Here is a 288,358-nt window from a genome sequence, read left to right on the forward strand (position 1 = left end):
GGGTACCAATAAGCATGACTTCAGTCTTGTCACAGTTAAGATGAAGGAAGTTTTGAGTCATCCAAATTTTTATGTCAGAGATGCAATTAGATAGAATAGAGACAGCCACATCAGTGTCGGGTTTGGTATGGATGTATATTTGAGTATCGTCAGCGTAAAAATGAAAGCTGAGGCCATGTGATCTTAAAAGCTGACCAAGTGGGAACATGTAAATGCTGAAGAGCAAGGGGCCCAGTATTGAGCCCTGAGGGACACCAGACTTGACAAGACCAATTTCAGACCTGTACCCATTGAGAGAGACAAAGTGACAGCGATCAGTGAGGTAAGACTTAAACCATTTGAGGGCAGTGTCAGAGACTCCAAACACAGTCTCGAGACGAGAAAGCAAGATGTTATGGTCAACAGTGTCAAAGGCAGCACTGAGATCAAGAAGGATGAGTATGGAAAGAGAACCAGAATCAGAAGCTATTAGGAGATCGTTGGTGACTTTGACTAGGGCGGTTTCTGTGCTGTGAAGTTGACGGAAGCCAGATTGGAGGGGTTCGAAAAGGTTGTTTGTCATGAGGTGGTTATGTAACTGAAGTGTGACAGCACGTTCTAGAATTTTAGAGAGAAAGGGTAAGTTGGAGATGGGGCGAAAGTTGTTAAGATTGTCGAGAGCCATGTTAGGCTTCTTTGGCACTGGGGTAATAGCAGCAGTTTTGAGGACCGTTGGTACAATGCCGGTGCTCAAGGATTCATGTATTATATTGAGGACAATGGGACAGAGAGAAGAGAAACAGGACTGGAATAAAGTGGTGGGAATGGGATCTAAAATAGATGTGGTGGGTTTCATGCGCGTAACTAGTTTGTTTAGGGATGCTGAGTCAAGAAGAGAGAAGCTGGAGAGACGGGAACCAGAGAAGTTGGATGAGGAGGGAGGAGGTGTGGAAATTATATCCGTAGTGGAGAGAATGTGATGCCGGATGTTGTCAATCTTAGAACTAAAGAAATCTAAGAATGTGTTGCAAAGTTGTGATGAGGCAGGTAATGTGGTGGGGCAGTTTGGCTTGAGCAGTCTGTTGATGGTGGAGAAAAGATGTCTGGGATTGTTTTGGTGATTTTCAATGATGTGAGAGAAGTAAATATTACTTCTGAATGACATCTACCTTCAATCTTATTCTTGAGTTTACGATATATGTTATATTTGTTTCTGACTGTCAAATTCAAAAATCTATATTTCATTTATAAACAAATTATGTGAGTATTCAGACCTTATGTATTGGCTAGCAACCACACAACTACTGTACCTTCAATCATGTAATATTTTGAGTTTTGTATCACATTTACAATGGAAATTAAACACTACATAATTTGAAGTGCAAAAGAAAAATTATATTTTTATGGAGGAATGTTCTCAGTGTTTTAACTGGCATATAATCACAAAAGTTAAATTATAGTACATACTGGGGATCACCAGAAATTTCAGACATGTTTGTGGTCTGGCTTTTTTACTTACTAAAGTTGAAGTCAATTGTCTGTGGTGATTCCCCCATTCTACATATAATTCCTTAAACCAAATGAATGAATGTTGGTATTTTTAAAATATTTGGTATTTCAGCACATTATAAATCTGAATGTGGAAACATTTTTTAATATAGATCAATGGTATAAGAATTGACATAAAAGTCAAAACTGAATTTACAAGAGAAAACTTTTTTAGAGGATAAATCAGAATATAGCATGTACAGTACTGTAGTTGCAAAGTTGCAATGTGAGAATTTCATAGAAGTGCCTTACGTATATAGCGCTATTCTAGAAACTTCACTCAAAGTGCTTTTCAGGTAATGGGGACTCTCCTCCGCCATGCATCAGTCGAGAGGAGCAAAGTGATACAGCCAACTTATAACAAAATAAAAAAATATATTTTTACATTGTAAAATCATGCAGTTATACCCTTCCAGTATTTTAATTTTATATCTTGTAATTTTATTACAAATTGCATAAATCTAACAATTCTAATTTCCTAGACATGACATTTAATACGTGTGTACAAACAGTGAACATTTTATTACTAAGTATATTTTTTATAATATTTTATTTTATAATTAATTTTTATAATATCAATGACAAAAGCATTTGAGCGACCAGACACCCAGGTTTATTTTTTTAAATATCTAGGATATATTGTAAATATGAGGTACCTTCAAATTCACCTACAGTGTATGACATTTTTGTTCATAGCATTAAAAAAAATCTGCTGTGGAATTTTATGTCTCTGGCCATTATAAATCACACTGAGTGGGAGTCTGAACTCACAGAGCCTTGTTCTGCCTCACAGCCTGCAGTAAGATTCTCTCAAGGCATGCTGTGTTTGGATGTCAATTAACAGAGCAAGTCAGAATCCGGATAGTTCTGGTTTTTTGAGTGAGGGTCCTTTTTGTTGTGGACAGCTTACTTGATTGCCTTTATTAGCTTTGGCAGGGTGACCTGTGTACACAGCGCAAGTTTACAGTCCTGAATCATATCCCCACAGCAACTTAGAAGTCCATGAGGAATTCTTGAGTAAAGCTTCATGTTCTTGATGGAACACTGGTACTTGATACAGCAGATTTTATTCATCTTTAGAAGATGTCTTTTTGCAGTTACAAAACCCTTCACCGTTAGAATACCATTCATTTGTTACTGGGCAGCGGAGCACTTTTAGCAACAGACTGCTCAAGCTATGGTGTTCAAGGGAATGTTTCCGCAGGTCTTTCCTCCCGGCGGCTGTCAGGGTGTATAAAGCTGCCCTAGGCTAGGACTGTAAGCCCTTCATTTGCTCTTCTATGGACAGCATATTTACTCCATTGTACTTTTTGGACAATCAGTCTGTATAAACCTATGCACATTTTGCACATATTTCATTGTTTTTACAGTGACTATGATCAGCACATTTTGCACACACCTATGTATTTATTTATTTTTATTTATTTTGTTTTCTTTTGTTTTATAACTATTCTGATGCCTGTTTTGCTTGTCTTGGGCTGGACTGCTATAACACATCAATTTCCCTATGGGATTAATAAAGTATTATCTATCTATCTATTTGTAAAGGAACATTTTCCAGCTACTGTGAGCCATCTAGTTTTTTTTACTAGGTTTTCATAATCTCACATCTTTTCAATGAATATATACTGTACATGTTTTGTTATTTTTAACTTAAAAGAAGGTGAAAGAGAAATGTTAATTTCAGCAAATAATCTTAGGGTTATGTTTTGTTTCTTGAGTTAGTTGTCCTTTACAATATCAGTCTCAGCTTGTACATACATGAAAACACGTGCAGATGGTTACATTTTGGATAACATTTATCCATTCTTATAGAAGGAAAGCCCAAAAGCACATATCAGAAAATTACTGAGCCAGATACCTCTTAAGTATGTTTTGATAATGCTAACTCATCTTGTGCTCTGAAATATCTGTAAATAAAACCTAACATTTTTCCCTGCTCCATGTTGAATTAGAGTCATCCATGTTGAATTGGACTCCACAAATATTAAATATATACACAGTATTTACTGTATTTATGTATTAAGTATTTATGTACTATACAAGCATGTGTTAAAGAAGAAATTGTGATAACTCAGATCAAGATTCGAATGAGTTAAGACTTCTGGACATCCCAGGCTAATCTGAACTCTGTTTTATGTCTTGTTACAAGGTAGTCAGTGCCATGCCAAAATAGTTGCTCTTGGATTATGTTCAAGTTATTCCAAACATGATTTGTTACATTTTCTGCAAACCTATCTAAATAAGAGCTGTTATTTCTGTGATGTTCCATTGGAGTTCCCAATAGGTTTATTATAGTTTCCAGTATTAGAGGATAAAAAACTTCTCACATCATGGCATTTATGTGCTGTTCAGGTGTTATTGCTTCAGTATTCCACTGAAGGTTAAACAGATTCATTGTGTTTATTTTAAAGAATTATCCAGGATTTGCAGTTTGCAGTTTGACTTAGCAATAAACTGGTCTATCACGAAAGAACTATTATGTCCACACATAAACATATATACACATAAATTTGTTCAACCCTGCATGAACTATATGAAACCTTAATATAAACAAAAACTATAATATAATTTAACCATACTGTACATCTCAGTCAGCCGTAAAATTCAACAGAGAAGAAATTGTCAAACAAGATTTTTTAAAGGAATGCCATTTTCATTTTTTATTTTTGACGATCAGGATTTCAACCAAATGTTAACCATTTGATTAATTAAAGTAGTACTAGCAAAGTCACTTGATTCTCACTATCTGCAAACCATGTTTGATGATATGCTGAAGAGCAACAGGTGGAGGAGAGAAGCTTTGCACCTTCTTTTACATGCCTTTAGACACTGGACTATGCTATTTCTTCTGAAATCATTTCACACAACACGTCCTTGCCTTCACTTTCCTTTTTCCGGCAATGTCTATTTTAGCTTTCTCATCATGAAGAAGATTTATAAATGCCCAAATTTCTGAAACAAACATTTCAAGATCTCATCCTAATTATACAAAGAGTAGTCCTAATTGTTTTACTTTAAGATATGGACCCATATTTATATTTTAGTGTTATAACATGCCAGACAAAAATGTAAATAGTTATTCACTGAAGGCAGCAAAATCTTGCAGGTGACAGAATTTACCCTGCAAACTCTCCATTGACTTTTTCTTCTTTTTTTTGAAAACCAAATTCTCACATTTCCGGCAATTCAGCAGACTGAAATTCCAGCGAGATTCAGAGAAAGATTTGCTCCCAAAATTTACCAGAACATTCACCAGAAACTCAACTCCAATCTGTTATTTCCCCTACTCTGCCTTAGGATCACCTCGTCCACTGCTCCATCTCTGAAATCTTTACCCTTCATACAGTCCCCTCAGAAGATGACACCATGCCTCATCCTGCAACCCTCCATCTCCCAAATCCCACTGACATTTTCACAAGTGTTCACGAGCAGTGAGTCACCAGCATCAATGCCAAAGCCATGGCTGACGGCTGACCTGATTATGGCTCTGATGTTAACGGAGGTGAGGTGATGTTCTACACGGTGTAGTGTCATCCTCCACATTTGTTCCCCCAAACTTTTCCACTCAAGACCACAAAGCCTACCCTGTTCCCTGGATACAATCACAGAGAAGAAAAGGTTTCTGACCCCTTGACATCACACATTTTTAAGCTCCTCTTCAGCATTAAAGGGGAACTGCAACGTCATTTTTATATTTTTGGGTTAGAAAGAATCAGCATTGGTGAGTGCATTTCAAACCACAATTATGGTAAATGTACACAGTAACATTTAAAACCTCCAATTTACATTACAAAATAGTGGAAATTTCCAGGTATGCACAATGCCAATCTGAACAACTCAGAACGAGGCAACAAAACGGCCGGAAATGTGATGCGGCCCTATTATGTTCTAAAACAAGCAGGCTTTTGAATACATCTCTTTTAATTCAATAAAAATTTTGCTCTCGACTTTGAGACAGTTTTACCGACAAATACTACTTACTTGTGACCTCTGCATGTAGATCACGTTGGAAACTTTCCACACTGAAATATCTGATGCACACCTGTATGTAATTCACTCATACAGTACATCGCATTACATTGGTCATTACAGTGACTAGTGAGCTGGAAGGGCCACATCACGTTGTAATTCCTGTAAACTCTTGCTCTCATCTGTGGCAAAACCAGGGGTTTGCGACAAGATGGCGACTGACAATACTTTCACAAAATTCACTATTAATTTAAAATTAGTAATTTGAAATTTGTTAAATCTTTCTATGCCGTAAATTAATGTATTTTGTTACCGAGATTTAATAACCAGTCTAAGAAATTGGGACTGCAGTTCCCCTTTAAGCAATCTGTACCATATTGCATTTTAGTCAAGCTCTGAAAGTGATGCATCACTGACAGTGTCTCCTCCTTGTTCCTCCTCATTAGAGGATCACATCCCAAACTCTCCACTATCTAGTTGGATCAGAAATGTCACTGAAGCTTTCACAGAAATTTTCATTACCTTTTTTCTTCATTCTTCATTCATTCTACTAACTTTATCTTTGATCATATTATATTTTAAAATTTTGTATTTAAGTAAATCTGCATTGACATTATTGTATGTACAGTATGTGGGTATGCATACCACTTAAATAATTCAGCGTACTATAATCTTAGGTATTTCAAGATTCAGGTATTTTTTCAAAGGGAATGAATAAACAATGACTGAAATGACTTGGCCGGCTTTCATATCCTTTATACATACTGTACATTGTTTTGTTCTGAATGTCTTCTGAGTAATAAATCTAATAAGAAAATAGAATCAACCATTATGAATTACATTCTGTAAAAAATGGATTGTGGAGTTGTAGAAATAAACATTAAAAACACTTTTTAAAATTAATTTATAAATCGTACAACTTATCAACTAAGATGATAACAGCTCAGTTAACAACATTCTCAAAGAATGTTATTCTTAAGAAATTGATTAATAATACAATATTTGGTACCGATGTTTATTTTTTTTATTTGTATCAACCTCAGGTTTAGAGAACTTGATTTAGTTAAGAACATGCATGTAAGCTTTATCCTTAAACGTTATCCTAAAGCCTGAATTTCAAAGCTTTTGCTAAAACTGGAGATAAAAGGATGCACTGAACTAAACTGAACTAAAAAGATTTCAGAGTTATTCTAGTGCTGTTATATTATTTCAAAGATTATGTCCCTTAAGCATTACATAATCATAGAAAATATGGTCAGATCAGAAATGATCTTTTAGCAGTGCTAGGGAGTTAAATGGTAAAGGATTGCAGCACTTGATGGCATTTTAGGTATTGCACAATGAGAAGGCATATGATAACAAAGCACAACTAGACATATAGGAATGACTACTACTTTTCTTTAAAAGAAACAATCCATTTAGAAGCCTTTTCCGTACAGCAAATGTAGCAATATTGTTAGTTGGCTCTTTTATTTTCTAGTGAAAATGCATATTAAGACCAAAAAAAATTATTTACATTACAATGTTCAAATTTTATTTTTAGTGGCAACTAAGGCATTCCCATTGTGTTTTCTTACTGTACAGGAATATGCCTTTAATTGTTTCAACAGTTTCCTACCTTATGAAAGACCTTCAGTGCACTGTCATTGCGGGAAGGGTTTGGTGTTATATTATTTTAACAACATACAACCTTTTGTTATATAATCATTGTGCTTCTAGCCAATGCATATAAATGTCACTGCAGTAGGAATAGTAGCCAATAGCTCTGCTGTCTTACCTTTTGTCGCTGCAGAGGGGAATTAATATTCACAACAATCACTTTTTAAACGTTTGTTATCATTCAAAAACAGGCTCCAGGCTGTCTGGCTCACCTATTATTTTTAGGATTTTGTTTCAATTTGATATGAGTTGAAACAAAGACTTTCAGTCAACAGTACTGTACATGCTTTATGTAAACAAAGGATTGCAGATCCATGATGCAAAGCTTCTGAATCTATGTTTTTTTTATCATATATGTGTATATGTTTTATCATATACCCATTACAGTATATCTTACAGAACACATTTAAACAATTCAGTATAATAACTATTTAAACAGTTTTATTAATTGTCATATTACCCTTTAAATATATAACCTTAAAGATGTATTTCAGTTAAACATGTTTAACATATATGTTTTTACATATTATAACATAAATAAGGTACATTTCACTAATTTTGATTGAGTGTGAAAATACAGGATCTCCAACAAAGCAATAATAAGTCTTATTTATTTTGGCATATTTTAAAAAGTGTGGGGTTGTGAAAACAATACTGTAAATAATTGTTTTCAATCTGTTATGTGGGCCACTTTGGTCATAGATGTTCTTTGGCACTATATTCCAAATCTGAATCTTCAATCTTGAAAAACCCATGACTGAGGATCTTGAAAGTACACTATACATTGTCCTGATGGACTTCATGGTACACATGCAGCCATTCAAAGTGCGCGGTACAGACACGTACCGGAGGTAATAGGCTACGGCGTCACGCATTGTGATGCACGATGATGCGCGGTACCGCAGTACGTGATTGGTTGACCGACAGGGGCACTCGTGGTCCGTTGGTCTGTTGTAGAAAGATTTACAGTAAACGTCTTTACTGTGCCCGTTTTAGTATTTAATATTTATATGGAATTTTGCCACTGAAGGAAAACCTTAGTAGCTGAGCATAAAAAGAATAGGAGCATACTGTAATGCGTGTGAAGGCCATAAACTGTATTAATTTTGGAACATAAACATACAGTATATGGCTGGTCTTGGTACTTTAAAGAAAAAACACACACCAGTATTCCATTTCTCCCTAAACATTTTAAGCATCGAAGTCTTTAACTAACGAGATACCGGAGTCAACAAGCATACTTTTAGAATTTGATTAAAAGGGAATATAATATGGAATCGCGTATCTAAAGAAATTCATAACGATATAATTATATTAATGTACCGCAACACAAGAATAGTACACACTGTACATTGTCTGTTGATAATGTTTCTGTAGTGCTTTTTCAGCACTCTGCATGTGACCTTGCCGGTGGCACTGTGGGTTAGGTTCCTGACTCCCACGTCACATGGTCTGTAATTGAATCCCACTGGAACCATGACTTTTTTTTAACAAACATTTCTTTGAAAAAAGTAAACGTTTCCCTTGGTCAGAGATGAAATACAACCTCACTCGCACCAAACAAATTTATATTTCTAAATATCACAACATGATCGAATTTAAGTCATTTTAATAACAATGAATAGTCACCTATGCGTTACAATATAAACATTTATATTGATTTAAATCATAAACACGTGTTTAAATATATGTGTTTTTTGATTCACAATCAGACAAATGCAACATAAATTGATATCTTTGTCTTCTAAGTATCTTAATAAACTTTCAGCATAACTTTCTCCCCGTTTAGATTTATTTTTCTTGGGATCTTGGGATCAAACATGGAAAGATTAGATTGTAATTGTTTTTATTTTTTAAATACATTTTATAAAAGTGTAATCTATGCTAAAAAGTTGTACACCACCTGCTATAAAGATACATATTGTAATACTTTCGGGTTCGGATAGGACAGACACGAGAACTCAGACTTGCGGAGTTAAAGCAAGTTAAAGCCTTGTTTTAATATATCACCTTTAAAAGTGGAATCCCAAAGCAAAGTAAATACCCAACACTGATTGTACCCATCTGTCATGCTAATAAAGCACCTTGAATTGAATTGAATTGAGGGAGAGAGGGGGGTAGTGCGAGCGAGAGAGCCAGGACAGACAGACAAATAAGATACACTCCACAGACATTCACAACAGCGACATATCATAAAACGTTTGCACATATAGTTAAGTTATTACTTGGTTTTAAAAGTGCAATGAAATACAATATTGTTGTTGTTGCTGTTATTGTTGTTTTTATCCTGTAAAGCGTTTTGAGAAGCCACCTTTAAAGGCGATATATAAAAGCGCTGATTCTTATGGAATGTGTTCTGCCGGGGATTCAAAAGAACTGCAACGGACATAACAACTCCCTTGCTTTTAACAGAGCGTTTCATAATTTCCAACTACGAAATTTATTTAAACTGCGACACTTATCATTCAACCAGAGCTCTAAATATCACAAGGATCCTCTAGAGCACAGCAAAGACTGTATTAAAAGTATACTAGTGACAAACTAGTATACTTTAGATCTTTTTTTCTGAACCGGGGAAAATCTGATCATGTTTCTCTATAACAATAATAAAAAACATTATTTTACAAATCACCTTTATGTGATATCACCTTAAGGACAGCACATACAAGGATTAATTGCACAATGGACCGTGCAAAGAAATTTAAAATAGTCTTCTTTAGGTCTGAGGGCAAGAGAGGATCGCAGAAGGCATAATCAGCAAATTAGGAAAACAAAGAACAGGACAGGTGAGACGTTTATCCAGAGAGCGAGTGATCAGAAAAAGGAACAGCTGTTACGCCCAGGTTTTACGCTCTCTCTCTGCTGAATGAATAAAAGCATTTTATTAAAAACGCGTTTGCGTTTATCTGGGTATTTACTTTGTAATCTGTGGTTTACATCTACTGTATTGCTTTGAGATGCCACTTTTAAAGGTGATATGTAAAATAAAGTTTTTTATTATTGTTATAGAGAAACATGATCAGATTTTCCCTGGTTCAGAAAAAAGACGATTAAAATCTGTAATCTTTCCACTTGTATGTCATTGGAAAATACAAGAAGTTTCAGCTTTGTGTAAGGATGGTATCAAAAAGTAATCTAAGTGGTGAGAAAGCTGTGCTCCTCAAAGCGCTTTACAGGATAAAAACAATAACAACAATAGTGTTAAGCTGGGCAAACAATTTTTTTATAGAAATACAAAATGAGATATAATGATGTGTTCCGGCTAAGACATTAACGAGTACAACCCCCCTCTCTGCGGGAGTGCTGGCTGTGACTAATTAAACCGGTTTCACAGGTATTTTCAAAGTAGAAGGGGGCGAGATTTCCAGCGAAAGACACCTCCCCCCTCCAAAGCCAAGGAAGTACAGTACTTACTAGTTAGGAAAACTAGGCTCCTCAATGAAATCGCTTTAACATGCTAATGCGTTGGTGTAACAGTCCGGGCGTGGCAAGCTTCTAATGTCAACTCGACTCGATTGGAAGACAATGAACATATTCTAGCCCTAAATGAATTAATGGCAAACATGGTTTACATAAAATACATTTTTCCAATAAAGTTTATAATAATACGATCTATAGTTGAAATCTGAGCCTAAATAAAAAGAAAAGGCATTTTCCGAGAGCAATCACGCAAAATTGATTAGGTTTATGAGCAATCTAATTACTTATTCGTTTAAAACTCGATATAAAATAAAGTTTATTATTAATTTGCTGGACAGAGCGGTGAACATTATTATGGATAAAACAAAGAGATAACGATCCTGATCAGTTCAGAAATCTGTGTACGCTGTAAGGTTTTTACTATTTAAACTTTTAAAAAACACGTTTCGAATAGAAAGAAATCATCTTCCTGGTACAGTATGAATAGCAAACCAGCACGTCTTTTTTCTCCAATCAGAGGGTTTAGACGCTCGGTTAAAAGCAAAGGAGATTGTCTGTTATAGTGGGCATAAAAACAAGAGTTTGCTGGCATTATATCCTAGAAGATACAGACCGGCGCCAGACCGATAGAATGCCCGCAGCGTAAAAGAAAATGCCTGATGAACTAGGGATTGGACAGTTTCCAAGTGATTGTACAATCGATGGAAATGTTCAAATAAATGTGCAAAAGAAATAAACAAAATAATCATTTATTTCTTTATCATATTGGCTAGCTAATGTCCTCTCTTTGCTAGTTAGTGGCTGTGTTTCTGTGTTGGGTAGCAACGGGTGACTGTTCTCAGGTGGAAGATGTAAACAGCTTAATTTTTGTGTTAAATAATTTTTTAAAATTAAAATTCATTCTATTCAGCAATCGCATATTTGGGTACCGTTTCATAAAACTTTCATGCTTAAAATGCTTAGGGAGAAATGAAAGACTGGTGTGTATTTTTTCTTTAAACTACCAAGACCAGCCATACACAGTACAGTTTACGTACATACAGTAATGTTTATGTTCCTAAATTAATATCGTTTATGACCTTCAGATGCGTTATGCTCCTCTTCTTTTTATGCTCAGCTACTAAAATTTCCCTTTAGTGGTAAAATTCCAAAAAAATATTCAAAACTAAGCGGATTAAAATGTGCACAGTAAAGACATTAAATGATATGATTATTTAAAAATTTAAATAAAGATTTAATAGAATCTTTATTTAAATCTTTACCACAGAACAGAGGCTGCGCCAGAACCTGGCACTGCTGGAGCAGCACTGTCAGACCTGGGCGCCAACAGTCAATCTGGACAAGACCAGAGTTATGATTTTCCAGAAAAAAAGCCAGACCTCAGGGAAACAGGTACAAATTCACACTTAACACATTAACACCTAACAACGGGAGCAGGGACGAATTAGGCCAGTACCCACTATTGTTAAACATACAGAAAAGAATATTAAAGTATTGAAGTATTGGCTTTAGTATTAGCCATACAGAACATTAAAGTGCCCCTTTCCATTCAGCGGGTGTCTGAGCCTCTGTGTCCTATCTTCTGACAGTCGCCATTGTGAATGTCTGTAGAGTGTATCTTATTTTTAGTACTATATTTTTGTATTATATTCCTTATTAATCAAACTCTAAGAGTATGTATCGGCTTGTCCCCCCCATCCCGCCCCTAGGAAGGCCGTGACCAGTGCGGCTGTCCCACAATGAAGCGGGCGTACAGTCTGGGCAGGTATAGATTACACTTTTCCAAAACGTATTTGAAAAATAAAAACGATTACAATCTAATCCTTCCACGTTTGATCCCAAAATCCCAAGAAAAATAAATCTAAACGGGGAGAAAGCTATGCTGAAAGTTTATTAAGACACTTAGAAGACAAAGATACTGTATCAATTTATGTTGCATTTGTCTGATTATGTTAAAAAAAACACATATAATTAAACACGCGTTTGCGATTTAAATCAAAACGCAATTTAAATAAATATAAATGTTTATATTGTAACGCATACTGTCCAGCCTCCATTACTCTATAACAATTTACTCTATTACAAATTTACAATTTGTTGATAATAGAAATGTTAGGTTCTCTAAAGCTTTGTGATAGTTGACCCACCCAGGCAGCAAAAGATCAGCTGCACTGGTAAGATGCGACACCGAAGATATGATTAATAACCTTTTAAATCTGAAGGGAGATCTGAAGGGATCCCCCCCCACACACACACACACAATAGAAGCAGGAAGCAGAAGCAGGGACCGTTGTCAGAAGGGAAGAAGGTGACTATTCATTGTTATCAAAAATGACTTAGATTCGATCATGTTGTGATATTTTGAAATATAAAAGTCAATTGATTGTCCATAATATTGCTATTCTATTTTTTCGAAGAAATGTTTGTTAAAAGAAAAGTCACAGTGCCAGCTGGATTTGAACACACAACCCATGAGTTGGTAATCAGGCACGTAGACCAGTGGGCTACAAGGGAAGTCACATGAAGAGAGAGGCGAAACAGCCCTACACAGCCCTGTCGCAGTACACGAATATAATTATATCTTATTAATTTAAGTGTCGCAGTTTAAATAATTTTCGTAGTTAGAAATTATGGAACACTCTGTTAAATGCAAGGGAGTTTTTATGTCCGTTGCAGTTTTTTTGCAACATTAATATTATTATATCGTTATTAATTTCTTAAGATACGCGATTCCATATTATATTCCCTTTTAATCAAATTCTAAAAGTATGCTTGTTGACTCCGGTATCTCGTTAGTTAAAGACTTCAATGCTTAAAATGTTTAGGGAGAAATGGAATACTGGTGTGTATGTTTTCTTTAAAGTACCAAGACCAGCCATATACTGTATGTTTAAGTTCCAAAATTAATATCGTTTATGGCCTTCACACGCGTTACAGTATGCTCCTACTCTTTTTATGCTCAGGTACTAAGATTTCCCTTCAGTGGTAAAATTCCATATACATATTCAATACTTAAACGGGCACAGTTAAGACATTAAATATACATATACATACTGTATACAGTACAGTTTGCATATGGTAATATGTTTATGTTCCTAAATCAATCTCTTTTATGAGCATGTGAAAGGCATGGTGAATCGATTCTCAAAAATTACTGTACTTTGCATGATTGGAAACAAATGCAGGATTGGGAAATGCTGTGGTGTTACTTTTACAAAGACGGTCAATGAAAAAAATAATGTAGACCAGGGCAATACTTTGAGTTTACAGCTTGTCCAAGGTCATTCATTATTAATTCTATTAGTAATATCTTCGTTAAAGACTTTGATGGAGACAGCTCAAACATGAGAGGTTGAGCTTTATTAGCTCCACCTTGCGGAAATTCCGGATACTATTATTTTGCTCGCGGTATTATAGGAGAATTTACGGTAACTAGCGGTATTTACCGGTAACTCGCGGTAGACTGCATAAAGCGCACCACAAAATAATGCGGTATCGTCCGCGCATTTTGAATGGCCGCATCTGTAGAACAGCTAAAGTAGGTAGGTTCAGCTCTACTTCTTAACATGACTATCAATTATGTGCTACACCACACAACTCATGATCGAGAAGCATCAGATGGACACTCTTCACAGCTCTGGAAGCTCTGGATTGTGCACTTAACCTGGCTCTCTTCTGTCATATCTCTAATTACACGCAAGAAAATGGGCTTTACTGATACCTCAACATGTCTAAGGAGGCATCACATCTACAGGAAAGGTATTCCCAATAGAATCAGCAAAAACAGTTTTTGTGTTTTGTACATTCTTAAAGAATGTTTCTGGGAAAAGAATATTTATAATTAGTCTTTTCTTGAGGAACAAGAATAAATACATATTTCAAAATATGTGAATTCAAGTTACATATCATATTTTTCACCATTCAATTTTCCTGAATTGGTAAAAAACCTGCAGTAGATATTTTTTTTCAGTGTGGATAGTGTAATGTAGGTTAAATGTGTGAAATATTAAGACTGCAATGAAAAAGACAATTATGAGATTTAGTAACTTCCCCAGTAAAGATGAAAGCAGAACTAAAGAATGATTTATATACAGAGATTTTAAAATAAAATTACTGTATATTAAATTGCTGTCAGTTTCCCAGAATGTGTACTAGCATATTTGTAAATAGTCATTAACATATTTCTTTTTTTTTTCAGAGAGATAATAAATAAAAATAAAATACACTGATGTATCACCAACCTTGGAAAAAATAAATAAGAAGATGCAACATTTACTTCAGAACTGCTTTCAATTTCATTGTAACCTTTTATCAATCTATCAGTTCACATTAAGTTTACTTCAGTTTGAGATTGATGTTCTGCAGCTCATTCTGTCAAGCAAAGTGGAAAAGCCGAGGTCTTGCATATTTTCCTTTACTTGCACATTACATTGAATCCATTTGATATTTCCAATCACTCTCTAGATTAATGCTGTAAATATGCTGAGTTTTATTGACTTTAACGTGGTATATAGTATTCCAAGGTCATTTAAAAATCCAAGGCTTACCATGGAAAAAAATTTAGAAACAGAAAATAATACTCTATGCCAAGTCAAATGCATCAAACCTCTTACCTTTAAAGCATGTCTTGCAATTCATTGCTATTCCAGGCATGAAGTTACAATAATTTCCATTAAAATATGTTAAGTTCCATGTTCAATTCATCTAAATATTCATTTTTAGAAATATTTTGGCTAAATGCACAATAAAACATTTGAAATACAATATATCATTGACACTCCACGTGTGAAATGACGTCAAACATAAATTCATGCTATATCACCCAATACTGTTTGATGTAATGGAACTACTGTATATAAAGAAAGCTTTTACTGTAGAGAAAATGTATCTTTAAACTATGGAACTTCACTGAATACCAGATACCTTGAAAACGCAAATCTAGCGTGCAGTTTCAAAATCAAAAGAAGAAATAAACTTAATTTCTGTTTCCTAGCAAGAAGTTGCTATGGAACGGTACAAAACAATATAGTATACAAAGAAAATGCTGAAGTTTCTTAACTTAAACCCACTTGGAAGACGGACAGGAACTTAGTCAGAACAGAAAGGCAAGGTCATTAGAGATCCAAGTTTGAAACAAGCAGAGAGACAGCTGTTAAATTCAAGGGATTGTACCAAATGAGAAGGTGAAAGAACCACAGTCACTCAATCAAGATACACAGAGATAATTTTCCACTCAAGAGCACCGTTCCCTTTAAATACACAGATCCAAACATTCCTATGTAATTTTTTACTTATTTTACTTCTTACTTTTTACTATTTATTAGTGTGCTGTTGCTTTTTTAAATCTAAATGTAGCAGAATCTTCAACTTTCATGTTATTCCACAAGCTTAGAACAAAATGCACCAGTAAAAATATATAAATATTGATATCTTAATCAAGATTTAATCATATTAATTAATACGATTTTCATGTAATAATTATTTTACCAATTATTTGTGTTATGTAATCATCAATTAAATGGCAAATCTATTTAAAAATAAAGGCTTTGTTTGTTTCTTTAAATATACAGTAGATGTCAACAACAAAACCTGAAGCCAGAAAATGTACTGTGATGTGGACATTGTAATGAACGTGCAAAATATTGAAAAAACATTTTTTTTTCCTCATGAATTAATTAACGTAATGCCCTACTAGCTGGAGTATCTAAATCCACACTTAACAAACTTCAGTACGTCCAGAATTCGGCAGCCAGAGTCCTGACCAGGTTTTGTGCAATTGATCACATTACTCCTATCCTGGAGTCCGTGCACGGGCTTCTTATCAGGACTTCGATGTTCACCAATAAGGCCCTACACTCCCTGGCACCTCAATATCTGTGTGACCTACTATTGTCCTACTCCCCTCCTCACAACTCTACATACCATGGGTGACAGGGTCTTCATTTGCTATCCCTCAAAACTCTGGAGTTCTATCCTTAAGGATATCAGAGTGTCATCTTCTATGAGCACATGCAAATCAAAAGTCAAAACCTTTTATTTAACCGGTTCTGTGTCTGTACCTGTGCTTTCCCACTGTATTCCAAACCCTTATTGCAGTGGTTCTCAAACTGTGGTACGCGTACCACTGGTACATGGTACATGGTACATGTGGAGTGTTCCCAGGTGGTACGTCAGATAACCCTGGAAATTTGTTGTGTGCACTGACAAAATGGGAATTAAAAATTAAATAATTAAAATTTATGTAATTTATTTGAACTGTAATTTATTTAATCGGTTTCAGAAAGCTTGAGATGGGTTTTCATATTTTCTATTTTAATAAAATTAGTTTATGCGTCAAATACACAGCCTACGTACTTACAGTAGCGTCATTGAACACTGTCAATCTTGTAAGCACACGAAAGCATAATAGATAAAAGAAGAATATTTAAAGACTGTTCTAGGTTAATTACTTTGAGAAAAATACACCAAGCATCTCTGTGTGTTTCCCTCCCATGCACATAAAATAAAAACTTCTTTTAACTTCTGAGACAGATCCTTGACTTTCTTTTAAGGGGAAACGGGGGGGTTTTGTGCATTTACTGGGACAATTATTAATTGTAGCAGTAAGTCACAAAATGATTATTAGATGGCTATTAGAAAACCGACCTTGCGGGATAACTCAGCAACGCACACACGGATACTAATACCCGACAATACATTTATTAATACATAAAATGTGCATATAAACATAACAGATCTTAAGAGTGAGGGTTAGCAGAATACAAAAGGTATATATTCAATCACGAAGAGTTACAAACCAAGAGGGACATACATTCAGCATACCATTCATTTAGACTGTTTTGTAAATGAACTTGGATTACAACTTCTACACTAGATACTCAAAAGCAAGTATATCACTAATAGGAATTAAATTGATATTAACTGGCGTTGAGGTAACAATTGAATTCTTGAGCTGTAATGCAGAAGGTTGAATACTCATCCAATCTGTGGGGATTCAGATCTCCTGCGGACACAAAGGAACAGTGGCAGCCTGTTGCTATGTCCAATTGGCATTCTCTGGCCCAGTGCAAGGCAGTGCTGGTTCGGCTGTAGAGAAGGAGAAAAGGAAGGAGAGATTTCTGCTGCGGCGTGCTAGCAGAGACTCTCTGAAGACTGGCTAGTTAATTCTGTCTGAAACTAGCAGAGATTTTGCACACGGAAAGTGACTGCCGGTCCAAGCAGGTCACAATCTTTAGATGGGAAGAAGACCGGTTTGTTCCTGATGTAGTGCTAGTCCTGAATCCTGAGATTCAGCTGTCCACAGTTCTGGCTGTAGTTCACTCGTTGATCAGGTGAGCGTTCCTGGTGGGTTCACGAGGCTTGCTGCTGGGCGAACCTCTGGCGGATCCTTTGGTTACATGCGGCGACCTCCGTTCTCGACTCTTAGAACAAAGTAAAGTCCTGGCACTCGGATACACTGGCCATTACGTGATTGCCTGAGATGAGTCTGGGAATGTCCTGGAGGAGCCTGGGAGGAGCCTGTTTTATCTGGAGGAAATATGTCGTTCATTGGTTTAAAGTTCTGCAGGGATTGGAGACCCACGTTGGGTTACTCTGCCCTACCAGTTCCTGATTGGCTGATCGAAGTGGATGATGAGTAACCATGCACTCTGACCTTAGGGTTGTAAACCTTGGGATGAGACTCTCCCAAGGAATCTCCCAGACAGTAAGGTGCCAGAGATGACCATTTATTAGGGTGCTGGAGAATCTCAGCATTGGGAGTTGTTCCTTATCAGGACACTCTATCAGCTAGAAAAGCACCTTAAATGTGAACCAAATGGAATGGCCTCTCTGTATCCAGCACCACTGAGATGAGAGACAGAGAGACTGGCAAGGGAGTAGCAAACTTAATTCCTGTATTTTTATTATCACGGCTGCAACACACAGACCATGTGGAGCGGTATACGCACCCTTACAGACTACAAAGCACAACCCAGCTATGTTGCACAACAGTCTGCCTTTCTTCCTGATGAGCTAAATTAATTCTATGCTCGGTTTGAGGTCAGTAACGCAGATCCAGTCAGGAAAATTCCAGAAATCCAAGACGGAAACCCACTGATCATATCCAGACCGGATGTGTGTAAAGTCTTTAAAAAGACCAATCCACGCAAGGCTCCTGGCCCTGATGCCATCCCTGGGCGCGTCCAAAGGCATGTGCAGACCAGCTGGCAGATGTCTTCTTGGACATATTCAACCCAAAACCCAAACCCAGAGTCAGCTGCCTAAATGACTACCGCCCTGTTGCACTCACATCAGTTATCATGAAGTGCTTAGAGCGGCTGGTCAAAGCATACGTCACCTCCTCACTGCCTGACACCCTAGACCCACTGCAATTTGCGTACCGCCGGAACAGGTCAACAGAAGATGCTATTGCCACTGCCCTCCATACTGCCCTCTCACACCTGGATAAGAAAGGAACATAATGTGAGAATGCTGTTTGTTGATTACAGCTCAGCATTCAATACCATAGTGCCCTCAAAGCTTGTCATCAAGCTCCAGGACCTGGGACTGAACACCTCCCTCTGTAACTGGATCCTGGACTTCTTGACAGAACGTCCGCAGGTGGTTCAAGTTCAAGTTCAAGTTCAAGTTCAAGTTTATTGTCATTACACTCATATACATGGTATGTGGTATAACGAAATGCTATTTAGCTAGCTCTCGGTCATAAGTAGTACAAAGAGAAAAAAAACAACAACAACAACAATACAATTGTGTAGCAAAAGAAAGACAGAGACAACAGACAGTGTGCAAATAACAACAACAGACGATGTGCAAAACAACAAAAAGGTAACAGGTTATGTGCAAAGATATGCATCAACAGAATAAAATAAAGGGATAGAAATTATGGGGAGTGAGCTTTTGACATGTATGGTAGAGGTAGATTTTCAATGTGTGTTTGGGTTTTTGGTGAGAAAGAAAGAAAGGAAGAAGGCACTGTGAGGTTCAGATCATAGGTGAGAGGTGAGGTGAGAGTGAGAGTAAGAGAGGCTGGGAATTTAACAGTTTGATAGTGCGGGGGTAAAACCTGTCTCTGAGTCTGGTAGTCCGGGCCCGAATGCTCCGGTACCGTTTTCCAGATGGTAGCAGATCATAAAATCTGTAGCTGGGGTGTGTGGGGTCTTTGATTATGCTTAGAGCTTTCCTCAAGCACCGTCTGTTATAAATGTCCTGGATAGATGGGAGGGTAACCAACATATCCTCTACCCTGTCTCTAAACACTGGAGCCCCCCAAGGCTGTGTGCTTAGCCCTGTCCTCTACTCCTTATTTACTCATGATTGTGTCGCCAGGCATAACTCAAACTCCATCATCAAGTTTGCGGACGATACAACAGTCATTGGCCTGATCACAGATGGTGAAGAGTCTGCATACAGAGAGGAGGTTGAAACCCTGGCAGCATGGTGCCAGGAGAACAACCTCTCTCTGAACATCAGTAAGACTAAGGAGATGATTGTGGACTATAGAAAACACCAGGGAGGAGATCACACACCTATCTACATCAGTGGGACTGCAGTGGAGAGGGTCAGCAGTTTTAAGTTCCTGGGAGTTAACATCTCAGAGGACTTAACCTGGACCCACAACACCAACACCGTGGTCAAAACAGCACGGCAGCGCCTATTCTTTCTCCGTAGGCTAAAGAGGTTTGGCATGCCATCACATATTCAGGCCTACTTCTACAGGTGCACTATTGAGAGCATCCTGACTGGTTGCATCACTGCCTGGTATGGGAACTGCTCTGCCCAGGATCGCAAAGTACTGCAGAGGGTGGTGAAGTCAGCACAGTTCATTACCGGCTGTGAGCTACCAAACATCCAGGATATCTACTCAGCTACTGTAGATGTCTGAAGAAGGCCAGGTCCATTCTCAAGGACCCAGTCATCCCAGTCTCAAACTGTTTTCCCTCCTACCGTCCGGTAAACGGTACCAAAGCATTCAGTCCAAGTCCAACAGACTACGGAACAGCTTCTACCTCCAGGCAATAAGACAATCTGGAGCTCCTTTAGCAAATCACCTGTAATGGCTACATGGACACACAGTTTTCACTGTATTCAGCATAACCGCACTACTTGTATATATTGCATACACCATGGACACATAGCAGCTCTACTCATATTGAGTTTTATTCTGTTTCTATTACATAATTATTATGTAACCTTATTTTCATAACATCAATTTTGTGGTTTTTGTGATTTTTGTGATTTTTGTGATTCTTGTGATTTTTGTGAGCTCGCAGAAAAGACATTTCATTTCAAGCATCTGCTGCTGCACGCTGTATTGTTGTGCATTTGATAAATAAACTTTGATTTGAATTTGAATTTGATTTTTAATAAGCCTTGCCGCTACAATGTCATGGCTGAAAGGAATAGACACCAAGAGTACTGATGCCAGCTCTGAGAATTCACACGCACCTGTTGAGAATGAGGAGGATTATACATCAGCCACTGACACTATCTCTTCTGCTGAACCTGACACAGACAGCACTGCTAGTGTTAGCAAGCACTGGAAAATAGCTACAAGGTGGTACGATCCAAATTATCTAAGTGCTCAGTATTATTTTCTTATATGTGTGTGTGAGTGTGTGTACGCTCATGTTGGTCATTGAGTTTTTCTGTGGTTCCTATGAGAAGATGACTTGTAGATGGTTTTTGGATACATTGGTATGATCAGAGGTAGTACTTGGTCCAAAAAGTTTGAGAACCACTGCCTTACTGTAATTGTTTAACTCTGCTACTCTACTCTCATTGTGTGCTTTTTTTCTTATTGTAAAGTGCTTTGAGATGCCAATTTAAAAGGTGCTATATAAATAAAAGATTATTGTTGTTGTTTAAATTAGCTTCCAAAGGAAGGAAGCATAATTCAAAGTTAAATTTCCCATACATTCAGAATCAGTGATTTGTCTGTTGAAACTTCTATATCAGCAGGGATGGAAGTCATTTTTTTACAGCTATGTAATCCATTTCTAACAGAGAATTACAATTTAATCAGATGTTGCAGGAGGTTTGCTTACCAAGTCCATGTACAGTACAGTGCTGAAAAAAGGGTTGTATACTCTTAGGCTGGTCTACATTCTTGTATCTGAATACTAAAAAGTAATTTGATCTTCATGAAAGGCTTAATAAAAGCTGAAGAAAATTGAATTAAACACATAACACAAAGTCATAGGATTAATTTGGATATTTTAATTGACAGAATGATCCAACAGTAGATATGCTTGTGAGAATAAGTATGTTAACCCTTAGATTAGCCAAATGGCACAGCCTCCCTAAGCAGCAAGGACTTCAGCTACAGGAGATGCTTCCTGTAACTGTTTATCAGTTTTTTGCTTCAGCATTTATTATTTTGGTTTGTTACAGAAGCAACAAGTTGGTGACATTTGAGGATTTCCTTGCATTTCCTGCTATAACATTACTATAGGTGTTAGGTCCAGACTTTGACTTGCCCAATCACCAATCACTGATGTGAAATTTCTTCTTTAGACATTTTTTGGTTGATCTGCTTGGATTTTTTAGGACCATTGTCTTCCTGCATAACACACTTTTGGCAATTTAAATAACATTCTCCTCCAGAAATTGCTGTTATAATTCTGAATTCATGGTTCTGTCAATGATATGAAATAGTCTTATTTAATCTTACTTATTTACACAAGGATATTTACTTTGGGATCATTTTGTTAATATTATTTCATTACGTTGTGTCATTAACGTGAAAGTGCCAGTTCTGCTGAAACTCAAGTCTATTCATCAGACTTAAAATCTAACCTTTCCAATTTTTAAATCACATCTTTCAATTCAAATTTTAGAATTTGGCCAGAGAAGCACATTTCACAAAATGGCCTTTAAGTAGGCAAATTGTGACAACTAAATCATGGCTTTTTCAAGTGGTTAAAACAGCATCATTACATACCAGACACAAGTCTGAATATCTATCAGTACAGTTTTGAATTACATCTTTATCCTGCGGGAATTAAATGAGTGAAGATGAAAATTTGCATTTTGTGGGCTAAAAATGTGATGGTCTGTTTGAAATGATACTGGTTCCACAATACTGAAAGGACTGGATAAACTACATTATTTTTGGACCACCTCAAACCCTTCTTTGCAAACTGGAACTACCTCAAGCTATAGGAAACACTGTGGTTGATTAAAAAAATGAATTCAGACAAGCAGCTTTTTTCTATAGTTTCCAATGCAGTTTCTTGGGAAAGCCCTCATGTTATTAAGAAAGGGGAAATCAAGAGATTTTAGCAATAACATTAAGCAAAAAACTCTTCTTGAATGACGTGTGGGAATGGTAGTATTTTAAATACATACAGTTTTAAAACATTTTGGATGTTTTATAAATGAAAGTAGGCTTGGGTTAAACCTCACAGTGGACTTTTTGTGATCATCATAGCTCTACCATTAGTTAGAGCTCTCTCTGAGCTTTTGAAGACTCTTTGAAGATTTTAAATCTTCTGTCTTTGCAGAAATCAACAGCAAATAAAATGGCAAAGAAAACATCAACTTTATTTAAATAATTTATTTACGCTCACCAGATGACATAGTATGTTATGCTTGCTTTACTCTTTCCTGATACTCAGTGACCCAGTGAATAGTTTAACTGAACCAGCACAAGGACACGACATTGTAAAACAGCATGACATAATTCACAACAAAAATAAAAGGAAATGCGTACTATGTCCTGTTAAGATCCAGCATATTATGTCAGAACTGGTTTTGGAATCTTTTAAAAAAATAAAATGAAGTAAAATTGCAAAAATAATAATCCATCTATTTGTTTTCTAACCACTTTGTCCAATAGAAGGTGGCAGGGGAGCCAGAGCCTATCCGGGCAATCAAGGGGCGTAGGGTACACCTTGGAAAGGACGCCAGTTCAACGTAGATCACACACACAGGCACACACACACATACACACACAACAGGGCCAGTTTTCCCACAATCCAACTACCCTATTAGTACAGTATATCTTTGAACTGTTGAAGGAAACCGGGAAGCACCCAAAAGAAAAAGAAAAATAATACACTTTGAATTGATTATATTAATGTCCTCAAAGAAGGTATGGAATTTTAATGTAAATTTACTGTGTAGTGTAGCACCATGCGCACGCAAGGCAGGCTGAGAACAGTGCCTGGGGGCAGGACTACGGGCCTGTATATAGTGGGGCAGAGGCTGGGAGACGCTCTCTTCCCTTCGTGTGTGTATGTTAGTGTAGGAGCAACGCTGTAACCCCTGTCCCTGTGTGTGTACCTTTCCCCAGTTCGAGTTATTAAATGTGTTGTTCAACCCCATTCCCTGAGTCCTATGCCTGCTCCATTCCATAACCAAAGCCCGCGGTCATTACAATAGCATGCAGTAGTTATACAGAGTCTAGCACAAGCAACACACTAAAATATCTTTGCTTAAGTACCTATAGCATGTTATCAAAATTGGATATTGGCTCTTAGCTTGATTATTTGAATTGATTCTCGTAATCTCATCAAGATGTGAAGTCAGCAAGCCATATTAAACCACCTGGTTAAAACGTGCACAGGTGTGATTGATTGGGTTATATGGTAATTCAGCATCTCAGGAATGCTTACATTTATAATAATAATATCCTTACACTTATATAGTACGTTTCTGGACATTCCATGCAAAGTGCTTTACAAATAATGAGGACTTCTCTCCACCACTACCAATGTGTAGCACCCACCTTGAAGATGCAATGGCAGCCATCAGATATCAGTGGGGAGGAGAACAGAGTGATGAAGCTAATTCATAGATGGGGATTATTAGGAGGCCATGATTGGCAAAGACCAGGGGGGAAATACCACCAAGATATTTTTCAAGTAACGCAGCCTGGGATTTTTGGGACACCTCTTCCAGCTGCAACCTTAGTTTTTCCCAGGAGGTTTCTCATCCAGGTACTGACCTGGCTCACACCTGCTTAGCTTTACTGGGTTGTCACTTGTGATTTGGAGGGTAATATACCTGGCCACATAGTTGTTTTGATACATTGCTACATTTGAAAAATTTTGTTATTTAAGCATTATTTCCATATACTTATTTGTGTATCTTGGCTAGGGCATACTGTGATGGCTAGAGTCTTGTCCAGGGTGTATCCTGCCTCATGACCATTACTTGATGGGATAGACATCAGTTCCCCCATGTTTCTGTATTGGATAAAGTGGTTAGAAATTGGATGGATGGCTAGGGCATACAGCAGTGCAGGAAAAAAGGTCCCACTGCAGGGCACTGATTCACTCACTAACCAGGAACAAAACTCTCTGTTATTTGGATAAAGGTTCCACCTCACTTAATAAATTAGTATTAAAAATCTGAAGCCCATGGTTTTGCAGAGATATTTTGGAACATCAGGGGGATTTACTGTACATTCCCATAGGTGCCAATAAATCATCAATTATTTTAATCTACTTTGTGAATGACGGGCAATAATACTGGATAAAAAATAGACAACGATAAGAATACAGTATCTTTTATTTTTTTTATTTGTCCATATACCATAGCAGTCTGAATAACTCACATTTCTGTTTTGCAGGAAATGTTTACAAAGCCATGTACACATAACCATTATTTAATAGGCATTTGGAAAAGGCAGGTGACATTTTAAAATGACCAACCTCTTCTCGAATATATTAAGAGGTTATATCTACAATCAGAAATATTAAATTTCTACAAAGAATGTATCAATAAATAACATCACATTATATGCAGATACTTCTACTTACATCAGAACATTTTTATAGCTTGTGCAGTATTAATGTCCCCTCTTGACTCTGAAAAAGTTTCTCTCTGGAAATACAAAAATTTCCAACTGAGACCAACATAGCATTTACAAAAGCCCTGAATGATGATTTGGGACATAGAAATCCCAAAATAAACATGGATATACCTTATTCATGCCCATAGATTTGCAAATATGTATGTGATTGAAATATGTTTGCAACAAGGCCTAGATACTATGACTTTCTTGTACAAGTTAGTATTTAACAGTTATCATGTATGTACACAAACCCTTCATGTAAATTCCTAACAATTTTGCTTACATTCAAGATACCATGTACAGACAATACATTTCCCATTATCAAATAAAATCAATAGCTTATTATGTATTTGAACTGTTTGCACCTTTTAGCAAATATTCCACATCAGAATTTATATATTGCACAGTGCACAGTATGGAATTTAAATATTTTAATTTCTTTGCGTTCATTTTGATCATTTGTACACAGTACTACATTGCTGATGAGGCTGTGCTTTCATTTCAGAGAAACATATAAACAGCAGAAAATGCATGAAGCTAAAACTACTCTATAAGTCTTCTAAATGGGCATTCAGATTTGACCTAAATGCCAAGAACCTATGGTTCTACAAGGATTACTATATTATAGTGCAAGACAGAACTGCCCTGACTGATTAAAGCACTCATCAGGACAACTGTTGTAGATTTTAATGCACCTGTTGTAGTCTTCAGGAAGGTGTTTCACCAAAATCGTTCTAGTAAAATATCCACCTGTATGATTGGATACAAATGTAAATTGGTTTGGATAAAAGCAACAGCCAAATTAGTAGTAGTGAACAAAACTAGTAGTGGAAGTAAATTGACAAGGTCTCAACTCATATACTGTAGGTAATTCACAGATAACACAGGTAACTAGCAGTACAACAAAAAGGGTCAAAAGATGAAAAATATTAATTTATTACAACTTTCTTACCTATTTCTCATTTTATATTCTTATATAACTCATATCTTATCTTATCTATTTTAAATAAGCACCTTGCCCAACTAATATTACATTGCATCTAAAATTAAGTCCTGGGAAGAAGCATTCAGTACTCAACCTCTCTGTACTGGCAGACAGCTCCATTAAGTAAAAATCAATAATATAATTACGTTACTCTAAAAAGAAATCGAGACATGTACTGGCAGTATGTTATACATTGGAAGCAGGCCCAGGTTTAAATGAAAGCAAAGCTGTGCTTAAAACTGACATCTGTGTAAAAAACACGCTTTGTACATTTTACAAGTATAGACAGATTAAATTATTCATTTTGGTTTTCACTAAATTATTCCTACTCTACATATGTGAGTTATTTGTAAGAAATTGTCATTTGCCAGGCTTCTGTATTCAAATGGAAGGTATTAGTGTAGGACATACACCGCCCTAGTCTGTTCTCAATATTATAAGGACTGGCTTGCATATGGCAGTTAAGACTCTTCAGAAAAGATATGCAAAACTTTTTCCAAATTAAATATAACACAACAGGTGAAATACATAAGTGAAATAAGATAATTAAAAGTTAAAAATCTACTTTTGGATGCCAATTTTCACTTGAAAGCAAAACTGTGTTTCTTGGCTAGAGAAGAGATTAATCTCAGTAGTGACAGTGTTCCAAGTATTTTGTGAGATTGAAGTGGATTAAGTATGTGCTAAAAGGCTTATGTCTACCTTAGCCATGTTGAATTCTGTGATTTCAGTTCTTTGTGGTTATAAGCCTACTGTAGATGTTTTTTTTTCTCTCCATTCTTCAACGTAATATTCTTTAATATGGTGTATCTTAACTGTAAAATCTGATTATTATTGCTATTTCCATCAGTACAAAACCAATTAAAAATCGAGTTCATTTTCAGCTCTAAAATGCCAGCCATATAGGACGGCTGTTCTACTATAGAAGCCTGAACCTCTGGCTGAATCATTCCCTCCTGACCCCAGTAGTGGGCTGCTTCTTTGAAAATCCTTTTCACGGTTGGCTGATGACAAACAGTAGTCCAGGCCTGAAGCAAAAATGTGTAATTTATACAGTTGGCTAATAATCCACACCACACAACTGACTTCAAGCCCATCCAGGCCTGGCAGAGTTTGGCCAGTTGCGTACCACTACTTGCAGAGACCCAGCCATAGCGTCTCAGATAAGACATGTGTGGACTACAGGGCTCAGACTGAGTTCAGAATAGACAGCTTTACTGGTCAAGACAACGAGCATCCCTACAATTCTAACCCTCAACATACAGGTATGGTTGTCCAGATAAGAGTGATGACTAATGTCTTCTTCATCATATCCATATTTCAGGTGCTACCTGGACATCATAAGGGGATTTCTGACACACAATTGTAAAATAAAGGACCAATACTGATCCTCATGACACATGGCAAAATCATAAGAAAGACTTTTGTAGAGTTCCTTTAATTCCCTACTCTAGTATTACAACTATTACATCTGGAAACCTACATATACCTTCAATGTTTAGATAACAAACTGACAAGTGGGAATGTTTTGTTAAAGTAATTTAGTTAAAGTAGTTGTGTTAATACTGTTCTCATTTGTTTTGGGTTTCACGATTAATTTAGCTGGATTATGCAAAAATCTGAAACCCAAACCATTCTCAGTTGGAGACTGTTGCTAAGATACGAGGTAAAACAGAGTTTCATGGTACATGGTTTTGCAACTGTGAGAGAGAACAAAATATTCAAGATAAATTATATAATACCTAAAAGACAATGTTAAGACTTTTTAAAATATTAACCATGTTATATTGATTGAATTATGATGGGAGATTTTACAACACATTCAGAATTACATATTGTTGATTAGTTAATCTAGGACTAATGAAAAGTGAGAAGGTCTGCCAGCAAAACAGAAGTTACAGCTTTCACATCTCACCAATAACACTGTAGTCCTGGCCTGAATATAGACTGCAAAGTAGTCCTCTGTCACTCAAAAACTACAATATAGAATTAAATGGTCTGATATTAAATATTATTAGATATTAAATATCTAAAATGATTCCAAATTATATTGACATTAAGAGGTGATATCCTATAATGTATACAGCAATATTTCTGAATTTTCTACAAAAGGTTTCACTTTTAAAAATAGATGTTGATAATATGGATGATTTAAATTTATCGTTCAAAAGCATAGAAGTGTAGTTATGCAAAAATACAGCTCAAATCACACAATAACTGAAGCATACACGAATAGTACATTTGGCACTTTAATAGCACTTTAAATAATGGCTAAATTCATATGTAATTAATTCCCAGTGTTTTGTGTCTGTGCAATTTCTAACATTGCTACATGATTGATCCAATAAAAAGCTAATTAAAAGACTTCTGTACATTGAAGAACACTCTGAAAAAGTATAATTTCAATACCAGGAAACAAGCAGAGTGTCTGCAACAGGTGTTCAGTAACACTACTGTATATTATTTACTATACACATTACTAAAGAAATTGGCTTTTACTTTGTACTGTAGGTTTCTGCAATCTGAAAAAAATAAATCTCTATTATGGGTTTTACAATGTTTTGTATGCCAGGTAGGGGCTGAACATACTCTGACTGAAAAAGAGAAAACAGTACTTCACTTACAGTCCATCAATAATGTGGTGTAAAAGCTCTGCACAAATGTTAAGAAAGAATAAAACATTATGCATTTACTGCCAGATTGGTAGAAGCTTTTTACCAGCACAGTGAACAAAAAGATGGATTTTCTTTAGTGATGTCTTTTCTAATGCCAGATGAATATAATGAATCCTTTTTCATCATCCTTTACACTTATTCTGTGTTGATTCACCAGCACGTCAATCATTAATTCATTTTTTTTCTCCACATTGTTTTTAGTTCTCATTAATTATATAGTTTGCACTCAGCCTGTAACCTTCACTTTGAGCTTCATAGAACTCACTACTGAGTGTTCCTTATGTGGAGAAAAATAACCACAGGTATGGTTACCTAGCCTTTAAAGAATTAAATTGATAAATCAAAATCTACATTTTAACATGTAGGAACATAATGAGGAGATTGTGTATGACATTTAATAGAAAAGGGAAGTCAAAGAATTTTCATCAACAGAATTTGGTGAGATACTGTAATCCCTACACTTTCTTTTTAATTATTGTGACTCAGATTTGTGAGGACTGTCTTCTGCCTAACATGCAAAAAAACAACATTACAGTTGTGATGTGCATATACTGTAACAACAGATGGCTGCTAGATAGAAATCTGGGAAAAAAGCTCAGGGAAAGATCTTGATATTTAAACGCAAAAAGGTTTAAATACCAAGAACGTAGGGTCCAAATATACATTTTCTTTTTGCTAGATTGATTTTGTTTTTAAAAATGTTTTGATTTTCTTTTCATATTCTTTGCCTGAATACATTTAAATCTAATACATACATTTTTCTCTGCAATATTCACATTGAATATAAATGTAAAAAAAGTATGCTACGCTGGCTGAATAATTTCTGTAAATATTCTGTGACATTTTGTCAGAATTCTAAAAGTACGCAATTTTATTATTTAGTCTAGATTATTCTAAAGAAAAATGGAAATCAGAAGGTATTGCCTCAAATGATTTCATTCATGCACATTGAAGCAGATTATAGAAGCTTCATTTATCCAGATCTTCTACTTTAAATTGTTTCCATTTTATTTGATTTTTTTGTTTTGTAGGTTAAATCCACTTTCAAGCACATAAGTCAAATATGTTGTAGAGTTTTGCATTGTGCTAGAGCAATTTAAAATATACACAGTTATCTGTTTCCCTGTATGTTTCATTAAGCCAAAGAAGTTTGAATTATAATGAAGTTTTTAAAATTTAAAATGTGTCTTTTGAATAAAAATGTTTCAAAAGCTGTACATGCAGTGGTGTAACAGTACCTCCTAAATTTTCTATCACATAGATAATTCATCATGCAGACATGACTCCACATACTGTATAGATCACACCTCAAAAGAAGAACAAAATTGTGCCCTTTGCCACAATTCATATTCCTTGATCCTGATCTAACAAAAAAAAGTTACATTCCTTTGTCGAAAAACTCCACTAGTCTCATTTCCTGGCATTTATGACAAGGTGTGTGAAATATCTGGATAAAAGAAGCCTTGTTGTAAACGAAGCACCACACTTTCCTCTATTGCCACTAGAGATATTAGACTTGTATTATGAACCTTATTTTTTACATTGGCTGCTGGAAGTACAAGCCTTTCTCAGCCAATCTGAGGTTATATACAGAGTGTCATCACTACCCCCAGACTCAATACTGGCCTCTAAAAAAAAAGCCCTATAGCTTAAAAATACATCCTTGTTTCTACAGAGATGAAATGCTTTGAAGTGGCAGCATGTGATCAATACAACTTTCCTGAGTTTCCGAAAGTCAAAGAAATTGAGATTCAAAAATAACTCTACTTCTTAAATAAAATGAGTCCTTCAACAGCCTGCAGAGTCTTTGGTCTCATCCACCGAAAACTTTCCCCCAATTGGATGCACTTTTTCCATTGCTCTATGCTGCTGAAAAGTTGGATCTGAGGGAGTCTTCTCGCAACTGGCGATGCTTCCCTATGTCACACTCCTCTCTCCGGGTTCTCCTCTCAATGGTTATCCTGTAGTTTTTTCTGAAAACAACAGAGGTCATAAGAATAGCCCATGCAGTCCTCAGTTCAGCTTTGTGTAGCAATGATTAAGTGCTCAGTACACTGCCTGCTAAGCAGGCTCAAAGAGTCAGGGACTGTCTCTTTTGAAATAAAAGCTTACAGTAGCTCGACAAACTAGGTTATATTTTAATCAGAATCAACAACAGAGACTCCTTCAGAGCACCCAAGAGGAAAATGCAATCAGTAAGATATGAAGAGAGGAAAAGGGAAATTATGTACACCGCTTTTTTCAAAGGGTCTACACTATAACGAGGACAAATTTAATTAGAGAAAATGCCTTGGGCGACTAGCAAAAAAAGATTAATTCAATGCAAGCCTTTTCAGATGTGCAAGATTAAAGCATTTCACCCTTGGAATGGGGAATGCCTTAACCCCACATTCCTCTTCTGCTTTGTAGTCTAACAATTCCCAGACTATTGCCACAAAATACACCACTTCAAATATTTGAACTTACTTGAAATGGCTCTCTATCTTTTCCTTTCAGGCTGATCAATGGAATTGGTGTGTTAACCTTTGCTTTTTTACCTTCAAATGCCTATGGATATATAAGCTGACTACACCAGCCAATTTGCAAAAGGAAAGGGTAGATGTATTTCACATAAAGATACTTTCCAACACCATAAGTCCAGACCCCTAAAGTACATAAGTATAGGTGTACTTGTACTGTTAGAATTCTGTAGGTTTATGTCTATATCAGTGTCATTTCCTTCTAATTGGGCATTTTTTCTCAAATCTGTTTAAAAAATGAGTAACATCTTGTAATGGTAAGAAACTACAACCAAATGTTTGAATTGAAATACAGCAATTTTCTTTGTAATCAGTGCAAAAAAATAATTTTAGTTCAGTTTTCTAAAATTTATAATTAAAAAGTTGTTTTACGTGTCTTGCATTCATTTATTTCATGCATTGTTTTTGAGTAGAACACATAATGCTTAAATCCATAAACAATCACATTATTACTACAGTCTCTTAATTATTGTAAGCGGAGAGGCAGCTTAACATGGATGTATTTGGAAATATATCAAGAATTTAGCATTTTATACTTATACAGAATAAAGTATATATTAAGTATAAGTATTTACAGTATTAATATAAAAACCTGATGTATTTATGTATACTGTATGTGACTGCAGCACATACACTTCAAATGACTACATTTCAAATGTTATTTTAATGGCTAATTTAATCAATTCAAAAACAAGTGCCACCAGCTTCTGTAAGGCCTAAACAGATGAACTAAACAAGGTTCAACCTTGTTTAAACAAGTATTTTAACCAAGTCTGATTTTTTTATATGCTTCTGGTTCTTAAAAACACAACAGAAGGTATGTTTTTAAGAAAGTGCTTTGTTTCTGGATCACTAACCTGAAAAAGTAGAAAGCCATTAGCAATGCAGTTCCCAAAAGAGCTCCAACTATAATACCAGTAACTGCAGATACTCCTAGTCCACCTGCTTAGGAAACAAAAGAAAGCTATTAGTAATCATCATGACTTCAGATGAAGATGCCTTCAGCTACTATAATACCACAGCAGGTCACTAGTGTTTAGCAATAACACACCAGTGCACTTTGTGCCATGTATTCTAATGGCCACTACTCAGTAGATAAAGATTTCCAAATGTGGTCCTAGGTAAGAAGGAATAATTATTTACTGCTCCTACATGTACATGTACTACATGTACTTTAAAGGTGGAATTTCCAACATAAAAATGATCAGTGATATTTAGTAAACAAACGGATTTAATAAAAAAAATTGTCTCTTGATTTTCAAATACCATGTACAGTATGTTAAATTCTACTATTGGTAAAGATACCAATTTCCTCATCATACTACACAGTAAATCCTGAGTTTGTCATTCATTTCAGTTTCCTTTGCAAGAAACTAGGTTTATCGGATCACTGAAAATTAGATAGAAAAGCACATACTGTACCAGCAAAGCGTTCTTAGCCTTTTGAGGCTTAATACTAGACAAAGGTCAACAATACAAAAAAAAACAGCAGAAATAATTTACATGATTTGTCAGGATGTTCTGGGGGTTCAGGATTTCGCGGTCTGCCTGCTGCAGGGAAAAGTTCAAACTTCATATTTGGCAGGATTTCAAAGCTTCCATTTATGCCATAGTAGTTAGCAATAACCTAAAGGAGAAAGACAAAAGAGCACAAAGGTCATAACTCCCAGCAGTCAGTGCCTTTATCAATGACTCCATGGCAGTAATTGCCCATGTCTTCTCTTCCTGAATTGGTTTCCTTTCACTGTTAGTTCATATGGTGACTTTCTGAATATCTAAGGGTTCTATTAATTTAAAACATTGTGAATGCTTTTACTGAATACCATTTAAGGTTCTTATTCTCATGGGTGGATCTCATTTGGTAGTGGATGGTACTGTATATCATAGTAAAAATGGTACTGTTAATGTCAGCCTTTATTGTAAGCTTTTACATTCATGATACAGTATGTATTTGTTAGTACATAAAATGCTTACAAATAGCCACAGTTAAGTCTTGTAACTGAACTCTATTTCCACAGCAATATAAAGCATTTTAGATTCAACTGGCAACAAATACATGCCGTTGTTTTTGTAAAGGATATTTTCTAACACAGAATGGTATGCATATCACAGGTTTTTGTTGCCATGCTTAAATACTGCGCTACATTGTTTAGGACATCAAATACGAGAGTTTGATAGATTTAAATAGCTAACGTAGATCTGCCTCTTAAAACACAGACAGCATGAAGAGCTTAGACAAAAGGTTTCTGTAAGGATGAAAACATTGTATCTACAACTGTCAAAAAGTTAAAAATTTCCACACATGGGCACTGTGCTTCCTGTAGAATGATTCATGAAAAAAAAACCATGAGGTGTGCTTACCTCATGGGTGCCTGCCTTAGTATCTGTTATGGACATCACAGAGAAATCCCCATTTCTATCACCATTGGCATCCATAGACACCTGGCCTGCAATGCCTAAGGAATGGAATGCAGGGAATGTGAAAATTAATTAGCTACAAGACCTGTACATTCCAAGGAAAACAAGAGCAAGAGTCAACACAGTCCGGACAGCCAATACAACAGGAAATCTCATCAGTCTCCCAGCATTTTTGTTGGCTTTCCCTCAAGAAATTGTAATTTCATCCCTGTGTCTGCATTCCGAAATTCTTGACATTTTTTAAGTATTATTTTTTTTTAAACGAGAAAATATGACCTTGTTTTTCTAGGGATCCTGCAGAACAAAACATTGTTATTTCATGTTGGATGTGGCTCTTTAGTCACTTAAGCATATAAATGGCTTAAATGGTGCATATTCTTTTGTAACTGTACCTTAGTGACTAGCTATTTAGTGATGCCTTATCTTTACTGCATTTTTTAGAAATCCTCAAAAAGGATGGTGAATTCTGGAATGTACAAATCAGCACTTTCAATTTTAACTAAATCTTCAGGCAAGTGTATTTAACTCCTGGCTATTACTTTCCTTAACGGGAATCTTGAATTCAACTATTGAATTTGTATTTAGAAGTATGCAATACTAAATCTCTGGAGAAGTAAGGTAGAGGAGCACTAGCTCTCCAGTAATGGCAAAGAGTAGCTTAAAAATGCTAAACTAAAACGGCTGGTTGTGTCTTGCATGACGCACAGGAAGCAGTCTTCTTTATTTCAACTGTAGTATTCAGTTACAAAATTGATCTTAATACTTTTATTTATGGATAGCACAGTGGTGTTGTGCAAACCTGGGCTCAATTCTGGGATCCTTCTTCTGTAAGATGTTTGCATGTTCTCTGCATATTTGAATGAGCTGTCTGTGGGTGACTTTCCTCTATCTCTAACACATGCAGGCTAGATTTGATGGGAGTGTTCCTCTTTCCACAGTAATGTGCTCTTAATCTTACCTTGAAACCTACAGTATTCTCATGGGATGTGCTTCTGATTTAATGCTCAACAACCTCCTTTCTGATGTGTTAGGATTTTATTTGTAAACTTAAAAAGTTTATTCCCAATCATTTTTCACATTGAGTAAGATTTGCTATTAATAATTCAACAATAAAGCACAAAAATATATGTGATTAAACTGGATCATTCACCTTTTTTCTGTAGAAATACTGTATGATCCAAATGCCGTTGGTTTCTTAAGCTATAGATCAGTGTGTGCAAACAAAGCAGCTCACCTTAAAACGATGCCTTGCAAAAGTATTTACCACCTTCCAAAGATGTCCCATTTTGATGAATTACAAATTACAGTATGTACACACATCTTTTAAAGTGAATATTTCAACTTGGATGTTCAAACCGATCACTTTTCTTTGGTGAAGCTGAAATGGGGTTAAATTGAGGGGTGAATAGCCCACACATCATCAAGGCCATATTTCTGGCCTTTTGGGATATTTCGGGAGTATTGATGAGAGGATTTTCCCATAATAACTTACCTTCAAAAGTTCTGTTCCACATTTGCTGTACAATTTTTGCTCCATCTTTCTTAGTGTAACCATTTTTCATCACTTCGTGAAGGGCTAAGGCATAAAGCAACAGAGCATCATGGAAACCCTCCACAAACATATTGATCTGCATGGAAAAGAAATAAGTTGCATTAAGAATAATGTGCATTGTCCTGGTGATCTTAACTGTCACTGCTCTGCACACAAACAATTTCTTCATTTCTTGTTGCAAAATGTTTAGATATGATCTATCCAAGAGGAATGGGTCTTTTAAAAAATGACACGTTTCAACAGCAACAGATGTAAAATGCGTTTGATAAAGCAAGTTTTATATCCCATTTCTATTTCGATATCAAATTGAAATGTTAACATCAAAAACACAAAACACAACACACAAATAATGCTATGTCTTTCCATATCACATGAGATTGATCACCGTTTTAACCTTTATTATTTCAGAACCTCATCGGGATGTGTAAGCCTCCATATCCCTGAACAGCTGATGTCCTCAAAACAAGTTTAGAAAATAATACAAAATAAGGTTGTATTTGAAAGTCATAAACATGCAAGCAGTGGCTAAATAATATAACTGGAGATAGTGAAATTACAGCACAATAATAAGAAGTTAGAATTGTTACCAAAGGTTTGTATTTCTTTGTATTCACATTTCAGAAGCATGCAATGCCACACAAGAACATACTGTACAGTTTGCAAAGGAAAGGAGGCCATTTGGCCTACTAACTAATATGGTTTTTACTAGCTAAGTGACCTGAGGTTCTCATCCATCTTTTTCTTGAAAGAACCATTTGGTATTGGCTTCAACAACATGGGTTGTTCCAGACTCACACAAAGTACCCCCTGTTCTCAGTTTTAAAATATACTTCCTTGTATTTTCCATTCATATTCTCTGGTTCAAGTTTCACTGTTGATTCTGAACAAGTCCATAGGTTTAATTTTGTCACCGGATCCCAAGGTCAATAAAATCCCCGCACGTCCATGAAAAATAATCATAAAAATAAAATCAATATGGAAAAGCAGTATTATAACGTACTGTAGTTTTCTGCTATTTGCTATGATATATTTATTGAAGAATAACAACTGGGAAGGACTTTTATGCCAGTGATACCAATGATAAAATTAAAATAAATCCATATGTAACAAGAACAGTCTCTGCAAATACAATAATAACACATCCTAGAGAGGAGGTATCTAGCACCACGAATATGCTAAACTGATATGCCTAGCAACAGGGTCATCATAGCAGTCATGCATTTTGGACCCACCCAAATAAAATGAGACAAGTGAAGACTTCTGACATACTAAGAAATACAGTAAAGGTACCGAAATTCCACAACACATGTTTCAGCTTCAACTGGTTTCACCTGTTCATTGTCCACAAGAGTAATTGCTGTGAACCATTTTAAGAGCACGGAGAAAAGTTCCACAATAAGTTCAGTACAGTCATCTCTTTGTGCAGTCTGCCTCATGGCTCTAATTCTAGAGCAAATATAAAACAATCTGTGGGATGTACTGAGGTTCTGTGGTGGTACACAGGAGTAATATTATCTTCAGTTGGGAATTTCTTGTGTTTGTGCCTGGAACAGGCATTCCCAACATCAATAACTCAGTAATTCAGACGTTCTTTATCCAAAGCTATTGCCTTTCCCTGCTTGCCATCAAAAGAATGCCACACAGAACACCCAAGTGAGCATTTACAGACGGTTTACTGCCTGAATACCCCAAAAATAATTAGACTACAAGTCTGTTCCTAGACAAACACTTAAACACTATTTGTCTTCTAGAGGAAAGCATGAGACATAAAGGAATGTAAAACCCATTCCCCATGGTTTTGTACAATATTCCATTGTAGGATTTACATTTGATTTCATCTTGTTAACCTGCATTTATATACATAATGGTGTAATAATTTACTTAATAGTATAAACTAACTTTATAGTTAACGTCAACTTCAGGAAAAATTTGCATGTGAAAAGATACAGATCTGCACCATTTACTTCAAGAAAGCATTGCAAAAAGAAAAAGTCATGAACAAGGCATCCTCCAAAATTAATTTTCTTCTAAGGCTCTTATAAGCAGTAGGAAAAAAGAAAAACAGCATAAAACTACTGTAACTATTGAAGAATACCGTACTTTGTTTGCTGTTATAGTAGCTAACCACATACAATTAAGCCACAGCTGTGTTAAGATTCAGATAACTAAGTTTGAAGCCTACTAATCAGTGAGGTTGCCACTGGCTTTAGAGTATAATACAGTTCAAAATGCAAACCAAGTCTGTTTCAATGGCAGAACTCCTCTGGTCTCTTAGAGACATTTAAATGTTTTTCATTAGTGGACCAGATACTGGGTCTATAATTCATTTGACCATTGTTTAGGCTCTGTAGCTTGGGTGTTCAATGTGTTTGCAACAGCAGTTATTAGGTTCCAACTGTGTATTCCACATAAGCATGAGACTACTATACATTTTACTTCCATCATATTGGGGATCAGGCAGCACTGTTTCAGGAGAGTCAGTGTTTTTGCAGGCCTTCAGGCCAGGATAGCCTAGATCTGATTTAAATAAAGTGATAACTGTAACTGTAAATAGAGTTTGCAATACAATTATATTGGACACCACCACTTCCTCAATACTCTTATCTCAAATCAATTTTGTACAGTAACTGGGAGAGACAATTACCCTTAATCTTATTAGCTATAACCCTAAATCCAAATTAGGTAGTAATTCTGACCAAGAAGTGGTCAATCTTAGCACATTTTTGCTCAACAGTATGTCCAAGTTTTTTTGTTACAATCTTGTTAATCACAGCATAAGATGCAAATTAGAATAATATGAAGAAACTATCGTGTTACAGTAAAGAGTCATCCACATTAAACTGCTGAAAGAGGTTAGTTAATAATATTACTGTATGTGAAATGTTGCTACTTAAAGATCAGAGGATACCCCTGTTAATCACTCATACTATACCTTTTACCATAATAATTTTTAATTTTCTTATTAATTAACTGACAGTTTGCATTTAAGATCATTTTATGCCTTTAGCAGTTTTAGGTCTTTTGGTCTGTTCTAATTGGGATTAAGGAGCAAGTTAAAATACATCTGTTTTAAAACCAATCCCCAAATCTACCCAGAGCACAGGTGTCTTACTGTAATAATCATTAGAACACAAATGTAATCCATGTCCAATCTGTTGTCCTCACAGCACACTGCCATACAGCACACTGTATTGCTCTTGGCCATGGGTCAGTTCAGATACTTTGGAATGTGATTTTAGATCACTCTATTCTTTTTTTTTAAAAAAAGAATGCTGTTTGTCACTTGTTGCCCTGATTTTAAAGGGCTCTGGCAGGAGAATGGAGCCATTCATTGTGGCAAATTGCTCCCTGGCTGATTGAAATATGCTTCCTCCATTGCAAAGCGAGTGGGATAGACACAAAAGGTTGCCTACAGTATCAGTAGTAAAATTCTCAGCTGACTTAACATACAGGATTTCCTCATTTTAAATTATAACACAGATATAATCAGATGCACACAAAAATCAATACAATTCTAAAAAGTGATTTAAGAGATATACCAGTCTACAGTATGTGACCACCCAGAGCTTTGCTTTCCCATGTCAGCAGTGGTAGATGTGAAATTAAAGAGTGAAGTAATTCCTGGCACAGTAATTGGGATGAGCGTAGACAATTTATAATGAAAGGTACCCCACATAGAAGCATTTTCCAAGGCTGACTAAAAGCACCCCTTTGTGTATAAACATGTTGACTCATCTTTTTTCCTTCATTCATGTGACAATCAAAATGGCATTTTATATGTCTATAAGATATGCTCTAGTAAATTCCAGGGACAAAGGGGATGTTTGTTAACCCTGCAATGCATTTCTGGGATTTTACAAGGGCTGCAACAGAAGCAATGAAGGCAGTGTTCAGAAAAGCAAAAATATCAGAAGCCAAAAAGAAACACCATTTACCCCATATGAACAAATACAATTTAATCAAATCCTGGTTAATGTTGCACTCTCCCACATAACCATAATAAGGTTATGTGATTATTTAATATTAAGCCCCTATAAACATTTTTAAAAATGGTTTATTTTTAACTGACATTCCTATCAAACTCATTTGAAGTTGAACCACTTGTTGAACCAAATTGAATTTGAATTTCAGTAGAATTCTAATACAAATCAGTTCCACTTAATGTATATAATTAAATCTTACTTTTAATATAAAATGTAAGTTATATTTACAGTATGCCTACTAAAGTTGTGAATTATCATAAAAATATTTGAGCAATGTGTGTCCTTGATGTCCTTGAAATTTTGGGTTATGAACCAACTTATCTTTTATAAGACATCTGTACTTGACATGGTAAATTCAAAGAAAACAGTGAAAACCTAAAAGCCTCACCTACCCGTTTTGCCATTTTCATATATACTATTAATGAAAATTCCTAGGATTGTTTTTATTTTTGAATGAATCACAATAAATTAATTACACTGGTGTACATGACAATCTGAATCTTACTTGCAAATCACAAAGCACATTGTTTGAGAGATTTTTAAAAACAAATTCTCTGTGCTTTTCCATTTTTATTTCCATGTTAAGTTTAATTGCATTTTATTCTGTATTTTGAGTATAAGATTCTATGTCAAGAGTGATACCGGTGCTTGTTTTGATTGTAGACCACCTAGGGCAAGTTGCCCACCCCACTACATTAATAAGATGTGCTGTTTGCCATCAATTTTCCTGCAAGGTCAGTTGAGTCTGTCCCTTACTGTCCCCTGTGGACAATTACACTTTTAGGTTTTCACATGTGGAGTGCAATCCATATTTATGCGTGGTTTGCAGAACTTCTCTATTTACTGTAGTTGTTAGTGTGTTCACTCTCCTAAGGTCAACTGGTATTTACACAAATATGTCAGGAGCGTTATTTACTCATATTATTAAACTAAAATTACTGAAGCATATACTTAGGCAAAGTCTGTGTGAATTGGGGGCACTAGGGGGCTGCAAATATACTTTTGATTTTTACTAGAGGATTGTTATGTGAGGCTCAACTATTGAATCCATTTAGTTTCCTAGCAAAAGACATTTCTGGATGCATGTTGAAACACTGTTTATAGGTTCTACATTAAAACTATAAAATAGCTTCCAGGACTGTTATTATGTTTTGTTTCCTGCTGAAAATGATCCAGTCTACACTTGTGAAAGGATTCTTTGCTTCAAGATTTAAAATAGGAGTAAAAAGTGCCTGAAGCTGAATTGGGAGCACATTGAAGGACTTAAGGGATGGTCCCAGAAACTACCATAAAACTTAACCAAAGATTCTTGCATTATTAGCGCCTAGTTGGCTAACTGGAGACCTTCCTGTTCTAATCCTTGTAAAGATATTTTCTGTTGCCATGATTACTTTTACATTTATTTTGGGGCAGAAATGTATTCTCTTTTAATAGCCCTAATGACTTAGGTTAGGGATAGTTATCCCCACACAAAAATATTGCAACAGAACTACCTACAGGCTTTTTGTTTACACAATGCTCCCCCCTTTTGAGAAAACAGGATTTGTGTGGCGAATAAAAATTTGCTTTAGCTTCATAAGAGCTTTCCCTTGACTGGAGCATTGAGCTTCAATGTTGTGAAGAATGAATAATATGAAAGTCCTGTCAAAGCAGCCAAATCCTTTGTTTTCACCATTGAAGTAAATGCAACAGATTTAACAATCCTTGATAATGCTGGGTGTCCTGACTTTCAGCTGAGTTTAAATTCTATAAGGTTTGCATTCTTGCTTCAGTGTTCCTGTGGAATCACTTGAGATGAAGGTCTTCAAAACAAAGACAAAAGGAATTCAAGGGTGACCCCACATTCATCTCTAATCTAGTGAAATGGACTTGGACATTGGTATGGTAACATAGGTAATTTGGCCGTTTCACTTCACTGCACCCAGACACGATTATCCCAATAAAGAAGATCTGTCTCAGTGGTATCGCATTTTATCGTGCTGTACATTGGGAAACAAAAAAGAACTGAATATCAGAGAGACTTTATCACTAAGGTTCTGTAACTGCTTCATTAAATTCAAATGTGTTTAAACAATAAAAATGAAAGAATGGACAAGCAGTGCAGCTGAATCTTTAAACGTAGTATAAGTGTAAGTCGAGGTAAAGAAAGTACATAAAAGTACACCATCTTAAGCCATCAAAATGCTTAAAATGGCCAATATTCTGCAGCATTTAAATGGATGAGATGATCTGCCTGTCAGGTAGAAAGGATTTAAGTTAACAATTTAAACCCAATTACTGGAATTTACTGTAGGTTTTGCCTCTAGGGCACACAAGTAAGAACACAACACGTTGTAGCATAATTGTGAAAGGATTATATTACTGTTAGTAGAAATTGTTCAGCACTGCTTCTGTCTCCTCAACTGTGCACTGCATTATCTCCTGCAAACATCATCTTCACCAACAGTATATCATCAACCTAAAAAAAGATATTCTAAGATATTCAAACAAATTAAAGAAAAATAAGAAAATTAGAGGGTGCCTTAATAACTGGCTGCTTTTTTTGCAATTAAAAGTAACCTTTTGGTCTCTTGCTTCAGTATTTATGGTTCAAGACTATAAATTAGTCTTTTTATTAGTCTCAAAAACACTTCAAGGAAAAGCAACCAATTGTTCATCTTTTCTGATCTACTTAGGCATCCCTTTAACCAGATGAATGAAAAGATGTGTTATTTTCCCCTGTGCACTTTTGCCCTGATGTTGAGGTGCTACTTTCATTAATAAATCGAATTATTTCCATTATCTCACAGGATTGGTATCTGCAGATCCACAGACAGATTTAATGAGTTCTTTAAAAATTCTGGAAAGGAGAACAATTTTAGAGAAATATTTCAAGGAGATGAAAAATAATTCTTCCTCTGCTCCTACATCTCCAGCATTCCTGAATGAATTTAACAGTGCAATAATCCAACACACCCACCTACTGGTTGTCATTGCATATAAATATTTTGGGAAGAAGTTATTCACTTTGGAACTGTTTAGTATTTCTTACAGAAAAATCCCAAGTACAATCCTTATAGGTAATAATTTTCTATGTTTCTATGTTCTTTTTCACACTGAAAATGCTTTTTGAAGGGGAAAGACTTGCAGAAAATAATAATTAAATAAATGCAGTCAGCAGATATTTTACACCAACTAATGCGTAGGTGTATTTTGTTTGAGTGGGAAGAAGAGTACCATTTCCTGGACCACGTCTTCACTAAACACATGTGTAATTTCAGTCACTGTGACTTATTGCTTGCAAATCATGTTAGATTAAACTATTAATTTATTATTAAGGTGTTATTATTTATTATAAGGTGTGCCTATTACGAGGGATTGCACTTTGAAACTTAAGCGCAATCCTTTCCTATCCACTTATCTGTGGTACAAACATCAGACATATTTTTGCTCTAATACATAATGTTTGAATCCACAGCTGAAAAACATGCACTTGTTTGCTCTGAATTAATAAGATAAGCATATAGATCGCAACAGAAATAGATTATGCATTTTTATTGCCTGTGTTTAATTTATCAATTGGTAGTCTTTTCTGTTCACATGGTACATTCCATTCAGCATCACACAGGGCTCTGTAGGTCATTTGAGGTATATTACAATCTTAGCCCTGTATAATTTATCATATAATTATTATTCAGCTTTGGGAACCATTTTAATTTTCTGTAATGTAGGTCTATACTGAAATGCATCTGCAGTATGCAGTATGAGCAAAAGAAGGACTGAATTTAAAAAATGTTATACACTGAATTCTAATAAACTGCATATTGAATAAATAAAATACATTTTCAAAAAAAATCTCAATTGCGTTGCTATAAAGAACAGTTAAAGGGGAAAGTGAGATAGGGTGATATAACAAAAGAACAGCAATAATATGATGAAGATGATACCAAGTGACTTTATATTTCTTAGTGACTTTAGACCTATTTGTAGCATGTGACACTAACCAACTCAAGAATTGTATGTTAATGCTTTGCTTTGATTCAATTATGTGTTTTCCTTTTCAACCAAGCTGTTCCTTATTAATGTACATTATACTTTGCACTTGATTAATTCCTAACTAAATCTTATGATACTTCTCAAAATCTTGGTCTTGGAAATGTCCAATGTGGAGCATTTTGAAGTGAAATCATGTTAGCACCATGTACGAAATTGAATATTTGAAAGAACTTTGGGTTTGCTGTTTTACAGAATATGCAATCATATGCTTTGCCTTATTCACACCCTTCCTATGATGTCGCATTTGGTGAAATTGCACAACATTTTAAACTATATTTTATTCAAACCTGAATGCTCAAAGACTTTTAAGTGTAAGATTAGTCACAGTAAATATCTGCAAAAGCTAAAGATAAAAAAGTTAAATATGCTGACTGCATAAGTATTCAGAACTGTGAAATCAATATTTGGTGCAAGCACCTTTGACAACAGCTACAGCCAGTCTTTTGGGTATGTTCCTACCAAATGTGCACACTGGCAATTTCAATTTCATTGGCAGTTTCAATTTTTGCCCATTCATCTTGGCAGATTTTCTCAAGCTTTCTCAGGTTGTTTGGGGATCACTTATGGACAGCAGATTCCCAATAGGATTCAAGTCAGGACTTCAACAAGGCCACTCTAGGACATTGACTTGCTTATTATTAAACCACTGCAGTGTGCTTTGGATCACTGTCCTACTGAAAGGTAATTTTTTGTCCAGGTTTTCTTCTATGATTTGCCAGAACTTTGCCATCAGTATTGATGAGAAGCAGCCTCATAACATCAAGCCACCACCACCATTCTTAACATTAGGGATGATGTTGACTGAGGGATGCAATACTGTATGTTCCATTTGTATCAGATATATCTTTTTGCATTTAGACCAAAACATTCAATTTTGTCTTATATGACCTTAAACCCTTTTGCCACATATTTGCAGCATAACTTACAGTAGTTGATGTGTTGCAATCTCCATATGGGATCGTTTTGTGGAGAGACCAGGATATTGTTGACCTACTGTACTGTATGTACATTGTCTCACCTATCAGCCATTAAACACTGTAACTCATTCAAAGTTGCTGTTAGCCTCAGAGTGGCATCCCTTACTATTTCCTCCTTGCTCAGCTGCTTAGTTTAGAGGGACAACCTGAGTGTCTGGGTAGTACCTTGTTAAGTTCATTTGTGCACTTAATTTAATTTAATTTTTGCCATAGCAAAAAAATGTGAAAATGTATGAAATCACGACTTTTCCAAAGTTGTGCAAGGGTTTGGATACTTTTGCAGGGTACTGTAGATTTATTTCCTTGTACCTTTGTGTAAATCCCATTTTCATCTCCATTTCTTTTAATGTTATACTTTTAGTTCCTGTGTTTATACTTCAAGCCTGGCTCTCTTTGTGAGCAACCAGCCCATTTAATGTACAGTACCTAGAGAGAAGATACAGAACTCCATCTTCTCAAAAAGCTGATCTTAATTGTTTTCCAATTCATTTCTGGAGCTATTGTTTTCTGGTTCCATTAAGACACTGAGGGATAATATTGACCAAATATTGCAGTTATCCTAAATGTGGTTTGTAGAGCAAACTAGAACCACCATCACCTTGCATTGCTTTTTCATCACCACTAATTACAAACAAGATATCAACTTTTGTGTCCATAAAACCCTGGCACAAGTCTGTTATACAGTATAATAACATCAGAACATCTTTTCATTAGGTAACATGAATTTGACATTCACAATAATTGTATGAAAGTAAGTGTGTTTCAAGACTTGTTCTAATCTTAAGAGAAAATAGCAGATAAAACAATATTTCAATATACAATATATAATATAATGATTCAGGTGGGTAGCTGCGTCAGCATGCATAGTCTGCAAAGGAACAAGTAATAGGTTTATTCCACGCTGAAAAGAGAAGAGAGAAAACAGAACGTTTACTTGTTCCTTTGTATAATATAATGATAATGATTATCCCTCTCATTTATTCATTATGTGTCATGCTCATGATGAATTATAAATATTAAACAGAATTGTATTGATTTATTGTAAATTAAGTATTCTATGTGTTTACTGAAACCTTTAAAACAGAGAAATTGTAGCAAATACATTTAAAGCTCAACATTTATATTCACAAATGATTTAAAATCCTACAGCTAGTCTGCTTTTCATTTGTGTCAAATCTTCTAGAGGCCAGTTCTGTTCTTGTTTTAATGAATTTTCTCCCAAGTTTCAGACAGCCAAACATCCAGGCCTTTACTATGGCTATTAACCTTCAGCAGTCCATTCATCAGCCATCGTTTGTTTCAACATGACAGCTCCTGCTATTCCCTGTCACAGAACCTAGATGGCTTTTCAATAAGGGCTGACGTAAAGGAACAATAACCAAGGCGAAGCTTTAACAGTCTCCCTGGCTGGTAACTTCAAAACTGTATGGAACCCCTGGTTGTGCCATTCAGGAACACAAACAAGAGGGCTGCTGGTCTCTGACTTCAGGCTACATTAAGCTGTGTCTGCAACCGATCAATTACCCTTAGGAAATTAAACATCATCCACTAAAAGGCTTGTCTGAAACAAGCACAAACGTGGAAAATGCAGCCCTCCATCATTTGCATTTCATCTTCCCACAAGAAAATACAGCTAATTTTCATAAATAGCTGCTCATTTCAAATGAAATCCTGAACATGCCTTAACTTAAGACTCTAATGCAGATGTTTGTCTTGTGAAAATATATTACACAATGCTGTATAAACAGTGCACTAGCACAACATTAGTTTCAATCATTTTCTTTCACAAACAACACCCATTTGCATTTCCTGGTCTAACAGTGAAATAAACAAATAGAAATGTTATGCAACGGAGATCTAGTCTAAAATAGAATGGTAAGAGTTGTGAAAATGACCCCAAATCAAAGCAGCCAAAGAAACCTGTTGTACAACTTACGCACATTTTCACCTTCTTCATCCAGTCCAACTTTCTGGAGTGACTTTTTCACCTCTACTGAGAAGTTTTCAAACTCTGGCTTGATACTCCTCAATAATGTCACAGTCTTGAGGGCAGCATATGCCTGCTTGGCTTCTGCATCATATTTGTCTCCTCTCTGCCAGGATCCATTTCCTGTACAGGATTGATATAGTGGTGATATATATTTTCTTGAAAATCAGTATACCCTAGGGGACACTTTGTTTTTAAGATCAATAACCACAGAAATAACTAATACTTTACACTGTATTGTAACGGTAGAATTGAAAAGTAACAGGACTATACAACATTATATTAAAAGACATCAAGAAAGAATGAATTGACCAATGTGGCCCATATGCTTTATGTCCCTGAATACCGTAAATATCAAGACGGGGTTTGATAACATATCGAAATGATCTAAACAAATCACGTGAAGAATTAATAACTGGTTCTGCCTTGGTTTCTTCTATACCCTTCATAAAAGGTACATACTGTATGGCTGTCTCTGGTAACTGGCTCACTCATTTCTATTGACGATGTACTGTAACAAGAGGTGTGAGTAGCAGATTGAATTCTGAAGTTTACTTAAACATTTTGTCCACTCACTTGAAAATGTTTCATCACGAAGCATGATGATGACCCAAAACATACAGCAAAATAAAATGTATTTTAGTCTTAGAGTATTGTATCAAATTGAAGTTCACAATATACAGCATGTTAATGCTACTTCTCACATTCCTTTAAAGATTCTCTGAAAGAGTAAACTGTAGAACCATAAACTACTGTGTTGGACATTGACCAGATATGCACTCCTACTTTTAAGAGGCAGCGCTTTTCAACTGGCAAACAATATATATAATATTGCCTAAAAATATTTGCATATTGTCAATCAAAAAAGGAAAATACCATAAAATGAAGAGTTGAAGAGATCAACGTTGAAAAAAATGTAATTGCCGTTGGTCATTTTCCTCCGATGGGCTGCAAGCATGATCTCCCGGATTACGTCACTGCCAGCACACATTATAACAACTACAGAAAAAGTTTGAAAAAAAAATTAGACACTGTAGAGACAAGGAAAGTAATGTAGTTGACTGGTCATGCTTTTGAAGGCCACTAAAATCATACATTCTTTCCCATGTCTAAGTTTCCCCTCTTTGTTTCATGAAACAGTGAAACACTCAAACAGCAAAAGAAAACAAGGAGAAAACTGGCATGCTTTTTAAAAATATTTCAGGCGCACAGAGGACCTATAATAAACACATTGTAAGGTAAGGTAGAAAAAAGCAAATATGGACTGGGAAACAATTCATTAAACTGTAATTAAGGCCCATATTTATAAAACTCTTAATCTGCAAAATATGAAGCCTTCAAAACCCTTAACCTTAGGAAAAATATATTAGACAGAAAATCTAAATATGAAGTAATATACAGTATAATATATAATATAACCTCATTCATGCACCGTACCGTGTTGAATGAGATCATAAAGATGAAATAATTTTCATCTGAAGTAATTTTTATCTTGAAATTCATGTGAAAGTTAAATTTTTGGATAGTCCAGGAAGATAAAGGATCACATTCATTATTACTATGATTATGGAGCATTGTTTTTTTTTACTCTTTTTTTCAATGATACACTCTGGGCAAGACACCTATACATCATGGAAAGACACACCCAATCACACCAGGGCCATTATTACTAAAAGCCAATTAACCTTTCAGTATGTTGTTGGACTCTGGAAGGAAGAAGGAGGCTCACACAAATACAGGGGGAACATACAAGCTCCACACAGACAGCACCCCGGGTAAAGAACAGAACCCAGAGCCCCAGCGCTTCAAGGCAGAAATTCTAAGCACTGTGCCACCATACCACCCTAAAAATATACAATTTCCCTAAAATTTGTATTGTAATGACATTACAAAAACACTTTCAAACCAGGCAATGATTACTACAAGGGCATACGTTTTTCAGTCAATAGTTCTAAAGGAGATAAAATTATTTTTAACATTGACATATTGCACAAAATGTTGAACCACCTTAATTATATACACTGTACTGTATATTAAGGTTGACATGTGTACTTTGGTTCTTTGTTGAACTTTTAGCATTTACACACCTCTAAATACAACCCTGGTTTTAATCCAGGAATAAAATAATTTTTTAATCCCATTATAAATAATATAGCCCTACTTAACAGTAATGTAAAATAAACAGAAAAAGATTCTATCGTGGCAAAAAAAAACAACTTTAAAATGTATCAGTTGTAATGTTAAATACAATTTCTGTAATTTCTAGAAATAAACATGCACAGAAATCTGTAATTTGCAATAGTTCAAGACTGGAGGCAAAGGGTACCAGTCCAATTGGCCAATGAGCACAGTAGTAATAATGCTTATGTACTGGTGAAGCTACAGAATACAATTGCCTAAAGTATTTGTAAGTTTGAATCCTACACTGCCATAATCATGAGCTTATACAGCCTGTTTACCTTTTTTAACAAGGAACTTTCTCATTTGATCATTTCTGGGGGTGCCTATGGTAGTGCTGTCAATACAGTGTTCTCATGACATCAGATAAGCTCCATCTCAACCAGTTGTGATTAGCCAGTTCACAGTATATAATATCCCTCTGCTTCAACTTTGCACTGCTATTGGCACATGAGATCTAACCTTTCATCAAATTTTAGTGCTTAGCCCTACAGCAGAACTCCCTCAAGACTTTGTAACACAACAGGATATGGCACAGAAAAAAAAAAAACATATTGGCAACTCGCTCTTGAATAACACGCCATGGCATGGCAATGAATATGTCACTAAACCATTAATTTAGGTTATACTGCTCTAAAAATGTTGGCCTACAGCCTATATTGAGTAATTAATGAGCATAAGTAATGTGCTGCTCTAGACAGAAGTACACATGCCTGCAGTGTATTAGATCAGGGGCTCGGCAGTGCCTTATGAATGAATTAGCACCAACTACAGTGAATATGCATCTCTCACTTCCAACTCTGCAAGCTCATGAGCCAAAAACAAGTTCCAAGAGTCACCATTACACAGCAAACTGAGGACACCCTGTCTGACTGCGGTCCACTGAGCTGCAGCAACACTAGACCAATTACGAACCATGGACTGGGGAATTCCAATCTCAGACAAGAGACGACACAACCCAGCCCTATCAATGATCTCTGAACTACAGGGCTCAAACTTAACTCCAAGAATCATTTGAGACACTAAGTAGCACCTACAGTACATTTAAAAAAAAATCTAAACTTTAAGTAAACTACAATTTAGTACTTTACCATGTACTTTAGCAGTGATCATCAAACTTATTGGTAGAAATACTTTTAGTCGTAATAGCCTCTTTGCGATAATTAAGTGAATGACACTGCAAAAGAAGCGTTAATAACATAATTGTTTATGACAGAAAAATGAAAAGATTTTGAACTATTGGCAAGCTGCCCATCTAATTCATTCAGTATGATAAAATGGGCAGTTTGCCACAATGGGAAAAAATAATTGACTAAAATAGCACAATAAAATATGATTCTCTTGCTCTATACAAAACGACATACCATAAAATGGTAAATTACCAACTCTTGTAACTGGGAGTAGAAGATAAACCAAAGCAAAGTATCAGAGATTTCATCTGGTTCTTCCCTTGTGAATAAATAAATTATTATTTCCTTAAAATTGTTTAAGGAAAGTAGCAAGAGATTCAGAAAGTGCACACTTTTCAAGCAGTTTGAAAATATATACGATGGAATATTCTCTACAATCCTGCTAGCTTCCTAGCAGCTTCTTGAAATATCTTCACCTTGACTGGGACAAACTTCACTTCAGTTTTCCCAACTATGGCACCCTTTAATTAGAGAAAGCATAACACTACAAGCCCTGTTTTGATTTCTGAGTGATTCCATGGGGTAAAACTCCAGCCAACAGTATTTGAAAAATCTGGATTTTCCCTCTCTGTAGAGTACTGATGTTAGTTACAAATGAACTCAGGAATGCAAGGAACACACTGTCTACTTATTACTGGTTAAAATGTATTTTATGTGCTTTTAGATAAATATAAAAATATACTGTAAGTGTATGTGCTAATAACGCCAGTATGCTAACATAGTTAATCTGTAGTGAAACCATGTTTTTTGTAAAATTTAATAAAGGTCTGAAAAAGTCTGCTTCAAAACAAACAGAACCACAAAAAAAATTCAAATCTTTATAGTTAAAACTGAACTTATAGGTCGTTACTATTATTTGTGAAGAAAGAGATTAAAAAGGTGGCATAAACTGCAGAATAACTCACATCTTTTAAATGACCTTTTAAGCTTGGTACAGCCAAGCTTATAAGATAGTATTCAAAAGATGAAAAGTGTCTCTACATGAAAACAACTCTTATTTGTTTACTACTGTAGTTTGAAGCTGTTTTGTAAGTCATTATGAGTTTGATTTTGGTTTGAGGAACCCTCTATGTGGAGCCTTCATGTTACCCACTGGTCATTGTGGTGCTTCTATTACAGTCCAAAAACACACTCTCCAGGTCAACTGGCATCTTTATATCACCACTAATATGCACGTGTGGTTGAATGCTCACTTATGTGTGCCCTGTGATGGACTGGTGGCCAACTAAGTGTGTATTCCCACTGTGCACTCTGTGTCTCCATCTATCCTGAAGTGGATGAAGTTGACAGACCACCACAGTGGCCCAGCAAGGAATGACATGTGTTATCATAGGTGCTAGACACAGTAATAAAGAAAAAACAATTTGTAACCATAATCTTCCCAAATATAATACTGAAATTTAGATGCAAATTTCCTTAAAGACTATTCATTTATTCTATAATGCTGATGTCTATTGTATAATTCAGCTTAGATTGTTTCGCTGTGCACAAACTGTAAAGATGTTATGAAAGTGGCACTGAGTTCCTAATGTATATTACTGAATGTGACATCAGTCCCTTCAAATCTAGACAATGCTGAACTCACCCACCAGTTGTGAGCCTGCCAGCAAGCTTGATCAACATCAAGTTCAAAGCAGGAAAGCAGAGCTATACCATTTACTGCATACAGTTCATAAAGACCCTTGGAATACTGAATGGTAAGTCCTTCAATACTCAACAGCTTGTCAGTTGGTCTTTTCATTTAAGAGAGCACCTAACATAAACCCATAGAACAGATTGCAAGAAATTCTTTGCCTTCTCCTGAAGCTGATTATAAAAACAAATTCCATCCTTTCAAACATCATTTTTATCCTGAGTGTGCATAGCTCTATAGGTTAATAAAATTACATTTTTATTCAACTTTTCCAGTCTGCAGAGTCGCCAGTTTACAGTATAGATGCAGGGGTTTGCATCTATACTGTAAAACGATGTTCCCAACAAAATGTGATTTGTACATGACACATTTGGGAGCTTCATTTGCATTTTTTAAATATCTATAAAACTTTTTGAATGGTTTGTTCATTAAAAAATGAGTCTCATGCCAGTATTACAGAATATCATTCAAAAGAGTAATATGGATTGGACTTACCTATAATTTAAAAATGTTTTTAATATTTGCCCCAGTTCAGTTGAAGGAAAGGAGCACATACAGTACAAGGCGAAAATGTATAGTAAATATGTCACTTAGTACCCATAAATTATTAACTGTAAGAGATACTGTATGTTGTGTTTACAAATAATGTTGGAGTGGATAATCACAGAAAAACCCACTTTAGGGAGAATATTGGTATTTGATCCACTCTTTTTAAAACAGCTTTTAACAAATTCATATTTATATTATGAGTTTTATAGTTTTAATTGTCAATATTTTTTCACACTTTTTTTCCAGCTTTGCAAAACAATGTTTCAGAAGAACACATTATTCACTGCACTGTACTCAAGATGAAAAATGATTAGACCAAGAGGTGATCTGCACATTTTCTAGTTGGCAGAGAAAACATAGCAATCAGTTGCTATGTATCTTCTTTCACTGTATCACAGGCTAGGTACTAGGAGCAGAGAAAGCTTAATTTTTCCCTCATATTAATGAGTGTTGCAAATGTGCACCAGAACCTCAAAGCATACATTGAACAGACACCTACAGAAGCATCTCATTTGATGCTACTACAAATGTTGTATACAAAACTTATATTTAATTTTCTCATTAAAACCCATGAAATCAATGGTCAGACTGTGAGTATTTCTATTACAGTAGGACTTATGTAACAAAAAGGGTTTTTGTTTCCACAAGATATCTGCAGAAAACTTCATAACACACTGCAACACCTACAGCAGCCCTTTATCTCTGCAATTCCTTTTCTGCCCTTGACCAAGTTAAAAATATACTGAATGCATTTCAAAACAGTACTGATAAACATTTTCCCAAAAGCAATTTTATTTATAACAAAGTAGGTTCAGGTTTCAAAATAATATGGCTAATGTACTATACAGTCATCCAACAGATTCCAAAAGATGTTCACATTAAAAGGTATGACAAATGGGCTATAGCCAACAGCATGCAGACATGGAACACAGACTGTTAAATAATCTGCAACTCTCTCATTTATTTCTAATTTCTTTACCAACATTTCAAGTTTTTGTGGTTTGTGATTAAAAATAATATGATAGATTACTCAAAGGTATCAGAAAAATGTAATCTTATCTTTAATCAGTCCATTCCAAAAGTATGTAACGATGACTTTGAAACAACCTCCTCCAAGGAAGAGGTAGCACAAGGAATATTTTCAATGACGACACTTGCTAGGCTTTGGATAGTCACAGATTGAAAATGATAACTATCCATCTATTTTCTAACCGCTTTATCCAGTACTGGATCATGGGGGAGCCAAAACCTATCCAGGTCCATCAAAGGCACACACAGACACAGACACAAATACACTCACACCAGAGCCAATCTTCCCGAACCAAATTAACCTACAGTACAAGTATGCCTTTGGACTGCGAGATGAAACAGATGGGAAAACTGGGAGAACATACATGCAGATAGCACCCCAGAAATTGAACCCAGGGCCCAAACACTGGCAGTGCGGTGGCTCTGTGGCTAAGGCTGCCCATGGCCAGCAGAGGAATCCTACTCCGTTGGGCCCCTGAGCAAGGCCCTTTACCCCAACTGCTCCAGGGGCGCCATATAAATGGCTGACTTGCGCTCTGACCCCAAGCTTCTCTTCCTGTCTCTGTGTCACATGGAGAGCAAGTTGGGGTCTAAATTAAAAGACAAATTCCTAATACAAGAAATTGTACATGGCCAATAATGTGACCTTATCTTATATTAACACTGCGATGCAGCAATACTAACCACTGCACCAGCATGAGACACAAAATTGTACATTTTTGTAGAAATTATTAACATTATTATGTGAAAAATGATATACATTTATATACAATATACAGTACACATGTATACACATGTTTGGTGTGCTCAGGTTTTGAACTAAATTAAAGCCAGGAGCAACTATGAAACACTTCAGTCACACTCTCAACAGAAATAAATTATAAATAAATAAGGAACATGACCGCCAGCAAAATCAGAAATACACAAACTGTGTTGATTTTTTTTTTTGCTCTAACCTTGAAGATGACAGGGTTTTAAAGCAAACTTTATAATAAGCATAATCCAATAATTTAGTTCATACTACTCTCAAAGAGTACATTTTACCATGAGCCCTATTACTGTTAAAATAACAGTATATTACTGTGCGGATCCTACTACATACTGTATTATAAGGAATTTTGACCTTTTCCATAACATTTTCAAACTGGATATTGTGGTGAGTCTAAACTCACTTACTATCGCTATCCACCAAGACATACATATTCCCAAAATATAACATACAACATAATTATAATTGTTTTGATAAATTAATTTTCATATCCTGATCAGATTATTAAGAAAAATCAAGTCTCTGGACATTAAATAAATTGTAATAAATTCAAGGGCTATATTAATTCATCCATAATGTATATAGGAAAAACATCCTTCCAACACATCATTATCATGCAATGCTGAAGAAATTAATGAATCAAAAAGGGTATCAATGTTGTTGATAGAACTTCACACAACTCATTTAATAATCTTAAAAGCAACTTTGGTGTACTTATTTTTAACAATGTATACTGTTTAATGTTTTTCAGGAATACAAAAAGATGCATTTCTAACATGGAGGAGAAAATGTTGTACTTCATCATCAAATACATAGGTTAATACATTTTGTGATTAAATGTATATTAATAGTAAATGTCATTTTAATCAGTGTTAAGTATGAACACAGTGTAAATGCTGTGTAATAGTTCTTGGTCTCCAAGTCCTGGCCTATCAGTTCCCTGCAGCCAAAACATTTGTCATGTGTGGTTATTTATTGTGGTTATTAACAACACAACAAAAAATTTACGAGACTGGAATAACGATTCCGTTGCCGACTGGAATTTTCAATTTTCAGCACACACTGTACCTTTCAGCATATATAATTTTTGCTAATGTACAGAGTAGCTATAGGTCCCTGGGTTTAATTCCTGGCATACTTTCTGTGTGGAGTTTGTATGTTCTCCCCAGTTTCATCCAGGTGATCTGGTTTCCTCTCACAGTCCAAAGACATACTGGTAGATTAACTTCTTCTGCCAAAATTGGCCCTGGTGTGAGTTTGTGTTTGTGTCTGTCTGTGCGTGCCCTACAATGGAATGATATCCTGTCAAGGGTGTATTCTGCCTTGTGACCCTTGATTGCTGGGATAGGCACTGGCTCCCAAGCCACCCTAATTGTAAAGCCTTACAATTTAATATATTTGTCCCTCATTATAACAAGAAATTCAAAACCAAACAAAATATATTGTAATCATGGTAGCAAATAAATGAATTATGTCAAAAAAGCAAATAATGTGATATAAAAATCTGCAGAATTATATATTTCTTCAGTATAGTATACAGTTAAATTTAGTAATGATCTGCATGTACGTTGTGTATGCAATTGAAATCATCAGATGGAATCTGGTATTACATCTTTGTTCAGACCATGCTATGATTCCTGTAATCTTTCCTTTCCTTTGTAAAAATATAGCAAATATATCCAATTGTGTTCTAGAAAGTCAGGTAATTGCAGTGACAGTAGTATCATCCAGGTGGATGCTGCACATTGCTGGTGGTGGAGGGGAGTCCCCATTACCTGTAAAGCGCTTTGAGTGTAGTGTTCAGAAAAGCGCTATATATGAGTAAGCAATTATTTATTTATTATTATTATTATTATTATTATTATTATTATTATTATTATTATTATTATAAGAATACTACATCAGGTCATGATAAGCACAAATGCACTGTTTATTTACCATTCTAGTACTCCAACATATTATCTTAGTTTCAGTAGAATCTTAACGGACTTTAGCCTCCATTTTGACATTTGAACTAAAATGACTGTTATTTCCAGACCCTTTTTTTAATAATAACATAACTGAAATAAGAGCATATGGTGTTGTCTGACAAAACTCGTGCAAAATCTGTTTCATGACAATTTCAGAAGCATTAAGTGAAGTGTGTGTAACTTTTAAGATGTGAGTCCCTTTCACTACAGCAATGTGATCAGGTTGCCATAATTGATCAACAACCCCTAAACTTATTTTGACAGCGTTATCACTGTTACTCTGTTGTATGTACTCTGTAACTGGAAATGTCTATATTCTATTCATAGCTTCTGTGTTCACTATTTTGAAGTTCTGGGCACTGAAATGACAGAAAGTGGACTTGTGAGTAGTCGAGTCAGGCTTCATTGGCAGGTGACACGAGAAGAACAGCCAAAATATTTAGTTTCTTCTGTCTACTCTTCAGCATGGAATTATCCTTTACTTGTTCTTTGGTAGGTAAGTGTACTATAAAAATCAATCAAAATGTTAATTTTCACTTAAAGGGTTAAAAACCATCCTCAGCAATCTTAAGTAGGAGTCACCATTTTATTGTGTAAAAAACAATCCCTACTAATAGTAACCTATATTTTCTGGCTTGCAATAACTTTGAACAAATATATCATGTCTGGTGAAGGTTCTTGTCATGATTTTAAGTTCAGTATATACTGTATAACCATTTTTTTCCACTCTCATAATACTGTGGCACTTTTGGGTTCACATGGCTATGCGCCCTCACTGCTGCCGCCTCAGGTTGGCCCCCCCACCGCTGGGGACTTGAACCCGGGCCTCCGGCGTCAGTCAACAGGGAACCAGCCTGCTAAGCTAAAGGGAGATCTCCCATCAGCTGAGATCCCTGCTATTCACAGGGAAGGGCGGTGACGTCACTGTGCTGATAAGCTGGCTCACACAACCTGTAATGTCGGCCATATGCATTACACTCTCCCCCGCTTAATTCGCCGTCCTCGGCAAAGGGCTATGCCATCCCGCTGCTAACACCAATGTAGTGTTTTCGGGTTCACGTGGGTATGCGCCCTCTCCACTGCCGCCTCAGGTCAGCCCCCCACCACTGGGGACTTGAACCCAGGCCTCCAGCATCACTCAACAGGGAACCAGCCAGCTGAGCTAAAGGGAAATCTCCCATCAGCCCCGTGGCTGAGGTCCCTGCTATTCACAGGGAAGGGCGGTGACATCACCGCGCAGGCAAGCCGGCTCAAACAACATATCTGAGCCGTATGTGTTACAATACTGTGTGTGTAGCATTCACAATAGGCCTTAGGTGAAAATATGTTACAGAACACATTCAATGCACAGTAGAAATGGAAACAACACGTGAACCAGAAATGATCTCATCAACCTAGAGAAATGAGAAATCCCACACATTCTACGTATATCTTAGGTGTTTCACACTGCATCATTGATATTAAGCTAAATGGTGATACCTATTCCGAACCTCTTTGCAATGTAACCATGAGCGACATGGATTTTAAAAAGGAAGCTATAATAAAAATAGGCTGGTATGTTCAAGACACAAATAGTAAATCCTAAAAATATTCGGTGATGTCTGGAAAAAGTAATGATGACAATAACTTTGCATATTTCTCTATCAAATGCATATTGCACTCTGGACTTCTTAGTACACCTACAGACTTTTCATTAAAAATGTATGATTTCTGTTAACCTAGCTTCAGTCTTCCTTGCTTTTCAAAAGATGCCTGCGTTCAGTTCAGGGGCTAAATTAAATGAGTGGGGCTACCAAGATTAACAGTATCTGCCATGTTGCTCTAGATACTAATAACTAACAGATTTACCAGAGGGACTCATCTTTTTTAATACAGTGATAATTAAACCTTTGAATGCAACTTGTAAATAAGTTGTCTTAAACAATTAGGATCAAATTAAATCATTTTTAATTAATGGCCAGAGACAATTTGCTTTTAAAATGCCCATTGACGAGTTACTGCCAATATGTAAAGTTCACAGAACCAAACTCATTAGTGTAAAATCAGAGATAACATACAGTAAATACCTCAAGGAAAATTAAAGGAAGCTAAAAAATAGCCTGTAGACAGATTTGGTACAGTATGCTCTGGAATGTCAAGTGCGTAGTGGGATATAATGGATAGTAACCTACTCTTAAATCTATATTACAAGTATTGAGATACGTTTCCGTAGTACATAAAAGCGCACAGATGGCAGGACTTCATCAGTACATTTTCATAACAAAGCCAGTTGTATTCAGAAGCGTCTTCTTTTCTTTAGAGGGTAAAATTCTTTGTCACCAATCCACCACTCTCGTCTCCATCATTCGTCTCCTATTTTACCTCCCAAGAATTACACAACGTTATTCAACAGCAATCTGCAGAACCCTTATTCTTTTGAATTTGTTTTAAAAAAGGATTTGTCTGTCTCAATGAAAGCAAAAGAATGAAATATCTTTAAATGACCAATTTAGAAATCTTACACATTTTTAGAAAATTAACAGCGGCGAAAAGCTCAGTCGCGGGAACCACAGTAATGTAATAATAAAAATGCAATAAATCATCTCCAAGAGAATTAAATGAAAATTTTTTCGGTTGCTTATCAAAGGGATTCCATTTAACATTATTTTGGCCTTCTACATAACACCAGGACTACTTTCTTGATATAAATACTGTATAGATTTAAAAAGGTACTGTAAATGCTAAAACACTCTCACATTGTGTATTAATATAGCATGTGCTGTACATTAATTCATTACCATGGAGATTCAATGGCTCCGGCAATTTTGGCCGCACAGTTCTTAGTTACTTATCTGATATTCTGTATATTTTATTGGCCTTAAAACAGTAAAAGTACACCCAGGACTAACTAGACGACTATTCAGTTATCCTGAAGAACATTTTCTTTTGCTACTATTTAATGTATCTAAAACAATAAAGGGGCGTACTACCTTCGTTGGCGTAGATCGACCTGATTATCTCGTCAACATCCACTCCCCCTTTGGAGTTAAAGGATACAGGCAATAGATGATGTACCTCCGATTCCGAATTAAGAACTTCGTGGACCCCCTCCATTGTGAAGTAACAGTTCCGCTCTTCTTTGTCATCATCATAGATAAGAACTGCGTTCTTCCAGCTGAAATAGTTAAACATTGCAGAGAATGTCTTCGCCATTTTTAAATAAGAAGGGGAAACTCTGGTCAGGTGCGTGTATTCCTTTAGTTTATCGCTGAAGCCTGTTGCTAAAGCACCTGCCGAAATCACTGGGATGTTCCAGTGGGATGCCATCCTTATCACCTGTGCTGCAGCGTACTCGCAAACGGGACCAAGAATCAAATCTGGCTTCTTCTTCAAAGACCTATCCACAAGGCTGAAGAGGGCTTCATTGCCACAGTTTGAGTCCTCATAGTGGACTTTAAAAATGAGTCCCGGAAGAAGCCGTTCATCAGTGCTGATCCGCTGCAATGCATATTCTATTGCTGGTTTTACTCTTGGGATGGCGAACATGTATGCGCTGTCTTTTGGCAAAGTAACTAAGACTTCAATTACACTGTCTTCATTCTGTGCACTTGTCTTGACAGGTATTAAGATTAGCCATAAGTATAGGCAGCATGACAGCAAGCATGGCATATTGGCACCTTTGACGGGTATTACGTTTCCTATATTGATATAATTTAAAAACTCTACCATTTTTTTTTTACTTTTCGGCTTTCCGATATTATTTCTTTAAATTGACAAACTCTCAGAGAAATTAAGATTTTCGTCTTAAAACTTTTAAGAAGTTTCTTTTTTTTCAAAAGGTAGCGAATCTGTGATATGAGGGATCCTGCACTTTAAATCTTCTGAAACTGTCTCAACTTGGTTTTAAAAATCCCCTTCTGTTTCTCTTACTAATAGTTCTGTTTCCCTAATAATTCCTGTTGTTTAAATATGGTAACTGCCCAGCCTGTTACCACACAGAGAGTGGCTTCGGGGAGGAATTTTGAAGCATCTTTTCAGTCTTACTCCTGCGTCATTCTTGAATACTCCACCTCCTTCTTAAAGCCGCAGCTACCGCTTTCAAACCACGCACGTTCAAAGATAAGTTTAAAAAACTTTTTTTTCGAACAAAATGTATTGATGCTGGTAACAGTATACACTATAACAGCTACATCGTGCGACGTTGTTTGACAAGTCTGAAAATGAAATGTAAGTAAAAACACAAATTTAATTGGTACTTGTAACACATAGTTATGACAATAGTAATATTGTCAGGACTGGGTTCAGTTGTACAATTAAAATATCTTTGATTTTCAAGTAACTGCATAAAACACTAAGATTTTGTTTTTCAAAAATACTGCTGAAACCCCCGGCTACAGTATAACATGTAATAACATGCCCTCTTCAGCACCAAAAAGCATTCAACAATAGTGATCACTGAATAGTTACAGTATATCCTTAGAATTTGACTTTAAAAATCAGGTAACCTTTTTAATATTAGCTTGTCATCATAACTTCAATTTGAAAGAAAACGCACAAGCACCTTACATATTCATTTAGCTAACATACTATGTTTAGGTTAAAGCTGGGTGTACTGAGCAACGTGTGAATGCGTGATCACTTCTTTCAAGTATTTTCTATAGATGGACATCCATCTTAAAAAGAAGACGAAGGTAGAAAGTTAATCAAATTAAATTATCAGGAATTTGGCTAAAGTATTAATTTTTAAATGAATTAATAAGAATTTCAACAGGTATTTAGATGTATTTTAAAACTATTATGGCAATTATATTTCTTGCTTTTTATTTATGTATTTAATGTATTTGTATTATATTTTTAGATTTACTAAAGACGACTGTTCATGACCCTTATGGGATTGCGACGTTTTTTAAAAAACGAATGGTTTTCATTTAGGAAGAAATTGCATTGCACAAAAAATACAATATTGGAATGTATTTTGAAATGTATTTTTCTTTGATTTGTGCATTAATACATTAGGGGGTATTTAAGTTTTACTCTTTTATATTTTAATGACTTAACGTTATTAACAACAATACCATAATCAATCAGCGCGTTCTCTTGACCGTTTTTTGCGATGTTAAGTTTGGAAAAAAGGTTAAATTGTGTTGAAACGCTTTTGCAGACTGCCCTCTGTTGGTGAATCGTCTGCATGAATAATTAACCTGAAATGCAACATACTGTACGTCTCTAGAATTGTGTTTCGTCTGAGAGAATGATGAAACAAATATCTGATCAATTAGAGTTGCAATTAGAGAATACAATCTGTTAGATCTTGCCCAAATGCGTTCACAATGATAAAAAGTGGTATAATTCATTTTGGCATGGTGTGTGCTTTTTTGACTAACGCGTATCAATAACAAAATATTGTATAATACCTGCTTAGGTTATCATATTACGGATAAAAAAGAACCACGCGATTATCTATTCTCATTAGGTTAGGAAAAAAAATATTAGCAACAGTCAATGGTTATACCGATTTTAAATCTAAATATACTGTAAGAATGTAAGAAATTTAGACGCATAATCCAAACGGCATTAAGTGAAAGTGTGATCACAAACATTTTGTTGTATTACCCTTCCATTGTATCATACATTCAAATAGAAATCAAAATAGTTAATTTTTCTTTCTCTATTATCTCTATAAAATATATTTAATAGGAAATAAACTATATAAAAAGACTAATGCATTAGATGATTTACAGACAGTATTAGGTGGCAGTGTCCCTGTAAAAATAATTTAAATTTGATTTCAGAGAAATCTAAACCTAGTATTTCCCACCTGTTCAGCAAAATAAATGATCCAGATGTGTGAAGAGCACAAAATAACCCAAATACCAGCAATTTCAAGCCTCCATTATTGTTTTATTCAGCTTAACAAATATACCAAATGAATGTTGTGCTTGTCAGTATTAATTGTCTTTGAAATTACATGAGTGGTGGCTGTTTCATGGTTGTTTCTAATAACTGCTGGCAGGTGTAACAGTGAATCAGGCTTAGTGCATTAGGAAACACAACAGGTATGAACGACCTTGGGAAAGAGGTATTTAATTTGAAGTTGTCATTTCCATTGTGTGTTAAGAATCAATGGAAATTACAAAGGAGATCATCACTATCGTAATGCAAATTACTTTAGTCAGTTATATTTTAAAGCAGTAATTATGTCCTTTTGCCCGAATTTAACAACAGATTTTAATATTACTATTGACTTCATATTAAATAAAGTTGCATAGTTTAAAGGGAAAAAAATATTTTTCGTTTAACTTTTATAATTCTAATTAGAATTATATCTCTTTTAGTGATATAATTACTACATTTAATATACTTAATATGATTCTTAATACTTCACATGGATTTTAAAGTTCTGATGACTTTCACATTCTGGTGTTTAACTACAACAAATTCCCAATCAGTATTCATCATAGTATCATGCTGTCATAATAAAAATGCTATTTTGGTTTTAACATTTTGTTGTTTACACTTTATACAGCATTTGGAAAGGGATTTTCTTCATTTTGTACTTGGAGAACCTGCTTATGTGCAAATAAGTCAGTCAGCACTGACCTCTAATATTTTAAAGGCTATACTGCAAGGTAACAGAGAAAAGTGCTTGGCTATATTTAAAGCAGTATAGGCAGCTGAGGGAATGAAAAATGTCACACTGAACTCAGTAAAACTAGCAAACATTATTTTCAGACTGGTATTATAAAATGCTCTCGGTGGCTAGTGTAATTTACCTGCTTATAAAGTACCCCTGCAGTTTTGCAATTTTGAGCACATTTAAAACCATTAATGGATTAAGGGAGCAATAATTCATTTTTGGCTAAATCTGTTACACAGATCTTCACTGAATGCGTCTTTAGTAGTCATTTATCCCCTTCTAATTACATGAATGAGGCAATTTGGAATATTACGCAATTACTGATTTATTCCAAAATAAAATAAGATATTAGGTACTTTGTTACTTTAATTTCAGGTGGCATACAGCCATGGGTGGAGTTTCTGTTGCCTTTAACGTAATCACTTAAAAGAAAGATAAATATTTCTCATTTTGTTGACCAGAATGGTAGAGAGAACAGATTTCTTTATGCACTTTTTTTTCGAATAGAACCTTGAAACAATCTGCTTGTATAGTTCTTAATATCACTCTTCAGAACTACTATTATACCCTTTCGGCTTTGCGAAGTTGTGTGTTTGGATTTTTTTATAAACCTGGAAACAGACAGCAGGTTGTTCTTTGGTTTGTTAATCTAATAAAATGGACCAGTTTATGAGCCCTGCTCTTTTACATCTATTAAAGTGCTAACGTAATTGAAGCCATCTGTCTGTGTGAGCGAAAGGGGTGTGTTTTACGTTAATGCTTTTAATACAAATTTATTATCCTTCACTCTAGGTCTGCAAAGTCATGGTTTCCAGTAGCCGGTGAATATTAATCAACAGTACCATTCTGTCCTGTTCAGGAAATGTGCATGTGAATGACAGCATTGACCTGCTCTTGCCTCTCTGCTTGTGGTTTTCTTTAATTAACACAAGACTGACTACTCTTTTTCAACTTTAAAAAAATGCATATCCATCTTTCACATTTTTGTAAATGAACTTAACTGAAGAATTGCCACCTGCTATTCCAATCATGTATTTTCTGCTGTTTTGGTGCAGCTGTGTATACTCTCAGGATACAAAGCAAAACCATTAAGACAGTTTTCCAAAACACATTTGAAAAGCACAATAATATGTGTAAACACAGATATTGTGTTATAAGTAATATAATTTGAGATGGTATAAAATTGATCCACTTGGGGATTTCTTCCCCAAACACAGACATCTTTCCAATGAACAAAAAACAAAAAACATCATGAGAGAAAATGGCATGGATATGCATTTATTTATCTTTATTCCACATTCTAAATATTTAACAATGGTATAATGGGTGAAAAGGAAGGATAATTATATAAACACAGGTTCAATGGGGTAGAATAAGGTCATCCCATACCAGAATTAGTGGGAGAGTGTGGTAGATGGAGACAAGATCAGGGTCCTTGTTAAAACCTCATTCCCAGAAAGCTGGAGGGAATGACGTGTAGTCACCTGACCGAAAGATGTAAGTCAGTTGAAATTCAGGTAAAGAGCACTGTTTTTTTTTCATTTCTGTATGTGTTTGAGTGTCTGGTAACCAAGATCTGCTTATTAAATTATAAAAGTTATACATACAGTATGCCACATATGGAGTAGAATGTGGGCGTGGGTTAAAGTCTTAGGGAGTAGCGCACCCCAGTGGCTATTCAGCAATAGTGCAAGGGAATTTTCTTTTTAAAATGATCAAAATAAACAAGAAAATGCTGGATTTGTTGGGGTGAAATGTGGACTTGAGTGTTTCGAGGACTCCATTCTGGCTGAAGATAGAGGGCAGGAAAGAATTTTCTCCAGCCTGCTAAATGTGAAAAAGACACTTTTGGAACTTGCTGGACTTTCTGAAGACAAAGGAAAATTTTCAGAAGGAGACCTTAAAATGATGGACTCCCTTGATGGCATGACAGAGGTGGTCTGGAAAATGATAGCCTGGAAGCAAGAACATATGAAATTTGCACTACAGGGTGCACTATGCACCCAACAGCCCTCATAGAGACAGAAATAGAAAAGTGAAGGATGTGGTATGTGAAGCACATGATCTGGAAGTCCAGGATAGGGGAAGACAGGAGTTTACTACTATACAAAATGGTCTACAGCTGAAAGCCTGAGAAAAAGAAATCAGAAAATAGTCGGATAGAAATAGTAAAAATCCTGGAAAGCTACAAAGAGCTGGAACTTGACAGATAGCAATTCACTACAAAAGCTCAAGAGGAAGAAAAAAAACAGATCATACCTGGGTTTAAAGAGGAAAAGAATTTACCATCCAGTTTAGGATATAAGGAGAGGGAGGAAGCAAAAAAGTCCTTTCCCCAAGAAATTGGAATGAGGATGTGAAAAAACCTCCCCACAGCTAACAGAATAGGAGAAATGAAAGAAGAAAAATGAGCTGCTATGGTCTACAGTATACCAGTACTGCTATAGGAGGGTAAGCCAAAGAAATTTGAAGATGCTGAAACTATTTCAAGAAACTATTGAAGAAACTATTTCAAGAGTATATTAAATGAACAGATGTGCCTTGTCAGAAAAGCAAAGCCCTGCAGGCTGATGAGTTGCAGAGGAAGAGCCTGGAGACCAAGATGGCAACACGTAAGACTAAGGTCAGCCCATCTCATAGAGATGACACACAGTAGAATCAACCAAAAGAAGTGAAAGAAGAGCTGAGGAAGTCTGAACAGGAGCTGCATCCAAGTAAAACTCAAAAAGGTCAAGAAAGAGTTGATTAGTTCTTCGCCAAGAAACAGTTCAGGATGTTCACTGCAGAGGTGGAAATGAAGGATTGGTAGGCACTGGTGGAGAGTCTTCAATCCCAGCTCATACAGGCCATTTCTGAGAAGAAATTCTCTCAATTCTTTCTTTAGGGGCCAAGCTGGAGGCCAGCCAGAGCATAGAAATAGAAAACAAGAACCACGTTTTTTATATTGAGAATGAGATTCTCCAACACATAAGAGAAAGTTGAACAAAAAAAGATCAAAACCTATGATCTTAGCATGACAAGCTAGGGACAAGCGAAGGATTGGCATCCAGTAAAGAAACAAAGAGAAGCAAAACCTTTTGAGATATTTTTCCCTCAGATATTTATAGAAGAAGCACTGGTTGCAGGCGTTCAAACAGAAATCCCATTTAATCTCAGCCAGACTGCCACAGAATTACTGCTCCTGAGGGTGAAACTAAATTCAGAAGATGAGCATCAGAATAAATGCAGATTGTGAGGAGTATGCGGTTGTTCTGGGAGAAAATGAAGGCATGCTGAAGAACCTTCGGAGAAAATTGGACCTGGAATGGAGACTTAAAATAGCTTAGGCTGAAATATTGGCACGGCTAAAGGGCTTGTTATCAGAGTTTGTGAAGCACCTGGAAATGGTCAAGCTAAATGCCCAGCAGCAGAGTGAGGAACTGGTTTTGGTCCAGCAGCATCTGAGAGAGATGAGGAAGCAGATGCAGATAGGAATTGGAGAAACATGCAGCCATGTCAGTCATATTCTTAGCTGAATCAATCCCTAGCAGATCTGAAGTTTACCAGGGTGCAGCTGGCACAGAAGAAGCACTCCTAGAGACAGAAATGACCAGTCCACTGCTGGTGCAGTTTTGCAGAATGGATACAAAAATGATACAAAAGGAAGGCCCTGTTTGAAGAAATGATGGACCAAGAAGAAAGAGGATGTTGCTTAATGGGCAATGAAATGGTTATTAGTCTCCCAAAAGCCCCGCCACCAAAGAACAGAGTTGATAAACTGACAGATAGCATAAAGATGTGTTCCTACAGAGGACTATACAGAGGACTGCTAGTGACTCCAAAATCAGTTAAAGAGGAAGAAGCTGAGAAGGAAAAAGAGGGGCTGCTGAGGCATCTCAAAAGCCCAGAAGGGGGAGCACTTTCAGAGCCACAGAGGGAGAGAAAGTGCCTCTGGTATCACCATGGCCACAGAGAAGGTATGGCTGCCACCAAGGTTCCAAGACAAGGAAATACAATGGATGCGTGACCTTGGAGGGGGAAGCTGTGCAATTGATCTATCTTCTGTTTTCTGCCATCACATGGGGGTAGATATGGATGTGGAGTGTCTGAACTTCATTTGGTTTGGAGGAGAGAGTAAGAGGGTGGCAGACGGAAATAAGCTGTGGTTTGCCCTCGATTTCTGGTGAATGACCTGCCATCCTCAGTCAACTGACAAATTGGTGGTTGGGTGATATTTTAAAACTAGGAAGCAGAGGATTCCAGTGGACCCTCAACCTAAGCTCTCTAGGGGAAGAGCAGAGCCTCTGTTATATATTCAATTAGAGGGAGAACAGTACACGGAGGCATTTGATTTTTTGGAAGACTGATTTGGGATTTCTGTATCCTGTAAGCAGATTAGTTGTCCAGTGGTATTCAAAGAGAGGACACTTAAGAAGTGTAGCTTGAGCTACACTGAGAGGTGAGAACTAGGGTTTTTTGTTTGTTTCCATTACTGTATAAATAAAGCACACATTTTTTTTAGCTTTACAGCTGTGATTTTACATGATTTACCAGGACCCAACAATGAAAAGGTCTATGTCTTAGCACTGCGCTGTCAGTAAAGATAACGTCCATACTAGGGTACAGTGTCTGATCATTCTAGAGCCATGATTATCATAGTATTTAGCAAGTGAGAGCATACAAGAGCCCACCTGGATGGGACACTAATCCATTACATGCAATTCCTCAAGCTGTGATCCCCACTTGTACAGCTGTGTAAAATAGAGCAACTGTCAAATGGTTGAACCCATAACCTGTCCTTTTTTAGTCCAGAAGCTTACCCATTGCTCTAAGCCACCCTGTATGATTGTACCATATAAGTATTTTATTAACCAGTTTAAATTATACCTAATGAGATTGAGTAAAATTGAGGTTTCTTGGTGACCCAGCACACATCAGTGAAAATGGATCAAGGTATAGGGATTGCCAAAGTACTTCTACAATGAGGTGTTTTACTACTTCCATCCATCCATTTTCTTACCACTTTATCCAATACAGCGTTGTGGAAGACCTGCAACCTATTCCAGAAAGCAACAGGCACTAAACTGGATACAGGTATAATGGTATGCCAGTCTATTGCAGGGTACACACATAGACAGACAGAAACATATCAAACCAGGGTCAGTTTTCCTAGAAGCCACCTAACCTACCAGTCCATCTTTGGACTGTGGGAGGAAAACTGGAGAATCCAGAGGAAACCCAGATGAACAAGAGTAGAACATACAAACTTCATACAGATAGCACCCCAGGAACTGAACCTGCAATAGCAATGCTAACCTCTAGACCAACATGACACCCAAAACATACTATATCAAGCCCTTGATCAAGAAAAATGGTGGCTCTTGCCCCCCATTCCCCATGGACTTTTATGTCCTGAAAAGGGACCTACCCCTAATTCTGGTAGAAAAATGAGATGGGGTTCCTTTTTTTGTGAGAATTCCTAACACTTTGGCTAGTGAATGTTCTGTAGAAGGTCCCTTACTTTTGCCTGACTACAGTATGTTTTCGTGCTCTAATGCAGTATAAAGGATGCTTGCAGTGGTGGGAATTTAATATTTGTTATCTTTTTTAATGAGTATCAAAATCTCCTTTTTAATGTTAGTGGTGAACTTGAAGTTAGTGTCTTGCTGTTATCATGTTGTTATTATTACTATTATGCATTACTGTTTTTAGCTGTGAGTGAAGATAATGTGAAAACATGGGTCTACTTTTTAATTTAAACAAAATAGGCTTTGTTAAATAAAATGTTTCTCCTTGTTTTACAAACCAAACTAAAACATTGTGAGAAGAAACTTGGACTTTCTCCAGTATTTTTGTTTGTAATTGTAAAACAAGTGAAAAGAAAGATGACAGAATTTTATTGTACAATAATGAATATTAATTAAAAAAATTAAAACACAGTAACAAACTATATAGAAATTATATTAAAAATATCTAATCAGTTACACAAAATGGTAGGAAAACATCACGGCAATTCACTTAAGAGATTAAGTAAACTGTACTAGGCAGTTTATTGTAAAATAAATTACAATATCCTGCGATTCTTTAAAGGCTAAGAAACACCAGCAGTCCTAGGGGCTCATAGACAATCACAGGGGAAACACACATACTAGGGGAGAAATACAACACAAACTATTTCTTAAGTAAACAATAAACAATCTTCAACCACATCCTTTCCAACTATTTGCATAAGTCGGCCAAAGTCCAAGTTCTAGGCTGCCGGTCACTGTAGTGATCACTATAGCTTGGTCCAAGAAATCCTGCCACTACACAAGGGGTCAGCAAGCAGGCTTTCTACCATACTGACCACAGGGTTGAAAAGAGATGTCTGGGAGAAGAAATTTGTTTGCAGTCTATGCCTTTAAAGCCTTTGCCTACAAAGAAGAGATAAAGGAGATTACAAGAAAAAATTGTGATAAAAGGGGAGGAATGGTACACTAAGAATCGAAAGCAGGGAGTTGTGTTAATTATGTAAGTTATGAAAGAGCTACATCTGTGTACTCAAATAATAACAAATTCAATAACACAGATCACATCCACCCTCCTCAGCATTCACTTGGTGCAAGGTGAAATCACGCTATAGACTTACAACTGCCATGATGGCAGAGTGGTTAGTAGTGCCCCACACAGCACTGGAGCCCTGGGTTCAATTCTCAATCTAGGGTGCTATGTTTATCGAGTTTGCCTTCTGTGATCACATGGTTTTCCTCTAGATGTTCCAGTTTTGTCCTACAGTGCAAAGACATATCGGTAGATGAATGGACTTCTGGGAAGATTGCCCCTGGTGTGTGTACATGTCTGTGTGTGCTTTGCAATGCACTGGTGTCCTGTCTGGGATATACTGTATCCCATCTTGTGCCTGGTGCTTGCCAGTATAGGCTGAAGCTCCCCTGTAATTCTGGGATGAAGTGGTTAGAAAATGGATGGAAAATGGACTTACAGCCATGTGTTCATGGGAGTTCATATTTCAGAACATATTAAACATTAACAAGAGGTCTGAGTCAATGCTTTTGACAGGCAAATAAATTAAAAATCACAATCTGCAGTTTTGTTATTAAATATACATTAATAAGTTATTAAGCACAAAGCTTGAAACAAATTTAAAACAGCTGTAATGCAGAGTATAACATAGAAGGAAACTCTGCTTGAGGAAAACCAACTTCCCTGTTTCACCAAAAACATGATTTAATAGAAGAAAGAAGTGTGAGTCATGTGGCAATGAATGTAGAAAGGTCAAGGGAAAAAAGATGAACTGATTAAAATTCCTATTGCTATTTCTGACTATGTGTGATTATTGTGTGAATAATTCTTCCAAGAACAAAGCAACGTGAAAAACAGAAATGCATTCTTTCTCATTTATTGTGGTGTAGAAATACGGGAATCACACGTCAGGGCTTTGAACTCCGTCAGCAAAACAATGAATTGCATAAGATGTTTGCTACTCACACTACAAACAAACAAAGGGAAAGAATTCCATACACATTAAAGAAATTATTTTTTTTGCAATTTACTCGTACATTTGGTAGATTTTTACCTGCCTCTATTTTTCATACACTATCTTCATATCCTTCAGGATTATTTTCTGTACATGTAAAAAAAATGTTCAATAGAATTGCTTAAGGTATTCATAAGATTGATCAATACATCAATACACAATAATTGTGTGTGCAATTTTTTACTTGTCTACCACTTAAAGAACTTGCAGAAATAAATAGAATGATCCTAAACAGAGTGTCTCTTTGGGGTTTTAAAATAATAAACATAAAATTTACAACTTGCAATGTTTTGCTGCCTAATCTTTTATGAATTTAAGGATGAATACTGACACCTGCTGGATTAAGAATCGAGATTTTACACTTCCTGGGGTAACATTTTCAACCGTAGTATTTTTTAATTTGTCATATATAATTATGATTTCAAAATCAAGGAGAAAGTCGTAAATAAATCAGCAAGAAAAACATAACAATAATATTTAACAAAGACCGTTTACCATTCTTCACCATGAGCAGTGGTTAGGGCTCTGGGTTGATAACAGAAAGGTTGTGCTGTACCTCTGAGCATGGTCTGAGTCACTGATTATTTCAATGTTGTTTCAGTAAAACACCTAGCAGCCTAAACAGGTGCAAATGTACTATAAGACTTTTTGGATAAAAACATCAGACAAGTATATAGATAATAAGACCATTTTTTCCAGCAAATAATACTAATGCTATTATTGCTGCTTCTGATGCTGCTAAATTAGGATTAGTTGTATTGTGTAAAATAAATCTGTCATGCTCGTTGCTGTGGATGAGTCACCTATCATTCTGCACTGGTTGCTGTGGCATAGTCTTGTACCATCTGGAGACAGTAGTTCACCACACCCGCCTCAGGTGGTTCAAGACTACATAAACTGTGATCTGACAGTGCTCATCACCAAGATGGATGTCCTTGATGCACCTACAAGGAAACCACTACCCAATGTCCTGCCTATCGCGCTGTTGGAGCTGCTCTCATGCCCCTCTTCTGCTGCATGATTTCTAAGTTGGGAGCACAGTTGATTTTCTGTTTAGCCCTCACAGTTCACCTTTTAAGGAGGGGGTACTGTCATGCTTGTCTCTGCAAATAAGAGGGCGAGCTAGTATTCACAAAGTAGCTGGCCACACCCACACTAAACTGTCACTCTGTGCCGGTTACCATGGTAAATAGTTACAGAAGTCTTGTACCGCCAGGAGACAATTATTCACCTCGCCCACCTAGGCTGTTTAGGGCTACATTTTGCTATGTTTCAAGCTTCGCCCCCAGTTTCTGCTTTGTTTGCTTCCTGAATTCCTGACAGTGATTCTCCCAGACTTCAATCTCTGGATACTCCTCTGGCACTGGCACTGTGTTTTGATCTGTTTACAGCTCTAGACTCTGTTTGCCTTTACCACACTAACCTGTGCTGTACCTGTGCTGCTGCTGTCTGTCTCCACCGCTGGCTGAAAACACCGTACTGCTTAAACATGCTTACACATGCTGCTGGTTACCTGTTTGCAGGTGTTTCTCTGCTTGCTCTTGGGTCCATTTTACAAAATTGTGTTACTCTTTTACTATCTTCAGCAGTGACACATTACAAAATCTGAATACGTTTCTCTAAATAAAGGGCGGTGCTGGAGTCAGGAGGGGATCAGCTAAAGCCCTGCACCACCAAACCTCCCTCTGTCCCACTCAACTTCACTCTCCAGGTGGCGCAACATCATTGGCCCCCCGCAGCGCATCTTGGTGCCTCCCCAATAAACAGTAATAAATGAAGACTATAACTCCATGCAATCCTTCCTTGCACACAGTGCCGGATTTCCCATTAGGCACTGTAGGCGCTTGGCATGAAATGCTAAGGGCCTACGAAGGACAGAAACATTAGAGACTAACAAAAAATGATGTGCTTGCGATCTATTCTAGGTGCTCCAAATCAATAATCATACGCTATCTAGTGGCTGTTCTAGAAATTAGAAGTATCGAAGTAATGGTAGCTCGACTCAATCCATCAATCACATGGTTTAGTATTAGGATAGGGCATCATCTCACTTGACGTAATTCAATTGGCGTTTACCCCTCTTTTTCAGAGTGAAAGTGCCTAGGGCCTACGAACACCAAAATCCGACCCTGCTTGCACAGAGGGTAAGCTCTTTGTGGGAGAATGCTCCCAGATACCTACATTTGCATGTGAGCGCTTATCCCCCCTCCAATAACATTTACATATTGGCCATAACCAGCGGGACAACCCAGTTGTAGTTGTGCACTGTGTATGGGATGTAACTTTGCAAAAAGAAAATGGTGTCATTCAAATAATTTAGATGAGACCACTGCTCTGATTTTCTACTTGGGATCCATTCTGTTCTTTCCCTGATTAATCTAGCTCATCCTTGAGGGGCGCAATAGACCTTACTGCAATCTCCTCTGTTACAAGTTAACATAACACACAAAGTAGATACATGGCATACATCCCAGTAGCTCACTTGAAGCAGGTGGGCTCAGTCCATCCATGCATCAACAATAATGAAGCTGCTACTCTGGTTGTTAATCAGACACCTGAACCAGTTCCTCCACACCCCAGCAAGCTCGAATTACAACTGCACCAAGCTCTTTGTTCCTTAGGAACATGCTATAACTTGCTTTTATTGAATCACTCAAAGAATGTGGAAGAGTTCACTGAATTCATCTTATCTGAAACCTGCTTCTCCACTTCAGGTTAATCAGTAATTTAAAACTTAAATTTAAGTTCTATTCAACTGTCATTTAACATCTATTCCCACATTAAGCCACATATTGGAACAGCAGTGCTCTCTGAGGTACAGTATCTTTATATTGCTCTGGCATAGTTAAGCATCCTATCAATTGTAGTAAACTGTAAATAGTATGGTGCAAAGTATAGGTTTTACATGGAAATTAAAAAGCAGTTGTGCTAATCAAGAATGTTTTCTACATTTCCTTTATCCTTGATAGGGTAAATCTAGCTCAGGAAACAAGCTTTGATGATCAGTGAACAGGGCGCCTGTAAGCAACACCTTTTTTCTCACAATGGACAAAGAACATGTAGTCTGTTATTTTTCATTGTGCTTTGCAGTTTCACTGGAACACCAGTTAAAGATGATGATGTCCAGGATAATGCTTAATTATTCTCAGACATGGAAGGTTTACTGCTATCTGACACGCAAGGTTTCTCTAGTAAATAACTAACACTGCTGTTACCAGATGCCTGCTTGTTTTCATCTGTTTCTACACGCTTACTTTCTTGGAGGATAGAGGCAAGGGGAGGGGAGTCTGCATTGAATTACAATGTATCATCTTTCCTATATTAGCACTGAGAATTGCTAGGATGTTAAAGAGTAAAAATATTTAAATTCTGTACAACTGGATAACAACATGAGTATGATTAAAAAAGTAATAACTAATTCCCATACTGCAATATATTTATTACATTGCATTGTTTCAGTTATTGAACTACTGTATGCTAAAGTTAGTATTAAAATGTTTTTTTTCATTATCCTAGGCACTGAATTTTTTACTGTGTTTAGCCTAGACTTTTAAGTTCCCAGGATCTCTGCCTTTACCGTGTCCTGGTAATGCATTCAATGCAATAATTATTCTCTGTATAAGAAAACTATTTTCTAATACTATTGTGAACTTGTCTTTTAATCAGCTTCCAGTTATTCCTGCATTCTACTCACTGAATGTAATTGAAATAACTGTTAGGAAATTTTAAATTTTAAAGACCTCAATCAGATCCTCTCTCAGATGTCTTAATTTAAAAAAACTCCTTCATCTTTTCCTGATTAATCATCTATTTAAGCCCTGGAACCAGAACTGTGTGCAGTACTCCAGACGTCGTCTAATACATTGCACAGTTTCAGCATAATCACTAGTGGCTAGTATTTCACAGACTTTGTTATTCTGCTTGCCATTTTATTGCTTCTTTGTATTGTCTAGATATTTTGAGAGCTGGATATACTACAACGACTAGAATTCTGAACTTTTCATGATATTAATTTGTGGCCTGTTTTTCTTAAATGCATGCAAAAGTTTACTGTCACAAATATTGAATTGTATTTGCTTTGTATTAGTCCATGTCTGAATCCTATTCAAATCTTCTTATATTGACTCTATCCTGGTTGTTGTCCATTCCCCCAAGCTCTCTATCATTAGTAAAATAACGAATTTGTATCAATAGCTTGTATATATGCTTGAAGAAGATCAGTGGTCCCAGCACTGAGTTCTGTGTTTCACGATTTCACACATTGCAGAACATAGATGCTTCCCTTCTTACTACTCTGTCACCTTTACTGGAGTCATTTATAAATCCATCAACAGTACATGGTTTACTACAGCTTTAAGTTTAAGAATGACTGACTCATGGGGAAGCTTTCTTCAAAGTCTTCCTAGAAATCTAGATACACAATGTCATAAGCACTCCAAATTGTCACGATCATAGTCCCCCCTCCTTAAGGGTGCTCAAGCCCTTTCACTTTAGACTTAATTCTGAGCACCTGACCCCTTTTCCCAGCCCACCTTAAAAGCCAGGCGCTGACATTCATCCTGGCTTTGCATCTGGTTTCCGCACCGTGCAAGTCCGGGACCTGGAAGCGCCCGGTCCCATTAAGGTTTTAATCTCTGTTCCCATTCCCAGTCTGCCGGTTCCGACCCAGTTCATGGTTTTAATTCCTTGTTTGGATGGATCACCTGGCTATGGACTTATTCTTGTGTTTTTGGATTCCCTTTATGGATTACTTTTGGATTGTTTGCCTCGGCCACACCTTCCCTGTGCACAAGTGCACTTTGGACACGTCCCCCTGTTTTCTGCCCCGTAATCCTGCATGAGCTTTTCCTAGTGTTTCCCACTTCTTCGGATTGTGTCGTCCTCATAGGGTCCGGATAGAACTGTTCGTTACACAAATGTCCATTCCTTTTGTGGCTTCTTAAAAAAATTCTAGAATTTCTTTTTGTTTACAAACATCTCTGTGGAACACTTCTAACCTTCTCCAGTAACAGCATTACTGTCTCTGGTCTCTGGTATTTTACATGGCATGTTAGGCTGACTGTCCTACAATTACCTGGTTCAGTTTAGTACATGTATATTGGTTCTCTGTTACATCCCCTTGTCTTGCTGTGCCTCTGGATGTGAGTGTGTCTTGGTGTGGCAGTAGTGGAACACGGTGTGGACAGACCCTGGCAAACGAGCAGCTTCCACACGAAGTTGTTGTGGCAACTGTAGTGAACTGACTGAGCTAGAGCGAATAGAGGTCTTTCCTAGAGTAGCAAGATCTCTCTCGCCCACTGTCCTAGTGTCACTGCCCTAGAGGAGTTTAAATAGGTGCTGGCCTCCCGAATTTGGTGAATTTGGGGAGTTGCAGATTCTTCGTGCTGGAAAAGTTGGAGCTGTTCTCTATACTATACTTTGACTATTACAACAAAGAGCACAGTTTGTGCTTATGATCACATTTGGGTCTTCAGTCATTCTAGAACCTGTCAAAACGTTTGTGTTTTATGACAGAATAATAACAGCAGTCTTCCAGGCTCCAGGAATTTCTTAAGGAGCAAATCAATTCTGTTCAGAGTTTAGAAATGACTTCACTGATTTATTTAAGAACACTTGGATATGAAACATGACCTACTATTTTTAATGTCTTTTGGATTATGGTTAATACCCCTGTTTCTGCCATTTCAAAGTTTTTAGTGCTTATTTATATAAAATGTATACACTTGTGACATCTTCATTAAGAAAGACACTGGTGAAGTACAGTAGTTAAGAAAGGAGAGGAAATGAGAGGAGGCCATTCAGCTTTGTTATTGAGAACATTTGGAGTTTCTATTTTTCTTATAACTATTTAACTACAATTTGAATGCTTATGCCTTATCTTTTATTTTTCAACTCAGATATTGGAAAAAAGTATTAAAGGTAGTATGTACACCAATAACAGTATTTTAATGCATGCCTTTGAATTTTTCATTTTTCTAGGCTCATTACATTGTATTATATTTTCTTTTGTTAACCTCCAAGTAGGTCTATATCTTGCTGGTCTTGCCTGATAGACCATTTAGGTGTATAGTGTTTAACACTAGACCTTCATCTGTTACATTTTGTTGATTTCATATTTTAGTATGTCCTGAAGGGGAAATGATAAACATATTGTTTACAAGTGTGCTTGTGATATACAGTACTTGTGTACATCATTTGCAAATTATTTTAGCCGGTTCTTAGACTTTGTAGCCAAAGGTGTGATTAATTGTTGTCGCAAAAACTAAGCAGCGTTAATTCTGTCACGTTTATCGATTAAGCGAGGCAACGTGGCAGGAGATCTCAGGAGAGTAATTGCAGGGGTTGGAGGGGTCAGTGATGCCCAGAGGCTGAAGTTTCCATGTAGAGTGAATCAATACCACTTCATCTGTGACTTAATCAGCACTTCTTTGTCATCTTAACTACCACTCTCTGCTTTGAAGGAGGCAAAGTTCATGAAAGGATTACCTAGACACCCTCCATAAAACACAGCTTATTCATCTTTATCCTGAATCTAATATAAACTGTATGTGCTGAGTACTGAGGCACAATTATGACCAGTGCTTTATTTATGCCAGAACTGACCAGAGCTCAACTGAGCCACACCTCATTTTCAGACTGTCACTAAGCACAGCAACAGCACCTCCTCATGAAGTTTCTTTTTAAAAAAAAAACAATCTGAATTTCAACCTGCACATGTACAGTGATTTTCTCTTCTTCAGGTGCAAACAAAAAAACACTGAAGAGTGCTCAGGAAAAAGGTTTTAGAACATGCTTGAACCAAGGCACATTTAGCCTCTTCAAGTATTCTAGTGAACATTCATGGGGACACTTTAGTGCAGGTTATCATCAATGACCGGTGCAATCAACTATCCATCACAGCCATTGTTTTCAGCTTACAAAGAGGTTAAACATCATAGTGACAGTCAGTCAGACAGGTAGTGAGACACTGACACTGTCGCTTGTTACACTCCTGATTCCTGACAGCTGAGTGCCTCCCTATTTAATGGCTTGCGTCTTCTCAGCAGGTGTGTGACGTATCTGGGGAGACAGCAGTAAGACTACACACCAGAGAGAAGGTCTTAAAGAGAGAAAGAGTGATGGACTGACTGTCACTGGCCAAGGGCAAATAAGCCACAGAGAAAAATAGTTTTTAGATTTTTTTCTAATGGAAAATGAAAAGCCATTTGAAGCATCTGTATATCTGGAATTCAACATTGGTGCTGTCATTTTTCCAGCCTTTTAAAATTCATAATCCCATTTGTGGTTTTGAACACAAAATTCAGTTTTACGAAGTTGAAATAGGACAGATTTTTTATTCCAACATTGCATTTTCAAACATTCAACAACCTATTTCCTCAGAGAAGAGGAGAAAATTGTTCAAAAAGATGGTACAGTGTTCTCCTAAAATCTGTTAAATGTTAGATGAGACAACTAGTTTGAACAAAAAAATAACCTTGACCATGATAGTTACCTGTTACCTTTTATTAAACCAAAAATGAGTTTGAGTCCTTGTTTTCTGAAAATTATGAAAATGAAATGAATATTTAATATTTAAAATAAAATGATGTGTTTTGTGAATATGGCCACAAACAAGACCATTCCCTAGATAGTGGTAATCTCCACTGAAGTAAAAGACTAGGTGTTTTCATGCAGCAGAATTCTGTACTGTCTAGGTTTCAATGAGGTGACGTTACTTATGTAACGTGCTCAGCACACTGGGTCCTGTCATATATACAGTACGTCAAACAGATGCAGTCACTATGAACGCACGTCAATTCTTAGTGCCGTGTTGGCTGTACTGCAGTGTGGTACATTGTGTGATTCACTGGCCAAAGACAATTGATCAGTGGCACTTGTGGTGCTTGTGGTGCCCTAGATGTTAGTGAAATGGTTGCTTCATTTAATCTGCTTTCCTTCTGTTTATCATCTTTAAATCCACTTAATATTTAATTTTAATACTGAATTTTGTAAATAAAGGAAAATTTTGGTAGCTGACAATAAAAATAACAGAAGTGTAATGTCTTTGAATGTCATAAACAATATTAATTTATAAATATAGATATATTATACATACTATATATAGCTGCTCGGTAGAGCTAAAAATAAAACACAACACAAAAAGTACGCAACAGTAGTCCACCTTCTTCCAAAACATTTTCTGCATCAAAGTCTTTAAATTGATCACTTACTGTGATTATTTTGATGTGCTTGTTCTAACTAAAGTCTATACTGTATACTTTACAGAGTGCTATAATGTTTTAAATGTTTCAATTTATACTTGTTATAACATTACTGTTGTTAAAAAAAGTTCTAGTGCTTTTCTAAACCAACATGATAGGGATTATTATTATGGAATCATATAACTAAAGTGACCACGTGCTCATTCCATTTCATAAGGATAATACATTTGGACTACAAACAATGTGCTGTAAAAAGTCATGTTTGTGCTGCTTGTATATAGAAACATACAGATTTGATTTAGATTTTGATTATAAAAAATATATTTTACACATTCTGCGCTGTAGCGGCTTTAAAACCCTACACTAGTTTTGGCATATCTGTGGATATTGCTTCATGTGATTTGCATGTGTGGCACACAGGTACAGTACATACAGTATGATACAATTGGTAACTGTACATATGCCACAGATGTGCTGTGATCCTCCAGTCCTGAGGTTAAATGCTATTGAGAGATGATGAAGTAGTAATGCAGGCTGATTTACATTTTCTTAAAAAAGTCTTTGTAGTTGTGTCGACTTTTTTTAACCGAAGATGGTTTAAAAAAAAGTTTCTCATTCTCAAAGAACTTCTAAATATCTGTCAAGCCACACATTTAAAAAGGTACTATGTACTATCTTTACTTAAATAGTTAATAACAAATCTGTAAAACAACTTTGGAAACACTACCATGTCATACACATGGATGTCAGTAAAATTTTAAATTATAACTAAGCAATTCAAAGAACCTTTAAAGTTTCAACCCAAGTGGTATAGTGGTTACATGCTGTCCTGCTACACAGAAGGTCAAAGTCAAACTCCTGGTCAAACCAAAAAATGTACTTTTTTTTTACTCAGCCTGATGTATAAACTATATTCACATTTCTGAGAATGTTATATATCACGGTATGTCAACAATAAAGTAATAATATGAATGAACCTCCAGACCAGCAATATCAAGGATGCTCGGGAAGAGCAAAGGAATTAATCATGCCTTTAAACAGAAATCGCAATTGAGTTTTTGACATGTATACAGATTTTAGTGTTAAATGCAAATTTAAATAACATGTTGTAAATTTTTTAATTAGAAAATTAAAAATCTAAATTTGAGTTTTTATATGTTTTTGCTTCCCTGCAAATTGTATTATATTAGTAGTTTTTAAAATTATTAATAAACACTTGTGGTGAGTAGCAGTGCATTCTGTAGTCACATAAAGGGGGAGGGAAACTGGGTGTGGGCTTTTATTTTCACTTTCCTTCTTCTATACACATTCCCAGTTGTCATTGATGCAGCTTTAGCTTAGGAACTCCAATTCCCATAAACCCCACCAACCAGCATTTACATCTCCTGGTTACATAATGTACCTAATGCAAGTTACAGTAGGTGACAAATTAATTCAAATGACTACTCAAATATTTTATTTTAATCTGACCTTTTAATTACGAAGATTTTTAGTCACTTTGTCAAAATATTGATTATTGTATGTAAACTTAAAAAGAGCATTCTTTTGCGTTCACAACAAGCTATATAATATAAATTTTTATACAGTATAGGGCGGAGCGGTGGCTCTGTGTCTAAGGATCTGTGCCTGTGGCTGGAAGGTTGCTGGTTCAAATCCCACAGCAAGTAGAGGAATCCTACGCCGTTGGGCTCCTGAGCAAGGCCCTTAACCCCAACTGCTCCAAAAGCTGACCCTGCACTCTGACCCCAGGCTTCTCTCTTCCTGTCTGTGTGTCTGGAGAACAAGGTGGGGTATGCAAAAAAGACAAATTCCTAATACAAGAAATTGCAATGTGCAAGAGTGAAAGTTTATTTGACAGTGATCCCAAAACCTAATATACAGTGTGAAATACCTCAAGACAAAAAACAGGTAACACATCAAAACTATGCTTAGAGAGTTATAATCAACATGAATCCTACCTCACTTGGATCCTCTCTCTTAACTCTCTCCCCTCCTAGCTTAAAGAGCTGCTTAAACAAGGTTAGCTCCACCCCCTTGGAACATATCACCATCTCTTAAAATCATTCACATTCATATTTTACCCAAAAAATGAACATTTGTGCCATAACAATTCATTTTTGCTTATGACACTATGTTGTACCACTAAGGTTAAAAAAATACACATTTCCTTTGTCCAGTGTGTTAAATATTGTGTGCGCTGTAAGGACAAAAATAACTTATAACTTCTTAAGTAATATACTCAATTTGTGCAGAATATTGAGCAATTTATAATGGGCTTACTTTCCACTGTCAATATGAATACAACGTTATTTAGAAAACACATTAGAATTTTTAATGTTAACATGGAAATCATAATTAAAATCCCAGAAAAGGCAGGGAAAACAATATTATGAAGTAAATCATTTTAATATTGCTCTGCTTTTCATTTCAGGTGGCAAATAATAACAAGAGCTGTAAATATTAATTGAGTGACCTATTTCACATTTCCATTTCCTACAAGGTGATCAATACCCTTGATCATTATTGATTTTTTCATCCACAGCACTTTTTTTCCTGGGCAGCTATTGACTGACACCCAGGAATCTGTATGTTCTGATCTCTTACTCTAATCAATCAATTCATTTTGAAAAATCAAGGGTCACAGGTTAAAGTGTATTCTTTCCACTCATTTTTCAAATAATGAAGCTCCCTGGAAATTATATACTTTTAATATCAAGTTATAGTCAGAGGAAATGTCTTTATTGATATTTAAATTATTATGGAATTAAGAATGGTAAGAATTCATCTCATACTGTGAGGCTAAGATAAACTCATAGCTGGGGAATGAAGTGAGGACATCCTTCACATACAATTACGGAATATAAAACTTGTGGGAAATAATGTGTGCTCATATACAAACAAAACTTAATGAGGAAACTGTGATTCAGCTTAAAATTTCCAAAAACTTCTCTATTAGCTAATGAGGTCAGACATATTTTTAATTTTAAAATAGTAGATGTTTTGTCATACAAAATTCTACACTTGGTGTGTACACAATATCTCTTTACTATGTATAACATTTGACTGAAGTACTGAAGGCAATTCAGAATACAAAAATGCAAAGTACAGTATGTCCCAACAAGCATTTCTCACTTTGTGTACTGTACATAACCCATGTTGAGGGCATTAGAAATGTGAAACAAACTAGCCATTATTTTTGTGCCTGGACTTAACTTATATTATTAATACTAACAGTCTCATGGGTCCTATCCAATTACCATAATCCATTCTCACTGTAACAAACTACATTTTTATTGTAACTGATCAAATTGTTTTGATGCCTAAATATGTTTTATGCCCTCGATAATTCTTGAGATTATGTGAATCACTGTCAATTAGAAAGGATTTTAAAAACAAATGTTACAATAAACTTTTGAAAGAGTTTCTCCATTGCATCTGTGACTTTACTTAGAGTATGCTCTGTAAATCCTGAAATCGTGAGTCACCTTTTGCAATATCCCAAATGCTTCCTTTTCATATCCCCAGGATATGTTGGCTTAATCAGAGGGATTGCCGTGCCGTGAGTCAGCGACCTTGGTATTCTTAGTTTTGCAATGAAGCCTATTTATCAGAACTGATTTCTCCTGGTCTGATGTGCTACTGCTGCATATTAGCCTGATTAAATTCCTTTTGATATATAACTGATGTGGACTGCAGCCTTTACGAAAGCCTTCATCTGCAGGACTGTTTCATCAAGATGCTAGCCAACATGCATGAGTAATCGGGAAATGTATATCAGCTTCTACCACCTCTTATCTAAAATAATGAATTTACAGATGATCTTGATGTAACATTCTGAGAAAAGTGTGTCCTACAGCAACCCTTGTCTCCATAAGCCATATTTAACATATTAAGCATATTAAGCATATTAAGTTGAAGGGAGTTTCTATAGACATCAGCTATTTTCCTTTAATCTAATTAGCATTGCTAAATTGTGGCTTCAAGGAAAGGTTTAACCCCTGGGAATCTTTGTAAAATCTGCAGTATCTAATAGAATGCGCCATCAACAGAAGATTGATTCCCTTGGGGAATTATCTTTGTCCTGATAGAACTGATAGATTTTACTTTGTGCAACTAAAGTCCACATAATCAAACAGGAAAATACATTTTGTAGTGAACCTTTCAATATTATAAATAAGGTTAAAATATTTTTGTTAATCTGAATTTAAATTTTGGACATTTTATTTTATATTTAAATAATCATTTGTAGACATTCGGTTAAATTGGTAAGGGGCCTATGGATAGAGCAGGCGCCAGTCACAAAGTATGCTGGTTTGAACCTTTGTTGTCATGAACTGCCCAGGACCAGGGTTCCACCAGACACCATGGCACAATTCTGCGCTTCACTTTTTAAGTCGGGCAGGGTTTCCTGTGTTTTCTGTGCAACAGTGACCCCTATAGCTTCCCGGAAGCTTAAGATGTAACATCTTATTTTCAATTTTGCTGTTTGCACTGTGATGCGTGCATCTTGAAAAAGAAGATGACATTGCATCTGTCCACATCTGTCATGAACTGGGAGTAGCACTGAGATTTGTTAACAAACAATTCACAAGGATAAAATTAGGAAGTTATTATGAGCAAAATAATGAAATTGGTACTTGAGACCTCTCCTGTAAGTATTCTTGTTTTATAGCAAACTTATTTTGAAAAGGCCTTAATACAGAGTGTAAGAGGCGTGAACACTTTCTTTATACTTGGTGAAATACAGTATCTAAATCCTACTGAAAGGCCACTAAAGTTACACCAGGGCCACATGATGCTTATCCACTGCTTATTGAAACTTGGAATCAGCTTAATGCACAAGAAGATTGTTTCTATTCTGCAGAAAATGCCAGCTTATGTAATAACTATCTCATCTCATTTCTAATTTTTTTCTTATTTTAGAGATGTGTCTTTGATTAATCTAAACCACAGATATAGTGCCTTTTGTAAATTTCAATGTTGTCCCATCTGCCCATCCACCCATGGATTTTACTACTACTTTCTCCAGTTCAGGGTCATGGGGAGGTTGGAGTCTATTGTAGCAAGCAACAGGGGCAAGGCAGGGTACACCCTGGATGGGACACCAGTCCATCGCAGGACACACACAAACACAGACACACACACACATAAAGGTCAAGTTAATTAACGTAGCAGTATGTCTTTGGACTGTGAGAGGAAACTCACAAGAAGGTGGAAGGTGAAAGCCATAGAGGAACATGGAAGGAACATACAAACTCCAGTCCACACAGATAGCATCCCAGGTCCAGAATTGAACCCATGGCCTCAGTGCTGTAAGGCAGCAATGATGGCCACTATTTCACAGTGCCAGCTCCTCTGGTGTCCTATTTTGCGGAATTACAACATTATATGGTAAATAGATTTTTTCTCAAACTGAAGACTTCCAAGGATAAGATAAGATGCTTTAAAAAAAATGCTAGAGAAAAAATGGAAATATGTTGATTGCAGACATATTCAAACCATGAACTCAATATTTGGAGAATGCACCTTTAGCAGCAATTATAGCCACAAGTGTTTTTGGTTAAGTCTCTACTGACTTCCCACACAAGCTCTCTCACGTTACTTGTAGTTCACCGATAGACAAAGGTTTTCAAGTCATTCAATGGATTCATAATAGGATTCAAATCAGGACTTTGGAAAGGCCACACAAGGACATGAACAGAAAGTCACTGCAACATAGCTTTGCCCTTGTGCTTGAATAATATCCTAATTAAAGAAGAATTTTCACCCCCATTTTAGCAGACTGAAGCAAGTTTACCTCTAGTATTTGCCAGTGCTCTGTCAATTTTTGCTTCATTCCTAGCAAGCTTTCCTGTTCCTGTGGAGACGAAGCATTCCTATAACATGACACTGCCACCACCATGCTTGACTGTAGGATGGATAAGGATGGTGATGACTTGAAGATGTGTGGGGTTTGTGGCAAACATAATGCTTTTCATATAGCCTAAAAAGTTCTAATTTGCCAAATTTGTTGTCGGATCGCTCAGGTGCTTCATTGCAAATTTACTGCAGGATATGAGATGGGCTTTTCACTCAGCTACACATTCCAGCTTTGAGGAGTGTGTGATATTTTAGTTCTATCAAAGATGTCAGTGGTCTCGCACTGTCATTCTTCAACAGTTTCCTTATTGTTTGGCTGCTCAGTTTGGCAGTTTGGAGAGACAGCCTGATCTAGGCAATGTCTGGGTGATACGATGTACGTACATCCCATTTCTTGATGATTTAGTAGATTGTGTTAACAGAGATATTTAGAGACTTCAATATTTTATACCCTTTTTGTTCTCCATTTTTGTACCCTTATCTTTGCTTTTCAATTCATATATCTGTAACTTGCTTTGAAAGCTCCTTTGTTTTTGTGATTGAAATTTTGATTAAAATTCACTAACAAAGGAACCTCATGGATACAGGTGTTTTTATTCTGAAATATAATCACTATTATTGCTGACTCACTATTGCTGAGGCCACTCACTAATTTGTATAAAAGATTTGAATACTTATGCAACTGTGACTTTTCCATATAATCTATTTACATATTTCTATTTGTTTTTTGCATTTAATGTGGGGAATATGTTGAGTATATTACAAAGTTACACAATATTATAATATTTTTATTAATATTCCAAATATTGATTGCTAATTTAAGCAATCATGACTGCAAGCTAAAGAACCAAAATGCAAAATGTGCAGGCATCTGAATAATTTTGCAAGATACAGTAGAGGTATCTGGGTTTAGTGAATATCATTGTTAAAACAGACTTTAATTTCATAATTTTCAATAAGCAGGATTGATTTTTGAACATTTTTTCTAGATCTAAATCAAAATAAAAGCATATTAGTTGTTGTGTTCTGTTTGTTCTATTTCATTTAATATATGTTTTATAATTGTTGTTTTATTATGAGTCTTTATTTTATATTTTAAAAAAATAGGAATGACATTATTTTATCTGTTTCATTTTTAGACTCATCAATACCAGAAATATAATCTATTAAATATATTATATAATATAACAATTAATTGAAACATAAAAATAGGTAATACAACAGAAACAGCAGAACAAGGGATCATGATTCCAACAATAGGGAGTGACTATTCAACTTCGGATGACATTTAAAAGCGACTAATTTAAGAAAAGCAGTACTACAGAGTTGGACATGTTGTCACGTTCTCCACTAATCAACTACAAGGCCCTGCTGCTTTACGCAAACGCACTAAACAGACACAAGCCCCTGCTATTTCCCACAAACGCCAACGCACATCCTAATTACCCAACCACGTTCCTCGTCTGTCACGATTGTAGTCCCCCCCCTTAAGGGCGTTCCGGCTCTTTCACTTTGGACTTGATTTTGTGCACCTGCCCCCTGTTTCAGCCTCCTCCCAGCCCACCTTAAAAGCCAGACGCCCACTCAATTCGGGGCTCTGCAATGATTCCCGTGTTGTGTGAGCCCGGGTCCTGGAATCGCCTCCGTTATGGTTTTATTTTCTGTTCCTGTTCCGGTTTTTATCATGTCTAGTTTCTGATGGACCACCCGGCTTTGGACTTTGCCCATTTTGGATTCCCTGTTTGGATTACTTCTGGATTGTTTGCCCCTGACTCACCACCCCTGGACACCTTCACACTTTGGACATGCCCCCCGTATTCATTCCTGACTCCTGCCTTTTTTCCCTGTGTTTTCTCACTCCACCCCGGATTGTGTTGTCTGTATAGGGCCCTGAAAGATCTTCTTCATTACATCCTCCTGCACTACACCTCCAGGCAACCCACTATTTAAGGGCTCCTCACATGCTCCTCCTTGCTCAGTATTGAGTTCATCCTCATAGAGCTCCCTTTGCTAACCTTCTTCGCCTAACTATCCCTTCATCTTGAGAAATCCCAGCTACTAGACCTACACTTCCTCTTGACCACGAATATTGGCTATGCGACTTGGCTAAGTAGACCCAGCTTCCACTCTCTGCTTAATCTCTGTCTCTAACATAATTTACTGAGCACTGTATAGGGTCCAATCCCCTTTGCTGAGACCTCCAGTATCTTACAAAATACTGAGCCACACACATGGACCCCACAGGCTACAATTCTGTCCTCCCCGTTCTGGCACAACACTCAAACGCCCTGGTTCAGCTCCACACCACACTCCGGCAACTCACTGACTTTGTGACCAGACCTTCAGTGTCTCCACCTCCGTTCTGCCCTTTGCCTCCCACCCCAGCAGCGGTGGCAACTCCTGCGCCCCCCATATCACCGCCTTTGCCCACCCCGGACAAGTCTGATGGAGATCCCGCAAAGTGCTGAGACTTTCTGGATCGCCTTCAAACTTCACCCTGAGTATTTCTCCTCCTCCTCAAGAGAAAAAATAGCTTTTGTAGTTTTGCTTTTAACTGGGTGGGCACTGGACTGGGTGGCTGCACTGAAACAGCAGACTACCATCTATTCCAGGAAAAACTGAAATCAGTATTTGGTTACACTTACTACGACCGCTAAGTAGCATCCCGCTTATCCTCCCAGCATGGAGGAAATAGACCTCTCCAGGAATATATGATTGAATTCTGAACCTTGGCTGAAGAGTCCTCTTGGAACGATGAAGCCCTTATTTTCCAATTTCGCAGAGGACTATCTGAAGAATTGAAGGACCACCTGATGCTGCTACCTCTCGACTGATGAACATTAGATGGATTTAACTCCCAAGTGCAAGAACTGGACCATCGCGTACAGGAGCGCAAAGTGGAACACTTACTATCTCAGCAACTTGAACATCCTAGGCCCCCTTCCTCTCCCTTTTTAGAAAAACACACCACTGTCCCACACTCTCGACTTACCAGTGTAGAAAAAGATAAACGTTGGCAGGGGGGACGCTGTGTTTACTGTGGAGCCCTTGGTCATATCCGCACTTCATGTCCAGCCAAATGGTCCAAGCCATCTCCACACTCGCTTACCAGAAAAACTAAGGTCAGTAACACCCTCACTTACACGGCCTACTTCCGAGTCGTTCCTCCCTGCAATTCTTTCCTGGGGCAAAGGTCAACTTTCTCACCGCTTTTGTTGATTCATGTGCGGCCAGAAACCTTTTAGACTCCACTCTTGCCGAATCCTGGAATATCCCTCTGGTGCTCGTAACACCCCTGATCCGCATTCTAACTCTGGACAGGTCTCCCTTATCTCCCGGTCTTATTCAGTGGCAGACAATCCCAATCTCACTGCAAATCGGCGCTACGCATTTGGAAGAAATTCAGCGATCCACATTTCTCCTGCTCACAGAATGAATTATTAACCTCTACGCCCTCTACAGAACAGAATCCGAAGCATTAGAAACATACATTCAGGACTCCTTAAAGTCAGAATTTATACCACCCTCCACCTCTCCTGCCTCAGCCGAGTTTTTCTTTGTTGAAAAACGGCACCTTGAGACCCTGTATTGGGGTCTCAACGAAATTACAGTCAAGAACCGTTACCCCCTGCCTTTAATACCGGCAGCTTTGGAATCCGTGAGGGAATCCGTGAGGCGGGCCACCATTTTTACAAAACTCGATCTCCGTGGCATATATAATCTAATCCGCATCCAGGAGGGGGACGAGTGGAAAAAGCATTCATGACCACCCACAGCCACTACGAATATCAGGTAATGCCCTTTGGTCTGGTAAACGCCCCTGCTGTCTTCCAAAGCTTCATTAGTGACATATTCAGATATATTATTCAAAAATACCTTTTGGTCTATCTCGATGAAATCTTAATTTTTTCTCATAACCTGCAGGATCATGTCACCCACGTCCAAGAGGTTCTATCCCGTTCTAGGTCCTTAAACAAAATAAACTATACATCAAGCTTGGAAAAATGCATTTTCACACCTCTAAAGTACAATTTCTGGGATACATCCTTTCACCCCTTGGCGTTGAAATGGATTCTGCTAAGGTTACTGCCATCATGGACTGGCCAACCCCCAAGAATCTCAAGCAGATCCAACTCTTCTTAGGTTTTGCAAACTTCTACCGCAGTTTTATCCGCAATTTCACTTCTGTTGTCGCCCCCATTACCACTCTGATTCGATTGGGCCCTAATCAGGGCAAAAGGACTCCCCACGCGAACAAAGCTTTCCTCCACCTTAAGCATCTTTTTACCACTGTCCTGCTCCTTGGACACCCTGACCCCTCTCTACCCTTCATTGTTGAAGTAGAAGCTTCCAGCCATGGTGTGGACGCCGTCCTGTCACGATGTCATGGGGACAAGTCGACTCTCCATCCATGTACTTTTTTCCCAGAAGATTGTCCCCAGCCAAGATTAATTATGATGTGGGGAACCGAAAGCTACTCGCCATCAAGCTCGCTTTTGAGGAATGGAGACATTGGCTAGAGGGAGCCCAACATCCCTTCACCATCCTCATGGACCATAAGAATTTAGCTTACATCCAGTCTGAGAAATGGCTAAGCCCTTGCCTGGCCCGGAGGTCTCTATTCTTTTCTAGATTCCGCTTTTTCATCACATATCCAAGAACTTTAAGACCGAAGCTCTCTCCCACCTCCACCACCCCCCTGAATCAGAGAACAAGTCTGACCCCATTATCCCTCCTAGCAAGATCCTCTTGGCTGTCAGGTGAGACATTGAAGACCAAGTCAGACGCGCCCTGGTTGGTCAAACAGTTCCACCCCAATGCCCTCTGGACAAACTTTTTGTCTCTAACCCCATCCGCTCAGAAGTCCTTCAGTTGAGTGATGACTCCCACTTCGCCAGTCACCCTTGCTCTAAACGCACGTTGGAACTAATTTCTAGGGACTTTTGGTGGCCGTCCATAAAAACCGATGTCACCGAACACGTGCAGACTTGTGCCATATGTGCCAGGATTAAATCCCCTTGCACCAAGAAGGTAGGACTCCTGCAACCACTTCCCGTGCCCGAACGCCCCTGGTCACATATTTCTGTCGATTTCCTCACAAGCCTGCCCAGAAGCCAAGGTAAAACTGTTATAATGGTCATTGTAGACCGATTTTCCAAATCTGCTCATTTGGTTCCCCTTCCCGCTCTACCCTCTGCCCGGGAGATTGCTAAACTGTTTGTTCTCCATGTATTCAGACTCCATGGCATCCAAAAAGATGTGGTCACGGACAGGGGCCCTCAGTGTATATACAAGTTTTGGAGGGCCTTTTGCAGGTCCCTGGGATCCTCAGTTTCACTCACCTCAGGCTACCACCCAGAAGCTAATGGCCAGATGGAGAGAATAAATCAAAAGCTCCTGAAGTTCCTGACGGCTTACGTATCCGCAACCCAGGACGATTGGGTTTCTTTACTTCCCTGGGCTGAACACTCCCTGAACACTTCCTCTACTGGTATGTCTCCCTTCCATTGTTCCCTAGGATACCAGCCACTACTAATCCCGGATGCCCTCCCAGATACCGAGGTCCCATCTGTTCAAGAATACATCACCTCCCTCCAGAAACTTTGGAAAACCGCCAGACTAGCACTTCAGAAAACGACGCGACAGAAGACAGCAGCCGATTGGCCATTTCCCAGGCTCAGACAGGGACAATTTGTCTGGCTGTCCACTAGGAACTTACCCCTGCGTCAACCCTCAAGCAAGTTGGGACTTCGCTATATAGGCCCATTTTGAGTACTCACCCAGGTTCCGCCTTTCTCCTATTGTTTTGCTCTCCCTCTGACTCTGAAGATTAACCACTTTTCCATATCTCCCTCCTCAAGCCCTTCCACAGATCCTCACTCTCCAGACCACAACCACGTCCACCTCCTTCCCGGCTTGTTGACGGCCTCCCAGCCTTCACCATCAATAAAATTGTGGACACTTGTTGGCACAGAGGCTCCATACAATATCAAGTGGACTGGGAAGCATACAGCCCCAAGGAACAATCTTGGGTTCCCAAAAAAGATATTTTGGACCCCAGCCTCATTCAGGACTTTCATCGCGCTTTCCCAGATCACCCAGTTAGGGCATCAGCAGCCACCCGGTGGGGGGTATTGTCATGGCTTCCACTAATCACATACAAACTCCTTGCTCGGTATGGAGTTAATCCTCACAGCGCTCCCTTTGCTAACCTTCTTCGCCTTCACCTTCCTTGCTTCGTCTTTGGGAGAAATCCCGGCTGCTAGACTCATGTTTCCTTTTGACCACAAATCTTGGCTACGCTAAGCAGACCCGGCTTCTGCTCTCTGCTTAATCTCTCTCTATAACATCTTTTACTAAGCACCACAGAGGGTCCAATCCCCTTTGCTGAGACCTCCACTATCTTACGCATGTGACATTCATAATAAACAGCTCTTCGTATTTCATGCTTTTCCATTTCCAGAAATCATATTTGTTTATTAAAAAGAGTGGCTCATTAATGAATCTTTATCAATACTCTGTACTGGTAAATGACGGTAGGTATCATGGAATATTTGTCAGTCACATCAGATTACTGTACATATTAGCAAGACAGATGTACAGTATGCCAGTGGATAATTTCACAAATGCTAGATGCACCAAAAGTAAAACTGAAAATTAAGGTCCCCTATCAATCTAGATCTTTCCAGGAGTGATTTTCAAATATGTAGGTGCATATTGTTCCAAACAAAAGAAGGAATAATTCTATATGAGAAAATAAAGAACAAATGTAGTACTGTAAGTATCTCTTTATCTCATAAAGATAAAGAAGATATCTTTGGGGGAGATATTCATTTGAACAGAAAGCATCAGACTAGGGAAAGCAATAAACTTGACCATGGGATTAAGTTTAAACTGACCAACTGTCGTACTATGAGCATTAATCTAGTACTGACACCCAGATGAATATGAAAGGGGATCGGTGAAAACAGCAAAGCAAAGACTGGGTTGTATTTATTTGAAAATTATATACAAAATAATAAAAACATTAAGAAAAAAATAATATACTGTACATAATAAAATCTATAGAAATGCCATTTTATACAAGTAAGCCTAAAGAGCAAGTTTGAAAATGGGGACTCAGAAATCATTATTTCACAGGGAAGAGTTTTCCCTATTATTATTTTAATGAAGTGGCTACTGATAATTTACTCATCCTGAAAAGAGACACAAACACAAACCTACTGTACTTCAGCAAGAAGCTTCTGGGAGATAGTCTATAGCAGTTGATCGCTACTGGCACTTGATAACCTAGAACTGAGCTGTTCACCCTTGTTCCTGCGCTCCTGCTTTTTTATGGCAAAATGAGCAGCTTATGTAGTTAAACGCTATCTTTAAAAAATATGTATGGAACTGTCCAGTAAGACCTAAGCTGAAATGAAAGGCAGTTACAGCACCTCTCGAGAAGAATAAAATAGAAACCCTTGTCAATAGAGCTAATGGGGTGAGAGATTAAATTAAATTTGCCACTAGATGGCACCATTACATTCTATTTTCCTAATACTGTTACGTTTATTTTTTTAACTTGTAGTGTGCTTGCAACGTATGCTATTTAAAAAAATCATTATTAGGTACTGTGGAGCTCTACAATTAGTTATACATACCATCCATGATCGAATTTGAACACATACACAGTACTGTATGCTGCAACAATGGTATCGCGTTTGAGATTGTTCCTGTTTTGTAAGTTTTTCCTACACGTTATGGTTCCAAAATTCTCCAATCCTGATTCCACATTGCATTAAGCAGCTTTAACACATGAATTAGTCACATTAATTGATTTCCCAAACGCACCTTTGATCTCACCCATTGCATTTAACGTTTGGGTATCGCTAGAACGTCTGCATTTGCAGTAGCGTCTACCTTAAATATTTCTACTTACTGTTGGAGGCGTGCAATAAACTTTTCCTAAATACCTTTAACCATCAGCAATTTTTTTGTCTTTTAAAGTAAAGAGACAATATAGTTAAGTATTAAATAGTTACTACTATTCACTACTTAATGTATACATAAAAGCACCTCAATTTTTATGTAATGCAGAATGAGTAAAAATGCTCCTCAGTTTTCATCTGCATGTATTATGCTTTTGCCAGTTTAATACAGTGTCACCATACACAATGGTTTATAGTCATTAATTTCTGGGGGACAAACTGTATGTATCGGAAGAAACTGTATATCTGTGCTCATTTAGACAGCTCATTTACTAGAGAAAGGAGAGAGAGGTACAGTACTGTAAGTAGTGAAAGGGTATGAACAGCAGTGACCCATCTGGTTTGTTAACTCATAACCATCTAGTTTTGAGTCCAGAGCTAACCGCTCCTGTCAGCATCAGGTTATTCAGAATAGAAAATGGCATATCACACCTAAATTATAGTCCTATGAGACCTTTCTTTAAAGTGAATGCCTCAGGCTGTTATTAGTTTATTAAATGACGTACTGTCTCGGTACATCATTGTTCATTTCACAAAAGGGTCATAAGGTTTGAATAAAAGTTTTCGTTTGGGTCCTATAGGGCAGAGAAAGTAGCTGAGTTCTGGCGATGACAAGGAGAGCATGTTCTCTCTACACAGTCAAAGTAAAAGATATGTAAAATAATAAAAAAAATCAATTAAAATGTAAAATTTAAAGTAACCTAAAATTATTCTGAGTTATCTCTGGAATACAGTACCACACCAGGAAAGCTCTTGCCATTCATTGAAGAATTTACCCTCTTCCTACCTAATGCATAAAGAAGTGCTATCTATCAGTCATCAGTCAAATGTATAATTAGACAATATGGAGACAGCATCAGAAATATATATTTTTTAATCTAACTATAAATTTGTGGTTTGGAGTTCTGTACAATAACAAAGACTATGATGTAAGACTGCAAGGTTAAACTTGCCTGTGTAGTGTTACTCAAGGCCCACCCATGCTGTAAAACCCAGCTACACCCTTAGGGAGATATTTTAGCTTTTAAAAGAGGGACTTCACCCAGTTCCACTGCAACCTTTTGACCTTCTCTTTGTAAGACCCTGTTGGAATCATAGAAGATCGGGAGTGTTACAGAGAAATAAGAATTTGCTTAACTTCATATGGGATGAGAACATTTAAAGTTGTAAAGGTTTTTATGGGTCAAAGGTAGTCACTGGAGAGATATTATACCTGAAGAATGAGAAGACGAAAGATCCCGGCATAATAAAATCTACTTGTGGAATGTGTCAGAGTTTCAGAACAGGTCTGATTAATTTTAGGAATTCTTCTTAACAATCATCCCTGCTGAATCCTACTTATCAAACACAAGGACTGAAGAAATATGAGTGACCTCTTAAGATGCAGACAGGATGCTCTTTCAAGGAGCTGACCCTATTTAGAGAAGACTGGATAATTAATTAGGAAAGAGATTGAAACTTTTACCTGCCTGGCTAATATAACTTTAGCAAAGCGAGTCACTGGTGAAATGAAATGAGTGGTCTCAACAAAATCCACCCATACCCCTTTCCCCTCTAACCCCAACCCTCATAATCTGGAAAAACAATAACATCTCAGCACAGGGTCTCTCAATGCAGCCTCATGACAAGGTGGCAAAGACTGATAGGTGTGGAGACTGAAGGCAGTTCCTATATTGTCAGTCCCTGAACATTTGAGATATGGTGATTGAGGTGGCACACGGCGGCCACCTGTGTGATGGAGAAAAAATTCCCAGTATCGGGCTGCGTTTGGAACGAGTTTGGTGCATTCACGGACATTTTGAAAAGTATTCCAGTTCTTTTCATTTATGTGTATTTTGATTTTTTTTAACTGAAACACAATTATAACAAATACACAATCTATAGCACTGGGGAATTTCCTTTCCTTTAATGGGCAACATATCCAGAACACAATGGAAAATGTTTATTTTAAAGGATACATGTCAAAGCTTTTCATAAAGAAAATAATTTGAAATTAACACTAGAGACAAAAGGCATAGAATGATTTCAAAATAAAAAAAATAAAAATTGGATTTTGATGTTTGATTGGTCACATTTTTTTATTTTAATTGAGTCATATTTATTCTGTGAGCATTAAAAAGCAGAGATGATTAATTTAGAGTATTACCCATTCTGTAAATTGAGTTTATTTAATCAAATATTCAGCATAACTCAATGGAGATAAAATATGTCTGACATGGATATCATCTCACATTCTCTAGAATTAAATGCTTTTTAGTAATATAATAATAGCACATATATAAAGTATATAGGGGAGAGTACAATACTCTTCCTTCTTTATTGTTATTTATTCTCTTCCGTCTTTACTATTACTCTTCCTTCTTTATTGTTAACCCTACATTTGCTTATAACAGATAATTGTAAGAAATTATGGTATCAGTCTAATTGCAATGGTGTCTTAATGAATCCTACAAAGGCTGCATAGTGTGTGTACTGCTGCTGAGCATTTTAGGAAAGTTTTCAGTTTAATGCCTGTATAGTATTTAAAACAAACTAACATTGTGGTAAGAGGGCCCAGTATATTTATATACTGTACAAGTACATTTGGATAAACTGAAGAAGGCTCCTATCATTGCCTATCATTTACTTGGCAGTTTTGATTTGGTTTTACTGTACTGTATATATGTCTGATTTATTAAGTGTTTCTTGCACCTACAGTAGAATATAGTTTTAGAGTGTGCAAGAGAAGCGAAAATAAATATATTTGCAACAGAAAGAAAATATTTTTACAATTGAGTCTTTTTTAGTAAGCATTTCAGATACAGTAAAGCAGAAATGTCTTCTTGTCTTTTAACCATGACCACCTGGTGGCACTATGTCTAAATCCATGAAACTTAAATAGTGTTTTCTTTTGTGGACTTGTGAAAAGCTTTCTCAAGTTCCTTAAAGAATTATTCAACAAAACAATTAAACTCAAGTCTCACTTAAGTAATTCTTTAAGATCTGAATTTGTGCCACTTGTACATATAATTCAAGAGGATTATAAGTAGGGATTGATTAATGCTCCCATTGCACTGTTCCAATATAAAAAAACACCAGATATTTAAATGTGAGTTATTGGGGTCAGCAGTTAATAGGTCATTTCTTTGTGACTACACTGCTTTTAAAGATGGGAAGTTCAGAAATGTTACAGTAAAGTGAGGATTATACCACGCAGTGAATTAGCACCGTGTAACTGCTTGGGACATTTTTTATGACTAGTCAACAATAATGATCTTTGTCTTTACATGGCAGTGAGATTTTCTGGCGGCTTATAGTTAAGGCGACAATTCTATATTAAAGTTGCAGGCTCAGAGCCATTATATTTGTCCACTGTATGGTGAACTGGTACAGCTGAGCAATGATATGGAAAATAGTTAAACAACAATAGGTTCATAAGCCCTTCATCCTCCTTACATACACAAAAATAATTTGTTGCTTGAAAGGACATACAATTATCACAGAAAATAAGCAGGATCTAATGATTGATTTGCGATGTTGCAGCAATGTGTGCTCACATTAGATTAGGAGGTTTTGCCTATAGGTTCCTGTGTCCTGGATGGATCCTCACACAGATAAGGTTCCTTGAAGGGAAAACCTCCAAAGCAAGGAGAGACAAAATTGCCTGCCCCCAGAGGAACAACCCATTTACAAAATTGGATAAGGGACAGTGGAGAAATACAGTAACTAGATGAATTTCCTGGCTTGAATTTAGAGGACATTGGTTTGTTTGCTTTCTTGTATTATTTACATGCTTCAAGTGGAATAAAATAACGTCTATAAAAATGCATTACTATATACTGTAGGCAAATTATTAAAACCAGAATCGATTACTGTATTTGATATGAATCAAAATGGATAACAATGGTTATGTCAAGGAAACAATGTGACTTTGCTATTGTTGAATACTGTAAGTATAAAAGATTGTCCTTTAGAAAACCATTGTCTTAAAATTAAGAGTATTATACACATGAACACAAGAAAGAATGAATACACTGTGCATTAAATTTAACATTCTATGCAATTGTTCTCAAAGCAGAAGTTACAATTCCATGTTATTGGTACAGCCATGATGTTTTCCTGAGACATGAATGACTAGTGTCATCAAGGAAAAAAAGAGTCATCTATTATTTGTTGAAGAATATAAGATCCTTCAGAAATAAAACAGATTAAAATATTTACTCGTATTTACTAACATGGAAGATTAGGGTAAACGTTTTGATTCCTGTAATAATAAAACCTGCCGTCTTTGCTGGAGTATTGCAAATTCAGCCCTTGTTTTTCAATAACTTGATATCTGATGGCTCTCCAGATACTGAATTTAAAAATGACAGTTTCTTCAAAAGTTGATTGCGGCAATAATAATTTCAGTTCAGAATTTCAGCTTTAAAATGTCAGTTTTCAGCTTCAAACTGGGAATGCTAGCACAACTGAACTTTCTCTGAAAACTGAAATTTCTCTGCAAAAAGGATATTAAGGAATTGAAAATCCTTATGAATTCCTGGATGAAAGTGAGAACAGGATTTGACATTTAGGCTTATCATAACAACAAAAACATAGACTTTAATTTGGGACCTGTAACTTCAGATGGTCAGATGTGTAACTGCCATGATGGTCTTCAACCATGACTCATGGTTGCAGATGACCGATTGATGGTCCTCACAAGGAGATAAAACCTCTCATTAACTGTTGCAAGAGCTGTGTTAGGACTTCATAAACTTCCATAGAAAATCTGTTTAATCACAATTAGAAATTTGAAAAGGGATAGTGGTTGTAATGTGCTTTGCCTTTGCATTGGTCTATCATCTCGTTCAGGATGTATCTTGTTGCTTGCTGTAACAGTTACTATACTGTAGCAATACAACATTATTTACAAGTTTTATCAATACAAACAATACAAATTACTCTATTACACTATTGTTTTTGTTGTTGTTGTTGTTGTTGTTGTTGTTGTTGTTGTTGTAACAATATACAGTACTATACCATACTTTAATAATAAGAGCAGAACGTAAGCCTTTAGCATCACAAAACACTTTTCATAACAGGACATATTCATGACATGACATATAAAAGAAGATATTACTCATGCACACGATATTAAGTTGTACAAAACTGCGAAGGATGTTTTTAGATAAAGTCAGATTTATACAAGTTGGGGAGCACTGTATCTATAATCCCAAACATCAGAAAGCCTGGTTTCCTTTTTTCCTCTAGGCTCCTCAAAGGAATCATTTCACTGTCTGGAAGAACCAAGCAAGTACTGGTCAAATGGGAGCATCCCAGTTTTTGACTCGAGGTGCACAAACTGTTTTTTGAGAATTCACATCCTTCTTTTGAGTCTCAAAAAGCAGTCTTCTTTGATCTCTGTCAATCATATCTTTCACAATGAATCCTTGCATATGTGCTTGATGATCACTGACTTTTATTTCATATAAAATTGATATAAAACCTTATGGTTTCTTAATCGCAAGACCATAACATTTTTGTTTTTCACAGTGTTCTAGTATAACTAATTGAGAATGCATGTCTGTCTTGATTAATTTCTGTCTTTTCATTTCACTCAAAAAAGTTCTTCCCTTTTTTCATTAATCATACTGACAATTTGGTAGACTGTTCCAAAGTCAAGGTCTTTCATTTATTTAAAGAAAACATTTTTCTTTTTCTTTCAGTCTTATTTTTACTTTGACTTTCACCAATTCTAGAACTGAAATTACAGCCCCATGATTGTCCTTCTTGTGTGATATAAATGCTAAGAGATATCAGCTTTTTACTTATCATATCAAATCACTTTTTATTACCCTTACTTCCATTCATTTTATGCCCGTGGTAATTCACATCCTTAGATGTGTTAAGATTGCTTTCATTATGTAACTTTTAACCTTGTTACATGGCTAATAAATAGCATATGAATTTATTACCTCATCGAAAATCTTTAATTTTGTTTAATGCGCTGCAGGATTTACTTTTGGAGATTATGGTTTTGTATGCAGGTGTTGCGTATGAGGTCACCAGCTTTTTGGAGGTATTTACAATGAAACCATCTAGTAATAAATTTAATCTAGTAATATCTTGTGACTGACATAATGGATGTTCTACCTGATGTCTCTCGCCTTGCTTTCCTTCTGCTTCTTCAATATACAGGAATAAGGTTTGTGCATTTTGAAAACTTTTCAAAGTAACAATTGATTTACAGGGCATCAAAAAACCTCTGAAACAACTGGAAATACTAGCAGAACCTTTTTAAAAATATTTTTAATCATATTAAAAATAGTGATCTCACATTGATAACAGAAATCTGCTTTTACTGTATGCTGGTGTTACTTTTATTTCTCTCTATATAGTTCTCTTTATTTCTTTTTCAGCAAGAGGTATGTAGCCACTAAAAAGGGATGTAGGGTAAACTGTTATACTACACTATCATACAAAGAAATAAGACCAAAACAAATTACACTAAATGTATAAAGCATATGAGGCATTCAGTGATGATTTAAAACTCTGTTAATTATTTAGTTTCCATCTGGCAGGGCCCTGGTGTCTGTGTTGCAGTTTTGTTTATGTCTAGTTTCAAACGGGTGGAATAATAAATAGCACACAGCACCACTAAATTTCTGTGGACCTGAAAAAAATACTATTAGTATTGATGATATGTCAACATTGAAGAAATCATTCCTGTAGCAGTCACCCATGTTTGTTGTGCTTTACTCATTAAGACACAGCTGCATTGATGCTTTATTCACACACCAGGTTTGTTTAGGCTGCGGTGAACAACAGCAGGTAAAATATTCCCTTACCTGCAGTAGCACAATCCCGCAACATCCAAATGAAATTGGTTCCTTTTTGAGAAATCACCAATCATACAGCCAGCAATAATCAAGTTGCCTGAATGAGGGTTAGATTCCCCTGGTATCTGTCACCCATTTTATGATAACTGTTTCAAATGGGAATTTATTGCAAGTATGATCTGAGAGTCTGACAGTGATGAAAGACGGCATAGACTTAATCAATGGTTTATATATTATAATTTATCATTAAGACTTTTGTGGGTTTTCTATAGTAATACTTTTAATTATACAGTACTTTGCACACAAAATGCATGATAAGAGAGGAACTGGAATTTTACCAAAAACATAACTGATACGTTTCTTTCACTGTGAGTTGCACAAGTGAAAACTCTTATAGTTTTCTAATGTACATTAATTTTGACTTGATGCATTGCACTAATCAGACAAAAACTGATCCCGAAGAGCTTAAATTCAGCAATTATAGATCACTGTTAAAACATCAATTTATAAATGCTTCAAACTTTTTAGTTTTGACCACTTAAACAGCTGACGTGTCCCAGTAAGTATTTTAAGGATCATTTTAAATGAAACTGCAAACTTTGTAGTACAGTATATGGCTCAAGGACGACTGTTGGCCATTCCTGTAGCCAGTTAGCTTACTAAATGGAAGAAACCTCACCCTAAGTCTTTAAAAATTTACAAATTGCTAATTTAAGTATGATCTATATAATCTGTAGGATGGTAGCTCTCCGAAACCCCTACTCTAGAGGGAAGAGGTTAACTTTCCTCATGTATTAATGCATACTTCACAAAATAGCTTAATGGTCAGGTGTTGGATTTTTCTCTTCACAAAAACAATATAAAGCAGCATCATACTATGAACAGTTTAGTGTCTATAGTAAAATCACTACTTGCACAGCAGGTCTTTGGAATCTTCATCATACAAATTCTGAACTGTAATATTGTTGTTTTCATTACACTGAGACATACAAAAGGGCACAATTTATTTGTAAAGGAACAAATGTTCTTATCCTCAAATTATTCCTTGGAATTCCTTGGAACTACTGTACATACAAAAAGACAGGAAAAGGAACATTATTCACTTGATCAAGACCGTCGGGATTCAGTTCAGTGTAAAAATATTATAAGAAAGTCCTTCCATGTACTAAAAGTTTTAGTTTTAGTTAGTTTGGAGGCTGATGAGTATTGATATAGTGTATTTATTTGTTTTTATGAGTTAGTGCTTTGGTGATTGTCTGTAAGGTTGCTAAACTAGCTGAAGAAAACTTTGTGAACTCTTATATTAATAATTATGACCAGTCCAATGCGAGTTGATACTCTTGCGAGTAGTCAGTCACATCTGATTAATCTGTTTAAAATACTTTTCTCTTGTGAAGGTGATAGGTGTGATAAGATTATTCTCCAGTATTTAGTAAAATTGATTGCTTGACTAAATATATGCCGGTATACTGTACATGTTGGCAAGCATTTACCTTACCTCTAATACACTTTCATCAAAATCTCACGTTTTCGTTTGTAATTTCGTAATTTATTTGTGCGTGTTTACTTAATCTAAAATTAATTCGATCAGGGGTTCCATAAAATAATTTCGTATAGAACATTTCAAAGTAACAAGACCCTCCCCTGTCATTACTAAGCTATCGGGTACTGTATTCTGCTATCCGAGCTCCCTCTTTCTGGTTGTTAAACTGTATTTCCCTGGCTGTCAGTAGACCCTGCCCTCTCTATTTATCACTCTATTGACGTGTTGTTAGCAAATGTGAGCAGAAGGGCTGATCTCTCGCTGAAGAGGTCATTCTGGCTTTGACTACCACTTGTTGCCAAAACCTTCGGGGCTTCAAGAATCACCACATATTCAGATTGCAAACAATTTATTCGACTGGTCTCAATGTACAAAAGGGAATACACTCGCATCTAACTTTCCCCCCCGAAAGGAATACTATCATACTATTTAATATTGCGTTTCAGACACCGGCAGAAGAAGCATGGTTGATAACACCAGCATTGCAACAAAATCTGCTTTGGTAAGCATTTTGTTTAGATTTTATGCTTTTATATCTTCATTACGAATTAAATAAAAATGTAGACTATCGAGTGTTACAATATTATGTATTTTTGCATACTCGTGATAAAGTTTCATAAACACGTTTCAAGTAAAATACGCAAATATATCTCCTAATATTTTAAAGTTTGGAATGTATTTAATTGATCTTTATTAAACGAACCACATGGCGTTAAACAACATTCACTGTACGTTGACAAAAACGCCAATTTTTCTTGTAATGCAAAAATGCCAAATGTTACTTGTTTATTAATCATATTGCCACACTACAAACAACATTATTAATGCTGTTTTCTGAGTGTAATACGAATTCTAAACTTCTAAAAAAGTTTTTAAAGAAGCTATTAGGGTATCAGCGTAATAGTTTAGGTCAAGCGGCTCTACAGTATGTAGTTACTAAAATCACTACCTGTTGGGAAAATATCACGGACATAATCAGATATAATTTCATCATGTGATTATCAGTTGTTTTAGGAAAAAACAAAAGACTAAAACTAGACAATGACAACAATGACCATAGTGAAATATTTCCGTTTAGAGCATGTCTTTTTCCGGCGCTCTATTCATTGCTTCCAGAGCTCTTCTTTAAGGGCTTTTCCACTCTTTAGTTTTTTTCTTTTTTTTTCCACAAGCCACTTAAAGGTAGTCTTCAACTACCCTCGATTCAGATCTGATCTCTTGTCTTTTCGCCCTGTCTAGCAAGCTGCTTTCTCTTCAGCGAACACCCTTCCCCTGTTGGTATCTACTGCCTCTGCTCACAGCCACTTCTCCGGCTCGCAGTCTCATCAGCCCAGCGGCGGCATGAAGCTGGAGGCGGTCATGGAAAATCTCCAGCGACAGCAAGCAGCACGACTAGCGCTGGAAGAGAAGCTCCGGCAAGCAGAGAAGGAAAAAGAGATAAGATCCATGGTGGAGACACAGATCCAACAACAGCAAGCCATAGCTTTCCGTCACTACCAGGCAGCAGTCCGTGGCTCATTCGCCGCAGGACTACCTGATCCTTGCTCGGCTTCAAGCACGGCAGAGCGACCGCAGCCCCACCATGCAGTGCAGAGGCAGGCAGACCCGGCTGAAGACTCGGATATGGACGATGAACTGGAGGGTGATCGCGGGATGGAAGATGAAGATCGGGACCTAGAAGAAGATGAACTGGAAGATGAAGGTGTCGTGGATGAAGACATGGAAGGGGACTTGACTCACTTTCAGCCTCTCCACCCGATACAAGCAGCACCGGGACAGTCACCGAAGGCAGCCGCAGCGCATACGCTGTCCAGAGTCGGACAGTCTCAGTATCCCACTCCGGGACAGTCTGAATCTCCCGGTGGACTGTCACAGCAGGGACAATCACAGCACCACGAATGGACTTACGAGGAACAGTTCAAACAGGTAAGGCTAACCTCATTCATTAACACTGACTAGGGGAAGTTTAAAACAGCTTTCTATCGGTGTCGAGCGTCTGTAATTTTCCAAACATACAGTATATACTGTAGATGTCTGTAATACATATTATTTTGTAGCATGTGTAGCTGTGTTGAGTAGATTCGTACACGCTTCATACATTATTACAATGAGCAGGCCAGCTGCTCTCGCTGGAGCTGTGGAAGAATTTGTGAACTTGTGTGACTATGGGCAGCGCTTTATGGTTACAGTACACTGAATTACTTAGATCTCCGGATTCACAGCAAGAACGATCACCTTCGACTTGCGAGGGTTACCAGGACAGAGAGATGCATGCGTGTGCTGTACTTTGCTGTTTTCTTCACATTTTGGTCTTAGGACTTTAAATAAGTTAAGGAGGTTGTATCTTTCTATTTGCATTATTTCCAATACTCGGGTTATAAAATAGTAAAACTTTAATACAGTATAATCTAGTTTAGCCAAGGTCACAAGATAGCACTAAGCCTTTTTGCCAATAAAGTTGGTGCACAAAGGAAAACTTTAGAGTTGCTGTTTCAAAATGCATACTGTCATGCAAATTGTTAATTAATTATTGTCCAATGAGAAAGCGCGCACGATAACTTTACAATGGTGAAATATGAGCTAGCTATAGTTATTTGTTTTAATTTCCTATCGAATATAGCTAGTCACACTATAATAAAATACAATTTATTTACCTTTAACCATGCTTTTTTATTAATTGTATCCTTGGATACACCAGAAATGATGACGTCTGCCCCTCAGTGGCCTCATGAAATGTGGAACAAGCAGTGATGTTAAACGTGTACGTGTATTTCTTGACATAATTTATTTTGTAGATGGTGCGCAATTTATATTCATATTTGTTTTAAAAAGACACACAACAACGTAATAAAAAGCGTTTGACATTTGTTACGAACCAGAACATATCGTCATGTACATCTGAATAGGTTAATGCTTTGACACGGAACATTTCACATTTATTTGTACACCTACGCGAAGGCGTAGTTTTAAATTCAGCGTTGAATAGTTTTTGTCTGTTGTAAATTGTTTGCATATGTTAGTTTCAATCAACATAGGTTTTAGCCTTGTGTTTCATACAAAGCCTCCAGGACAAGTAATTGTGCAGATTAACTGGTTGTATATCCCGGATTAAATTGAATTGGGTTATTAATGAAATTTCTTATTTCAGGAGGCGATAAAATGCAGCCAACACTTTCTGAAATGTCTGGCTTGATCCGTTCAATGCATGGCAGACTGATATTTTCATTTTCAGATTTCAGGTATATGTTATTATACACTCTTCACATTACACCATATGTAATAGAAATTGAATTATTTACATTAATTATTACAATTTTTGATCCTTTTAAAATGTGTTATTTCAAGATTGTATAATCTAATAGGTATCATGTTTTTTTGTTCTTTGCTGTGTATGTTCGTCTTTCCTCGGATAAACATCCTGATTATTACATTTAGAGATACACTTGTTCTTACACAAGTAGCAAATATGCAAACACTCGATTATTTATTAGATGTAGTTTAGATGCATTATTACATGCAATAATTAGAATCTAGTAGCCGGTAGTGCTTAATGTGCTTAAAGGCCATGGGAAAAAACAACTAACAATAAACTAGACATGAGGCTGCTACATCAATGCCTTCGCGTTTTTCAACAACACAAAATCCTTACTGCTCTTGTACATATTGTTGTAAATATTGATCTAATATTTGATTTTAATGTATTGATGAAAGAGGGCACAAATGGCAGAATAATAATCTCTTCTGTGTAATTTTAGCGCAACTCCATCGGACTGCTGACCTCAGCGGTTTATATTTTAAATATATTATTTAAATCAAGATTTTTTTACGAAACACATTTTTTCTTCTTAATAAAGTATCAAGCTGTTAGAAAGGTGGGGGTTCTTTATGTTAGACATCGGCGTACAAAGCACCACACTTTACTTGATTGCAAGTCTGCATTTAAAAGTTTTGACCCGATGAAAATTATGAAAACATAAGCCTAAAACATTCACAACTATTTGTTAATAAACATTCTCTGTGGATAATACAGGATAATGCATTTTATCGTGTTTAACGGAAATATTAAGTGATCATTCTGTCATGGAAACTACAACATAAATTTTGGCCAGGCTTGGTTATTTGGAGCTATTTGGAATATATTTCCTGATGGTTTTCTTAACGTACAGTACGTTTTTGATTGATGGTATCTTTTTATTATTCAAATGCAAAATAATTTTAAATTACTTTCATCTAGGATCTTTTTAAGATTGCTATAAAACTGTATAAATATCTATACAATACTGTACATTTTGATATCTAAGCGAATACTGTATTATCTTTATTTACAGTACATTGGAGTATAAAATACTGAAATACTGAAGCCAATTATTTAAGATTTGGAACCAGCTGTTTACTAAAGCATGACAATCATATTAACTTTGTTTTTTTACAATTGTACTGTTGAAATGCTCAAAGACATAAAAAGAGAGTCTAGGATAAATATTGGTTTGGCAGACGGAATGGCGCCAGTTGCCTAAGTATGTTTTAAAGTTGCAGAACTAAACCACATTTAAAGGCAATAAATTAAACACTGGAAATAGAAACAAGATGTGGCTTTATATGAAAATATTAAACCATCCTTGAACTGTCAATAACTTTATTGAAATTAATGGTCACAAATGAACTTGTATGTTCTGTAGTGAATTTGTACAGTACATAAAGCTATCTGTAAACGCATGTATTCTTAAACCATGTTTAGTATTAATCATCCATTTCCTGGAGCAAAACAAGCTATATAAAAAAATTAAAATGAATTGTATTCATGGTTTAAATGTATGAAATCAAAATAACTAAGCTCCAAATTATATTACCATATTAAGTTATCACTTATAATGTGCACTATAGTCTGTTTGAAGCTTTAGGGTCTCAATTCTCAATACAGTGCAACCTTTAAGATACGCTTAAAAAAACTCAAGATGCAATAAATGTCTAAAGTTAAACTCTAAATCTTCAGGATATACTGCAAAGTTATATACATATACAGCAAAATTAAAGTTTTGGCAAAATTAATTATTTTCTTTTTAAGACTTCTGGATAAATGTTTTGTTGTATTTCGAGAAATAAAAAACATTAATCCAATGAAAAAAAGTAGCACCCAAGCACACTTGGGTGATGTTCCAGACAAATACTACATACAGTATTTTAAAGGACTGGGATTGAAAACCTCCCATTTTTAATATTGGAAGGCAATACTCCCATTTAAGGAGCTGAAGTGATTTGAGTTTTGGGTTATCTTGTGTGGTCTGGGGGATTTTATTACAGATGGGCTTTGTTTTGGTTGTAATTGCGCTGTCACAGAAAAGGAAGACGTGGGGAATTGGCAAAGGTGCAGGGGATTGGGCCTGGTGACATTCCAGTCTGGCTGCCACCCAAAAATACAGGGATCTCCCTCTCTGACTGAGTGAGTAGGCAGGCAGCCAAACTGTTACAAAGCAGAAACAAATCACACAGCAGCACAGGCAGATGCTACAGCTGTACAGTAGGAAACAAAAGCCCAATGGGCAGCGATTTAATAGCTGTTATCCTTTTATTTCCTGGCGCACAAATTACTTTAAACAATACGAACTCTTGAAAGTGTTCTGTAATCATACAGCACAAGATAAATCAGGTTAATGGGACAAGAGCCTATGCAACATAACTGTTTTGCTTCGGAAATACTCACGTATGTGTATACTGTATTGTACATCTCAAAACCCCGAAGCAGACATTTTTGTCAATCAGATCTGCAGGTCAGTTTGCAGTTTAGGTTGAAACATATTAAACATTGCTAAATGTAATCCTGACCATTTCGAGTGAACATAGTTTAGTTTTCAAATTGCACTTGATTGTTTTGTCTCTTTGATGCCCTTGTTATTGTAAAGAGCATTGTCTAGGCTTACACTGAAATGTGCACTGTGACATAAACGTGTTTTCAATCTCTTATCTGCATAGTAATGCTGGAGAGAACAGTTTGCTAGGCTCTGACATTGCTTTGTTTTAGCAGAAAGACAGTTGGTGTCAGTGGCTTTTAATTTAAGTACTGATCAGGCAGCACATAATGCAAACTATGGCAATTCATTTGTCCCCTACACAGCACCTGTCTTCATAATAAACACAAAATAATACTGACAGTTCCACAGTGGCCTGAGATAAATCCCATTTTAATCACCCCTTTGGATAACATATCAACTGTTCCAATAAAATTCTATTTATGTTTTCTCCCCATGGAAAGTAATCCCCTTTTCATTGCTATCAGTTCTTCCTGGACATTTGTCTGGGGATTGAATTTGAGCACTCTGCTGCTCCCCTGCTCTTGCAGCAGTGTTTTGCAAACATGAAAACGCACAGAATGACTTTTTCCCATAACAAGTCATTTACTTAGCAACTGACGTGGGGGATGGGTACAGTGTTCCAATGCATGGTTTCACTCAAGAAACCTCAATTAAGCAATTCCACTTTTTTTTTCTTCTTTCCTAGCTAAAATAATCTTTCCATTTCAAACAAAGTCTAAGATTATTAGGAAAGGGCTATACATCATCTTTTGCTAATGTCATAACAGAGCTGCATTGTACAAACAAGAAGTAATAACGGTGCCTGATGTTTTGTGTGAATGCTGTGGGAGCGGTGTGGCTTTGCTTATTATCAATGATGTTTCAAAATAAGTTGCAGTGTGGTAATCTGTGTTTAAAATGCTCACAATAAAATAGGCGTTGCTAAAGAAGGAGGAAATGAAGCAACTGTAAAACCTTGGAAGAGAGTTACTATGGCCAACACCAGGAAAGTAAAAAATGTTGTGGTCAAACACGTTTTGCATTCAGACTAGATCCAAATATCTTGTTTCATTGCAAGGCCACTCCTTTCCTTAGGGCCTGATCTGGTTCATGAACTAAAGGTTAAAGTGTGCTACTTTGAAAAAAATATTTTATGTACATAGGACGCAGTTTCACAAACAGAAGCTTTCAAAAACGATTAAGGGACTGATATGCAGAGATATTTTTAAAGGTCTATTTAGAGAGGGCTCAAATGACCCCCACCTCCTCAATTTATGTTCCCGAACCTGTCAATGAATTAAAAGTCCTCCCAGCACTTTGAAATGGACACTTGTTCCTGTGGACTTCACTTTTCTAATTCAAAAAATTTTTTTTCTTAATGTGAGAGTTTTGCAGGGTTTTTTTTCCCTTTCACTCCCCGATCATGCAGTTTGGGTGTATGTTTCGCTTGAGATCCATTAAGTCACACAGCATGGAGTCCCATGAAGCTAAAACATATGCATGAAGTAAATTCTCCATATGGCAGGGAGCTTGATTTCAGTCAGCATCAGGGGGCTTAGTGGAGTCTATATAGGCGTTTGACAGCTGCACTTCAGTTTTAGCTCTGCTTTGGTATTAGAAGAATTTAATAGCATGCTGAATTCTATCACCATGCTACTACTTTTATATTAGTGGTGCTACAGTGCCAGCTCAAATTGTAGCTATGAAAGATGGGCAAAGTGGTGAACGTGGAGGTGGGGGTTGGAGAGTGTCAGGGTATTAAATTTTAATGCTGTGTTTGCTGAAGCTTCACTCTTCACTTGAGCTGTGCTGGAGAAAGTATGCCAAGAACGTTCTCCATAACTCAAGCAAGAACTGGTAATAAACTGGCTATGTGGAACAGCACAATACACTATTCACTATTCAAGGGGCATGTTTTCTCTACAAATGACCCTTTTTCATTAAGGCAGTGGTAGGCTAACTTGTTTAAACACTGTCCCTGATGTGGGTGTTAAATTTTAATTACGTTGCCCTGGAATTTTTGCAGCTGCCTGCAAAAGTGGCTTTATTCGCAACGTCTGACCAGTTGGCAGATTATAACATTACAGGCTATGTTTTTTTCTCTGTCGTTCACAGGATCTGCTGTTATGCATTATTCCTGAAGATTAAAATAATACTTTATTTTGGCCCTCCCACCTTATTGCTTCTCACTGGAATTACAACAGATTGGTTTTACCACCATGGGTCATTTGCAGATACAATTTACTTAGACCAGCACAGCTGAGACTTCTCAAATCATTTTCTGGGGGTCCCCAGGGGGATACCACTTGGAGCAGTCAGGTAGAAGAATGAAAAGTTATTTGACACAGCTCATACAGTGCATGACTGGTTAAGCTGTTTTAAAGCTAGGGATTTCAGTTCCTGGTACAAATAATCTACCTGTGCTTAATATTGAGTGGTAAATCTGTATTCTTATTAAAATATTGGACTGGTATGAAGCAGTTTTCCCACAAGGGACGCTGTTGAAGCTAATACAGTGTGTGCACATCACGTGTTTAGTCAACTAGAAAGAGCTGAAAAGCATTGCATTTTAGGCCTGAATTCACTCATTCAACAGTCTAACATTAGACTAACACAACCTGTAAAAGAAAACAGAGCAGCAGTGTGGCTTTGTTTTATTTCAAGGGACGTCTGGCTGGTGTCAAAAAGCAGTATTTTATATAGCTTATCACAGTCGCAGCATGGATGGGGTAGCAGTTTGGATTAGTGTTTAGGATTTCGTACCTACTGTATAAGGTTGTCGATTCAGATCTCAGCTGAAGTATTGCAGTTGTGCTCTTGAGTAAGATACTCTCAGGTTGCTTTAGTCAAATCTATAAATGGGTGCTCAAAAGGTTGTCATTGTAAATAAAGAATTTGTTCTCAATTAACTTATCTGATTAAATAAATTATTGTTACCTCAAGGGGCTTTAGACCTGGAATGTAACTGTGTAGTGTGAGCAATGCGTTTCGATAAACTACAAAGCTGTATTGATTATATTTTGGGGTTTTTTTTAAGGTTGCAACAAACCTGATTTCAACTGCATTTGTCCTAACAACCCAATCAGCCCCACACATTTTTCCTTGAACTCTGGTGTTGCACAGATGCCTCAAGGAGGAGGAAATTAATTCCCAATGAAATTCCAAACTGAAGACAGTTTACAAGCCTCCAGTGCTGTTTGTAACAATATCCCAGGGAGAATGGGCCCAGCATCTGTTGCAATATTATTGCTCACAACAGAGCACCACTCCACACTCAAGACAGCTTACTTACTATGTTTAATAGGCCAGGTTTTTAGACTGTATTGAAGACGGAAGAGACACCAAGCATACATTGCTTAATTTGCAAGGACATGTACAAAACATACAGAAGCAAGGAACTTATTTACTTTACTTTTTTTTTACAAATTTGATATAATTAGAGCAAAAGAGCTCTAATGGGTTGCCTGAATTAATCAAAAGGCTTTCAGCTAAATAAGAGTGTTTGATGTTTTGCTTTATACTGTATGGTTGCTATCTCTGCAACCAAGAAGAACTGAAATTGGATTATATAATCATTGAAAATGTGGGCTGTGCATGCAGATTAGGTGGCTGTCTTAAAGACTGTAGGTCAAGGTCTCCCTTGAATGTCAGCATGACTGTTTTAATGTTGTAATAAACCGTCATATTGTAGGTGATCTTAGATATATCTTTTGTGTAGTTAAATATTTCTAGCAGGAGTAACAATAAGCAGGCGCCACTTTTCACAAACAGATGATGCCTTTAACTTGGTGCTTAAGTAAACACAAATAAAAGCCTGAATATAAGTGCTAGTTCTTCAAGTAACAGTACAGTATATTTAGAATGTCAAGGCTTATAATGCGTACATGCTATACTTATAGTGCTTAGTAATTGCAACTACTCTGAGGATTTAGTCCGTATGCCACCTCATGTCACTATTCATTAGAGTGAGCAGTACTAAGTAAGGTGCAGTGGACTTGAGCATTGAGTGTTTTAGTTTTCATGTCAGCTTTAAATATTCTGTTTAAATATTCTGTATTGTATATTATGTTTCCAGGAATAGTACCTATACTGTACGTATCTCTCTGTCTGCCTCAATCCCAGTTACTTTGTTCCCATTGGTGTTCATACCCTCAGACTGTGAGACCAATATTGGTGATACTGCAGAAAAAATGTAATAAATAAGAAGGTTTAGGTTACTGTAGTAATTCATTTGCACTCTTGGCTTGGCATCTTAAACCATAAGATAATTATTAATTGTTTATACAGTAGGTTAATTTAGTTACTTTTTCTCACGCTATTACTTCAGTGATAGTTAGGTAAGCAATATTCCGTGAAGTGGAAGCTGAAATATTAAATAAGATGACAACCACCAAAAAGTGTTAAGAGTTTAAAAGATAAAGTTGTTGATTTTTTTTCATTGGTACTAGTTACAGTATGTAACTAGTCCCAATGAAATGTGCTAAGTGCTGTTTGTTACTATTTTTCAAACAAGAACTGTGGAGGCCAAGATTTAACTTGATCTATGGAAAAAAAGCTGTAATTAAAGCAGAGTAATACATTTTAGCAATGAAAAGTAATAAAGAAATGTAAGATCATACTTAGCTTGTAATCATAAAAGTTACTACAGCAGAAATTTAATTCTGAATTGTAACAGAAATGTTACAAATTATGTATCACAGAAGAAGAAAAACTTTAATGAAATCTTCAGTCTGAACCATAATACTATTTAGTATAGAGTTCTACAATGGCTCAAGTCTAACAGAGGATAACAAAAGTAGAAATTTAAATAGTGTTAATTGCATTTAAAATCCCTATGAAGACTATAATATGGATAGCATCTGTTCTTGAGATTATATTTTAAGGTGTACATCACCTGCATACAGAATGTTCATTGTCTAATTTCCAGAAGCATGTGGGTACATGGGAGTCTGCAGTCACATCCTGCTAATCACACCTCATTACTCCTGATCCCTGTGTTAGGTATGTGACCCTCCTCCCCCTTTGAGCCAGTTGTTTCTGTCTTGTTAAGCATAAGATTGAGGGTAATCTAGGGTTGTCACATATCATCTGATTCACAGATTGATCCAACATTCCACTGCTGCAAAGATCAGATTTTGAGGCATCAGACTTCCTAACTTGCATTCTGTAATGTGGAGCAAATCCATCTGATCTCTGTAGTGAAGACAGAAATCAGTGTTTCATATGACAGGTGCAAAGAGGGGCAAAGGGGTGTGTAAGTCTACCACAAATGTTATTCATGGTCTGAATTTAAGCAAACTTTGACATCCTGTGGAAATCCTATGAATAATAAATAAAACAGACAATTTAAGCCCTGCTGATACAATAGATGGAAATGTGTATTTTAATTGTTTTTCAGTGTTCTGTTCCTGTCCATTATGTGGTTGAACATTTACTGTGTCACAATACTCTAGTAAAGTAAGACCTTACAGAAACTGGAAACATGTACAGTACCTTTTTTAAAGGAACATCACATTTTTGCATCCTGATGCAAATTACTTTTGAGAGGGCACAAGGCTATCCTCATTTGCTTGCCATTACTACAGTATTTCTGTTGTTGAATCTGGGAGCAGAAGCACATGGCCAGAGGGACAAACAACACAATTTGTTCAGCTTGTCTTGTTAGTGTAAGCATTGCCTAAACAGTTAAAAAATTGTTTCCTTTTTAGATCAAAGGACGATTAATTGTATTAGTGTAGGAGGCTTGGTGGTCATACAGTTAAAGAAAAACCTAACTGAAAATTACCTGGAAGTTTTCAGTTCCATTCCCTGGCTTTGTCTGTTAATGGCTGTGTGCCACCCTTAACAAGTGCTGTTTTCCTTTAAGATTTCAGCTCTTTGGTTAAAGTGAACAAATAAAACAAGTATCCTCATGCTGTATTTACAATTAGTTCATTATGTAAAACTCTTAGCTTCTACATTTTAGGATACAAGAGTGTCCAGTTCACTTAGAAGAACTATCTTTATCGAATCAAAGTACTACAGCACATAATATGTGTTATAGTGTGTTACAGGGCAGCAAATATTTATTTTTATATATTAAAAGTAAGTTTTGATTGGTATTAAGTTTATTTTGCACTCGATGTGATTATACAAAGTATGGATATCTGGTCAGTGAGACATTGTTGAAACCAATAAATCATTTAATAATTGACTTTACTATTTAAAGTAGATTTTCTTCTTTTCATATTGCTGTTTTCCACAATACTCTCATTTTGACCTTGTCAATGTTTTGCAGCATTTTAGTTTCTTCACCTCTTTTCAATTGACTGCTAATTTTGGAAAGAAACCTTAATTTATAAATTGACTTTGCATTGTTTTGCATTAAGTATAATGATGGTCTTTTGCATTATTGTTTGCATTAGGTAGCCAGGCGAAGAGTGAATGTGCTTTGTTTCCTACATTGTATTTGAATGACAAACTAGTATGAGGTGCATTTTATATTTTATGTATGTTTTTAAGTAGATATTCTTCCTCTCAGTAATTTGGCAAATGTTGTTACTGAAATTGCTCCACAGGCTTTGCCAAGATTTGAAATAGTTCAAATGAGATGAATTTGCTCTTCTATGTTTAATTTTGTAAGAATAAGGTGCCACAAGATCATTGTATCAAATTTTGTAACTTACTGTATGTCTTGTGAAATATAAATCAGTCGTTTATATTTTAGCTGCTTTTCTATGTTCAGTCATTAATCTTATAGACCAGGGCTAAACAAATGCCTGCCTCTTCCAAAATGCAAAATGTGTGGTATAACTTTGTTAGTGCAGTCATATCACGTATTTTAAATTTTGGGTTAAATTCAGCTCATAGATGGTTTATGTGCCTGGAAATTTTGATTTGTCTGCACCTACAGTATGTATTTCACAATCAGGAGTATTTCTGTACATGGCTTTCAAAGATGATAAAATGTGCACATAATAGAAAGATAAATTCAGTGACTTTCAGAAGCAATGAAGGAATAGGTTTCCGTATTAATAGCAGTGTCTTTCTCAGCTTATGAAGGCTTGTGATAACAGCAGTGTTGGACACTCCTAGTGATCAGTCACAAAACTGGGTGACTTTCTGACACACTGACATCTTTGGTTTTGTTGAATGCAAATTTTGCAGTAGCAAACTGTTTTTTTTACTGCCATTTTTGGTCAGGTGTGCCAAAGAAATACAATACTCATTGGCAGAGAGAAAAGCATGGGTTGTTATTATAGTGAAGTCCAAGCATTCATTTTAAATTGATGGTTTTATCATAAGGTTTACATTGGAAAATTCCAGATGGATTAGATAGCAGAGTCATCACAGGAGGCGCAATGAAGACAAGGCAGAGTTTTCCTAAAGACCTATATAGATTTCTTTTTTTAAAATATTTGCAAAATATCGAAATTAGTCTTTGCATTTTGTTGTTGAAATGTTCTTAAGGACTTATTTAAACTGCATTGAACTTCTATAAATAGAAATGATCATATTCCAATAAATGCGGACTTTGTGGGTTACAGTATTGGCCAACTAATGATTTCTACTGTATGTCCCTATACAAGAATGTTGGATACAACAAATTATTTTGCAGCAGGTTCTGTCTTTATCTTAATGTTACCTTTACTGTACATAATTCGAAATTCTCAAGCAAGACATATATGAAGACTAGAGTCTTCTAGCTTCTAGGAATCTACCCCATTATTCAGTGTATTAACAAACAGTATAGATATTTTTTATATTTTTGCATTGTATTGGTCTTGTCCATTAAACTAATTGATCTTTGGAAGCATTAAGATGCCCTAGTATGATTGATTTAACAGCATGGTAACTGTTCTATGAATTAACACTCATTGTGCAAACATGTTTTCTTTTGTAGTTTGGATTATTCTACTGCTTTGATGTAATGGTGAAACTTCATATTTGAAACAGGGAGCAAAGACAGCTATCTGTCTCTTTAATGCAATATAATTGAAGAGGAAGGTTAATCCATTCTAGAATTCCTCAACCAAGTGAAATACCATTTCTCACCTCTGCAACAGAAGCAACACCATGAGAAGATAATTCATTTGGTTTTATCCATGGATACTAGAAAAACATATAATACTTGTTTCCCTGGTGTCCTTGTGTGACTCGAAGTCTCCTATTGGCCAGCCCCACACTGTTTACTTTGGAAATGATCCTTTTCTTACTAGCTCGTTAATTGATACCTATTGTACTTGGAATAGGAATAAACTGACAAGGATGTATGAAAACATGGGCATTATAATAAATGCAATGAAAAAGTCCTGTGTGGGCTCACCATTGTTTGTTGTTACCACAGCACTGGTAAACCCATCAGTAATTAGGATCAACTGGTCATTCAGTCCTTAGAACATCTCCTGGAGATGTTTGTTTAGCAACCAGTCTCTGAACCCAAAAACATACTGTTAAAAACAGTAAAGATTTATCAAGTCTACTGGGAAAATGCAAGCCCTTGATATGAAACTGCATAATCTCTCAGTGGTCATTAAAAATCCCAGGGCGCTTCTCGAAAAGAGTAGGGGTGTAACCCCGGTGTCCTGGCCAAAATTTCCAATTGGCCCTTACCAATCATGGCCTCCTAATAATCCCCTTCTATGAATTGGCTACATTGCTCTGCTCTCCTCCCCACTGATAGCTGATGTGTGGTGAGCGTTCTGGCGCACTGTGGCTGCCGTCGCATCATCCAGGTGGATGCTGCACATTGGTGTTGGTGGAGTGGAGTCCCCATTACCTGTAAAGCGCTTTGAGTGGAGTGTCCAGAAAAGCGCTATATAAGTGTAAGCAATTATTATTATTATTATTATTATAATGTGGCTGTAAAGTTTACATTTTGATCTTATTGCAGTAATTCCAAATATTACTACAAAAAGACTAAGAAATAATTGTATGTTTAATGCATTTATTATTTTAGGCAGTCTGCTGCATAGCTACAGTGTTCTTTGGCATACCAGAGAATGCAAAAACATAATGGCACTGCTGAAAAGTGTTAATGAAAATATTGTGAAGATATTCTGTTTCTATAAATAAGTGAGGATAAAATCCCTAGAATAACTGTGGATCTTGTGGTAAAGCAAACGAGTACATGTAAATGCAGGGTCCATTATATGCCAGTTTTGGTTGTGACATCACTTAATCATTCATAGTCTTTATTCTGAAAACAAGTGGACCACATGATGTTAGTCGGGTTTCCGTAAATAAGTGATGAGTACCTGGAATTTCATGATCACCAGGATGTAGAGGGCTCATAAATGGCATTCAGAACACAACGCTGTTCCTCCATTTAGAAGTAGGTGTATAGCATTGCAACTGTCATGCAATCATGTACGCCTGCACACATATGGCAAAGCCTGGTTGATTAATAGTAAGAGGGAGCTATGTTAATTTCTTTCAAAAACACTGCCCAGACAAGTTCCAGGGGAGCCAGAACATTTAATTTGCTCTTGGTGATAAAGTGGTAGACTTACAGTATGCTGTACATATTGTTGCCTAAGTAAGAAAAACAAACATTATTGCATTACATTCTATAAAACATGAGTATTTCTGGAATACAGAGATAGAGCTCTGTATGAATATGAGGAAGAGTATTAAGGATAGACCAACACATTTCTTTTTTAAAATAATAATCCCCCAGCCCCTTTAGAAACCATTATCATTCAACTCTTTTGTCATTCAACATACCTTGCACAACATTTTATATTGTAGCTAACAATATGTCATGTACTTGAATTGATGTAAAACATTTGATATAAATAATTGCAAAAAAATACAAAAGGTAATGCAAATAAGAGGTGGTCTCTGTATTGTACCTCCTTGGTAGTTTAGTATTAAGAGATAAAATCTTGTTGAGCCAGAAGGAACCTATAGTTTAGAATTCATCCACCTTGCTAGGAAGCTTATTCAAGATCCAAGACTCTTTGTGTAAAGTAGCATTTCCTGTTTTCTGTATAGATTTTCACAATATAGATTGTTCAAGTAGATTAGGATGAGCATCAGGCCTTTAACAGACACCACTGCTTATATCTGTTCAGTAAGAGATTGTGTCCCTTACGATAATGTGCTGCTTCCTGTTCGCTGACCCATTTTTGACCCATGTGTCTATTAGTGTGACCTTGGATTCCTAAGGCTTTCAATTTGAGAATTAGCCTTTTATGAGGGGCTTTATAAAAAGCTTTCTGGAAATATAAATATATCATGTGGTATTCTTTATCATAATCAACTGTCCGTGTTGTGAAAACAATAGTCAGTTAAGACCTTTCTACACCCAGGTTGGCTGTCTCTTAAACTACCATTGTGTTGTAAGTATTCTTCTTATCTAGCTCTATCATTTCTATAACTTTACCGGTAATACATGTAGAAGTGACTGGTTTATAATTTCCTGTCTCAGTTTTGTCCCCCTTTTTATGGATTGATGTGAGATTTACATTTTACCATCTGTGAGTACAGATCCAGTCGCAAGATGGGAACTGAAATGTTAGTGCAGTGTAATGCTAGTTAGGAGGCTGTCCATAACATCCTGTGTTTCCTTTAGTACGACCAGGAACAGGCTCCCACAGCCCCTGTACTAAAATGCTAAGGTGCATAGCTAAAATGATCCAAGTGCTTTTTATAACACACAGTATGTTATTTTGTTGTTATAAGCCTCTTTGGCTTCAAATCCCACATGAAAATTTTCATTTAGTATAAATTAACATTTGATGTTATAAGACATCTTTGTATGATGAAAAGAAATCATTAACAAAATATTGTAGACTGAATCCTGAGATAATTTTGCAGATGTACAGTAGTGAGGAAAGCTGTTAAGTATTTTGCTACACACGCCTGCGCAACCTCTGCACAACAAAATTATAGAATAATTTACTGCAACAATTTTAAATTTCCTGTATCTGATGTCATTTATTTGAGAGTGCGGAACACATTTCTTTGAAAGTCAATGTCACAGCATTCACATAATGAATACAATTCACCCAGACTGTTCATACGTAGTCATTTGTGTATTTGTTTAGTAAGCATATTATGCATCACTTGGCATACAGTACTACCCTGATAAAGATATACATAGAAATGCATAGAAGGTTAGCATCGCCATCAGGCCAGAACTCAGTGTAATGTCGGAGCAATAAGATACAGAACATAAATTAAGAAGTCTATAAGGAATAGGCCATAAAGAATATTAGAATGAAAGTATCTGTCATTGGTTTGCTGTTTTAAAAATTGTACTCAGAAACAAACTGAAAATTATTGTTGGAAAAATTGCAGTAGTAGAAAAACAGGAAATTTTTAGAAATTTGATATGAGTATTTAATTAGGTTTGGAGCCATGGTTACATAATAAATAAAATTTCCTGCAAAGGTTATGATTCTTGCTTCTTCTAAATCTTGTAATTGTGGTAGTGATGGAATCTCTGTACAGGTCTGTTTTCTGATTAAGGTTGAATCACTGGAAGAGGTCTTGTATTACCAATTTCTTAACATGACAATACTGTTTGTCAAGGATTTCAATCCACATTGTTTAAAGCCCTTGAAATATATTGGTTCATTAAATAAAGACTTAAAGATTCAGTGGTTTTCCTGTGAGCATGTTTTCTGAATAATTTCAATTAACAAAAGAAAACCGAATCAGAGAAATGATACAAAATAGCATTTTTCTCTCTGCTTGTTTCAGAGGTTTCTTCTTCTGTTTGTTATTATTACCCTCAGTAGAACTTGATGTAAAATATGTATGTTTACAGTACTTTAATTGGCTTTTCAAATAGAATTTAGGAGCCTTCTATTCTTTCTGGGGAAGGGAGGGTCTTTCCCTTGACAATGATATAATGTTGCTTAATGTGGCTGACATGAATTTGTAGTCTCCTGCAGGGATGGTGTCCATTTCCTCCAAGTGATTATAGTTTGTTTGTGTTTGATTAGAGAATTAGCATCTTAAGGAAATGGGTACCAGCCCAGTATTATTATTTTCTTAATAATACATATATTTTATACTATTTTTAATACATTCTAAATATTGTATAATATGTAATTAATATAATATAACAAAAGTTTATTTATATAACACCCATTTGTTACATATGTTGTATGTTACCAGCTTGACTCACATTAGGGACTGTCCCTTGTGACTACTGTATATGCAAAAAGTCACAATGCAGTTCAGCAAAGGCTTGAAATGGGTTTTAATTTGTTACAGAAAAGGTAGTTTTCCACAGAACACTAAGGTGAGTCTCCATGGTGCTCTGCATCCAAGCAGTTTTGGAGAAGGTTTTAAAGTCTGAATATAGTTCCAGACATCCCCTGTTATTACCACGAAAGGCTGTTTAGAAGTGACCATTGCATGTTCAGTAGAACTATACACAATCCACACATGGCACATAAGCTGTTTCTGATAAGGTTATCCCTATCTTTCAGTTATTCCTGAAATGTCAGATATAACGGGTGTCTGTTATAATGCACTTAGACTCGGTCAGGTCAGGTTATACACACTTAGCCTTTATTATAAAAAATTTAAAATATAACTTCAGCAATGCTATACGAGGCCCCAACAGTGCTATTCGAGAGTGAAAATTGTCTTGGTAAATGAAAAAATAGGTAGGAATAACTACATCTCATTTAAACGAAAAGTTATATAGCGGTTGCTTGTACAGTGCGGATTACTGTATTTAGAACAATTCCTCACATCCTAATTAGTCAACTATTATTTAATGTGCTGTAGTGTACATGGAAGCATCTGCTGGTGATAAAGGGGGACCTTGTGCTCTATGGAACACAGAGAAGAGGTTGTTTAGTTTTCGAAGTGCAGTAGTTATGTGCAGTGCAGTACAAGAAATGAACTGACCTTCAAAAGGTAAACTTCTAAACAAATACCAACTCACAGCCTATCCACCCACACATTCTTCATTTAGTTTAATGTAGTGGAGGAGTGTATTTTCATTGCTACGGGTCCAGAGAGACCCTATAAGAGGTGGTACAGAAAATAGCGATTTATATGCCTTCCGTGGCTTAAGCTCGGGAAGAGACAAGAATTTCTTTAACTGCAGAATTTGCGCAGTTATCAAAGACAATATTTTTTCTCATAAGACTATATTTTGTTCTTCTCACACACAATTATAATATTTAGCATGCTTGTGGATATACAGTCTTAGTCAATATACTTTTTCCAAATGATGAAAATATACTGTTTAACAGTCATGATGAACAGTAATTGTGGTTTATATCAGTTGCAATGCTTCAGAAAAACACCATCTCTGTATATTTAATCAGGTAAGCAAGTAATACAAATATTCAGAGTAATAGAAAATGGCATCAATCTTGATTCCAGTTCTGCTGTATGTTTTACAGCAATGTAGCATGAGCTTGCACAGGGTCAATGTTTACAACTATTACAGTGTTCCTTTTGTCAAACCCATGGTACATTATTATTAGCAATAGTAGTATAAGTAATAATAATACCAAACTTTTAAATCTCCCAGAACAAGGTAATTTGAATCAACTCCCATCTGTGATGTTACGTATGTAATGTCTTCAAAACAGGATATTCTGTAAATCGCATTCCCTCTGTGTCATACAGTATGTGTCATAGATATAAAAGAATGTGAAACATTGTAAAAGATTAAAAGATCCACGGAGTCTTAAGACTTGCCTGAAAACTGTAAAATATAAAAGTATATATTTTATTATTGGCTGGTATGGCTTCAACAGTGGACTTCCATTCAGCCAATATGTGTCTGTCTGAGAGATCACAGTACAGAATAGAAAAAACAGTGTCTTCCTCTATTAAATTCAAAGTGTGTAGCTTTGTTTGAACCTGAGAAGCTTGGAGTACTTTTACAATAAATAATCATACAAGGTTGGAAAAATAATACTGTAGTTGCACTCCTTCGCTGTCTGGTATTAATGTTTTCATAAGATGTTATAACCAACATTTCTAAGACAGTGTTTATATATTTTCTCATTCCTGTTAGTTTTAATTAAAAGGGTTGCTAGGCCCTAAATGCTGAATCTACTGTAAATTAAATATGGACATTGTTGTGTTGCAGAGCTGTATTTAAGAACCTGTATAGCATCTTTTTCCGTTTGTAATAACGATAAATATGATATATATCATATATATTTTTATGGGCAAGCCATAATTTATTAGCATTTCTTATTAGCATTTATTAGCATTAGCTACTAATAATTATCTACTGATAATCCTGTCCAATAAGACAAAATATGTTCAGATTGTGGGTTCAACGTCTCAGTAAAAACTTGAGGTATTGCATTCTTTGCCATTGCCTTAAATGTCAGGAGTGTACAGAATTGAATAATTGCTTGACAAATAAAGCCTTATGCCTGGAATTTATTTCCAGTTTTTATTAGATGATTTTTGCTAAGAAAGGCACTCTAGTACAGCAAAGCAATGCAGAAACATAGACCTTAACTACGCTATGCTGAACTACCTGGAGATATTCTTTTGTCTGTGTATAGGCCTTTGCTGAAGTTTACTTAGTCTCCCCTTCATTTCGACTCTGATTCTGAAATTGTATGGATAATTGGGCAGCGGAAATTGCTTGTCTTGGACAGTTAAGTTCACTGACCGCGCCGTTCTACTCCCATCCCTCTGTAAGGTTATAGGAAGTGGAAATTAAAAAAAAGCAACAGAGAAGAAAAATTGGATTAAACCCATTAACCCAAATCCGTGGTCACCTTAACTGTAATAAATAGAATCCACTTTGATGTGTCATTCACCTCCCAGTTTAGGTCAGAGAAGTAATCAGTGATGTGAGATTGAAGTCCGGTTGAAATCAATACAAGCAAGGTAAATTTTCTAATGTGTTATAACGTCAAGATCCCTCCACATCGACAGGACAACAGCCAGCCATTTTTCCATTGTTTTTCTACATTTATTGGTCGAGAAATAAAAATAAAGTCTCTTCAATCAAAATGTCCTTACGAGGCGCAAAAAAGACCAAAATCAAACAGAAAAACACACTCAGAAATACACTTCTTTACAAAAGGTAACTTTGGCAAAGGAGTTAAGTTTAAGTACTGTGTGCGAAGGTGCAAACATTTCAGCAGCTGTTCTCAGTGCTTAGTGCTTGAGAACATTTGCCACTAATAGGTGCCTTTTATTTCATTTCAATTAAACTGTCCACTTTTCCCAAATGGAAGCCTTTTTTAATTTAAAAACTAAAAGAAACGTTAAAAAAAGGTGATAATGTGAGAACAATGAAACTGGTGTGAATTTCTGCATGATTTTTGGAAGGAAATAAGGAAATGACTGACAGCACAGAAGAATTAATTAAAGAGGACTGACAATACTGTTAAAGAAGAGGAATTTATACCAGCAGAATGCATTATCCTGTTTTCCTTGAATCTGGCTTAATGATGTCAAATAGAATTTTGACTAGGTAATGGATTTATTTTCCTTCACATTTTCATTCTCTTCCCATCAGCATTCTTGACAAATGTCTTTGTACATAAGGAACTTGCTGGGAAAGGATTATTCAGGCTTGTTCACACAAGGCCGAAAAATCAATATTGACCCCTCTCGGAAAAAGCCAACTGAGACCTGTATAATTCGGGACCAAGTCAGCACTGAATAAACTGGTTTTGTTTTGGAGTCAGCTAGACAAAATGAGCTGTTAGAAGACTATGTAAAGACTTAAGCTTTAACTCTGCAAGAGGGTTCTTCTTACCAATACTTTGTAACTGGTAGTTGACTTGGGCCAAACATTTGGAGGAAAAATATAAGAATGTATTTGATTTAAGTTCCATTCAAAACCTCATAGAGGAACAAAACAACATTTTTTATTTAAAAGCCTTTTGTTCCCCCTGCTAAAATAGTGGCTTATAAGAATTTCCTTTGATAAAACGTTACTGGAATGCAGGTGTCATTATTCCTCTCTCCAGTGCAAATATAATATCAACTTAACCTCTACATAGTTTTTAGTAAACATGGTCTAAATTCTTATTCAAGTAATGTACTCCACTCTACAGTCTTTCTAGCTAGGTCAGTTTATGTAGGGGTGTCCATTTCTGGTCCTGGAGAGTCAGTGTGTCTGCAGGTTTTCAAGGTATGTTAAACACAGCAGCTCCTGAGGAATTGGAAGAAGCTGTTAAATTTGATCACCTAAGCCGTCAACCAGCTGGTTTAGCTTGTTTAGAGCTGAATTGGAATGAAAACCTGTAGACACACTAGCCCTCCAGGATCAAAATTGGACAGCTCTAGCTTACTATGTAAAAATAAAAGTTATAAATTACAACCATTCATCTGAAGGACTGATGTCAAAACAATCTTAATTTACCATTTAACTGCATTTGCAAGACCTCTGTACAGATTAATTGCTGGATCCAGAGGTATATCTAGAAAAAAACATCTCAGATTCTTAACTTGAATAATTGTACTGTCACTTTAAGTATGTGGCACTTGTAACATGATCCTCTTTAATCAGTATCCACTGCTGTGAAATCTAACATCAGCTTGCTGACACTTTGTTTCTGTTTAGCTGGAGCTGAATCTGATGACCTTTCACCTACATATAACCTGGTCATAAAAATAGTGCTTACAGCACATGGATTCTTTAATTGGTCACAAATCTCCACTGGGAATAAAGAGTTAAAAAAAAGAACTAATGAAAGAGACAATTGTAATTATGGCTCTGTGAAAGTTGATCTTAAAAATGATTTCGATATGGAATTGAATATGCATTTACATCTGTTGTCATTTTTTTTTAGTCGAAAACATTAGTTTCCAAAGTGTTTTCTATGGACTTTAGAACACTTAAGAATAATATTTCTTCAAAGTGTGTAATGTATCAAAATTTCGGTAGAGCACATTTGTGATCAGCGTAGAGTACCTTAATAGTAAAGCAGTTTGACAGCTGTACGGGTTATAGGATGATTAAGACACCAATGAATTTTCCATTCTAAAATAAACATAGGATTGGAGTAGATCTACTGTATAAGTGCTACTGTATGAATTAAACAACATCATGTTTCAGGTATGTTTTTCCTTTTATTTGTGCTTTGGACACATCCACTATTTGGATACATCCACTATTGGGTTTTGTGTACATGTACTGTAGGACAGTGTTGAAAAATAAGGTATGTATTTGCATTTAATATAATGTAGTGGCATTGACATTGACATCGACAACCCAGAAGATGTAAAATCAAAATTAATTGTCAAGCTCGAATCAGAGGACACAACTGGAAACCATGTGGAAATGTCGTTAAAACTAAGAACAGGAGGCCCTCTGTGAGAGTATGGAACAAGCTTCCCAGCCATGTTATTGAAGCTAATACTGCCACTTCTTTCACAAATGGTTAGATGAGATCCTAGGATCAATTAGCTAATTAACTAGCTACTGTAACTAGCTAATTGACCAGCAAACCAGCTAGATGGACTCAGTGACCTCATCTGATTTGTTTCCATTCCTTTATTCTTATTTGAACTCTGAGCAAAGCCTTTAAAAGAATACTACAACGATAATACAGTAATTTAATCTATCACCCAAATTATGGTACTGAAATGTTCCTAAGAAATGACGACTATAATTAAACTGTTGGTTTGTGCAAAAATATCCATTAAAAAAAACAAACGTGGAGTTATTTTTCAAGGATCCAGTAACCTGAGAACCCACTATCCCTTCTCGGTAAGGTACGTGTAGATGAACCTTATCTAATGGAGACAAGAGCACCATGTGAAATTTGTGAAGAAGCCAGCTGACAATAGGAACAAGCAAACAATTAATTCCTCATTGTTTCAGAGGAGCTGGAAAAAGGATATAGGTCATAGAGTTTAAGGCAGTAGAGTTTCCATTGCTCCAAAGAATTGCCTAAAATACAGTATATGATCTTGTGTTTTCACAAGGTTGAGTGCTCTGTATGGAAGACTTTTCTGTATCAAGATGAAACACAATACTGAGAGTAAGTGCAGCTATGATTTTTTTTTAAATGAATAGGTTTGGTGAGAAATTTTGCCAGTAAAATGTGTGCAAAACATTACTGTTTTTATGTATTTAAATGTATTTTTATACTGGTGCTGCTGTTAAATATTATCAATTGCTTGTGATATTCTTTAGGTCAGACTATTGTTTACACCAGTTTGGTTAAATTAGATGATTGCTTTTAAATATTACAACTGTAAGTCTGTAGACCTCAAGATACACCTGATTTATATGAATCTCTTCCCAATTTCATCTGGTGAATAGGAGACATTAGATCTAATTCACATTAGAAAGCCATATAAAAAAATAATTGAGCTGGTTGCTTTAAAACCATGTTTCAAAATGAGTTAGTTTAGCAAGTACAGTACTATATTAATGCATGAAAACAGCTTTTATTGCCCGTGCTTTTTCAAAAGCATTTCTAAACTGGCTCAACTGTTTTGCATTGTGTAGAAAATGTTTCATGCCATTTCTTTTGACTGACCCATACTGGTCATTTTAACAGTCAATTTAAGATTATTTATACATTTTCAGAAACATTCAGGCTTCTGAATGAAAAAGATATAGATTGATATACAGTGGCACGTTATTGCAGCATGAAAGTATTCACTAAAAACAAAAACCCATTTTTCTAGTCTTAGTATGGTTTTAATATGGTTGGGAATACCCATCAAAATTTTCAAGCCTTTGTGAACATGTTAAATAATAGGAAGTTCTCAATTTACCACACCAGTGTTCCATGACAAAGATCCTGTGTAATGTACAGATTAGTCAACATCTCAGTGTAAGCCACTCATTTTCCACATTATCCTACAGTAGCAATGTAGTAATTGTTTGGTACAGATGTTTGGGAATGTTAGCAGTGAAAATATGCCATTGTTTCTAGAATTATTGAATGAGACTGTTGTTTTTAATTGAATGTCTAAATCAGCCTTTTGCTGTACAGTGTCTGTATTATTAGTAAATATTTGGTTGATGCTTTGATCAAAGGTGATTTGCATTTGTGCCCATTATACAGCTGGGCAATATGTTGTTCCTCTTTGACCCATGCAAACCACAATAAAAATCTGATAATTTTCAATACGGAAAAGACAATAGGTTTCTTATGACAGGTGTTCTTCATTAAAGAAGAAATGAATGAACCAATTAATGCATAACTGTGGAGGAACCACCCCATACTACCACCCTTAGTATACAGTATATTGTTTGTGATTTTCCTACCACAAAGTAATGTTGAGGAAGAGTGGACAGTCATATGTTGTATTCCTCAGCACAAGCAGAAAACCAGCTTTATATCACTCCTGTCTTCAAGGTTATTTCTCAGCTAATTATACATACACACAGGATGCACTATGAACGGTTTGTCCTCGTTTATGGTTTAATTACTTTAGATGGGCAAAAGAGCAATTTCAGCAAACTACAGAAGTTATTTTTTCCATTCATTTAAATGCGTATATTTTTTATTAAGAAGATAATTTCTTATTTACATATTTATATGTATTATAAAATTGTATTCTTATTGTTTTAATACACATACTGTATCTTATTTTATTCAAAGGGGTATTGTCCATAATAATTAGCAAAGTTCTGTTGTATAATATTTATGCTCCTTTTAGGTTAGGAGTGAAAATCTAAATGACAAATCATGTGATCTCAGGCAATCAAAATTGCTTACTGCAGAACAAATAGTCACTTACTTTGGGCTGTTTAACCAGCAGAATACCAGTTTCCCTTACTTGTTTAAAGTTTGAGAAAATGATTTGAAGAGCAGACTGATGTTACAAACATACATATGAAATCATACAAATGTTAAAATGCAGTGTATTTTTATTTTGTGAGATATCTTTACACTTTATTTTAATAACTGTGATGAGCTTTTTAATTTGATATGACGTGTGTTAATTTTAGGTTTGTCAGCTTTTAAGACTCAATGTAGTCATCTTTCTAAGTTATTCAACATGAAATCCACCATAATAATCTGTGCTTAGTTTTTTTTGCATTAGGTTTTCATTCTCAGTTATTAATAGCTAAAAGCAACAGGGACATTTTACTTTTTGACTTTGTTTTTAATGTGAATACTAGATAATAAAAATGTTGCATATTAATTACAAACATAATTATGTAATTTCACTTTGTAGCAAACTTATACATCTCCCTGTGGTGTCAGATTGCTTAATTACTGTCTAATACTTTGAATTTTTTAGCAAAATGGCAACTCCTAGTTAATTTTAAGGTTTTGTAGCAGCTACAGAGGTTATGGTTATATTATTTATAGTGGTGTCCTCACCATCTGTTTTAACAATGGTGGTCTGACCTGTCTGCTGTGCTGGTGGCAGGAAGTGCCATCTCTCTTTGATGATGTGGCTGTTTAAAAGCCATAAATTCTAGCAGCTTACCTCCTCCCAACTCTGTCCACCTCTTTATCTGAATCTAGAGATCCCTGATCCTGTCTTTCATTGCCTTGTGTCCCTCTGATTATTCCTTCTCAGTTCCTAGCGTAATTGTGGAATGGATAAATAACAAAAGCCATTAAAGGCTGATAAACCAAGTTTGCCTGAAAATTCTATTTTGCATTTGTGTTATTTGTAACAGCACCCAAAAGAAAAATAACATGCATTTCATAGATTTGTGCTCACATATACCCCACCCTCCCCCAGATTTTCTCTTTAGATGTTGGTCTTCTGTCATATACATCACCTACATGTATCATTGTCATTTATAACTATCCACTCATCAGTACATTCTATAATGTGGTGTTACAAAATAAAATGAAACTGTGCTGTTGAAAACCTGCATGTACTTGTTTACTGAATAATATTAATGAAAGACATCAACATCTTGAAAGGGTTGTGCCTATGATGTGGATGTGCACATTCATACAGTATGTGTTTATCCAATTAGGTTAAACAAATAAAATTAAAATTTAAGGCTGGCGTTCATTTTGTTGTCTAAATGCTACTTTGAAGTTCTGCATTTGTGCAGTTTGTTACTGGAAAAAAATTTCATTTATTTTTTATGTACTTGTCCATTGGATTACCTTGAGTCTCATCACTTGCTTGATCTACAGGAGGTGAGGATCGTGATTTTGATGTGTTTTCATTTGTTTTGCTTGTTTTGCATGATTACTTCTCTGTGAGAGGAAGATAGCCCATGTTAAATAGTACTTTATGTAATTCCAGCAGTTTTTGTATTCAGCTGGTTAAAGTTTTTGATTAATTATTCAAGGTTATTCAAATCCATTATTTATTAAAAATAAAGGAGGTGACAGCAAATACATTGTCATGGGTCTGTACCTCTGGTACAATGACACAGGAAGTACAATTTAACTTCTGGACTAGAAAAAAATAATAGTATCAATGGAAAATAGAGTAATGAACTGATTCTATAAATAATGAATAATAACAAATGCTGTATAGTGCTTTTCATCCCAAAAGATGTTAACTTGCTTCACATATAAGAGAGGAATCACTTCAACCACTGTTAAAATGCAGCATTCACTTACGTGAGATGCACAGTATGTGCCAACATATCCACTACACATGTAGAGATCATGTAGAGAGAAGTAAGAAACTGCTTAAGTAATTGAATTAAGGGGGAACTTTAGGTTGGCCAGATTAAGAAATCCTAAAGGGAATTTAGCCAGGGCACCAGGGTTAACACCCTACTCTTGCAAACAGTGCCATGTGATATTTGATTGCCAAGTAGTCTGGAAACCTGTTGAATCTGAAGTGCCACATAACAGCCACTGGGGCATTTGAAATTCTAGTCCAGAGGTAGAACTGCAACCTACTTGTCCTTCAATATAATTTGCAGCTGCGACCTGGCTTTCCTTGTAGGTGTCCCATCCTGGGGCTGCCCAGGTCCAGCCAAAATGAGTGCTTTAGACAAACAGAATGACTGCTGTTTCTTAATGTTTATTATAATGTTGTATGTAGTACATTTCATACAGGAACCCTAAGGTGAAGATAAGTTCATCCACCATCTTGCTTAATTTTAAGTATTTTTAATACATAAATTCCAGTATCTTTTATTACACCTGTGGGTTTTTATCTGATCTGTTTCTCCTCTGTTTTGAAGGTTGGCACACACTTTTCAATGTTTTCATGGTTGCATTCAATTAATTAATTATATTATAACAATAAAACACTCTTTTTGGTAAAATAACACCTAAGAAATATTCAAATAATATACAAAAATGTCCATCCATCCATTTATTTTCTAACTGCTTTAACCAATGGACAGTCTTAATCCCACAGAAACACAGAGAGAACATACAAACCACACAAATAGCACCCCAGGAAATGAACCCAGGGCCACAGCACTGCAAGGCAACAATGCTAGCCACTGTGCCACCTTGCTAATATCTAAAACTTTATATAGTAATTTAAAAAATGTACAGACATTTTTCTATCATTCCCTCTAACCTCTTTATTTCCATTGAATCAGTGCTTATTATAATGCGAGTTTTCCATTACTCAGGATTTTAGAGGAAAGCCTCTGACAGAACTGACTGTAAACAGTTTATCTCGATTTGAAAAACAAAGTGTTTCGTCTTTTAAATGAACAATAATTTAAGGATTAAAAAGAAAATAATAACAGCACAAAATGTTAAGCAAAAAATAATGCAGAACTGTCCTATGAGAATAACAAAATGTTTTTTGAAAAGTTTGAATTTTGTATGTGTATTTGGTTCCAACATACAGTAGCTTAATAGCATGCAACAAAAGCATCAATCCTGGCAGATATCTTAAGCAACAGAATGTCTGTAATAATAAAGCATGAGTCATTTTTAAGAGACTCTTTTAATACGTAAAATAGTGGTTGGTGTACATTTGTTTATGGAGAAAGATGGGTCTGACTGTACATTTACAGATTCATGAGCTGTCCTGTAGGAATAATTTTAAGGCTTCTAGGTTCTCTTTATATTTTCTTATCTTATTGAGAAGGTTGACAGTAAACCTACAGTCCTTGATTCCACCATGAACAAAATTCCTGAACCTGTTAATAAGTCTGCTTCCCCACCCCTACTGAACTGCTTAACACATTCATGCATTTTGTCTCAATAAAATACACACTATGAATAATGAACTGCTGACGTCACCTTCTGGAACCAGCTTCCCTGATTCCTTCTAGATCTGAGTTCTTCATTTTGCTGTTTTGAATGCTACAGTATCTATGTAATTATCTAGTAGCTATAATAAGACCTTTTGTCTGCTTTGTATGTTTCTACAGTATGTCTCTACTCAAATCTGCTTTGTCTGTTCTGTGTTCATTATTATCAACCTCATAAATGAGTTTTTAAATCAGGTCTTATTCTGGTAGGGCTAGGTTTTCCTGTTATCATACCTGTTTTACAGAAACCTGGTCTAGACCTTAAAGTGTTTAACAACCACCATCTTATTTCCAATTTACCCTTTCTCACAAAGTCAGGAATGGATGGCTGTGACTCAGTTGCATTTAATGAGCTGTTTGAACCTCTACAGTTGGAGATAAACATCAGACAAATGCATCATATAGAAACATATTTGTTAAAGTGATTTCTGATACTGATTCACTTAGTAGTCTAATCGTTTTGGTGTAAAGTGTAACTTTTTATTTGGTATTTGACTAGATTGTATAGAAATTTGACTAGATTGTATAGACATTTAGGTAATATTGCTCCTTCCTTTCTGGAGGCCCGCAGCACTGGAGCCCTGGGTTCAATTTCTGGGGCTCTATCTGTGTGGAGTTTGTATGTTCTCCCTGTATTCATATGAGTTTCCTCCAGCTGCTTCAGCTTCCTCCCACAGTCCAAAGACATACTGGTACACTGTAGGTTAATTGGCTTCAGTAAACAGCCCTGTATGTGACAGTGTCTGTGTGTGCCCTGTGACGGACTGGAGTCCTGTCCAGGGTGTATCCTGCCATGCGCCTATTTCCTGCCAGGGTAGTTTCTCGCTCCCGTCTGAGTCTTTATTGGATAAAGCAGTTAGGAAAAGGATGGATACTACTTCCTTTCAAAGATTTGACTCATATTTCACCAGTACTAAACAATTAAGTAAATCTTGGCTGTTCTAAAAATGAAAATGTCTAAATTGCTCAGGGTGTCCCACAGAATCCTTTGCTGGGACCTTTACTGTTCAGCATATTTATGTTTTCTCTTACTTTATTCATGGACTTGGACTTCATTATTATGCTGATGAAATGCAGATTCACATGCAAAATCAGATATAATTTGATATTGTAAGGAACCAAAATCTTTTAAGGAAACATGAGATGATGTGTTTATTGCCTCCCGAGAACTGCTGTGTCATTTCAGTGACATTGTTGATGGTGTTGAAATTGAACCCTTGACCAAAGTTAGAAATCTTGTTGCTATTATTGAACCTACTGTATGTTGTCATCCTAAGACCATTTTAGAAATGTCAAAATATTTTTTCCATCCATGTAACATTGCCAGGTTAAGGTTTTTGCTGCGTCTATTTGATGCTGAAAAAAATATACATACATTTATTTAATCAAGTTTAGATTACTGTAATGCCTTACAGTGTCTATCTAGTGGTCCCTACTAAGGTACGAAACATCATGTCTGGAATTCTGCAGCTTGTGTGCTGAGTAAATTTCACCACTTCAACATGTAACTCGTGTTTTGTGCAATTCCCTGTGTGGAATTCAATGTGAACATTCAATTTTATGCAGTAGTTTAAAAAATGTATAGATTATTTTTTCCATCTTGGTGGTATTTCTAGACATCTTCTCTGTAACCCCTGAATTACTATTGAATCAATTGTTATTATAATCAGAGTTTTCTATAACTCAGGGTTCATGTTTCACTCTTGCTTCTGAAGAAGTTAAATGGTATAAATGTGTTAATGCCCTTGATGATTTTGAATACTTGTCGTCTCTGTTCGATGCTAAATATGGTTCAGTGTAGTACACTATACAGTATATTATTTCTACCATGGTGATCAAAATTGTACACACAGTACACAGAAAGTTGTCTTACTAGTACATTGTACAATATAAACATAACATTTTATTTACATTCTACATTTTAACTATATATCCTAACACTTATAATTTCTCTATGCTTCTAAGCTAACACTATGTAATATAGAAATTGTTTACATTATAAAATATTTGTCTGAGGAAAAATAAGGTAAACATTCTTTCCACAGCTAGGTCATCAACATACTGTATTATTTCTTCCTGGGTGAAATATTTATCTGTTAGATCAGCCATTTCCCTTTCAGTGTTTAAAGTCTCCCATTGTTATTGCTTATATACTGTACTTTACTTCATCCCTTTAATATTCTTTTGTTATTGTAATATTTGAAAAAAATATATCATTGTTTATTTTGGTGTCCATTTATGTTCATACTTAGTACCGTATATACAATACATAGTGTTTTGTATAATGTTTGGAGCAGATAAAGCTAAAAATGCAATAGCATGGGGAAAGAAATTTATTAACAATACAAAAAATTAAAAAGGAAATGTGCTTTTTCAGTCGCTCAACAGGCTGGCTCCCTCTCAGTGCCTGTCCAGTAAAGCTGGATTTATTCTTTTTTAGAGCTGTGCTGTTGATGTCCTGTTGAGTTGACATGCTATCCTGGCTACAATGATCTCTGTTCCCTGCCTTATAAAAATAAAGGAATCATGGGAATGCTAGCCATTTAGCGCCAGGCTGTCAAGCTCCATAAAAGGAGAGAACGCTGAGGCCTGAATTGTTGATATCACAAACAAGAACTCAGCGAGGCAAGTTAACAAGGCCCCTCGCATCTCTGGACTTGTCTCCAATCAGTGCCATTTCGAGGTAAGAAGCAGGCCTCTGAATTAAATATCTCACTTTTGGCTACCTTTTCTCAGGAGCAGCCTTGATTTTTTATGAGTGCAAGCATGAGAACACTTGGTGTCTGTTTCTCATGGACCGTAAGCAACTGGATATGTTACAACAAATTTGATTTTTTCAAATGAGTTGATTAACTGGATTAGTCCATTGAGAGCCAATTCCAATAAACAGTGAAGACCTGGAGAGTACCTGTTTATCCAGTGTTGTTTTTACTGGATCGATTTTGAGTGACATACATTTTTCTTTGGTTACCACACACCTTCTAGGATAGAGTTCACAGGGCTGAGCCCTCACCTCTACTCCACACCGCTGCCTTTATATTGGGAGGAGACAGGTTTTCTGGTCTTTGTTTTCTGATATTTCTTTCTGTTCTTAGTTAATTGTAAGTCTGAAAACTTCGTCTTCACTGAATGGATGCTGAATGGACTGGAAATTTTGTCCATTTTTATGCATCAGTATTGTATGTTCCCTTTCATAGAACATGGATTCATTTAAATGGTTTGTGACTTTTCAAGTGTGATTTCAGTCCTTCACCCACTGACAATTAGGCACTATCTTATTGGGTGAGACAGTTCCATGCCATTTTGTATGGTACTGTATTGCTGATTTTGTTTTTCATTGGTTATGCTCTGATCACCAAACTCACTACAGACCTTTACTGAGACAAATTGGAAACCATATCCATGTAACTAGCTCAAGCGCACCAACGCTGATGGCTCTGTCATTGTACCACCCCTCTTGAGTATCATCAGATTGAAAAACAAGAACCATTCCTCTCCTAAGGGAACTTTCTATATCACTGAAAAAGCATGACAGAGTGTGCTTAGCTCGCATCATGTCATTAATCATTTAAAACCTTTTTGCAAACGTAATAGGCGCTATAGAAGAAATTCTAATATATGAACACCTTATTGATACTGTATTTCGAAATAGGGTACTTCAGTTTTTTTTGTTGGTGGCAGTTCATTTACAAAATAAAAATGTCATGATTGCTACACAGCTAGTTCTCAATAGACATGGTCTCCTTTTCATTTTCGTTAAGCTACACTATATACAGTGTACAGTCTGTAAAGTACCTGAATATCTTATTTTTATGTTGTTAATTTATAGCAGAGAAACAAGGTGTTTTGAAGACTGGAAGGTAAATAAGAGGAAGGCGCTCTGTGAACTGCTCAGCCTGCCTTTGGATTAAAAACCCCTGTGTTTTCACCAGTCAACGCGTCATGTAACATATTGTATGACCCTTCACTAAGTACTCACTTGCACTGCCTGCTGACTTCTCTGGCAGCGTTTACTGGCCGGGATCCAGCTGGCTTGTGCAAGGTGGATCTGCAGCTGATGCCTGAGTGCTGGGAGAAGATTTACGCCACTGATTCAAAACAAAGTATAAGATCGCTCCTGTGTGCCAAGCGCACAGCTGATAATGCACAGGGCTGGCATTGCGCCTTTGTTTTCCCTCACGTGAAGCAAGGCTATACAGGTGGATCACCGAGCAATGAGCTTTACAGCCGATAGCCTCTGTTATAGCACATTTCCTGCTTGCAAAGCAAATGCGTCAGAGCTGTTTCTTTCTCTTTCCCTCCTCGTCTGGAGAGCTGGCTCCTTCACTATTTAGTATAAGGGGAGTGTGCAGCTGACAGATTGAAGGAACCGCTGGGTCAGAGAGGTTAAACTGGACAAATCTGTTCATTGACTTTCTGTCTTCTACACCTTCCATTAATATCATTATTCTTCCACAGCGGGGGCCAGGCAACGTTGGTGTGGCTGAGTACACTTTAGGGAAAGATCCCCTGCCAAGCCCTTGCCCTATTGTTAAAGGGCATTTATAGAGGCCTGTTGAAATTTAATTCCAAATAATACTGGCAGATTTCTTCTGAATGAATACAAATTGGAACAAGCCCAAAACAGTAAAAGTAATAATTTAAACCAAACCATTGTTTGATAGGAGACAAAGAAAAAGAAGAAATGTGATTTGTGCAGTTCAGATAAGTGTTTTTGTTTCTTTTTTTGTTGAATTTCAATTTCAGTTTATACTTTTTAATATTAAAGCTTGCACTGTCTGCTTGTGAAGTCAGTGCTGTGCTACGTAATGACAGAAGGTGATGTGTTAGCGCTGTTTACGTTGGTTCTAAAAGTAAATTCTGACTCTTAGAAAAAGAAGGCACCATAAGCAGAGTATAGGCTAAAATCAGCACAAGGCCTTTTGGAATGATCAGTGATCAATTCATATGAATGATAAGTACAGAATGCAATGATGTTTTGTTTTTATTTGAAGTTTTGTAGCGAATGGAAAAACCTCCAAGATTATTTATTATGCGTCTTTTATTTCTTGTATTTTCATTGCACATGTTTTAATTTAGGAAAATAACAAATTCTCATTAAATTCATTTTTAGATACTTCAAGTTTTCTTTCAAATACCAAATCCCATGCCAGTTGTATTTAAATTGCAGAGAGAAATGCAGTATTTTAAAATTAATGATTTTGCTTGTGCAGTAGTCTAGGTTGATTTTCTAAAAGAGTATTTTAGTTGAAGAGTAGGGAATGCTCTGGGCAAAACCCCCTGCTCTTTTTTTAATTACAAACCTGACATTTATGGGATATCTCATAACATTTTAGAGCCCCAAACTCCAGGGCCATCGAAAATACCCCTGAGATTCATTTATGCAACCATGTAAGTGTGTGAATAAATTTATATGTGAACATTTTATTCCTGAAGCTTTCTTAAAGTTTAATTCTAATATGAAGCTGTATGTATGGCAGGAGATGGATTGTCATATTGAGAGGCTTAATTAATAATTGAATAAATTTGCATGATGGGCAACAATCCAACACCTCTTAAAAGACTTCTCAATAAAGAACGATTTCAATAAAAAATACATGCAAATATTCTTTATTGTTGACATGACATGAAACAGAGTATTACCCACACAATCAATTGGTATCAAGCAATTAGGTTCTAGAATTAGACTTGAGTTTTTACTTGAATTAAAATACTGTATATTCAGTCCAAGTAGGTAGCTGCGTCAGCATGCGTAGGCTGCAAAGGAACAAGTAAAGGTTTAATCCATGCTGATTAGAGAAAGAGAAGAAAAGAAACACAACGATTTGAAAAAGCATAGAATAAACCTTTGCTTGTTCCTTTACTATATACTGTACTGTATGTACCTTAGTAAGAAGGATATTGAAGGATATGTGCTGGTCCTTTATTACTCATAGACCTGCGTTACATGTCATATTTGCACATTCTATGATAATTTCCTTGCTTCAAGCTCAAGCTCAAGTTGGAAGGGAGGAGCTGGGAAATTGTAATTGTAATGAAGGATTTGGGATGATAAGTGAAGTTTGGAAATTATATTATAGTGGGTTAATCGCATGTCTACTATTTCTGTCTTGTATAAGTTTGCTTTTTACAATTCACACTGTATAATATAATTTATGAAGGTCTTTAAGCTGAAATCATTTAAGAGTGGTACAGGGAGCTTTGAGGATACCGAGAGTGAACTGGAAAAGATTGTTAGTTGCTTATTTATAAACACCTTGCTCTACAATGCTGTCAGTTTTGAGATGCAAGTGGGACAGGTTGAAAGGTGGTAAGGGTTGAAGTTGTATTGATTATTCCTCTACTATTTGCTTTACCAGTAGAAACTAGAGTTTGGTGTCCTAATAATTTGTTTTGCTTGGCAGTTGTACTGCAATAAGCCTCCAGAAAAGAACTGCTTTTTAAACAATATCCGAATTCAAGGGTTTGTAGCAGGTCTCTTGAGGACAAATTGTCCATGAAAAACAGTTCTTCAGGAAGAACTACTGTAGTGTACAAAAACTAATAATAATACAAACTTCTTCCCAGTGGTGCGATTAGTTCATTGCTAGAGAGCTATTCTATGCCTAGGTTTCAGGCGTGATATTGCAGAGTTTGATTGCACATATTTAGTTTTTTTTTCTGTGTCAAAAGCAACTGTAGTTTGAGCCACAATTGTATTCTATTAAAAGTTTGACAATGATGATAATCTTACATACTGTATATATAATTTATATCTTACATATACAGTAGATATATGTGTTGGCAGCAGTCCTATCTCTGCTTTCTTCAGATCTCAAGAGAGAAGCAAGCCTGAGCCTGTCCAGTACAGGAATAGGAGGTTTCAAAGGAGAACCAGGTTGCTGTTGCAAATAATGTTGGTGGGGCAGCAAGTGGCACTTTGCCCACAGAACTAGAATTTCCAAGACCAATGTGCCATTATATCACCTGGGGGCACTCCTGCAGGAGGTGTTGTTCTTCAGACAAGACATTAGACGGAGGTCCTGACTTCTTGTTTAACTAAAGATCCTGTATTACTTTTCAAAAGAATAAATATGTATAGAGTTAACCTTTATGAAGCCACCCCTGTCAGATTTGCATTGTAGTGAGGCTGCTGGCACACACGATGGGGGGAGCTGCACTTCAGTGGTAAAAGGAGTGGGTGCCCTCTTATACTGTATGGAAAGCCCTTTGTGACTCTTTTGAATGAAAAGCTGTATAATGCAAGAAATTATAAGATAAGATCACTTTATTGGCCATATACAATTTCTTGCATTAGGAATTTGTCTTTTCACATACCCCAGTTTGCTCTCCATGAGAGGCACAGACAGGGAGAGAGAAGCATGAAGTCAGAGTACAGGGTCAGCCATTGTACAACACCCCTGGAGCAGTTGGGGTTAAGGGCCTTGCTCAGAAGCCACGGGATTTGAACCAGCAACCTTCCAGCAACAGGCACAGCCACAGAGCCACCACTCCACCCTTAGTAGTAGTATTAGCAGTATTGAAACATCATTATTTTAGGAATCAATTCTTTGTCCATTATGGATAGTTATGGGATTTGTAAATATTGATGTTTTAAATCTACATATTATTTAATTGGTAAAGTTTAAAAATAAAATGTCAGGAATTTTAAAGACTTACAGTATGTGTAATAATAGCCATAGCCAAGTTTTGTAGTATATCATTCCTGAAGTGACACAAAAATCAGAAATTCAAGATACTGTAAGCCAAATATTTATTTTTTATACTTCTTTATTTTTACTTTATATGTCTTAAAGTTTTATTAGCATTATTAGAACGTTTTTGTACACTGTAATCACCTGTAGAAACAGGAAGAGAAAGGTCTGTGGTCAACCAGTCATGACAAACCAGGGTAATATCCTCCAGCAGCATCTGCTGATAACTGATAACTGGAGGAAGTGTTTGATATTATAGGTCATATACTGTAATTGTATCAGATTTTTACAGTGACATGTCTTTAAAATCTTGGCATATATTTAGGATATTTGTCTTACTACCTTGACAAATATGTTGAACATATTGGGGTTAAGGAAGCATACTGTACGTATACTGTACTGAAATGTTAATAATTTACAGAAAAACTCTGGAGCAAAAATCTTGCGTTTTAATTTGCTCAAAAAAGATACAATGGAAAATAATGGTGTTATTATAATATGTTTTATTAAAATAATGTTTAATATTTTAGGTGTACATAAAAAAACAACCTTCCAAAATGCCTGAATTTAAACAAAGTGATTTCTGTTTAGTGGATGTTCAAGCATGTCCTTTTGAGTTAGCTTGGCACACTTACTCACTCTTACACTGCCAGCTCCCACTGTTGTAAATAGCTTGGCAAGTACTGGACTAACACTAGGAAACACTTTTCAAGTTGTTCTTTGGTTACTGAAATGATTTGTGGCATGTTCCCTTGAAGCCTCCTTTCCACATTGGGTCTACTTTCTATGCTTGTGACCCAGCTGAATGAGTCTTAAAAAATCTCTTATCACCTTTTATTGATTTGGCAGTTAACTTATAAAAAACAAAAACAGACCGTTTCCCTTCCGTTGCTTCAGGGCAATAATGCACATTTCTTAATAGTATGACGGTAAAGAATGAATAAAAAATTAATAAACTCAGTCCCTATTGCACAGGGAAAACAGGATGCATTACATTAATAATTCCCACCGTGATTCTGAATTGGGTGCTCTGCTAACAGGATTAGAAACATCCCTGCATTTCTTTTAGTGTAAAATGTTTCTTTTAGTACACTAGAGGAGATGAGAAGATTCTTCTCAACCATCTTATATCATAATCCTCTGTAGACTCCTGGGAATGGAATAGCTATCACAACTGCATAGTGCCATGTATATTTAAACATGCTGTACACATTTTAAATGGGTGTTTTATGGTAGACTGTACTTCAGAGTATATACTGTACAGTGGTGCAAATTATTTTTTGTTATGTTACAATGTGTCTTGGACGGTAATGTGCACAGAGACATATGAGCCATATGTAAATTTCAAACTTTTCAAGTTTCCAAATAACTGCCTGGCTTCCTCTGTCATGAAGCTCAACCTTGACCAAAACTAAATTGTTAACAAAATGGTTTCATAAATAAAAGTTCTAGACAAACCATCTCAGTCTCCAGACCTCATACCAATCAAACATCTCTAAATTGAAAACAAATTGTCTGAAGGACATAAAAAGTATGATAATATTTTAAAATATTACAAAAATAATTGTACCTGAAGAAATTATCAGAAATCTCTCATTTGAAGCTCATTGCACACTACAGGAGGTGTCTTGTCAGTTTAAACCACACTAGAGGAGGATTTCCAAAATACAAACTACAGGGCTTTGAATAAATGTGACGCTTGTGTTTTTGCTCTATGTGCATGAGAAATATGACTTTGCTCTGCACTATGCCTTTAAGATTACAGTACAACATTTTTTTATTTTTTTAAAAGCAATCCATAAATCTTTCTTTTTAAATATTTTTTTCAGCCTGTTTCTTTGGTAGTAGACACAATCTAGAGGATTCTGCATATTATTTATACAAAGGCATTAAAATGTTATTTGTCAGGTTTGGTTCCAAAGATACTTTAGGATGAATTACCCATCCGTCACTTACTATACACAACTCTCTTAATATGTATTATTTGGTGAGCTTATGGGAGCTCAAACTATTTTTCTGCTGCAGGTATGCCTAATGTCCTTGAACAAAAACATTGTCTTTTAAAGGTTAATTCGGTATTAAAATACTAAATATTTTAGTAATGCAGATGGTTCTTTTAACATGTACAGTATATGTAATGATATTTGTGTCTTATTTAGCAGCCCCGTGAATATGTTGGTGACAGACCAGTTATGCATGACTAAGCAAAGCGATTGCAGGCTGAACCGGCCAGCCTCACTACAAAATATACGCATGGGGCATTATTTAATGCCATTGAAGTTAACCCTATTGTTTTATAGTGTTTGCTCAGAATTGTCTGTATTTTGCTAGCTGAGCTTTTTACATGCTATTCTCTTTTTCACCCCCTATGTCATTTATCCTGTATGATTAAAATTTGACAGTTTTGTTTGTTCTCCAGCAGCACTGATATTGTATAATAATAAAAGATGGCTTTTGTTCCCTTTCCATAAAGAAGCTTCTAACCCTAGTGCCACACAGAAACTGGTTGGACAATTAGGTTAATCCAGTATGCATCATATGAATAGCTCTGCTTCTGGAAGTTTTTTTTGCTTTTGTAAGTTATGTTGAACTTTTTTTCAGTTATTTCCAACTGTTCACCATTCTGTGATTCCCATGTGAGGGGAGGGGGGTGGTGAGTACATAACACCTTACACTACCTACAATATTTTCCTCGCCAAGTTCTCAAGCCCTGAAGTGACACAGTACTAATGTCATATCCTATTTAGGCCTGCATATGTCCTATTGCAGGAGTTTCACAGAGGTTACTTTTCTGGCAGGTTACATGACAAACTTATCGTCATTCAGTCACTTGGAACCTTTATTGAACTTCAGCCTATGAGATTCAGATCGTCATGGACTTTTTTTTCCTCCGTCACTGTACAAGTGTAAATTATCACATTTTCCATCTTGGAATCTAATGTGAGGCGTCTAGGCCTGCCATTCCATTAAAGACGTTTTTTTATGGAATAATACAGGCCACTGAAAACATGTCAGAACACAAACCCGCACGAAATCTCAAGGAAGTCTCACAAAGTACAGTTACAAAAACAAATTTTGGAATTGTGCAAAAATCAGAAGGTCATACCAGAATGCCATTTCACAATTTTATAGATACCACCCTATATAATAGCCACTAATGAGCAATTAATGGGTGTTTTCCAATGATGAGTCTTCGTAAAATATTTTCCTTAAATAACAAGTAGTAGGATGTATACAGAATATGTATGTAAATTATATTAAACTTACCTTTGTTAGTCAAATTCACTCTTCCTTATAAAATATTCACAAACACAGAAATCCTTAATTGTTGTCTACTGTGCTTTCAGAAAAGCAGTTTGTTCTATTGTAAATTACTTTTTTAGTAACTAGAAAAATACGTAATATTGTTATTTAATTCTTTAAAATGACATATTTATCATCTCTATCAACAAATGGCTTAGATTATTAATACTATTAAGGAAAATTACCTCTTTTAATTGCTTTAAATATCATTACTTTTTCTAAAGGAATCAACAAATGAAGACGTATAAGTACTGTATACCTCATAGTAATTGTTTACACCAGTTGAACACATTCAAATAGTCCAAACGTAGTAGCTAAGCTTCCATGTCACAATTATAACGTATCCATTTTCTTTTTTATTTCATTTAGAAATAATGTTATACAAGAGCTACATATATTAAGACTTTTTTCCATTCTTATTGTTTTCTAAATAAAAAATTAACTGTCTCTTAACTCTTATATTGATTGTATTGTGTAGGAGACTTTAGTGTAATTGGTTGCCACCCAGACTCTTAGACATATAATTCTGTATTTTCCAAGGAAAAAATCCTCACCAATCATTTTTGAATGATCAGTGCTATATTGGCTTTGCTTGTTAAAACCAGTCATAGCTAAAATAATGTACTAGAGAAGGCCCTGATATACTGAGGCATGACAGTATATCAGGGCCAGGCTGTTGAAACAGCCACACCATTCTATCAGACAGCCTGTGGCTGACTACATGTAAGATTCCCTAATCTATAATAGCTGGAACATTGTCCTTCAGAAGAATTAAATGAATATGTACCATAAGGAACCCAAAAGACTAGATATACAGAAAACGGGAGGCTTTTCCAAGCCACACTTGCTATCAGTCATTTTCGCAGCAAGTGCTGACTAGAAAATCAGTCAGCCTGACAGACTGGGCGGAACTTCCTTCAGACTGTGCATTGTTTGAGAGGCTTTCATCATGAGTTATCCATTCAAATAACATGCTTGGGTGTGGCAAGAGAGTGAAGCTACAACCAATGTCATGTCACACTAGTATTATCATGGGATAAATTACAAACAAAGTAACTGGTATTTTTGGTTCGACATTTTAATGTGAAAATAAGAGCTTCCCCTTGCTAACTACAGGTACTGTACACGCTATTTGGCTGATTAAATGAAAGACACCTTTCTACATGCTCTTAATGTAAACTGAATCACTAGGGTAGGTATACCACTGAGAAATTGGATCTTCTCTTTTTAAGACACTCGAGTGAAAGTTGATTCCTGTTTTGAACAGGGCAGAAGGGGAAAGACTTTTTGAAGCTGACAGCTACAGTTTTGCATTCTAGCAGTATCAGTTCTCTGTCTTTTCATTGTTTGCAATCTGTCACAAAGACCTTTTAGCAACAGTCATTCAGTGTTTTTAGTCAGGAACCGGATTCAATATATACATCAAAGTGCATCCTGTGAAAAACAGCTTTGCAAATTATCCACCTTAATTCATCTTCCACTGTGGCTAAATGACTCCCTGTATTGGGTGCTTGATGTGTGATGCACCAGCTCCCACCTTAGAAAAGTTGATTTTGTCAGGTTTAAAACATAGCTTATATTTGAAAAAGCTATTTCTGTTTTAATTGTGCATTATTGAATGCGATGAGGACCAAGTATAGCTTTAATATACTGTATAATTACAAGTTGAGCTTGTGAGTATTGGTCTTCACAACTGCAAATCATTTTAGCCTGAGATAAGAAGATCTGTGTATTAAACAGGTTGTATTAGTGTGTCTTTTTTATTTCAGTGAGTACCAATAATAGAAAAGATACTTCTTTTTACTGTTGTTATGTATTCAGAAATAAGACAGAATTTTTTCTCCCATTAGCAATTCATGAAAACAAGAATATACAGGTAACATTAAATTCCTGTAGCCGTTCATAAACAGGATCTATAAGAACTGGAGGCTGTTTTGTAGAATTGACTTACCATAATGAAATGTGTCCATTGTGCATGAATTATGTACCTAACAATTAAGAATTTTAAAACAGTGGCTACTTTCATCTGTGGTAAATTATTAATTATGTGGGAAATGATCTGTTTTATTATCACGTTATTGAATAAAGAGTGCCCCAGAAAGTGTTTAGTTAACTTTAATGACTTAAAGTTAGTCACCATACATTTGCCATCTGCTAGATTTCAGTTAAAAGTAAACTTTTCTATAGTCAATGGAAAGACAGCAGAAAATGATAAGGTTCATGCAATTCTAAACCTTTTGACTGGTGTAAAATTTCAAAGGTCCTCATTAAGAACTCAAGAAAAGAATTTGAAGCCATGATGGATTTTAATGTTTGTGTTACGTGATATGTACATTCTGGTAAATAAAACGTCTTTTTAAAAATGTTATCCCTTACCTGTAACTCTCAAGTGTAGCAGTGATTAAACAGCACATTCTGCATCCTTTGAACATCCTCATTCCTAACTTTAGGAACTTTACGTCCATTTAGTTTTTTATTACTTACAATATCCTTAAGAAACCTATTGTATACATGGCTGTCTGTGTATATGAATAAAACATGCATTTTCTTCTTATGTTTATAAACAAAAACGTAGAAAAAGACATCACTTGTTAAACGGCAGTGAATGGGGATTATAAAAGCAGTGAAGATCTAGGGTGCAGATGACAGAGAGAGGGATTTTTCCGTGGAAGTCACTAAAATCCTAAGACACACACTGCATTTTCATAAATCTGGTCATGTCCGAAACGCAGGTTCTGGAATGCCACAGATGTCCAAAGCTATTTCTAGTAGCTGTTGCCTCAAAAGGCAGGCAAATATGCCCATCCCATGTGGAGAATAAATTATTGTTTCTCACATACCGCACTGACAGATGGATAATGACTGGCTTCCATCTTTTGCACAGGAGCAGAAGACATTAGCTAGTCTCTGATAAGTGATTTCTGTGTCCAGCTATTCCTAACTAAACACAAATGGCAAACAGATTTAGAACAAGAGTTCCTATACACCATTTTTATTTCATATAAAAATGTTGCTATTTTAACATTTAGTTTGAACAAAGTTTTATGTCTTTGGATTGTAAAAAACTGAAATGTGATGCATTTCACTTTTAAATATGGTTGTATAGTACAGTATATTCAGCTAAAAAGCAGAGTAAACCATTTAGCATCCATTAATTGTCGTCTTGTGTTTAAAAACATATTTTTTAACACATGACAGATTTTACAATATACATATAAAGCTCTGTCAAATCTTAAAATATACATACAGTATAAATGAAAAATTGATACAGCAGTGGATTTCTAATGAGATATTATGTCAATAATAGCAGTCAATTTAATATAAAGTCCAATACTGAGAAGTCCATTTAATATAAAGTAACATTTGACAAAAATCCCCCTAATAATTTTTGCATACAAGCTTTTGCTGTGTTTATATTTAAAGATCCATACAACCAGAGGCACTGTATGTCTTCTTTAATATCAGTGCACAGCTTTATAAACTGTCTCTGAAATCCTTCTGTACTGCAAAATGCTGACTCAGTTATGTTCTCTCGTGTAATAGTCTGGGAATGTGCCAACTAGAGCATTCAATTATAATGAAATATGCAGTGATAAGATTATGAATTTATAATTTATTCACCTGATTACTGGGTGTTTACATATTATCAAACAGCCATTGTAAGAAATGTGGAGTAAATACTGTATATACAATGTCAATGGTTTAATTTTTTAAAAATGTATTTAAAAAAAATTATGATTGCTCTCCTTCATAAAGCACAAAACTTTATCATCTTTATATATTTGAATATTTTGGTATTTGTATTTTTTTCATAGTTAACTGTTCATTTTCAGTCAGATACAGCTTATTTTGCCATGAATATTTAATATTTCTGTCGATGAAAATGTGAAACGTACTATTACTGCCTAGAAGAAATCCTAAAAAAACAGGAACATCAAAAAGACGCATTTTAATACTTACTGATTCGGTGATGAGGACCTGTTTCACATTAATTATGAATCAATAAATGTGTCAGTTCAAAACATTTGTAAGCCTTACAGGTTCAGATCTATTTATCAAAAGAAGACGAACCACTAATTTATACAAATTATGTATTTAAAAAATTGTTTGGAATTCTAGTCAGAGAAATTATATTAAATAATGTTTAGAAAATGCTAATTCCTTTTGAAGTTTACATGAACTTTTTAACATTTTAAATATTGCTTGTAATGTAAAAAGTTCATGAATGAGTCACAGACAGTACAATGCAATATGATGATTCAGTGCTACAAATATGTGCAGTGTCCCTTTAAATTTGTTTTTCGAGAGTGATGGTAAATATTTCCACTGGAACAAAGAAATGAAATGGAATATGCAGTTTCAACTGTATTCTTTGGGTATTGCCTGAAGAACTTCTGTGCATGTGGCTTGGGTTAGATCTATGAGAATATGAGAAATGTTTTTTGGTAAACATGTTGGTAAAAAACTACTTTTTACATAAATGCTACATAAATGCTACTAATACGATTCGAAGATTGATGAATGAATTTTAACACATTTCCTTATCCCTAAATCTCAGAGGGAAAAAAGTATTGGATTTATTTGCATCTAATATTAGGTTTATAGAAGTACATGAAGACATACAGTACAAATATTGAAGATATTTTGAACAGAAAAGATAATCTTTCTTACAGTTACAAAATATTTGTTTCATGATTAAGAAAACTGTTTTGCTAGTTGGTTTTCTATGACTCATCCTGAACAGCAGTCCTTTTACACTGATGTGTAATTAAAATGCTCTTGTTAAAAAAATGCTTCCAGAACAGGTCCACCTGGTGTTTATCTGCAGATCTGTCATTATGTGTTTTAATAACGTAGCTAGACTGGTTTGATTAGAGGACTAATGGTGGAGATGATACAAGACAGTCCATTTTCTAAGAAACAGGAAGTTTAATAGACTTGATTTAAACAACAAGTACTGCATTATGGTATTAATGCAGTAATGTATGTATATTATACTACAGGTCTATAAATTATACAGTATGTAGAAAAAATGACATTCTGTAGTCTTTCCAAATCACCTAAATACAGTAGCTAAACATCAATGGCTTGTGAGTTTTTTGTTATAGTCTTGTAGTTTAAAAATAAAAAGATAATATAGTGTGGTAATATACATGCATGCCACATTAGGGTGATGAAGATGAAGAGAAAACACTGTTTACAATTGAATATATAGTAACTTCAAAAGTTCATGGGGCCTTATGAGCTGATGAACAGTCAGAACAACCTCTTTGCGACGATCTGGGAAAAAGAAACCAAATTTTGGTCTAAGTATAGCGGCAACGTATGCATGAATAAGTGAAAAAAACGTATTGAGGTGCACCTGTATATGTGTTTGTATATCTTCATTACTTAAACTTATGTTTTATAGGTTTTTTATAGGTTTTGGTGGTTGGCTATACATTCTAATGCTGAATACAAGCCTGTTTAATTTGCAGCATGCTTAAATGTTTGCTAGCTTTAGCTGGTTGAAAATACATTTTTAAGTGCTTAGATGTATTGGATAGTTAAGACTTTTAAATGAAAAGCTAAAATGAGAAACTGTTTATATTGAAATCTTTAGATCTTCTGTATGATCATTTTCACCAATTAACTTCAAACGTTGGTGATTATTTTTTATTCTAAGCAGCATTTGAAACATATTCTTTGAAAAGTACAAGCCTTAATATATTGTACACATATACTTAAAGGTAAGTGGGAAATTCTTTATCAGGATTCATACTTCAGAGAAGAGAGTTTGCACTATGTTATCACACAGTACAAGTGAATCTCATAAAATAGTTCTTTGACATCTCGGTTCAATTTTATCCTTTTTCTGAGTTCTGCTTTTGAAATGCAACAACAGCAGTTTTGACCTCTTTCTTTAAATGAAACAGGATTAGTTCAACAGGATGTTCATAGACGTTCCAGCATTTTCTTTGTATGATATTTTTACTCAACACATATGATCTGCTCCTGTTGATTCAAGCTGAGCGAAATCAACTGAGGCATGTCTATTTTTTAAAGTATGAGATCTTGTCTTGCATTTGCAATGAAGTAGGTTTAATAAAAAACAATTCATACAATTTCTGGGAAATCTGCACTAATAAATTAATAAGAAGATTTTCTCATTTGCTCTAGCGCTGCAAACCTTTCCTCTGCAAAATATTTTGATGAGAACAGGGACTTTTTACAAAAGTCATCATTGCCTCCACATTCTTATACTTTCACTTAGAACCATTTGTTGTCAATAAAGCCACGTTCTCATGGTACATTTATTATTTGAAACACCTGTCTGGTTTGAATTTTGGTGAAAAAAGTGAGAACATTTGTCGGCATTGAGCAGTGAGTTTCCTGTATCACTGTGTGTATTGTTAGAGAGAAGAAGGGAAGCAAGAGAGAAATACAGGCCTGAGCTCAGAGTCTGGCTTAGCAACAGCCGCTAAGGGTTGTCCTTCTGACCTTTTGGTCCAGATCACAGCAGACCAGGTCACCAGCATGCTAATCCACCCTGCTAGCCCTGCATTTTTTATCATAAAAGCCTTTTTATCATGCAGGGGTTAGGTTAATATTTGAATTGAAGTCAAAGTGACATTGAGTAATTCGCAGAGGTCACTCTGTACTTCAAATAAACAAGTGGAGGATTCTGTGTTTAATGGTCTATGTCTATTAAGCATATAAATGAATACTTTATCAGTGTACATTAAACTGCCTTTGTGTAAGGGACAGTTAAATATTAAACGTGTTATGGTTGGGTGTGTTCATGCACAGACACACACTCACAAGCAAATGGCTAATATAATTTTTTATAGCAAAAGCTTTTATGTCTTCCGTGGTAGACAAAAAGCCAGGATTGAATATGGTTTCTTCAAAATGAATCAGCTGCTGATGTTTGGTGACAAAACAAAAGGCAAAGTCTTAGTTTAAAGTAGTTTGTGGTGTCAATAACTTTGATTGTATGGTGTAGTTCCACCAGCAAAAAAAATAAAATTCTCAATTTTTGACTTTCATTTTGTTGAAATAAGCTTCCCTATGGTGGTGACCTGAAACACAAATATGTACAGTATCAGAAAGCTTTGATGTTTTGATAACCTGTAAGGTGTCACTGGGTTTAGGCTGTAATGACTGACAAATTTTGAAAGGTTCGTGTTATTTAAGAATGGACAGGTAGCCTTGTATCTTTATTTTTTGTGATAAAAAGTTACAATAAATAGTAGAACACTTAAAAATACAAAAAATGTTTTAGAAAATAATACTTCTTAATTGTTAAAGGCAGACCAAACCAAGCTCTCTGTGACAGGTGTGGTGTTACTACATGCTCAAGATTATGATTTGGCATGAGAATAGCCGTTACTGTTTATTCACATCAAGTCAGATCTCTACAGAAAAAACACTGTTTTAATACCGTGCCTACAAAAATGCATACTCAAAAGTCATATACTCTTTGAGCCATATAGTACATATATCTTGAGTATACGTAATGATATGTGTAAATGTTTTTAGGGCATAAAGTAGTTGCAAACCTTTTCCCATGAAAACAGGAATAAATAAATGGAACATTGTTTTCAAAGCAATTCAGATAATTAGAGATAATCATCATTTGCAGCCCGTGGTGCCTACAGTATGTATATATTTTCAGAACAATAAGTCACTTATGCAATCTCTTGAAATAAAAAATGTCATGGAAACAGTGTAACTGAAAATACTTGTACCCTGCGTTATCACGTCCTGTATATGCTTAATATTTCTAAAACTAATCAGACTATTTTTCCACTTAAAAGTGTGTGTAAGCTGTAAATAATTCTGATTGTAATAAAAAAAAAGTTCCAGTTGTGCCTTCAAAATTCCTAATAGATTTAGGAAATAAAACTAATAAGAGATTACGGCGCATTTTTTTGCAAACAGTTTATGAACCCTCTAAAATGGTCTCTATTTCTAAAATATAATTTGATCTTTATAAAAGTCTTCATAAAAGATTAAGGTAACCTGAATGAATTCATAACATGGATACATAAGCAATATTAGGATTATTTGATTAATGAATAAGTATGCAAACCCTTAGATTCAGTAACTGGTGGCACCTCCTTCAGCAGCAGTGACTTCAACTAGAGGTTTCCTGTAACTGTTTATCAGTCTTTTGCATCAGATTTCAAGAACTTTGGCTTGTTCCTCCTTACAGAACTGCTTGAAGTTGGTGATGTACTGTATAAGGGTTTCTTTGTACAGTATGAACAGCTCACTATAAGTCCAAAATACAAAATTTCTTCTTCTTCAGCCAGTCTGTTGTACATCTACTTGTATGTTTAGGATCTTGCTGCATGACCCAGTTTCAGTTCAGCTTAATCTTCGGTGGATGGATGGCCTGACATTCTCCTCTAGAGTTTGATACAACGCCAAACTCATGGTTTTGTCAGTAATTGCAAGCCATTCAGGTCCTGAACCAGCAAAGCAATCCCAAACCATGATAATGTATTTCCTGCTTGATGGTTAGGATGAGGTTCCTCGGTTCAAAAACTTTGGTTTTACTCTTATGGTTTGTCCAGGTGCTCTTTGGTAAACTTGAGACAGGTGGGATGTTCTTTTTATAGAGCAATGGTTTCTTCCTGGCAGTCCTTCCAGGAAAACCATTCCTTTTGAGTCTTTTTCTGAAGCATGAACCTTGAGATTAGTCACAGTATGAAGGAGAAATTCAGATTGTTAGGTGTTACTCAGGGGGTCTTTGTCACTTCCTGGATGATTTTCTTGGTTGCTTTTGGGGAAATCTTGGCAAGATGACCAGTCCTGGGTAGAGTCACCACCATCTTGGAATATTTTCCATTTGTAGTATACTAACAGTTTTGTACTGACAGTGGATGTATTTTTAGACATTTTTTGTAACACTCTCAGACTAAAGAGCATCAGCTGCTCTTTTTCTTAGGTCCTGATTTCTAAGCTTTAAGGTGAAGACCAAAATCTGAAAGTTTCTGACCATTTTAAATAACTCATTCTCAGTTTATTTGTTACCCAATTATTTAACCGCTTGATTTTGACACTTTTATTGTGCTAAGTAAAGTAGGGGTTTACTTATTACATCACATGTAATGATTGTTGGGTAGCATGGTGGTACAGTGGTTAGCCTTGCTGCCTTACAATGCTGGGGCTCTAGGTTCAAATCCATCTAGGGTGTATTTTGCCTAGTGCCTCTTGCATGCTGGGCCAGGATCTGGCTCCACCGTTACCCTGTATTGGGCAAAGCTGTTAGAAAATGGATGAATGGATACTGATTGATAATTATTCATTTATTTCTGTTTCATATACCATTCCTCTAAAAAAAATAACTGGATTGGTAAAAATAAGCACTTTTGGTTAAGAAAGGACTGGTTTCAGTTAAACAAGGGTGTAATGATAATGACTTGTGAGTCATCTAATTATATTGGGTATTCACAGACGTTTTCTTGTAGTATCTGTGTGGAGCAGAGCTCAATGAATAGGTTAATGTCAGCATTGTGTATATTACTGGCTAATATGCCTGTATCCAAACGGGTCCTGTTTGTGTAGTCCCTCTACGCCATGTATTGTTGCGTGACTGCCTCTGATTAATTTGATTTAATTCTGAAGAGTCAGCAGTGTAAACATTAACTTATTAACTGCAAATCAAGTTTCATGTTGCTACTAAACATTAAATAAACAAGATTGTGTTTCAACACAATGTGGAACAGCAGTATTGCAGACTGAAGGATTTGTAATTAAATCCCCTGGGTAATTAGTGGGAGCATTAAAGGCCCAGCTTGGCGATATAAGGCTTTTTTGATTTCGTATGCCTGAAGCTGTGTGGGACACATCATAAGCTTTAAACGGGTTTTTTTTTTAATGAGAAGGCTTGTCCAGCACAGTTTTGAAACGTTCTTCATGTCCAGTTGGTAACAGTGTAATTTTGAAAATGATGTAATTTTGTTAATCCTCAAAGGTACGGTAGTCTTGACAGTTACAACTGTTATTGTAATAACATGGGATGAGGTGATTAGTCATTTACTCCTTGTGCTTAAGGCCAGAGGGTTATAGTACCTTGAAACAGTAGGCTGTTTTGATGACTAATACCTTATCTTCTAAATATTTACAGAATGCTATGCTTTAATACATTTAACACGAAAGAGAATATGATTCACATACTTTTTTATTATTTTTGAAAAAAAGGTAAATTTACTTGTGCACATACAGTATATATGTACACTCACAATAAAATAATATAGACAGCATATTGTCTTCCTTTCAATGCTTAAGTTTATTTCCTCAGAAAGTTATTGGAACCTGTTTTTGTGTATATTCTATTTCAAATAATAATGTTGTTTTCTGAAAACAACATTCAATTTGAAAACGTGAGAATTAAAGGAATTAAAGAAATCACTACGTCCCTTCTGCAATTTATGATTTGTCTGAATTATGTCTACCAAATTTTGTAATGGTAACAGCAGCTACTGTGTTTTTTAGTTGCTAGTGAGGGGAGAAGACTGTTTTATGCTAAAATTTAAATGGCAAAGTTGCCTTAACTTTGTTCTTTACTGGCATATACTTTATCTAAAGCCTTATACAAGTACTTAACACATGTATGCTCAATATTTAACTTAAACTTAAATACAAATATATTGTCTTAATTACCCACTTTTTGGTAAAGTTCTTTTTATAAATATTATGAAAGTGCTACTTGAAAAGGGCAGGAGAAAAAGAACATTTTGATTAAGTCTGTAGCGCTTGTGACTGGATTGCTTTTTTTGTTTTCCATCTGAGTTCAGAGGTTAATAATCTCTGTTACAGGAACTTGTGCTCAAACCATTAAACTTTTCCTGTTGATACTAGCTGGAGTTTTACAAGATTTGTGACTGTGCATGGAGACCAGCTTAGTACAACATAATAAAATGTCAGCCTTCAAGTAAAAACATGAGCTGCACGGAAGGAGGATGTGAATTGAATTTATTAGAGACAACACCTTATCAATTGCTATAGTGTGTTAGGAAAAACATGCTGTGATATCACATTGAAATCCACTTCTTCATTTTGTGTAACTGTTATTTCCAAATTAAAACTGGTAAGTAACAGTCTCACTAAAATAAATATAGCAGCATGTCTGTCTGAGAAAGATAAGAAATATGTTAAACAAGACACTGGGGGGTTAACAAACACTATAGAAGCTGTAAAGGAAATTCAAAAAGATTTTCATAAAATTCAGGATTAGACAAAAACCTGGCAGATGACATTTACCATAGACAATAGCAGAGAGTTACATGCAAGTAGCAAAAACATAAAATATGAATTAATATTTACCAAAAAAACATGTTTATTGTTGACACATGATTTATATACTCCAGACAGTGGAAGGAAAGCATGAAACATGGACAACAGTATGTTATGATATATAAGTACTGTAGTTGAAAGTGTAGAATTTCATTCTAAAATTGCACAATGCTGTAGTTAAAATGTCCTTCAGAGGACTGTATGCAATTGTTGTCACCATGATCATTAAAAAATATATTGCTGTTCTGAAAAAATAGACCAGGTACATTCCTGGGCTCAACTTCCTATTTTGACAGATTATAAGCACTGAATCTTTTTAGTCTTCAAAAGAGTATGACGGGACTTGATCCGATTATCCAAAATCTTCAGCGGCATCAACAGGGTTGTGGGGGTCTGGAAAAGGCTACCTAGCCATGTTGTTGAAGCTGATACCATCATTTGTTTCATTAAATGGTTACATGTGGTCCTTAGATCAATTAACTACTAAAAACCAAAAAACTTGATGAGCCAAAGGGCTTCCTGTAATATGCAGAATTTCTTATGTTATTGAACCCAGTGAGTTCCTTGGAACCCTTCTCATGCCATTGTTTGATCCACTTGTTCATGTGACCTCTTTCATTGTGTTAAAAGGGGAAGTTTTTGATTCTTTTAAAATTGAAACACTTTGTTGCAATGTGTCTTCTTCTTACACAATATCTTTTAATGTTCATGGCTTGATTTCTGAGCTATGACCTTGCAAATATCCAAGAACAATGTTTGTATTGACTTTCTGCCCTCAGGCGAGAGCCTAGTTACAGTACAACTCCTGGTCGGTGAATTAAAAATGTGGTTGCTATGGAGATACAAGTGCATCTTGTCGTCTGCAGGGCCCAGCTTTTTGCGAGTTTCTTGTTTATGGAAAACCATTAAGTTTTATTAACATTATTCCTTGCCTCACTGGTCATCACATGCTTTGTATTTAAAATGAACTTTTTTTAAGACCGGAACATTTGGGGGAATAAATTACTCCAAATAGAATGCTATTTCAGATGAAAGCAAGGCAAGTGGAGAACATTAAAGAATCATTGAGATCCTTAAAGGACGTAAGGGCTGTGCAGTGATGTTTACTGGTTTAATATTGCAAGCTTAATGGCTAATTCCTTGAAACTGATTAACAATTTCCCGAAGAGAGGAAGTACTGGTTTGTTATGTAAAGGTTGGCTGATTTTCTGCGTCCACTGTTTGAATTGAAGGAAAAAAGTCTTGTTTGATTCCCTGACAATAGTCATTTTTTATTTATTTTCTTTGTTCATGTTTTTTTGCTCTTCCTGTGGTTGCCTGATAGCCAAAAGGAATTTGACTCTCACAGATTGCCTGAGCTGATCGTAGAGTGCTCTGGATGATGAGTAAAGCCAGAAGTGTCAAATTTCAGTCTTTTGTTATAAATATGGCTGACTGAGATAAGGTAATAAGATATAAGCTCTATCATGCAAGCAACCCTGACGCTTTCTCATTAGGGAAGTACAAAGGTGCCAGGTGTCGATAACTGGTACAGTTTTGGAGGGCCCTCACCATTTGGTGGTGAAAAAGTCTTTTTTGTTGAAGAGCACAATCTAAACTCAAGTAGGGGACTAAAATCCCAAACCCCTTTTCACAGGGGTTCCTAAGTGCCATTTTTTGTTTTCTTCAAAGAAAAAAAAAATACCCTAGGGCCTTCTGAGTGGATCAATTGGTAAAGGCACTGTGATCACGGGTTCCAACCTGGGTCATGTCACTGGGCAAATGGGATTCCCCAATCGGGGGCACACAATTGGCTGAGCACCACTGGAGGTACTCCTTCTGGGGGTAGGGTAGGACTAGTCTGCCAGGGCTGTCTGTTCTCTCAGTAACAGAGCGACCTCTTCGTCTTTCTTTGTGCTCTCTGCTAGTGAGGGCAGCAGCTGTTCTCCAGTCAGTGTTGAACCTCCAGTACAGGGCTGTGTTGCCTGTGACGTGTTAAAAGATGGGTTGGAGGGGTTTCTGATCACACTTCTTCTCCCCTGTGTGTGGTCACAAGGTTGCAAAAATAGTGTGGATTTGTGTGATTTTTATTATTGGAAGTTACAGTGTGAATCCAGTGGCCAAAAAAGTGTGCTACTTTTTTTTTTACATAGCTGGGAGATACTTTTCAATATTTATATGCAGTCTCACTAAAATAAATATTACGTTATTATTAAGGCTGGGTTAAAGTTATGTTATTATGTTAAGGCTGTGACGTAACTTTTACGTAACGTACGTTTAATAACAATATTGTACTCAACCCGATGATCGATGTTTACTGTAATAGGTAAGTAGTTTCCAGATTAAGGAGTACAGTACATGTTATTGGCGTTTTTAATTCAAGGACAGGTGATGTATTAAGGAGATGATTTCTATTTATAATTTCAACTTGTCTCAGGTTTCATCTTTATTTTATTACTTCAACGTTATTAAAATGTAAAACATGCAGTTTCTCTTCCCCCGTGTTGATGTTTTTTTAAACTATTTATAATAACTGAAATAAAACTGATTTTAGAGGCTCATTATTTTGTAGACCACTAATAAGAGTTTTTTTTTTAATTTATTGAAGAACTTTGCATGACTGATTTTGCAGTTAATATTTTAATTCATTGTTTAGCTACATAACATGTTACTGTTACTGTTGTAACATGTTGAGGAGAGGTTTTTCTTATAGGACATTACAAACAACTTTAAATGTTATTTTTAGACTGCTAATGCAAACATGAGAATTAAAGGAACGAAAGAAATCCCTTCTGCAATGTATTACTACAATTTAGACTAATACAGCTATATATACATGTAAACCCAATGCAATAATCCTTTCTTTCGTTTAATAATAATAATAATAAGAAGAAGAAGAAGAATAATGATCATAATAATAAGAATAATAAATAATAATAATAAACTTTATTTTATATAGTACCTTTAAAGGTGGCTTCTCAAAGCGCTTTACAGAATGAGAACAACAGTAAAAAGGAAAACACAAGATAAAACACAATTACAATATAGAGAGGAGACCGTGGATAGTGGTAATAGGAAAAGCAGAGGGGTGAAGAATGGAACCAGTTAAGTAAAGGCTCTTCTAAAGAAGAAGGTTTTGAATCTGGATTTGAAGGAGTTTAAAGAACGTGACTCTCTGATATCCTTGGGCAGAGAAGGATATTAACTCCAAAACCAACACAAAGGGTGTGAAATCCACACTCTGAAACCTGGGAAAATAGAACCTAGTGTCCTATTTTGCTTGATAACCACATTTACTGTTCTTTATAGTAAGCTAATTTTTGCACAAGACAAGGGAAACAAGTGGTGCAAAAATAGATGTTCTTATGACTTAAATGATCTGTTGGATCACACCAGTATCGCAGGACTGGATAAATTACTGTTCGCACACTACACTTGTAGTGGCATCAGATATCTGTGAATATGTCATGACAAATACTGTAGATTTATTTAGGAATAGGGTCAGTTTCTAAAGAACACTTTCAACTGTGATGTGGATCAGTCCGAAAATTAAAAAAAACAAGCAATTAGCTAAACTGGGCCAGAGTTTTCTTTTATTTCTTCCAGACTTTGCAGTGAAGTTGTCATTTGTTGTACAGTAGATTTAATGTAATGGTATGACACTTGAAAGCAAGTGTCTATGAAGTGATCCAGAGAGCAGTAAACATCTGCGAAAGAGATCAGGTCGGGGAATCTCATGGAGCACTGGGGAATCGTTCAGCTGGTCAGAGTACTCACTGGGGGGTGGCGCAAGCAGCACACTGTGAATGAAAGATCCAGTGTTTGAGGTTGGAGTAACTATGAATTAAATGTGACCTCAGCATGTCAGTGAGGCAGAAATGTGTTGTAGTTTCTGTGCATAAGCCATAATTTGCTACACCATGCTAATTGCTGCATTGCGTGTAACATTCAAAGCAGATCCTGCAAGTGCATTGCACTCTGTGACTCCATAGTGAAGAGACCGGGACTACCAGTTTAGTTTAGTGTTACTGAAGTGCAGGTTTAAAATTTTGTTTCTTCTCTCATTTTTAAAAGAGACAGTATGGGGGCTACCTGCACAAAACTATTCAAATCTAATTGGGCTTCTCTGTACAGTTTGGGCTTTAGAATGGTTTTATATTGAAGTGTTTAAACAAGGTAGAATATACAGTAGTTCTGCCTTATTCAGAAAAGAAAGAAGAACCTTTGTGATTTTGTGGCCGTATAGCCTTCAGAACAGTTTATATTTAAAGTAATTGTTTAGCTTATTATTGCTGGGCTTATGATTACTTTACTCTCAGCCACGTCTTATTCAAATTATTCACGTAAGAAAGCTGATACTGCAAAAACACATTCCACATAAATATGTACTACTGGTACAGTACTTGTCCATGTTAAGATAGTTGTCTCATTTTACAGAATTTACTTTATGTAAAGAGACTTAAAGTAAGGAAATTGTGGCCTGAAAGTGATACTTTGTCTGAGTATATGTTTTTTTTTTAATTGTGAATGAGGTGGAGATATGAGCTTTTTTTCTAATTGAGAATAAACCAGAGAAATGAAGGCAACATTCTTTTTCATTTTAGGCTTTATTGTAAGCTGCTAAGAGATGGAAAATGGACACTAAGGCTTTAATGGTCACACCTGTTTTTAGCTTTCTAGGCCACAAGCATTAACTAAATTTTTAATGACAGTGCTGGACATTCCCGTTTTCATGTGGGGATAATTAGAGGCACAGCCTTGGGGTTGAAGGATAAACATCACACAATTACAGCTGACTGGGGGAGGGGCAGGAGTTAGAGAAGAAAAAAAGTAAAAATGGGACACTATTGGGAAGCAGTATCTCATAATAGTACTTACCAGAATAATGTCGACTTAAATCCTGTTTAGGGTAAATTTATTTTGATTGACAGCTGAACAAGCAACAGAAGTGTGGTATTAACCCACCCACCCTGGAAGTTTTTAAATTGGCCATATAAAAATCTACACACAGTCTCCAGATGAAATGTGTTGTGCTTTGTGAACCTACAATTAAAATCAAATGGGAAAAAAGATCCTATTAAATTATTGATAAGAAAACTTACTGATAAGCATTAGAAGAATCGCAAAATGAATAATTCCAATAAGAGCTCAGATGAAGTCATTTAGAGGTACTGTATGTGTAATTTCACCCAATTACATGGCATCTTTTATTTATACTGGATTAACACATCACTCATGAAAAAGCTTATGTGGCATATACACCATATTAATTCTGTAGCAAACACAGACCAACATCTGTTATTTGGTTCTTTCAGTTACTGGACAAATGGGGTTAACAACCAAAGCCGTTCAGAATAACAAGAATTTTTACATTGTTATGCAATTATTTGTAGTATGTAAATACAACAGTAAAAAATAATAAGTAAATGAATAATGATCCTAGATTTTATTTATCTACTGTACAGTAGGTAGAGAGGGGATTTCTGTTGTGAGTCTACTTTTCCAGTGACGCTTATGCTCAAAGTGAGAATCTAAATAACATGGTAGAAAATAAGATAAAAACTAAAATTGTTCACAAAACAGTGTTATGCCGTCATACCTAAAGATTTTTCTGGGTGTGGACTACATTCTTTAGGTTTATTTTTTCCTGCTTGGGGAAGCCTCTTATTGAATTTGTCATTCCCTACTACACTGACATCAGAGTATGTTGTTAGAAAGTGGCTTATCTGAAAACACAGAGGTATTCAGAAGGAACATAGTTTTACACTAATGATTTTTTTAAAGGTTCAGGTTAATTACGCACAAGGTGGTGATTGGTGGTATTCCCAGAATGTCCCGTTTATATCCTATGACCTTTTTTTCTTTCTCTAATTTATACATTTTACAAGAAAGGAAGCAGAAATGCTGTCCTATTGACATGTTTTTGATTGTGGATGGGTTCTGAGAAAATGTACTTTCATTCTTATTCCCCTAACCTTAATATCAACCTGATTGTAAACCCTTATCTTCAATGGATGTCAAACAGTTCTGACAGGAACACAATCAAAATCATGTTCTATCAACTAATGATTTTTTTTTTGGTTTGTAGAAACAAATAAAAATTTTAATTAGAACAAATGGCTGGAATGTCTGGTGGTGCCGACGTTAGCATTGGTACCTTGCGGTGCTGGGGCCCTGGGTTAAATTCTGGACCTGGGGTGCTACTGTATCTGTGTGGAGTTTGTATTTTCTAATATGTGGATATTCTCCAGGTGCTTCCTCCCACAGTCCATAGACATACGGGTAGGATAATTGGCTTCTGAGAAAATGTGCCCTGTGTGAGGGTGAGTGTGTCTCCGTTTGTGTCTGTGCGTGCCATGTGATGGACTGGTGTCCTGTCCAGGTTGTATCCTGCCTTGTGCCGATTTCTTGTCAAGATAGGCTCTGGCTCCACTGCTACCCTGAATTTGATGAGCAGGTTAGAAAATGGTTAAAATGGTTATTCAGTTAAATATTACATGGAGATATGTAGACATAAAAGCCCTCATCATTACTGTTTCATTTGCAAATGATTGCTAGCTAGCAGGAAAAAAAAATGGGAGGTTTAAAAAGCTACATATCTCTTCAGACAAGCTCTTAGCAGTGGAAGTGTTTTAAAGCCAACAGAGGAGGCTGTACATCATCCATTTCCACTTGAGACAGTTATTGGATATTTAGGACATGACATATCTGCCAAACCTTGTGACATTATGACACATCCAAGGAGACCTCTAGAATGGCTGTTTCCTTAAAATCACTGCATGTTTTTTTGTCTCACATACAGAAACACCCAAATTATTATTTCTTCTGTTAAATCTTCTTCTTCCTGGTTTAATAGCAACAGTGCCTGCCATTCTGAAAATGTTAAAAAAATGTTTGTGGTAATTAAAATTTACATAGGCTAAAGAGAAAAATTGAACTTGAAATACAAATATTTCTATTTTTGTTTGAAATGCATCTGGATAATCTTTATTGTATTGGGAAATAACAACAGCTGTACTAATGTTAGGATTTATACATTGTTTGAGAATTTGGCACTTTGTCAGTGGCATGGTGTTTTAGTGGTTAACAGTGCTGGCTCGCAGCTCTGGGGCCCTGGGTTTGATTCCAGAGCTGGAGTACTATCTGAAATGGGTTTGTACAGTCTGTTCACCCCATGTTTGTGTGGGTTTCTCCTGGGTGCTCTCCTTTCCTCCCAGAGTTCAAAGACAGTTTAATTGGCCCCTGGGAAAAGTGGCCCTGGTGTGAGTGTGTGTTGTGTGCCCTGTGAAGGACTGGTGTCCCATCAAGGGTATATCCTGCCTTGCTCCTGTTGTTGCTCTCCTGTGAGCCTGAACTGGATGAAATGGTTAGAATACATACGGATGGATTTGGTATTTTGTAAAAAGCATTTTTTGTGAAAATATGTCAAATGAATTTGGTCTATAAAGTAATTTTTTGAGTTGAGCAAACTGCATTTTTTTATAACTTTCACTTTGTAGAGCTCAACTCTGACCAGACCTATCTGGCTTTGAACCACTTACTCATTTCCTGCTATGCAACATCACAGGCATTACGATACCACAAATTAAGTAAATCACACCAATGAAAACACAGAAAAGCAATTTTTTTTGTATTCTGTGAGAAGCCTGCATTAATACTGTTAGGAATCCCTGGTGGGAAGGTACAAGGATCCTGTGCAGACGCAGGCACGGGTAATAGATGAGGCAGGCGAACAAACCAAAACGAGAGGCAAGGTCGTAGTCAAAAGGCGAAAGGCAAATCGTAATCCAGGAAGATCTCCGGTAGCAAACAGTCCGAGTCGAGAGGCGAGGTGCAAAGTCGAAAAGGCAGAAGGGGAATCCAAAATCCAGAATAAACGAGGTACGGGGAAAAATGCCAGGTAGAGCTCTCAAGGAGTAGACTCAACACCGAGCAGCGGGAAGCAGGTGAAGATGATATAAATAGCAGTGCGCAGGTGGTTTAACTCGTGCGGCGGCGTTTGTTAATAATCACCCGCTGCTGGGGCTGATTAGCTCGCTTACGATTTGGTCTTGACTGCCTGGTGGTCGTGACAGTACCCCCCCCCTTCACGGGCGGCTCCCGACGCCCGAGACGGCCGATCGGGATAGTCCCTGTGGAAGTCTCCGATTAGCGTAGGGTCCAAAATATCCCGCTCCGGAACCCACGATCTTTCTTCAGGGCCATAACCCTCCCAGTCAACCAGATACTGAAGGGTACCGCGGTTCCATCTAGAGTCGAGGATCTTGTGGACTGTATATGCCTGGTGCCCCAGAATGCGACGCGGGGGTGGCGGGCAACGTTGGGGAGCCGCAAAAGGTGAGCGGTAGAAGGGTTTCAGGAGGGAGACGTGGAAAGACGGGTGGATTTTAAGGGTGGGGGGAAGTGCAAGACGGAAGGTAACTGGGGTGATCCGGGAGAGTATCCTGAAGGGGCCAATATACCTAGGCCCGAGCTTCTTGGAAGGCAGGTGTAGAGGTAGGTTCCTTGTTGATAGCCAAACAAACTGTCCTCTGCGAAAACGGGGGGCTGGTCTGCGGTGTCGGTTTGCGAATTTGGCCTGGCGCTGGGTTGACTTGGTGAGAGCTGTCCTCACCATTCTCCAGGTCCTGCGCAGCTTGGAAATATATTGACGCACCGACGGCACAGCCGTGTCCGGAGGGGTGGCAGGAATGAGAGTGGGTTGATAACCTAGTGAACAGAGGAAGGGAGAGAGACCTGTGGAGGAGGAGGTAAGAGAATTATGGGCATACTCCGCCCAGGGAAGTAGCGATGACCAGTCATCCTGCGAGTTCTCAAAAAGGCTCTCAAAAAGATAAGGAGGCTTTGGTTGGTCCGTTCCACCTGACCATTGGCCTCAGGATGATAACCCGAAGTCAGAGATACATGGGTCCCTAAAGCTTGGCAGAACGCCTTCCAAAAGGCCAAGACAAATTGAGGTCCCCTGTCTGAGACCACATCGTCGGGCAACCCATGTATCCTAACAACCTGTTGCACAAACAGTGATGCCATTTCCTGGGCTGTGGGCAATGCTGGGAGGGGGACGAAATGGGCTGCCTTGGAAAAACGATCAGATATCACCAAGATTACCGTATGACCTTGACTGCTAGGAAGGTCCGTAATGAAGTCCACAGCTATGTGGGACCAAGGTCGGTGTGGGATCGGAAGAGGGTGAAGGAGACCAGTCTTCTTGGCACGCGGAGTCTTGATCCTGGCACAGACCGGGCAAGCTCGGACGTACTCTGCAGCATCTGATCGCATGGAAGGCCACCAGAAATCTCTGGTGAGTAGGTCCAGAGTGCGTCTGCACCCGGGATGGCCTGCAAACCGAGAGTCATGCCCCCATTGCAGGACAGCAGAACGCAAGTTGTCCGGTACAAAAAGCTTATCCGGGGGGCAGCACAAAGGAACTAAAGCTCCCTTGAGGGCACGTCTGATCTGATCTTCAATAGAGCAGTGGATCGCCCCGAGGATTCTGTTAGATGAAATGATTGGTTCCGGTGTGTAGTCCAGATCCAGGGGATCATGGAGCCGAGAGAGAGCATCAGCCCTCCCATTCTTCGAGCCAGGCGTATAGGTGATCACAAAATTAAATCGAGAAAAGAAGAGAGACCAACGGGCCTGACGGGAATTGAGGCGTTTGGCCGACTGAATGTAGGCCAGGTTCTTATGGTCCGTGATAATGACAAAGGGGTGATGAGCCCCCTCCAACCAGTGTCTCCATTCCTCCAGGGCCAGCTTGATAGCTAAGAGTTCACGATTACCGACATCATAATTAACCTCGGCAGGGGAGAGTTTCCTCGAAAAGAAGGCACAGGGATGTGGAATGTGCTTATCCCCGTGGCGCTGGGGGAGGACTGCCCCAACCCCAAAGGCTGAGGCGTCAACCTCCACAATGAATGGCTGAGAGAGATCCGGGTGTCGTAGAAGTGGTGCCGAACTGAAGAGTTGTTTTAAGCGTAAAAAAGCCTGGTTAGCCTCCGGGTTCCATTTACCCAAGCCTGGTCGATTGCGGGTTAGTGCGGTGATAGGCGCCACGACGGAGCTAAAGTTCCGGATGAAACGTCTATAGAAGTTGGCAAAACCTAGAAAACGTTGAATTTGCTTTAAGTTACGAGGGGCTGGCCAGTCATTGATGGCCGCCACCTTAGCAGAGTCCATCTGTACACCAAATGAGGAAATGATGTAACCCAGGAAGTAAATTTTAGAGGTGTGGAAAACGCACTTCTCAAGCTTGGCGTAGAGTTTGTTGTTAATGAGTCTAGTCAGGACCTCCTGGACGTGGTGGACATGATCCCTAGGGTTGGCAGAAAAGATGAGGATATCATCCAGATAAACCAAAACAAAATTCCCAATAATGTCCCTAAAGATGTCATTCATGAATGACTGGAAGACAGCCGGGGCATTAACAAGACCAAAAGGCATCACCTGATATTCATAATGTCCATGGGTGGTCATAAAGGCCGTCTTCCACTCATCCCCTTCACGTATCCTGATTAGATTGTAAGCCCCCCGTAGATCTAATTTCGAGAAGATGGAGGCTCCCCGTACGGACTCCAAAGCGGCTGGAATTAAAGGCAGGGGGTAACGATGTTTAACCGTAATGGAGTTCAGTCCTCTGTAATCAATACACGGCCGCAAGGAGCCATCCTTCTTCCCAATAAAGAAAAAAACCCGCACAGGCTGGAGAAGAGGAGGGACGAATGAATCCTGACTCCAGAGCCTCCTTAATATAATCTTGCAAAGCCTGATTCTTTGCCTGAGTGAGAGGGTAGATCCGTCCTTTGGGTGGAAGGGTTCCAGGGAGCAACTCTATAGCACAGTCACAGGTACGGTGAGGTGGAAGTGAAAGAGCCTTCCGCTTATCAAAGGCTTGTTTCAGATGCCTGTATTGGGGCGGGATGGTAGAGTGCTCCTCCATAGAGGTTACTGCAGCAGCAACCTTAACCGGCTGACGACAACAGTTGACATGACAGGAGTGGCTCCAGGCAATGAGCTCGTTCTTGTCCCAGGAGATGTGGGGATCGTGCTTCTTGAGCCAGGGAAGACCCAGTATTACCGGGTAGGCAGGCGAGTCCAGGAGAAGGAGTGAAATTTCCTCAACATGAATAGCACCAACTGTTAGAGAGAGAGGGACGGTCTGCCATGTAATCCGTCCAGGTGCAATCGGGGATCCATCCAGAGCTTGAATACAGATCGGGGGTGAGACCAGAGCCAGGGGAATATCCCACTTCTTAGCAAAAGTGACGTCTATAAAGTTCCCCGCTGCCCCCGAGTCAACAAAAACCAAAAGGGGAAGTTGTGCGTCAGTCCAAGAAATTTCAGCTGGGAATAAAGGGCCTGACGAGGTTTGAGAAAAAACAGTACTACTGACTCTAACAGTAGGCTGTGGAAGGGTTCGAGAGGGATAAGGGGGTCTCAAGGGACAAGCAGAGAGAAGGTGATCAGGCGCAGAGCAATAGAGACACAGTCCCTCCCGACGGCGCCTTTCCTTTTCCTCCGAGGAAAGGGGTGCATGATGCCGAGTGGGCACCGTGGGGGTAGTACCTTCAGGACGGCCAGGACTGCTTCCATCATGACTCTCTGCTCTCCGCAGCCGAATGCAGGTGTCCAGTTCAACCACCTGAGCGATTGCCGATTCGAGAGAGCGGTTGTGAAGTGGCGAGAGCACCAGGTGCTCCTTTAGATCTTCAGAGAGACCCTTATAAAAAAGGCAAATCAGGGCTTCAGGGTTCCAGTCAGACTCCGTGGCGAGGGCTTGGAAGTCAGCCACATAATCATTCAGAGATCCATCACCCTGACGAAGCGAGGCGAGCCGGAGATGAGTCAGGTCCGGGTTGACTGGAGAAAAACGTGCCTGGAGCTGGTCAGCAAAAAGCTGGAAATCAGCAAACTGAAAATCTCCCCTAGCAAGCAACACAGCTGCCCAGTCCAGAGCCTTGCCAGTGAGCAAGGAAAGGGCGAAACCGATCTGCTCCCGGGGAGAAAAAAAATGATCAGGATGCAACTGGAAAGCCAAGGAGCATTGCGCAATAAAACCCCTACAGCCCGCGGTGTTGCCGTCATATCTTTCCGGGAGAACAAACGCTGAGGCTACGGGAGAGGTGGGCGGGGTCACAGGGATAGGAGCAGTGGTCTGTGCTGGAGGCGAAGGGACAGGGGAGGGCGGAAGGCTAGCGACGTGATTGGAGAGAATGTGGAGCGAAGATTGAAGCTGGGTGGGAGTTTGGGAATGGCGATTGAAAAGTGAGCAAAAAGCTTGTGCGTCCGCGGGATCCATCTTTTGGCTAGGTATTCTGTTAGGAATCCCTGGTGGGAAGGTACAAGGATCCTGTGCAGATGCAGGCACGGGTTATAGATGAGGCAGGCGAACAAACCAAAACGAGAGGCAAGGTCGTAGTCAAAAGGCGAAAGGCAAATCGTAATCCAGGAAGATCTCCGGTAGCAAACAGTCCGAGTCGAGAGGCGAGGTGCAAAGTCGAAAAGGCAGAAGGGGAATCCAAAATCCAGAATAAACGAGGTACGGGGAAAAACGCCAGGTAGAGCTCTCAAGGAGTAGACTCAATACCGAGCAGCGGGAAGCAGGTGAAGATGGTATAAATAGCAGTGCGCACCGCACAGTGAGTGTGCGCAGGTGGTTTAACTCGTGCGGCGGCGTTTGTTAATAATCACCCGCTGCTGGGGCTGATTAGCTCGCTTACGATTTGGTCTTGACTGCCTTGTGGTCGTGACAAATACAAATATGAATAATAACTCAGCAAATTATTATGTGATATTTCTAATGCTGTGAAAGCCATTATGTGAAAAAATTCAAGTCATTTACTGTCATCATATTGCTTACAAGTCAGGTAAAGTTTTTGCAAGTAAGAAAAAAAGGGATAGTTTTGATGATGCTGCCACTTTTATAATTAGGAAGGTACCATATCAGTAAACATTTTGGAACTGTAAATAAAGCTTTGGCAACCAGACAAAGTAAACAGCTTTTTTTGTTTTATACATATCCCTGTCGTGTGCAACTTGTCTTTAAGTCATTCTCACCTTGTTTTATCCCTTGCTGAAGTATAACTCTGATTCTCACAGACACAAAACAGACAAGCAGCACCTAACTTCCTGCCGTCACAATGTCTGAGTTTTATTTTTGATAACTGCATAATATGCCTGTAATATGGTCTTTGAAGTGCTGGTGAAATCCTGATATCTGTGTGGTTTCAGTTCAGGGAATCCTGCTGTCAAGTCAAAAGAGACACACAGGTTACCCTATAACCCAAAATCCATCCATCCGTTTTCTAACCCTTTCTTCGAATTCGGGGATGTGGGGGAGCCCATTAAGCAATGGGCACAAGGCTGGATACACCCTAGGAGGGACTCTTGTCCATCACAGATCAGACAACATTTCACGAAAATACTGCAAGACATGTTGAGACTAGATGCCACATTATGATTCTTAACATCTCACCAGTTCTGATGACACTGATGAAAACATATTTGAATGATGCAACACACACAGGGATCAATTAGAGACAACAATTATTCTAGACAAATGGGAAGAAAACTGAGCTCTCAAAGAAAACCCAAGCAAAAACATGCTTTTTGACATGAAGAACATGCAAACTCTACATAGAATGTGCCCCAAATTGGAATCATACCAAAGAGCTGTGAAGTAGCTCATAAATGGCAGTCTGAGGTCTAACTCTTAGATACCTACCTGGCTGCAAATTATTCTGCATATTGTAGTGGCTTATGAAATCCAGTAAAGTAGATATGAGCAAGTGGAAGAGGGTCAGCTTCATTATTCATACAGATATCTGCAGTCCACATGCAATGCATTATAAACAATCAGTCATTCAAACATATTGAATGTGATACTGTCAAATTATCATTTGTCATCTGACTTATCATTATTCAGTTTACATAATAGAACAGACAGTGCAGATTTATTCGATATACTATCTATCTTCCGTAGCACTGCGCATGTTCTTTAATTTTCAAATGCTTTCCGAAGCTTTTCCCCAGAGTGAGGTGGATGCTTTTTCCTTTTAAATGAAGCATAATCCATGTGGGCAGTGGGATTATCATCACACTGTGGTTGGGTATTTGTAGTTCTGTTCTTAGTCATTGTCATTATTGGGTGGATGATTTGTGGTTTTTTGGAGTGTTTTATTACTTTATCCAACTGTTAACTTAGTTCAGAGGAGAAAGCTGAGTCCCATTTCATTCCATATGTGGTTGTCATTGCAACACAAGGGAATTGGTGGCTTCTCATTTGTGGTTAGCTGTTTTAGTTTTCCTACAAACATAGCCAGCAAACTACTAACATTAGTCTAATCTATAGCCCACAACTTTAAATAAGGAAATATGTTTTTACACCATGACAGTACCAGCCAGAGGTATTAGTTGAGTAATGGATTTCAGAACATGAGAGCATTCAAATTTATTGGATTTTGCTTCAGAAAAAGAATACAAGAACATAAAATTCAGTTAGGTTCTCAGCCAGAGACTTTGAATACCAAATAATAAGTTGAAACAAGTATTCATAAAATGCTTTATTTGTTAAATATATTACCAGCCTTTTTTATAACCAGTGTTTTGTACAGCATGACTATATACAGTGCTTAAAATGGGAAAACTTTTAGGTGACTATGTCTTTTGAATGTGGCTGTCAAAGAGCGGCACTGGAGTAACCCACATAAACATGGGGAGAATATGCAGACTCTACCCTAAAGGCACTCAAATGCGATATTGAAAAATCAAAACTAAAGGAGTGAATTTTCGACTTTAATAAAATATTTTGAAAGTTTTCTTGTTTATACTGTATGGTTTTATAAATGTGTAGATTTTCAGAAACCTTAAAGCAGGGTTGCATATTTTATCTGTACATTTTATCTGTTTTTGTATCCCTATACAGTATTTGTTATTTGTGTTCTATTATGAATAACAGCTACATATTATTGACAAATTGAAAGATTATTTTAGTTTTGCTTATGTACACTGCGCTGCTGTAGATGATTTACTTGAAACTTGAAATTTTCAATATTATAAGTATCAGATGAATAGATCACATCAGAAGATTGTATTTTGACCATTTTGTTCATTTTACTCTGAACTGCCTGAGACTTAAATCATTTATATATTATGACATATTAGTATATAATTATAATTTATATATTCTGGTTTATTATTTAGAACAATATCTTCTATAGGAGCTTGTTTTATTTGTTTTTATTTAGTAAATGGCTCATAAGACATTTAAAAAAATGCCTAAAGCAACTTCCAGAGCAGATTTAAAAAATCCAAGCTTGACCAATGAAAATGGTTTAATAGTACTTGATTAGTAATATCTTAGAGATCACTTTTAAAATGCCACATATAAAGTACAATAACCTTGCATTTCCTCAGAGCTGAAGGTAAAGGTTGCTGGTCATGTTTCTTTTCAAAGGACCTATATTGGTAATCAACACCCCATTTGTTACAATAATCCATCCCTGCTTTTAAAAGCAGCCCTTGCCTGGATTGCCATGTTAGTTGAGGTATTAACATCATGCAGCCTCTCTTTACTAGTACAGGGATGAAATATGAGAATCTATTGGAGCACTGTGCACTGTACCCTTCTCTGAGCTGTAAGGCAATATATTTTTAAGGGTATTTTACTTTTTAAATAAATTTATGATAGTAAATAGGAATAAAAATATTCTGGTATATGATAAAATGTTTTTCTTTGTTAAGCTGTATTCCGAATATCTGTACTGTATCTATCTAGGACGGTGAATTGTTGGGTGAATTCAGTTATTTTAATGGTTACTTGATGGGCATTTAAGATCAGTGATGATACCGTACCCTTAATAAATCACAATTTGAGTGCCTTTTCACATAAGGATTTGGTTTTATGCCATTGATCGTATATTTCTTCAGTTATTCTGAAAATTTCAAGTACTGTTTTGTAAACTGCATTTTTTCAGTGGCACATGTTGCCAATTCACTTTTCTTTATTTTTGCAATGTGTTGTTATGGTAGTTTCTTGTGTGTATAAATAGTTTTGGAGAGCCAGTGCTTTTAGGCTTGCAACACTGGTAGTACAAAAAAAATAACAGCACCAATGACTACCAGCACAGATTTTTTCCCTTTTTCTCATAATGATTGCAACATTTCCAATCAAAGCATAATAAGTTTCTTAGAAGCATGAATTGACAGAATTCCTTTTTGCAAATGACTAAGCTTTTATTAATAGCTTTTGTTTGTTTAAATTTAAAATGTCAAGGACACTTTGAGGATATTAGGACTTGACCACCTAAGACTGGGATTTTTACACCAACGTAGTGCTTGTTATGTGCCCATTTGTGGTATTCCATTATCCATCAAATTCCATCCAGTGCAGTAATGTCTTTCCTGGTGTCTTTAAACTGTTGTAATTGCCTGTTGAGCTTGAATTAGTGTGTCATAGAAAGGACACAAACGTGAAAGATGATAAGAATGACACCTGAATTTTAAAAGGCATTAAAAAGACCCTTTTCATCAATATATATGAAAGGCGTAAAATCAGAATATTTCTTCAAGAAATCAAATAAAGTAGCATTTATCTTGAAAGTGCAATCCAGAAATAAATTTAATTAACGGAGTAGTATCCCTGATTATAATTTATTGAGTAGATTTACGGAATGTAAATGCACTTTAAAACCTTCTGATAAAGCTTTATGTTGCAATATTTCAGGGGAAGATCTTTATTTTCTCCCCAAATACTTGAGGGGTATGATTATATAAAGCAAATTTCAAACAAAATATTTTTTCTTTTTTCCATATAAACATGCAATTACAGTTATTTAAAGAATAGTCATCAGGTGAGGCTTAGCGTGTGTGTACTGTATATACAGCACATATCACTGTTGACATCGCTGCTGCCTTACAGCTCTTGAAATCTCTTGAATCCTGGATTCAAGACAGTTGGCTCCTTCTGTGTGGAGTTTACATGTCCTCCCTGTGTTCACATAGGTTTCCCCTGAGTTTCCTCCTATTATCCACAGGTATATGGTCAAGGTTTATTGACAGCAACTGATTAAAGAAAGTAATTAAGGTTAATTGCCTCATGTTTATGGCATGGACTCCATGTCCTTAACCAGAAATAATTTGCTTTCTGTTGATACCTGGATGAATATATATATGGACAATAAAGTATATCATTTACCCCTAAGTGATTATTAAACGATCACCTCGTCCTAACTATTAATTATATAAATATAGTATCTTGCTTCAAAGAATTGTGCGAGCTGAGCATTAAGGCAAGACTCTTGATTACATATTTTTATCACAGCAAAAAATACTGTTGCTGTTAGTGGTATGAAAAAGGCTGAGCTTGCAGAGATATATTTATACTTTTTTTATTCCTCTTAGTGTGCTTTTCAAAATTCTCTAAGAAATCTGAACATAAAAGTATGCCCTGACATGAAATGAATGTGTCATACTGTATGTGTACATTAGGTAGGCATAAGCAATGATGTTGTCGTAGTGTAACTTGTGGCTTAAGCCCAGGTGAGTATCATAAGCGAATTGTGATGAAACATCTCTAAATAGCTACTGTCTGCCTATGTGTACAACACTAGCACAAATGTATTTTAATACTGTTTTATATATGATAATATTGTGGCCTTCAAGGTAGTATTTTACTTGATTGCCTTGTAAAACATAATCAACTAAAATGTTGCAAAAATTTCATGAATAAAAACAATGAAGAAGTCACAACTGAAGAAGGATCCACAGCCAAAACATTGTGTTTCTTTTCTTCTCTTGTCCCTTAGAAACAATGTTGTATCGGCCTAAATCAAGACACTTTATTTAAATCAGAAACGTGGCACTTCTGTCAAATGTCATGTATGTATGATGTTCCACATCATGCTTTTACCATTTTGAAGGAATGTAGAATGGCCATGCAAAAGAAGTTTTGAGGTTATTCCAAAATGTTCAAAAGCCCATATCTCACCCAAAGGCAGAGGAGCTTGGGGCTGGCTCCAAACTGGCACTGTCCACATAGCTCAGACCATTGTGCGCCAGTCAGGGCCGGCTATCAATTTTCCCTCTTCTATTCTGCATCATCCAAGCAGCAGTGTCACTCAAAATGGTGGTCAGCTGTGAAATATCAGCACATTTATTAAGTTACGTCAGCCTGCTAAATCACAATGGCAACAAAGAGAGCAATTTGAAAACCAATCTGAAATGTTGTGGAGAGTTATTTCTTAAGCAGCAAGATGATTGTATCTGCAACTGTATTTACAGAAGAACTGTAATGTTTTTATTTCCAAGACTGTGAAAAGTATGGAAAGAATCTTTTTATTGCCTGAGAGGACAGCTGGGACAAGCATTTCTTTCAAATGCTCTTTAGAGGAGACCATGCAAGACTGTGAGGTTATTTCCAGTCACCACTTGTTTTAATAATAAATCAATAAAAGAAAAAAATAGATACTGTTATCAACAGATAACATTTTAACGCATTAAATATACAGTAGTATATTTAATTAAAGGTATTTAAAACAATCTTTATATGTACTTCTGTTTGTATTTTATTAATCTAATAGTAAGAGATAAACTGGCCTCTGCTTTTCTTTTTTGAGTTGTTGGAAGTGTATTTTTAATTCATATTGAAGTCCTTCTGAGTTAGCGAAACAAGATAAAAAACTACCAGTAACAGCACTTACTGCTAGTTGTAAGAAAATCAGACACATTAAAAGTATTAAATGGTTATTTCTGCAATTAAAAGCATTAAAAGATTTTGCCCTGAAGTGTTTTATCTTATGTTATCTGTAAAGTGCTTTGAGAAGCCACCTTTAAAGGAGCTATATAAAATAAAGTTTATTATCATCAAAACTACTGACTGTCTCACCTCCTGTACCCTTTGCAATGGGCATTTCTTTTGCCCAGTTGTTGTTCCCTTTGAAGCTTCAGATTAGGATTTGCGGGACATCACACATTTAATTAGAAATGAAACTGGGAACAGTTTGACCATAAAAGATATATTTTGAAGTGAGTGTGATGATGTTGTGAAAACCACTGAAGAACTGTTTTATAAAGGAATATGTTTAAATGATAACAGAGGTGTGACTTCACTTGTATGTCTTAACTGTTCATGTCAAAATCATTTCGGATCATTTCAGATGAATTCCCATTTGCACATTATCTTGCGACAGGTGCTAACTATTCATTTATGTGTATAAGAATATACTGTAGGTGTTGTCGCTGTTGTTCTGCTTTGAGCTTATTTAGTCTAGCTTCTCTTTATTTCAGTTCAGGTAAAGACATTTCTCACCTCTCCACCTGATCTGCTGTATCCCATGTGCTCTGTGATCCCCTAGAAAAATGCAATTTTAGTAGTTTGGTAAGATCCTAAAAACACAGACACATGGAGAACGTAATGTATTACATTTTTTGTTTGCCATAACTACATGTAGCTGAGGAGAAGACTGACCAAACCTCCCCCACTTTTGCAAGGAATGAGCTAGGGAGCCACTGTATTTTTAAAATGATCCTAAAAAATAGCAAGAACAACCAGAAGGCATAATTAACCTGATATACAGTAATAAATCAGCTTCAATAAATCAGTTCGGTTATCATGATGTTAGAGCAGTTCAGAGTTGCTCGGGTTTGTTTACGTAACATGTATTCGAAATTAATAAGTGTAATACACACAACACTTTGCAGTGTATAAAGAAGTCATCATATTGTTTAAACATGCATTCACAGTAATGTCAAAAATATGTTAGTGCAATAAATATTGTTAGATTATTTTTTTTTATTTCACAAGGTTACAAAATTATGTTAGTAGCAATGGTGTGTCAATGGAGTGAGAAAAATCAAAAGCAATTCACGTTATCAGTTTCATAGAATCCCATACAGCTGTACGAATATATCTAGGTAAACATCTTTTTCTAGTAAAAAAAAATGTTATTTTAATATATTTCACATGGTAAAAATATGAAGTACAATAGAATCCCCAAACTCACCAAAGATATGCAGTTTGTATGTTTTTCATAGCATTTGTTTCATGTCCTGATTTTACTAAATGAGATGAATGTTTTTTTGTGTGTGTACTGTATGTGATGGTTCTATCAGCATGTCTGGTATTGGTTGCTGATGTGGCTTGCAGGAGCAGAGGCAATAACCGATACCCATGAATATCGAATATTAATAATCAATTCTGTTGACAGCCTATGAAAAAGACATTTTGATGATTGTGAGAGAATGAAGGAAATAATTATTAAATTAGTAAGAGAACATAAGAGTAGGTAGTGAGAGGTAAAATGAGGGCATACTGTAGATACACTGGAGGAAAATTGAAAGACAAATTCTAGAGAAACATAGAAGGCACAAATCTTTTAAGTCGATAGAGAGTTTTAGACATAAATTAGTCAATCTTTTAGGATTTGATGAAGGTGTGAACCCATTTTAAGGACATTTTTTTGTCTTCTGACACTGGAGACTTTGAATCTCTGGCAAGGAAGCAGACAGGTGCATATAATCATGGCTGGAAGAAGTATAACTGTCGCCTTGGACCTTTGATCTTCACTGCTGTGACATGTCCCCAGGAAAGGACCTCTTGTCTTCACCCTGTTTCACTATTGTATCAATTATTATTAGAATGAATATTGAATACTTGAATATTTTTTATTCAAGAAAGTTAATATAATTTACCATTATTTGTTTCTTTACAGTCATTCCATACTTTGGTCTAAAATATTACCAAATATAATAGATAATTTTACAAATTAAGGTCACATGCTTCATATTTTAAATTCTTGGTTATTATTTTAATTACATAACAAAACAATATTGTTTTAGTCTTAAAACTTAAAGTATTAACATTCTCAGCTCTATAACCCCATCATTTTTACTAGACACTCAGAATCAAGGTTAAATGAACAAAATGGAAACTCTAGGATGTCAAGTTTATCAAAACTCCATGAAATGTCAGAAAAACTCTGAAAATACAAAAATAAAGATGGCTAGAAATGCAGAAAAAAATATTAAATAAGCTAGTTTGGTATATTTTGTCTGGATCAGATCTATCTTATTAATAATTCATTAATAATTCCTTACTGTATATACTGTACAGTAGCACTTTTCTGGACACTCCACTCAAAGCGCTTCACAGGTAATGGGGACTCCCCTCCACCACCACCAATGTGCAGCATCCACCTGGATGATGCAACGGCAGCCATGGTGCCCCAGTGTGCTCACCACACACCAGCTATCAGTGGGGAGGAGAACAGAGTGATTAAGTCAATTCATTTTTATCATTATTAGGATTAGTAGGAGGCCATGATTGGTAAGGGCCAATATGAAATTTGGCCAGGACACTGGGGTAAAACCCCTACTCTTTTCGAGAAAAACCCTGGGATTTTGACCACAGAGATCTGGCTTCTGTTCCCTTAATGTAAAACCCCAAATCCCATTGCCACATAGAAAGCATTAGCCTGTAAAACAGTGTTACAATATACTGTTGGAGGTGTGTGAGACTTTAAGTGCAGTATAGTTTTTTTTTGTTTAGGGAAGGCCCATTAAATTGAGATTGATAGTATTTCCCATGTACCAGTTGTCCTTTTGGCTGACTGTTCAAAGCTGTTTTTTTACATGGGAGATTATGCACCAGCTATTGGTCATTTAATCATGAAGTGTAAATAATTTTGAAGTATTTTGAAAGAAATCTTTCGGAGTAAATATAATCTATCAATGCAAGCCCCAAAAGAGATGTCAGTTTAATTGTTTGACGTAGACAATGTGTGTGTTGTCTTCATCTACCTGGTTCTTTAAATTATTAAATTATAAATCTTGACTCAGCAGATTTCTCTATATCAAATTAAGGCCAAGACCATTGTTCTCAAAGCTGGATTAAACATTTGTACTATTTAGCTATCAAAATTAGATATCCTTATTAGAAATTTGAATGGACAATGGAATTTATTATAAATTGTAAACCTGGTTACTCAAGTCTGTGTGGTATTCAATGGTGAGTCATAATTTATTTTGGGCTATGATGAAAGAAGATACAGGAACTGCCTTTTTTTGTTTTAATTACTTTGAAACATTAAGACAGGATATCTCCAGTGATATATTTTTTTTTTTACAGTGAATGCAAAAGCTGATTTGGCCTCCATTATGATTTATTATACTCGGTACCTATCTTAAAAGCTTGAGGCTATTTTTCTTTGAAGTGGCCAAGATGAAGGGGGTAGTCATTACTTTCAGACATTTGGAGATTCGTAATAAAGGTGGTGGTCATTGGATTTCAGCTTTGAGTGCTCAGTATCTCATGACCTGTGTGAACATACACAAAGCCCTGCTTATTAGTTGCATGAATACTGATATGTTATACAGTATGCTACTATTAGAAGTGACCCCTTTTTTTTTATACCCCCACACAACACGCTTTTTAGTACAAAATGTCTTGAATGTACCTGTGACAACAGAATCTAATGTTACTTCTTTCAATTAAATAATTCTGACTGTTTTTGTACAAAATGAATAAGAGTGGATATGTGATTGTATGTGGTTCATTTTCCAATATGGCAAAGATTTTTGTTTTTTTTCCAGTGGTGACTGGCAATGTTAGTAGTCACTGAGAGTAAGGCTTTGGAATGGGTCACATTTGCAAAATATATTCATACAGTATAAGGACAAAAACAAGGGCATGACAACAGTATTGTAAAGCCCTGCTAATGAAGTAACATACTGTACTGTAGAAAGCACGTATTTTGCCTTTTCAGTTATTTATTAAGTCTTACATACTAGTGGGTTTTTTTGCCTGGCTGAATATAGTACCTGTTCTTTCCTACTTTTGCTTTGTTCACAGTGTCTGCCATTATAAACACCACTCTGCACTTTCAGCTGTCCAGTAGCTGAATCACTGATTGTAATCAGATAAAACACCCGAGAAGTCAAGGTCTGTGTAAGGGGGTGAGGGTTGTGAGTTTATTTTCAAAGTTTGTTGCTGAATGTAACACCAGATTTAAATCCAGATCAGCCTGGAGATAATTACCTGCATTGAGTTTGGCTGTGACACCTGATGACCCCAGACCTCTAGGTACCTCTGCTTTCTGTAATTTCATGTCCATCCATTTTCTAACTGCTTCATCCAGTTCTAGTTGTGGGGGAGCTATAGCCTATCTCTGCAAGCAACAGGCCCAGGGCGGGGTACACGCCACACGAAGAAACGAACATGCACACTCACACTACTGCCAATTTTTCCCAGAAGCCAATTAACCTACCAGTATGTTTTTGGACTGTGGGAGGAAACTGGAGCACCCTGAGGAAACCCATGAAAACATACTAACTCAGGTGAACTCGGGGAGAACATACTAACGCAGGTAGTACCACATCCGCAGTTGAACCCAGAGCCCCAGTGCAGTGAGGCAACAATGCTAACCACTGCACTTTTGTGTTTACCCCAGATCTTTCTTATAAATAATGTGGAAAGACGTAAGAACAAATACTTAAAAAAGACGTGTTCATCAAAATGGGTTTTAATCTTAGAAAAAACACATTCAGTATTTCCTCTGTGACTTGCCACCCATACAGTGCATCCTTTGTGAAATCTTATCTTTCCAACTGTCAGATTTCACAGGACCAGTTAACACTTAGCCTTTGGTGCTTTAATAAAAAGAATGTTGTGTGTCATGTTTAAAAGTTTAAACTTTCAAGGCTTCTATTCATACTTCTATTCATTTCTGTTTGGTTTTATTTGTTGGCGTGTCTCTATTAAAGTTCGATTTTCTTATTATTTCAAAAATACTATCTTGTGTACTTTTGCTGTAAAGTAGTAAGAATGTTTTTTTTTACATATGCTTGTGTTATATTGAGTAGGGAGGAGATAATTCAATTTTATAACGTTAATTGATGGTTTAGAACATAAACATGACCTTAGAGTAAAAACAAATAGCAAGAAGAAACATGTTTGTAATTATCTAATGTCTAACAATAAATAATATACAGTATATAGATACCACAAGTACAGGGTGGTTTTGAATATGGATGTATTGTGTAAGATTGAAAGATGTGAAGCAAGTGCTATTTAAATAGCAACATTTGATTAGAGTAAATGCTGGATTAAAATTTCCCAATTGTTATTTACAGCAGGACTACCCTAACTTTTACATCATAGTTTTAATAATGTCTCAACCACATACATGTTCCACACACGAAGCTGCGTCCTCTGTATTTCCATTTGCTATAGTCTTCCTTTTCTCGAAGATACATCTAATTAGGGAAACATGACTTCACAAAGAAATTATGCTCTATCATCAATGTAATCAATAGAAAATAAGTATTCTTCTTGGATTGTATGGCTGGTCTTTGTCAATTACAAGTACAGTACTTTCACAAAAAATGAAGGTGATTTTTATTAGTTTTGATTGTATGTAGAAAATTAAGGATAGTAATCAACAGCTTTTTATTTAGTTGTTTGCCTTCTGTAATATACACTGGCTAAGGTTTTTTCTACTGCTTGTTTGAAATTTTGTGAGGTGTGGAACATGATATATCTAATCGCCATGTTATTCTTTTTTAATATTGCTTATTGATAATAAAAGCAAACCATTAGATCTGTAATAGTGCAAAGTAAACTTGACATAAATGCCCTTTAGTTTGGTAAGCTTTCTGAAACTTTCTGATGCGGGACTGCACTACTTTGTTAAACTCCCAGGTGGCACAGTGAATCCTTAAAGTACTACAGTTGCGTGTGGTTTTCAGAAAGATCGGTAGTATTAAATCTTTATTAGTGCACTGTTTCCTGCACTAATCATACTGTATACATACTAGATAGATAGATACTTTATTGATCCCGTGAGGGAAATTGCAGTGCAACAGCAGCTTAACACACACAACACAGCCACAGTGTAACGAATTATATAATAATAGTACAATACATACAATACAATACAAGAGTTACTCACAGTCCGGACACACAAGAACAAACTAGAACAGAACAGTACACAGAAAATCATATCACACATATGAATATAAATATAGATGTAACTATAGATATAAATATAAATGTATTGCACAGGTCCCTGGCATATATTGCACAAAAGTGGTTGTAAACGGGAAAAAGAAAAAGAAAAAGAAAGAGAACAGATGTAGCAGTCGATGTGTATATGCACATATATGCGTTTAGTTTACTAGCAACAAACAATATCATAAAAAGCAATGATTACATTGCTGAAACAGGATGTTGCTTCCATATTCCTCCCACAACTCTGAATGAGATATACTAAGACAGTGTAGCTTTTTTAATTACATACAGTATGCAGGATTATTACTTATTGCCTATAAATAATAATTTTTTATTTTATTTTAGATTTTAATTCTAAAAATATATTATACATAGTGGCTTAATAATAATAATAATAATAATAATAATAATAATAATAATAGATGCAACGGAAGTACAGTATTTCACACTGTTGTGCATCACCATATGGGGCACAGCCCACATGCTCTCATACACAGAAGCTAGGACTTGTATTGTCCTGCAGGAATGTTTATACATCAGGAGAAACCCATAACATCTGGATCTACAGTATGTAGTGTCGTGAAATACCTGTCCAGACCAACACACTTTGTCCTTCTTTTTGAATGGACTGTTGGACTCACTGGTATCTATCAGGTTTGTTTCCACTAAACATTGATTCATCACTAAAGGGAACTTGTCTCCACTACTGGTGAGTACTCTGGTATACTCTGGTATGATTATCTTGCGTTGGTGAACAGTGGCGAGCACAGGGCACCCGTGTGGCTGTTTGTCCTGTGAACGATGACTGTTTAGCTGTCTCCTCTTAGGTGAATTGCTGATGTGGGGGATTTTGGGGCCTGTCATTTCTGAAGTAGTGGAACTGGCAGTGTAAAAACAAACAGTACGAAACAGCATGATGATGTGTTGATCTCGGTGAGACTTGTGGTCTTCCAGATTGTGTCATGTCATTGATATATTCTGTTTGACTATAACTTCTTGCAGGGTTGTAAAGTGATTGCCTTGAACACACCAGACAGTGAACAACATTGCTTTGACTTAGTCCATGTTCCAACATACCAGGGCAATACACTGTTATCTGGGTAGGCACAGCATATTGGTTCTTTTCTGTGCTTTGTTATATTCAGCAGAATAAGTCACCTGCTCACCTGCAACATTAATTAATTTACTTCTGAATTAATTTAGTGCTTATGCCACAGTCAAAGTCACTCTACAGTATGTAGAGTCTGGATCAGGGATGAATGATCTATCAAGTAAAAATGAGACCAAAACATTACTCAAAATCCAACATCCACAAGTAAACAAAATAATAAGTTATTTATGTTTCATGTATTAAATGTCCATACATATAAAAATGATGATATAGCAAACATGGAAGTGCATAAAATGTTTTTTAATTATTTCCATGGATTTACATAGTGAAACGTTCTGTGAAAACAAAAAGAGGACAGAGCAGGGAGTTGTGTTAACATGCAGGCTGTAAAGAAACAACTAGAAGTTAATTCCACACTGAAAAGAAACAAACACAATATTTTGACAAACATGGACCCTTCTTAGGGTCTTGTACTTGTTCCTTTAGTGTGTATGGCATTTTAACCTTTAACCCTCCCACTGAAAGTAGTAAGAAACTCCCAGTATCCTAGAAAGCAACACAGTCCATTCTCTGCTTTTCCACTTTGTTAGTAAATATGTCTTCAAAGGCAATTTCTACTGGGGAGCAAATAATCCCTAAAGCCAGCATTAAACCACCACTGATCCTACACTCTACTCAGTGTCATTCCTTATTTCCTTTATCTCTGATTCCTTGCATACAATATTCTTACTGCTACATGGTAGTTACGCTGCATTGCATTATTTTTCATTCTTGAATATTTTGTATTTTAAAGCTTATGAACGAAACATGTTTTCTGTACAAAAGAAGTAAGAATGTTACACAGGACAGTAAAATGTCTTTCCTGTTGAAACTAGTTAAAATGCTTTACGAAAGAACCCCATTGTAAAATTACTGGTGCTATACTGTATCTCCATTTAGTGATTAATTAGTTGAATCAGATGAGTTATTTGAATAGAACAATATTCCCAAACAATGTTGCAAAATATTTATTATGTAGTCTAACACACTGTTTCTTTATCATACCTGTATGCTTTTTTCTGTGCCATTGGAATAAGACTGTGGACATTAATATTCATTTATCCTCTTTAGCTCATAAAAATAGCCATCCAAAAGCAATGATTGCTGTTTGATATGCATTGAGATTTAGCCAGCTGCAAACTGGATTTTCTAGACTTCTTAGGTGAATGTTTCTTCTTTTGATTTACTTAAATACTCTTTCCGCTTATTTTCTTGGATTCTTTTTCCATGTAGGTCCTTACATCTTCATTATTTTTAAAAATAAAACACAAGCACCTGTCTTTTAAATCAGGAAGTGTAATTATGGGTTCTATTTTGAGTGAACTGCCCAGTCATTCGAGAAGCTTTGATGGATTTTCAATTACTCCTTACAATAATGATACAGACACGTAGAGTTGTTTTGGTTAATGTTATGTTGTTGGATGTTTACCTGGCAAGCATGTACTGTATAAAAAATGCCTTAAGCATTTTTTGTAGAATGTTTTTGTCATTTCTTGACAACCGTACATCACATACTATATGTTATTTGCCACAACAAAATAAGACTTCTATAAATGGCTCATGAACTGGAATATTTACCTTTATAAATATGGTAGCTGGTGACTAGAAGTAGACTAATACATACAGATAACTGCAGATTTTGCAGAAACTGAAGCTAGCTATTTTAAAGAGTGTGATCATATTATTGGATTACTTGTACCTTGATTTTTTAAAACATTTTTCACAACTGCCTTTTATGTTTCCTCTCTGAATTACTGCAGTTAGAAAACCTCTAATTTCATCTTCTGTGTTCAATGTCCTTAAGTAATAATAGTAATTATGATTGCACATTTTGATTAAGCATATATCAGCAAAATATATATACTGTAAATACAATATAAAGATGAAAAAACTACCAGAATTGTCCTCAGTTTTTTCTCTCCCCCACCTTCCTTTAAATAATCATTTATAATGTACGAGGGAGTGGTAGCACCCCTCGTCTTACAAAAGACAGACGGCTATTTGAGACATCAATAAAATCAGGAAACAAGATGTAATTCTGAATTATTGATGGAACTCGGACATAAAGAAACTGCATCTGATCATGATATATAATTCATTAGATCTTTCCAAGCGTTTACTGAAAAATGTCTGTCTATTTTTTTAGGCTCTTTTCAGAATGCAAGGATAACAGTTTTGGGAAGCCAAAAGTTATTGTAAATTTGGATGCTGGAGGTTTAATATAATCATAGCAAAGCAGAAATAAGATGACCATGTCATGCTGTAAAGGGTATCTGAATCATAATAGCCAGCGTGTATCTAAAAAAATCAAAGCAATTCAGTTTATGAGTAGCAGATGTGTCTGCTTGGAAAGATCATGTATGTATAAAAAGAACCATTCATCTTCTATTCAGGGTTTTGGTTATGCATTAGCTGGTGGATACATTGCCTGTGACATTTGGACGTCAGTAGTTGACAAGTGAAAATAATCCTTTAAACAAGGAACAGAGCACAGATGTCTTGTTTATTCCATCTTATTGGCAGTTCCAAGGGCTTGACTAAATCTTCACCTTCAGCCATACAGCTTAGTGTAACACTGAACCTGCATTGATACTGTCAGTCATTGGTTCAGATCAGTCTCAGAACAGTGTAGGCATGCACATACTCTTAAAGAGTGGACAGATTAAACAGCATGTGGAAATCTGGCAATGTTGTAATAACTAAGGATAATGAAAAAACTGGTACCAAGACACAAATCAACCTTCATACAGGTATGAATTTGTTTACCTGTTCAGGTCCGTGGACAGAATTTCCTTTCTAAAACAGAAAGGTGAATGCACAGATTAGCATTAACTGAAAAAAGTTCTTAAAGTTGAAGGCCGTTTGCAGATTCTCCCCTTCATAGATTATACCAGGTGAAATTATCTGATTTTCTCTTCAAATAATACTGTTTCCTGTTCCTTTTAATGATACTTAACATTGCCTATCAATCAGTCTGTTTTTGATGATTGGAGTGCTGTATTAGAGTATGAAATAAATAGGTGTGCATTTTGACCGTTACATTTAGAAATTGCAAATACTGGACTGCCACTGATTGTACCTCCGATGAAATGTTTCAATTACCTTAGTATTTAGATTTACTTTTCATTACAGGCAATCACAGCAACTTTATTAGCATTTTTTAACAGGTAGGCACTTGAACAAATGAATACTTTTTACCAGAATACATATCCTTAATTAGGAAAAAATATGCTTCCACAGTTGATTTTTTTAATTCAAAAAGAGAACTCCTGCTCTTCCTTAACAACACTTACACGGAGATCACTACTGCTTGGAATGTGGCAGCTGATGTGGTGAAACTTCTGTCATAACTGTTTGACTTCATTGTAGGGGCCTTTTGGTAGAAAACTCAGAGGGGTGAAAAAAATGGTCATCTGAGTACCCATTGTGCTGTACATTTTCAGTCTGTGTCAGTGGTAAACCCAAGTTTTTTTGTTAACAACAGTGTAATACACAAATTAGAATAACATACAAAATGTACCTCTGTGAACAGTAAAGCTACATTTACACAAAACCTCCAAGGAGGTTAATTTACGGGCATACTAGTATGACATTAAAGATCTTCAAGATTTACAACAGGAGTCTTTTTGGTAAGCACTTAGTCCACAGGAAAAAATATGAAATTCCCAAAACATTAGAACGATTTGGATGCCTTTACATGTCATTTGATGTATTTCTGTCTGTGTGGGACTGCTGACCCATTAATGACAAACACCACCTGAACAAAGAAATCCAGAAATAAGCCTCTGGCAACAAAATAGAGCCTTTTCATCATCGGCCATATGGTGCAGAAATCCTCAGTGGAAGTGGTTTGTCAATAAGTATAAAATAAGATTCTTCTGATGGACATCAGTAATTGACCCCTCTTGTGGGTTTATTTTCGCCACTGCTGCATATTTATGCAAAAGGATAGATCCCATTATTAATCTGAGTTTATTTTGTTTTTCAAAGAATGAAGAAAAAACTCCTTTCTCTGGGAGCAGCAAGATGCATATTTATGTTTTAAAAAAACCTTAGAGAAATCTGAGGTTTTTGTAAACAATCAGCACTACATGTGGTTGAAAACATTACTCCATCATCTACGAGAAGAAATTCATATTTAAATGACTAAATTACATTTTGTAATATATAAAAATATTTGTCACCTTTTCTGTCTCTTTTACACTTGACATGACAAAAACATGATCAACAAAACTTACATGTAAGTAATTAACATCACATATCTTAAAGAGAACATGTTTAAGTTATCCTGTCTGAACCTTCAGATTTTTTATGTCTTACGCAGTTCACGTACTAGAAATTAATATTGAGAACAAAAACAGGAAAAAATAAATTTAACTTTCTTCAAAAGGCAATATCTCAAGTTTTGAGAAACAAAAAATCTTGTTTTTAGTAATGAAAAATCCAGCAAAGGATGTAATTCATTAAACTTTAATTTCATTTACCTAATATTGAAGCGAGTGAGTATTATGCATTTTCATTCTCAATCAAATAAGCACCACTTTATACGCAGTCAGTATTATCACACTAGAAAAGCTTTCAAAAACATTATTAGGTAGTTCTGTTCTGTTGTGTTCTGTTGTGCAAAAACATTAAGTTACTATGTCAATAGGATGTTACCTGATAAGCAAAGAGTGAATCTAAAAAGCAGAAGTGAGAATATCTCAAAGCTTTAAAAAAGAACGGCAGTCAAGGGTGGTTGAACAAGGATTCGAATACCTGCCTTAAGACTGAAAACAATGTGTGGATGAACGATGTCAGCTGACAGTTTAATAATCATGAGGGCAAAGATTAAATCCATTTGGGGTCACAGGTGCTGTAAAATTGGTAGATCTCGGCCTCTAAACGGGGTTAACCAGTAGCTCATGTAAAGTATACAAGGCCCACCATAGGTACAGTGTGGAGAAGATGTAAGTCCACAATATTTACAAGACTGGGATCAGTGATGGTTTTTCATATGCCACACAAACAAAAGGAGTAGTAAGTAGATAAGGAGTAGATAAGAATAGTGTTTATAGGGTTCAGTGCTTGCTCCTTATTTGGTAAATTTCAAATGTGTATCCCACAAGGAGCTTGTATTGCATTTTTCACTTTCTAGACTTCATACTGTATTACACAAGGACATTTAATCTGGAATTTAATTAAGCTTGAAAACTACCCTTAACCTCTTGTGTTAGAATTACCTCCCATGATTTTAGTAGTTTAACGTATCCAATGGCCTTCAGGGTACATTTTTGTGTAAATGTTTAGACTCTTTTAATTTACAACGCATGCATTTTATGAGTGTAAAATGTCATGTAACTTTGCAGAATTATAAATAAATGTGAAATGGAATATATATTGCGTATATCTTTTCTGTAAATGAAAGACTAGATTAGGTAAATTTTATAAGTATATATTCCTTTAGATATATGTGTCTATTTAGATAAATTAGAGACCTTTTCCAGAACAAAGCCTCTGTTGTCAGGGATGACATTACATTTTAATTCAGTTTGTGATTTTATTTGAATTTCACTTTGGATTTCACCTGCCATGTTGTTTCTTGTTTGGAGACAGTCTACAGGATTATTGTTAACCTTCACAATATGGTGCACCATATTTCACTATTTGCATGTTGATGTAAGATGGATGGTGCCCATTCCATTGGCAAATGAGTTTCTTTCACAGTCATGCCGCATGAATAGACAGTCCACACACTCTTAAGTACAGAACTGTAACTACATGCAATATCTGTGAGTAGTGAATACCATTTATTTAAACTTAATTTAATTTACAGATGAAGGTAATTCATGTTATGTTACTTAGTATTAGCCTTCAAGTACTTTATACTTCTTTACTGCTTATGTTACAGTTTAGCAGTTTTGCACTTCTAAGCAGAACTGTTTAAATTCTGAATAAATCAGTCCTAATGCAGTAACTTGCTAAAATGCAAGCATTACATTTTTTAATCACTGAGGAATTAATAAAAATAAAGCCATTTCCCTTTTTAAGCAAAGTGGTTATTTTTCTGAAAGTGATCTAATATTATAAAATATTGTAGTTCCTTCTATTTCCATAAAACACAAACTTTGATACATTATTCTCTAGAACAGTGGTTCTCAAACTTTTTGGACTAAGTACCACCCCTGATCAAACCAAAACATCCCTGTACCACCTACAAGTCATCTTGTGCGCACACACTCACACACACATAATACATATTATAATAATAAACTTTATTTGATATAGCGCCTTTAAAAGTGGCTTCTCAAACAGGAACAACAACAAATAAAAATAAACAATAAAAAAGCACCATTTCAGTGAGAGTGGTTTGCCCGTTTAGTCAAGCAAAGCAGATGTGAATTGAATTTTTGAGCCTTGATACAATTCACAACAGAGTCTAACAGATTTTAAATCGTCAGACATTTTCTTGACGGCAAAGGACTCACGGTGGATGAATGGACACATTGCAACATTTCTGCAGCAACCTCTCTAATTCGTGCAACTACATCACTGTGTCGGTTTGTCATCGCTCTAGCACCGTCTGTACAAATTCTGACACATTTTATCCAGTCGATGCCATTCTCTTCGATAAATTAATTCAGAAGCTGAAATATGTGCTCTCATGTAGTTCCTATTGGTAGTGGTTTACAGAACAGAAAGTCCTCATGGGACGTAGCCTCAAACTCGTATCTAACGTAAACGAGCAAATTGGCCAAATCGACTACAGACTCATCTTATTGCAGTGAAAAGCATCTGCTCATCTTAACGCGCTCTTCAAGTGTACTTTTGATATCATCTGCCATTTCAATAATTCTATGAGTGATTGTGTCTTTCAGAGGGGGCAGCAGGTCGAGCTGTTTAGCAACTTTTTCTCCACACACAATACGTGTTAGCTCTTTTTTCAAGGGTAAATAAGGTTCTTCAAAAATAGTGTGGTGCTTACCTACTTTAGCAATCCGCAAGCTTGCATGTTTCCCTGTTTCAGGAGTCTGTCTCATTAGTTAAAAGAAGTTTTTATTTCATGCGCATGGGAGCAAAACACAGAGACGCTCGTTGTATTTTTCTCAAATTAACCTTGAACAGTTCTTAAATATTTTTCTGTTATCTATCAAGCTTTCCTGGCACGCATTTCTATGCATTCCTGTGTTTACAACATTGGCATTGTTCCAAAATCACGCATGTTCTCCTACCTCTCTATTTGCTGGAGAGAAGTTTTTTTAAATACAATTGGTCACTTACGTTCATAGCATGCATTCCTATAGAGTGGAATAGAATTACATTGTAGCTCTGTGTCCACTCAAGTATTAGCGCGCGCTGTATCGTAGTACGTAGGCTGCGTATTCAACATGTCTTAAAAAAGAAAATATGAAAACCCGTCCCAAATTTTTCAGCGCACACAACAAAGTTCCAGGGTCATATGGCGTACCAGCTGGCGGTGCTCCACGTACCACAGTTTGAGAACCACTGCTCTAGAATATATCTTTTAATTTCAGGGGCACAGCATCCCAACAAACTATGAAAAAACTATGAATAATACTATTACTGGCAGCCAAAACTCATGAACTAATAAATACAGTGTGAATGTTGTGTTTTTCGTTGTATTTTTCTCCCATATGAATCCTGTGTTTTGAGAGATTAAAGAAGAGGTAACCATTTTCAATCCCATGTTACATTTCTGACGCAATGCATCTGATACCCAGAATTATATACTAAAGCTTTCACAAATGTAAGATTGAGGGAGCATTTTTTCTACAACAAATCAGTCCTTGTTTTTCTCATTTGTCATATCATTTCAGCCACAGCACCTAATTGTCTCTAATTCAGTTTGACACAAACTTGTTCAGACATGGAAGAGGCGACTAAAAGCACACTACACATCTTTAGAGAAACACACTAACTGTATATGTATATGACTAGAATCATTTGTTAAGTCAAGAGTACCATGTTTCTTAGAGTTATTTCAATTTATATCTAATGCAAAATATTCACTCTCGAGGATAAAATTCATTCAAAATAACTTTTGGAAAAAGGCTGTGTGTAGTAAAGAATGAAAATTGTATTGTTCATCCATGTATCAGATATGGTGGGTAACATTATTGTATTTCACAGTAAATAAAAGACTATCTCATTAAACAAGAGAATTGTTTGTGGAATTGTTGGTGAAGGTGCAGGAATTGTCCGTGCTCTTCCATTTGTGAGTGATTGGGTGTGCTAGGAGTTGGCAGATACAAAGCATGGTGAGTTTGTAACCTTTCAGTTGCGCTGACTTGTCATTATCCACCCCCAAACTGCACTGGATTTGTGTCAGATATAACAATTAGACCAAAAAGTTCCAATTTAGTCTTGTCTGACCGCTTGTCAACATGTTTGCAGTATCACTTAGGTGCTTTGTTGTGTGACTTTTTTGTGCATTCCATATAAGCCCCCTTTGTGGAGTGACGAGGTTATTGTGTGACCTGTGGGCAATTTCTCCCATCTCAGCCACTGAACTCTGCAGATATTTTAAAATTGCAGTTGGCCTCACATTGGTATCCGTGAGCAGTTTTCTCCTTGCCCAGCCATCAGTTTGGTGGAGCAGCCCGATCTACAGGAAGCAGTGTCTGTGTGTCTTTCATTTTTTAATGACCGACTTCACCCATGATCAATGGGATATTAAGGGTCTTTGGAGTGTTTTTACACCCTTCACCAGATCTGTGACTATCATTTTAATTAGATAGCAAATATGAATTGATACATCAACGTGTAATGAATGCAAGCTTTTACGCAGCAAAATGTGAACTACAGAAGGGTCTGAATACTTTTGTAAGGCCCTGTCCTGTCCTGTATATCAGGGAAAGCACCTGCCACCCTCACCTCGCTTCAGGGCGGAGCGGTGGCTCTGTGGCTAAGGATCTCCGCCTGTGACTGGAAGGTTGCTGGTTCAAATCCTGTGGCCGGCAGAGGAATCCTACTCCGTTGGGCCCCTGAGCAAGGCCCTTAACCCTAACTGCTCCAGGGGTGCTGTACAATGGCTGACCCTGTGCTCTGATCCCAAGCTTCTCTCCCTGTCTGTGTGTTTGTGTCTCCATGGAGAAAAGCTGGGGTATGTGAAAAGATGAATTCCTAATGCAAGAAATTGTATAGGGCTAATAAAGAAACATTATTGATAGTACCTTTAGTTGTGCAGTTGTGGAGAAAAGTACAAAAACAATTATAGGCTAAATGTAAAATGTAGAACACCTGTTATAGTACAGTTTCTTTATGGTTAAAGAAAGTCTAATTCTAGGCAGTTCTAGCTATATCATTCCAGTTTGATGTTAGTAAGGTCTGTGCTTTGTGAAAAGGATGAGGAATAACCCGTGAGTCTACTGGTATTGAGTCTATCTTACTGGTACCAATAAGAACTGGTTTTGCAATATTAGTATACAGTGGTCAGCATTGCTGTCTCACAGTGCTGGGGTCCAGATCTGGGGTGCTATCTGTGTGGAGTTTGTTTCTCTCTGTGTTCACATTCATTCAGTTTATTTCTGAATGTTGAAAATTTAGTTTCAGTTTAGAAGCAAGTTCTCCCCTTGATCATTATCACTTGACTGAATAAATTTCTGGCTCTCATTCTCGGGAGATGTATATTAATTAATTTACCAAGCCCAGCTAAAAAAGTAATTAAATTATGTGATTTGAGGCAGCTTAAATTTGACTATTAAAAAGACACACAAAGTAATACACAGCTTGACATTTTTTGACTTGTCAAAAGAAAAATTGGCAATGATCACTTCAAATGGAAGAGATCACTTATCTTTAGTCAGTTAATGTTAAAGTGGGTTTCGTTACAACATTTTGTACCGTACAGTATGTAGTAATGCATGCCATAAACAATAAACAATAAAGTGTACAAAGCCTTTCTGTAAATATGGCTTATACAAATTTATGTACATAAATTTGTTTCTGCCTATTTGCTTAAGTAAGGTATTAAACTTTCAAGATGTGACAGATGCGTTCAGAGAAATTCTTTTTGGGTAGGCTCTCGACAAAGATATACATTTTTTCTTCTCTTTTGCTGTTATGCAATTTATACGCTCGAAACAGCAGAGGTAGCAAAATAACAGCTTGCGTGCCTGTACACTAGAAGCTCGCAACGTTCGCCAAGGAAATCAGCGATGCTTGACTTAACAACTGAACTGGTGCTCCTCTAGGGCCGTAGCACTAAAATAACACTTAGCTCTGCCAATATGCGGTCAACTCACTGCCACTTAATCCAGTCTATCAGCTCAAGTACCCAGCAAATCCCATTACTACAAGCGCTTCATCAGGAGAGACAAAGATCGCTGCTTCGTATTAACTTACACATCTCATTATGTCAGCTCCCTTGTAGAAGCTGCGTGCAGGGGAATTGAGTGTTGGCACTCTGCCACTTGGATTCATGCCAGCTAAAGCAGGCGTGGGTGTTCTCTAATTAACTCCTCCTCCCTCTCTCTCTTACTCTGCTGCACAAGTGCACTCACATCTGCTATGACAGCCTCCCTGGACCTTGCAGTGAGCTTGTTTTGATAATACCACACACGTTGAGCCATCAGCCACTGAAATTGGGCTTGATTAATCCTCCTGTCAGTTTTTTTGGACCACTGGTGGTCGCAAGTAAGGCATTCTGCCCTTGGGATAATTCTGACACTGAGGTGTTATTCGGTTTAAAGCAAACAAAAATGTAACCCTTTTATTATATTTCATGAAGGGGCTCTGAATTAAAAGTTCTTCTGAACAACAACAAGAAAAAAAAACACACTTTCAGTCTGCTCTCTGACAGAAGAACCTGAATGGAAAAATGTGACTGGAACAATATGTGACTGTTGTACATTGTGGATGTTAATTAAATAACAGCAACAAAAGAAATAACTTCAAGAGGCAAGAACAGTGGAAGGCAAGGACAGTTTTAAAGTGGAATTTAAAACTGCTGTTTCACTTTGTTAACATACTAGAACTTGCAAAGTACTACTGAAGGAACCACTCCTGCTAAAAGCAGGTGTCAGAATAAATGGTCAGTTATATAGGTATGCAAAAAATAATTAGGACTACAGACATATGAATGTTTGCATCAGGCCGCAGAAGACAGAAATATAGAATGTTTGGAATCTGATTTATTTAGTAAATTACATCTGAGCAGAGAAAAAAACTGATAAAGGCATATGGAATCAGATCTAGGATATTTTTGGGGCTCCTAAAAACACGAACGGGACATACTGGAAATGTGTAAAAATACATGCTACAGAATAGTACCTGCAGTTAGTGTGTTGTATTATAAATTGTTCCATCTCGGACATTTAGTGAATAAAATCTTGTTTTTTTCGTATGGCATTGTTGGTCTATAAAATAATTTCAAGGACTTAATGTCAACATTAGCTATTTTTTCAGCAACAAGAAAATCAGGAAGGTGACAGATTACGTAATAGTACGTAATGGTACAGTACGTTTCTATTTTAAAAAAAAAACTTTTTGGGACTGTTGTATGTAAAAAGGGCAGGAAAAAAATACAAAAACTAAGGTCACACAGTCAGAGACTGATTGAAAAGACATAATTTCTAAGTTCAATATCTACAGTTCTTTACATTGTGGCCACTCTGCCCATAATGTGCAGTGAACTAGGCACTCCCTAAGGTAAAAACACAGTTCAGAGTAATATCACAGACAAACTGATGTTCTGACCTTTCTCAAACTTCTTCGTAAAATATGAATGTTGGCAATAACCTTCATATTTTGTTTGTTTTCCCTTTTGTCTTTTAAAAGGAATGTATTCTGGTATTTTGTAAAAAGGAAACATAGCAACGCTCTTTTCCCTCCACATAGTTTTAAACAAAGAGATGAATAATGTTTTAAGAATTTTCGTGACACCCAATTATCCTGACAGAAGGTACAATTACATGTTTCTGTACAGGTTTCTTCATGAGTTTCAGTTATGTATCATGGTTGCTCCGTGTCAGATTTGCAATTACTTAATATGGGACCAGGATTCATTTTAGAACCTAGTCCCTAAATAATTGTGAGCTTAATATGGTTATGTACACAGAACATACAGTACACAAAGCATATTTACTTCCAAAAATGTTCTGGACTACCTAGTTTATTGTTTTATGCCAGCAACAGTCAGTGTAAGCAACATTTTAATACAAATATCTTCAGCCTATGTTTTATCTGGATAGAATATTAGCATAATGTTATGAAGATGTGGGTATTTTGACGAGTTTTCCCAATCAATTCTTTTTTCTTTTTTCATAAAATGTGATTGCAGGGATAACAAATCTTGCTACAAAAGGGAAAAGACTTTTGAAAATGTAAGTGTTTTACAGTATAGTCATGATCATTCATAATGTAGCTGGTGTGGTTGTGTTGTTTATGTAATACACAATAATTCTCTTCTATTCTTCCATCAGACAAAAGTGAATAGTAAGTTATTTCTCACTGGCACTTGTGTTTCTTCATAGTGCACGACTCTTTCTAGGATAAAATTGGTGAATAGCAGAAGGTCACCATGGCCACAGGTACAGTAGCAATTAGTATCCCTCACTCACTTATATGAAAAATGCTGAGACTGTGAAGAGCTCCCTCTACTGAGTATTGGCTGTGACAATTTCATGCATTCAGTTTACTTTAATTTCATGCAGCATTTTATATGTTGCCCTTTCACAGGCTATTTTAATCAAAATAAAGTAAAGTTGGCTATTGGAACAGTAAAAAAAACAGTGGTCACTACGGGTGAGGCAGAGGCTGACTCAAGAGTTTTACTAGTTACCAAATGATTAGTTTTCTGGATTCTTGGAATTTTGCCTCCAAACATGTATTCGATACATGAATACATGTATTGTATTCAGGTATATTAATGAAAGAGAGTCCTTCCTACGTGATTTTTTTTTGCTGATTTCGTTGTTTAGAACCCAGATATTTAACATATGCATGTACTTACTGTAAGTACTACTTATTTTACCTTCCAGAGTTATGTTGTGGTGTGACGTCAGGTCAAGTAAACCTGAAAATAGTATGAGTGGCAGAGAGAGAGATACCATAGGAGGAAGAAAAGGAAATGGTTGAAGTTGCTTGAGTGCACTGACCCCTGACTGCCAAGAGTTACTGTCTCAGGAAGTCAGTGCCTCTGCACATTTAACACCACTGAAGTCCTGTAGTAAACACCTGTCCCAAGCTTCACCATCTCCCTTACCCCATCTCATCTCCATTTCACTACCTGCTTCATGTCCTAAAACACAAAGTTAAAAACTGCTGTTAAGCTCAATTCTCTTAATATGAAACAGAAATCTACCTTAAATAAGTTTTTGCCTTTCTTCTTACTTGATTTTAACTCCACTGGCGTAGCATTAGGCTATATGTTCTCATTAACAGAAAAGTGATACAACAATACAACAATATGATATTCTAACTATAACTGATCATTTTTTTCTTCATTCGCTGCGGGACATATATTTCTATTGTTGTTTTAGTTGACATTTAACTGTAGTTAGTAGCCAATCGATTAACTCATATTGTTAATTAAACAATTAATTCATATTGCTAATGAATTAATCAATAGTTCATTCAATTCAATACATCAGTTTCATTTTTTGCAGCTTTCATATTTCTCTTGTATTGTGTTTTTTGCCAGTGCTGAAGCATAAAACAAACACATGATGAATACAGTATCTCTGTAAATATTTAATGACACTAGTGGTCGATGGGGCGTAAGGTATTATGACTGACGTGGACTGAGACTCCTAATTACATTTTCTTCACAATTCAGGCTACCTGAGAGGTCATGATAGAAAGTATGTTTCAAAGGTGTCATGCGTCCTTTTTAGAACATGCCAATGCTGTGCATTACCAGTATTCAAAAAATAACTTATCATGCATTCAGGAAATCTACATTTACATCACAGAGAAGGAAATATGTTGCCTTCAATTAGTTTTTCTCAGAATTTCAGAAAATCAGGCTCTGCTTGAAAATCAGGTTAAAGCCTACAAAACACAAGGGAACAGAGGGGTTGTTCACAATACTTATTGTCAAGATGAACTGCGACCTTTGGACAAAATAGGCTTGCCTTCAAAGATCTCAGTGATAACTTGTACATTTCCTGCTTTTTGTGTAGACAAGTCAGAAATAAAAATATACAATTAATTATTTTGTAAAAATGATTAATGCGCTTTACTTTGCTGTGGTGCATGTCTGACATGTAAAACAGTAAGCTACAGGGAATTAGCTCAAACCATAGAGGCCTAGAAACAGCTAAAGTTTGGGTTAAATGAGACCTCTGACCAGTACTCTGCCATGACCTGGGTCTCTAAGAGTGAGGGTTGAGGATTCAATTAATCAAAATGCACATTGCTGTAATGAGGGGCAATTGCAAACATAACAACAATACTTTGATTTGAAACAGTATTGTCTTCATGATACAGAGTATTTATGATTATTTGAGCAGAGCAAACCAGCAGTATGTAGGCTGGAGTCAGAAGTGTGGTACAGTATTGCATGGTGAAAAAGTGCAGCATAACTGTGATAGTTTAGTAAGAGTGAACGTATTTGGGGATTGATATTTTATTGCAGTATGTACATTTTGTTTTAACTTCCACATAACCAATTTTCTAACCTTTAGTATTATTTTCACAAACTGAAAATTGGATTTCAACTGTTCAACATGGAAGGTTTCCAGAAGTCACAAGCTTGTATTAAATGGTTAAACACTGTAGCAATTGGTTTTTGTTCATGATTACAATACGATTATAATCACATATGGTATATGGATGTTATCATAGAATAATTTCTGCTTTTAAGCTGAAACAGTACAGAAGTGATTTTGTTCCCCTTTTATATGAATTGTGCTTACATTTACATTGTGAAAATATACTGAATCAAGTGTTATTTTAGTGATATATTCTGTGCAAACCTTCAGTAATCTATTAGAGCTTCCAGTAGAACTGTCATCTATCAAGTAAAGTGCTACACAAATTGAGGTGCTTTCTTTAAGTGTTCCTCTTAAAATTACAGTTTCTTATTAAATGTAAAATTATGAAATACAACTCAGGTGTTATAAAATATTATTTTTGCTTCCAGTGAGTGACCTGTTTGTGCTGTTCTAGAGCAGTTTATTTCCAGGTCATGATTTTTGAGAGTCCTGCTGTTTTCAACTATAGTAAATGCATTCGCCTACCGACTTTTCCATGTCTTCTCGTTCTAAAGCTACTCTGGTATCGAACTGCTTCGGTTCTTAGAGATTGATGGCAGCTAATATACTCCTAAATGTTCAGTTATTATCTCTGGGGCCTCATTTCTCGTGCCCTGCAGTTTCCAAAGGTCATCCCCTTTTTTCCTGTATTGATCAGAAGGCCTGTTTACATGGCTGGTGACTTATTGGAACTGAGCTGAGAGTAACATATTTCCGTCAAAGAGTGAAGTTCTCAGCCAGCAGCTCACCGTAAAAGGCACAGTGACTCCATGTCAGAGTGCATTTTTGTCTGATTGAGAACCTGCCATGTGGAAAGGTGGAAAAACACATAATGGTTATTCCAATAAAAATTGTGTCACATATTAGGAAAAACTGGTGTATTTTAATTTTCTCAAATTTAATTGTCTAAAAATACATTCATATTTAATTTTCTAAAAATACATTAAGGTCTTAAACACCAGTTTCAGGGAAGACAAATCCCTATATTCAAAAATTGTTTGGATGGCATTCAGTACAGTAATAATAATTTAATTTTATTAATTTCATAGTTGTACCAATGATTATATGTTATTTTTTTCTTATTCTGAATGTTTCCAGTGACATTTAAACAGTATTTATTGTAATATTTCTAATTAGTTTACTTTGTTTCATATGAATTTTTATATTAACATAGTTAAATGTAATATTTTACTTACTTGTCAAATACAAATGATTGCTCAAAACTGCTCGTTACCACAAATATAATTAAAATGACATTTTCTTTATCTGTTGTTATACCCATGTCAACGCTTTATTATCATTAGAAGATTGTTACACATTTAAAACAACTGTATTTTCAGAGAACAATGATTTACATACCAGGACTGAATTTTAATATTTATTTAAACAATATGTTTGGTAGAGCACATACCATCCTTTTTTCAATTGGATTAAACCTTTTTATTCTTTTTGCAGATCTCACAAGAGACAATTTCGGCAAAGAAAATTGAACTAAAACACTTCAATTAAAATGAGTTTTTAATGGCACAGTAGCTGTATTTGGTGCTTGAAAAAACGTTTTGTATTGGAGGATCAGAAACAATAAGTTTAGTTCACTTGTTGGACGTTTAGTTCTGTAACATCTAATCCAAATTTCATTTTTTTTTTCATGTGTCAACATTTAGCTGTATAACTACCCAAAATAACTGATGTTTGTAATGTAAATGTCAGCGTGGGATGTTTGCATGACAAAACCTATTTCTAAAGTAGGAAACTGTGGCTTCTGCATAAGGTTGTGCCATAAATGTTTCCTGTATTGTTCTCATGAAACTGATTCATCTTGCACGAAAGATGATGGACATCAGAGTAATCTCTAAAATAAAAAAAAATCTACTTTAGCATGAAATGAAACAAGTTCCTCCCCCCCGGGAATTAAACAACATGCACATATTATCGTGAAAGTGGTTCTTCAGCTGTGATTCTTATATTTGTAAGAAAGAAAACAATAAAATGTTTCATAAATTATTTTATTCAAATTTTCATTCATACATTACCTGTCTCCATGCCTGAAACCTGAATCATCAGGCCTTTCTAATTTTCCTGTCATGTGTTTCATTAGTGACACATTTGCTAATCCAGCCGGTATTTTCTTTTCCTGCAGTTCTGGCATCACTCTATACTGTCTTGAGAGAGCACTGTGGTGTTAGGAAAAGACTGCCCTGATTTCTATCCATTGCTGCTGGGCACTGTTCCTATTGCATTTGAAAATAGCTCATCTACTGAATTGTTTATCTATTAGCTTAACCTTTTGGAAAAACAGAGCAACTTCACTCTCCTGGTTAGTAGGTGTGCTAGAATGGTGCTGTGCTATGAAATAATCTATTTTTTTTAATCAAAATTGAAATCTAAAGACAAATCTAAACAAAAATTATAAAAAATAAATATTTTTTCTGCAAAGCATAAATGCAAGCAGGGCATTGTGCTTGTAATATATATATATATCCTGATGTTTTTAAGAAATGTGGTTTCACTACAGTATGCTTGGTAGAGGATGTTCTTTTAAGCTCCATTTATTGGAAGGTTATGGTGGCTTACAGTAGGTTACAAAAGCATTTGAAGTTACCACTTGTGCTGAATGTTTTGGAATGTAAACCAATTTTACTAGTTTTTCTACTTTAGCTCTGAAAAATGTATCTGTTTTTGTATCAGCAGTAGAACACTTGTTTTCAGAAGAAAAACAGCATGAAGAAAGCATGCAGAAGAAGAAAGTATTTTTTTTCTCCTTGTTCTTCTTCCAGAACAACAAAGTAGTGATGAGTAATGTTGCAGTTATATTTACTCATATGATTAGATGGCCTTTAGTATTGACATTTTCAGTTCTATTAAAGAATTGTGTGTGAATGAGACGGTTCCATCACCTAAATAAATGTGACTGCATTAATTTCTTTTCTGACTTTAGGTAATGAATGGGTTTAAATATTTGAATAAATGTGTCTGAGGTGTCAGGGATCTTTCACATTTTTTTACATTTTCAGAAATGTGTAGATACAGTACCTGTACATATAACATGCATCAAATTAAAAATGATCAGGGAAAAAATGTTTAAAATGTTCAGGACATGTAGTTTAAATTTTACACTTATATTTCGAATTATTTGAATTTGGAACTAAATACATAAAAAACAACTAAATGTCTTTCTACTAAAAAGTAGAAAGAAGAAACAGCTTTTCAGCTGTTGAGCTTTTTGCACATTTCAGTAGCCTTCATGTTGTTTCTTTTTTTCTGCTTTTCAGTGTGGGATTAAACCTCTACTTTTTCCTGTGCAGCCAATACATACTGACACAGGTCCTCATTCAACTTTGTTACATTTAGCAACTGTGGTGGATTCTTAATTAAAGAGCTAATAATGGAATTGCAGGAAATGGGAATATTTCATGCTCAAATGTCATATTTTACTACAATTATTTCACATTCAGATACAGTACCAGCTACCCTTATTGTGATGTGTATATTAAAATATTTTCTTGTGCAAAGACAGAGGGCAGGTTAGCCTTTTCTTCCAGGGAGTAAATTGTTAAACACACTTTGAACAAATCTACCAGAAAAAACACACAAACCCCAGCAACATACTGTAAGAGAGGGCAATACAGCCTTGTATTATAGTTGTGACATGACTTTTACATCAGTCTTTGTGGTATGTTTGCTGTAATAAAAATATTACGTCCATCATGTGTGCAGAGAATTGAAGTTATTTAATAAGACATTATTTTAAGTGTGATAGAGTTCTCTACCAAGTACTATTGTAGAGATTGTACTATCTAAACAACATTTACAAGCAGTCGTCATTACAAGTAATACTATAAAGCCTTTCTTTTTTATTTCATTGTGAAGTCAGGACTGAGTGGAAATTACTTTATTGATTTAATAAGAAAACAAATTGTGGGTTAACAAAAGTGAATAAGGAAAAGCTCTTTGTGTAGTACATAAAAAGTAGGAATGTATTGAACAATAAAAATCTTTTTAAGGCACATACTATACTCTGTATGCTTTTAAACAGTACATTGTATGAGGCAATTCATTAAAAGATTAAAAAGTATGTGTTATATGTTTTTAAACATAAATCACAAAAGCCCCTAAATTGGTTAATCTAGTCAAAAGAATTTAAAATTATTTATAAATACGATAGCAAAATGAATAATTGCAGTGTTTCAGCATTAAATCTACATGGGTCCAATCGCACTGCAAAGTTATGAAATTTAAATTAACTGCAATCGTTTATCAAGACTAGCACAATGGACATCTTTTTAAGAGCCATGCAAATATGATGATTTTAACTTTTATTTACCCTTTTATTGTAATGGTTCTTTCTTTTATCTTTAACTAGCTTCTTAGTGTGAAAGCGTTTGAAAAAAATGGTTTTCATTTAATTTAGGTTTCACCTTTATGTTATTGTTAAATCATTTAGAGCATCAAATGAATACCTTAAATTATTTAAGTGCTTTTAGTATGATGTTTTTTTAAATAATAAAATATTTATTAATTTCACAAATGCTATAAAAGAAAAAGTGCTAGCTCTTATTTTGAAACCCTAACACTAACCCTAAAGTAATTTAGATTTAGAAACACAAACACATTTAATTAATTACAAAAAAAAATGATATTTACAATATCAATTAAACTCCCTTAGATTTTCTTTAAAAGCACAGTAGTTGTTCCAGGCTTAAAAGTCCCAATAATAAAGGAATGGGATTCACCATACATTCACAATACAATTACAGAAATAAGAACAATAAAAAACCCAAAAAACTTTTTGATTGTTAAACCACATGCTTTTCAGGTGCTGTGCATACAGTACATGTTCTGTTAAGTCATTTTTGTCCCTAGGTCTAATTATTAAGAGAGGAATCCTCTTTTTTCAAAACTCTTATAATGGGATAGGATAAGACCCCGACTAACTCAGATTTCTCTTTTTTTCTTTCAGTTGTATGAGCTAGATGATGATGAAAAGAGGAAAGAGTTTTTGGATGATCTCTTCAGTTTTATGCAGAAGAGAGGTGAGTGTTTCTCTAGCGGAGTCTTCTCTTTGGCTCTTGTGACCTGAGAACAAAGTGCTTTATAAAGTTAGCTGACATGTTCAAACACCCACATTGTGAAAATAGGAGAGCATGTCCCTTTTGGCAAAGGCTGTACGCCCAAGAGGTTGCTACACTGTCGCAGTGCGACTGTCATTTGTGTGTAGTAACTCACATGCATGGAAGAATATGCTACACAATTTAACATATTCGGGGTCCACTGTCAGTCTCCATGAAAATGTATTTCCTGCAGTTACATTGTATAGCACAGTGCATATGTTTCATGATGCTGTTGCTTGAACAGGCCATCTGATTTTATAATCCCTGGAAAATAACAGTCGGTCCACACATCCCTCTTGAAGCATGTTAAGCAAGTAATCTTGAGATGTAAGATTCAACCTTGTAGTGTGTTCACAGTACTTTAATATCCATGTCTTTTGTCTGACATTCTATCGTTCAGATTGTTCTTTTATTTAGGTTTTAACACAAAAAATTGCACATTCTCATTTATAACACTTCTTTCCAATGTTTTCTGTATATATGTATTTAATTTTTAAATAAGTTTAAATATTTATTTAAAAGAGTAGTGTTTGAGAAAACAGTGGTGTGTTTTAAGCAAAATATACTAAATTTGGTTAGTACAGCTGGAGTATCAGATAGACATAGAGCCTTTGAAACACATTGGTATTGCAAGCATAGTTGCAACTTTTAATAGATACATTTCAGGCGCTTAACAATGGGTGAGTGAGGCTTTATGTTTTTGAATGGTTCAAGCCCCTGGATGGCTGCTGTGATATCTCTTGTTCTGTTTCCTGCAGAAAGCGTTTGCTTGTTGTTTAAGGAGAGGGGGTCTTGTACCATGGTGGCAAAGCTTCTCCTGATATTATCTGAAAGCAGATCTGGTGTTTGTTTTATAATTGCTTGAAAGTTCTGTGAAAACAGCTCTGGAAGGCAGTCCTCAGATTAGAGAGGAAAGCAACATCCTGGAATTATGTTTCCCTGGCAAAATGTAATCAATTTCCAGCTTTATTGAGCATTGGGCAGGATAATCTATACATTTCCCACAGAAACGATGCCTTTTGTGTGAGGTATGGTTACTTTATTAGGGAAATGGAGTGGATTGGACTCCTTACATAATATAAGGAAATGTGTTGCATGCCAGTAAAACACAAGACACAATGATGAGGCTATTTTGAGAGAACAGGATTTATGTGGATTAAACCCAACAAAGTTCTTGTCATGGTTTTTAGTCCTGTTTTCTCAATTGGCATAATATGAAAGTAAAATCTCACAGCTGCATGCCAGCGAATTGCATCTTCACATTCACTTAACCCATATATCAAGTGTTGATTCACAGGCCTTTACCTTCCCAATGCAAGTATAACAACTGAGTCCTGAGAGTAACCATAAATTAAAATAACCATAAATTACAATAACCATAAAAGCACATAACTCATTAGCTTTCTCCATAAGTGGCAGACGTTTTCAGTTGTGGCTGTATACAGTATACATGTATTTTATGTTTGACAAAAAAGGTAGATCTTTTTACAAGTTATATTGTCATGTACACATAGTACATATTTATTAACATAGATCCATCACACTTTGCCATTGAACCAAATGAAGTATGTTTAAAGTGAGCTCTACGCACTGCAGTAAATGTAAAACATTGAGTAGAGTCTCAGCCAGAGCAGCAATGGGTCCCTTGGTCTAGGCCATTGAACTGGATACATTCAACAAGCTTAAGATGATCTTCTGTTGACATTTTGACTTTGGGATTTTTATCCTGATATTTATGAAACAATACTATAATTCTAAGAAAACATGAATGTCCCGCTGAAATGCAGCAATAAACTTAACTATCAAGACAGTGCTTCTCAACCTTTTCCATCCCTTAACGCACTTACAATACATAAATATAAAATGTTTACCATACACTGCCCCTTCCCCCAAACACACACATCACAGGCCTCAGCATATTATTATTGATACTATAAACCCAATTGAGTTTGTCTCAAAGTGCATAGTCAGCTTACCCAGTCAGGCATTGTTGATGGTGAACAAGTGTTTTTCATCTGTTTTCCATTTTTAATTTTTTATGCCCATCCATCCATTTTCTAACTGCTTAATCCAGTTCAGGATCACAGAACCTATCTTTCCAAGCAACATGGGCAAGGCAGGATACACCCTGGATGGGACACCAGTCCGTCACAGACACACACCGACAAAAGGTCCAGTGTTCCCAGAAGCCAATGAATTTACTAGTGTGTCTTTGTACTGTGGGAGGAATCCAGAGCACTGAGAGGAAACCCACACAAACATGGGGAGAACATACAAAATTTCGGGATTGAACCTAGGGCCCCACAGATGCAAACATTGTGCCATCATGTCTCTTTTTTATGGCTGTTAAACTTAAAAAATATCACTTGCACCACATGCGATTCGCCTGTATACAGTCTTAGAGCCTCGGTATCATGTGTCGACACGTACCTCGCAATACGACACTTTGATACAAACTATACTTCATTCATCAATCAAAGAAGGTTTGTCAGTTGAGCAGTGCTGTACTGCTAAAGTCATACCATTATAACTTTTACATTTAATATTTAATATCATTTTAAAACTGACACATTGCAGCTGTCACACTTCTGAAGAAGACTCCAGACTTGTTGTGGTATTTATTTCTTCTTTTTACATTTCACTGCAAAGCTATTAAAAGCCCGGATGTGATTGTGTTTGAATGATAGGAGCAGTTGGAGGTAGACAAGATAGATTTGTTTGAAAAATTATAGTTATGATTTTTCTGGCATTTCAAAAATGTGGCTAAACAAGGATGATAAGAAAGAGATGAATTTGACATGTTTAAATATAAACAGTTCAGGAAAACAAGACTGACGGTGGGAGAAGTAGCATTATACAGTATGTTAAAGAAAATCTAAAAGGTGAGAGCCAACACTGGGTTACCGCTCTTGGATTCTTCAGTATGTCAGCAACACGTGGCTTTCTCACTCAGCTTGCCATGTCTTAATAGATGTGTCAAGAAGGGTACTGCAGTATATAAAATACCTTTTGCATGTGCGTGTTTGTGTCTGTCTCTGCCCTGCAGTAGACCAATGTCCCACCCCTTGCTTGCCGGGATAGGCTCCTGCTCCCCCACAACCTTGAATTGGATGAATAGTTAGAAAATGGATGGACGGATAATTAAGAAAGACTACTTCTATTACAACCATTATTGCAATGGAGATATGGAGAGCTTACTCTCACAGAGAGAAAATAATGAGCATTGCTTGATATATGAATGTCCATTCAGAGCTTATACAGAATATGATGTGCTTTTTTAAAATTTGAATGTACATACATTCATAAAATAAAGAATTGAAGCCAAAAAATGTTTAGTAACTGTATGTAAACTAGAATGCAGCATTATAATAAGTGACAAATGAAAGTCAGCAAAAAGTTTTAATCCTGAAGATGTCTGATTACAATCGGAATGTACAACTGTATTTGTCTTAATGAGATTATTATTATTATTATCATCATTATCATGATTATCATTATTACAGTTTCAGTACCCTGTCTGACCTTAGATGTAGGGAGACTATGTACTGGCAACATAGGCAGTCCTTATGTGTTCGTTAGCATAGCCTGTGTAGGAGATGTGTGCAGCTAGTGGTAGTAGATCTAAGCAGCTAGTAGAAACAAGGAATTGTTGTCAATCAAGGGTACGTACTTCCTTAACATTTCTCTGCCATCTCCTGTCATTCTATTCCTTGATCTATCTAATTCTGAACATGTTTTATGTTTGTTGCCCAGTGGATACTTTCAAAGTATTGGAACCTGTTAATGCTGAGGGATTTTGACATTGCTCATATCCATCCACATCTCTCTGTACACAAAATCTTATCCAACTTTGCTTATTGTAGTGCAGTAATTGCACTTGTAATTGTTTACATTGCTCAAGGTCTTTGACCATCTTATCTCCATAGCATTTGTGTAGTTTTTGAAAATAGTGGGAGGGCATAATTTCAAATGTACATATGTTGATAAGCCCAAGTGATTGATTTATTAGAAAACCATATATTTCAATATGCACCTTATTATCTCAGATTTGGTTATAGTTGATGTTTGGCAGTTTACACAATATGCATTTTCTTGTTACCGTAACACATTATCTTATGTATATACAGTATAATTTAACTAAAACACTGCCTTGTGTTTTTGAAAGTCCCCAAGTGCTTTTGCCTTTAAAGTACATACATAAATTAAGTTTTTTGTTTTACTTTAATTCACAATGTTGTTTTTGAAATCGTTTTCAACTAACAAACATCAAGTCTATGAACTTTTAGCATTTAAAATAATTTAAAAAAACTTTAATCAAAACTATAGATTGCTTTTTCTATATAACTATGACAATTAGTTACTAAGTAGATATATCCAATATTTTTTTAAAAATGGAGAGCTACTGTATGTGGTAGAGAGAATTTAATCACATGGCATTTTTACCAGCTTTGGTTGATGCTGTTGTATCAAAAATATATGTTATGCTGATATGAAGAAGTCTGAACACAAAAATGTGTTCCTTCCTGAAATGTTATTCCTGAGTTTGCCAATAAAAATGCCTATCCAGGTATTTCAGTCATCATGGTTCGTGGTTGAAATAGTCACTTAAATTCCTTTGAATTCCTGCTATCATAAGGCTTTAATAATTCTGATTTATAGACAGCTAAAGTCAGGACTGTATAAAGAGAAACATTTGGTCCTCTCACTCAAAAGTTACCTTGCAAGTACATCTTGTAAAATTATCGATGACAGGAATTTGGTAGTGTTTTATGGTCTACAATGATGTTGTGCGTAAAACTGTTAATGTGTGGTGAGTCACTGCTATGGGGTGTTTGAATGTGTTAGAATAAAAAATATGTAACAATTTGCATACACTTTCCATAACACTATCCGTCTATCCTATTGGTTGTATAATTGATATGCTGAACAACATTACATTTTTCAAATTTAGAGCAAAGTCTCTTATAACTTTAGGGTAATTATAGCATTCAATTGAATAATTTAATTTGTGTCCTGAAATTTGTGTACTGAAGAACACTAAAGGCAAAGACAGTGTTAAAATAAAAGTTACTAGATTTGTAATATGATTTTTGAAAAGAAACAGGGTATTATTTGTTGTACTGTGTGATGATATTGATTATTTCTTAGCTATATAAATTTGAACATGTTGTTATTGCATGCCTTTGATTGGACATTATCTTTGTTTCAGTTATTTTTTTTAGAAAAGGTTATGTGATACTTGCCATGTAAGAATGTCAAAGCTGCACAAGTGAGCAAAGACAAGATTATAGAAACTATACAAAGTATAGTATGTCATTTGAAAACCTTTTGGCCCAAACATGTACACACACGCAAATTTGGCCTATAACCACTCCTAATCCTGGATGCATTTCTGACATTGTAGAGCAGGTCTTTAAGGGTATATAAACAGAACTATGGCTTCCCACTTGCCCACCCACAGTGATACTTATTTGTGGACTGTTATCAATTGAAAACTCATTTCTTAAAGTGTCTGAGGTTTGCTATGCCTTTTATCAATGGGAGTCCAGGTCATGCAATCATAATGCAACTAAATGGAAGAATTTAACCTTTTAACAGCTGTATTTATCCTCCTGTACATAAAGAACTGACTTTTTGTCTTAAGTTAACCTGATTATTGATGTATTCAGGTATATCAAGGCTAGAAATGAACATTTCTGGCATGGAAGCAAATGTTTGCTATTGCTTTTGAAATCTGGTAGCTGATAGCATTTTCCTAAGCAAAAAGTCACAATGTTCATGCTGTTCAATGAGGAAATTGGGTGTGTCATCACAACGATATATGCAAGCATTTCATTTAAAGCAATAGTTTTATGTTAAGTACCCCCACAGTCACTGACGGCAATTGCAAAGTTTTATTTTTAAATATTTGATCGCTAAGACAAAGTTTGTTCCCTCCACTGTGAACTACAACTTAAAAATTGATCCCTGTCTGTGATTTCCCTACGGGATTAATAAAGTATTACAGTATCTATCTCTATACCACCACGGGCCTGCTTCTAAACAACCACTTAGCAATACTCAATTTTAAAAAAATAACAAATGACCTCAAATTAAATTATTTAACTCTTCGTAATATCAGTTTCTCTCAGCGATCCCCCCTTTCAGTGATGTCCCATTTTGTTTAATTGCAAGTGATCTATACACTTTATTGAATATTTGTGAGAATAGAAATTAATATTTTTATCACAACTTGAATACCTGAATATGTTTATAGGCTGAAGGACAGCAAACACCACAAAGAAAAATTAAAAACTAAAATTTGTTGATTGCTTAAGTGTTTATTCCCTTTCTGTGACACAGCTAAATTAGTTTAGATGCATAAAACTGCCTTTATAAGTAATACAATTAGCTGTATTTCTTTAATTATTTGCAATAATTGTGTGCCATAATAGTGAAATTCAGAAATATTCCTGTCTCTATAAGAGTAAAGCTTCAAGCAAAGCTTTTATAGCAAGGCTAAATGCAATGCATCGTGTCTGGTACCAACCCAACACAGCACATCACACAGTCAACACCATCCCTACTATTAAGCATGATGTTGGCAGCATTTTGTAATGAGGCCTCTTCTGATCAGCAGCAATTGGAAAGCTTGTCAAGACTGAGGGGAAAGGGAATGGAGCAAAGAACATACAAATCTGCTTCAGTCTGCTAAAGGTCTAAAACTGGGCTGGAAATTCAGATTTGAGCAGGACAGTATCTCAGAGCACTTGGCTTAACAAGCTGAGGTTGAATGTCCTTGAGTGGCCTTGAAACCCAATAGAAAATCTGTTGCAAGAATTTGCTGCCCTTCAACAATCCCCAACCAGCAAGAGAAAAGATCATCTTGCTGATAATGAGAATAGAGGAAAATAATAATATAGTAGGAAACTACAAGACAGATGAGAAAAATAACAGAAGGATAAAAACAGAATAGGACATTGTAGCATGTAGCAGCCAGTCCAAAGTACAATTCATTAATGACACCGGGGTTAACTCCCCTACTCTTTTGAAAAGTGCCACAGGATCTGCAGTGAGTAAGCAGCCAGGACCTTAGTTTAACATCCCATCGAATAGTTGGCATCTCCTGCAGTAGTGTCCCCGGTTCATATACATGGTCATTGCATTAGACCAGAGATAGAAGCCCATCCCCGTCTCCATCCCAGAACTGACCGTTCTGACGTAACATAACCAGTATGACATTAGAACAGTACAGAGAGTTCGAATGTAGTGTTTGATGCATTAGATGCAAAGGCTCACAAACAAATTAGATTCCAGTTAAGTAATTAGGATATGAACGTATAAAAAGGGACTTAAAAAATGACATAAAGACACAGCCTGAGGTATAATAATAGTGTATACCGTAGCGGTATATTACATTTAACATACGGAATGAGTTCAGATATTTTCAGGTTAAGAAAACGTGATAGTTTTAACCTAAAACTCTCAGCTGTACAGTCCCCTAAAACAATCCAGTTTTATTCAAAGAAACAATAATATATTGAATTGTTCAGAAAGTATCATTTACTTTCTAATACACAATAGTTTAATACTTATTTTAGTCATAATTTATGGAGCTGTTCCATACTGCATTGAGGCTGCCATGTATTGAGAAGTGGCCAATGAAGTCATCCAGCTGTTTTAGTAGCATCACGGTTCTGTTTTTCCGCTCGTTTGAGGACATGTGGGTGTGAAAGAGTGACAAGTTGGTGTGAAAACAAGTTAGCACTTTTTGCTCTGTTTTTGCTCCTGGCAAAGATAAGGTCCTCTTTGTGCCATGATTGTTGCTAACTCTGAACATTTAAAAAAAAATGGTTTCTGGAAAGATTAATGATTCATTGCAAAAGTGTTGCTTTCTCATCAAAACCTCAATGAAGTGTGGGTGTGATTGTGTATTTCTATTGCAGATATAACTGTTGAGCTTTACTCCAGATATTGTTTTCTTTAATTATTTGCAATTCAGCATGTTTTGAACAAAAGAACTGGATGGGTAGTGGTACCCCTGCTATCTGCAGTGTCACAAAAGTGCACAAGCCTCTATTCTGTTAGAATTCCAATTACATTCCTTAAAGAGCTAGGAATAAATTTACTACTTGCAGTCATTTAAAAGTGTCTGTTAGTAAAACTATTAATAGATGTATTACATATTTGTTCACTTCTTGTGTGCCTGCTGTAGTCTTTGATGTATATAAATGAAAGCTCAATAGTTTTAGCAAATAAAATTGCATAATTTAATTTTATTAAAACCCCAAAATGAATTCCTTAAGAAATCTGCTTTCTTAATGAAAGTTCCAGAACTGGTAACCCTATATTAGATATGGTTGCACTAACCGTGAGTCATTTGAAAGAAAAATAACAATACTTATTTATTTTCAGTTTTGTTTGGACTCTTGTTTGTTTGTTTGTTGGTTTGTTTGTTTGTTTGTTTGTTTGTTTGTTTGTTTGTTTGTTTGTTTAATTTACAGTATATTTTCTCAATGGTACTGTATGTCAGTATGATTCAGACATTTCCAATTAGATTATAAACCACTAAATCCTATGCACTTTATGCAATAAATAGAAACAAGCAATTATAAATAAAAAGTGTAAAATATATTTGTAGAGTAAAAGTTATTTTTTCATTTGTTTTACATTCACATGGAAATTGTAAAGATTGCAGAAAGACTGTGAAATGTCCATATGTCATTTAGTTACTGCTGTAAGAGTGCCTGACCTTTTCACAGTGGGTCACATTTAGGTAGGCTAAATTCTGCTATAAGCTGACAGATGAAAGGTCAGTTCTCTAAAGACAAGTTCATTTATCAAGAATACCACCCAAGATTTTATTTATATCTAAGAACGATACAAGATACAGTCAAATTCACTGCCAAAATTTGCCTATAACTACACACTTTAAAAAAATCAATTTTAGCTTTTCAGAAAGGTTTATATTTTGTATGTTTCAAAAGTGTAGCATTCCACACTTTCCTTCTAGAAATACCACTGTTATTTGTAAATTGTTGAAACAGTTTCTCTTTGTCTTTTTCCTTCATGTTGCCTGGTAACTTTAGGAATCAGATCTTTCAGAAATTAAATAATTAGAGAAGAAAAAGTCTTCTTAAAGATATTTAAGTTAAAAGCGTGAGAGGTTTTAATAAAGCTATCAGTTGGTACAACATGAATAATTGCTATATTATAAATCTGTATTTTCTTGGCTTCCAGATTGCATGTTATCCTTGAAATCTGATGTTTAATAAGACAGGTCTAATTCACTTAAATTTACTAATCAAGTGGGTTTTTAATTTTATTCTTTATAGAAAACTCTTCAAATAAACAAATGTCCTGGTTTAAAAATGTGAGACTTTAATCCAAATGTGCAAAAGTGTTGGTATCATTGAGCTATTAAATATACAGTATATACTGTGTAAGAAAAGCATTTTGAAGGTTCAAAGGCTTATATCACAAGGTGAACATAAGCAAACAAGAGAAGGCCATTCAGTTCATCCAGCGGATTTGGTTTTTAGTATCTAATTGATCCATGGACCTCATTCAGCTGTTTAAGAGAATAAATTCCAAGATACTGCCAATTTTGGTACATCCAGGAGTTTCTTTTTTCAGTTGTGCCTCACGTCCCAATTCAGTTCGAAGCCATTAAAACATTCCACAAATACTTATCTACTGCAGAAAGACCATTATGTGAAGCACATTAATTAGAGGCCTTTTCTGGTGTCTGGATTTATGAACACACTATTCAATACAAAATAAACCTTGGCCAGAGGTTAATATTTTTCTAATTAACTGAAAAACTCTAACCTTGTCCTATTTAACGTGGAAGTGCAAAATGTTAACACTTCTGTTTTGTAGTGTCCAGTTTAATTGTGAGTTAACAGCTCTAAGAAACAGTTTTTGCATTGCCATAATGGAGAAAGAAGTGATAATTGATTAAAGGCAGAAATCTGATGACTTTGTGCATATAGTAGCTGTAAAGGAAGTTATATATGTAAAACACAGACACATATATCACTTAAATTCTACTGATTCAACGCCACATTTTTGAGTGATCAGTCCTCCTAACATTGAGCTGAAAGCTAGACTTGCAGTGTTCGTCTATTTTTAATAACATCAACAAAATAAAGTCTGAGAGAAAAGATGACAGCAGCTATGGATAGGGGATTTTCCTTGCCTACTGTGATTAAAACACAATACAAATTGCTTTGAATGAAACTGCCCCGTTTTTCTCTGATCTTATTGTTGTCAGGTTTTTACACTGGACTCTTCAGAGCATTTTTGTTCCACGCAGCATTTTCCCACTGAACATTACTGCTGCAGTTTACCATTGTGACATGATGATAAATAATATCAACAAGTAATATTTGTCACTAACTTATGCCATATGTCCAAACGTAAGTGGTGTGTGTCATTTCTGGCAGAACATGACCAGTTGTCCTCCGATCGGTGGCACACAATTGGCTGACCTTCCTGGAGTAGGGCTGAAATTATTCAGCCAGGGCTTTCTCCATTCTGCAGCAAACAACAACTCATGTTACTTGTCTCTCCTGTAACCAAGGACCTGCAGACCTGCAGAGACAACAGTGAGAAATGCACCACTCCTCCAATTTTGTGTCATGCACTGTGGACCCTACCATTTGTGCAATATTAGATAGTTGCTCATGTTCAAAGAGCATGTCTTATTCTATCTAGTTTAGTGTTCAGGGGTTGTAGCTGTTAAGTCATTGTACATTCCAAATTGTGTGTGTGTTGGGGGGGGGGGGTTAAATTGAAAATAATTGTGATTTTCAATTGAAGGCAAAAAAGTACTATCTGCATTTTTTCGTTCCATAGTTCATCCCTGTATGCCCTGCATTTGAAATTTAAGCATGCCAATCTTTAAATGCAATCGATCTTCCAAATAGTAAAGATACCAAACTGGGCCTGTAACTCTTACTACTATCTGACTTAGCACACCTTATTAGCTTTATTGCAGATCCTATTCCCTTTGTTTACTGACCTGATAGAATTTTGTGTGTATATATATATCATATGTAATATGTAATACATTCTTTAGAATATACAATTTTCACTTTCTTATGTAATTTTAAAACTGTAAGAATTCTGGGTTCTCTTCAGAAGAATTCTGAATTTATTTCTCATATGTATAATTTATTTATACATATATCATATTCAGTATCATATTTGTGTATCAAGTGAAAGAAATTGTCAGGCATGGTTCTTGTTCACATATTTTATATTTTACTATTCTTAATAAAACCAAAATAAAAATAATAGTCAATAGGTGTTTGATAAGTATCTCCGCCTAACGATCGTGCATTGGGAAAAAACAAAAATTAAATTGAAAAAAATAAATGCTCGCTATTCAATAATTTTGATTTGCCTGACCTAAACACTTGCATAGTATAGACTGTGAAAGGCCAGACATACTAGAAAATGAACAACTATAGGTTAATTCTATGCTGAAAAGAGAAGAAAAGAAACAGGGTGTTTTGGCTGTGGAGCCTTCTTCTAGAAAATGGTCTTTTTAAAACTAACAATCTAATGCAAATTGTGCATTTGGGTTTTGTCTTATTTTTATCTTTCTTTTGCTAAAGTATCTACAGTATGTTGTTTTCTTTTAAAGCTGATTGAAATTTGTTCCTCCAAGATCACCAAAAAATTGACATAGGTAAACTAACAAGGGAGATAAAGGGGATTAGTCTTTTTTTTTGTGGTTTATTAGGGGACTATTTCCCAAGCGTCGTTTAGCTGATAATTCCTGAGTGAAATTTTAATCAAGGTTCCAAATCAGAAAGTAGAAAAGAACTTTCTTGTTAGTGACAACCAATGCTTCTAAATCCAAGTTAATGACAGTAGCCAAAGCTAGCCTGTGTGACCTGAGTCAATAACCTGATAATGTAATCCAGAAGGCAAAAGATAACGAAAGACTAGAAGCTCCTAGCAAAACCCCAGCCTTCAAGAGCCTTCGAGAGGAATACACTGGTTGTTTTATTGTCTCCAGAAGAAACAGCTGATGTTCCCACAGGATGGAATGACACCTTTCTGGAAGAGCTGTTCGACAGTGTCTCTTGTGGCACCCTTTACTGCTGCACAATGCTTTGCCATCTCAGCAGTTTAGACCGCTAGGAACTTTGGATGTGTGTGACTACAGACATACTTCGCATTTCAGTCCAGATAAGAGGTGGCTTGCTAAGAAAGACACAGGGTACTTTAAAGCATTTTTATACCACCCCCTTCCTCTTAAACATGTTTTAACCTGTTCAGTATTAATGAAAACAGAGAAGGACCCACAGAAGACTTCTAGAAGATTCCCTGCCTCATTTTGATGACCTACCTGCTTGCATTTTCTGACTGATTCACTATAGTCTGATTAACTACAGTGTTAATGTCACCAAAGGCCGACATTGCTTATTCTCAATAGACAATGACAGCACATGTGTAGTATTTCAGCATGAATTAACTGAATGCTTTATAATAGTTAATTCATAGTAGATACTGTATAATCTCATGTAAATAATCAGCTCATTGATTTGTGCAAATGCACTGTCAAACTCTGTAGTTCAGATTGTCTCAAGGGTGTTTTCACAATATTACCGACTGGTACCGGAAACAACATAGAAAGTGAAGGAAAAGGCAGATAGCTGTGCTGTTAACACAATATTAATGATTTGTGTTTTAATTGATATCTGGTATGTTAATGCATCACTAAAAGAGGACTCCATGAGAAATATGAATGGTGGATGCTGCACATTGGTGGTGGTTGATGGGAGTCCCCATTACCTGTAAAGCGCTTTGAGTGGAGTGTCCAGAAAACCCTATATAAGTGTAAGCAATTATTATTATTATTATTATTATTATTATTATTATTATTATTATTAAATATCCATAGAATTATAGGTAAATTGCCATTTGCCAAGATTAAATTGAAAAGTTCCAAAGTTGTTGTAGGGCTATTACGGCATCAATATTGAAATTCGTGGGGGGGAGTTTTGATTTTTTAAGGCAGTGTTGTCTGAGATTGTAGGTCCTACACAAATTTAGCTAAACTGTACCTAAACTTAAAATGTAGTCCTGACTGAGTATTTCAAAAGAAATTAAATTAATCAACAAAATGCCGTCCATAGGCCTGCAGTTCACACTTCTCTGTTCATTACAATTTTTAAAAGCATATGAAATAGTTAAAGATAATATGTCCAATGATGACAAGACAGGCCCAGTGTCCACTAAACATTAATCAGATAAAAATCTGTAAAGCCAACTGGAGGTGACAGACCATTGTAGTGCAAGTTTCAGATGGTGTCAATGGTAAACCTCAGTCCCTTGTGGTTTGTGTTATACATAACAAGCTGCACAGAAGCCTAATTATGGGTACTTCAAAGTAAAGCAGTAATCAGAACAAAGGATGGTCTTGGTGGTGAAGAGGCTTAAAACTGTTGTTTTAAATTTGTATGTGTTTGCAAATCATACCTTGTGTGAACAAGATATGTCCACTGTATGAAGCAGGTTCTCATTATTTGGAATATCATATGCACAGTACATTCTCTTCAAATCTCCTTCACATTCTGCTGTTTGAAAATGTGATCAGTGTCTATAAAGAACATTAAAATTTAAAAATATTAATGAAATTTACAACAGTTTATGATTTCAAGTGTAAAATATAACTGATTATATAACATAAATGTATGTTCACTGCTGAATTCTTTTTTTCCTTTTTTGTTTTTAGTTTAGTTTTGCCCACATATTACATTCATAAAACGTGACATCCAAGATATTCTTTGGTGAGATAAATCATATACATTTTGCTTCTCTAAATGGCTGAGGAAATGAATTAGTAAACAAATGGCCTTTTCACAGCAGCTACTGCTGTACCTAACAAACAGTTTGCTATTCTTGAACAATATCTGCACCAAGAAGCAATATATTAACCGATATCACTGCAGGGAACCCATTCAGAGTAAGTGTTTTAATTAAAACATCCTCTCACTCTGGAAAAAATCTCATGTGGTTTTCCTGTAGGTCACAGAAAATGTTACCTGTACCACATACGGTATATGGAGTGACCTTTAGATCAGTTCTTCAGTCTTGTTGAAATAACCATCTACATAGATTTCTAAATATTTCAGTCAAGTATAATGTAAAGTGAAGACTTCTGTGACGGCTTTTAATTAGAATGTCACTTTTACTTTTGCTTTTATTGAAGACTGTATTTAAACAAGAGCCTTTTATGAATTAGGTTACAGTTAAGAATTGGGTTACAGTTAATTGTGATCTCATCCACTTTCTTTCAGCTGTAAAAGGAAAAAAGAAAGTTTCAGGGCTTGCATATTGATTTTTAATACCTTCACTTAAGGTAAAGGTAAAACTTTCAACCAAAACTGACAGTCAAATGACTGCTTGACCACCCTTAGTTGGTTTTAAATAGCTCAGTGCCATTTTTTCTACTCTTCACCCCCAGAGGCCGGATTGTTTTACATGTGTGTTTCCCATGAATATGAAAGTTGGGTTTATTAAAATTTCTCAAACTTTATCTTGTGTCAAGCATTTATCAAAATCAATTCCTTGTGGAGGTTTCCAGCTGAGGGCAGCTTGAAAGTGAATTTGTGCCTTCCAACTCTGAAGTCCCAGCAGGCTGAGCCCCTGTCAAGAGGTCACTGACCTTTACTGTGTCCTTTGGCCCCCTAGATCATTAATCATAAGCTGCCAAATGGCAATCATTTGTCACAGGGACCTTTGAGTATTGAGTTGGTAGTATCTCTTTTCAAATAAAAGAGCCTGTCAGTTTCACAAGCTTCAACAGCTAAAACTAGAAAGGCCTCATGTATTTACATTGGTTTTATTGCTGGGTGGCTGAAAGAGGATGCCCTGAATGTAGGCTTAACCTTTTCCTTGCTGAACATAGAAATGAAATGAAATGGCAGAATTTACTCGTCACCTTTTTCATTATTTTTGGCTTTAAATACATCTGACTTTTTAGGTGTGTGCATTAGATACATTTTTGTTTTCAGTTAACAATTAATTTTAATGTAGAATATAGGTTTTGTTAAGAATGTCTTTTTAAAGAACCAGTAAGACTTTGCTGAGGGAACTGATGGACATAATATCAACAGATCTCATAATAATCCAATTTCAATTTCAATCATCCTGTACATTTAATGAAGTCATCATGATAAGATTTTATGTATCACTGCATTAACTCTAGCATTAATAATACATTAATTTTCATTTTCTATTATAAATCTTAATATATTATTATACTTCATAGACTTTTTACAAAACATATCACCACGTACTTTTTAAATTAAGTGAATTACACCTTCCTTCCTCAGTACTTGTTTAAAATATTCTACTGAGTCTGTTCAGACATTTTCCAGGCCATCTTCTAAAGCAGTGGAACAGCATGTTTCTCGATCTTTTATGCTCTTGTATAGCATATTGAGCCCACATGAGGTAAAAAACTGAGATATAAGTAATATTGTGGTATATGTTTTACTTTATCATCAGGTCACTTGATTGTCTTGTTTGTTACACAGTAAATATAGTTTTAATGTTGCAAATTAAGAAAGAGCCTTATTTCTTAAAACCACATTACTAAGAACAGAAATATTTATGCCGAGCAATACACATGATTTTACCCAAAAGCTACTTTCTTCTGTAGTTCTGTTGGAATATTTGAAAGTCAATACCATGTAAAAATACAAAAAATAAAATGCAAATCTGCAAAACAGCTATTTACATATAATAATTCTGTTTTATGTTTATATGTTTTTGATTATATATTATATGTGTAAGTCAGCTTTAAATGTCTGACCTACTCTGTAATGTCAGTTTTTTGAGTAGTGTATATTAGTAGTATAATATTAGTAGTGTATTTATTATTTGAGTGGCAGAGAGCAAAAAGCAGTAGGAGCTCTGCTTATAGTTCAAACACTGCTGCTGAATGAATATTTTTAATAGAAAAAACCTTTACTTATATTCTGCACCTTATTAAAGCATAGCAGGATCCTTTCATTTGCTAGTCTGACATGTTAAATGGGGTAAGTGTTTGTAGAAATGTCATTGGTCTTGTTAACAAAGTATTTGCACTATAAAGAGTAAGAATAGATGATCACAAACACATTGAAACTAATTATAGCACTGGGAAAAAAGTCTGTTTTCATTACTTAGGTGTCTTGCTGCTATAGCAAAGTGATTTGAAATATATTTTTGCAATTATGGTGATTTTCTTCAGTTCTTAAAAGGTGGAATCTTTAAACGAGATAATACAGTACATAATACTCACGTAACATCTTACACATATTTGTTTGCCCTCTAAGTTGATCCCTGCATGTATTTCATTTCAAAAATTACTTTTATAGAAGGCAATGCCTGTGACATATCAGTAACGTCAAAGAAACAAAAATCAATTAGTGAGTTCTGTCTTTTTCCTGTAAAGAAATGATGGATTAGACAGAAAGTTAACTGAATTAAATGTAAGGCAGAGATAGTGTATGGGATTTGTTAAGGGAATAATAGCCACCCTTAGTTTTCTGATCTTATATATCAAATAGGACAATAAAACTGCTAGTGTCCATTGTGTATTCTTAAATATCCCATTTGATTAATTGTTTCCTTGGGGCTGTTAGTATAAATTGATTACAGCCCCAGTCTGCATCAGCACTTTCCTCTGAATAAGTCAACTTTTGTTTCTTTATAATTACCTGGGTTACTTGCACACAAAAAAGCTATTTGAGAACAGCTTTAAAGTTTTAAACTGACTTAACGGGCAAAACATGAAATATGTCTGCAAGGATGTCTTTATAGAAAGATTTACTTTCTACAAAGTTCTTCCAGCTTTAGTTTGTTGGTTATTTAATTGCATTTTTCATTTTACTGTGAATAGATTTGCTTATTTTTTGCATTTTTTTCCACATTTTTTTTCTAAATACTTAATACATTTAATCTCGCTGGGTTTAGACAGGTTTTCCAATTACATTTTTTTAGACATTTCTGTATAATGTAACACAGAATAATAATCTAATAACTTTACTGTTGTGTTCAGGATCAAGTTTTCCGATGACATAACCTGGCTACATCTTATTAAGTAAGAAAATCCCATTACTTTTGGTAGAATTTGTAATACAAAAAGTAAATCTTTAGAGAAGGAAAGAAATTATGTTGTAACATTAAACTAAATTGTTTTAGTCTGTAGAATCTACTCTTGATGAGTGTCAGGGGTAAAGCAAACAGATGCTCCTGATGTGTGATATTATCAGGAACAAAGTAGCCATTGTTAAATTAAAAATTATGAGTATTGGCCTCCAATTATATTTAATGAGCATATCTTGTTTGTGTCTGTGACATTTTATATTTTTATTCTTTCTGGAAACTAGGTAATGCTGTCATCTTAAATATTAAACACATAGTTTATGCAGAACATTAGTACAAGTCTAGTGTAAGGTTTGCCAAGTACCCCATATGAATAGTAGTAGGAGAGTTCTTCAGCTCAAGATCACCAGTTTAAGCCCACACTGGATCATTTGTGGTCACGTGCTACCAGGACAGTGTGGGATAAATTCACGAGGAGATTTTGGGACCTACAGTACGTGCCTGTTACACTGTTTTAACTTTTGAATCTCTGATATAGGGTATATAGGGAAATGCAAATGATGTGTAATCCTCTAACTGTCATTTCTGACAATCATTAAGATGTTGTGGGAACCTATTTTTTTTATTTCAGAATATTTCAAATATCCAAAGAGGAGGTACAAAATTGGTTGAGCTCCACCAGGGTGGGGTACAGATTAGTCAGCCAAGGTTTTCAACAGATAGCGATTCCCTTGACTTGCCAGGTTCTTGCAGGATGTTAATGAGAGATAAACTGCTATTCCAGTTGGCACTAATTGTCCTGTCAGGCACTGTGAAGCCTGCAATGTGTAAAGTGACAAATGGTTCTTCAGCTGGGCATGCCCATTATCTGATTAATATTAATAAACTTTATTTTATAAAGCACCTTTTATGGTATAGTTCATAATCTCAAGGAATCCTGTCTGTTGACTTATCTAACCAACTTGTAGTTTGGTGTTTTGGTCTATAGGCAACTGCAGTGGCAGTTTCAGGTTGAATAGCAATTAATTGCTTAATCTGTTTTCTTTCAATTACTGTGAAGCATCTTTCATTATTTACCTGAATAGCTGTTAGAGATTGTCATGTATATTTTATTATGTTCTTTAAAAATACTAAACACATCCACATACAAGTGCTCTGAACTGGCCAACGTGTGGCCTTGAATGCTTGAATGATGAATGCTATCATCTTTTTAATGTGATTTAGCTTCCAAAGCATCTTTCTCATCCTTGGTCGGAGAAGTGAATGTTATTTGTTCAAAATGTCCATTGACAGTCCTAACAGTCTTCCCGGTAATTAGCAACATTCGACAGGGATTATGATTTATATACAGGTAACTGCCAAAATAAAGGAAACACATGAGTTAAGTGAGGGATACAAAGTATATTGAAAGCAGGTGCTTTCCTTAAAGCAGGTGTAGTTCCTGAGTTAATTAACCAGTTAACATCCCATCACGATTAGGGTTATGTAAAAATATGCTGGGCAGGCCAGTTGCCCATTATTTTGGCTAGAGGAGGAGATTTCAGTGCCTTTAAGAGAAGGGTGATTGTTGAGGCAGATTTGGCAGGAGCTTCAGTGATGAAGGCTGCTCAAGTTTCACACAGGACAGTGGTTATGGTGAAGCTGGCATGGAAGTCTGAGGGAAAGACAGAATCTCCTGGGGACAAAAATGCATAAGCCTAGACTGTGATGCCTGTGCATTGGTTGGAAATGCAAGGCAAAACAGGCAGGCATCTCTACATCAGTTTATTGCAAATGCCAATCTATGGCATAAGCAGGCCTTCACCAGTTCTGTCAAGAGCAGAGAGGAGTACTGTATTCGGGGAGCAGTACATCAACCTCTTATTACACCTAAAAATGTACTGTGAGTGACATGGTGCAGAGAACACAAGCAATGGTCTACAGTGCATATGGTCAGATGATTCATTTTTCACTCTGCTCTAAATAAGAAGACAAGTATATAAGTGGCACACACCAAAAGAAACCTATAGGCTTGAGTGTCTGTTTCCCACGGTGAAGCGTTCTAGTGGCTCTGTTGTGGGGTGGGGTGCATTTTCCTGGCATAGTTTAGGTCAACTCAACCCCTTAGAGGGCAAGGTACCGTATACGTCTATAAATACAAAGCCATTCTGAGTGATCACATTCATCCTATGGTAAAGCATTTCTATCCTGATAGGAGTGGAATCTTAAAGGATGACAATACCCCCATCTAGACCATGCATGGTCACCGAATGGTTTAATGAAAACAATGTAAATTGTATGCCATGGCCGACCTAGTCACCTGATCTCAACCCAATAGAACAAGTATGGCAGATTCTGGAGTGGTGCCTAAGACAGTATTTTCCACCATTAACACTGAATGATAGAATTTCTCATGGAAGAAAGGTGTTGCATCCCTCCAGTAGAGTTTCAGACACTTGTAGTTGGTGTTTTCCTTTATTTTGGCACTTAAATGTGTGTCACAACTGTTGTGTTAACTGTATGTTACACTGTATGTGTAGTGACACAAGATCATCATATCAGACTCAGCTAACGCCTACATTTAGGCTGATAACTCTAAGCTGTGGATGAAGATTCAAGTCTAGTCAGATTCAAGTGGTGTTGTACGTAGTTCCTTTTAAATAAACAGCAGTTTGGCTTCAAAACTTGTGTGTAGGGTGTGTCTTTGATCGGTGCCCCAAGTAAAATTGGGAGTTAAATTGGTAAAAATTGAGGAAAATGTAAGCTGCAATTCTGAAAGTGATACTTAGGCATTATTTAAAGAAAAGGCTGGGTGAGATCCGTAAACCAATAAGATACTAAAATCCTAATGAAAAAAATGGGCTGCTGAAAGGCATCCACTCATTTGGAATATTTATTCAGCAACACATTACAAATACAGATTTATACTATAGAGTTTACTTTACTATATATTATAGAATATACATTCTGGTATAAATTTGGTTTGAAAATGATTATTTGAGATGAGCATTAGTGTTGCTTTTTAGTATGTTCATGAATTGTTAATTTGTCTGTGAAAAGCAGAAAGAAGGTAACATTAACACATCAGTATGAATACATATAATGGAAAAGAATGTTTCATATTGGATTTTACAATTGTGCGTTTTACCCAGAATTAAACCATATCCAAGACAGAAGATACATGATTTCGACAACTGCTGGAATTTTACTAGAGTTTTGCATCAGCAATTGCTCATTGTCATAATGATACATGGCCCATTAGAATGTTTCTGCTGACAAAAAGTTGTACCGTCTTTTATTCTGTATATCTCTTTCAGGGGATCTGAGAGACAAATGCATCACACAGGCTATTGAAAACACATAAATCTCTTTTTTAAGGGACTCGGCCTGGTTTAGATTCAACCAAACAAAGGCTTTCAGGGTCTGTCTTTTATTTATGTGCCCGATACCTGTTTGGTTAGCCTTTTGTGCAGGCTGATAAATAACTGTTTTAAAGATTATCCACACAGAGTTTTCATCATTATGAGAATCATTACTGAAGCTGTTTCTGCTATTTTTTTCCAAGCATCTTTATCTTCACTGAACGCACATAAAATTACAAAGAATCCAATTAAACTGTTTGCTTTGCAAATTGCTACAATAAATTTCGAAACTACAGTATAGTTTACGCCTTCTGACAACATAATGTGTGTCTTCACATTTATTTACATCTTGACAGCCCAGCCTGTGTTAATTAAAATTTTCATCCTTTGTGAAATTTTAACCTCTAGCAGTGTTGCTGAAAAACATTGCTGGAAAAATGTAATTGCATAGCAGTCTCATAAAATGTTTATTGTTAAAGATTTTTTAAACTAAATTAAAATACACTATTTCCACAGTCCTTTTTCAGTATACAAGGTAGTTTTAAATTCATTTTGACGTATTATTATTTTTGCTGTACTTTTACTTTGTAAAAAAAAACTTAGACACTGAAGATTAGCATATTGTGTTTTATGGACATTACCAACAATGTCAGACAGCAACAGAATGCATAGCATGCACTTCTGAGTTCGTGTTACAACGTATACAGACTACAATATTTGGTAGCTTTACGCAATTGAAAGGATTAATGTCATTTCTGAATGTCTTCTGCAATTAAACCATAGTTTTAATACAGTATGTGGTCCACTTCACTGATCATAATAAGTGAAGCACTCAAGCAAACTTCTAGATAAGTCCAGTAACTACAGCTTAGACTACAAAGACATTTTATTCACAGCCTACCACTACAAGCAATGGGCACAAGACAGGATACACCCTAGACAGGACACCAGTCCATCGCAGGGCACACACACAGACACACTCACACAAGTTTTCCCAGACACTACTTAACCTACTCGTATATCTTAGAATTGTGTAAAGAAATTGTAGAACCCAGAGGAAACCCACACAAACATGGGTAGAACATACTAACGCTATGCAGGTAGCTCCCCATTGAACCAGGGCCCCAGTACTGCAAGGCAGCAATGCTAACCACTGATCCACATTGCCACACATTGCTAGTACATTATTATATTAGTTCAAGTAGGTAGCTGCGTCAGCATGTGTAGGTTGCAAAGGAACAAGTAAAGGTTTATTCCATGCTGAAAAGAGAAGAAATGAGACACAACGTTTTGGCTGTGGAGCCTTTTCCAGGTTTGAAGAACCCAAAGAAGGCTCCACATCCAAAATGTTGTGTCTCCTTTCTTCTCTTTTCAGCATGGAATAAATCTTTACTTGTTCCATTATTAATATGCTAAACAGTCATTGCTTGTCATGCAAGACATCTGAAAGCACTGCCCTACTTCATGATCTGTATAAGCACAGGTAGAGATGCTATTGTAAAGGTTGTAAAAATGTAGGGAAGGAAGTCTCACATGAGTGTAGAGATTAGTTTTAATTAATGAACATTAGTCCTATTGACAGCTGCAAGGCAGCCTTACGTTTCAGCCATTGCTTTAAGATCCAGAGGGAGGCTCATGAAGCTGGTACCACTGACAATAGAAGTGGTAAAGGAAGACAACTGAAACAGTATATTATATTAATTACATTACAAACTGATTATGTTAAGTTCCTCAGAGTAAGTTCTTTGCATGCTAGTGCAAGTGTTAAAGTTTCTTGAACAACAGTAAGATACACATAATACTTTTAGTTTTTTGGGCAGAGGAAACAAAATATAAAGAATGATGAACCATAATACTGTGCATCCATGTTTTCATTGTCTCCATAATTATTTCCAGTACTGTTCATGATTTGGGAACTGTCTTTAATCTGCTACCAATTTTCTTTCTGCTTTAGATGAGCCCAATCTTTCAGTTTCATGGTCTTTTTTATAAATATTCAACTAATGTATGTGACAATGGTGTGTTCTTATGGTTTCACATAAAAAGTGATTTCTGCCATCACTCTCTTTTATCTTATTATTTTCATCTGCTGTTTACTTTTCGTATCCTGTATATATCTAGCTCGCATTGCTTTTTATATTTCAAAGTAAAAAGGTCCTGTCATTTTGGCTATCCTTTTAAAAAGAAAAGACTTCAATTCTTCAATCTTCAATTCCATACATACAGTACACCCTTATTTTATTGCCCCCAGTATTGACTATGGAGAAATTTCTAGGTGTCCACCCTAAATCTTGACCTCTGTTCTAGACAATATAAATCCATTTAGGAAAAATATTTTCATTCGGTTCTTACTGTTACAGATGTCTTTGTTCTATAAGGCCTCTATCCATCTTGTTAATATAATTAAAGTCAGCTCAGCACTCATTTATCTTAAATTGTTAAACAATCAGAATGCTGTTAGCTTCTTATAACCAAAATAAGAGCTGCCATCTGAGGAAGAAAAATGATGTAAATCTAATTTTTAGGTAGAAAGTCAGAATGAACTTTCTAGAAAAAAAGCCTAGCATATGTTGTTACTATGGACTAAATAATGAATGAAGATAAATGACCAACCTCAGTAATTATTTGCTTCCATAATGGATACTAAAATCTGTATGATTTTAGTATCAATAGAGCCTTCGTCGATAAAATTAGAAAATTTTGTTTCGTTTTCCAAAACAAAAACAAAAGTATTAGCAAGATTACTAACCCCTAAAAAAATCTCCTTTTAAAAGTATTGTGTGAACAGAACCCATTTGAATAACTTGTTTCTATTTAATTCTTATCTGTTGATGTTTGTACATTTACATTAGAGACCTTTACTGGCTTAATAGAGCATGTCTGTCCAACTGAAGGCTCAGTGTTTTTGTATTAGTAAGGTGTGATTTTGTTGGTCCAGAGTATTGTTGATCACAGCTTTTTTACCTGTTATAAACATATCTTAAAAGCCATCACATCCTATTAATTCAGATAAAGTGTGTTTATAAAAACTGGTATTGCATATATTTTTTAATACTTCTACTTCTACAGTGTCTTCCAAATTAGTTCTTGATATTGTCTTGAAATTGTCGTTGTGATACTTTAAATATTTTCCCTTTATTCACCATTATTTGCCTTCTCCAGACATTTATCTCTGGTTTCTCTGTTTTAATAGTACCTTTGCTTGTTTAGTGATGCCTTTCAGGCCAGTATATTCAAGCGTAGGGAGATACAACACCACTAGCTAAGGAGAAGAAGACATTTAAAACAAACACTTCCGTAGTCAGATCAGATTGTGTTTAATAAATTGAGGACAGCTTGTGTTACATGTAGTGTCCTGGAGCATGATCCATTGCAACAGAGCATGTTTACTCTTTTATAAATGCATTACTTATTAATAAAGATTGGTTTGAGAGGATTTTAAGGGTAAAGTGTCCTTTTAAAATATTAAAAAACTATTGTCTATAGATATAGATATAGCACTTATATAGATTAGATTGGCAGATATATCAGTTGAATATTAAAATGTTTGAGCGTTTCGAGATACTGCTCTATAGGTTGACAATATCACAAACACATTCCTATGGATGGAAAATGTAACATGTTTTAGGATTTGAACTTTACAGCCATGGTGAAGAATATAGCGCCAGAATTTAACAGTATATAGAAGAATTCAGGAATAGGTATGAAGTGTATACAAAGATGTCAGAGAAAGCCTCGCTTTGGAGTAAACTGTACAATGATACGTTGCTCTTAAGGATGGTTCAGTGCCACAGTCAACGAGAAGCTTATTGAAACCTTTACAGTTAAACAAGTCCTCACATGGCAACACATAGGTCCTAGTTAAAAAATAACAAATGAAATATTAGTTTAACTGCATATGGTATCTTATTAACTCTTGTTATCTATTCATAATTGACACTATATAGAGACATCATTTTGATGTCATGATTCCATCATGTTTTTCTTCAGATATTTAAACATATGTATACATATTCTTCAGACATATTTTTAATCTTTCCTAGGAAAGACACAAATGACATGTTTATGCCAGAACTTTTTTTTTCTTTAAATAACATTATTCTAGTAGTTTAAAATAAGTAAATTGCAATTTTAGAAATCAACTTTTTCTGTTAAGCTAACCAATTATTTTAGCTTAAAAAAATCGATAAATTATTTCTCACACTGTTCTATTAATCACAGCCAATTAAGGAATCAATTGGTAATTGTAATATTTTCCAACTATTTCAATAAATCTAACCTTGCAGGTCCGTTCAGCATTCAAAAGAGAAGCTTCTTTACATCAGTGCCACAGGTACATAGACGGTTTATAAGAACTTTCAAAGAAAAGGCATTGCGATGTTTTAGCTGTCTGATCATGTTAAATAAAGCCAGTTTTGTCCTCAAAGCCAGTGCATATCAGTCTCCATTTTTAATAGCATATTTTTTTTCAGATGCCAAAGTGGCAAAATGAACTGGTAATTACAAGGCTTAATTGCTGTGTTTTTACAGTCCAGACTATACGTCTGTTCCCATTTTTTCACTGGATAGTACACATGGCTGTTGTTTGCAGTATATTTCCAGGGCTATTGATTGCTATTATTGTAAATCCAATGGGCACAATAGAACTCTATCAGCAAAATGCAGGTTAATTATCTCAGGGTCAGTCATTCTTGTATCCACACAAAAGATCTCAACCCTCACGCATTATATAGGACTTAATAGCTAACCTCAAATCAGGAAAAGAAATAATTTCTGTATTATTTTGTGCTAATTAATGTCTTCAAAAACATCTAAAATGTTTTGTGTGAAGATTCTATTTTAAAAAAAAGATTTTTTTTTGTTGTTTTCAAAATGAATGTATTTCATGGATCTGTTCTGTGTGTCCTGTTTAAGTGCATTCTGTTGTTGAAAGGGATTTGAATTTTTTCATGTATTGCTTCAAATGAATGTGCTTTAAAACAATGCAAAGTTCAAGTTCATCCATCCATTTTCTTTCTAACTGCTTTGTCCAGTACAGTTGTGAAGGAGCTGGAGCCTGTCCCAGCAAGCAATGAGCGCTAGGCAAGATACACCCTGGGCAGGACACCAGTCCATCACAGGGCACACACAAACATGCACTCCAGGGCCAATTTTCAGTTAACCTACTGTACCACTATGTCTTTGGACTGTGAAAAGGAACTGGAGCACCCAGAGAAACCCACACAAACACAAAGAGAACTTACAAACTCCATACAGATGGCACCCCATGTCCAGAACTGGACCCAGCACCCAGCGCTGTCAGGCAGCAACCCTAAGCACTGTGTCACCAAACTGCCCAATACAGGTTCAGTTCGCAATAAATGTCTTATTTCTGTGCTTTTAAAGTAAAACTGAGGCTTCTCATTAGGTTTTGTAGGTTGGGAATGGGAATGGAGGTTCATAATTCAGAAGAAGATAAAATCCCTATCTTCTGAGAAGCAAAAAATACACATACTGTACAGGTATGCACGTATTGCATTCAATCAATTAGTTCGATGAGACTTCAATTAGATAATTAAGCTCAGATGGAATGAGAACCAGCAGGTGTGTTGGCCTGCAGGACCAAGATAAGGAGCCCCTCTTATAGGGTATAATACCTACTGTATGAACTTAAATAGAAATGGACACTGAGAAGACTCTAAATAGACTTTGAGAACACTCTAATGTCTTGACTGTCCTAAACAAAATCCCATCATCTTCTTTACAAAGATATGTGTAATGGCATTCAAACATATCTTCTCTTCTTCTTAAAATAAAACATGCAAATAATGCCACCTTTATCACTGCCTACCTCAGGATTAGGAGATTTGCAAAAAAGCAAACAAATTGAATGGAAAAAAAAAGTCTATGACATACCTTTAGAGTCAGTCAATACTCTGTTACTGGACACTTTCAAGCTAATTACAAAAACTGTAAAGCTTTAAATAACCTTGCACGTTTGTTTTTTCTAATGGAAAATTGAAGCATTTCTTCAATGCTGTGGGTTTTGAATATTGATTATTAGTCATTGCTAGTATACTTTAGCACATGTTTTTTCAAGTACTTTGTGTGGAAATTACAGGGTTTTAAAAAATTAAAGCTATTGCTTCAGTCTTGAGAAAAGTCAAATAACAGGCTTAACTACGTGTATATGGCTATATCATGCAATTTAAATGCCCAAAGTCAACACTATTAACACGTCTGAGAAATTAAAACTATTATTTATCTGATATGAATTGTCTCCTCTATTATTTAACTAATATTGGAAATAAGGGTTCTTTTTTACAATATTTGCAATAAGCTAAGCTGTCTTAAGATATCAAATGATACTGCAGACAGTAGAAGCAATAAGAAATACAGTTTTTTCAATTTACTTTCTAGTATTCTCATGTGGAAACTTTAAAACTACTAAACCAATGGTAACAGTTTTTATGCAAATTTAAAGTTCCACAAGAATCAAAACCGCTCTTAGGATTGACAGTTCTCAAATGCTGTATTTCCTTAAGGTTGTTTCTGTTATTGCTGAGATTTTCCTACTATTTTCCTTTGCCTGTGAACCGTGAGATCCTTCATGTTTAATTTTCTACTTGAGAAAAACTCTACACAGAAATATTACCCTCAGCCTAAATTTGTTATTGGCCACAGCAATGATTTCCAATGGGATGTACCCAGGAGAACCTTTTTGGTCAATGTGTATTACTTAAGCAGACAGCTTTTCTAGAACTCCGTTAGAAGCACATATTGTATCACTGTCCAGAGATACACATTTGGGGCTTCTTAAAGTAAGCAGTCTGGTTGTTGCTTAGGGTAAAGGGGAAAGCTGTGCATGTTTTAAGGGTGTCCTTGGATGTAGTCTTTCTGTTATGACTGACTGCTTGTGAGTGTTTATGGAGGCCTTCACAATACAAAAACTTTTTTGTACAAAAATACAAAAACTGACTTGTATACCAAGGGTCTCAAAGCCATTGAGCACCATTGCTTTCAGTAAATAATATAATAATAATTGCTTACATTTATATAGAGCTTTTCTGGACACTCCACTCAAAATGCTTTACAGGTAATAGGGACTCCCCTCCACCACCACCAATGTGCAGCATCCACCTGGATGATGCAACGGCAGCCATAGTGCTGGAGGCCATGATTGGTAAGGGCCAATGGGAAATTTGGCCAGGACACCAGGGTTACTTCTCTTTTCATCCTGGGATTTTTAATGACCACAGAGAGTCATTACCCCAGTTTTACATCTCATCCGAAGGACAGCGCCTGTTTACAGTATAGTGTCCCCATCACTATACTTGGGCATTTGGACCCACATGAACCACATGGTGAGTGCCCCCTGCTGGCCCCACTAACACCTCTTCCAGCCGCAACCTTAGTTTTTCCCAGGAGGTCTCCCATCCAGGTACTGACCACACTCACACCTGCTTAGCTTCAGTGGGTTACCAGTTGTGAGTTGCAGGGTGATATCCACCCAATTATGATTTTTAACAGCCTCATTGTGAATGAATCAAGATCTAACAGTAATGTAGCACATTTTCAAGAGAAAAAACAAACTCGATACAGTATCACCAGGAAATAAAGGACTTCCCAGTTTTTTTTTTGTTTTGGGGTGTGTTCTTATCTATTTTAACAAAAGAAAATACATGCCACATATTACCACATAAACTGAGATGTGAAATTTAGATGTGATATAACTTTTTGAAGTCACTTTAAAGTCCATCATCTAAAGTATTATTTGCGATTTCCAAATATGTGCTTTGGTGCTTTAAAAATAGACGTTTGTTGTGATGAAGTAATCTCTCTAATTTTTGGCAAAAAGAATACATTTTAATGTGAATTTTTAAGAGAGTTTTTTAGATATTTTTAATAGGAATTACTAAGGAAAATTAAAATATTGAATTTGACATTTAAAAATAATCTAAATTGTCTTTAGGGTACTTAGAACTTTTTGATATTGTACATGAGAGAAAAGTCTTTCACAAAATTCCGTTTCATTGTGGATATTAATTAATATTAATATAATTAATTGTTTTTTCTGCCATAAGGGATAATTTATAGGTAGTAAACATGGGGAAAATAAATATGGGGTAAATTAAAACTGATAATTTTACACAACGTACTGACACCAGCTTTCCCTTACAGAAATATTTTCTGAATTTTTTTCAATGAAGTCTTTTTCCATAGCAGCTAAAACATAAACCTACAGGTCAATGATATTGTTTGAAGCACGCTAAACCAAAAGATTCACACATATTTTTATTTATAAATTTGAATTAGAACATATTAGAATTACACAAATTTATACAAATATAATATGTGTTATATACAGTAGGTCTTAGAATTATATCATTTGAATAATGTGAACATATTTAATTTTGTAAACATCTCCAAATTTGTATGTAGAATATTCATAGGAAAAGATTCTAAAAATTTCACTCTTGATTTTTTTGTACTCCAAAGTGTATTCTGATGAAGCACTGCAATCCAGTCAGTGGAATAAAAAGGCATGCCTCTACTCCTTGGCTGTCAAATAATGGTTAATAGAGAAATTAGATAGGTTTAAAAGTGACATTTTCTGTTAACGAAAGAGCAGCGCTATTAGACATTTTACTTAGTCCAGATTAATTGGCCTTATAACCAGCCGAGAGGCCTGTCGATGTGCTGAAGTTAATGGAATTGATTGTGGATATTGTGTTTGTTTCTGCAGGGACTCCAGTGAATCGGATTCCTATCATGGCCAAGCAGGTGTTAGATCTCTACACTCTCTACAAGCTTGTCACAGAAAAAGGCGGCTTAGTGGAGGTCATCAATAAGAAGATATGGCGTGAGATCACCAAAGGTCTAAACCTTCCTACCTCTATCACTAGTGCAGCTTTTACTCTCAGAACACAGTAAGTATGCAATGCAATTAGAACGCATCAGAAACTTTGAACAAAGAGTGAACAAGGAGTATCATGAATTCCAAATTATTGCACAGTTTGAGGCCATGGGTGTTTTTACTGAATATACCTATTGGAGGACTTTATAGTGTTTTCCACTATATTCCAATATATACATGAGGGAAGATTTCGTAGTGCTTTCCCTTCATTCAAAAGCTATAGTCCCTTGAAGCAAAACCATACAGAAATGTATTTTGGTTCTTTCCAGTTAAGTTAAATTCCTAGTTTCTTTAATGTGTATACATTTTCTGATAAATTGGCGGCTAAAATAAGCATTTCAAATAAAGTATAGTATATATATATACGTTTTATATATATGAGTATATAAAGTACAAGTTTAGTATATGGTATATAGTCTGTCCTTCATTCTCATCATTTCCTAAATAAATTCAGTATCACACCATAAGCAATACACTAAGAAATCATTCCAGCATTTATAATGGTAGTATTTAGTTTCATTTTCACCTTAAAGTGGATCTAAAATGATACATTTTTGCTTTATGTAACAAAAGTGAGAAATTAAAATTGTATTTTTTTCTTACATTTTCTTAAATCCTGAAGTGATATTAATATTGAAAATGAAATTAACAATTTTTCAAAGTAGTCTATGAAACTATGAAACTCTATGAAATATCTATGAAACTACTGTAAATAAAATATTAATTTTCTTTTCACTCTTGCTACCATTCTGGTAAAGCACGATTCATGATGATCTGGACTAAATGACTAAGCTTCCCAATATCATGTACTGTATAAATTATGTAATTATGGTGGCAGAAGTTGGCGTGCAAAGTTGTAACCGCAGTAAAAAAGAAGAAACAGACTTGTTTGCACAAGTTTCACCAAGGTCTGTTATTTAAAGATATTACTTCATCCTGAAAGAGGCTGATGCCTTTATACACCACTCAGAAATGCATAAACATGTTTCTGTTTTAACCATATTCACCTGGTTGAAAAACATTTGCCGATTACTAAATCAGGACAATGTGGTAGGGCACTGTATACAAGAGAAGTGCATCTAAACTTAGTTTTTATTATTTACAGGTATATGAAGTACCTTTATCCCTATGAATGTGAAAAGCGGGGTCTCAGCTCCCCAGGTGAGCTTCAGGCAGCTATAGACAGTAACCGAAGAGAAGGTCGCCGACAGAGCTACGGGTCAGCCTTGTTCAGCTACTCTCCTGTGGGGACACCTAATGTCCTCTCCTCACCAAAGATCCAGATGCCTCCAATCGCAATGCCTACTCCCAACGGTGGCCACATCACTACTGCCATAAAGAAAGGTATGGATTGCCTCCAGTTCTGCATCTGCCTTAAAACACTAGAACCTCTACTAAACCAATAAAAGGTTACAAACAAGAGTAGGCCATTTGGCTCGGTTTTGTGTATATTTTTTTGTATCTAGAGTTTGATGATATAGTACATAAACTAGTGGTTAAGGCTTTTTTCTCTTCACTCATAGAAAGACAATGTCACAACACCACCAAGGGTGTTTTGTATTGGTGATGTTTGGCTTCTCCACACAATTGAGTCAAAATTAATTTGAGGGAGTATCCAGCAAATCATTATCTTATTATTCATTTCTCTCATTTCTGAGGTGTGTGCTGCCACCTGGATGTAAGAGCTCACAGGCCTCTTTAGTCCTGATACATGTATTTTAAACCTGAACAGGAATCCACATTTCAACCCAGGCAATGCATCAATATATGTTCGTTGTCTCCTGAATTTCTTCAGAACTTGATTTTTTAAACTAATCACTTATCCCTAACTTTCACAAAAATATTTTTGTGAACTCTATCATGTCAGATTTCTTTTTTATTGTTAAGATAATATTAATACTAATTACCTATTGGTGTTTATGATAAACTTCCCATTGTGTGTAATATGCTTACTATGAATACTATAGTAGCAAACAAATGTAAATGTAAAATACCAAAAAATACCTAGAGGTGATCAAAATCAAAATATGTTTTGTAACAAGTTTAAACTGTTGATAAAAATTTACCTCTGAAAGTTAAATTTGTTTAAAATCTTATTTTACATTTTTGTTCTGCTAATAACTGATGCTTGCTTGAGTTTTATTCTAGTGATTTGTCTGTAAATATCTGTTGACTTTCCAAATTCAAAAAAATAGTCTCAAAATTTAGTTCCTCTAAGCTCACTGAGCTCATTTTTTGTTTCAATGTCTTTACATCTTGTGTTACAATGGGAGATTAAAGACAGAGTCCTATAGTAGAGTGTATACTATATTATGGTCATCACCTCTGAAAGGAAACATCTTGCAGGACTTCCTCATACACTCATTGGGTATTTCCGTGTTACACTGGGAGGAACGAAGCAGAAATAGCCAGGAATACCTCTAGATTCCTTTAAAAAAGCAGGTTGTACTGAAGATGAATGATTGGTCTGATTTCAGCAAAGGTGGTTCCCTCACAGGCCTCATGGTTAGGCTTCAAATTGTATTTCACTGTATTTACTCTGTATTATGTACAGATAACTGTATTATTATTTTATATAGTTATTTTCAAAATACTATTAGTCTGTAAAATGAAAGCACTTGGTATATTTTAAATATACACAAAACTGTGCTGAATGGCCTCCTCCCATTTGTAACATTTCTCACCTGTTTAGTAGGGTTTAATATCGCCCTCCTCCCAGGGTGTAGCATGACAAACAGTCCCTGGTTGGAATCAGAGTTTATCCACTGTGGAATAGGAGTACATGATAAATTGCACTTTATTACAGTTGACTAGGATTGAGTCGGAATGTGCTCAATTTACCACACTCACTTCACTAACTTCTGTCGATAGATAGCACAAAGAGAACTAAGCTTATCATGAAGAACTGTACCTGTCCTCCAATGGACAGAGAGTCCCAGAAAAACATTGCCAAAATGAAAGATGACCTCACAAAATACCGTGTTCGCTGCACAGGGTTGTTCAAAAAATTCTGACCCCTGTATGGAAGAAAACACAACAGCTAGTATGAGCATTGTAAATATTCTAAATTGTTCCTTACTGGCCTTTCTGCTAGTTCAAGAGATCCAAAGGAATGGTAGGATCATAATTTGAGATAAAATAGGATCAATGAAATATCATCATCATGTATAGCCATTAGTTTGCTATATACAGATATTTGGGGCCATCAGTTCAATATGTTCTTTGGTATATATTCCTAAGGCTACTTCAAAGTGACATTCCTCAGAGCATTTTCAATATCAAAGTAACCCTTATTGGCATGCTGAATTCAAAGCACGTTAACCTGTGATCCTTGTTTGAAGTTTATCAAAAGCCAATTCCATCTCCTGCTCTTATCTTACCCTCATTAAGATTTAAATAATTATAAATAATATTAGGTCATTGACTTTATATTTGAATTAATTCTGGTGATGGCACCATTGTGAAAAATATACGGTAACATTTCATTTATGTTTTACCAAAAGAAAACTGAAGTGTAGCTGTATTTGTCCCAGGTTGATAGCTTGATATTAAGGATCTTGTAAGTTAGTAGAAAATGAGCAAAGGAGCTGCTGTTCATAAAGTACTTCCCATTTATGAAAACTCTAGATAACGATAGTATTATTTGAATCTGATCTTCCAGAGAACATGTTAATGGTGCAATAATTTAAGATACTGCTACATTCCAAAAAGCTGGGATTTCCAAAATTAGTTTTTTATCCTGGTATTTTTTAAATGTACAGTTTTTATGCACAGGCAAACATGACTGACATATGAGCAAATCAACAGGTGTGGCTTCTATATATAAGTTATATATGTTACTATAGAAGCTACCCTAATGTTTGAAAGACAGAACATAAGCTTTTCAAGCTTCTTCTTGAGTCAAGATTCTTCTTCTTCTAAAAAATGTTTTATGAACTTCTTGACAAGTGAAACGTGTTCTTCCTGCGTTTCCTTGGACACACATCAGAGGGGAGGAGACATTCACGCTCCCATCGGCTTCTGTCTCTGTCTCCCGCAGAAGAGACGATGCTGTCGAGCAGTGTGCCCAGCAGGATCGCCATTCCCGTGTCGCTCGCAGGACACCACGTGGCCGCCGCTCAGGCGGTGGCGGCCCAGGCGGCAGCGGCGGCTCAAGCGGTGGCCCTGGAACAGTTGCGGGAGAAGCTGGAGTCAGGGGAGCCTCCGGAGAAGAAGATGATGCTGATGGCCGAGGAACAGCAGCGGATTATGCAGCACGCGCTCCAGCAGAACCTCTTTGCCATGGCAACACAGCTCCCAATGAACATCAAAATTAACAACAGAGGTAAGGAACACCGACGTCTCCCGACAGGAAACCGATGGAGTGTGCCATAAACTGTGTTGGGCAAAGCAACATTTTTTAAAAGTAATCCCTTACAAATAATAGTTTACAGTGTCCTACACGTTCAAACCACCAATAAAATAGGGGAAAAAACATCATATAGCAGAAATATTTATGGTTTGGATATGTCCTAATTGAAAAAAGTGGCAAAATGTAATATCGGAACTGCACAAAGCAAAGCCACATTTGTTCTTAATAATCAAATTCCAGAAAACGTGACGTAACATTTTTTTCACATCACTTATGAGTTGGTATTTGGTAAATTTGGCTCTGGCGGGGATTACGCTAATGAGATGCTTCCGGTAGTGTGCTATGAGGTTCTGGCACTACAGGGGGATTTTTTACCCTTCCTCCAAGCAGACTTGCTCTAGGTCCTTCAGACCCCTTGATGTCTTATTGTGACCTGTCTTCTTAAGAAATATCCGATGTCATGGTTCCAGTTGTCATTCTGACATATAGTAGTATGGCAAATACGAGCTGCCTCTTTTTGTGGTTTGCCCTAAGAATAGGCTTCCTGTTGCAACTTAGGCATTTCTTCAGCACTCGTGCAGATATTGAACACTTTGCCTGCAGGACAACTTCTCTCAACATTGGTGGTGGCAGGATACATTTGTGTCTACTTCCTGGCCAGATGTTTAGTATACTAGTAGCCTTGAATTTCTTAATAATGAAGACTACAGTGAAAAGTATCTTCAGTTTTCTAAGGATACTTTTAACACCATCACCAAACTTCAAGATCTCTGTGACCTTGTCCGTGGTGCTACTACTGAAAGTCTTCTATGTGTTACATCCTTTTATATCCCAGGGAAGAAAGAAACCTATGTTGATTTGTTTGTGATAGAATTTTATTTGAGGGAGCACTCAGTGGTGTGATCCTTGTCTTTTCAGGAATTCTATTATTCATTTATAAGAATGATTTTAGTGTGTTTCAAAACTGGCATGTAGAAATTCTGTACCAAGAACTCTGGCAAAACAATACTGTTCTCTGGTATATAAGTTAATATAATGTTGGCTAAAATGATGTTAATGGTCCCAGCTTTCCTGGTTTAAGACAAGCAATACGTCATACATTATTTAATAATAGTTTCTTGATGAAGAATGAAGGGCTTATCTGTTCATGTGTGATATCATTTTTCTGCAAGACTGCTCCTCTCAGATTACTCTTAATCTCTAGCTCTATGGTTTATATTTGATGAGAAAATGAAGTATATGTTTTTTAGATTTTAAGTGTGCTGGGCCTGTCTTGGCTTAATTTAGATGTATGTACCCCATATTAAAAATGACATCTACATTAATTAATACTGTGATGCAAAAAGTATATTTTTACAATCCTTCATGTACAAAAATGGGTAACTTTAAAAATATAATACTCAAAATGCAATATACTGTATATATTGTATTTTTCATCTGATTTACATTCTTTACTAGAAAACTTAATGGTGCTGAAAATAAAAAATGTAATCTGACTTGCATTCAAAAACGTTTGCTCCAATGCAAAATTGGCTCAACCTCTTTCTAAACAGAGATTGTTGCCAGGATTTTTTCCAAAACTGTTTTGAAGTAAAAACTATTTTAATCATACCTGTGTAGTCTTCTAGATTCTAGATTGGTATCATAAAGTTTCCATGACAGTGTTCCTAAAGAGAATAACATATTTTTCTCTGGAAATAAATATTTTTATTCAAGTGGAAATGTATATAGTTAATTATATGTATTTAAGCATTTTTCTTCAAATAAATGCTGGCTGGATGAACATGCAGATGCAGACATATATTTCTTCCTTCAAAACTGTTATATCTGTTCTGAAGGCCATGATACACTGAACTCAAGTCTTGTCATTCATGAGTTATCGGCCTTAGTCTGTAGTGTTCTCTTCTTGCTTCTTGTGTTCATTTTACAAAAAAATGCTCATATTGAGTTTTTTGCTCTCTCTCTCTCTGGTTTCTTTCTGACAGATGATAGACAAGAGACTGCATTGAACCTGTCTACCAACGGCATTAGCAGCATCAACATGTCAATAGAAATAAATGGAGTTGTCTACACAGGTAAATAGAGGGCCGTTTGCTGATGTAATTGCAGGCAGGAAATTCAATAAGTTATAGCAGCACCCCTGCGCTTAGTCCTCAGCGCAATTTGATGTCTTCACTATAAAATCCATCGTAATGAAGTGGCAGTCCAATAGTGTTAAAAAAGTTAAATATCTCAGAATTGGGCCTGTTGATTTGGGGTCGATTGGGCTTATTGTCTTATGTGCTAAGAAAAAGACCACTTGATTTAGCTACAGAAAGTGCATGTGTCTGAGCTTTGGGCTATAATTACATTTAGATAAGTAGTTCAGGTTGCCTCAAAGCCCTATCTTAAACTAACAGTGCACATATTTTGAGTATTTTGCCTTTAACAGCTCTATATCTTATCATGAGACCCATCGAGTTCTAACCCCTCCTAAACCTTACATCCAAGACACCTGAAGTTTTCATGTGATGGTGGCTTTCTGCTTTGAGCATTTTGTCCTGTATAATAAGAACACTGATCTTCTATTATATTAGTTTAACATCAGATTATTTTTCATTTTATTTATATACATTTAAAGCAGTTTTGTTTTTTACATTAAGACAAAAGAAAACAGTGTTGTCAGGCGGGTTTTGAGACTAATGCGAGTAAGGGGTCATTGCTATTACTGCTGTTTATATAGCCCTTGTTCTTTTTTAAGTCTCTTTTATTCATAATAGACACAAGACTTGGTGTTGTGCTGACATCAACTATTTGACACTAGGGAATTTTGAATCAAAGAGAAAATCAACATATGCACATTTAAAAATGTTCTTCTGAAAGTAAACAGATCACGGCACTTGATTTGTCTTAGCAGATCCAGTGTTTTCCCTGTGATGGGCTCAACCTTTTTTATAAATATATATCAATTTTTGTCCCCACATAAGTCTTCTCCTGTTATTTTGAGTCCCTAAGCTCAATCAAGTCATTTCCCTGCCAGGAGGCTCATTTAATCTCTACTGTAGTATATTCAAATGTGGCATTTCTGTGGTTTATTTGGTTTATGGTTTAAGTTGTCAGTAAATGTGTGGGAGCATGAACCCTATTGAACCATGTATGTTTTGGTTAGAATGTGGATCTTATACTTTCATTCATTATTAAACAGTGGACAGTCACGTGAGGTGCAAGGGGCAAAGTCTTTCATCTTTATTTTCAGAAAGGCAGAGACTTGCATTATATGCATTATATGACTTAACACATTTTAAGAGACAGGATATACGTTAGGATGGTAGAATAAAATGCCATGCATGATGGAAAATGGCTCTTTAGTTGTTGCTGCTTGAAATCAGGCATGAGTTGCAATAAGTGACCCTTTAAAACTAGAAGAATCTTAACGGTCAAAAGAATGCTGCTTCTGCAGTTGTCATGGTGAATTCTAATTGGATTGGCTTCTTGATTCATAACCAACCACACGCCAACAAATCAATTAAACGTCCTGTCGGATTGCTGCCACCTTTTTCAAGTAACGGCACTTCCACTTCATTCCCCATGCCTTTTCCAATTCCATATCAGTTGGTTAAAAGAATAATGTAAGTATGACTCAGTTTTTCCCAGTTATACAACATCTACCAAAGTCTATATAGTGCCTGTGTTTTTACTATCAAAAGTATAATGGTTTTCTCGTTATCCCAGGCTCATGTTCATTATCAGATTAGCAGTGCAGAAACAGCACATGCTCCAATCGCAATTATAATCCAGTCCAATACGAAGAACTGTGTTTTACATTTTTAATTGTCTTATCTAAGTATTACTAGCCTACACTTAATTCATATGATGTAAAAAAAACACTGGTGCTGCTGCAGGTGCACAAGAGAAAAGAAATGCCATTTTGGTTAGCAGTCCCATAAGCACAAAAGTAGAATCTGAGCAGCAAGCAGTGAAGTTCAGTAAGTAATAAGCAAAAAAGGCGTGTTTAGTGGTATTGTAGGTGTTTGTACTGTATATCCTAGATATCCTAGAGCAAATCCCATAACCATATCCTAGAAAGTCTGCTGAAAAAGAAAAATCATTATTTAGAACTCCGTTTTCTACTAAGTATAAGTATACAGTAGGATAAGTAAAGTATCCATTTTAGTGTTTTGAAAGGTGCTATACAATCATTTACTGTTAGCGTTACTGCCTCGCAGTGCCAGGGCCCTAAATTCAATTTCTGAGGTACTATTTGCATTGAGTTTGTGTTTTCTCCCCATGGAGAAATTTTCCTCTATGTGTTCCGGTTTCCTCCCACAGTCCAAAGACTGGCAGGTTAATTGGCGTCTGGGAAAACTGGCCCTGGTGCGAGTGTGTGTGTGTTTGTGTCTGTGTGTGACCTGTGATGCACTGGCATCCAATCCAGGGTGTAACTTGCCTTCCTCCCATTGCTTGCTGGGATATGCTCTGGCTCACCAGCAAAACAAAAAATGAGTAAAACACTTGAAGATAGATAGAGGATCTATCTACTGTATATCTTTATGTTTATATTTTTATATCTATATATTTATAAAGGGATAAATATAAAGGATTTCCTCAACAGATATACCTGGAATATGACTCACAAATCAGAGGGTGCATAGAACAGTACATCTCTCCACCATACTTCCCCACTGCCTGTATGGTCCAGTTGTAATTGTGAGATTGGAAGTGAAAATGAGTGCTCTACCCTTGGCTACTCATATTTGAATTTGGAAGCAGAAAGCTTTGCATATGTGTGGGTCTTTGTAAAGTGCACTTTGTGATTAAATTCATAACTCTGTTTCAACAGAGTGGTGTGCTTCTTACTGTGTTTCTTAGAACGTCAGAAATTACACAGGGGGGGTTAAAAGGACAGGGAGTCTCCCTCATAGAGGATACCACATGACAGGAATGTATTGGTCCATGAACCTCATTGGGCCCTGCTATCAAAAGGTCCTTGATTCTGTTTGCACAACAATGACATGTTATTTGTAAGATACTCTATAGTTAATACAGCCTATACTGTAACAGTATTTTTGATCAGGCCTAGTCTGGATTTCTCCAGAAGATTGATTTACAGTGCTTTTGTCCTCTTAAACCTAGGTGTCCTGTTTGCTCGAAAGCCGGTCATTCCAGTGATACACGGAAGCAACGGAAACAGCATGAACTGCTCTCAGGGAAAGTCCAGTCCAGGACAGCCTGCACAAAACCAGCCATCCTCGTCCTCCTCAGCCCATGGGCAAACCTCCAGCAGGAGTTCCTCGCCGTGAACACTCTGCTCATCCCACAGACAGTCACGGACATCCTTAACAAGTCAAGCAGTCCAAAAAAATGAAAAAAGAAAAGACTTCTGTGTTTTTGGATGTGGCGTTTTGTTCTTTTTTGTTCTCATTCGTTAAAGAGTTTCCAAATGCAAAACGGAATATAAAATGGTTACTTGTAAGGACGTTGCTTCAGCAGAAACAAACAAAAAAAAACAATATACTTGCTCTTAAAAGTGTGTGAACTGCAGCTTTGTCAGTAAAAACAAAAAATGCATACATAGAAATTTTCATATTGTGAACATCATTTTCTAGTTTGTATTAAATTGAACAGTAATGGATGGAACTACCTGAAAACAGGCGTTGTTTTGAAGGAGACAACCAGAAGGTATTGTGGGAAAGAACAGATGGATAGACAGGGGCAACTAATCTGACCCCATGCTCTTCTTGAAAAGGAGGTGAGGTTTGTTTTGTTCAGTCCTGATAAAGCCGTGGCTGACAAGGCATAATTTAAAAGCTGCATTAACATTGTCAGCATTAGAGTACATTTGTCAGACGATACGCAGTTCAGCAACTTGGACTTCTTTAATTACACTGTGTTGCTGCAGGCAGAGGGAGGGTGCTCTTCTCAGCTTATACCAAAGAATAACAAATCATTGATTCAAAGTCATTCACATTGCTCAGTAGAGGAAAACAGATTTTATCAAATATTAAGGGCACAATGGCACTATAACAACAGATTCTTCATCATAAACGTTTACGCAGTACTGTAGTGCCAGTAATAAACATAAAGATGAGAACCACACTGTGTTGTTTTCTGATAAATCAGATCCCACTGAATATAATATATAGCATAGGATGCTAAAAGCTATATGGGGTCATTACCGTTTTTTTGTATGGAACAATCGTTATGGCAGCATAGAAGTCACTGCCTTATAGGCAGCAGTGTGGAGTAGTGGTTGGAGCTCTCACTGCATAAAGGGACAGTGGTTGGTTCAAATCCCATGTGGAACACTGCTGTCGTGTCCTTGAGTGAGGTACTCTGCTCATATTGCTTCAATAAAACGCTGTATAAATGGGTAAGTTGCTTTGGATAAAATCATCAGTCTAGTGAATTTATAATAAAAAGCAATGGCAGTGGTAAAAATCCTTTCACAAAACTTGTCTGATAACACATTATGCCTGATACCGAAAGCTTAAATACAAAGCCGGCCCCTTGACCAAGCGACATGTCTGAAGTAACCACAATGCTCCACTGTTGGTTGTGGACATGAGCTTTCAATGCATTGCTGGTGTTAGAACATTGCATGCTTAGTGTAGAATCAAAAGAGCAGCAGTCATCTTTTAGAAGACTTAGGGTGAACCCATGTGATCAGTGACAAAAGGCGTAGGATTAAAAGATGGGATTTCGATTTGTACATAAGAGTTTAAAAAATAGCAATTTAGCTGAATTTAAGTCACAAACAAGAACCAAAATGTCTGAGACAGCAGTCTAGCCAGGGATCAACAGGGGGCTGCCACTCTGACAGACCACCTCGGTGATTTCCACAGTGTGTCTATGCTCCATTGGCCCTGGACAGACATTGCATATCAGTGTCACCAGAGCTCTGTACACTGATAGACAGAAGTGCCAGTGGGGCATTTGATTCCTGGGTGATTTACCAAGCAGTCGAACTGTTAAAATCAAACCAAATACCCAGGGTGAATTACAAACCAAGGAGTGGAAGTGTCAACCATATTTAGTGGCTTTATTGTGAATCAAATCAGTTTTTCATATTAACTCATGCACTTGTCTCTAAGACCAGGAAGGTTGAATTTTTTTCTTAGGGAAGATAGGTGGAGGTTTGAAGGTGTGTTTGTATTTGCTTTTTTATTAAGTTCATTGAGTCTATAGTTTATTTTATTTCTGTTCATATGCTCTTTGAGAGGCTATACACATTGAGTCAGAAATCAACACCACTGCTTTGTTTAAAACCTTTTCTATGTCTTTGCAGATGCAGCCAGATACCTCACAAATATACCTGTATATACATAGATTATAAATACAAAATATACCTCATAGATTTCATTTCTCTTATTATTATTATTATTATTATTATTATTATTATTATTATTATTATTATTATTATTATTATGTAAAGCCACTTGAAAAACAATGTTTTTGTTTCCACGGCTCACTGGATTTTTGTTCTTATTTTGTATTGTTATGCCAAAGAAGGGAATATTCTATGCTAGCGCATCTACCTCATGTTTTATAGACTGTGCCAACAGATACAAGCTTAGCTGTCAGTTTTGAACTATAGTCTGTAGGTCCAGATATTCTATCGTTTAATCACAAGATTTATTTAAACAAAAGCATATATATATATTAAAGGACCTTTGACATATCCAACATATCCAACTTCAACTGTTCACATTTCTATTTTGTAACATACTGGGATGGAAAATACCGGAAGGCTTTTTATGCATGTGGTCCTTATTACTAGGAATTATGTGAGACACAGTAAATTATTGTAATTTGTAACAGGCTCAATGCCATTCATGTTACAAATACAGTATCTTACATCAGTAACTTAAAATGAACACATTAAGGTATTTCATATTGTTACCACAAAAAAAAACAGTATCTTCCACTTTAGGAAACTGAATATTCTGTTCGATTAAAATATCTAGGTTGTTGTATTCAAATAATCTTCTTTAATTTACAAGTTGTTTACTTCATAACCATTTGTTTCCAAAGATCAGATTGTTAAAATGTGGATATCGAGCATTGTTAGTTTGGATGAATGTGTTGAACAACTTACAAGTATTAATACTTTATGAAAGCTGGTGAGTCTTGTTAGCCAAGACTTCCTCGAAATTCTTAGTGACATGATAAGATCTACAAGGAATTGTTCATTTCAACAAGATTCTGAGAAAGAAAAAAAAAGTATTGTTCGCAATGAATTGTGTAACATGAAATTCAGTTCAACAGAATTCAAGGATTTTTTTTTTATTTGTTAAAATTAAATGTATTTTCTGGGACCACCTCTAAGAAGAGTGTAAAAATCAGTCGGCTTTGGGAAAAACAATGCTTTTATGTTTTAATTACACACAGAGTAGCACACAGCTTATTTTATACTCACTTTTGTGTGGGGGGGCATTTCCATTTGAGAAGTGTAATTTTTTTTGGAGCGCATTGGCACAGCCTATACATATACATATAATTGTCAGTTCCCTGCCACATCATTAGATTCCAAGGAATGATAGGAAGGGAATATATTTCCAATAACTGGAAAACTTTGTTGCTGACTGTGAAACAAGAACATGAAACCTTCATAATTCTTGTACCAAAGATCAAAAGCAACTCATTTCTCTTTACTTTGTAAAAATATATATATGAATCACAAAAAGAAAAAGAAAAAATAGCACATTGTTTAAAAAAAAGATTTACTTCTGTCTATAAAGTATGTTGTTTACTTTGTTTAAAAATTTTTTGCAATGCTATGCTGGTAGATTGTAGATCCTATAATAGCTTTACTCGCTGTGTATGAGGCTTTAAATAGTTATTTTTCTTGTTCATTTTGGATTAATCCAGTGCATAATATGAAATCTGGATTGTGGTGCTCAGGGGTTTAAAAACATACAAAAAACAGGTGAAAGAGATTTTTTTTTGTTTTTGCCATTTGACTTGTAGCACATTTAGAAATAAAATGCTGCTTTAAACTCAAAGAGACTTGTGTCTGTTTTATTATACATAGGATCACTATTTTATAGTTCCAAGTGATACTCTTCCTTGAAGAAAATCTTTTTTTTTAAATGTACAGTATATGCTGCAGAAAATAATATAATGGATTAATGTGCCATGCGGCTTCATGTTAGTATATTTAAGTTGATTAAACCTGTATTAAACCTAAATGGTGTAATTAAACATTTTAAAAAGTGAAAACTTTTGTACTTTTTTTTCATTCTTATTTTCCAAACATGATTTCAGATCCATTCATTTGTTCACTAATGGGACAGGTTGCCAGTCAAATTCTGAATCTCCAAGAACCTAGACAACTTAGGCTTTTCTCTTCCTTTCTACCACAATGGCTCCTAGTGGCATAGTAAGTGGACCAACAGGGGACACTAGGACCAGGGGTAGTTCTCTACTGGGAGCCTCCTTCACCAGCATGGGGAGTGTGTCCTCAAAGATCAACATATGGGCAGACTAAAGGCCAAAACCACTTTAACTGGTAAATTCAGTTGCATGAAACAAATACTGGTTATTTTGTATGCTCAAATATTTAAATTGGTGTTGTTTTGTATATTCAAATGCTCAGAATATGAGGCATGGTAAGGTAGTTCCACCTATGTGATAGCCTACTGACCATCAGTAAGCTGCCTGAAGGGTGGTTTGTCTTGTGATGTAAAACAAGTTCTACATTGAAATCGACAATCAATCTTATTAAATAACTTTTCCCTGTGGTGGTTCACCATTATCTCTATGACATAAGAAGTGCCAATGCAAAAATAAGTTGAAGAATTTCAAATACGTTTGTATTTTAAGCAGAAGGGTTCCACCGCAGTTTTTAAAAAAAGTTGGTTTGATGCATTCAAATATTTGTTTTATTTCAGTTCCTTGTCAGTCACACTTTCAAAGTACTAGCACAAATGCATCCTGACAGAATAGCGCAGGTATAATGAATTACGAACGTCGTCTAAGTTCTCAAGCAGTTGCCTGAAAATTAAAATCTGTTGTTTAAATTCAAAACGTAAAACCCTTTTTGATGTCCCAACAAAAAAATAACTAATTAGCCTGACAAATGTATTTACTAGACTGTGAAGTGGCAATATCTTCTAACTAGGCACAGATCTAGAATTCTCAATAAATTTCAGAACCTAAATGGGATATATTATTAATTAGTGACAAAAAGGTACTAAGTATCTATTTCGGCTTTATTCGGTGATTGGCCCATCATTTGTTAAAATGTAATACGTCGTGAACTAATATGTATAAAGACATAAGAAACAGCTGACTTCCTACTGCAAAGTGATACTGTTTTTTTTCTCAGCCTACACCTTTGTGATAACCTTGTTGTCACGGTAATTTAGGGTGTATTGATGAGAAAATGCTACATCATTTTTGTTACATAGAAGTGCTACAATACATATTACTATGTCCCAAAATCACAAGATGTTTATACAGTAAGCATTGCCGAATACTTAATCCCAAATGTGATTAGAAATGAGGAAATGCAAGAAACAAGACCTTTTCATATAAAATAAATACGTTCCACACACTGTCTGCTGTATTATAGCTTTTATTAGAGGAAACGCAAGGGGCATGATGTTGTACATGAAATGTGAATCCCATTTCAGCAAATGTAAACATAAAAATATGTGTACTTAGGATTACAAGTCATTACAGAACATTACATGTTCTACAGTCTGGATAGGCAGCATCCTGCAGTGTTGTTTATTAGGGTGTATCAACAGCAATCAACAATAACTGAATTAAGCTAAGTAAACAAACCCTGATTTACAAGCCCTTATCAAGACTTTAACTGTCACTCACTGAAAAATAATTTAAACATAAAACATTACAGCTTCATTTGACACCTCACTGAAAAGCCTAGAAAATAAGGAAGTCATGTTTTCCCATACAAGATAATGGTACCCGGGTGACATGGTGGGGCAGTTGTTAGCATTACTGCCTCACAGCGCTGGGGCTCTGGGTTCAGTTCTGGACCTTCGGGTGCTGTATGTGTACTGTTTGTACGTATTGTTCGCCTTGTTCGTGTGGGTTTCCTCCAGGTGCTCCGATTTGATTTCCGCAGTTCAAAGACATAATGGAAGGAAAATCGGTTTCGGGGACAATGGGCCCTGGTGTGAGTATGTGTGTCTGTGTTTATGCCCTGTGACGAAATGGCATTCCATCCAGGTTGTATCCCATTCGTTGAGAAGATAGGCTCTGGGTCCCCCACAGCCATGTATTGGATAAAACAGGATGGATGGATAAAACACCTCGAAACATCCCACTCCAAGCAGACAGAGAAATCTGCAGATCAGTTGTACTGTCGTTTTGGAAGTAGTTCCCTGTAGAGCTGAGATGTTTAAGTTCCTGTATGTAAGGTTTTAACACTGTTTTCTACATAAACACTTAACAGTTTCTAAGCTGTCTTTCGGATTTGAATCATTTATACCATGAATCATCATGGCGTATTATAATGTTACTTTTAACAGGTTCATCTGTGTTCATTTGTAAAAAAAAATCTCTTGAAAAAAAATTAAACACATAGTTTTTGCATTCAAATTAGACTTGACTTGCACATTAAAATTTACCCCATTAAACATTAAACCATTAACCATACAGGTGCACAGAATTAAGGAAAACAGCCAATTAGTGTTTGCAAAAAGTTGACGACTTTGCAGGACAAAGGTCAAAGTCCCATTCAGCAAAGCAGGCAATTAAACTAATGATGCCAGAGTGTGCTGCATTAAGTGGCTAAAATGGAGAAAAGATTGCTTAATTAAAGGCTGAGAGCTTCCTGTAATTAGGACCAGCTGAGATTAGCCTACGTCGATGTTCTAGTGGGGATTTGCAGGTAATAGAGTTATTATTGGGCTCAAGGAGTGTTACATTACACCTCTGAATAAACAAAAACAAATTAGAAGAAGTCGTCCAATAATGGGTTATCTTGTCAGCAACTGACAGAAATCCATGGTCTATAACACAGTGTTAATTTTATGCATCACTGACACCCACGGTTCAAATCAATAACAGTACTATAAAGTGAGGAAAACCATCAATTAGGTTTTTGGTTTAGTAGGGGGGAAAAATCCACAGTTTTTGCATTTTAAAATTGTTTTAACCTAACAGACAATTTGGCCTTTGGGAGCCCGCTTTGCTCACTTACAGCCTGAGCCTGTTTTCACTAAAAGCTTGTTTTACTGGAACTGATCATTCTAAAACAATAATATGCTCTGGAATTTCCACAGATAAAACAGCAACACCTTTGGATCAGACATTTGTTTTGTATACTTTTTAGACACTTAAAGGACTTTAAAAAAATGTTTTAAAAATAGAACAGAAGTCATTTTCAGTTCCTGTTCTCTTGCTGAGGGAGACGGATTGAAAAGTCCTGTTTTTCCGTGGTGGTCATTGTGCTTAATTTTCCTTCCTTAACTCAGTTATAGTGTCAAAAGTGACTGCAGTGCTTCTAAGAGTCACTCTAGTAAAGTGGTTCCATCCCTAGTCCTGTGAGACTCCTTCAGTCTTTTGATTTTGATTCCTACCAAACCCTCAGTTACAGCTCCTATACTGTTTTTTTCTGACATTTTTCTCAAATTTTCTATATATTGCTGAAAATTGATTTCAGTTTTCTATTTGAGGTATATTATCTTTTGACTCTTAAAAAGCTACAATTGGTATCAGCCCTGTGCCAATTTTCACGTTTCAGAACACCCCTCATTCAACAGTGTAATCTGAAATTAACCAATTAGACCTCATCCAAAGAAATAAAACCAGCACTGATTGTGTGCCTTTTCTGTACATTGTCATTCCACCTGTGTCTGTTCACTAATAATGAAGTGCCCCTTTCAAGGGCTGTTGAGATGGAAACAATGAAGTAAACTCTTAGTAAGCAAGTTGATGAGAGCTTGGAATCTTTCTGCTGAAGTTGCTGAAACAGTACAAAAAAATTGAAATAGGTATGTATGAAACAAAGGAATGAAACAAGAAATGGAAACAAGTGAACAAATGTATAAACATGCAAGTGGATCAATCAAAGGCATCAATCAGCACCACTGATTAACCTCAGGTGGAAAGAAAACTAGCAGATGCAGGTGTCCTCCAGGTCCACTGCTCTAGTAACGTGTTTGCCTATATTTCCTAGGTTAGTGTTGTTCTTTTCCCATCCTGGAGGGTGCCAGGTCAGTGAGAATATTTTGTTTCTGTCAGTTATAGAGAGTGAAAGTGAATCAAATGAATTACTCCAAGTGGGTAATAAACAACACAACCAGAGATCTTCAGGACTGGAAATAAGAAACACAGCATCTAACAAATTCCAAAACCCACAGAGACCCAGTATAACAGATTTCTTATGTACAGTAATCTCTTAAGTAAAAATTAAAATTATCAATATCTCAAGCATATCCTTGGGACATTTTAAATTGCGTTATCAGTTGCTTAGTAACCTATATGAGTACCAAAAGTTTTCCACCTGAGCAAATTTGCTTCATGAGCAACGTGACGCTTTTCTTAGATTTGGTGAATTAAATATCCATCCATCAATTTTTTAACCGCTTTATCCAATACAGGGTCATGAAGAAGCCAGAGCCTATCCTGAAAAGAACGGGACTCAAGTCAAGGTCCAGACAGGACTCAAGTCCATCACAGGGCATATAGACTGTCCCACAGACTCTCACACTCACACCAGGGCCAATTAACCTACCAGGGTGTCTTTGGACTGTGGAAGGAAATAGGAGCACCCAGAGGTAACCTATGCAAATACAGAGATAACATGCAAAATCCACACAGATAGCCCCTCAGGTCCAGAAATGAATCCAGGGCCCCAGTGCTTTGAGGCAGCAATGCTAACCACTGCAACACTTTGGAACCTTGTGGTTTAAACAGTCAGTGATATTCAAAATAAAACAGGTCTGTGTTCAATACTGCACATAAATAATACAAAATGTATGAAAAACGACTCCAACATGAGGAGAACAACTTTTTTAATGCCCTAACTATTTACATAGGACAAAGGCCCAAAAGCAATAAATGAACTCAAGGACAAGTCTGTGCTGCTCTGTGTCCTGTGACGCTGATGTAACAGCTTGCCATTTGGAAAGCTGTCTGACATTAACCACAGCAGGTCCCAGCAAAAATTATTTGCTGTACTTTTATGGGTGATATGTCATTTGGTTCAGAGGTATTTATGCACAGAAATACATCAGTTCAAAACTTTTACAACTTGAATAAAAAGATAAACATATTCCCTTATGTGCATACTGTACATGAAGCAAAACAAAATGTGCAGTGACTCACAGGCCTATTTGATTGTTGGCACTGAATCTTTAGCTTGTATGTGAGCAGTTTTCTGGATATAAAGCCTATATTTTAAAATTATACACAAAAAAGAAAGTGTATTCCTAGTATGATACTGATTAGTGCTGTAGTTATATACAAGTAATGTGTTTCACATACTGTAATTGTCATCCCACAAAAATAAACTTTGAGATAGTTTATCACTATTTCTAGTACTGTTAATAGGAAAATTATCGACTTATGCTAATAATTACCTTGCTAAGAAATTTGAAAAAGAAAACCCAGTATTATCAGGTTTTTGAAAATCCTGACATTACCTGAAGAAAATCCTGAAATATAACAACAAAAACCTTTAAATTCTTTTGCTCCTCCTGCACACCCAAAGCTATGTGTAATATCAGGGGTTTTGCAACATATTTTTTTTGTATATCTTTCCACAGTTTAATTTGCTCAAAAGAAACTGCATAGCTTGTCACCCCAGGTGATGTGCACTTTCTCAGTTTTAACTTGCATTATCCTGAAATAGAGTTTTTTGGGTAGAACCTTACTGTAGAGGTTGAAATTGAAGTAGTTGTAAATAAAGCATTTCTAAATGACCGATATCTGACCCTTTAGTAACAACGCAATAAATAAGTAAGAGTTACCAAGTTATTGACACTGTTATTGACATTCTATTAAAGTTTGCTTGATACCCTACAGGTATTATCTGCATTATATATGAATTTGCACCACCTGGACTGAAATATTTCCAACTTTTATCTTAACCAAACAAGTGCTGTTTTTTTTTGTGTGATCATTGACTGTATTAGTACTTCCAGGGTTTTGCACATTTTGTTGTCTAATTTGTAGAACATTTTGAATAAATGCTGGGATTGTGATAAAACACATGGTATTGTGGAAGACAACTCCCCTTCTCAAGAGTTCACCTCCCTCGGTCTTCCACAGTATCTTACAAATTATTCTAAACAAAATCCATCCATCCTTTTGCTTTCTGCTCTATCCAAAATAGGGTTGCAGAGGAGCCAGAGCCTCAGACACAGACACAGACACTCACACTAAGGCCAGTTTTCCCAGATGTTAATAAACCTACCGGTCTGTTTCTGGATTGTGGGAGGAAACCGGAGGACCTGGAGGAAACCCACATACAAGAACATATAAGCTCCACACAGATTGAACCCAGGCCCATGCTCTGCGAGGCAGCAATGCTAACCACTGCACCTTATTAACACCAATTTAACTCAAGTTGGCCTTCACAATTAGATTACTTAAATGTGTTATTATATTTTCAGCAGTGTATAAAATGACTAGATAACTAAAAAATGTATTGTATTTTGTTAAAATAATGTTGGAAATTTAATCAATAATGATCAACCTAAATAAAAAATTCATGTTTTTAAATTTCTAAACAGTTAAACTAAACTTTTTTCGTATAAGGGGGAACAGGAAAATAATGTGAGAAGCATAAATAATTTTACCAAATTCATTAATTGTATCTTGTACTTGTACTTCTTTTAATTCCAGATAAATGAATTAACAACAAAATCTCATTCCCAGTGATGAGCTGGAGAGTACCCATTTACACAGCAGGGCAGTTACTGGAGTAATTTGAGTGAGGTTCATTGCTCAGGGCTAAAATCCACCTAGGATTTGAACCCACAAACTACTGGTGAGGAGTTCAAAACTCTAATCACAGCTCCCTTGTAATAAAGACCTCCCTCCATACACCGTACTTGTGTATATAAATAAATATCTGCAATCTTTTCTGTGTGGATTTGTATTTCAAAAAAGTCTTTCTTTTAAGATGTGAACACATACTTCATGTATGAAGGGTTTTATTGACATAAAACTGACACTTCTTAAAATATAACTTCTTAAATTCAAAGTAAACAGTATTATTTGTTTATTACCTTCTTTCTAATCTATGCCAATTTATATAGATTCTAGTTATCCTATGTGAATTAAATCAATTATATTATCAGAAAAAATGCACTACAACTAAAAAGGCAAGAAACTACATAGGATCGTTTGTGCCAAGAAATAATTGTAGAAGTTTATTCTATGTATTTGCTACTTACTCTTTCACAGAAATCAGGGAATTACAACTGAAAATATTTTCATTTTATTGTCTGTTGGCATTGTTGTGGTAATATTGTATTACTTAATAATTTTCCAAAATGTGTGCCATCAACATTTAATCAATACATTTTGGAGAAAAGCCCATTGGACATTGGTTTTGTGAAAGTTAAATAATACTTTTAATGTATAAATATATCAAATATTTTATTTCTTGCTTAGTGTGGATACTGCCTAGTTCCTTTGAGACATGGTCAAAGACATGGAAGAGCTACACAAGCTAGAAACAATTTAAGCCACAGACACTGTACAATACCTACTGTACGTACTATATATATACTATATACAGTATACAGTACTTTATTTTCTTGACTATAAAAATTCAAGAAAGAAATTACAGATAATACAAATAAAAGAAGAGTATTACACATTGCACAGAGAGCTCAGTTGTATCTAAAATACTTGTTGTACTATATAGAGTATAAATAGCATTTTGGGAGCATTCAAGGAAAATCAGGATCTCCGCTATCAGAACAAACATTCCAATAACTGTCCACATGTAACTTCTCCACAATGTGTAGAACTGGGATCTGATTTAGTGATCATGTTTATACTTTTATAACACAAAATATCCCACTAACCATATTTATTAAATGTGTTCCAGTTACTATATAACATTATTATATACTGTACCAGTTTCTCTACACAAAAAATATAAACAAGAAAACTGCACATAAATGTATAGTTCACTCTTTCGCTCCCCATACAATCATGAGAAACCCCTTGTAATTGAGTGTTGTGTTGAAAGAAAAATACGCAAAATTGTGAATCTTGCCAAAAAATGCCAGTTGCCAATTTCAATTTTCAAACAAGTTGCTTTTTCCACTTGTCTAAATTTTTACTTAGCCTGATGAGACTAGAGTCAAAACAGTGCTTACTTCCATTAAGCAAATTACACAGCTCTTACTTTAATAAACAGATAAATATGCACCATCATTGCACCTACAAGATGCTCCAGTACCTTGGACACATAAGAAGAAATAGTGCTGATCTGCGTCTTGTCTTCTGAGAAATTTTAATTCAAAGTGAAGGATATTCAATTAAACTCTACCAGCTTGTTGAGATTATGTACAGATTTTTTTTAAATATCCCTGGATACAATTAAATATCATTGTATTTGGTAGAAATCATGTTTATTCACCATATAGAGAGTTTCTAACATAAATAAATGCAATTAAATACAATTAAGCATCATTTAATTTCCTTTTACTTGCATTAAATAAACAATTAAACAGCTGTTGTTATAGCTGGCCAGTGATGCTCTCACATGTTAATTTAATCATCTTTAGTGAGCTTTGGATATTTTTGAGAATAACAAATGTTTTTTTTTTTTACAGTAGCTAGCTATTATCTGTTTTTTTAGACCTTTTTATTTTTGATTAACGAACCATTAACGAGAGTAATACAAACAGTGCTGCTCTCTTTCCAGTCTGCTTATTTAGTGGTCATTGATTTCATGTTGACCTTTCACCTGCATCCCAGAATTCCACACCCCAATCACCTCATAGTTGTCAAGGGGGATTTGTGTGCCTGATCTGAAAGACTGGCTTCTGTTCTGTCAATACTCATTAACAGCTTCAGTGCTTAACAGCAAACTTCCAGCAGTATTAATTTACCTAATCATTTTGCTCTTCTGAGTGGACCCCTCAGTGTATGGAATATGTCACAATATTTATTCTTGTATTCATGAACAAAACCACTCATGTGGAGAAAAAAACAAACAAGATAAACCTTGTATCACCAGTGAAAATCTGATTTGTTTATTTGTGGCTTACTGTTAAATTGGGAAATGATATCTGCATTTTAATGCATTACTCCAGATGATTAAATTCCTCCTGTATGGATGTCTGCTGACATGTTTAATTGGAGTTTTAATTGGTCTTGACAAAGCCATGTAAATATAATCTTGGGATCTCTTTTTATTATACCAAGGGTATACGGTTATTTTTCTAACCACATAATAAAATATAAGACAACAAATAAAGCCTTTCCAGGTTTTTCATGCATGCTATACTATTGAACTAATATGCTGATGGATAACTGTAGGAGAGGGGAAATTCAATAAAACCTACCAAGGAGACCATTTATGAACACAATATCAGACAATTACTGTGTATAGTAATTGTACAGTAGCAGTACATCCTAAACAAAAGAATAAAAACAGAATAGAAGGTATGTGGGGGTGTTTATTCACTTATTTGTTTTCAGAATCAGTGCCTTAAGAATATTTCAACGATGCAGTATGTTTCACTTTTTCTCAGTCATTTATTCAGTAAGACTGTGGCAAGATTTTGAATAAAAACAATCATGCTTCTTATTAATGGAGTAGTTTAAATATCCATTTTCCAATATTTTATTTATCATTTTGTGCAAGAAGAGAGGTAAAAATGGCTAGTAATGAATTTTAGCTTTTGCTCCTATTACATTTTCCATTTTCTAGTACTTACAAGAAAAAAAAAGTTTTTTAAAGGATTCTTCGAATAGATTGCAAGGTGTTGTTTGAAGGTGACACAGTTTATATAGGAGAAAAAAAACAGGGTATCACTTAGAATACGTTTTGTGATTCACATATTTAAATAGGGCATCACAGTGGCAAGGAGGTTAACATTACAGCCTCAGGGGTGGGGCTGTCGGTTGGTTCAATTCTTGTGTACAGATCTTTGTAGAATTTGTATGTTTTCCCCATGTTCACATGTGTTTCCTCAAGGTGCTCTGGTTTCCTCCCACAGTTCAAAAACATACTGGTAGGGTAATTGGCTTTTGGGGAAATTGGCCCTGGTGTAAGTATGTGTGTCCTGTGATGTATCCTGCTTAGTTTACACCCTCAATCTTTGGGATTTAGGGATAAATCATTGCCCATTATTCCTGCTCCCATTGCTGGCTGGGAAAGATTCCGGCTCCCCCATGACCCTATATTGGATAAAGTGGCTGGAAAATATTTAAATAAAACTTAACACAAGAAAAATAAAATTTGATTTAGAAAGACTAACTGTATATTTATCTAGCATAATACAAGCCTTTGTAATTGTTATAATACCGCAATACCTTTGAAAAAGCACGTTAAAATTATTTTTCATAAAATGCACATTCCTTTAAATCAAATGAGACAAATTCTCATTTACAATGTGTACCTGCAGAAAACTGCAGAGTATTTATACAGCAAAAACTGTATGAAATCCTTCATTGAAGGATACAACAGGGACCATCTGGTCCAAAGTCTGAACCATGTCTCCACATGGCTGGCTAGACAAAAGATTAATTGAATATCATTCATAACCAGACACACAAAATGCTTGTGGAGATGCTTGTAATATCAGAGAAAACTTAAACAAAACATTTTCATTACAAATATCTGTATATACAAATATCTGTATATATTTTGAGAGAGAAATGATGGCTCAAGACAAAAATACTCTGCTGTTATTGTTGTTAAAAAATGTAGTTTGAAAAGTGTATACTGCACATCACCAATATTTGCTATATTAGAAATTTTGAAATATGTGTGATTATTTTATGTTCTTTAACATATTAGACAGCATTGATTTTGGCCTATAGTATAAAGGGATCCTAACATGCTACGGCTTAAAATATGTTCAGTATTAAGAGGTCAAACTCCTTTTGTTCAGGGTTCCTTGGCCTTTGACCTCTTGATTCTTTCCTGTTGAGCTCAGTCCAGTAAGCAGGTGGTTTTTAATATGTTTTAATGCAGGATAAATGCCCCCAAACATTCAGTGACATCAGAAAACCATGCAAGCGAACAGATAATGTAGAATTATTGGCTAACCCATAGGTACTTTGGTCTTACCAAATATCTGAAAAACAGAAGCATTAATAAATTACTGTATTTCTAAGATAAGTTGTTAGTATAAGTAAGACAAGGAACAGGCAAAGGTTTATTCCATGCTGAAAGGGAAAGAAAGAGCCACTACGTTTCGGTTGTGGAGCCTTCTTCTGGTGTGAGGAATCTGAACCACACCTGAAAAAGGCTCCACAGGTGAAATGTTGTGTCTGTTTTCTTTTTTTTTTCAGCATGGAATAAACCTTTGCCGGTTCTTTTTCAGCTTACACGTGCTGACACAGCTACCTGCATTTTAAGAGAAGTGTTGAACACAAACTTTAAATGCAGAACACAGATATTCAAAATGACATTATTGTATATATAGCTCTGTAAACAATATTGACAATATAAGAGATCTGTTTTTTTAACTTTAAGTTTCAAGACATCCATAGCTTTCAACATATAATTTTAACCTATAACAAGTTCAATGTTTTTAACTCCTTCATCTGACAATAAATTCTTGAAAATATGAGTCTTGCTTTCATGATAACTTTGAAGGATTTACTTCCAGTACTAGAACTGCAGGTATGGAGGATTAAAAGAAGATTAATGAGCAGTGTTTTTTATGTACACCTATTTAGATGTAGCGGTTGTAAGATCGAACTACTATATGGCTATGCAACTTAAATTAAAACATCTAAGCAGCTTTATACAGTTCAGGCAAACTTCATATCTACAGATAGGGAGAACTTAATCTGAAAAGCTACAATTTATTTGCTCATATTAGTCTTTTAAGAAATATCTAATTAATCTTTTTTATTCACAGCCTAATGTTTTTATTTTCATAAATTATTCAGCCATACATATTATTTTGCCTGATCTACATAAAATGCTGAAAACCAGATGTCTGCATGTTAATGTAGTTTTGAAAAATGCATGCACCATTCTGTACAAAACAGAAAAAAACTTTGTTCTTCCAGTCCAAATATGGGACAGTATGTACACTAGAAACTAGAAATTTGGAGAAGATAGAGAAGATTCAAACTATAAAGTCTTATTTGAAAGTGTTATAACTTCAGTCTCAGAGGGCAACAACTTATACACACATTGCCAGTCAGTGAATAAGTTTGCAAGGCAATGTACAGTATATTATAATTTCCATCATGGTATTCATCATTTATTTGTACTTGAAAAGTGTGTCTTTTGTTTTTTTCCATTCTTTTTAATGACAAATTAACTGCCTACCTAGAATTTTCTATTCTTAGACTTCTTTATTGCCACACGATAACAGCTGGTGGAATTTGCTTTCAGTACAGCTAGAGAACACTGATGGAGCAGACCTACAACACATGGGAATGTTTTTTAAAAAGCATATAAATTGAGATGAAAAGACAAGCAGAACACAATCACATGCGTATGTAAACATTAACCTTATATTTGGCAAAACAGAATTGTAAAGAAAGGAGGTACTGTAAATAGCTGAAGGGGGGAGAGTTCAAAGTTCAAATGGCAGTGGGAAAGAGGCTAAGGTTAAAGTGGGCAGTTCTTGAAAGGATCGATTTAAAGCACTTTCCCATAGGAAGGAGCTGAAAAAGATTATGAGCTGGATGAGAGGAGTCTGACATAATGTTGTAGGAACGACTGGCAGTATGTCTTGTATAACAAGATGAAATGGAAGGCAGTTCACGGTTCAATTCCTTTTATTTTTGAGCCTTTGGACACAACCCTCTCCCATTCTCCTTTTGTATAGCTGTCCAAATACCTATACCAAACTGTGATGGAGGCTGTCAAAATACGTTAAATTATTGGCAGTGTAAAATTAACCAAGAAGTTGCTGGTCCACTCTGTTTTTAAGTTGCCTGAAAAAGCAATTTCTTAAATAATTGTTTTTTGAAGGGCGAACTAAAATCCAAAAAAAAGGATATGAGCATAGGAATTGGGCTTCTCCAAATGCTAGACTGTACAGTGGAAAACCAGGTTAAAGCATGCTCAACAGACCTGTACACAAACTGGTGAGGATCCAACAAGAAAGATGTGCAGTTTAAGGTGCTTAAGCATCAGATGCAATTTGTCTGTAGTCATTAAGGCAGGTTATCTTTGAAGATTTAGGAATAGGAGTTATTGTGAATACTTTGAAACTGTGAGAGTTTCTGAAGAAAAAGTAAAGTATTATAAATGTCAGTGAACACAGGAGCCAGATGGTCGGTCAGATTGGGATAAACTAAGAATTACTGAGAACTAAGGACAGTCATTGGATGTTGTGCTGGTACTGCTTGTTTTAATTATTTGTAATGATAAAGCAAGATTAAAGGACTTTGTCTGTAACCTAGTTGTTCACATTCTTTTAACTCATTGATGTGTGAGTATCTGATTGCCAAAACACAGCAGTGAAATTTACTAGCCCTGCCCAAAGGCTTGGAAAAGGACACTTCAAAGGGAATCTGAAAGGGCCATCCGTCATGTTTCAATGTGTCAAATTCCTGACTTTCATCCATTGGAAGCTTTAACATGTACATGTTTTTTTAAATAGCCCTGACTTTATTAAAACCAAGAGACTATAATGTGACAGAGATAATGTTTTTTTCATTTAAAAGAAATTTACATTTTATGACAGAAGCCCTATACAGTATGTTAACTGTCCCACAGTCATGTTAAACATGGGTAAAAATACCTTTATTTACAAGTTCTAAAAATCTGTTTATATTGAATTCTCCTTAGCAAAAATTCATAGCAAATGCTAATTTGGATTAAACTTAAATTAAAATTCCAAATTACCATATTTCTTACTTCACAAATGAATAAATCAAATGCAGAATCAAGCAAAATTTGAAAAAAGCTTTTTTCAATGGTTTCAGACCACAAACAGTTGGTTCTTTATAGATATTTGACACCAGAATTTGACCTGAAAATTCATTCACTTGGAGGATCCCAGAGAAACTGCTTTCACATTGGAAACACGATATACATGTACCCCTCATATTCCCCTTATCTTTTGTTATGGATCTGGTGTTGAGCTGAAACTAATGATTTACTGCATCTTCAACAAGAAGAAAACTGAAAATTAAATTAATTGAAAATCATTTCAATCCCCGGTATGAACATTAATTACTTATTTCAATATTATATAACACCACAACAACATGAGAAGGGTTACTGAGGTGAAATGAGACCATTGGGCACATTTATTTTGTTTGTCATCCAGGTAAACTGGTAAAAACGTTTTTTATAAGGCTGCAACATCAAAAAGAAAACCAAAGTATGTACAGGCATACATATTGTACATTGGGGGGGGGAACAATGACACTCTAAGAAAACAACATTAAGATTCCTAAAAATACACTGAAGTCCCTGGTAAAGGTAAAGGACTGGAATATGTATTTTTAGAATTCCATTTTATATTTGTAATTTGTATCCTTCCACCTTTAAAACCGTGCGGACTATTATTTTTTCTTAACAGACACCTTAACCGAGGGCAACCTAATATATATAAATGAAATGTACTTGTTTTTGTCTTTCCATCCATTTTCTAACCACTTCTTCCAGTTTATGGTCACAGGGGAGCCAGAGCCTGTCCAAGCAATGAGCACAAGGCAGGGCACACCCTGGACAGGACGCCAGTTTTGTACACAGATAGCACACCAGAAATGGAACCCAGGACCCCAGCGATTTGAGCCAGCAATGCTAACCACTGCACCTCTGTGCCACTCACTTGTTTTTGTACCAAACATATACTGTATAACAGAAATCTAGTTATCCTAGTTATAAAACAAGCTAATAAAATTCAAATGAGGACAGCACAAACTGGAAGAGCAATTGTAATTGCTGCACCCGGCAAAACAATATATATTAAGATACATATATAATAAGATACAAACCATTATACACACAGTGTGGACACCACGCAGCAATGAAAACAGCCAGGGTCATTCAGTCCACATCCACAGTGAACATGAGTAAGAAGCAAACCACACCGCCAACCTGACAGTCAAACACACACAAAGACCACAGCTGAGAGCTGAGAGACCACAGGTGTTGTCTAAACAGAAATGTGCTTAATACATGATAAAAAAAATACTACTTAAATTTCTTCAGTTGTCTCCTTTTCTTCATTTTTAACCACAAAATGTTAAAAGGAAGAGTAAGCAACCTATCATATCAACACTAAGAAGTTAAGTTCTCCACCTAGTTTCCATTCTGTTAATAATGTTGATAGAGGTGAGAATTTCTTTTTAGATAGGAGATACTGTACATTACATTTATTAACAAGGGATTAGACAGGATTTAATGCATACTGATGGGATTTTTTAGTGTACTCTGTTACAGAGGTCACACTATAAAGTATATGATCTCTCCTAAACTATAACATTCCCTCATCTACAGTCTAATAGCTCCTTTTACTTCTTTTAAAGTTTAATAAAACATAGGCAGCCAGGGGCAGTGGAATGCTGACAGGCCTAAATTCTGAAAAGCAGTGCTTTGTATAATTCAAATGCTGTGTCATAAATATTTGAATTTAGATGTGTTGTGTTTCCTGCAGGGTGAATAGTTTCAAGAAGATCAATTGCCTGGAATATTAAAAAAAAGTGAAGCAAGTCTGTTCCTAATTTCATTACAAATTATGATTATGTCATTTAAGTAGGTTTCCTGTATAATGTCTGCAATCAAATTAATTAAATTGGTTGCATGCTGATGCAATCTAATTTTATATACAGTAATTAAATAAATTAAAAAGATTTAGAATAGCTATAAAGAAGCTGTTGTTATTATATTTGAATGACTTTTATTTGAAGTGACGTATATATGTACAGATTAACATTTGAATTAACATTTTAATGAAGCAATATGAATAAAGCACATTGTTCAAGGGTACGAATGCTGTGTCTGGGAGTTCTATTACCTTCATTTATAAGGTCTAACTACTACTGTCCACCTTTGAGTCACTTAAATCCTGTAAGATTCTCCCTGGAATAATTTAAACTCAGAACAAAAGTCTGTCCTACGTTATTAAATGTCTTTAATTATAACTGCTGTCATACTACAGGAAATTTCAAAATATCTAATATTATGCATTGAAAGGATAATAATGTATTATCTTAATAATAAGAATTAAGAATACAAATATTGAGTACACTTCAGCTGATAAGAATATAAGAAAGATTATAAACATTTAATTGCTCATAGATAGTTGACCCAAGAATCTCATCTAGTCATTTCTTCAAAGAAGCCAGGATATCAGATTCAGCATAGTTCAATAAATTGTTCCACGCTCCCAAAACTTTTTAATCTAAAGTAACCCCAGTTCTCAGTTTTAAATCAAATTCCATGTTGTTTTTATGTGTGTCCTCTAAGTGCTCTAGTCCTTTACAGCTAAGCTGTTTGCTAAAGCAGTATACTGGAGTATACATTCCTTTTACGTTTTTTTTAATACAGCTATCATGTCCCCTTATAGCCTTCTCTGCTAAAGTCTAAAATGGGCTGAGTTCCTTTAACTCGTCAGTGTAGAACATTTATTAGGCCTAGGAGTGTATCTGCCTGGTCTTCTTTTGAATAATTCCCAGGTAGCAGAATCTTTTTTGTAACATGGTGACCTACAGTAAATGTAACACAATATTCTGAATGCTTTGTCTTATTCTAACTGTACATAAATTATATCTGTACTTGCCGTCATTTATAACTCCTTAACATTTATTAACTCCTTAACCACACACATTGCTAGGCAAGTCACACTAAAAGCATAAAAGATTTTGCTGCTCATGTCTACTGTAGCTAATTTATTGCAATAGATCTTTGTCAGCTATCTCTTTTATTGCCAACTCTCTTATTAAGTTTTTGTACAAAATGTTACATGAATGCAAACAATGCTGATGTAAGGTGCAAAGCAAAATCTTAAAAGAAAAAAGTTAAGAAGACACAAAAGTGAAGAAGAAAAACATTATGAGTGAGAATGTCATATCTATATGTACACTAATCAATATGTCACAGGAAACATCATACATATAGATTTAAAGGGATTGCCAAACCTTGTTAAATATATCTGTAAAACCAATACAATATGCATTTCATGTATGACTGTTTACATGACTCACTTCATACACCATTGACTGAATATCACTGGGAATCTCACCAAACAAAGGAGTGAATAGACATGGGTAAAGTAAATATATAAAGTTTCAGAGAGGTCTGGAAAGAGATCAGCTGAACGTAAGATTGCAGATTGTTTGCACGTGCCACACGTGGTATGCTGTACACTTCAGGATATAATTGCGATAATCTCAATTTAAAAAATGAATGCAACATAAATTTTTGTATTATATAAAACAATGGCTTTTGCCATGGAGTTTGTATGTTCTCCCCCGTGTTCAACTGGGTTCCTCCAGCAACTCCAGTTTCCTCCCACAGTCCAAAGACATACTGGTAGGTTAAGTGGATTGCCCAATGAGGCATCTGGTCTGAATGAGTAGTTAGCACTCACAGAGAGTTAAATTCCATTTGTGGGAAAGAAACTGTTGGGATAGAATCTGCTTAGAACTAGCCACTCATCTGGGCAAATTAAGAGGTTTGTTATATCAGTTGGGAGGGAAAGGGTTTCAGTCAGTGTTTAGACTCCAGCCTGAAAGGAAAAAGAATGAGAGCTCTTGTTAGTAATGGATTGGGTAACTTACAGGCCTGTGGGACTTGGTGAGAAAAGGAGGAAAGAGATAATTGTTGTTATTACACTAGTGTTGTACAGTAGTTAATTTGCCAGGCTCAAATTGTACCTTGTCTCCACAGCTGTGAAATCAGACAGATGGCACCCAAACCATCTACTCCTGTGCCAGGGATACAAGTGTTGGTTGTTGAGATGTGTACTTGTTCAAACAGAATGAGCCAGTAATGTTAGTGCTTGGAAACTTTAGTGGTTGCTGACACCTGATGGTGTCAGCTCCAGGGTGCTAAAGATCGGTGCGGACCAACTGGGGTCAGTGCTGCAGTACATTTTCAACCTCAGCCTGAGATTAGAAAGGGTTCCAGTGCTCTGGAAGACATCTTGCCTGGTGCCAGTACCCAAAAAGGGGCACCCTAAAGTCTTGAATGACTACAGACCAGTGGCACTTACATCACACCTAATGAAAACTCTGGAAAGGCTTGTACTGGACCACCTCAGAACCCTGGTGAGTACAGCACTGGACCCCCTGCAGTTCGCCTACCGGTCACACCTGGGAGTGGAGGATGCAGTCATCTATCTGCTACACAGAGCTAACTCTCACCTGGAGAAGACGGGGAGCATTGTGAGAGTTATGTTCTTTGAGTTCTCCAGTGCCTTTAACACCATCCATCCACCTTTACTGAGAGATAAGCTAAGGGCTGCTCAGGTGGACACTCCCCTGCTGTCCTGGATTATAGACTATCTGACCTGCAGGCCACAGTATGTACAGATTGTTAGCAGTACTGGGGCTCCACAGGGGACTGTCCTTGCTCCATTCCTGTTCACCTTTTACACCTCTGACTTCAGGTACAACTCTGAGACATGTCATCTGCAGAAGTTTTCGGATTACTCTGCAATTGTGGGGTGTATTAGAGAGGGGAGGGGGGAGGAATATAGGACCTTGATTACCAAATTTGTGGAGTGGTGTCATCTTAACCATCTCCATCTTAACACCAGCAAGACCAAAGAAATGATCTTTGACTTTCGAAGGAATAAGTCTCCGCTGAACCCTGTTTCCATCCAGGGTGAGGACATAGAGGGCGTACATTCCTACAAGTACTTAGGGGTACACCTGGATGATAAGCTGGAGTGGTCTGGTAACACTGACGCCCTGTACAAGAAAGGTCAGAGCCAACTCTATTTTCTTAGGAGACTCAGGTCCTTTGGTGTGTGTGGAACACTGCTACACATTTTTTATGAATCAGTGGTGTCGGCGGCCATCTTCTACGCTGTTGTGTGCTGGGGTAAAGGACTGGTGCTTGATGTAAAGTGAAAGTAATCTCTGGGAACTGAGTTGCACAGTTAATTCTGTTGAACATTATAGGCCTGGTGATAAGAAGCAAGCACAACCTAGATGGAAAACAACCATGTAGTCTTATCCATTAGGGGAACAATGTATAAGAGCTAGTGTCAGGATGCACACTGGAGGTACCTATAATACATTGGTCTATAAAGTCATTTGTGCAGATTAAATCTTTTGGATATGAATTTAGCAATTTCATCCAAGACTAGAATTAAGAACTTTGTGAAGTGTGCTAAGCAGGTAGTCCCACTCAACTTGGCAGAATGCTTTTTTTTCCCCCTTCTGAATAAACAAGCTAAAGAAACTGAAGAATTTTAGTTTAGGCTGCCAAATATAGAATATATTGAATAGTTGAATGCTTAAAGGAGGTGTTTTGCAAAACCTGTCTAATCTAGTAAAATAATTGAAGATAGGATGTTTTCAAGGTGGTGAGTAAAGGATTTTCAAGCACCTTTACCTCCACATTGAGAAGAAACATAGGACTATAACATCCACAGTCAAGAGGAACCCTTAACCTTTTCTGAACCCTAACAAAAAGCAACAGACAACATTGTGATACTTTTTTGTACCCACTGGGGCACAGAGATTACCCACTCTGCATATAATGTATTCACTCATTTTAATTTATGAAACAAAACTGAACATACAGTAAGAAATTCATCATCCTCCACCAACTTCCCTGGGAGATCTCATTTGCTTTAATTAGAGTGTTTATATATATTTAATTTAGAATTGTCATTTTTTGTTATATCTACTCCATGACATATATATTTCAGCATTCAACCTGGAATCATCCCTTAAACAAAAAAATGGTGGGCTAAATTCCTGAGAGCATTCTTTCCATGTTTATAAACAGTATGACACCATTAAAGAAGAAGCTGCTCATTTTGCTAAACAAATAATAAATACAAATCTATCTGAAGGGTCAGCCTCTCATTGTATTAAGAGTAAGAAACATTGACTCTTTGTCTATTTATTAAATTTTAACTAAAAAAAATATTAAATGTGACTTCAGACTGTCTGTTCAAGTAGGGTTTTGTGAATTGTACCTTCTAAAAATTATCTAGCCCTTAAATAAGCTAATAAAGTTTTCCATAAAGTACCAAAGGAGATCCTCAGGGTGGTGTTGGTCTCAAGGAACAAGATTAGTTGTGAAGAAATTAGTTTCAATTCAGGTTTTGTCTGAAAGCAAAATTCAATTAAAGTTAAAGACATGGAATATAATCATTGTTGTAAGACACAAGTGGGTTCACCAAATTGCACATTAAGTAATTAAGGTGTTGGTTATAACATATTTGTGCAATTGGATGGATAGATAGTGCTGCAAATTGAGTGTGTCTGATGTAAAGTGTTTCTCAAATTTCCAAACATATAATATATAACATACAGTAGTTATGTGGAATTCAAGGGTAACTGGCATATCTCTGTTGTATTATGCAGTAACATGTAATATCTCATCTCTGTACATCAAAATACATATTTCTTGAAAAAGCTTAATTTACAAAAAAAACTTTTTCATTTGAAATTTGTAAGCAATAAGAACGAAAACGGACACTACAAGAAAATTACCATCCCTTGAGAGATCTATTATTTTGAATGTCATGAAGGATGTGTCGTATTGTTAGCTATGCTTTTGCTCATATCAAAGAACACGTATGGCATCTCTGAGCATTCAATTGTATGTGACCTTCTATTGCCACAAGAATATATTTAATAACAGCTATTTTTCAGTACTGTGCTCTTGTATAACTCATACATCATTGCACACAGATGAGAAAATTAACATGAAAACATAGAGGACACTTTTCCGAAATTGCACTTGACCTTAGATCATTTAGCTTTAATTTAACTTTAGTCACTATTAAGCCTTCAGGAACAAAGACATGAAAATTGGTGGTGTAAAGCATCCTTTGCCCTTAACAGCAGGATGACATGCAAAGGTGGCTTTTTGTTATTGTGAACACTGATTCAAGTTTTCTAATAAAACATTGAACAGTGCTTATTACGCTTACATTACAAAGGTTACTGGCTTGTCCAAGGATCAGCAAGAGCCTTCTATGTATTCTGATAAAAGAAGAGAGTGTGGGTCAACAATATACAACTAATGTTACAATGGGAGTTAATAAGTAGAGTACTTCATGTTGTCGGACATCATAGTGTGGCATTCCTTTAGCTATTATTTTTATATTTTTGTATGGAGAAATAGGTTTTCATGGAGTCTGCTAACACATTCTTTACTTTGTCTTTTGATTATCTTTATTATTCATGATTGTCCTGTTAGAGATAACATTGAAAAAATATGGTTTATGTTTAAACTGTACAATTTAAATGCAGGCAATAACACAAAATCTAGATTAGTAATGCAAACTACTATACTCAATATTTTAGTTTCAGCAGATTATTTATTATGCTTTAGACTGCTGTAACTGACCATGATTTTTTAGACGAACATCTACTTTTTCATGAGAAGATTAAGAAGGACCTTTGGTTATAGTAACTGATTTATTTTCAAAGACAAAACCTCTATGTGTTACTAAACGAAAAACAATCTCATATCAGGCAAAACCTTATTCCAAATTATTTTGTCTTCAATGTTGTCTACCACTTTTTGAAAACTGATTTGCTTATTCAAGACTGTTATGCCCAAACCAAAACAACAGACAATCAAGATAATTCCAAAAAACAACACACATATTAGTTTATAAAAGTCAAGGTGTTAAGGCTTTACATCTGCCTCTCTACACCTTCAATGTTCCAAACTAAACATATTATTTTTTCTTAATCAATGTAATCTAATGGATTGTAATTGAGGGAGAAATGTTTGTGATTAAGCATCAGAAACAACAGGATGTCTGTTGTCACCTTTCTAAGCAAGTTTCAGTAATTCCTAATAAAACAAGGTAGGAATTTAGAAAGTCCAGACTATTTTAATGATTAAAATGTTAAAAATATGCATTTGACTGCCAGGAATTGAAGTTACATGTACAGGAATGATTCATTATTGGTGCCTGAGATTACCAGAATTTTTTAAATCAATTTTTAGTCTGTTGGTAGTCATGTTTTCCTGCTCTTTGAGCTGCTTTAACTCATTAATCATTTATGTGGATTGAGATTTGTGGAAGTGGTTAAATTATGTTGATCTGGGGTGATTCATCATTCCAACTAAAGAACACCTATTTGAAACCATATTGATCTTTGTTTGCCAGAAGACGTTAAGGATTAATTTAATTCTGAAACATTGCTTTTGAATAAGATAATTACATATTTCCCTGAGCTACTGACAGAAGTTACCTGATGCAATCAGTAGTAATTCAAGCACATGTTTGCTTGGTTTTTAAATTACCCCAATCAGCATTCTCTGACCACTCCCAAAAGTTAAGTGCAATTAAATACTGTCCTTCATACAGCCAACAGTGCAGGGTTATTAAATTATGATAAACAAAGATGATCATTGTTTTTGTCCATCAAAATTGAATCTCACTGAAAGTTAAAAAAATATACAGAACTGCTACTTGCTGTCCTGCTTGCAGGCATGCCCCCACAGAATTTTTGTGCTGTTCATGAGTCAAGGAGGCTGTGGGTTCCAACTGAGTTCATAGAGCTCAAAAAGGTTCTGTTTCTAAATGTTCTAATGCATCTGTCATTACAATATGACCCACATCAGATATCATGTAAAGTTACAAGCTCACAAAATGAAAGACCTCTTTTGTTAAATGAAATATAACTGACACATTAACATCCTGCTGCCTCTCAGCACTGCAGTCCTGTTTTCAATTCCAGACCAGGGGTACTATCTGTGTGGAGTTTCTATATTCTCCCTGTGTTCACATGGATTTTTCACCAGTTTTTCTGATTTCCTCCAATAGTCCAAAGACTGGTAGATTAATTGGCTCCGGGGAAAACTGGTCCTTATGTGAGTGCTGTCGCGATCGTCGACCCTTTCGTATTTTAGTTGATTATGTGCACCTGCCCCCTGTTTTGTGTCTCATTATTTGCCTGGCGCACTCGCTATTCCTGGCTCAGCATTGGAAGATGGACGCCACAAGGCTTGCCTATTCCCCAGGCTCGCGGGTGGCCCAAGGGCAGGCCTTATTCCCCGGCGTCCTGACCGCCTGAGTCTGGGGCTGGGAGCGGCTGGCCTTGTTACTCCATTTTAACTCCTTGCTCCTGTTCCGGATTCCATTTCCAGATTTTAACTTTGTCTGTCTCAGATGGATCCCCGGTTCCTGGACTATGGACTGCGCCCCGGTTTCCCCCTTTGGACTGTCTCGATTGCTTGCCTTCGCCACGCCCCGCGAGCACTGGATCACCGCCATCACTGCCCCCAGTCTGTCAACCTTGTCCTAATCCTGCTGTTCCTTTTCCTGATGTCCTTCTCCACTTACTTCTGGCTTATACCGTCTGCATAGGGTCCGGAGCTATGCTTCACAGTAGCCTGGACCAGCTCCAGTCACAAGTGCGTGCGTGTCTAACTTGTAATGGATGGATGTCTGTACCCTGACTTGTACCAGTTGCCTGCCAGGATAAGCTCCGGCAACCCCATATTGGAAGAAATAGTTAGAATATGGATGAGTAAATGATAACATCCTACTAAATACAACCATGTAAACTTTATTCTGTTGCGTCCCAATTACTTTGCATAACAAATCAGGAGTTTAAATGTACTGTATACATACACATGCACATACTGTCACGATCGTAACCCCTCCTCTTAAGGGCGCTCCAGCCCTTCCTCGTTTGTATCATTCCTGCCACCTGTTCCTTGTTTCTTCCCTGTTTCTGTTCGCCTTTAAAAGCCAGGCGCTCACTTCACCCGGCGCTCTGCATCTGATCCCTGCATCGTGTGAGCCCGGGACCTGGTTGCGCCTGGCTCCATTATGTTTTTAACTTCCTGCTCCTGTCCTTGTTCCCCCCACCGGTCCCGACATGGCACCTGATTTTAATCTCCTGTTTGGACGGATTTCCCAGCCTTGGACCTTTTGCTTTTGTTTTTGGATTCCCCCTTTTGGATTTATTCTGAACTGTTTGCCTCGGCCACACCTCCCCGGATCACCAGCACCGTATGGACACGCCCCCCCTGTTTTCATCCCTGTTCCTGCATGACTTTTCCCTAGTGTATTCCTTCCTCACTATTCTGGATTGTGTCGTCCGCATAGGGTCCGGAAAGAACTGTTCGTTACACATACAGTACACCCATCTGAAAAAAGAAAGATCGTCCCACACACCTTATGATGTTATACATTAGTTTACTTTTTGTTTTAGTGGTTAATATGTGACCCACTGAGCTTGGGATCTCACCAGAGTCTTGATGTAAAGTATGTGCAAGCGTCCGATATTGTCTAAAAGTGAATGGGTCCTGAGACTGAAAGACATTTTTACTACTGCAAGGAAAAATGGGTTTAGAAATGAAGAGGAATGGCAGGGTGCTGTTGCATCAAGGTGGATCTCCTTGTCAGGACATTGAGGGTTTGCAAGCAAAGATAAGCAGTGATCTATTTGTGTTTCTAGGGTACTCTGAGGCAGGAACCATTAAGATTCCTGCCTCAGCGTTTAAGAAAATATAAACTTTTCATGTGAAGAACATTTCCTTTTCAGTGCGATGGATGTTCTCTTTTCATGTCTCTTTCTAGAGAAGATAAGTTTCAGATATTTTAAGTAATAGGTTCATTCCATGCTGAAAAAAAGAAGAGAGAAAACACAAAGTTTCGGCCATGGAGCCTTCTTCAGGTGTGAGTGAGACAAGGCAGTAGGCAAAGGTAATGTAGTGGGAGAACAAAGGCTGGGAGGGAGGAGGAGTGAGAGGCGGGAGCAGGGGACAGAAAGAGAGGCCAATCAAGAGGTGTGAAGACAGAATAGGTGTCGAGAGGTGTGAAATGAAACTTCCAATGAATGGAGAAAATATAGTAGAATAGTAGTCTGTTGTTAAGAGAAGGGGGAAGGTGTGATACTAGCTTCAGGATAAGTTTGGTTTCGGTAGTCTTTCTGATGTATGAGTTCAGAAAACCATCTTTGAGAACACAGACAGAGAGATTAGAGTGGTCGTGGCTGACGTGTTCTCTGAAGCGTTCTCCAAGTCTCCTTCCTGCTTCTCCAATGTAGAGAGAAACTGGGCATTTACTGCAAGAGATACAGTAAATAAGGTTGCTGCAGGTACAAGATGCCATCTGGGTGATCCGGAATTGTCCTGAGGGGCCTAGAATGGGTGTGGTGTTGGATGTGTACTTGCAGATGATACAGTGAGCTCTGTTGCAAGGGAAAGTACCTGGTGTGGATGGTTGCTGAGGGCGGTCAAAGGAGCTGTGAACAAGAAGGTTGCACAGATTAGGTGATCGGCGATATGAGATGATGGGGCAGTCAGAAAAGAGGGCCCCAATGGAGGGATCATCCTGTAGGATGGAAAAGTTGTCGTTAATAGTCCTGGGGATAGGAAGTGTGTTAGGGTGGTAGGGAAGCACCAAAGGAATGCGGTTGTTACGGCGGGAGTTCCTGATTGGGTTGATGGTCTGAGGGGTGTTTTTGGCTCGGGCAAGGGCCCTGTCAATAACACTGCTGGGGTATCCTCTGTTGATGAAAAAGGAGTACATTTTGAGGGCTTGGTTCTCAAAGTCGATGTCATCGCTGCATAGTCATCGTAGCCGAAGGAACTGTGAAAAAGGGAGAGAGTTTCTAGTATGTTTGGGGTGAAATGAGCTATACAAGAGATAGCTGTATGAATCCGTGGGTTTGTAATAAACCGAAGTGGAGAGTCTGGGGTAGTTGATGGAGAAGTTGATGTCTAGAAACGGAAGAGTAGTGGAAGATATGTTAACCGTATATTTGAGGGACGGGTGGAAGTTGGTGAAATGGTGCAGGAAGCACTCAAGCTGATCGTTGGAGCATGTGGCGGCACCAACGCAGTCATCAATATATCGCTTGTAGAGGTCAGGGACATAGCCAGTGTAGGAAGCGAAGAAGCGTTCTTCTACCCAGCCAACAAAGATATTGGCATAGCTGGGTCCAGTTCTGGTACCCATGGCAACTCCACTCACCTGTTGGTAAAAAATATTATTGAAGGAGAATGCGTTCAGTGTGAGAACCAATTCTGCAAGGCGTACCAGGGTGTGGGTGGGTGGATCAAGCACTGTGGGTTTGTCCGGCATGTGCTTGAGGGCTGTAAGGCCATCATTATGGGAAATGAGGGTGTAAAGAGATGTGATGTCCATGGTAAAAATGTAGCATTCTGTGCCCTGAAATTGGAAATCATTAAAAAGTTTGAGCGCGTGGTTGGTGTCTTTGATGTTTGAGGGAAGACCTTCAACCAGCGGTTGATATTCAGATATTATAACTATATTAGATATGTGTTGGATATTTTCCATCTTTTAGAAGAGCATTTTTTTCGAATTGTTTCTTTTTATATTTAACTGTGAATACTAGTTTAGCTTGATTTTTTTCAAAGATCATTTTGCATCCTAAATGTAATTTTTTTACAAATGTTGTTTTAAATATACTGCATGTTTAAGTGTGTTGTTTATAATCAAGCCTATTCTTTCAAGCCTATACTGAAGGCGGTGATTCTTTTTTATTTAAATACTTCATGCCTGAAATACTGTTTCCATCTTATCCAGGAATGTCATGTAGTGCATTACTGGTTTTCCTATCTTTCATACATGTTATATTTTCCCTGTATGGTTAGAGAGAAAAGATTTACTGTTTTACTTTGTAGCTGTTCTCCAAATTTCATGAATGACCTTAAGGGCTACCAAGCACAGCTGTCAGCCGATAAGGATTTGTTTAATAGTTTTATTCTCCAAAGTCCTTGAAATGAATGTGAGAAAGTTTATACTAGGGGAAAACAGGAAGATGTCTTAGTGTCAAAAGGGAAATATTTTCACAGGACACTGGATCTCTATATATTGTTTCTGACTTAATATTTAAGTGAAGATAAATGCATTTAAATACAGAATAATACAGAATTTCTTAAATTATGTGATAAGTCTCCTTGTCTGAGAACCAGGGGCAACATTAATTATGAACCTCTGTCTTAGATTTGAGGTTTTGTTTGAAGATTTGAAAAATATTTAGCAATGCTTATGTGTTCATGTCCAATTTCAGGCACTGCTGCATCTCCAGCAGTGAAAGTTTGTACTGAAATCTTATAGAATGTATGTAATTTATAAATGAGAGGAGGTCATTCAACCCTCCTTAAGAGATGCCAGAATAAAAGTGAACTTCATGGCTGAAGAGTTTGATCAACAAGTCAATAACTCCCAAAACATGTTTCCTGTTGGTCTTGAAGACAATCCCTGAATTGACTTAGTCAAAGGCTTTTAGAGTTTTGAATAACTGAATCAAACCCCAACTTAATCTTTTCTGAAATCTTTTCCTGAAAGTAACATTTCTGAACACCTGCTGTGCTCAGAAGAGGTCAGATACGTGAAGTTCAAGAGGAATAAGGTGAAATTTAAGCTGTTCCTCCCACCTGGAGGGAGAAAAAGACAGGCAGGCTATGTTATCTATACAGTAACACAAAACATTACACCTGAAACATTATCTTCTTCCAAATTCTGTACATATAAATTCAATTTATTCTGTGAAAAAGCTTCATTTGAAAATTGTTCAGGGCAGCTGAAAAAACTTATGGAAACATTTAGTTTTAAAATGTAGTTTTAAATTTAAATATAAACAGGTCCTTCAAACCTTCTGCACCCCAGCAGATAAACAAGTCTTTTATCATTTATGCTAGTTTTATGCCTGTGCCCTAATATGCTTCGTTTGCCGTCACATAAATTGACAACATGTCTTATTTTCTTTTTGCTACACAGTAGATAAAAGGAGATCATGATGTCTTTGAATCAATACTTAAAACTATTCGCAGACCACAAGAAGCTGGCTGATGTGCACTTGTTAATATAGCTGAGGTCTACCCGCCCCTTTCTTATAGACAATACACATTCCATCATTCCAGGGATGTGGAGGTAATGTAGTTAATTAAGTGACTCATCTTAGCTATTAAATAGAGCTTCAGCCTAAATGTGCATACTTTGTCCCTTTGATGTGACATTGCACACTTAGCTATTGAAAATGGCCTTGTGCTAAGCGACCTCATAAAAAACAAAAAAAATAAATTACTGACGTGCATAATTTCACCTGTTTTAGAAGAATTTTTATGTAGCACAAATGAAATACATATTATTTTAAACGGAAAAATCTGTTTGTGTTCCTCATTGTATTTTAATGCAGTATTAACTCATTTAAAATAAATAAATACAATTTATTATTTAGTCTAACATTAGCAGAAATTCCCTGTACCACTCTGACATAAGTGAGAGCAAGAAACGTAGCCCTCCAAACTGTGTTTCATCTGGACGTCAGCCTTATCTTCATTCTGTCGATCTATCCATTTTCTAACTTCCTCATCCAACTTATTGTGATTGGGGTGCTGGAGGCTATCCTAGGCACAAGGCCGGATACATCCTGTATGGGACACCAGTCCATCACAGAGCACACACAGATGTAGACACACACACTCAAACCAGGGCCAGTTGTCTCAGAAGCCAATTAATGTACCAGCATGCCTCTGGGCAGTGGGAGGAAACTAAAGCTGTTACGAAGTGTCTTTCAGAACCCTATGCAGACGACACAATCAAGAAGGGAGTGAACACACACAGGGAAGAGACGAGGAATAGGGCTGGTACAAACGGGGGTGCGTAGTCCAGGCGAACAGTTCAAAAGGGAGTCCAAAGGGAAATCCGTGGTGAGACAAATGTCCAGAGCCGGGTGATCAATCCAAGACAAACAAGACAAAGTTAAAAGCCGGAGCAGGATCCGGTGAGGGGTCGCAGACAGATGAGACAAAGTTAAAAACTGGAGCAGGATCCAGCGACGGGTCAGGGGGAAAAAGGGGGAACGGGACCAGGCGCTCCAGGTCCCGGGCTCGGCTGGTTCAGGAAACCAATGCAGAGCCCAGAACAGAGTGAGCGTCTGGCTTTTGTAGGGAGGCAGAAACAGGGAGCAGGTGCATAAAATCAACTAAAAAGTGAACCCCCCCTTAAGGGGGAGGAACTACATTCGTGACAAAAGCACTCAGAGGAAACCCACGTGAACATGGAGAGAACATAAAAACTCCACATAGAAAGCACCCCAGGAATCACATTCAGAGCCCAGTGTTGCGAGACACCAATGACAACCACTGCACCATCATGCCAGCCCTTCCTCATCAATGACTGTCTTGCAAAGAGCAGATGCTGGGTTAATTTTATGACAGCAGTTACAATGGGTTGTAAGGGTGAGCTGTTTCTGCTGACTGGAACATACAGTACAAGTCAAATCAATGAAACACTGAACTGGAAATGATGAATCAAACTCATGAACAGCATTGGAAGTCGACAGACTCTGCAACGTTTTCTGGTGCCATTAGGGTCTAACAAATTCACCATAGCTTCAAATTACTGTATTACATAACCAGATCTTAAAGGTGTCTAGTTTGTAATAAAGATCATTATATGATTATGAGCACAAAATCTAACACCACAGTCCACAGTTCTTATTAAATAATTTTGCATTATTTCTACTTATTATCTGTGAGTACAGTAAATAGGGCTCGTAGGACTTAATCTGTACTTGCGTTGGAGTGTTTTAGTAGATGAGCCATTACAAAGCTTTTCATTAAGGTAGTGCTTAAGATGAAGGCCAAGAACAGGTCAGATAGGTCTACCCAGAATGCACAGGGGCTACTTAAGCAGGATATCCATGTTAGGAAACTTTGGACATACAGGAGCTATACCTGAGGAATCAGCACAGAGGAACAAGTAAAGGGTTAATTCCACAATGTAAATTAAACATAAAGGAGACAAAACAACATTTTTTGCTGTGGAGCTTAAAGAAAGCATTTTAAGCTTTGAAAAAACAATGAGTAATTTCTTATTTTTTTTAAATTTCAGTGTAGCATTAACCTCAGCCTCCTAATGCTATTTCTCATAACTATGAAGCTTACCAAAACTGATGTTTTTACTTCCTGCAGCGATAAAAAGTAAACTGTAAAGTTTGGGCTGCTTACATGCCCAACTGCATTGCATAATACAACTTACTTTATAAACCAAATTGTCCTGAAATGGTTTGTACTGGTAAGAGATTACTTTGTCTAGTCAAGTCTTTATTTTAAGAAGTGCTCATCTGGAGAAAAGTGGTATTTTTGGACTACAAAAGTCTGAACTTGTATGTTTTAATTATTATTTATAATAATGTGCCTATTTGCTTATTCATGATTTGACAGCTAGATAAGGCCAGGGAATGGCGTTTTTGTTCATTTTAACATCTTTATCTACACTACTTCTGTATAAGTGCTTGTATGTTCGGCACTTCTAATAATGGGGCATAATTATTTTTACCAAGCCAATGTTCTCAACCTAAACATTACAAAAAGTCGAAGGCAAACTGCCCAGACACAGATCAATACAATCTTGCTAAAGCTTTGACCTCTCATTCCTGTGACTTTGCATAGCTCTGATGACACAAATCCTTCAGGCATGACAGGCTTGTGCAGTACATGCATTACATTATATGTGCAGTCACACTGGCTAATTCAGAGATGTGTAATTTAGCTACCTCTCTCAGAAAGGCCTGTCTGTATGACAATGTTTACTGTCATTACACCACCTCAAGCAACAACATTAGTAAATAGCTTGAATGGAAGCAATGTAATGTACTGTATGTATTAATTGATTTATAGATGAATCCAGTTATAACCTTTAATTGTCATTATAGCAGTATTATAAGGAATAAGCAGTGCAAATGTGTTATTAAACCAATGATTTCAAAGTTTTCAATGTTGATGGAGTTGGATTTGCTGTTGAGTCCTATACATCATTCAAACTGTAATTACAGCAGACATTACAGCAAGGTTAGCTTCACATTGTGTTTATACAGTAATAAGAAACAGGTGATCTGAAGTGCTAATATAAAGCATTAAAATATGAATGTAAACCATTTACCTTACTACGGCCCTTGTTTCATGTATCAAATGGGCTCAGTTTTCTCCTTAGGGATTTATTTTTCTTCTTTGCAACAATCTTCATATATGTGTGTCTGACAAAATAAATCTTTACTCAGAATCTTAATTTTGTTTCACATTTTACCTGTCCAGTGAAAGACTGGGTGAAATGTTTTGTAAAAAAGCTTTTCTATTATCTAAATTGAAAACATAAACCATTGCTCATAATTTTGCAAACTATTGACTCTTTTGAAACTTTAAAAACTGGTTTAAACAGAAGTAGCAAAAAAGACAATTTTCAAGTAGTACATGTTTTGTTTAGATGTTTCAAGGTTTTTAAGTCCTAAATGCAGATGTTTGTATTGATGAAACCAATAAAAGTACCAAATATTATTATTAGATAATGTACACATACTGTATATGAGATGGATAGATTAAGTTTATTTGGTGTTCTTATGTCTAATTAGTTAACATGTCGATTTTATTGTCAATATAAATCTAATTAATTGAATGATTTTTTTTTTAGCCTGACGTCCCTGACACATACGAAGAGCGCTGTTTTCCATTCCAGGAAAGAAGGATTAGTGATGAACCAGGAGACAGATATTGAAAAAAAATCCCAAGGGAACTTGAACTAAGCAGGCTAACAAGCTGCACTGTCCACTGTACAGCTCACACTCCCTGGTTTATGAGAAAAGTAGCAGGAGATTGATTTCCGCTGTAATTGGGGTCTCACCTCTGTCCACCACTGCCAATAAGACCCTGGCAAGGTTAATAAAGTGAGAGGTCTCAGGTGTGTGTGTGTGCTCCAAGGCCTGACTTGAGCACGGACAGGCAGGCTTGCTCCTGGCTTATTAATTAATGGGTATAAGCGCCCAGTGCTGGACCCAGGGCAGGCACCTGGGTCACAGATTGAAACACTGGCACAACCAAGTTTCATCTATCATAGACCTGTAACATGACAAATTTAGCTTATCAAAACACCAAAAGATCTCAGGCTGAAGGTGTGCTCATACATTCCAGCCTTGTGATAGTGTTTGTGAAGGTTCCTGAGATAAGCAGTCAGGTTTAAGCAGAGTAACTCTGAATGAAACACTAGAGAAATGCCACATCACTGACCTTAGCTGAAATGTTAAGTCAAATCAGTCTAATAGGACCTTGCTTTATCACTGTGGCCTACCCTTCTTTATCTGTACCTTTAAATTGTACAATCCACACCATTTTCAGCCTCACTGAGGATCTGGCAACTTACCAGTTGAGCTTAATTCCATCCATTCATTTTCTAACTTCTTCCAATTCAGGGTTGTTGGGGAGCCAGGGCCTATCCCAGCAAGCAATGGGCGCAAGGCAGGATACACCCTGTCCATCGCGGGGCAGACACAAAGAGACAAACACAGGCCCACACAGATTCACATCAAGGGGAATTTTCCCAGAAGCCAGTTAATCTACCAGTATGTTTTTGAACTGTGAGAGGAAACTGCAGCACCTTGAGGAAACCCATGTGAACATGGGGAGAAAATACATTCTACACACAGATAGCACCAGTTTGATTTTTGTAGCTTTCCCTGTGGTATTCTAATGACTACCAAATACAGCCGCTTCTTTCTGTGCAGTTATGGTGTTATGTTATGCCATGCTTTTACCAATGCTTCAGTATGTTCTACCATAATTTTACCATGGTAAACACATTGCCATTTTATAAATCTGTCCCTTTTTGTAAATTGTTTTGTAAAATTATTATTTATTATTTATTATTTATTATTTATTTCCTTGCACAATCTATTGTGGAAGGAAATCGGTCCTGGTTTTTGGTCTTTATATTTTTCATATAGAAGACAAAAAATCAACTTTATCTACATAATTGGCACTTCCTGCACAACACTACTTACATCCATCCATTTTCTAACCGCTTTATCTATTTCAGGATCGCAGGCCAGCTAGAGCCTATCCTAACAAGCAATGGGTGCAAGGCTAAATACACCCTTGAGCTTAATCCATTAATACAAATTAGTTTTTTTTTCTTTGCTGTGGATTTCAGATTCACATTTTGAAGTGCTTTTGCCTGCAGTCAACATGCAAGAGATGGATTCCTTTCTCTCTCCAGATTATGAGTCATCCCTCTTTCTTTTCTATGACTTTGTTGAGTTTCTTTCCTGAGTCTCTTTGATTGTCTGTCTTTTGGTGTTCCAATAACCTTTGAATTGGAGCATAGGCTTTTCTGGGTATCCCTGGGAGCCTCAACTTGCCTCACCAGCCATAGCAGTGCTCTACAGTCCCCTCAGCCTCAACCTTGGTTTCACTGCAAGGTCTCAGCAGTCTTAAGTGTCCACAGCTTGAGGACTTCAGTCCCTATTTTAATTGTAACACTCTTATGCTAATTTCAACCACTATGACTTCTGGATTTTAGTAGGTTTGTCAGACTGTGTAATTACTCAACAGAATTTGATGGCTTTAAACTCAGCAGGTCTTATGGTGCTCCCAATGTATTTTACACTTCTGGAACTCAGTAACTGCCATTTCAGGACTTTTCTTCATCCTCTCTTGTTTTGTTGGGAATCATCAGTGGACCGTAGATTTGAGTGATCTCATTTGCTCTTTCATTACTAGATTATGCACCTCAAAGGACTACACCCATCACTGCTCCTCTGACAGGGCTTTTCATAAATGTGTCAAGTGTGGCTACAAGCTCTCTTCTCACAATAAGCACACCAGGTACCTGCAGAGAGGCCCTGACCTAGAAGTGCTGGATGGTTGCTCTTCTTGAATGAACCAAGCTCATTTGGTTCAAGCAGCCATATCACCCTGCAACTTACAACTGGCAACCAACTGAAGCTAAGCAGGTATGAGCCTGGTTAGTACCTGGATGGGAGACCTCCTGGGAAAAACTAAAGGCTGCTGCTGGAAGAGGTGTTAATGGGGCCAGCAGGGTGCGCTCACCCTGCAGTTCAAGTGGGTCCTAACGCCCCAGTATAGCGACGGGGACACAAGCGCTTGTAAACAAGCGCCATCCTTCGGATGAGACGTAAAACCGAGGTCCTGACTCTCTGTGGACATTAAAAATCCCAGGGTGTTTCTTGAAAAGAGTAGGGGTGTAACCCCGGCATCCTGACCAAATTCCCAATTGGCCCTTACCAATCATGGCCTCCTAATAATCCCCATCTATGAACTGGCTTCATTATTCTGCTCTCCTCCCCACTGATAGCTGATGTGTGGTGAGCATTCTGGCGCACTATGGCTGCCGTCGCATTATCCAGGTGGATGCTGCACATTGGTGGTGGTGGAGGGGAGTCCCCATTATCTGTAAAGTGCTTTGAGTGGCATGTCCAAAAAAGTGCTATATAAGTGTAAGCAATTATTATTATTATTATTATTTGTGAGAGAGGAGAGAGGGTCTCCGCTGGTGAGACTACCCTGGATCTTCCCACAAGAGAACATGCTCCCTGTAAAACCATGTGCTCCAAGCTATTAAGCCCAGTGGTCTTTTTGCTCTCATCCAATTGAATGAAACATATTTCCATATTCCTTACCTAAAGCAACATGGGAATTTTCTAATATTCATACTTCAAGCAGAAGTCTTTGAGTTTGGCTTCTGACCTCGCTGGTCCTCTCCTAATCAGATGTCTGGCCCTGAAAACATTTGTGAAATGCATAAACACCACCCTGGGCTCAACTGTGGAGCAAAAACTACATTTCCTCACCTACCTGAACAACCAATTGCTTCTCAGTCACTCTCAAGAGAAGAGTGGTCTGACATCACTTAAAACCTCAGGCTTTTTGCAGATGGTCTACATCTGGACTTCTGTAATGATTTCAGAAGGTCAGCTCCAGGAGCTGATGTCCATCTTGGTAGGTTTTGCACAGTGAGTGCTGCCATCCTCCTGCCCGTTTTCCTGCCAGTTGATGGTGGTGTTTCTTAGTGCAAGTGCAAGTGACTGTTCAGTCATGTCTTTGGACTGTGGTAGGAAGCTTGAGAACAGAAAGCTCCCTAGACCGGAGTTACTAGTTCATGACCTTTTATTGTTTTTGTTATGATCGTCATCCCTCCTCTTAAGGGAGCTCTGACCCTTTCGTATTTTAGTTGATTACGTGCACCTGCCCCCTGTTCTGATGGTTATTATTTAAGCCTGGCGCTCTCGCTATTCCTGGCTCAGCTTTGGTAGATGGAAGCCCGGAAGCCCGCCTATCAGCGGGTCCAGGAGAGACCAACGGCAAAGGCTTCATCACAGCGCCCTGAGACCGGGGCTCGGAGAGTCTGGCCTCGTTATCTTGTTTTTTAAATCCCTGTTCCTGTTCCGGATCCCATTCCGGATTTTAACTTCGTCTGTCTCTGATGGTTCACCCAGTTCCTGGACGCTGGACTGCGCCCCGGATTTTCCCCTTGGACTGTTTGGACTTGTTTGCCTGCGCCACACCCCCCGAGTACCAGATCAGCGTCATCACGCCCCCCTGTCTGGCAACCCGTCCTGATCCTCTATGTCTTTTCCCTGTTGTCCTTCTCCATTTACTTCCAGATTATACCATCTGCATAGGTTCCTAAACTATGCTTCACTGGATCGGCTCCCATTACAGTTTTAAGTTGGTTTATTTTTTAATTCTTTATAAGGGATAGCATAGAGTTTCTGGACTCATAACTAAAAAGTTATGTGTTGAAGTCCCTGATACAGACACTGCTGTCGTACCTAGAGAGAGTTACTTTACCACAGTTGCTTTAGGCCACCCAACTATATAAGTGGGACTCCCCTATTGCTAGTGACAACCCTGTGATAAACAAGTGTCCCATCCACAAGGAGAGATCTTAGATATTAGATCACATGATCTAAGTCTGCTTAATGCTGTTGAAAATAGGATGAGCTCTGGCCCAATGAACCACTGTACTGTGTTATGGACTTTTTTTTTTTTTTTTTGCTTTTATATCATAATATGGTGAGATTCTGGAGCGTATTTTCTTTTTTCAGTGCTAGGCTGTGCTGGAGAGATTTAGATGGGGGATGGCAAGTGTGTGGGGTGCTGTAGCAGCTGTTCTGTACAAGAGTAGGGGGCTGAACATGGAATGGCTTGGGCTATTTTAAAAAGGCAGGGAGGAGACCAGCTCAAGCTGAATGAGAGCATGAAAGAAGTAACACACCCCTGACTTTCCTTCATAAAAGTACTATTGCTCGAGAGTCTGTGGGAATCACAAGTAGTGTGGGAGGCTCCAGGTGCTTTGTCCTGGAGATTGGGCAAGCAGGTAGTACAGATCATGGTTTGTAATGTTGGTGGTTTGGAAATTGTAGGTCTCCTTCTTACTGTGCTTTGACCCATGGATGTCTGTGGCCTTACCCTTCCTCATTCCAGGATTCTTGCAACAGCTGTAGTGGAGTAGATAGGGGGTCATAGACTGGCCACTAAAGAAAGACTCAGACATCAGAATGCCCTCTGGACTTTTTCTATTGTGTTTTTCTCATGTGGTTAATCTTGCCACCAGAACTGCACTAGAACTGCACCTAATGATCTCTGCTTGGGAGGTTTGGGATTGTCAGGATATAAATTCAATTGTAAGCTAGAAAAACTGATCTTTTTTAGCAATGTGTGTTTGGAAAGGGGATGGAGGCTTTTGTAATTTTCCTCTTGTTTTGTTTCCTCGGCTTACTTACTTGGGGTTGCTGCTGTGTGCTTGTCTCTGCCTCTTTATCATCTGGTTTTATGAACCTGTTTGTTCCAGTCTCAGGGCAACATAAATACGATCAAGATTCATCTTAACAGTTAAAAAGGAGCTGTTACTCAGAAAAACCTTTCAATGTAAAAGATAGTAAGAGCACAGATATATGTAAATGATATAAAATGTTTACTATTACTTTGTTACTTTCTATCATTTTTTAATGTAAAATAAAAACAATTTTCAAACCAGCTGAAAATGAGATCAGAAAGAATTAAACTGTTTACAAGGAAGAAAACTTAATTGGTGTTGCCTCTAGTAAAAGATCAATGCAGGACACTATAATAATGACCAGAAACATAATACTTATACTGTAGCAGACCTTTGACCAGGGAACATCTTATGCCTTATTGTAATGAAGTTCCCTCTTCTTGAAAACATTGAAAACATGTACTATGGCACATTCAAGTAGTCACAGGTAATCTCCCCACACCTAATCCTCAAAGAATGGATATGTGTTCAAAACAAATCAATAGAGCAGGAAATTGAGAATAGAACGATTTTACCATCTAAAGGTCCAATGTCAGATTCTTGAGGTGCTTAGTATTAAACAAAACCATCACATATGTCTTTTCATGAGAGAATAAAAAAAGACTCACTTCACAGAAAGTCTACCATCATAAAAACATGTGAAAGTTTTAATAAATATTTATGCAATTGTAACCATATGTATTACATATAACTTCCCATTTAACAATACAATAATTATTTAACTGGTCATTTAAACTATTTAAAATGTCGTTAACATCCAACATTGCTGTTTCAGTCTCCTGACAATCTTGAAATCTATGTTGGAATTCTTTGAATACATTAATAAAAATGTATTAGTATATCAACCTACAGCTCACAAGTGGCAATCCAGTGAAGCTAAGCAGGTATGAATTGGCCAGAACCTGGATGGGAGACCTCCTGGAAAAGCTAAGGTTGCTGCTGGAAGAGGTGTGTAGTGGGGCCAGTAGGGGACACTCACCCTGTGGTCTGTGTGGGTCCTAATACTCAAATATAGTGACGGGGACACTACTGAAAAAAGACATTGTCCTTTGGGTGAAATGTAACACCAAGGTCCTCACTTTCTCTTGGTCATTAAAACTGGGAGGGTGTTTCTCAAAAAGAGTAAGGGTGTTCTGTAGATCACTACTGTATAATAATGTTACCCCAGCATCCTGGCCAAATTTCCCCCTGGCCCTTACTAATCATGGCCTCCTAATAATCCCAATCTATGAATCGGATTCATCACTCTGTTCTCCTCCCCACTGATAGCTGATGTGTGCGTTCTGACGCTGGTTCATCATCCAGGTGGATGCTGCACATTGGTGGTGGTGGAGGGGAGTCCCCATTACCTGTGAAGCACTTTGAGTGGAGTGTCAAGTACTATATAAGTGTAAGGAATTATTATTATTATTATTAACCATAACTGAATATAACAAAAGTCTGAAGCACAGAGGTCCTAGGATCTTACTCAATATTTTACATAGTCGTGACTTAAAATGGAGAAAAACATATTAGGATGACCCTATTTCTTTAATGTATTCTTGAGTACATCTAGCACAGCTAATAATATCAAGACAGCAAAGATGTATCAAAATCAGATATTTCAGTTACACAGAGGTTGTGTTTCCTAGTGCAAACCAGGCATACAGAGCTCTATCCAGAAATGCTCACATTTCCCAGCAAGTCAACAAAAGATAATACAAGTGATTGAGCTCCTTTAAGTAATCTCCCTAAATCCAAAGTCTCCTCCTCTTAAATAATTCAGGTTAAGGGACAATGAAATCACACAATTAAAAGCTGTGACTGATAACTAACAATCAAGTACACTGGAGACCTAAGAGACCTCCTAATGACCTTCACTACCTTATTCTTCAGGGGTTTCATTACTGCTTTATTCATTTTTGTAAATATTACACTTGCACTGAAATTCATTTCTCTCATCATTGTTCTTTTATAAGTGTTCAAATAAAGGATGAATTTTTTTGAGTCACACATGGCTGAAGGTTTTCCATAAAATACATACAGTGACCATTTTCAGTTAACCAGCCATCACTTAATGACTTTTTCATTTGTTTATGATTTACTGTGCCTTCCACCACATTATTGATTTACAGATAATGATATCTGTATTATAAATCACCTCTTTTATTTAGTAAAAATAGTAATAATATACCATGTAAAATAATACAATACATTTAGAAAAGTTTATATAGATGTGTGTTAATATTTGTTTTGCAGTATATAGTGAATCCATACAGTAGTTATCTCCCCTTGAAGAAATGTAAGTCCTAAATTCATTAAATATTGTAGTTCTTCCATGTGAAAGGAAACCCAAAGTGAATTATGCATCTTTAAGAGTACATTTCATGGACTTTTTACCTTAGTTACGGCTATCAAACTGTTTTCTCTAGTAATTTGCTCTTCAGAAGGCTGCAGACAGCTCTCAAACCCAAACAAAATGAGACAACAGAAACATGGGAACATCACAAACAAGCAAGCAGAAGATTGTCAAGTTCTTCTAAACTGGGGACCAGAAAGAGGTCAGTGAAAGAGTAAGCACGGTAAGTGAGTTACCAGGACATTAAGAAAGAAAATAGAATATATTGACTTCTTAACCAGAATTATCTTTTCCAGGAATGAGTATTCTGGGAATGACACTTTTTAAAAAAAATAAAGATTGTGTCTAGTGAAACAATGACACAAAATAACAGACAAAATCTTGCTGGTAAAAAAAGTTGCAGAGGCTCAAAGAGAAAAACAGAAGAAAGAAGAAACTTGACTATTTAAAAGTTCAAGGTTAATCGTTTCCTAATCACTACTCAGCTTCCTGTTGATCGGAGTTCCCCAGAAATTTTTACTTTCAAAGGAATCTCTCAAAAGGATTTGCTTTTATTAGGAAACCATCAACACGACCAAAAATGAGCACTGGACTACAAAGATTGCTGAAAGAATTTTGAAAGCATGCCATTTACTATAAAAAACAAACAAAATACAAGGTACAAAAATGACAAATTACAGCTAAAACAGGAACATAAAAATAATATTTATTAGCAGTGCTTATTCTGCTTAAAGTTCAGTGTGGATATGAAGTAGATACTTATGTTTTTACACTTATGCTTATGCTTAAATCCATACCTGCAAGTGTATTGTTGATGTAGTCAAATTAAACTTCAAGTCAACAATATCCAATATGATCTACTGTGGTGTGATTCAGAAAACAAAAAGTCAAAGCAAAGTTTCTGTTCCCAGATCTGTGTGAAATCTACTATTTGAAAACAAAAACTGATTCAGCAGAGGATAAAAATAGATTAAGGCTTTCTGTCTGTCCTGCCCTCACTTCTTTTTCCTGTCAGACATTCTCCTTCCACCCTTAGGACATTTGAGATTATTAGCTCTGTCTCAGAATCACTCAGACGCTAGCCTGTGTTTCAGTTTCACGTCTCATCAATAGACATTATTGTACACACCTATCAGATTGTGCACAAATGAGGTGAAATTTGGGCTGAAGATGGATGACATGTGAGTATACTAAAAGCTTCCAAAATAAACAAATGGAACTATTAATAAAACTCTGGAATGATTTTTGAACAAAAACATTACTTTTTTGTAAAAACCTTATATTTTAAAAGTCAGTAATTCTGATGTGTTTTATGTAAACATCAAACTCATTCACAGTAACTCACAGTGACTCTTTCTAAGCCATGGAAATCTGCTTGGTTCAGCCTGTAGCATGGTACATGTGACATACAACAATATGATAAAAATTAATTATAGTATTACTGTGAATTATTTAATACAGTTCTGTTATATGTTTCTGAAAACAAAAGTGGAAAATATGTTCTCTGAGTATTGAATTTAGCTACAGTATGTAAAGCTGCAGTTATGCCCTAAAGACACCTGAATAAATCAGTCTAACAAAAATGTAAACATATGCTTTCAGTCTTTTGCTATGAAATATACAATAGATCTTGCAAACATACAGAAGTTAAATATTGCACCAAATGAAATGTAAACTTTTTCTCTGTCCTCATGTTTTAATATTTATATATATCATTCTTATGTAATGTTGTAAACATATTTTATTATAATAAAGGTTGGATTTTCAATTGCATACATGACACCAGAGTGTTGTCAGGCATTGAGTTTAAATGAAAAATTCATATTTTTTGGAAGAGAATTGTTCCATCACAGATAGTGTTACAGTATATTCCCAATTAGGGATCACATTTTTCTTATTCAAGGCTGCAGACATTAGTATTTTCCACATGACTGTGACCTTCCTGCCCTGCTTTAATGAGCTCTGACTGCAAAGTGTTACATCATTTCACTTTCTCTACCAGTAGATTTCTCTTCCCTTTAACATTTTCACAGAAGTCCTGTGAAAAAAAAAATTTTTCCTTGAGAAATAATGGAAAAGTTAATGGCTTGAGGTGATGACGCCACTCAAACTGTATGAAAAATGGACCCTCACAATATGTGTAACTCAATCCACCTTTGATAGCTAAATCAGACAGCCCAAGAGGGCTATTCTGAAGTGACCAGTTTTCTTTTTTCACAAATCTGTGTGTCTAGAAAGTTCTCGTTGTTTGGGAAGTTGTCGCCTGCCCTGACAAGCTCAATGTACAATGATGGATTGAGCCTTTTGCCCCCTGACCACCCTACCAACATTAAAAGCCAGCTTTCCTCTCAATGGTAATAAAAGAATAGGGCTGGCTGAGGAATGGGGTTTTACATTTTATAGGTGAAAAACTTGCCCTTGCTTGATAAAGTTGCTTTCATCCAAAGAAAGGAGGTCTCAGGGGTCATTTTTAATGACTACAAATACACTTCATTTAAAGCACTCCTCTGTCTTTGAGTTCAATCATAGCTTTGATTTCCCTCCTGTTTAATCTAGTTAAACTCCTTTGTCACAATGACATTTACCCATCTCTTTACAGCACAAACAATTGGGAAACTGGGAAAAACAAAATACTGTACAGACAAAATAGGAAGCAGGAAAAACCAAAGCATTTTGAAACATACAGGTAAGAAACATAGAGGTTTCTTGCCATAGCCTATCCCAGCAAGCAACGGGCACAAGGCAAGATACATCCTGCACAGGGTACCATCGCAGGACTATCACAGGGTACACACAGACATAAACACAGACATGAAGACATGTCTTTGGACTGTGGGAGGAAATTGGAGCACAAGTAGGAAACCCACATGTACTGTACATGAGGAGAACATACAGTACAAACTCCATAAAGATAGCACCAATGGTCCAGAACTGGACTCAGGGCCCCAGTACTGCAAGACAGCAATGCTAACCACTGCACCACCCTGCTGCCAAAATATCTACATTTATAGTTAATTTACATTTAAGGATATTTTAATTATTTAATTTATATGTGTTATCATATTTATTATAGAAAAAACACGTAACATCCAACGTTAGCACAATAGCTCAGATTGTATGAAATTGACGTGGGTAGCCTCATACAGGTTTCTTTTTCTTTTTCTTTTTTTCTGGTTTCTTTTTAAAAGACATGTTGGTTCCCAAATTTTGTACAGCTCATTCAGGAGGTAACACCCTCTGCCTCACACCTGTCACCTCAACAAAAACGTAAGTATTCAACTTTTCACTTAATATCAGTGGAATTGTACACAGGTTCCTTTGAATTTAAATTGGGCCAGTGCTAAAAATGATAGCATATTAGTATTAGTAAAGTAAAAATCAGAAGTCAAGTTAAATTGAAGAAAAGGTTGACTTATAAAAATAAATAAGGGGGAGACTTCAGGCCTCAGAAGTATAAAAATATTGTGCTTGATTGGACCAATAAATGTGGCTTCATGTGAACAAGGGAGTTTCAGTAAAGGGGCAAACTTTGTTCCTGTGACAAATTTGTTTCCATGCAGAAGGTACAGTATGCAGTTATTTGCAGAGCATAGTTATGGGAAACACATAATATTGGACCATCAGGTCCCATCCCATGCCACAGCCCTGATTTAGCCCCATTTTCTCTGAACTCTTAATGAATCACCCGTCCTGAGACAATTTGCAGCGAATGGAATACTGCTGCAGGCTGTTACTATAAGACTTGGCTCCAGGAACTTGCGTAGATTTGTACTACAATGGATTAGATATATTGGTGTCACAGTGGGATACAGGCCTAAAGATATTTGAAGACTATATTGAAAAGTGATGTGTGCTGTGACCTTATTATTACTACCTTACTATTATTATTACTTACTATTTCTACCTTATGATTACTATAGTTGCAATGCATTAACATGGATGTGTTACCTTGTTCATTGAAATACTTTGCATTGTGTGACTGTAGGATGCAGTTCAAAAATGATCTTTTGATTCCTGATGTTGGAACAAGAAAATTAAAAAAAAAACTTTAATATTTTACTATGTTTAGTCACAAATTGGAAAAAGAACTCTGGACATCTGAATATGCACCTTCCTGCATTATATAATCCTGCATTAAAATCACTGATCTTAAACTTTTAACAGTGTACCAGTGTTAGACATCTCCAGCTGCCTGTTGATCAGGTTGATTAGAAAGCTGTGCGGAACTTAATCCAGGGCTGGCAACAAGCAAGGTATAGTATTAGACAAGGTATAGTATCAGAATAAAGTCTTTTGCTCAGACTGGAATAAAGAAGGCATTGTTTAACATATTAGAATGAGTGAGTGCTGCCTCTCAAGTTATAATTAGGATGTGAGTGTAAGGATGCTTTTGCTGTACTGTATGTCTCCTCTCAGGACATTCAAGTAAGAGAATAGTAGCAGGCTATAACTTTCCTCATTTTTGCACTGGATTTAACATGTTATTACTTTTCTCTGACAAAATTGAAGTTGAGTTTCCTAAGCTTTTAGTCTTTGTGGCAAAAAAGGCCACATAATAATAAACAATGAAAATAAGACACCAGCATGTTACCTGTAAAGTAACCCAAACAATTCAAGGAAAAAGGATTTAATCAAAGAAAATCCAGTATATTTATGTGAAGAAAGTAACCTACCAGCACAATTAACATGGACATTTCAGAGGTTTTCAGTGCAGTGCCATAACATAAAATGAGAAATAGTTGGAATTATCTTGTTGTGGTCCCTTTGCAGAAATGTCCCACGTGTTGCCTTCAAGTGCATAACATTGACTGAGATAGTAATATTGTTACCGGTCTTTGCTCCCCATTTTACACCGTCTCATTTGTGATATGGTTTCTTTATATCTATATATAAGCTGATACAATAGAATGTCATGTCATTTGCCTAACTGCTTTATACCATACTGTGTTGTGGGAAGTCAGAGCCTACCCGGCAAGCAACAAGCACAAGGCGGGGTACACCCTGGACAGGGCGCCAGCCCATCGCAGGGCAAGTGCAAGCCAGTCATACATGGGGACAATGGAGGCCATGGTAAAGGCTGAGGGGGGGAAATTGGGCCCAGACACCAGGATAACTACCTACTGTTATCAAGAAATGCACAGGGATGACTACTGAGAGTCAGGACCTCGGTTTAATGTCTCATCCGAAAGATGGCGCCCACTACAGTATAGTGTCCCACACAGACCGCAGGGTGGGCACCCCCCGATGGTCCCACCAACACAACTTCCAGCAGCAACCATAGCTTCCCAGGAGGTCTTCCATCCAGGTATTGACAAAGCTCAACCCTGCTTAGCTTCAGGGGGCAGGCAGTTGAGAGCTGCAGGGCGATATGGCTGCTGGCACAATAGAACATACAGTAGATATTTTTAAATGTATCAATATAAAACAACACCAAATATTGTTTGTAAGCTTTGTGATACTCTAGGAGTGTTTCACTGACTAAGCCATTTCCTATGTTCTTGCCTTAGGAATACAAAATCCATAAATTATATAAGGCTATATACTATACTAGCCATTTCAATTAAAGATGACCTGTGAAAATATTGCAATCCTCAGTCCTTTAATTATGTTTTATTAGTGTCCACATGACATATTGGCTAGACAACAAGTACTTCATAAGTAAATTGTCACGAACAGTTCTTTCCGGGCCCTATGCAAACGACACGATCCAGAATAGTGAAGACACAAGGGGAAAAATGGTCATGCGGGAAAAGGGTCTGGAGACGGGGGGCGTGTCCATGCAGTGCAGGTGTCCAGGGGAAGTGAATCCAGGCGAACAATCCATGTAGGAAATCCAAACGGGAAATCAGAAACAAGGGCTGAAGTCCATAGCCAGGCGATCCATCCGGAGGGGGGGAACAGGAACCGGGTCGGAACCGGCGAGGGGAACCAGGAACTAGGAACAGAAAGTTAAAAGCATAACGGAGCCGGACGCAGCAAGACCCCGGGCTCTCATGATGTGGAAATCAATGAGGAACCAATGAGGAGTGAGGTCCGCCTCTGGCTTTTAAGGGGGAGCGGGATTAGGGACCAGGGCAGACAATGGGGGATAACAAGGAAGGGCTGGAGCGTCCTTAAGAGGAGGGGTTAGCGATCGTGACATAAATCTTATCATTAACAATTTTGTTCCTCACCATTCAGCTCATTACATTTTACATAATATTTGTATTTTTATTATTAGTCGAATTTTGACATCAGTGTCCTAATTTGCTGCATATGAACATGTCTAAATTTGTGACTCTGTAAATAAATATTAGAGATTGCTGCATTCAATAAAGCCTTGGTAATTGCATAAAAAGACTTCAATTATTTTTAATTATTACACACACATACACAGAGCTGATCTGGAGCTTGTCTTGTAACAGTGCCATCTGACCAACATATAAATAATAGGGAAGTAATCAGATATGGTTGCAATTAGGGATTTAAGCAATAATATTTGTACATGTAATTTACTACCCCTCAATGAGAAGAAAAAACAATATAGTCTTATTATTTTTGTTTAAATTGCAACATAAAGCCCCAGAAAGTCATTATCTTTAAGATAAAAAGCATATAGACTACTTCAGAGATTTGCAAGGTTATGGAAAAACCCTTTAGAGTTCAATGATTAGCTATCATGAAATAATACTTTAGGAAGGCTTTATTTTGAGTTTACACAGTCAAGAAGTGAACTAGTGTTATGATTTATTGACCACTCACCCCACATATATCAAAACACCTTCAACAAGCAGAGAAATGACTTTGTGGCCTGAGGAATTCCAATTTGAGCATTTGTCTTGGGGTTTGGAATGCAACTTTGAAACTATGCCTTCAAAGAGGAATGAATAAATGTATTGTATCAGCTACTATTACCACAGTTAAATTTACCACAATATGAAACTTAAGTAGTAAAATGTACACTTTGTGAAATAGCAGTTAGGCCACATCTGAGTTGACTCCCTGGTAAACCATAAAAAAACTGAAGCAACTGAAATTTCACAATTTACTCTGGCAAGACACTTTACTTATGCCTCATGTTCATTTACTGCTGTTAGAAAATTTTCCTTTTCACTTTATTTCAGATCAATGTAAGTATTTTAAGAGAAAAGATGAACACCAATCCTTTAGCTTTGAAGTAGTTCAGGTGGGTAGCTGCATCAGCATGCATAGGCTGCAAAGGAACAAGTAATAGGTCTATTCTGTGCTGAAAAGAGAAGAAAGAAAACACAATGTTTCGGCTTTGGAGCCTTCTTCAGGTGTGAACCCAAACTATTAACCTGAACACAAGAACTATTACTTTTTAGGTTTACATGATGGGTTGGCTATGCCAAATTCTACAACTTAATTGAGCTTTTAATGTATTTGGAATCTGCTGTGTTGTGGTGATTAGTGATTAGGACTCAGGGGCTTCAATTCCTGTCTTTGGAACCTTCTATGTGGACTTGACATATTCAATATAGCCATGTGGGTTATTACAGGCTGCTCCTCCCACAGTCCAAAACTATGACGTCTAGGTTAATCGGTATCTCTAAGCTGTCCCCTGTGTATGTTTGTGCTCTGTGATGAACAGTCCAGGGGTTTCCTGCCTTGTCTACCAGATTAGGCTCTGCCTCCCTACAAACCCTATATTAAACTAAAGAGCTGAAAACTAATTCATAATATTATATTCCATATGTGCCTTCCAGCATTTCACAGTGGTGTGTCTTCAGACATCAAGGGCTGTCCTGTGTAAACTGGGAAAAGTAATGGATGAGCTAAAACAGAAATGAATAAATTTAATAAAGTAATAAAGCTCTAAAACTGTAAACATGGGAATTGCACGTGGTGAGAGTTTGGTTTTTCAAGATTGACTGACCAGAAAAACAAAAGCAGAAAATTTCAAAGAGCGGTTCAGCCCACTTTATAATCATATTTGGGAGATGTTGTGTGTGTGTGAAGGTGTGCCACAGAATGTTTGTATTTAGGAAAGTGTAGAGTACATATTAAAAGATATACTCTTTTCTGCCACCCCACAATTTAATATGTAGTACTAATAGCAAACTGAATCCTAGAGCAGTTGCAGACTTTAGGCGCAAGTCATTCCAATTGCTGTTGTTAGTGAACTGAAACAATCCACATTGTATATGAGGACATTTTCTGTTGTATAATTAAATCTTTTCTGTCTTACACTGGTACTTGCTAACATTGCCACATCCTGTTATGTTATTAACATTATTGATTTTCTTCTTCCTTTCAGTGCTTTGCCTTCTGTGCAACGCTGGTGTAAGCCTCTATACCAAGCCGTCATTGGAAATGAGAATTTGTTCTCGACTGGTTAAGTAAAGGATTATTTTTATACACTGTTGTGCTACCAAGTAGGGGCTGTCATTCTACACCTATCAAGGGGCAACCCACATGGCTTCCCAACATCTTGCTGAAACAATACATGCTGAGTGTGAAAAAAACTGAGCACTTCTAACAGCAACAGATTCACTAATTGATTGTCAGGAAAATAATCTTTTCTGTAGCACATGCACTGTCTCTTTATTGAACAGACTTGACATAGATAAATTCACTATGAACATTTGTCAATAATGGAGGCCACACATGTTGCAATCATTTCAACAGGAAAGCTACTGTGAATAAAGACTAATTTGTCTGTTTCACAACATATACTGTACAATTTAAACTGGTCTTATCTGTGACATATGCTTTACACCAAGTTGCAGATGCTGTCCTGTGAGATACTGTATTATTCCCCTCATAGATCTGGATGAGTACATGACCATTCACTGGTCTCTGAGTCCTAGAAGTCCAGGTCCATTCTCAAGGACCCCAGTCATCCCACTCACAAACTGTTTTCTCTCCTACCGTCCGGTAAACAGTACTGAAGCATTCGGTCAAAGTCCAACAGCTTCTACCTCCAGGCAATAGAACTGCTAAACTGAGGCTCCTTTAGCAAATCACCCATAATGGCTATATGGACATACTGCACTATTTGGACATAATATATTGCATACACCATGGACACAAGGCAGCTCTATTTATATTAAATTTTGTCCGTGTTTATTTTATTTTATTTATATTACATTATTATTTATTATTA

At 36.3% G+C, this 288,358-nt stretch overlaps 2 protein-coding genes across 5 annotated transcripts; one reads left to right on the forward strand and one right to left on the reverse strand.

Annotated features, from left to right (window-relative positions):
- Positions 1-28,599: 28,599 nt before the first annotated feature.
- Positions 28,600-59,813, reverse strand: npr3 (natriuretic peptide receptor 3). 2 transcript variants are annotated; one of them, XM_088629544.1, is made up of 8 exons: positions 58,797-59,813; positions 47,386-47,508; positions 46,463-46,632; positions 35,468-35,603; positions 33,919-34,013; positions 33,061-33,184; positions 32,415-32,499; positions 28,600-31,011 (listed from the first exon to the last, which is right to left on the reverse strand). In XM_088629544.1, exons 1-8 carry the CDS (start codon positions 59,533-59,535, stop codon positions 30,900-30,902), a joined length of 1,584 nt encoding a protein of 527 aa, XP_088485670.1. In that variant the 5' UTR covers positions 59,536-59,813; the 3' UTR covers positions 28,600-30,899. The 2 variants fall into 2 exon arrangements, with proteins under 2 accessions (XP_088485670.1, XP_088485668.1); XM_088629542.1 differs by having other exon boundaries at positions 32,415-32,502.
- Positions 59,814-59,902: 89 nt separating this feature from the next.
- Positions 59,903-240,279, forward strand: arid3c (AT rich interactive domain 3C (BRIGHT-like)). 3 transcript variants are annotated; one of them, XM_088629540.1, is made up of 10 exons: positions 59,903-60,033; positions 72,046-72,100; positions 100,776-100,831; positions 101,569-102,255; positions 197,249-197,321; positions 226,560-226,743; positions 227,836-228,074; positions 230,770-231,054; positions 233,067-233,156; positions 236,194-240,279. In XM_088629540.1, the coding sequence occupies exons 3-10, from the start codon at positions 100,793-100,795 to the stop codon at positions 236,358-236,360; spliced, it is 1,764 nt and encodes a 587-aa protein (XP_088485666.1). In that variant the 5' UTR covers positions 59,903-60,033; positions 72,046-72,100; positions 100,776-100,792; the 3' UTR covers positions 236,361-240,279. The 3 variants fall into 3 exon arrangements, with proteins under 3 accessions (XP_088485666.1, XP_088485667.1, XP_088485665.1); XM_088629541.1 differs by lacking the exons at positions 59,903-60,033; positions 72,046-72,100 and adding an exon at positions 72,602-72,771; XM_088629539.1 differs by lacking the exons at positions 59,903-60,033; positions 72,046-72,100 and having other exon boundaries at positions 100,521-100,831.
- The last annotated feature ends 48,079 nt before the right edge of the window (positions 240,280-288,358 follow it).

Source organism: Lepisosteus platostomus, chromosome 4, assembly GCF_059453375.1.
Source record: "Lepisosteus platostomus isolate fLepPlt1 chromosome 4, fLepPlt1.hap1, whole genome shotgun sequence".
Taxonomy (NCBI): domain Eukaryota; kingdom Metazoa; phylum Chordata; class Actinopteri; order Semionotiformes; family Lepisosteidae; genus Lepisosteus; species Lepisosteus platostomus.

What these genes read in the sequence shown, in the direction of transcription:
- npr3 (XM_088629542.1), bottom strand. Translation starts at nt 59,535, where the DNA reads ATGGTAGAGTTTTTAAATTATATCAATATAGGAAACGTAATACCCGTC. An exon ending in GTGGAACAGAACTTTTGAAG is followed by an intron (nt 34,014 to 35,467) that starts GTAAGTTATTAT and finishes TCCATTCCTTAG; the next exon opens with GCATTGCAGGCCAGGTGTCT. An exon ending in ATGGCTTTCTACTTTTTCAG is followed by an intron (nt 31,012 to 32,414) that starts GTTAGTGATCCA and finishes TGTTGTTTTCAG; the next exon opens with AAAAAACTACAGGATAACCA.
- arid3c (XM_088629540.1), top strand. Translation starts at nt 100,793, where the DNA reads ATGGTTGATAACACCAGCATTGCAACAAAATCTGCTTTG. An exon ending in ACGAGGAACAGTTCAAACAG is followed by an intron (nt 102,256 to 197,248) that starts GTAAGGCTAACC and finishes TTTTTCTTTCAG; the next exon opens with TTGTATGAGCTAGATGATGA. An exon ending in CACTACTGCCATAAAGAAAG is followed by an intron (nt 228,075 to 230,769) that starts GTATGGATTGCC and finishes TGTCTCCCGCAG; the next exon opens with AAGAGACGATGCTGTCGAGC.